At 53.3% G+C, this 264,069-nt stretch overlaps 5 protein-coding genes and 1 non-coding gene across 11 annotated transcripts; 5 read left to right on the top strand and 1 right to left on the bottom strand.

Annotated features, from left to right (window-relative positions):
* The first annotated feature begins 3,200 nt into the window (after nucleotides 1-3,200).
* RASGEF1C (RasGEF domain family member 1C) lies at nucleotides 3,201-74,809 on the top strand. The gene is made up of 14 exons (XM_037058028.1): nucleotides 3,201-3,291; nucleotides 49,009-49,191; nucleotides 49,347-49,469; nucleotides 50,552-50,689; nucleotides 57,240-57,440; nucleotides 58,457-58,531; nucleotides 60,929-61,018; nucleotides 62,223-62,325; nucleotides 62,768-62,847; nucleotides 62,925-63,020; nucleotides 65,925-66,020; nucleotides 66,721-66,844; nucleotides 73,677-73,749; nucleotides 74,202-74,809. Exons 2-14 carry the CDS (start codon nucleotides 49,015-49,017, stop codon nucleotides 74,224-74,226), a joined length of 1,401 nt encoding a protein of 466 aa, XP_036913923.1. The 5' UTR covers nucleotides 3,201-3,291; nucleotides 49,009-49,014; the 3' UTR covers nucleotides 74,227-74,809.
* Nucleotides 74,810-94,120: 19,311 nt separating this feature from the next.
* RNF130 (ring finger protein 130) lies at nucleotides 94,121-193,582 on the top strand. Of its 3 annotated transcripts, XM_037058025.1 has the most exons (9): nucleotides 94,125-94,460; nucleotides 121,371-121,565; nucleotides 133,664-133,914; nucleotides 151,052-151,123; nucleotides 152,732-152,814; nucleotides 159,003-159,099; nucleotides 160,883-161,087; nucleotides 164,093-164,186; nucleotides 169,887-169,932. In XM_037058025.1, the coding sequence occupies exons 1-9, from the start codon at nucleotides 94,214-94,216 to the stop codon at nucleotides 169,900-169,902; spliced, it is 1,260 nt and encodes a 419-aa protein (XP_036913920.1). In that variant the 5' UTR covers nucleotides 94,125-94,213; the 3' UTR covers nucleotides 169,903-169,932. The 3 variants fall into 3 exon arrangements, with proteins under 3 accessions (XP_036913921.1, XP_036913922.1, XP_036913920.1); XM_037058026.1 differs by lacking the exons at nucleotides 164,093-164,186; nucleotides 169,887-169,932 and adding an exon at nucleotides 186,642-193,582 and having other exon boundaries at nucleotides 94,121-94,460; XM_037058027.1 differs by lacking the exon at nucleotides 164,093-164,186 and having other exon boundaries at nucleotides 94,123-94,460; nucleotides 169,887-170,062.
* A 3,523-nt stretch (nucleotides 193,583-197,105) lies between these two features.
* On the top strand, nucleotides 197,106-229,506 carry TBC1D9B (TBC1 domain family member 9B). 2 transcript variants are annotated; one of them, XM_037058018.1, is made up of 22 exons: nucleotides 197,106-197,365; nucleotides 200,725-200,835; nucleotides 204,930-205,048; nucleotides 208,450-208,678; nucleotides 209,606-209,864; nucleotides 211,019-211,226; nucleotides 213,315-213,524; nucleotides 214,886-215,032; nucleotides 215,300-215,450; nucleotides 215,837-216,051; nucleotides 217,417-217,534; nucleotides 218,356-218,641; nucleotides 219,954-220,083; nucleotides 220,207-220,305; nucleotides 221,047-221,115; nucleotides 221,975-222,215; nucleotides 222,489-222,554; nucleotides 223,659-223,730; nucleotides 223,989-224,039; nucleotides 225,975-226,037; nucleotides 226,548-226,654; nucleotides 227,581-229,506. In XM_037058018.1, the coding sequence occupies exons 1-22, from the start codon at nucleotides 197,248-197,250 to the stop codon at nucleotides 228,265-228,267; spliced, it is 3,756 nt and encodes a 1,251-aa protein (XP_036913913.1). In that variant the 5' UTR covers nucleotides 197,106-197,247; the 3' UTR covers nucleotides 228,268-229,506. The 2 variants fall into 2 exon arrangements, with proteins under 2 accessions (XP_036913913.1, XP_036913914.1); XM_037058019.1 differs by lacking the exon at nucleotides 223,989-224,039 and having other exon boundaries at nucleotides 197,107-197,365.
* Nucleotides 206,467-206,612, top strand: LOC118995116 (small nucleolar RNA SNORA67). The gene has a single exon (XR_005068205.1). It is a non-coding gene; the product is annotated as a small nucleolar RNA SNORA67 (small nucleolar RNA).
* Nucleotides 229,507-237,670: 8,164 nt separating the features above from the next.
* Nucleotides 237,671-252,307, top strand: MRNIP (MRN complex interacting protein). Of its 2 annotated transcripts, none has more exons than XM_037058023.1 (7): nucleotides 237,671-237,829; nucleotides 239,736-239,795; nucleotides 244,028-244,116; nucleotides 248,144-248,207; nucleotides 248,887-249,041; nucleotides 249,664-249,751; nucleotides 251,132-252,307. In XM_037058023.1, the coding sequence occupies exons 1-7, from the start codon at nucleotides 237,764-237,766 to the stop codon at nucleotides 251,597-251,599; spliced, it is 990 nt and encodes a 329-aa protein (XP_036913918.1). In that variant the 5' UTR covers nucleotides 237,671-237,763; the 3' UTR covers nucleotides 251,600-252,307. The 2 variants fall into 2 exon arrangements, with proteins under 2 accessions (XP_036913918.1, XP_036913917.1); XM_037058022.1 differs by having other exon boundaries at nucleotides 237,672-237,829; nucleotides 248,144-248,219.
* On the bottom strand, nucleotides 251,780-260,870 carry SQSTM1 (sequestosome 1). Of its 2 annotated transcripts, none has more exons than XM_037058021.1 (8): nucleotides 260,602-260,870; nucleotides 258,786-258,881; nucleotides 257,845-258,074; nucleotides 257,612-257,753; nucleotides 256,825-256,905; nucleotides 253,821-254,044; nucleotides 253,429-253,618; nucleotides 251,780-252,567 (listed from the first exon to the last, which is right to left on the bottom strand). In XM_037058021.1, exons 1-8 carry the CDS (start codon nucleotides 260,804-260,806, stop codon nucleotides 252,410-252,412), a joined length of 1,326 nt encoding a protein of 441 aa, XP_036913916.1. In that variant the 5' UTR covers nucleotides 260,807-260,870; the 3' UTR covers nucleotides 251,780-252,409. The 2 variants fall into 2 exon arrangements, with proteins under 2 accessions (XP_036913916.1, XP_036913915.1); XM_037058020.1 differs by having other exon boundaries at nucleotides 253,429-253,624; nucleotides 260,602-260,869.
* Nucleotides 260,871-264,069: the final 3,199 nt, after the last annotated feature.

Genomic DNA, 264,069 nt, shown 5'->3' with positions numbered 1-264,069 from the left:
CCTATGTGTGACGTGACTGACAGCACTGTGGGGAGAAAGCCGGAGTGCGGTGGCCATCTGAATGCAGCCCCAGAAACTGGAGGGTCAGGCAGATGGGAAAGCACAGATCTGGGAGACTGGGTGGAATGCCCCCGCTGTTGAATGTGGACTCACAGAGAGCGTCACACCCAACAGGTAAATTCCTTCTGATCACACCCCGAGCTTACAGGGAAACTGCTTTGTGCTTGGCCACAGAGGACCCTTCGTACAGTCCAAAGTCTACAATGTGAAACTGTTTTACTTTGACAGTGCAATAAAGTCCAATAAAATTGGAAAAGATCTCACACATCGGGGCTAAGCAACACACTATGAGGAATCTGGGTGAAAGAAACAAGCAATCATAAGGAAAATTATGAAATTTCTGAAAGTGCATGTCAAAAACTCTGCGTGCTAAATTTGGTAGGACCCAGCTGAGGCTTAAACACACACACACACACAAAGAGATTTTTAAGAGTCCAGTGTTCGGCTCTGGAGGTTGACACCAGAGCAAAAGAGCCAGCCCAAGATGCAACAGGGGAGGGATGATAGAGAAAAGGGCAGGGACAAGGAAGTAGAAAATAAAAAAGAAAAACCCAGCAAAACCAAAAGACTAACAACAAGACAGACAAACCTCTGGCAATACTGATCAAGAAACAGAATATGCACATCACAGGCAAAGCAGAAAAGCAAAGAAACTGTGAACAGAAAATGTACAGTATTGTAACTAATGAGATAATCTGCAAGCAGCAGATAAGCGTTCGTACAAAGCCCTGAAATTCTCAAGGCAAACATGATGATAGCAAGCACATCGTGCATGTGAACTTACTTATTCCTCTCCACAGTCTCCCTGGGCCTATATCTTCTCCACAGCGGGGTTGGGGGCATGAGACAGAAGAGAAGACAAGTGCCCACAGCCACATGGGTGCAGGTGAGCCCTGAGGCCGCTGGCCAGTGCCCAGACCCGTGTGCTCTGGGCTACCACATGTTCCGGGTGGCCTCCAGAAAACCCGCAGGGACCTGTCACCATCAGAGAAAGGGTGGGGTTAATCAAAGCCCACCCTACCCCCAGACACTCTCCAGGGCACATCAATCTTATGAGTCAGTTTTTACTAAACTTTCAAGAAACAGACAAACCCTATCTCATCCAAGATTGTCAAATCACCCAACCCAGTCTAGGAGGCTGCTACAAATTTTTTCCTTTTTAATTCTCATTGGAGGACATGCTCATTGATTTTTAGATAGATAGCTAGAGAGCGAGGTGGGTGAGAGAGAGACATCAATGGGAGAGAGAGACGTTGACCTGCCACCTCCTGTATGCACCCTAACCAGGAATCAAACCCGCAACCCAGGTATGTAGATGTGCGCCCTGACCAGGTGTCAAACTGACGACCTTTTGGTATATGGGACGAGGCTCCAGCTAACTGAGCCACCTGGCCAGGGCGAGGCTGCTATAATTTTTATTCCAAAATTGGATAAAGACAGATGCTAACTGAATCCAATATTGTATGGTTTATTCCAAAATGCAAGGATGACTCAACACAACTGTTTCAATAAATAACCTTTTGGGTTTTTTTTTAAATACTCAGAAAACTCTGAATAGAAGAAACTTCCTTTCCAGAGCGGGAGGCTTATTCTGGGAAGAGCAGGAGGAGGCTGCAAATGTCAGATGTCTCCAAGCCAGCTGCTGGGGATCAGGCAGATCAGGGGAAGGTCGCCTTCCTGTGTGTGCGTGTGCACATGCACCTGTGCTTATGTGAGTCTGCCTGGTACGAAGCTGACCCGGAGCAACTAGGGCCCTCTCTTCGTGCAGCGAGAGGGCACAGGGGCTCATTCGCTGAACCCTCGCCGAGTGGTGCTGGGCACCAGGGACTGGACGCAGTGCGTGTGGCACGCCGGCCTGCGGAGCTGGGGTCTAGAAACCAACAGCGGCCTGCAGAGACCCTGCCGCCTCCGTGCAAAGCGGAATGCACCCCTGTGCAGGAGGACCCTATCGGGACCCCTCAGCTGGGCTGTGATGCTTGTTCTCAGGCACCACTTCTGTCCCCTCTTACTTCAGCCAGCTTCAGGCTGTTCGTGCACTGTCTACTGCCCCTGAGCGTTCCTGGGCCATAAATAAGATGCCCGTACCGCCTCTGGGGCCCTCCCTCCCTGGCTGCTACCAAGAACTTAATCCAGTTGAGCTGACAACTAAGGACGGGATGTTGCCTGGGTGAAGGTGGATCTAATTCGGCAGACTTCGTCCCCACATATTGGGTCAGCTCTGTTCCTCCTCCTCTCGTCCATCACCACCCTGCCAGCACCCAGTCCTCTTGCACGAGGACAATGGCCCGAGTGGCCGGAAAGCTGTCCTGGCTCCCACGCTGGCCCGCCCTCGTCCCTCCCTGGAAGGAGCCTCCTCCGACGCAGCTGTGACCACAGCTGTGACCGCCGTCTCACGCACACCTGCACACTGCACACTGCTCACACACACCTTCACTTGCACATCATCGAGTGGCAGGCCTCACACTTAGGACATCTGGAACCTCGACCACACTGCTTTTCCTGCCGGTTGATCCTAAACAGTCGAGGGTTGTTGGTGATGATGATGGTACCAGTGCTCAAGATGCAGATTCCCGGGCTCCGCCCAGACCCCTGAGTCCCAGGTCATCTCAGAGCCTCAGCATCAGCGCTGTAAACGACTTCCCAGGGAAACCGGGTTCCTGGGCCTGCCCTCCCCCCACTCCCCAAGGCCTGGCGCTGGGGTGGGGGCGGGGTCGTGGTCGTCCCTGCAAATCACAGTTGAATGACCACCTCAGGACGCGAGCCCAGAGGAACAGCCAGGGCCTAGCCCTGAGAGTAAAGGGTGGACCGGGTACGGTGGTGCCAGGGGTTTGCCGGGGAGTCGAGTCAGTGGGGGATTAGTTCGGGTGCAAAGTCAGGGAGGAGCCGTGCTCAGGGCGCGGAGGTGGGAAGCGAGCCACAGCCCAGGGCCCTAAACCCAGGACGCTTGCCCTTGACCCCGAGGCCTGGAGCAGGTGAGGCTGGTGGGCAGGGCCTCTGAGGCTCCCCCAGCTGCAGCGGGGGCGCGGGAAGGGCGCCGCAGCCCCACCCCGCCGGCGCGCCCGCACGCCCCAGCGTGTGGCCGCCAGGGGGCGCCGCGCCGCTCGGCCGTCAGAGCGCCGCGGCGGGCTGCGCCCGGGAGCCGCGGCAGCGGGCGGCCCCAGGTTCCCCGGTAGCGGGAGCAGCAGGCACTGCCCATGGGCCCGGCCCGGGGTCCGGGCTCGCCGGGATCCGGTGAGTGGGGGCGCGGCGGGGCGGGACGCGGGCGCCACAGGCCGGGAGGGGCGGCGGCGGCTGGCCAGGGGTCGGGACGCAGAGGTGCGGGCGGCGAGCCCGGGGGCGCGCGGCCTGACTCCGGGCACAGGTGAGCGCGCGGCCGGCACTGCGCGCAGTTGCCCGCCCGCGGGCCCGGGGGCGCGGCGGGGGGCGGGGCTGCGCGGCGCGGGTATGGGCGCCGGGCGCGGGGCGCCTGCGGGCCGGGGACCCGCGGAGGACACACCCCCGGTGGCGCGGGGAGAGGCCGCGCCCCTGGGCGCGAGGAGCAGGCGTCTTCAGGAACTCGGGCACTGGAAAAGCCAGCCTGGACCCAAGGCCTCCACCCGCCCTGGGCCTCAGTTTCCCGGTCTCTGAAATGGGACCGGCTGGGCTGACCTGCCGGGTGCGTGTGGAGTGGGGGAACGGCCTTGTCCGGGCGTCCGGGGACACAGGGGGCTGCTGTTTGCAGCTGGGGTCGACGGAAAAAAGGACCGATGCCGCCATCAGAGCACGGGGGAGCCGCGGCCAGCTCGGGTTCTGGGCGTGTCCCCCGAGCAGGGAGAGCACGCGGGCGCGGGGACCCCAGTCCCCCTTCTCTCTGTCCAGGCGGGGACAGAGGTGCCGGGTCCCGCCCCCTGTTCAGTGTGGGGGAGCGTGCCCAGAAGGGGCAGGGCAGTTTGGGGTGTGGAGGGGCTCACCCCGCCCCCCCGCCTCCCCCCCTCGCCTCCCCCCCCCCCCGACTGGCCACGATGAGGCAGGCGTTCGGCTGAGCTTAGGGGGGCCGAGAAGTGCCCGGGAAGGTTTACCTGCCTGGGAGGTGCGGTGTCCCCCCTTACAGTGAAATAACTGAGGCTTAGAGAGGTTACAGGACTTGTTCAAGGTCTCAGGACCAGGACGTGGCAAAGCTGGGGGGCCTTTGACTGGGGCAGGACTGGCGACCCGGAGAGGCCTGACTCGGAGAGGCCTGCAGTGGGTTGCAGAGCCGCTGCCATGCCGGCCCCAGTAGGTAGGGGGTGGGATGGGGGGAGGGGGCGGGCGGGCCACGGATCAGGAGAAAACCCGGGGTCGTGGCAGAGAGTGAGTGCCAGGGAGAAAATAAAACGGGGCAGTTGGGGTAGGGAGACACTGGGGTGGGGGCAGAACCTTAGTCTACCCCCGGGACGGTGGCCCTGAGCAGTAGTGACCCCTGGCTGCGAGGTGACTGGAAGGGTCTGAGGGAACCTCAGCTGCGTGGCCCCAGAGGCAGGCCCGGCTGCTGGGTGGAAAGAGTTGTGAGAGCCAGGGAGGGGGGCTATGGAGTGTGGATTTCCTCGGGTGTCTGCGAAGCCTTGGGAGGGATTCGCATTTGAGGACAGAAAGGAGGCCCCTGAGGTGGGTGCAGGGGGAGGAGGGGAACTGCCAACAGGCTGCCCCTATTTGGGGTCCACCCCAGGGGCCCTGCAGCCACAGGGCCTGACAAGACAAGGGGGCAGGGTCTCCTGCAAGGGGTCCAGCGGCCAGCGGTGGTGGACAGGGGAGCCCTGCCCCTCTCCCTGCACCCTCCCGGAGCCCAGCAGCTGAGGGAGCACTTTTGTAGAGCTTGCAGAGATGTGGTGCTGGGCATTTGGGGCTGGCTGTTTCAACGAGTCTGTGTCCTCTGGACACGTTTCCACCAGCCCTCATTTGCACTTTGTCCTGTTGCTCCAGCCCTCATTTGCACTTTGACCCCAACCTGGAGGCAGCCCTGCTCCCGCACCTGTCCGTGGGGTGGGACTCAGAAGCCAGGGTCTGCACCTTACGTGTGCTTCTTGCTGTCTTGGCGCCTTCTCAGTGGACTGAGACCAGAAACCTTTTTTTTTTTAAATCAAAGGTTTAACATACCCATTTTCTTTCTCCCACAGTAAGAGCCTGGTTCCCCAAAACGTCAGTGTATTTAATCATTTGCTTCGTCTTAGAATGCACCCAAAATGATTTCTGACTCTCTGCACCCAAACCAGTACCAACCAAACCCGACTCGGTCAAGTTCAGGACTTCCTGGGACAGTTGGCACAGTGGGTTACCAGTTTGGTATGCCATTAGCTTCCTCTGTTTCTTTTTGCACACAGTTTGAGTTTCCCCCCTTTTACTTTTTCATTATAACTTCATTTGTCTAATAAAAGTCCCTGTCTCTTCCTCCTTGTTCCCACACTCTGGATAACCATTTGAAATATGGTTTTTAATCTTTCCTGGTTTTCTTTGCCATGCAAGCCATTTATTTACACTATCACAAAGGTAGCGTACACATCTCCCTCGCACCTTGCCGTCTCTACATCAAACTCCCTTCCCAGTGGCTCACAGACCCTTTCTTCACTCCACTGTGTGGCCACCTGTGTGCCCCTCGGTGTCCGTGCAGTGCTTGTCCGGCTGTGGCATGCGGATCCAGGTTCGGCTCCTTCCAGGCCTTTGTTGCTAAAAATCATAAAGCAATGCATAACCTTGCACCACATAGGTTGTTTGTATTTCTGGAGGTGTCTCTTTAATTCCTGGAAGTAGAAGTAACTATGGACTTACTTCGGTGGCTGTTCCCAAGTTCCCTTGCGCCATAGTCTGTGCTCCCATCAGGGTAGGGGCCAGTGCCTGCTGCCCTCCCTGCTGCTGCCTCTGAGAGCCAGAAAAGAGCATCTCCACACATCTTCTTAAAATATATATATTTTATCAACTATGCTGTTACCATTGTCCCTTTTCTCCCATTTATTCCTCTCCAGCCTGTACCCCCCTTCCCACCTTTCCCCACCTTGCTTCATGCCCATGGGTCGTACATACAAGTTCTTTGGCTTCTCCATTTCCCATACTATTCCTAACCTCCCCCTGTCTGTTTTGTACCTACCATTTATGCTTCTTATTCCCTGCACCTTTTCCCCCATTCTCTCCCCTCCCGCTCTGATTCCCCTGCTGATAACCCTCCATGTGATCTCTATTTCTTTGAATCTGTTCCTATTCTAATTGTTTGCTTAGTTCATTTTTGTTTTTGTTTTTTTAGGTTCAGTTGTCGATAGTTGTGAATTTGTTGTCATTTTACTGTTCATATTTTTATCTTCTTTTTCTTAGATAAATCCCTTTAACATTTCATATAATAAGGGCTTGGTGATGATAAACTTCTTTAACTTCACCTTATCTGGGAAGCATGTTATCTGCCCTTCCATTCTAAATGAAAGTTTTGCTGGATAGAGTTATCTTGGATGTAGGTCCTTGCCTTTTGTGACTTGGAATACTTCTTTCCAGCCCCTTCTTGCCTGTAAGGTCTCTTTTGAGAAATCAGCTGACAGCCTGATGGGAACTCCTTTGTAGGTAACTGTTTTCTTTTCTCTTGCTACTTCTAAGATTCTCTCCTTATCTTTAGTCTTGGGGGATGTAATTATGGTGTGCCTTGGTGTGTTCCTCCTTGGGTCCAACTTCTTTGGGATTCTCTGAGCTTCCTGGACTTCTTAGAAATCTGTTTCCTTTGAGAGATTGGGGACATTCTCTTTTATTATGTATTCAGATAAGTTTTCAATTTCTTGTTCTTCCTCTTCTCCTGTCATTCCTATGATTTAGCTGTTGGAAGGTTTAAAGTTGTCCTGGAGGTTCCTAAGCCTCTCCTCATTATTTTGAATCTTCATTTCTTCATTCTGTTCTGGTTGAATATTTATTCTTCCTTGTGCTCCGAACCATTGATTTGAGTCCTGATTTCATCCCCTCACTGTTGGTTCCCTGTGCATTTTCCTTTATTTCACTTTGCAGAGCCTTCACTTTTTCCTCTATTTTGGGACCATATTCAACAATTCTGTGAGCATCCTGATTACCAGCATTTTGCATCTGATAGATTGGCTATCTCTTCATGGCTTAGTTGTACTTTTTTTTTTAGCTTTGATCTGTTCTTTCATTTGGGCCGTATTTTTGTCTCAGATCACCTGTTACGTAGTAAGGGGCGGAGCCTTAGGTGTTCACCAGGGCAGGGCAACCCCCCCGTGGCTGCGTTGTGGTGCTGTATGGGGGGGAGTGGGGGAGGGCCAGAGAGGGAACAGTGTGGCTTGCTCTGCTCTCTGCCAGATTTCAGTCACTTCCCCGATACCCACAAGCAAAGTGGGCCCTTCTGTTGCTAATNTCTGTGAGCATCCTGATTACCAGTGTTTTGCATCTGATAGATTGGCTATCTCTTCATGGCTTAGTTGTACTTTTTTTTTTAGCTTTGATCTGTTCTTTCATTTGGGCCGTATTTTTGTCTCAGATCACCTGTTACGTAGTAAGGGGCGGAGCCTTAGGTGTTCACCAGGGCAGGGCAACCCCCATGGCTGCGTTGTGGTGCTGTATGGGGGGAGTGGGGGAGGGTCAGAGAGGGAACAGTGTGGCTTGCTCTGCTCTCTGCCAGATTTCAGTCACTTCCCCGATACCCACAAGCAAAGTGGGCCCTTCTGTTGCTAATTCCTGGGTCAGTGGGCTTGTGTATGTTCCAGGACCCCGTGGGTCTCTCCAACGAGCTCTCCTGTGAGGCTGGGAGACTCTCCCACTGCTGCCTCAACCCCCACTGTGTTTGCAGTCAGAGGTTTGAGGCTTTATTTCCCCGCTGGGACCCTGGGTTGTGGGTCTGTCTGGGTCCCCAGTTGTTCCTCCCAGTTTATCTGCACGTGAATGTGGGACCGCCTGGTCCTCCAGCTGCCGCCTCACCGTGAGTCCTCTCCACCTGGCTGCCTGTCTCTGCCCCTCCTACCATCTGGGTGAGTGTGCCTTCTTTAACTCCTTGGTTGTTGGACTTCCATACAGTTCAGTTTTCTGTCAGTTCTGATTGTTTTTTTGTTTTTAAATTGTTGTTGTCCTCCTTTTGATTGTGCGAGAAGCCCAGTGTGTGTACCTATGCCTTCATCTTTGCCAGAAGTTCCACGCATCTTAATTTACATTTCTATCTTTGTTAGTGAAACTGGACGTCTTTTCACAAGTTTATGAGGCATTTTTTTGCGAGTTTCTTTTCTGTGAGTTTCTGTGAGTTATCTTCTCTGTGAGTTTCCTATCCTTATATTTTGCCCATTTCCTATTGGAGTTTTGGTCATTTTCTCACCTTGAATTTAAGTTTGTTTAAAATACATATTAGATTATTAGTGTTTTATCTTTGTTATATTGCAAGTATTTCTCCCAGGGTTTTTTTCACCTTACGTATGGTGGCTTTTGCCATTAAAAGCTTTCCATTTGTATGTAGTTGATTTAATCATGCTTCTCTTTTATCATACCTAGATTTCTCATTTTTATTGAATGTATCAGGGTGACACTAGCTAACAAAATATACAGGTTTCAGTGTACAATTCCACAACACAAGTCTACACTGTAGTGTGCGTGCACCACCCCACATCAGGTCTCCTTCATCACCATTTATCCCCCGCACCCTCTCCCACCTCGCCCTCCCCCCAGCAGTCAGCACACTGCTGTCCCTGACCATCTTCTTTTTGGCTCAGTCTCTCCACCCCCAACCCAACCCTCAGCCCCTCACTGCCCCTCACTGCCCCTCACTGCCCCTCACTGCCCCTCACTGCCCCTTACTGCCCCTACCGGACAGCTGTCAGCCAGCTCTCCGAGTTCCTCTCTCCATTCCTGGTTAGTTCAGCTTGTTCATTAGATTCCTCATATGAGTGAGATCATGTGGTATTTGTCTTTCTCTGACTGGCTTATTTCTCTTAGCATCATGTTCTCCAGGCCCATTCATGCTGTGGCAAATGGTAAGATTTCCTTCCTTCTTTAAATTATATTTGATTGATTATGCTATTACAGTTGTCCAGATTTTTCCCTCTGCCCCCCACCTCTCAGCATCCCCCCCAAATAAGTCCCCCACCATTGTTCATGTCCGTGGGTCATGCGTGTAATATCTCTGGCTACTCCATTTCCTGTGCTGTACTGTACACCCCCAGGGCTATTCTGTAACTACCCCTTTGTACTTCTTAATCCCCTCCCCTCTTCACCCATAACCCCCTCTCATTTGACAACCATCAGAAAAGATTTCCTTCTTTTTTACAGCCGAGTAGAATTCTGTGTAGATGTCCCATAGTGGTTTTATCCACTCACCTACTGATGGGCACTTGGGCTGCTTCCATGGCTTGGCGATTGTAAATAACACTGCAATGAACATAAAGATGCACAAATTCTTTCAAATTGGCGTTTCGGGTTTCTTTAAGTATATCCCCAGAAGTAGAATCGCAGTTCAATTTTTAATTTTTTGAGGTATCTTCATACTGCTTTTCACAGTGGCTGTACCAGTCTGCATGTTAATAAACAATGCACTAGGGCTCCCCTTTCTCCGCATCCTCACCAGCACTTGCTGTTTGCTGGTTTATTGATGATGGCCATCATGGCACAGGTGTGAGGTGATATCTCCTTGTGGTTTTAATTTGCATTTCTCTGATGATTAGTGATGTTGAGCTTCTTTTCATATGTCTATTGGCCATCTGTGTGCCCTCTTTGGAGAAGTGTGTATTCAGATCCTTGCCTACTTTTTAATTGAATTGTTTTGTTGTTATTTTTAATACATTTTGGGATATTAACCCCTTATCAGATGAATCACTGGGAAACATATTCTCTCATTCAGTGAGTTGGGGTTTTTTTCATTTTGTTGATGGTTTCTTTTGCTGTACAAAATCTTTTTGGTTTGATATATTTCCATTTGTTTATTTTTTTTCTTTTGTTTCCCTTGCTCAAAGAGATATATCAGAAAATACTGCTATGATCAATGTCTGAGAATTTACTGCCTATGTTTTTATTTTAGGATTTTTATGGGTTTGAGTCTAGCATTTAACATTTTAGTCCATTTTGAGTTTATTCTTGTGTGTGGTGTAAGAGGTGGTCAAGTTTCATTTTTTGCATGTATTTGTCCAGTTTTCCAACACCATTTATTGAATAGACTATCTTTAGCCCAGTGTATGTTTCTGCCTCCTTTGTGAAATATTAATTGACCATAAAGGCATGGTTTTATTTCTGGGCTCTCTATTCTGTTTCATTGATCTATGTGTCTGTTTTTATGCCAGTACCAGGCTGTTTTGGTTACTATGGCCTTGTAGTATAGTTTAATATCAGGTAACATGATTCCTTCAACTTTGTTCTTCTTTCTCAAGATTCCTATGGCTACTCAGAGTCTCTTGTGGTTCCATATACATTTTTAGAGTATTTGTTCTTGATCTGTGAAATATACCATTGGAATCTTCATAGGAATTGTGTTGAACCTGCAGATTGCTCTGGGTAGTATAGACATTTTAATGATGTTAATTCTTCCTATCCATGTATATGATATATTCTTCCCGTTATTTCTATCTTCTTCATTTTCTCTCTTCAGTGTCTTATAATTTTCCAAGTGCAGATCTTTTACATTCTTGGTCAAATTTACTACAAGTACCTTATGTTGTTTTTGCAAAAGTAAATGGGATTGTTTTCTTAATTGCTCTTTCTGATAGTTCATTATTAGTGTATAAAAGTGCCACCAATTTCTGAATGTTAACTTTGTATCCTGCTACTTTGTTGATTTCATTTATTAGATCCAGCAACTTTTTTTAGACTCTCTAGGGTTTTCAGTGAATAATAACAGTTTAATCTCTCTTTTCCAATTTGGATGCCTTTTATTTCTTTTTCTTGTCAGACTGCTGTGCCTAGGACTTCCAGTGCTATGTTGAATAAAAGTGGTGGAAGGAAACATCCTTGTCTTGTTCCTGTTCCTGATACTAAGGGAAACACTTGTAGTTTTTTTCCCCGTTGAGTATGATATTGGCTGTGAGTTTGTCATATATAGCCTTTATTACATTGAGGTAAGTTCCCTCTATTCCCACTTTGCTGAGTTTTTTTAATCACAAATGGGTGCTGGGTTTTATGAAATGGTTTTTCTGTATCTATTGACATGATAGTGTGGTTTTCATCCTTCATTTTAATTATGTGGTATATCATGTTTATTGATTTGTGGATATTATACAAACCTTGCATCTCCATAATAAATCCCACTTGATCATGGAGTATGATATTTTTAATGCATTGCTATATTCAATTTGCTAATATTTTGTTGAGGATATTAGCATCTATATTCATCAGGGATATTGACCTATAATTTTCTTTTTTTTTTTCGTAGTGTCTTGATCTCGTTCTAGAATCATGATAAGGCTGGCTTTGTAAAATGAGCTTGGGAGTCTTCCCTCCTCATGAATTTCTTGGAATAGCTTGAGAAGAATAGGTGTTAGTTGTTTTTTGAGTGTTTGTAAATTCACCTGTGAAACTGTATCTGGACCAGGACTTTGGTTAATTGGGAGTTTTTGGATTTCTGCTTCAGTTTTGCCAAGTGTTATCTTTTCTCAGATTCTCTGATTTTTCCTGATTTAGTTTTGGAAGATTAGGTGTTTTTAGAAATTTATCCATTTCTTCCAGATTATCTAATTTGTTGGTGTGTAGTTTGTAATATTTTCTTAAAATCCTTTGTATTTCATAGGTGTCAGTTGTTACTTCTCCTCTTTCATTTCTGATTTTATTTATTTGGTCCTCTCCCCTCTCTCTTTTTTTCCTGGTAATTCTGGTTAAAAATGTGTCAATCTTGTTTATCTTTTCAAAGAACCAGCTCTTGGTTTAATTGATCTTTTGGTTTTTTTTAAGACTCTATTTCTTCTATTCCTGCTCTGATCTTTATTATTTCTTTTCTTCTACTCATTATGGGCTTTGTTTTGTTCTTTTTCCAGTTCTTTTAAGTCTAAAGTTAGATTGTTTGTTTGAGATATTTTGTTTGGTTGTTTCTTGAAATAGACTTTGTGTAATGCTATGAATTTCCTTCTTAGGACTGCTTTCACTGTGCCCCATCGACTTTGGGGTGTTGTGTTCTCATTTTCATGTCTTCAAGGTATCTTTTGATTTCTTCCTTGATCTCATTGTTCACCCCATTCATTGTTTAGTAATATGTTATTCGGGCTCTACATGTTTTTGTATTTTTCAGTTTTCTCCTTGTGATTGATTTCTCATTTCACAGCACTATGGTCAGAGAAGATGCTTGATAGGATTTCAGTCTTCTTGAACTTGTTGAGACTTGTTTCATCTGTCCTAGGAAACGTTCCACGTGCACTTGAAAAGTATGTGTATTCTGCCGCTCTGGAGTGAGATGCTCTGAAGATACCGATTCAATCCGTTTGATCTAGTCTGTCATTTAATGCCACTGACCCTTGTTGGTTTTCTGTCTGGAAGATCTACGATCGATGACGATGGGTCATTAAAATCCCCTGCTGTGCATGTATGTCCATCAAGGTTTGCCTTATGTGTTCCGGTGCTCCAGTGTTGGGCGCGTGTATATCGATGTGGGTTATGTCCTCTTGTTGAATTGCTCCCTTTTTCACTGTGTAGAATCTTCCTCGTCCCTCATTGTACAGCCTTTGTTTTAAAGTCTGTTCTGTCCGATGTAAGATTTGCTACCCCAGGATTTTTCCCACTTTCCATTTGCATATCTTTTTCCACCCTTCACTTTCATCTGTGTGTGCCTCTTGTTCCGAGGTGGGTCTCTTGAAGGCAGCATATGTGTGGGTCTTGTTTTCATCTCCATTCAGCTGCCTACATCTTTTGATTGGAGGATTTAAGCCATTTATACATTTCAAGTGATTGTTGATAAGTACATATTTATTGCCATTTTATCCTTTTAACTATATTCCTCCTCCTTTTCTGCTTCCTCTTCCTCCTTCTTTCAGGCCCTTGAACATTTCTCATAATAACAATTTGGTGGCAACAAACTCCTTCAGCTGTTTTCTTGTCTGGGAAGCTCTTTATTTCTCCAATTCTGAGTGGAAGTCTTGCTGGGTAAAGTGGTGTTGGTTTTAGGTCCTTGTTTTTCATCACTTTGAATATTTCATGTTTGTCTCTTGAGGCCTGAAATGTGTCTGTTGAGAAATCAGCTCACAGTCTCATAGGAGCTTCTTTGTAGGTGACTAACTTTCTTTCTCTTGTGGCTTTCAAGATTCTCTGTCTTTGGCCTTTGCTGTTTTAATTATGGCATGTCTTGGAGTGGGCCTCTTTGGGTCCATCTTGTTTGGGACTCTGCACTTCCTGGGCTTGTGTTCTTTTTTTCTTCACCAGGTTAGGGACGTTTTCGGTCATTATTCTTCAAACAGAGTTTCAATCCCTTGCTGTCTCATTTCTCCTTCTGGTGCCCCTATGATGTGGATGTCATTGGTTCATGACCTTCTCCCAAGGTCCCTTAAAACTACCCTCATTTTTTAAATTCTTTTCTTTTTTTATTTTATTGATTATGCCATTACAGTTGTCCCATTTCCCCCCTTCATTCCCCTCCCCCTGCACACCCCTCCCCCCATTCCCTCCCTTTAGTTCATGTCCACAAGTTCTTGTCACAAGTTCTTTAAATTCTATATTTCCCATACTATTCTTGCCCTCCCCTATCTATTTTCTACCTACCATCTATGCTACTTATTCTCTGTACCTTCTCCCCCCTTCTCCTCCTCCCACTCCCTGTTGCTAACCCTCTGTGTGATCTCCATTTCTATGGTTCCACTCCTGATCTAGCTGTCCTCTTAGATTGCTTTTGTTTTAGGTGTGGTTGTTAGTAACTGTGAGTTTGCTGTCCTTTCACTGTTCATATTTTTTATCTTCTTTTTCTTAGATAAGTCCCTTTAACATTTCATAAAATAAGGGCTTGGTGATGATGAACTCCTTTAACTTGACCTTATCTGAGAAGCACTGTGTCTGCCCTTCCATTCTAAATGAAAGCTTTGCTGGATAGAGCAATCTTGGATATAGGTCCTTGCCTTTCATGACTTGGAATACTTCTTTCCAGGCCCTTCTTGCCTATAAGGTCTCTTTTGAGAAATCAGCTGACAGTCTGATGAGCACTCCTTTGTAGGTGACTGTCCCCTTATCTCTTGCTGCTTCTAGGATTCTCTCCTTCATTTTCATCTTGGCTAATGTAATTATGATGTGCCTTGGTGTGTTCCTTCTTGGGTCCAACTTCTTTGGGACTCTCTGAGCTTCCTGGATTTTCTGGATGTCTATTTCCTTTGCCAGATTGGGGAAGTTCTCCTTTATTATTTGTTCAAATAAGTTTTCCACTCATGGCTGTTTCTTTTCCCCTTCTGGTACCCCTATAATTCAGATGTTGGAATGTTTAAAGATGTCCTAGAGGTTCCTAAGTCTCTCCTCATTTTTTTGAATTCTTATTTCTTCCTTCTTTTCTGTTTAGTTGTTTCTTTCTTCCTTCTGGTCCACTCCCTTGATATGAGTCCCAGTTTTCTTCCCATCACTATTGGTTTCCTGTGCATTTTGCTTCATTTCACTTAGTGTAGCCTTCATTTTTTTCATCTAATTTGTGAGTAAAATCAACCAGTTCTGTGAGCATCCTGATCACCAGTGTTTTGAACTGTGCATCTGATAGGTTGACTATCTCTTGGTCACTTGGAAGTATTGGCTCTGGGGCTTTGAGCTGTTCTTCTTCTTGAGCCATAATGTTTTGGTGAGGTCGCACCTGTTATGTATGAGGGGTGAAGCCTTAGGTGTTCTCCAGGGAGGGGCAACCCAGTCACTTGGTTGTGACACTATATGTGGGGGCGGGGTCAGAGACGGGCAGTGGCGCTTGTTCCATGCTCTTTCTAGGATTTCGGTCCCCTCTGCTGCTTCCCACAAGCAAATTGGGCCCTTCTGGTGGTTGTTCCCAGGTGTGTGGGCCTGTGCACCCTCCAGGATCCTGTGGGTCTCTCCAATGAACTCTCTGTGAGCCTGGGAGCTTCTCCTGGCACCTTGACCCCCAAAAGTTTGTCCAACTGGTGCTTTTAGGCTTTAATTCCCAGCTCTGGGGCCCTGATTTGTGAGGTCTGTCTCACTGCTCATTTTTTTGCCTGGTTTATCTGCGCGCAAATGTGTGACTGTAGTCAGCCAGCCACCTTGCGCCCTCACTGGGTCTGTCCGTTGCCACCCCGCACCTGGGATCTGCCATCCACCGCCTGCGGGCCTGGGTCAGTCCGGCTGCTTTTTCCTGCACAACCCCACTCCACCAGCTGCTGACTCCGCCCCTCTTACGGGTCTGGCTGAATGGTTCGTTGTTGTCGGACTTCCATACAGTTCAATTTTCTGTCTGTTTTGGCTGCATTTTTGTTACCTAAACTTTGTTGTCTTTAAACTTGGTTGTGCGAGGAGGCACAGTGTTTCCACCTACACCTCCATTTTGGCTGGAAGTCTCTATTCTCTTTTCTTTTTCCTGCTCTGGTTGTATTTTTTTCCTACCTTGTCTTCCAAATCACTGATTTGATCCTCTGCTTCATCCAACCTACTGTTTATTCCTTCCAGTGTATTATTTGTCTTAGATACTGTGTTTTTCATTTCTGACTGGTTCTTTTTTATGGTTTCTATGTCCTTTTTCATGCTGTCGAGCATCCTTATAACCATTCCTTTGAGCTCTGTATCTGATACGTTGCTTGCCTCCATTTCATTGAGCTCTTTTTCTGGAGATTTCTGCAGTTTCTTCATTTGGAGCCCGTTTCTTAGCCTGCCCATTTTTGCTACCACCTTGTATTTGTTTGTGTGTGTGAAACGGACCTGCTACGACTCCCAGTCTTTGTGGGACGTCCTTACGTAACAGGTGTCCTGTCGGAGCCGGTGGCCTAGTCTCCTTTTTAAAGAACGTAACATTTTTCACTTATTTGCAACTTGCTTTATTTCGTGCAGTGCACACATATTTTTCCATTACAATTTACAGTCAGTGTTATTTAGTATTAGTTTTAGGGGTATCCATAGTGATCAGACAATTGTATGCTTCACAAAATGTTCCCTCCGATATTTCCAGCACCCACTTGGTACCTCGTACCTAACTATTACAATGCTATGGGTTCTCTTCTTTGTGCCATACTTTCATCTCCAAGACTATACCATGTAACTACCAAATTATACTTCCCGACCCCTTCACCTCCTTTCACCCAGTCCCCCAATCCCACTCCCCTCTGGCCCCATCAGGCCTCAGTATCTATGAGGCTGTTTCAGTTTATTTATTTTGCTCCTTAGGTTCCCCATATATCCTGTATGGTATTTGTCTTGCTCTCTGTCTTCTTTCACTCAGCACAATACCCCCTAAGCCTGCCATGTTGTTGCAAATGGCAAGATTTGGTTCTTTTCTACTGTGTAACGGTACCACAGCTTTTTAATCCACTGTCTGTCGACGGACACTGGGGCTGCTTCCGTACCTTGGCGGTTGCAAATGATGCTGCCGTGAACGTGGGGGTGCACATAGTCTTTTAAATTAGTGTTTCGGGTTTCTTTGGATATGTGCCCAGAAGTGGGATTGCTGGGTCTAAGGTAGTTCCATTTTTAATGTTTCTGCAGAACTTCTACACTCTCTCTGATAGCGGCTGCTCTAGTCTGTGTGCCCCCCAACAGTGCACGAGGGGTCCCTTTCCGCCACACCCTCGCCAACACTTGTTGCTTATTGGTTTATTGTTGATGGCCATTCTGACAGGTGAGGTGATGTCTCATTGTGGTTGTATTTGCATTTCTCAGATGATTAGTCGATATTGAGCATCTTTTCTTATGTTCATTTGCTATCTATATGTCCTCTTTGGAGAACTGTTTATTCAGGTCTTTTGCCCGTTTTTAAATTGGATTGTTTGGGGGGGTTGACTTTGAGCTTTATACATTTTTTATAAATTTTGGATATGAACCCCTCATCAGATGTGTAATTGGCAAATATGATCTGCTCTTCGCTGGGTCATCCTTTCCTTGTGTGGACGGGTTCCTTTGCTGTGCAAAACCTTTTTAGTTTGATGTGGTCCCGTTGATTTTACTGCCTATGTTTTCTATTAAGAGTTTTATGGCTTCGAGTCTTAGATTTAAGTCCTTAATCCACTTCAAGTTTATTCTGGTCTACGGTGTAAGAAGGTGGTTTGGTTTCATCGTTTTGCATATATCTGTCTGATTGTCTCAAGACCATTTATTGAACAGACTGTCTGTACACCATTGCATGTTCTGGCCTCCTTCATCAGATATTAATTAATTATACAGGAATGAGTTTATTTCCGGGCTCTCTGTTCTCTTCCATTGATCTGCATGTCTGCTCTTATGCCAGTCCCATGCTGTTTTGATTACTATGGCCTTGTAGTATGGTTTGGTATCAGGTAATGTGATCCCTCCCACTTGGTTCTTCTAAGAGGTAAACTGGTTTTAAAATTCCAGGTAGTGGGAATGATGGAAGTGGGTGGGGGACGGAGGGTGGCCCGGGTGGGGGAATGGAGGAGTTGGTGGCGCCCCACCATCTGGATGGGGGGAGGGCCTCCAGATGTTTAGTTTGTTGCTGTGCATTATGATTTACATACATGTGACAGGTCATCTTTTTATGTTGCAAATATTGTATATCAAATCACTTTTGGGAAATGCTAAAAGGAGTTCCCATACTCTTCCCATCAGGCTGTGCTCTAGGGGCACACTCACCACTTTGGGGACCACTAAGTTAATCAGACCACGTGGCCACCAGGGCACCCCTCTCCGCAGGCCCTGGTGAGAGGCCCAGGCTGTCCTGAGCTCACACTGAGTGCGGAGGGCTGAATTCGAGCAAAGAAAACTCTGAGAAGAAAGCCATACCCCGGCTGCTTGGAAAGGTCAACCAGGAGTCAGGCCCAGTGGGGGTGATGGGGAAGGAGGGCAGGAGGAACATGGTCCAAGTCACCAGCCTACGGAGCCTGGTGGCCAAGTTCCAGCGCTCTGCGTCGTGGCCGTGAGCAGCTCGAGGACAGGCACTGGGCCACGCTGTTGCCACTCACAAGCATGCAGGCTGGACGCGTGGCATGTGACGCATGGGAGGGCTCTGATACTCCTCAGCCAGCCGTTTTCTGGTTTCCCTGGCAACCCTCAGCAGGTCTGAAGCACAGGAGAGGTGGTCAGAGGAGGCAGGGGTGGAGGCTGCAGCTCCAGGCGTCAGGGCGGGCCACTCAAACACTCGGACACTGGGACCCTGCCTGGACAGGAGGACATGGGGTGGGGAGTGGCCCTCTCAGATCCTCTGAGAAGGTCAACCACACTTCAGAACCCTGTCAGGGGTTACCGTCACCTGAGCCCGTGAGAATGATGAACTGTCCATCCTTTGCAGCTGTGTCAGGGGTGCTGGTCAGGGTGCTATCCCATCAGCCCCCAGAAGGCGCTTGGCCCTGAGTGCCCCAGGGGCTTTCCCCAGCTCAGTGGTCTCATGACCAGCCTGCCCTGGCAAGCCCTGTAATAATAAAGCGCGGCGCGCACCGCACATAGGGGCGTGTGTGGCCGTGGCCAGGGCCACCGCAGGAGGGCAAGGGAGGCTGAGGTGGCAGAGTGGGGGGCAGCTGCTGTGGGCCGTGAGTTGCAGGGGCCTGTGTTGGAAACAGATGTTGCTGCATGAACGCAGCCCAGTTGTGTTAGCTCTCTGGGCGATGGACTTGAAGCACCTGCACGTCGCAGTTCTGAAACACTTGCCCGGGAAAAACGCCTTTCCAGTTTGTAAGCGGTGAGTGTTTGCCAAAAGGAGGAACAAATGGGGTAACTGTGCCGTCACCAGGTTCGTGAGCAGAGGTGTGGACAGACTGACACATATGCGATAGGATGTAGTCGGGGGCTCTGCCCTGCACCCTCTGCGAAGCCGGCTTCCTGCCCAAGGCCCGAGGCCACCTGCCACCAGGTGGGACTTCGAAGGAGGAAGTCACCGTCATCCCCTTTTTTCCTTAGGAAATGTCCAAAGCCATAAACACACAGAGAATAGATCGGATGGACATGAGCCACTGGGAGGTCACCTCCTGACTCCAGCGGAGGCTGCCCACTCTGTGAGGTTCTTAGAGCCGACCCCTGACCCCACGCCCTCTGTCCTGACCTCGGCATGCAGCTCTGCACTCAGGGACTTGACCGGCCACTGACACCCCTGGTGAAATTAATAATAATTTCTTAATATCATCTAGTAGCCAGTCCATAATCAGTCAAGGGCCCCAATTCTTCAAAAATATCTTTAGACAGTTCATTTATTAATACTCAAGTCAGGATTGAAGCAAGTGCCCACACTGCACTGATTCCTATAACTCTTACGTTGCTTTTATTCCGTAGTAGTCCTTCTTCCCATTGCTTTACTTTTTATGTAAACCGGTCTCCATGCCATTCATCTGCTGGAGAAACTGGGATGTTTGTCCGGTGGGGTGTCCCATGTTCTGGAGTTGGCTGTTTGCCTCCTTCTGGTGCCGCTGAACTTCTGTTTACCCCCGCGTCGCCCCGGGCCAGCTGGCCAGTAGGAATATCGAGCAGTCCTGTGAGCGATTTGAAATGTTCTTGTAGCCACCTTTAAAAAGGTGGAATTAAGAGGAACAGTCTGTTGTATTAACTTATTTAATGCGTTATCATTCCAACCTGTAATCAGTGTAAAAGTTACTGATATATTTTACATTCTTTTCTCATACTGTTTTCAAAGTCAGAGGTGCATTTTGGGCTTACAACACAGCTGTTTCAACATTACATTTTCATCATATGTAAATTTCATGAAAGTTACAGTCAAACAGTTGAAAAACATACTTATTTTTCAATAGCTATTGAATGTTAGGCTTTATGAACTTTTAAAATATCTATACAATCACATGCAGTAAAGACTCGTGACATAACACAAGCGCTCGTAAAACCATCTCCGCAGTCAAGCCGCTTTCACTCGGCGCAACGGTCTTAGAGCACATCCGTGCCATCCCGTGCCATCCCGTGCCCGGGAGGCACTAAGCTGGGAGGCGGGCTCTCAGGTGGCCCCTGCCGAGGCCCGCCCCCCCACACACACAGGCTGCATGGTCCCCTCCCCTACGTGGACCTCTGCCTAGGACAGGACTCCAGGTCCTGAGGCCCCATTATAGGACAGAAGGGCGTTTGCAGCTGTGTTGGGGTCCTGGTCAGTGACATGGAATCAGTGAAAAGAGAGATGATTCTGGGTGGGCAGGCCCTGAGGAGGCCCAGGCCCCCCCTGCAGTCAAGCAGAGGCAAAGCCTGAGAGGNGCGGGGGGGGGGGGGGGGGGGGGGGGGGGGGGGGGGCGGCTCCTGGAGACGAGGGCCTCGGTCTCTGCTGCAAGGCACTAAGCTCTGTCAGCGAGCAGTGAAGTCGGGGGAGAGTCCGGGGGTCAGAAGAGACAGCAGTGCTGCTGCTCTCAGCCTGGGGTTCCCTGAGCAGAGGACCCGCCAAAATGGTCCAGGAACTGGGAGATGATAAGTGTATGTTCCTTTTAGTTTTCAGTTGTGTGTGAAGTTTGTGTTTGTTACACAGCAACAAACAACTAATACATAGACTTGGTTCCCAGGCAGGAAACACACACCTAGGCAGTGGGTTGGGTTTCTGGTTGGGGCACATACGGGAGGCAAGGGATCAATGCTTCTCTCTCATATCCTGTCTCTTTAAAATCAATGAACGTATCCTGGAGTCGAGGATTTAAAAACGCTCACACGTGTGTGCATTGCACCTGCTGACGGACTTGAAGGTTGTTTACACTTCGGGATTATTATACATAAAAGTGCTGTAAACGCTTACATGAACATCTCTGGATGGCTATGTGTTTTCATTTTTCTTGGATAAATACACAGGAGGGAAATGGCCAGGTGATACGGTGAGTTCCTGTTTAATTTTTTAAGAAACTGCCAAATTCTTTTCCAAAGTGGCCGACACACAGCAGTGTGTGGGCCCTGCCTCGTTGGGGCCCCCGGGGGGGTGTCAGGGTTTTCGTTCCGGCCATTCTGGTGAGCGGGGAGTGGCGTCTCATCGCACTGTGGCGTCCATGTGCATTTCCCTAGTGGCTAACGATTTGGGACATTGTTTCTTATGTCTATCTGCCATCTATATATCTTCTCTGATGATGTATCTGTTCAAATATTTTGCACATTTTTACCAGGTTTATTGTCTTGCTGTTTCTTACAAGTTCCTTGTATATTGGAAACAAGTTCTTTATCAGACAAGTGATTTATGAATCTCACCCTGTCACTTTATTCTTTTTTTTTTTTGGTGTCTTTTAAAGAGATGTCTTTAATTTTGATGAAGTCTACATTATCATTTTTTTCAACGGGTTTTGATGTTTAAGGAATGTTCACCTGAGCCAGGGGGTTATAAAGCGTTTCTCCTATGCTTTCTTCTAAAAATGCTATAGGTTTTACTATCAATCTGTGATCCTTTGTGAGTTGATTTTTGCCAGTAATAGGCAGATCGGATCAATGTCGGTTTGTGTCAGACAACCAGTTGTTACAGCACTGTTTGTCCAAACACCCACCTTCATTTGCACCCCCTTTAAAAAACCGACTGGCCACAGATGCAGGGCTGGGCTTCTCGCTGCCTCCGTTCACTGATTTGACCTGGTGCCCACACCCCACCCTCTTGGTTACTGTAGCTTAAATAAAAGAAGGCTCAAGAATGGGGAGTGTGAGTGCTCCCACTTTGCTCTACTTCCTTCAACATAGTGTTTGCTCTTCTAGTTCCTTAACGTTTCAACGTAAATTTTGAAACCAGCTCATCCGTTTCTGATCTGCAGAACAGTTTGGGAGAATTGCCGACCTGACAATACCGAGTTTTCTGGTCTACGAACTGATGTTGTTTGGGTCTTTAATTCCTCTCGGCAATGTTGTGTAGTTTCCCATGAGGAGCTCTTGCAAGTCGTTCCTCAGATTCAGCCTTAAGTACTTTGGTTTTTTATATACGGTAACTAGTATTTTTAAATTTCACTTCCCAACATTTTGTTTCTGGTGTATAGAAATGAGGTAGATAATCCGGATGTGGGTCTCTTACCCTACAACCTTGCTGAACCCACTCACCGGAGCTCCTATTTCAGATTTCCTAAAATTTTCAGTGTAGACGATGGCATCATTTGCAAACAAAGGCAGTTTTACTTCTTCCTTTTCGATCTGGATTGTCTTTACTCCTTGCCTCGCCTCACTGCAGTGGCTCGACGCTCCACTACAGGGTTGACTAGAGGGACGGGAGCAGGCAGGCCTGTCGTCTGCTGATTGTAGGGGAAGCATTCTGTTTTCTACCGCGAAGGGCGGCGTCAGCCATGGGTTTCTCATAGATGCCCTTTCTCAGGTTGGGGGACCTCTCTTCTCGTCCCACATGGGTGAGAGTTTTTATCAGTAGTGCATTTTGGATTCTGTCAGATGCCCTTTTGCATCTAGCAGATGGTCATATGTTTTTTTCTTTTTTCGGGCTGTTCATATGGCCAGTTACTGAGGTTGTGTAACCACCGTTCTATCCAGGCCCCAGAGATTTCATCATCGATATAAAACTCCACAGCCACTTGGGAGCTCCTCCCCCCACCCCCCCGCAGCCCCTGCAGCCACGGGTCTGTGTTCTCACTCTGGGGGTGTGTTCTGGAGAGTTCACATCAATGGAATCACACAGTGTGTGGCCCTTCGTGCCTGGCTTCTTCCACCTAACGGTTTTGGAGATCCAGTCATGCTGTGGTACGTTCCAGCATGTCATTCCTTTGTTTAGCTGAATAACAGCACTTCATTAGACGTATGTGCCGCGGTTGTGTGGCCAGTCACCTGCTGTTTAGAAGCTTAGGCTGCTTCCATCTTTCGGCTCCTGTGTGCAGCCCTGCAGTGGGTGTGTGTTAGTGCCCCTGGTTTCAGTCCTCTGGGCGTACAACTAGGGGTGGGACTGCTAGGTCATGTGGTAATCGCAGGACTCACTTACTGAGGGACTGCCCAAGTGTTTCCCATGGCAGCTGACTGGTTTACGTCCCCACTGGCCACGTCCTCACCAAAACTGATGGCTCCACCCATTGCGTCGACCTTACCCATCCTAGTGGGAGTGAAGTGGTCTCTCAGTGTGGTTTGATTCACATTTTCCCAGTGGCTTGCGATGTTGAGCATCTATTCAAATGCTTGTGAGCCATTTGTCTCTCATCTTTAGGGAAATATATATTCTAGTCCTTGGCTTGTTTTTAAAAATTGGGTTGATTGTCTTTTTTTACTGTTGGGTTATAGGAGTTCTTTATATGTTCAAGATAGTAGACCTGTATCAGATATGCGATTTGAAAATATTTTATCCCATTCTGTAGTTTGTCTTTTGACATTCGCTATAGTGTCCTTTGATACAAACAAATTTTGGTAAAGTTTAATTTATCCATTTTCTTTGTATGTTGCTTACACCCATATCTAAGAATCCATTGCCAAATCCAATGATGAAACTCATTCCCCTATGTTTTCTTCTAAGAAGTTTATCCTTTAGCTCTTATGTAGAGGTTGCTGATCAATTTTGAGTTAATTTTTGTATATAGTGTAAGAGTCCAACTTTATTCTTTTCTTTGTGGGTATCTGGTCATCCCCACACCATTGGTTGGAGAGACTGCTTTTTCCCACTGAACGATCTTGGCACCTTTTCAAAGACCAACCAGGCGTAGATGTATGGGTTTGTTTCTGGGCTCTTGATTCTTTCCCATTGGTATGTATACCTAGCTCTATGGCGGTACCACACTGTTTTGATTATTGTAGCTCTGTACTACATTTTGAAATCAGGACACATGAGTCATTCAGCTTTGTTCTTTTTTAAGATTATTTTGGTTACTTGGGAACTTTGCACTTCATAAGAATTCTAGTATTTTTGTCAAAAAGAAAAAGGCATTTGAATTTTGGTAGGCACTGCATTAAATCTGTAGATAGCTTTGGGTAGTATCGCCATCCTGAGTCTTCTAATCCACGAAGGGGGACTGTCTCTCCATGTATTTAATTTTCTTTCATTTCTGTTTAACAGTATTTTGTAGTTTTTAGTGTACAAGTGTTTCACCTTCTTGGTTAAATTGGTCCCTAGCAATTGTTAATGGTATTGTTCTAATTCATTTCTTTTTCAAAGTGTTCATTGCTAGTGTATAGAAACACAACTGATTTTTGTGTATTGATCATTCTTTTTTTTAAGCTCAATCCACCCCCAGAGATGAATTCTTTCTCTTTTTTTTCTTTTTTATGTGCTGATCTTGTACCCTGAAACTTTGCTGAATTTGTTTATTGGCCCTAGTAGTTATTATGTGGATTCTTTGATATTTTCTGTATATAGGATCGTGTCACTGTGAAGAGAGATAGTTTTACTATTTCCTTTTAATTTGATGTCCATTATTGTTATTGTTAATTATTACCTACTCTGGCTACACTTCCAATGCAGTATTGAACAGCAGTGGTAAAAGCAGGTATTCTAACCTTGTTTCTGATGGGAAGGTGTTTAACGACATTTTTATTTCTTTGAGAGATATAGGACTATTTACTAGGTTATCTATTTCTTCTTCGATGAGATTCGATAGTTTGTGTCTTTCCAGAAATGTTTCCGTGTCACCTAAATTGGCAGTTGATGGGCATGAAGCTGTCTCTGGTACTTTTGTTGTCCTTTTGATAGCTTTAAAACGTTTAGTCATGTCCTGTCTTCGTTGGCGTTGTTGGTGACTTGCGCACGCGCTGTTTCCCCCGAGGAGCCCGCTCAGGAGGCTAATGCAACCTCTCACCCTGTCAGAGAGCCAGCCCCCTCGCTTTTCTGCTGCCCCCTCACCAGCCTCTGCTCTGAGGGTCTCGTTTGCTCTCCTGCCGTCACAGTGGGTTTTGTCTGTCCTCTTCTCCCGGTTTCATAAGGTGGGAACAGAAGTCATCGTGTGAGTAGATGACTGGACGTCTGTCTTTATTCTTCCAAAAGAGGCGCTGGCTGCTATAAAATTTCCTCCAAGTGCCACCTGAGCTGCAGCCCACAGATTTTAACATGCCGTGTTTTTTTTTTAACTCAGAAACATTTTAATGTATGTGTTATTTTTGTTTCACCCATAAGTTATTTAGAAGTGTATCGTTTAGTTTCCAAATATTTGGGAATTTTCCAGGTACCTGTTAATAATATCTGAATCTTTTGTGGTCAGAGAACACACTCACTATGACCTGAGTCCTTTTAAATTTACTGAGACTTGTTTTTTAGCTCAGAATAGGGTCTAGCATGTTCAGTGTGCGTTTGAGACAAGCGTGTGTTTCGCTGTTGCTGTGTGAAGGGTCCTGTCAACACCCATCGGGTTAGGTTGCTCGGTGATGTTCTGCCAGTGTCCACTATCCTTCCCGATTTCCGGTCTCACGTTATCTGTTCATTATAGGACAGAAGGGTGGTAAAGTCTCAGCTGTCACTGTGGGTTTCCTTCTTGAAGTTCTCGCTTCATAGATTTTTGAAGCTCTGTTATTGGGTGAGTACATGTTTAGGATGGTCGTGTCCTCGTGATAAATTGGCCCCTTTGTCATGACGAAATGGCCCTTGCTAGCCATTAAAATACTCTTTGTTCTGCAACCTCGTCTCCTGCTGGTGCGGACGGGCCTGCTTCCCGTTTCTCACCCTCCACCACTGTCCCACACTGTTCGTGTCTGTGTGTGAAGAGGGGCCCTCGGACACAGCGTCTGTGTGGCTCGTGTTCCTACCCAGTCTGAAAATCTCTGCCTTTAAATTGGGTTGTTTAGACCACTTACATTTACTGTGATTATAGATTTTTTTTTTACTTAAATTGACTGTTCTGCTATTTATTTTTTTATTTGTTTTGTTTGTTCTTTGGTCCTTTTATCTTCTTTTTCTGATCCCCTGTAGACTATGTATTTTTTTATGATCCCATTTTGTCCCCTTCATTGACATTAGCTACGTCTCTCTGTTATTTTGCTGCTTGATTTAGGTGCTTGTGTTACCTTTCTGTTGCTTTCTACAACATTGCAACCATCTTGGCAGCGTAGCACAACACACATTTATTACTGTCGACTTCCCACGAGTCAGGGTCCAGGGACAGCTTAGCTGGGCCCTCTGCTCAGGGTCTCACAGCCTGGGCCTGGCACATGGTGGGAGCCTCAGGGCCGCTCCCACGCTCCTGTGGCGGGGGGGGGGGGCGCGGAGGAGCTCCCAGTGGCCTCCTTCTCCTCTCAGAAGGGTCTCTGGCCTCTAGACCTTCTTCTACAGAGCGCACGATTAAGTCAGGCTGACCCAGGATAAGCTCCTTCTTGATGAACTCCAAGTCCATTGACTAGGGGCCCTAATTAAATTCACCAAAGTCACCTTTGCCATATTACCCAAGTGGCATTATCGTATCCACGGGTCCCTCCCACATTCAAGGGAAGGATTACACAAGGTGTGTGGGAATCTAGGGACCACCTTAGAACTCTTCCCACCGCAGCATCCCTGGCGTAGCTCAGTCTACCTCTCCGTGGCCACTACTGCGCACACAGCGTGAGGACCTTGCACCCAGGTCCTCCCATCTGCTCAGCCTTGGTGCTCGTATGAATCTCCAAGGCATCTCCCCGCGAAACCACAGGGAAGCCCTTCCTCATCTCTGCCCAGCTCCTGCGGGTTGGCCAGAAGTCTGCAGCCTCCCTTGGCTCGCAGCTCCCGTCTCTGCCTTCATGGTCACATGATGTTCCCTGGGCATCTGTCTGCCAATGGCCATCTTCTTATGAAGACGCCAGTCACATAGGATGAGGGGCCCATCCTACTCCAGCTTGACATTTTTTTAGATAAGATTTTTTATTTATTTATTTTTTAGAGAGAAGGGAAGGGAGGGAGAAAGAAAGGGAGAGAAACATCAATGTGTGGTTGCTTCTCCCACACCCCCTACTAGGAACCCGGCCTGCCACCCAGGCATGTGCCCTGACTGGGAATCAAACCAGTGACCCTTTGCCTCACAGACTGGCACTCAATCCACCAAGCCACACCAGCCAGGGCCTCCAGTGTGATATCTCTTAACTAATTACATCGGCAGTGACCCTACTCCCAAATCACATCATATGCTGAGATGCTAGGGGCTAGGAATTCAACACATCTTTTCGGGGGAGACAGTCCAACCCGTAACAGTGCTATTGGTGTCATATTTTTTGTATTTACAGACCCCACACTACATTATTTTTGCTTTGAACAGTTGATTACATTTTAAACATTTTTAAGTAGATTTTAAAAAGCCCTTCTTTTCACCTATGTAGTTACTGTGCTCTTGATTCCATGGTGCGGGCAACGGGAGGCCTTGAGGCTGAGCTGGCCTGGCCCGCACATCCCGGGCAGCTGCCCCGACCACCAATGGGGGGTGGGCCAGAGCAGGCCAGCTGGGTGTGCAGCCCCTGCAAACCCGGGGTCAGGCACGTAGGGCCCCCCTTATCTCCTTCTCCTGCGTTCAGTGCTCGGACCCCTCAGGGTGCCTCAGTCTCAGGCTCCGTGTGAAGTGGCTTCCTCCGTGGTGGTCTCTCTTCACGCTTCTTCCCAGTTGAAGTTCAGGGTTAGTGAGTGATGCGGGGCCCAAGGTGGACTTCTGGGGAGCCTAGCTAGCTGCACACTTCAAATGTGTGGGCGCTCCAGGGTATGTGTTACACTTCAGTGAGAAGTTAAACGTGCAGCACTGTCTAAGGCCCACTGAGAACCTGAGGGCCCCGGGCGGCTCCCCGCACCGTAGCCGCCCGTGCCCTAGCCTCTACTGTGACAGATGACATGGCATCGACCATCCCGGCTTTGTCAGGCTCAGAGCTTGCATGTATTAGGACCTCTGCAGACTGACCTGGGCCTTGCCTCCCGCGCTGCCTGGGGTCTCTGCATGGAGACCCTCTCAAGGCAGAGCCCGTCCCTGCCCCACATCAGTTTGGGTCTCAGGAGGGGTGGCTGGGCCCAGTCCTCTCGCCCTGCACTCCAGCTGGGCAGCCTAGCACAGGCCAGTCCCTCGCACTCTCTGAGCCTCAGTGTCCCCTTCTGTGAAATGCAGGTAACCACAAACTGCTTTTCTGCGAGTCTTAAGGAAACGAGATTTGCGGTTGCATGTTTGTGCACCCACTGCCCGGGTGTTGGCCAAGGATGATGGCCCCAGTGGCCCAAAGGCTCAGGACAGGGACTGAACCCAGAGCCCCGGGCGCAGCCGCTGGGCCAGGGGCACAGACACACGCATGTCCCCAGCCATTCTGACAAGGGCCCTCTCTCTGTCTGCTGGTATGTCTGAGAGAAGCCAGAGAAAAACAGTGTTTCTTTGTCTTATTTTAACACCAATGACTTCATCGTCCCTTGTTTTTCCCAGAAAAGATGATGACGCCTTTGCCGAGGTTCGGCTCTGAGCGCCTCCTCTCAGGGCAGGAATGAGAAGCATCTCAAAGTGGCTTCTTCTGCTCTGGGAGTTATTTTCAGAGAAGCAGCCCTTCGGGGTGTTACTTGGGCCCACACCGGCTCAGCCGCTCTCCCGTCCCCACAGCCACGCGGGCAAGCCTGGGGGTGCCCAGCCAGCTGCCTGGCCGCCAATCCCGCCTCTCTGGACACCAACCCCGCCCCCGTGTCTGGGCCCCACACCTGTGCATCCTGGTCACAGGTCGCTGCTCACAAAAACTGTGCAGGTTTTAACTCGATCCCCCAAATTCAGGGAGATGTGAAATTATTTCTGCCCTTTGAGATTCTCCAGGCCCTTGACAGACATCTCTGGCCACAAGGAAACAGCAGTGACCGCTGGGGACCCTGCACGTGCATGCCCTCCACTTTCTTGGCCACTCCAGGTCCCCAGGCACTGACCGGGACAGCCCCAGGCACACGTGGCCAGGCTCCAGGTCTGGTCTTGGTGAGAGGCCAGGGCGACACAGGCTGGAGTGACCACCCGGCCATCTGGGCAGCAGGCCTGCACGTCTCATCACAGAGAAGGGGGCCTCCCTTGTCCCCCCACCCACCTTCAGGGGCCGTGCACAGGGCAGGGCCACACGGATGGAGCGCTGACCCTGCCTCTAACCCTAAAGATGCACTTATAGGGGGGCTGCTAGGAGCCCACCTTACAGCTGTGGGGACTGAGGTTAAGCAGGAGAAGGGGCTGTCCCCCCACCAGTGCGGGGGAGGGCGCCCAGCGAGCTACACCCTGCCCACACCCACGAAGCAGGGCTCTGGGCCTCGCAGGCTTCCCCGCCCCCAGACCACTCTGAAATGACTCCCAGAAGCCCAGGGAGAAACAAAGCACTTATTTTCACTGACTGTTACTCGTCCTTGCGAGCGCCTGGGAGGTGTTCATCACAAGGTGTGAGTGACTCATGCAGAGCTGAGGGGAGGGACTGGCTCTTCCTGCCCCAGATTCACAGTCCGGGGCGGCCTAGGCTAGCCCTCAGCTGGAGAGGGCAGTGGGTGCAGGCACAGCGCCGCCGAAAACCAACCCCTGGCCCGAAGGCAGGCCCCGCGTGTGCGCGGTGCTCCTGGGCTCTGGCGCTGCCCATCCTGTCCGTGGTGTGTTGGGCCTCCTGGCAACGGGGGTGGGGGGTGGGGGAGGGACAGCGACGCTGCCGTTAATGATGCCCCCCTGCCTTCCACAGAGCCTGAACACAAGGCGCCACCTGGCCCCGCCCCTCAAGCGGGAGACCCCGCCCCCAGCACTGCCCTCACCACCAGTGGTCCAGCCTCACTGTAGGGGATCAGCCGTGGGAGCTGAGGACCCCAGGCTCCCACAGCGCAGAAGCTGCAGTGGTCTTCTCCCCTGCGCTGTGTTGGGTACTCCCTCCCTGAATAGGTTAAGCCTCCCACTCGTGGGCTGGGGAGGGTCACAGGGTGCCTGGAACTGGGGACACAACCTGTGTCTCGCTGTGTGGCCCCTGCACTCTGGAACTAGGGCTGTGGCATCTGACACAGGCTGTGCCCTGTTCTCTGCGACTCAGGGCCCCCATCTGCAGTAGCCCTGTGTGGCTAGTGAGAGCCCCTTCTCCAGATCCTCCCAGAGGAGGGGCCCCCATGAGGTTGCCCAGACTGTACCTGCAGGAGGGAGGGGCACACACCACAGCCAAGGTGAGGGGGCCTGAGAGCAGGGACCCCTGCCCTAGGGGCCGAGCCGGCTGCTGCCAGGCAGTGGGGATGGGCACCAAGGACAGGAGCCAGAGTGGGACAGAGCTGGGTGCTGGTGCAGCACAGGCGGGCCAGGGTGCTGGGAGGCCAGGCAGGGGGAGGTCCAGGGGGCTCAGTGAGGGACCATGTGATGGGAAAGGAGCCCAGGGGCAGCTGCAGGGGGGCAGGGAGGCCCCAGAGAGGCGGAGGCCCCAGGGACAAGGCTGAGCCTCTCCATGCGGGTCAAGGGAGGTGAGACTCTCACGGAGGAACAGTTAGCGCTTTCATCCCGTCTTCCCTTCACATGACTCAGTGGCAAATGTGCTCTTCACACAGATATTCATTCTCTGTGATAAATAACTGGCTTGTTCCCCCTCGCAAAACAGGCCACGCTCCTGCCCAGCAGCTGCCGCCTGGCCGGCCGCCGGGAGGGCAGCCTGGTCACCACTGTCAGCTGCAGCACTGGCCAGGCCGCACGCAGCACTTCCTCCAGCCTCCTCCATCTGCTGCTGACCCGGTCACCTCCCAATGACTGTCAGTCTTCCATCCAGCCATCCATGCATTGATTCGGCAAGTGTGGAATGAGCCCTGACTGAGGCCCAGAGGACCAGCCATGAGTAGGACTGACAGAGGGAGCCACGGGTGGGCTCACAGCCCGTGGGAGGACAGAAGACTGACATGTAAACCAGACACACGACGATGACAGACTCAGATGCCACAGGGACATGCAACAAGGTCCGGGGGGACGGTGGCGGGGCACCAAGTGCCCTGTGCAGCAGCAGTCAGGGAAGGCCTCTGAGGCAGGGCGGGAGGGAGGCAGCCGGGAGAAGGCCTGGAGCAAGGGCGCTCCCCCGGGGCGAGCCTTAGGCAGGAGCAGGCAAGCACAGGTGCCCTCAGGGAGAATTCGGCCCAGCTTTCGGAAGGGCCGGGCATGGGTGTAGCTGACCTGTGCTGGGTATGTCCCTCACAGCCTCTCTGTGCTCCGGGGGGCTGTTAGCCCTGCAGTGCATAGGGGGAAATTGAGGCTCAGGGTGAACACACACCACAGCCTTGCTGCTCCCATCTGCCATCACCCACCTCACCCTCGCCTGGCCTCTGTCTCTAACAGAGACAGAGGACCCTTGTCACATATTGCCTCTGGTGGCCACCCACAGTTTTGAAGTCTTCTCCCAGGAGGGGGGCACTGCAGCTGGACCTTCATGGTCAAGGAGAGAAGGACGTCCTGAAAGGGAGGGAACATTGGGAGCCTGGCCCTGGGGCAGATGAGGGGGTGGGGGATGGCATGTGTCTGGGCCTGGCGCGGTCTTGTGTACAGTTTTTTGAAAGACCAAGTTGTTTACTGAAATAAATATATTTTTAAGGAGACTTTATATTCCCACCTAGATCAGCAGCACCCCTTCCCATGAATACAAAGTGACCATAAAAATGTATGTAATAAAAGCAAACACTGTTGATTTTTAACAAGAATAAAGTTGCAAAATCAAGGAGAAGTGCCCAAGTTCTGCTTCTAGGGCGATAGAAACAGCCTCGCCCACTGAAGGCAGCCTGCAGCCCGACAGAGAGTGCGAGGGAGCCAGGACTTCACAGTTTTCTCTGCTGCAGTTTCTCAGCCTGAGCCCAGGGCAGCCTGAAGCCCAGGACGGCCATCAGCACCCACAGAGAAAGTCCGGGAGGAGCCCCCTGGTTCTAGCTCAGGGGGCCCCGGTGGGGTCTCGTTGCTCAGAAGAAGTGAGAAAACAGTCCACTTTAAAATATCTTACACCTACTCTTTCACCCCCCCAGCCCACAAGCAGTTCCGAGGGAGCGCCTCCTGGGCCCCGAGGCAGGGAACCCCCTCTCTGAGCAGGGGGCTGGCAGTGCCCTGCCCTTCCTTCTCTCTGTCCTGCCCCCACTGGGCCCTGGATACAGGCATGGCTATGGGATGTGCACAGCAGAACGGCAGAAGGAAAGCCCTCGTTTTCTGGCTGGAAGACTGAAAACGGGAGCCCCAGGAAACTGGAAAAAAAAAACATAGAAATTGTAGAAACAGAGAAGGCGGTTCACGGCCCCGGCTCATCCTCAGCCTGCAGAAGGCCGGGTCCACCCCTGACCAGCACCCATAGGCGTTGGCAGGCGAAGCCCTGAGCAGCCGGGCCCCAGGGTCCCCAGGAGCTGGCCCGCACCTGAACACCAGCTCAGCGGCCGTGAGGACAGAACTGGCCTCACAACCACCACCCGGAGAAGCCCCATCGGAACAGCTGGCCCAGGCTGAGTCGGGTCAGTTGCCTGCAAAAGCAAAAACATAAATACTTTCCACAGGATTTAAACAAGAGCCAGAATTTCACAAAATAGTTTTCAAAATGCCCAGAGCACCACCCAGAGTTACTTGACATGGAAAGAACTTGGGAAACCTCAGCACTCATGGGAAAAGGAGTGAGCCGATGCCAGCGCCGATGTGAGGCGGGTGTTGGAAGTACCCAGCACGGGCAGCAGGGCAGCTACTGTAACAACGCACTGGCCGGTGGGGGCGAATGCTCCTAGAGCCAACGCACAGGTAGAAAGTCTCAGCAGAGAGGCGTCAGAAGAGCAGACGGGCTCCATGGCAGCGTGGACACAACAGGGAAACGCCCGGCTGCACCGAGGGCAGGTCTGCAAGGTCATTCGGGCTGAGCCACGGGCGTGTGTGCGGGGCGGAGCAAAAGGCCTGGCTGTGCGCCGCCACAGTCCCCACTGGAGAGGGGGAAGGGTGCGGAGCAGGAAAAATATTCGAAGAAACAATGGCTGCAAACTTCCCAGTTTCATGAAAGACATAGACCCACATATCCAAGAACCCAACCCAGAGCGGCTCCCACGCAGAATAAAACAAGGAGTTCCTCCCTCTTCCCTCAAGGTCAGGGGCCTGGGACTGAAAGTTTCTACCCTTCAGTCACTTAGCTGTTTTCCCTGGCCACCAGCCCCCATCTTTAGGTGTATCCAAAAGTCACCCCCCTACCATAAGTCAGGTGTGGTTGAAAGCGGTTTGTTACAAATGTCAAAACAGCTTTATTACACTTACCAATTAGGAAATGTCAAAGGCTTTAGGAGCTCTGTGCCAGGAGAGGAGACGAATATATTCCCCATAAATCCCATTGTCACAGAAGTCCTCTCTGGGCATCCCAGCAAGCCCTGAGTGGGGGAGCCTGCCAGGTGCAGTGGGGGAGGGGTGGTCCTGGCAGGCAGCCCCCCAGAGGTGGCACAAGGTCGTGTTCCTGGGGCCAGAGCGGTACGCAGGAGGCAGGGCTGCGCCGGGTTCAGCTCTCCCGCCCTCCAGCTGGTCTTTGGGGCTCAGGCAGTCCTCACCCTCCCTGACTCCAGGTCCCAGTCGGTGTGTTCATCTGCCTCCCCCCGCATCCAGGACTACATCTGAGGCACCAGGTGTGAGGGTCTAGGATCAGGCACCCACGGTGAGGCCCACAGTGCGTCCGACCCACACAGGTGAACCAGTTCCGGCACCCAGGGTCTCGGGGGCAGTTCCCACCTGGCCACTTTTGCTCCCCGAGACACCAGGAGCTCTGCAAGGTGGTCCAGGACAGCTGGCAGCGGACCCCCACCTAGGCCACTCCTCCACACCTCCCTGGGCACCTCCCTTGCAAACTGGCTCAGGCTCCTCTGCCTTCAGAGATCCCTCACCTGCCTGGCTGTTTCTGCCTCCCCAAAAGATGTTCTTCCCACCCCCAGCCCTCCCTGCAGCCCCTTCCCCGCCCCCAAGCCTGAGGCATCTTCCTGGTCGGGTCTGCAGGGGAGCCTTGCCGAGGCTCCACCTCTCCCAGGCCCATGGAGCCTGGACAGAGGCCCGTTTGCCCTTCTCTCTCCCCTGGGGCTCTGAGCCCCGAGGCTGTGCATATGGGAACCAGGGCACACTGGCAGGAAACCGGTGACTCTTTCAAGAGACACACTCTCCCCCCAGTGGCCCATCTTCCAGGGGAGGGCCGCTGTGGGCATATTCGGTGACTCACACAATGTGTGACACTGTAGATAGCCGTGCTATAAATATGTATCTAGGTGTCAGCACACCAAGGGCCTGGGCGAGACATCGGGAGGGAGCGTGTGTGCCGCAGCACGAGACCCGCTGGCATTCACAGGTGAATTCCCTGCCGCGTGTGGATCAGGGACGGGCCTCAGGCCCTTCCTGGGGCAGGTATTCTGATCCTCCCATGTTCCTGCCTCTGGGTTTCCAGCCAGAGGGCAGCTCTAAAGACACCGTAAAAGCTTCCCTTACCCTGTGGCAGGAGCAACAGGTACACTGTGAATGGCTTTTCTGGAAGAGCAGCCAGTTTCCTCACCGAGGCAAAGCCAACGCAGATGAAGGGGGTGATGCTGGAGTCGAGTCAGCAGAGGGGTCTGGGTGAGGGCCTCTCAGGGGTCTTTCCTGGGGGGCTCTGCTGCAGGGAGTCAGGTGGAGTGATCCCAGGCAGCGAAGTGACGGCCAGTGTGTGACACCGACCCAGGAGATGCTCCCCTAGGATAGAGCCCACCCTTGACACAGCCTGGAGAAGGGTGTCTCAGCTCACAGAGCAGTATGGGCAGGAGTCCATGGTGGGGGATCCAGGCCAGAGGTCCCGGAGCCACCTGAACATGGAAGGAAGTGGGCGCCCTCCTGACCTGTCCTGGGCAGAGCCCAGGGCGTCTGGCAGGAGCAGCCTGGGAGGGGTGCTGGGCTGAGCCACCAAGACCTGGGGGTCTGCAGGAAACACCTCCAAGTTGCCAGGNGGGCTCTGAGCCCCGAGGCTGTGCATGTGGGAACCAGGGCACACTGGCAGGAAACCGGTGACTCTTTCAAGAGACACACTCTCCCCCCAGTGGCCCATCTTCTAGGGGAGGGCCGCTGTGGGCATATTCGGTGACTCACACAATGTGTGACGCTGTAGATAGCCGTGCTATAAATATGTATCTAGGTGTCAGCACGCCAAGGGCCTGGGCGAGACATTGGGAGGGAGCGTGTGTGCCGTAGCACGAGACCCGCTGGCGTTCACAGGTGAATTCCCTGCCGCGTGTGGATCAGGGACGGGCCTCAGGCCCTTCCTGGGGCAGGTATTCTGATCCTCCCATGTTCCTGCCTCTGGGTTTCCAACCAGAGAGCAGCTCTAAAGACACCGTAAAAGCTTCCTTTACCCTGTGGCAGGAGCAACAGGTACACTGTGAATGGCTTTTCTGGAAGAGCAGCCAGTTTCCTCACCGAGGCAAAGCCAACACAGATGAAGGGGGTGATGCTGGAGTCGAGTCAGCAGAGGGGTCTGGGTGAGGGCCTCTCAGGGGTCTTTCCTGGGGGGCTCTGCTGCAGGGAGTCAGGTGGAGTGATCCCAGGCAGCGAAGTGACGGCCAGTGTGTGACACCAACCCAGGAGATGCTCCCCTAGGATAGAGCCCACCCTTGACACAGCCTGGAGAAGGGTGTTTCAGCTCACAGAGCAGTATGGGCAGGGGTCCATGGTGGGGGATCCAGGCCAGAGCTCCCGGAGCCACCTGAACATGGAAGGAAGTGGGCGCCCTCCTGACCTGTCCTGGGCAGAGCCCAGGGCGTCTGGCAGGAGCAGCCTGGGAGGGGTGCTGGGCTGAGCCACCAAGACCTGGGGGTCTGCAGGAAACACCTCCAAGTTGCCAGGAGAGACCGTCCTGCGGATGCATCCCTGTGCGCCCTCTGGGGGCCGTGGGTGGCCAGCCCTGAGTCCTGCAGGCAGCAGTCACCTGGGGCAACTTTTTGCTTTCAAGATTATTCCCACTTGCAGTGACGGAGCCCCAGCTCCACTTGGCAAAAAAAGGGGGGGTCACCATTTCACCAGCAGGGTTAACTTCAGGTGCAGCTGGATCTAGGTCTCAAACCTGTGCTCAAGGCCTGTCCTTCCCCACCCTCTCAGGCCTGCCCGTCTCTAGGAGGCAGGAGGGGGCTGAACAGCACCACTCATTCATCTGCTCACCCCCCAGTGCTGCTGGAAATAGAGGACTGGGCAGGCAGGACCAGGAGGTCAGGGAGCGTGGGGGTAGCAACAACAGCAGGGAGCTCTGGGCACCCTGAAAGCAGACGGGAGAGGAGGCGGTGACAGAGAGCCCAGACTGTGGACTCCCTCGGGAGGGGCTACCGTCAGAAGTTACACCCACAGCTCCTCTTCCCATTCCCCCAAACAGCTCACCAGGTGTCCCCACAGTGAGCTTGTCCTCAAGCCCTGTCCTCTCCCTCTGAGTGTCTGGTCAGGTCAACTTCTTAGTGCCTGTCCGCCAGCCAAGGATCTCCAGACATCTGAGGAAGCTTCCACCGTGGCAGGTGGCGACCAAGACAAGTGGGGGAGCCAACCAGAGGAAAGAGAGGCAATGCAGGAGGGAGAGAATATCTCATCAAGGTTGTTGCCAATGTATACAGCGAGGAATGCGAAGATGCTGAATCTGGGAAAAAGGACCCAAATGTCACCCACTGAAAAGGGAACATTCAAAGGGAAAACAACTTACGGAAATTAAAAAACATGACAGCAGAAACAAACAGTAGAGCTCTGGAAGATAACACTGGAAAACTCCAGAAAGCAGAGCAGAGGAGTTTTAACAGGAGACAGAGGATGAGAAACGGAGCCCAGGTCCATGAGGTCTGACAGGAGGGCACGAGTTCCAACCAGAAAAGGAAGGACAGGAGTTGCCAGGGAAGCATGCACCGCCGTCAGCCAGCACCGAGGGGCAGCTTCCAGCCCCAGAGGCCGGAGAGTGCTCCACGCAAGGGAAGGAGGCCCGCCTCCAAGCACGTCACTGAGGAATTTCAGGTCATGTGGCGTGGGGATGACCAGCCGCCTTAGTCTGCCTGAGACCCAGGGGTTTCTCAGGACATGGGACATGAGTCTCAACCCAGGATAGTCCTGGGCACCTCAGAATGGTTCATCCCTCCTCCGGGAGAAAAACAGTTTCACACAGTTCAGAAAGAAGCCAGAAAGCCAGCCTTTGAAATTCTGAAGGAAAAATGATTTCTCATTTAGAATTCTGTACCTTGCTGAACTGTCAATCACACTAGCAAGTAGGATAAGAATATTCCCAGGCAAGGAAGGCCTCAAAAAATGTAGTTCCTAAGCAGCCTTATCACGAAGCTACTAGAGGATGTGCTCCAACAAAATGAAAGAGTAAAGCAAGGAAGGAGATGACAAGGGACCCCTTGGCGGATGGTGAGAGGGGGGGTCCCAGGATGGCAGCCCTGCACTGTCACCTCAGAGACAGACTGGCACCAAGACCCCCACTTCCATCGGGCCATCTTCTTAGCCCGAGGACGGATGCCCAGGAGAACCTGGCCCAGATCCTCATGAGGACGCTCACAGCAGTCCTCAGTCTCCCTGAGAGCTGGAGGGGGGCCTCATGGGCTCAGGGGCAGGGAGCACCGAGCAGCCACCGCCCTCTGACCACCCCGCTACTGCACATTCAGTACCTGGCCCACACAGCAGTCCTGCCAGGTGCCCCCAGTGCCCAAAGGGGGCAAACCCTGTTCCCCAAGACTCACTGGTGACCTTGGTCACAGCTTCCGCAGAAGGGGCCTCATCACCTTCCAGAGAAGCGGAAGTCAGACCTAGCCCCCGAGACTATTCCACCTGAAGCCTCCATCTGGTGGGTGCAGGGCTGTCCTCTCCCTTCGAGATTGGCGGGTTCTCATTTGGGGACAGACACACAGATAGAACTGAAAAGAAAAGCAAGAAAACGATAAACACCAAAGTCAGGATGGCCATCACCCAGAGGTGAGGGGGAGGGGTAAGGTACATAAAGCATTTTAAGGTATCAGTAATCCTGCTTTTATTGACCTGGGTAGGAGTTCTCAGATGTTCACGTTGATTTAATAATAAAATCACTATTATTTAAATTGTAGATCTATTTACAGACTTTTTTTAAAATATCACTTTATTATAATTATGGGTTGTAGTCATTTTTTTAAAATCTTATTTATTTACCTTTAGAGGGCAAGAGAAGGAGAGAGAGAGAGAAATATTAATGTATGGTTGCCTCTCATGTGTCCCCTTCTGGGAACTGGCCTGCAACCCAGGCATGTGCCCTGACTGGGAATCAAACTGCAATTCTCTGGTTCACAGGCCCACACTCAGTCCACTGAGCTACACCAGCCAGGGCTATTTACAGACTTTTTGTTCAATTTTTTGAAAAGTAAAGAAAGGAAAAGATACCAAGGAAACATCTTTCCATAATGTTTTCCAAACAAAGCCAAGGATTCACTCTGATTGGATGGTCTGGGTCCCACTTCAGGACAGGAGGAGGGGATTCTGCAGTCTCATTGGCCAGGACCCAGTTTCTCCCCACCCACCCTACCGGCCTCCAGCCAGTGGGCAGAAGGGGTTCCTGGAAGCAAGGGAGTGTGGCAGTTGGGCGGCTCAAACAAAAATCCTTCGGTCTGCTTTAGGGAGCAGTTGGGCATCATCTTTTGATTCCCTTTAAGGACTGGTGTTCTTCAGCCTAGTGTGTGTCCTTCCAAGTGTGTCCTCAGGACACAGTCATGGGTGTGGACAGAGTGAGAGAGCTGCTTCCCTGTGGAGCAGGAGGGGGGCCAACTTTTCACTCTGAAAAACCTTCTATATTTAGTTACCCACCTGTGGTAGGTCTCAGTGCCACCAACCTGCACTCAACAGATTGCCTGCAAGCGCTCTGCAGGGGCCTGCGCTCCCCAAGCCCCAGAAGCGGCAGGCTCTGGCAGCCGGAGCTGAGGGCCAGATGGAGCACAAAAATAACTTGGGCCCTTCCTCGCCTCACAGCCGAGTCTACTGGGCAGCCTCCGAAGGCAAGGCCACGTGCACACTCAGCCTGGGCGAGCAGAGTCCTGGGCTCAGGCCTGCGGGAGGCCCCAGCACGCCCTTGGCACCCCTTCAGACACCAGGGAACAGGGAGGAGCCCTTCGTGGGACCCGAACTGGAATGAAATGAGTATCTCAGCTCCAGGCTTTGTCCGGGTAGGAGAGGAGGAGGACCTCGGGGTGTGCCAGGACGTGGACAAGAAGCTGCCATGCTCACAGTAGCCAGGCCTGGGCCTGCACGGTGCAGGCCCCACACAGGTGGACCCCTCCCCCCCAGGATTCCTGCAAAAGCAGGAAGGGCTTGGCTGTCAGTCTCTCTTTCGACCGAATCCATCACGGGCTGGCCGCTCAGGGGGCTTTCTGCTTCCTGGAGGCCGGGACACACGGGGGCTCCCAGTATTCAAGTTGCTCTCCCCAAGTTCCCACACCCTAAGTTGGGCTCCCCTGCCGGGCCTCTGGGCCTCATCTGTCTTCCACTTAGCCCTTCCTAATCTCCTGTCCCAGGGCCAGGAGCTGCCTGGGGTCAGGAGCCCAGGGTCCAGGGTGCTAGTCCCCAGCTGGTCACCTTGTCACCCACAGTACTTTACAGGCCAGGTTCACTCACCTGTGAGGTGGGACATCATTTCCATGTTATTCCCACAAAAGACACGGGAAGCATAACGCAGAGTCCATTTCTTCCCCAAACTGTAAACTCTGGGGCTGAGAACCCATCTGGGTTGGGTGGAGCAGGGGCTTCATCCGGAACCCTTGGAAACAGCCGCAAGTTCAGCTCCCCATTCCTCAAGGACCCAGAGAAGCAGGTCCAAGCAAACATGCCCACTTGGCTCTCCGAACCAAGCCTTGGGCCCGCTGAGGCCCCAGACAGCCTACCTCGGGAGAAGGTGAGGAAAGCTTGGCATTCAGGCCTCTTCATAGACCTGAAGGTGCTGCAAAGATACAAGTAGAACTGACCAGAGGCCAAAATGTGGGCTCCAAGGAGGCCCATCAAGGCCAGGGAAGGAGGAGGCCTGGGGCTTTCAGGACACCTGCAGTTTCGCAAGGTGGGTGGTGCTGGTCCTCCCAAAAAGCTGCAGGACACTAGCAACATCCTAGGAGAGTTCTCGGCTCCTCCCCAGGGCTGCACTGGGAACAATATGAGATGTTGCACTGGAGAGAGGGAACAATATGAGATGCTGATTCTCACCAGTATCATTTCTGCTGGGAAGTTCTGTCCCATGCATTATGACAAGAAAAGGGAATGAGGTCTAACCACCAGGAAGGAAGAGATAAAATTACAATTAGCTGCAGACAAAACTGGCCTCTGGAAAAACCAGGACTGTCAAAACTAGTGAGATGTGAAGATCCACATACACACCAAGCAGCACTGTCCAGTTAAGGATGCAACAGGGGGCATTGGGGAAGAGAGCAGGGTGGGGAGCACCAGGACTCTATGTCCAGCCAGATGACAATCGAACTGGCAGAGTCCATCTGCACTCTGGAGCCTCGTCACAGGCGTGCCGCTTCCAGAGAAAAACCTGGACTGAAATCTGGTTACCTTTGGTCTTAGCATGGTAGTAACTACCCATCCTCCCCACTCAGCCCTGCGGCAAACAGCCATGCACACAGCTTGCAGGTGCCAAGGTGGGTGTAATGACCCTGTTCTCCAAATACTGGGGACCTGGGCTCCCATGCTTTTTGCTGTTAGGATTGTGGGGTTGCTGATGCGGAGGCAGGCCACCGTAACTATGATCTGCACGGGCCAAAGAGGCTTCCTGGGGGCTTAAAGGGCCAGAGCCTTGGTTTTGTCCTCCTTCTTTTTCCCCATTTCCTCCTTCTAAGAGACAGGATTAGAACATTCAAAAGCAGCCACATATGGGAGAGGGGTTTCAAAGTTACTGCCCACGGTTCATGGAAAGGTACAAGGAAGAAAGGACCCCAAAGACCTTATGCTGATACCTCAGGCTGATGCCAGCATAGAGGTGTCGTACAACAACTTCAAAAAGTTTATCCCGGGGAAATCTGATTTCCAGAGTTACCACATCATGAGAGTCAGGCATCGAGTGCCCAACAACAAGAAAACCACAGGCACACGAAGAAACAGGAAAGTGTGGTGCACTGAAAAGAGAAGACAAACAGGAACCACCCTGAGGAAAACCAGATGAGGGACCTATTGGACTACACATGAATGAAAATAGAAACAGCGATAAAGAGATGGAAAACCAAAAAAGGAACCAAAAATAAATTTTGGTATGAAAAATTCACTGGATGTATTCCAGGAGATTTGAGAAGACAGAAGAAAGAATCAGTGAACTTAGAGAGAGAGCAATCGAAGTTACGGCCTGTGAAGGACATTGTGAGAGTCCCAGAATGAGGAGAGAGAGGGAAATAGGCAGAGAAATTATCCGAAGAAATATGGCTGAAAACTTCCCAGATTTGATGACATACATGAATATAAACATCCAAGAATCTCAACAAACTCCAAGTGAGAGAAACTCAGAGATCCATGATGAGACACATTACAATCAAGCTGTTGAAAGACAAAGACAGAGAATATTGAAAGCAGCAAGAAAGCAGCAACTCATCACATACAAGGGACGCTCAATAAGACTGTTGGCAGATTTCTCATCAGAAGAAAGCTTGGCGGTCAGAAGGTAGTGACTGATTGATGCGTGGGAGGTGCTGAAAATGAATACGCTGCCAGCCAAGAATCCTATGTACCACCAAAATGTCTTTGGAAAAAGGAGAGAGAAATGAAGACATTCCCAGATATACAGAAGCAGAGTCCACAACCATTAGTACATCACACAGAAATACCAAAGGGAGTCCTTCAGGTTGGAATGAAAGAACACTACTCAGTACCTCAAAGCCGAGTGAAGCTGTGAAGGCCTCTGGTAGATAGATACGTGGGAAATTAAGTAAAAAGTAAGTATTATAGTAGCTTTGATTTGTAACTCTGCTTTTTGTTTTCTGTATGACTTAAGATTAATGTNAGGCATCAAGTGCCCAACAACAAGAAAACCACAGGCACACGAAGAAACAGGAAAGTGTGGTGCACTGAAAAGAGAAGACAAACAGGAACCACCCTGAGGAAAACCAGATGAGGGACCTATTGGACTACACATGAATGAAAATAGAAACAGCGATAAAGAGATGGAAAACCCAAAAAGGAACCAAAAATAAATTTTGGTATGAAAAATTCACTGGATGTATTCCAGGAGATTTGAGAAGACAGAAGAAAGAATCAGTGAACTTAGAGAGAGAGCAATCGAAGTTACGGCCTGTGAAGGACATTGTGAGAGTCCCAGAATGAGGAGAGAGAGGGAAATAGGCAGAGAAATTATCCGAAAAAATATGGCTGAAAACTTCCCAAATTTGATGACATACATGAATATAAACATCCAAGAATCTCAACAAACTCCAAGTGAGAGAAACTCAGAGATCCATGATGAGGCACATTACAATCAAGCTGTTGAAAGACAAAGACAGAGAATATTGAAAGCAGCAAGAAAGCAGCAACTCATCACATACAAGGGACCCTCAATAAGACTGTTGGCAGATTTCTCATCAGAAGAAAGCTTGGCAGTCAGAAGTTAGTGACTGATTGACACATGGGAGGTGCTGAAAATGAATACGCTGCCAGCCAAGAATCCTATGTACCACCAAAATGTCTTTGGAGAAAGGAGAGAGAAATGAAGACATTCTCAGATATACAGAAGCAGAGTCCACAACCATTAGTACATCACACAGAAATAATAAAGGGAGTCCTTCAGGTTGGAATGAAAGAACACTACTCAGTACCTCAAAGCCGAGTGAAGCTGTGAAGGTCTCTGGTAGATAGATACGTGGGAAATTAAGTAAAAAGTAAGTATTATAGTAGCTTTGATTTGTAACTCTGCTTTTTGTTTTCTGTATGACTTGAGATTAATGTGTTTTTTAGGCAAATAATTATTAGTTTATGTTTTTAATACCAAATGCATAAAGACATGATTCTGTGATGTCAGAACCTGCAGCTGGGTAGGGGCAGGGTTTTATACATTATTGAAGTCAAGCTAGTGTACCTTCAAACTGGGGTGCTGTGACCTGTGAGCGAGAAGTGTGATCCCCGTGATAACAATGAAGAAAACAGCTGCAGAACATACATGAAGGTAAATGAGAAAAGAACTAAAAAGTTCCACAACAAAAATTTAATGAAACACAAAAGAAGGCAGTCACAGAGAATGAAGGACAAAAACCTATAAGGCATATGGAAATAAAATAGCAAAATGGCAGAAGTAAATTCCCCTAACAGTTATTATCTTAAATGTGAATGGATTAAACTCTCCAGTCAAAAAGACAGATTGGCAGAATAGATTTTTTAAAAAAATTACCCCGCCCTGGCTGGGTGGTTCAGTTGGTTGCAGCTTTGTCCCATACACCAAAAAAGTTGCAATTTCATTCCCAGTCAGGGCACATATCTGGGTTGTGGGTTAGATTCCTGGCTGGGATGCATACAGGAGGCAACTGGTTGATGTTTCTCTCTCACATCAATATTTCTCTCTCCTTCCCTTCCTTTCTCTCTCTAAAATCAATAAAAACATTTTTAAATATATCAAAAAAATTACCCAACGGCCCTGGCTTGTGTAGCTCAGTGGATTGAGCGATGGCATGCGAAGCAGAGGATAGCAGCTCAATTCCCAGTCAGGGTACATGCCTGGGTTGTAGGCCAGTTCCCGGCAGGGGACCCATGAGAAGCAACCATACATTGATATTCTCTCCCTCTCTTCTTCCTTCCCCTCTAAAGACAAATAAATAAAATCTTTAAAAAAAATTACCCAACTGTATACCACAGGAAACTCATTTTAGACCCAAAGGCAAATATGTTAAAAGTGAAAGGGGAAAACGTCCCATGGAAATAGTGTGGGGCTAGACTCATAGCAGAAAACAGACTCTGAATCAAAAAGGTAAGTGACAAAGTAGGACATCATATATTAAGGCTCAATACAGCAAGAAGGTACACCTATAAACATGAACATAACTAAAAACAGACCATCAAAAACACAGGGAACAAAACTATGAGCTGTAAAGGGACAAAGGGGCAGTTCTAGGATAATAGTTGGGGACTTTAGTGCCACGCTGTCATTGGCGATAGAACCACCAGGCAGAAGATGGTTTGAGTCACACGCTACGCCAGCGAGGCCTGAGACACGCGACACGCAGGGGCAGTTTCCGACAGCAGCAGCAGCACGGGGCCTGCTCTCTCGGATCAGCCGGGTTGTACTGGGCTGTGAACCAGTCTCCGCAGACTTACACACACACGTGTCAGGGAAAGCGACTGCTCCAACCACAGCAAAGGAAGGTAGGAACTGGAAAATGTGCAGACGTGTAGGAACTAAACGAGACTCTCCGAGACAGGGGATGGAAGGAGAAACCCCAAGGGAAATGAAGATCCTCAGTGACAGACAAAAATGAAGACACACATCCGAAAACCCCGGGTTGCCGTGGAAGCAGCGCCATGAAGAGGGTACTTCATAGCTGTAAAAAGGTCTCGGATGAACAGCCTAACTTCTTCTGTCCTCACCTGGGGCTGTTTTTTATTGACACTTTGAGAGAGAGAGGAAGGGAGAGAGAAAAACAATATGAGAGGGAAACCTCCATCAGCTGCCTCCCATACATGCTCCCACCAGGGATCGAACCCGCAACCTTTCATTTACAGGACAAGGCTCCAACCAACTGGGCCACCCATCCAGAGCTGAACAGCCTAACTTTTAAGGAACTACAAAAAAAATTAAACCCAAATCTAGCAGAAGGAAATAATAAAAATCAGAGATAAGCAGAGAATAGAGAAAATCAGTAAAGCCTAAAATTGGTTCTTCAAAAAGATTAACAAAGTTGACGCACCTTTGGCTAGACTGACAATTAAAATAAGGAGAGACTCAATTACTAAACTCAGAAATGAGAGTGGGGACATTACTTCCAATTCTATAAAAAATAAAAAGGATTAGAAAGAAGTACTACGAACAGTTATACGAGAACAATCGGGAGAACCTGGAGGACATGGCGAATTCCCCAGACGACAAGCCGGCGGGGATGGATCTTCGTCTCTGCCCAAGCAGCGGTGCCCGGTCGTGGCTCCTCCCGCTTTAACCACCCAAGCGTCCACCTCGCATCGTGGACTCGGTTTCCTGGGTGCTGCCTCCCTTCCTGGTGCCACGGCCCTGTTTGTGAGACTGGAGTCACCAAGGCCCTCGTTTCCACGGCAGCAGGGGCTCCCTCGGTGGGCGTGACAGCGTCCTGGTGCGCTCTCCTCGGTGGCCACCCAGGGTGCCCTGAGCTCACTGTCACTGCTTCCAGGTAGCACCCGAGCAAACTCCTCTGCATCGCTTTTCTTCTTCAGATTATTTTCTTGGGATAATTTTCCAAGGATGGATCCAATGCAAGGCTCCTCCTGGCACGCTGAGCCAGGCCTGTACCATTCAAGGGGGCTGAGACCACGCGCAGCCCCCACACCAGCGTTTAAGGACCAAACAGCACTGACGCTTTACGGAGGCTTATTCACGTAAGGGGTGTAAAGTGGACACCCACTGAAGTCACGCCACGCGCACGTGTGTTCACACGCAGAGCCCCAGGCCCCGGCAGGGCAGAGGGTGTGACCTTGAGGGGGTGGTTCCTCGGGTAGCCCCCAGCTCAGGCCCCTCCCGCACGGCCCAGGTGCCCAGCCCCTTCTGGGTACCCCCTGCGGTCCGGGTCACAGAAGCACAGTTCGGGGACTGGCGATCTCAAGGATTTTCAGCTGTGACAATAAACACTTTTTCCATCATCATTGGCCTTTTAAAAAAAATCATGGTAAAATACACCGAACGTGAAGTCTACCACCTTCACCACTCAAGCATGCAGGTCAGCCGCACGAAGGGCATTCTCACTGGTGTGCGGTGACCACTCCGTCCGGCCCAGGACCCTCCCACCTTCCCAAACTGACACTCTGTCCCCACGAAACCCTGGCTGGGGTCCTCCTCCCCAGCCCCGGGTCCCTCGCACACCATCTGTGTCCGAGACCCTGACCACTCCAGGTGCCGCAAGTTCACGGGGTCATGCAGCGTCTGTCTTGCTGTGACCGGCTTATTCCGCTGCACACAACGTCCCCCAGGTCCTCCCATGGTGCAGCAGGGGGCAGAATGTCCTGCCTCTTTAAGACAAAATTACTCCATTGTGCGTACAGCCCAGGTTTTGTGGATCCACCCACAGACACTTGGATTGCTTTCCTGGTGGCTTTTAAAAACTGCCCCTGGACACCCAGAGGTGGGACGCTGCCAGGTGGTGAACCCACGCGGAACCAGGGCACTCTGTCCTGCCATGGACGCAGCTCCAAAACGCAATGTGAGTGGAAGGCGCCCAGAGGCGCACACATGCTCCTCGCTCATGTGACAGAAACAGAAAAGAGAGAAGATACAGGCAGCACTTGTTTGTCCTCGTCTAAAGCAGCTCTGGAAAGACAGGAACTCATGAAGGTGGGGACTTAGGGGAGGGCCGAGCCAGTGGGGCCTCCATCTCCACCTGCTGCCATAATCACACCAGGGCCTCCTGCCCTCAGCCCCCAGCACAGACACCCCCACCCCAACCCCTCTCTGTGTCCCAGGCAGGCCGGAGCCCCTGCTCAGAAGGAGGAGGCCAGCTCAAGCCCCTGGCAGCCCTCTCACAGGGGTGGGCCCCCTACCCCTCAACCCCCACACCGCCCAGCACACCTAAGGGAGAGGGGAGAGTCGTGGCAGGCACTGCCAGGCTCTGGTGTCGCCCACCCTCTCTTGAGGCCACATCCAACACAGGGAGCTGTCCCCGCTCTCCCCTCCCCCGCGCCCACCCGCAGAGCACAGGCCTCTGGATGTGCCTCCAGCTCCGGCGCCAGGTGGTGGGCTTCTCCACACACCTCACCTGCTTGTTGCCTGCCTCCACCGCCAGCCCCGAGGGTCCTGCTGGGTCCCCAGGGCCTGAACCGTGCCAGCAGTCATTCCACACATGGGAGTGAATGTCCCTCAGTAACAGTGAAGGAAGCCAGAGGCTGCAGCTGGGAGACCAGCTTGTCCTTGGAGACGCAGGCCTGGGCCCAGCCGGGGACACAGTCGAGGAAGGAAGTTGGAAGGGCCCACTGCAGCCTGTCCATTCTCTGGGGATCCCTGTGCATCAGGAGGGTCTGGTCCCCCCACCTCCATCTCGAGCTTGCTGCTCCAGGGCACAGCTGGGTCTGTGCCCCCACCCCGATGTGCCCGGCACCTCACACCCAGCCCCACTTCCAGGCTGGACCCAGAGGTGCTGGAGGAGCTCCCCAGCCCATCCCTGAAGGGGTGGCGTCTGGCCGTCACAGGAAGCCCCTCCCACACCTCCGCAGACCACCTTGCCCTGCAGAGAGGTTTCCAGAATCACCTCCATCCCTGCTACTGGCTTGCCCTTGAGAACGCTGGCCCAGTGCCACAGGGAGAAGCTTCCAGGCTTCCACCTGACAGGGAGGGCAGGCCTTGCCGGCCCAAGTGTGTTCTTTCTTGTGGAACTAACTCGGACACATGCCCTCCCTGGAGCTGACCATCACCCCTGGGTGCCCACCCACCGAGATGGACAGGGGGCAGCTTTATGAAACTTTAGTTTCAGCGGCTGAAACGGAATACTTAGTGCTTTGCCAGGGAAGTGCAGATGAAGTGGCGGCTGTCCCAGGGCCAGCACGGCCCGGGCTGCTGTCCACTCTGGTTCCCATGCCCTCCCAGCCCTCTGTGGGCTCCCTCTGATCTCCAACATCAGCTCCGACTCTCCCGTCCCTCTGCATCAGGGCTAGGCCACCCAGGGGGCAGGGAAAGCCAGAAACGGACCTGGGATAGGGTCTGCCATGGGGACAGCAGTGCAAGGGGAGCTGGGCGACGGGGACACAGATCTCTGGAAGGCCCCTGTGGTGAGCCTGCAGGATTCCACGGTTAAGAGTGTGGGGGCGACTTGCCCTGGTGGGGGTGGCTCAGTTGGTTGGAGTATCGTCCCAGACACCAAAAGGTTGCAGTTTCAGTCCTCAGTCTGGGTGCACCCAGGAAGCAACCAATGGATGGTGCTCTCTCACATCGATGTTTCTCTCTCCCTGCCTCTCTAAAAGCAAAGAGAAAAAATGTTCTCTGGTGAGGTGGGGGGGAAGAATGGGGGTGACTTAAATGCCCAGCATGACAGTTAAGCAGCCCCAGGCTGGGCCAGGGCCTGCCGCTGTGCAGGCGGGGGCGGCGCACTCAGGAGGACCCCAAGGGTTGGTGGTGGAGCCCAGGGAGGAAGCCCAGGCCACTGCACACTCAGGGAGGGCACCAGCTGTGGGCCAGGCCCAGGGTTAGGGTAGGGCCGGGCCAAGGACCTGCCCTGGCCCCTGCCTGGTGCAGGTTTGGTGAGAAGTTGCCATGTGACAATCACAGGGGTCCTTCTCCACAGCGGGGGCCACCAGCACTCAACATGGTGACAGGGAGGAGCTGCTGGTTCCCACCAGAGGTCAGGCCCCCTCTGGGAGGGAGGGGGCGGGGCTGCTGCAGGGAAGCCCAGAAAGTCCAGTGGGGAGGAGGCATGTCAGCTGGGTCCAGTGGATAAAGGAGCAAAGGTGGTGAGACTGCCTCCTGCAGGAGGGAACAGCTGGATGGTCACTGGGGCCTAATTGGGAAGAACCTGGAGCACCAGGCTGCACTAGAGACCCAGCTTCAAGGGGCCCATGCAGCTGCAGGGGGTGGGGGGCGCGGCACAGAGCAGCTCAGGCACAGCAGGACCCTGAGGCCACCCACTGACCTCTGAAAGGGGCTCTTTCCTGGCCCTATATGGGGACAGGATGGTGCCAGCAGGGACACTGCACCAGCTCAGGGACCCTGGGTGAAAGAGCCTCCAAGTGCCACAGAAGTTCTGGGGTTGCACCTGCGGCCCCAGTGTGTGGGTCAGGCCCATCTCTCATCCCACCTGTGGCCGGGTGGGGCCTGACCCAGAGCCCCGAATGGGGGTGGGAATGGACTTATGAAAGAGCAGGCTCCGCATGGCTTCACTGAGAGTGGGGAGAGCTGGTTCCTGGGGGTGCTGTACTGTGGGCTGGGGGTCCCTGGCAGCACTCCCAGGAAGTGATCACTGGGCACGGAAGTGCCTGTGGGAGGCCGGGACAGAGCCCACCCAGTCGGGAGCCCAGGGGGCCGGCAGGCCCCAGCTTAGGTGTGTCCACCTGCTCCTCACCCCTGCAGGCAGGCATGCCCTGGACGCTGAGTGCCTCCGACATGGTCACCCCAGGCAGCCCTGGCCCACCCCCCACCGAGCCCACAGACAGCAAGCAGGCCGAGCAGCCCCTCCTAGATGGGGCTCCATCATCAGCCTCCCTGGACACCCTGATCCAGCACCTGGTGCCCACGGCCGACTACTACCCCGAGGTGGGTGGCCCACAAAGTACAAGGAAGGGGCTCTCTTCCACTGGGCGCGGGGTAGGCAACAGGGCTGGGGCTAGGGTTGGGGCTGGGGTGGGGATGGGAAGTGCACGCCCTCCACACCCGGCACACACATGCCGCCTTTCTCCCGTATCCCCCAGAAAGCCTACATCTTCACCTTCCTGCTGAGCTCCCGCCTGTTCATCGAGCCCCAGGAGCTCCTGGCCCGGGTCTGCCGCCTGTGCATCGAGCAGCAGCAGCTGGACAAGCCGGTACTGGACAAGGTGAGGGCAGGACGGAGTAGAGGCCTCTGCGTGTGCTGGCACTGCCCGGACGTGCCCTCACGCCACCAGCCCTCAGAGAGGTAGTGGCTGTCCCCACTGTCCTGCAGAGGAACCCAGTAGAGGTTTCTGACTTGTATGAGGCCCAGAGCTAAGGCAGACTCGGGACCTCTCAACTGGGGGCTGTTCTCCGGCATACTCTGGGAGCCCTGGAGTTCACACCAAGGCCAGACCCGGCCCCCAGAGCCCCATCCTGGGACCCCTGCCACCTGGGATGGTCCTTATCACCGGCTGGGCTACCTGCCCCTGGCACAGTACTCTCCAGCCTTCCTTTCCCATGGCCCCCGGCCCCCGGCCCCCGGTCCAGGCCCACTCATGAGGGCTGTGACCTCGTACACCTGTGTCAGCGGGGCTTTGCTGTTGGTGGTGAAGCCCAACTACAACTGGCCTAAGGCAAAGGGACCCTCTCGGCTTCTGGAACTGCAAGGTCTCTAGTACCGCTGGTTCCAGGGGGTGTCAAAGGACCTCGACACAACACCGTCTGTCCCCCTCCCACTCTGCACTCTGTTCCCCACCCCGGGGCCAGCCTCACTCTGCAGGGGCAGGTCCACCTGCACTAGGACCTGCAGCCCCGCAGAGCAGAGATCCCCACCTACGCCTCTCAATTCTGTGTGGCTCGGTCTCCTGGCTTCGCCTAAGCCACGTGACTGCCTGTCAGCCAGTCACTGAGATGGTGGGCACCTGCCATGCTCTGATTGGCCAGAACTGATCCGCGCTCCTGCAGCCCTGGGGCGGGGTCTGCTGCCCAGAACCCACCGACTGGGAGTGGGGGATGGGGAGACTCTGGCAGCTGCCAAGATGTGCTGCCACAAAAGCGTGTGGGATTCCTGGAAAAAACAGATGACTCCACCCCCAAAGTATACGTGCCCCCTGCGGTCAGCTCCCATCTGTGTCACCTACCATTGTCGCCCACCCTCGGCAGCTACTGCCTGGGCAGCGCGGACGGGCAGGGAGTGGCTGGGGCCGTGGCCGCCGTGGCCCAGCAGCCCTCAGCGCACGTGGGTGCCCTTGGCCTTGCCTTGCAGGCCCGGGTCCGGAAGTTTGGCCCCAAACTACTCCAGTTGCTGGCGGAGTGGACGGAGACCTTCCCACGGGACTTCCAGGAGGAGTCGGCCATCGGACACGTGAAGGACGTGGTGGGCCGCATCGCCCCCTGTGATGAGGTAGGTGAGCCGGGGGTGCGTCACCCCACCCGCGCCCTCAGTCCCTGCCCTGAGCCTGCTCCCAGGCCCTCCTCAGGGCCCTGGTCTCCCAGCTGCTCAGTCACCTGAACCTCAGCCCCACTGGAGAAAGCAGGCCTCGCTCCTGTCCTGCCTCTTGCCCGCTGGCCTGCCCTGCTATCCTCACTGCCAGTGGGTGCCAGGTGAGGGCAGGCCCGCTGGTGGACTCCCTCAGTGGCATGATCAGGCCCACCTGGCAGGTACCTCCTGGGCCTGGGGCACAGGGGCCTCCCTCCTGCCTGTGCAGCAGACAGGATTGACCAGCAGCCATGGGTGGCAGGCCTGGGCAGCTCCCTGGGGTCCCCTGAGCCTCTGCAGTAAGTCGTGGTCCAGGGCAGGCAGGAGAGAAGGCCCCTGCGTCTCAGACCACACAGAGAGGAGACTCTGCTTTTGCACTCTGGTGTCTAGGGAGGCAGCCTGGCAACTGCCTGCACCCGACACCCTACCCTCCCAGCTGCCTTCCTGTGGGGAAGGCCATTAAAGGTCTCCAAGCCTCACCTTTCGTATGGGCAACAAGAAGACAGAAATCCCCCAGAACTATGGTGAGGCTGCAAAGAAGGGGGTGGAGCCTCCAGGTACCTCTAGAAGGGAGGCCAGCTTATCAGCCTCTGAGGAATAGCAGTGTGGACATCACTCCGACTGGCTGGACAGGAGGTCAGGACTCGAGCACATCAGTGCGCTGGGAGGAGACCCCATGGCAACCTGGCAACGAGGGATGGGCCCTGGAATGGGTCTGCCCCTGGCAGAGGCAGCCACATGGGACGTAGAGGAAAACTGCTAGGGCTGCCCAGGTCATGGGCAGCCACAAAGCCCAGGCCTACCTGGGGCTCAGAGAGGGAGGCTGTGCCCTGGGGTCACTTCACACAGCAGAAAAGTGACTCTGCTGTTGTAGGCACCTGATGACAAGTGAGGGTCATCTCCTTCTCCTCTACACCCCCTGGTCCATCTGGGAGTTATGGTGCTGGGTTAGGAGCAGCCAGGAACAGGGCCAAGGGTCGCTCCATGATTGGATGAGTCTGGGGGGAGCAGGAAGGAGAGGTGCCGGATGGCTGCTTTGATGAATGGGTGGAGGGGAAGAGAGATGTCTGAGTAGTTGGGTAGGCAGGTGGACCTGTGGGGTGGGTGGATGTGGAAGGACTGGTGGACAGCTGGGAGGGCGGGGTTGGGTGGCCAGAGGGAAAGAGGGTGTGTGGATGGGTAGAGGGACCGGTGGGTGGAAAGGCGAGCTGGCCGATGCCAGGAAGGAGGAAGGATGGGTGAGGGAGATGGTGGGTCTGTGGTGGCGACTGTGTCAAAGGGGCAGCAGACAACAGCAGACAGGGGAGAAGGGGTGGGAGCACGGAGGGCGGACGCATGGGTGGATGGAGTCAAGGCTACAGAACGGGCCAGAGCTCCATCTCCTGCTCCTGCCCCCTGCCCCCTGGAGGCCTTCAGCAGTGGTGAGGTCGGAGCCATTGACAGGACAAGACTGTCGGCCCTTGGCTGGGCCGCCTCTTCCATGGGCACAGCCATTCAGAAGTGGGGCTGTGGCAATGGCGACAGTGGCAGGGATTGGTGTGAGTCCTGTGCCAGTCTCCTCAGGAAGACAAGCCCCTCACTGCCCCCCACCTGTGTTGAGGAATCTTTCCAACCACCCAAAGGAAAGAACCAGATGCACCAGAGACCTGTGCTGAAAGCAGCCATCCCCCAGGTGTGGGGTTTGGGAGCAGAAATAACTCATTCAGGACATTTTTGAAAAAAGATTGTGTTTCTTTATCCATAGAGAAAAGGGAAGGTAGGGAGAAAGGGAGGGAGAGAAACATTGACGTGAGAGAGAAACATTGATCAGTTGCCTGTCCTCCGCACCCCATCTGGGGACCAAGCGTGCAACCTGGGCAGGTGCTTTCACGGGGGATCAGACCCCCAACCTTTTGCTCTGGAGGACAACGCCCAACCCACTGAGCCTCGCCGGTCAGGGCTCAATCGGAACATCATTCAACTCCTCCCTTGCTGAGTGGTGTGAGCTGGAACCAGGGTGCCCCAGTGCCCCCCTCACACCACCCAGGCCCAGGCCAGGGGCCCCCATAAGTGTCTTTATGATCCCCAGGTTGTGTATCCTAAGAAAACCCCCGCTCCAAGGGGGAGACCCACTAGGGCCCGGCCCCGCTCCCTGGCTGCTGCAGGTGGACTTCAGGGGCGCCCCTCCCAGCAGGGGCTTGTCTCAGAAGGGAGCAGGGGAGCTCTGCTCCTTCCTGGGTGAGGAGGGGCCCGTAGGACCACCTGAGCCTAGACACAGGCTGGGCAGCACGGCTCTGCTGTGCTGATCACGGGCCAGGTGCCTGCCCTCTCTGAGCGTCACCAGTGAAACGCAGACGATCACTGTTCCCCGCACAAAGCGTTGAGGCAAAGCCCCTGAAGTCGCTTGTGCTCTTACTTCAGCTCTCGGTAAAGGTGAGCTCTGATGGGGAACAAATTCTTTCCAAAAGTCAGGCATATGGGGATTATTTTTAACTTCATGGAGCTTTTCGAACAGATGCAAATGCAGAGAACAGCAGCCGTGAACTCCTGAGCGCCCAGCCCAGGCGTCAGCAACTACCGATCCACCCACCTCGTTCCCGGTCCCCTCACACACGTCCCCTGACAAGTTATTTTTAAATGCAGACATGTTTTTGCTCCAAAATTGTTGCAGCGTCATCCTGTAAACAGGTTCGCACGCAGGGGCGGAATCACGTGACATGAAGCACCACGCACCCAGCAGCGAGGCAAGCGCGGGCGCTTCTGGGGCTGCGCCTATTTGGGCAAGTGACTTAACTTCTCTGAGCCTTGAACCTCTTCTGTGAGAGGGAGGGCGACAGTCCCATCTGCACGGGGCTGCGAGGGCGCCGCACCCATGGGGCCAGGGCTGGTGGGGTTTCCCCATCAGAGCAGCGAAGAGCGACAGCTTTCCCTCATCCCTGCCCCTTCCCTGGAGTCTGTCTTCACTGTGCTCCCACTGCTTCTCAGCAGCTGGGAAGGCCATTCATGGCCACGGGCACTGGGCGCCCCCTTCCCTGCACCTGGACACGGCATCGAGACGACCGCCGTGGGCCACCCTGTGCTGGCAGGGGACCGAGGAGTGTGTCACAGCCAGCCCTGAATGTTTTGGCTCAGGGATGCAGTGCCAAGGCTGAGGGAGACTGGCCTGGCACTGGGAATTAGGGGTGCTGCCGGGACAAGGAACTCCTTGCCATTCCCTGGTGGGCCTCTNCTGCCTATTTGGGCAAGTGACTTAACTTCTCTGAGCCTTGAACGTCTTCTGTGAGAGGGAGGGCGACAGTCCCATCTGCACGGGGCTTCGAGGGCGCCGCACCCATGGGGCCAGGGCTGGTGGGGTTTCCCCATCAGAGCAGTGAAGAGCGACAGCTTTCCCTCATCCCTGCCCCTTCCCTGGAGTCTGTCTTCACTGTGCTCCCACCGCCTCTCAGCAGCTGGGAAGGCCATTCATGGCCACGGGCACTGGGCGCCCCCTTCCCTGCACCTGGACACGGCATCGAGACGACCGCCGTGGGCCACCCTGTGCTGGCAGGGGACCGAGGAGTGTGTCACAGCCAGCCCTGAATGTTTTGGCTCAGGGATGCAGTGCCAAGGCTGAGGGAGACTGGCCTGGCACTGGGAATTAGGGGTGCTGCCGGGACAAGGAACTCCTTGCCATTCCCTGGTGGGCCTCTGCGTGGGCCCAGATGTGCCCCAGGGCTGTGCTGGCCTCAGTCCAAAGGCTGGAGAAATCAGCGAGAACAAGAGAGGAGATCAAGGTGAAGGGCAATCCGTCCTCACGCTCAGAAGGGGAGCCAGACTCGAAGATTTAGGAAAGAGGCAACCACTAAGCTTGAGGTCAGCACCACTGGGGGGACTCTCAGCGAGTTGGGATGCAAGAAACGAGGGTCACTGGGAATGAGTGCCGGTTCCATAGAAACAAGTCCTGCTAGGTGATCTGCATCACGCTCAGCGGGTGAGCGCTCGGTCTGGTCTGAGCAGAGGCCCAGGCCTGCTGCGTCCTTGGCTCCAGGAGGATCTGTGGCTGACCCTGGAGAGGCTGGCCAGCTGGGAGCAGGCGAAGGCCGTGTCCACCCGTTGGCAACCACGTGCGGGCACTTCCACCCGCCAGACCCTGCCCTCTGTGCTGGGGCTGAACAGCGCAGCTGGTGTGCTGTGCTGTGGACAGTGATGAGAGAGGCAGGGGAAGACATGGACAAGCAGGGCATGGCAGGGGGCTGTGAGGAAGGGACACGCTTGCCCTTGGGCCAAAGGACGAGAAGGATGTGCCCCCTGGGGCACAGGGGTGGGATCAGAGGGATAGAGCAGCGGCCTGTGGCCCGAGCACAGGCGAGGAGAGGCCATCAAGCAGGGCCCTCACTGGCCTTGGGGCCTCCAAGCCAGGCAGGGGTTTGTCTTTGTGGAAGTGGGGAGACGTCCTAAGGAAGGAGGTACAGGGGTCAGATGTGCACTCCGAGCAGACTGCTGGCAGCGCAGTGGAGGGGAGAAAGGCTGGTGCTGACACAGGGCCCCCCACCACCACCACCGGGAGCCACTGCAGCCACCAGGGATGTGATCGCAGCCGGGACCCAGAGGCCGTGGAGGAGGACAAAGCGTGGACAGGGAGGGAAGCAAAATCAAGAGGGTTGGTGACAGCCTGGTGACAGGGTGGGGAGGGCCCTGCAGGACAGCTGCAGGCCTGCGTGCCTGGCTGGGGCTCTATTCCTCGAGACAGAGGTGAAAATGGCATGACTTCTGCTCACACGTGCCGGACTGAGGTGGCTCCTGGGCCATACAGCTCTAGTGACCAGAAGAGAAGCCACACGTGTTAATTCACAAAGACTGAATGGCACCCCAAACATGAACCAGCTCCCAGGAGTGACGTCCAGAGCAAGGGGAAGAGAGGACCCCAGCATCCTGGCATGGTGCCGGCAGATAGGCCAACAGACACCCCGAGGTGGGGACACTGGGGCCGAGGCGACGTGCCCAACATGGAAGCAGCCTGAGAAGTGCTACGGGTCAGCCTGCTGGTCAGCAGACATGGAACCAGTGGGGGGAGTGGACTGGAAGGCCAGGGTAGCCCCCCCGAGACAGCTGGCTGTGTGAAGGAGAGAGACGGCCATGGAGGTGCCAGGGCTCACAGGCGAGCGACGGTGCCTCCCCCAACGGGCTGCGGCCGGACCCAACTCACCATCTTCCCGGCTCTCTGATGAAGGTCTGGGTGTACGAACCACACTTTCGGATGCAGCGGAGCTGAGAGGGGTTGTACCTTCTACAGGCTATGGAGAGTCAGACCTCAGTTCACCCACTCGCCACCCTGCAGACCAGGGGGTGCCTTCTGGGTCTGTGCCTCGTGGCTCTGGGAGTTGGGGTTCAGGTCCAGGGTTGGCGGCCCCCTGGCCTGTGCCCTGTGTCTGGGGGTCCCTGCCACAGGCACCTGTGACCACTTTACTCGGAGGCACTTCCTGTAGAGGCTGGCAGACACCATCTCCATCACTGGAGCTCTGGGCACCAACAGTGCTGGGCCTCAGTGGCCCTCTGAGCCCCATCAGAGACTTGAGGAGGGTCCCTCCTCTTAGACCCTCTTGGACCCTGCCCCATGTACAATGTCACAATGCAATGACGTGTTAGCTGTCCAGGTGCCCCGCACATGCGGCCCTCAAGCCAGATTCCCCGCCTGCCAAAACAGCAGGCCGACGCGCACCTGATCTGAACTTACCTGACAGTGCCCACAATTCACCTCCCAGGCCTCGGGGGCCCATGTGTGCTGCCTGCCACCTCGGTGCTGCCTGGGGCCACCGCTCCCCGCCAGCCCCTTTGCTTGCGGATGATTGGGTCCACCTGGGGGGTGCTGTTTATTGGCAAGCTCGAGGGCTCTTTTTGTGGATTGCTGACCACACCCTTGGGAACGTGAGCATCTCGCTCAGTGAACCTGGCCAGTCTGACGGCACCTTCCCTGGACATGGAGGGGTCTCTGAGAGGGAAATTATTGGTTTCCCCTGGGCAGGAGGGTGGGGCCACAGCCTTTGGTCCCTGCACCCAGCCCAGAATGGCCGTAAGAGGAGCCCACCTGCCGAGCTGCCGGTGAGGGACTGCATGGGCCCAGGCAGCCCCCTCTGTACCAGGAGCCAGCACAGATTGAAGGCTGAGCTGAGCAAGAGGCCAGCTGCCCGAGGCAGGGCTGCTCCACACCTCCCTGCTCCCCTCCCTCTGCTTCCCGGCGCTGCCCCATCGCCCAGACAGTTGGCGCAACTTTGGACCCCCGACACCCACCCCAATGTCTGCTCTCTCCACAGTTCTCACCAGCCACCCTGCACCCTTCTCTCCCGTTGGCCTTGACTGTGGCACTGATCCCAACCTGCCCTGGATCGGGTTCTGTGGGGGATCTGTGATCTGTGGTGGGGCAGGTGCAGGCACATCCCTGCCCTCCTGGGGCCTGCTGGCCTCCGACGGCAGGGGCAGACCTGGCTGCTCAGGCTGGCGCCCTCTCCCCACCGTGCAGGCCTACAGGAGGCGGCTGCACCAGCTGCTGCAGGCCCTGCACCAGAAGCTGGCGGCCTTGGGCCCGGCACCAGAGAGCCTGCTGGGCGGCGACAAGCCTGTCTCCTACAGAACCAAGCCACCGGCCTCCATCCACAGGGAGCTCCTCAGTGTCTGCAGTGACCCCTATGTGCTGGCCCAGCAGCTGACCCACGTGGAGCTGGTGAGTAGGCCCGCGCCACCCTCAGCCCGACCCAGAGCTGGGCACAGCCACGCACCCCTATCTGGCCCCCAGGGCCAGCCAGGCATCCCCAGAGCTCCCTGGCTTTGAAGCAGTCTCTTACCAACCCTGGCTCGAGCACAGGAGGGCCGGCCAGCCCTGCCCAGCTTTGACCTCTGGCTGGCCTGGGAGTCCAGGCTGGCACAGCAGCACTGGGTTCAAATCCTGACTCTGACACTGCCTGCTGTGTGACCTTCCCACAACTAGTGCCTTCTCTGCCTGGGCCTCAGTTTCCCCACCCAGAACCCACACAGACATACTTTGCCCACCCCTGCTTTCCAGAGGAGCCCAGACAGTCCGCCCTGCTTTGTGAAGAGGGTGCCTCAGCCGGCCCCCCAGCAGGCTGGGTTCCCGGAGACACGGAGGCCAAGAGCCCCTCCCTCCTGGGGAGGGACCGTGGAGTGGGTGGCTTTCCTGTTAAACCTCCACCATTTGTGAGTCCCCCGCTGTTTTCCAGGCACAGTACTCAATGTTTGCCTGCACTGTCTCATGTCTTCTTCCCATCACCCGCCAGGCACGTGCTGTTGCTACTCCCTTTACACAAATGAGGAGACTGAGGCCCAGAGAGGTTAAGGACATGTCAGAAGTCACACAGCAGAAGGCACAGAACCAGGATTCAACTCTGGCCTGACTCTGAACCACCAGGCCACCCCTGGGGGGTGCAGGCCACCAATCACCCGATTTCCAGCCTGGTTTTCCAGGGTACCACCTCCCACAAGTACTCCCTGTGAGCTGGCAGCCCCTCAGCATGGGACGGGAGGCCTGCCTCGCTCAGAGATAGCATTGAGCTCTGTGACACCCAGAGCAGGGCTGCAGAGCTACAGGGAGAAGGGCTAGTGCCTGGGACCCCCCTGGGGTGGGCTGGGAGGCAGGGAGCCCAAAGGAGCACAGTGCCAGGCCCCCCAGTGGGCACACCTCTCCCCATAACTTCTCCCAACTCCTTCTCCCTCCTCGGGCAGGCACGGCTGCGACACATCGGGCCTGAAGAGTTTGTCCAGGCTTTTGTGAACAAGGACCCTCTGGCCAGCACAAAGGTAGAAGGCCCTTGGACAGCTGGGACCCACTGGCACCTCTGGTAGCTCCACCGGCATCAGCTGGGCCAGCTTCCCAGGGACTCAGGGCAGGCAACGGGCTGCATGCCCCACCCACACCCCAGCATAGCCGGGGGGACTCAAGACACGACAGCCCTGAGTCCCCCCCAGAAGCCTTAGAGGGTGGGGTGTGCCCGGCCGGGTCACCCACCCTGCGAAGGCGGTGGAGCTAGGTTAGCCGAGACCCTGGGTGGGGAGGAGGGTGGAGGGTGCCCTCCACCCGCTGCCACTGGAAGACCCCGCTTGCCGGTAGGGTGTGTTTCCGTGGACGCGGGTGCCCTCCAGCGGTCACTCTGGGAAGCGCAACTGGTGCTCGCTGCTCTGGGAAGGTCAAGGCGCTGTCTTCTCTCTGAGGCTGGAGTGGCCTCTGGGCCAAGCGCTCCCCACATGGTCCGCACACCGATTTCAGAGCCCGCCCCTCTCAGAGCTCGCCCTTCTCAGAGCCCAGCCAGCAGGGTGCCTGGTGCTGATCAATGAGGTCAAATGCAAACCAAAACTGGAAATACTATGTCTTCTGCCCTGCACCTAATTTTAAAAAAGTGCAAAGTAAATATGAGATGGCATTTCCCCCTCTCAGATTAGCAAAGGTTAAACATTGCATCTGTGTAGGGAAGCAACACCTGCATGGCTGGTAGGCGGAATTTGGCACAGCCACTTTGGAGGGCAGTGTGGCGATAGCACCAGCATCCTGGACCCCAAGTTTCCACACCCAGTACTTCATTCCACATGTATGCACACCCGTGCACGCAGAGACGTACGCACGAGGAACTGGGACAAAGTGTTTGTTGTGCCCTAAGGCTGGGAGCAAACTACCTTATCATTTATAGGCACTGGACTAGAAATTCTAATACACCCATCCATAGAATGTTATGCAACTATTATAAAAGAATAAAAGCAACTATAAGTATGGAATAATCACCAATATGCATTGTCAGTGACAAAGAGCATGTGGCCATCTGTGCCAAAAGGGAAGGCGCACGACACACAGCTGCTGGCCCCGCAGGGAGCCAGGAATGCCGATGCCATGGGGCGCTTAGTAAAGTGCCTGAGTACGGGGGAACCAGCTTGGCCCTTGGGGACCCCATGGCACCCCGAGAACTGCTGCTGTAGGGTGCACTGCGTAACTGTGTGTGTATAGTCATACAGTGTCCGGCACAAAGGATGCCTCTTTTTTTATGACAAACTCTTTTATTACAAAATCATAAGTGTGCAGCCCTGGCTGGCGTAGCTCAGTGGATTGAGCGCGGGCCTGCGAACCAGATGATCATGGTTCGATTCCCAGTCAGGGCACATGCCTGGGTTGCAGGCCAGTTCCTTGCAGGCTAACTACCAGCAGGGGACGCATAAAAGGCAACCATACATTGATGTTTCTCTCCCTCTCTCCTTCCCCTCTAAAAATAAATAAATAAATAAAATCTTAAAAAAAAAAATCATAAGTGTGCAATTCTGTAACGTAACGTCACACCCAAGCACACTGTAGGACACTGTAGACGAAATGTTCAAGTTGAAACTACATATTATCACAGCCATACTTGTCACCCTACCAACCACACTCAGGCAGGCGTCACTTCTGCCGGGCCCTGTTTGGAAATAGACAGACAGCTGATTCTCACCACTCGCAGCACAAATGTCCCAGAAACCCGCTGGGAGCACGGGGTCAGCAAGTGCCCTTGCCCTGAGGGCTAGGCCGACAATTGTCATCCGCCAGTCAACAGACAGCCTCACTCTCTCATGTCTCCATGTCAAGATGCCTTAATTAATAACCCTTGTCATTCAGTGACATCGCCCTCGTGGTCAGCAGTACCGGGACTCCCATCTGGATGCAGCTCTCTCACCCATGCGCTTCCTTAGGGCACAGCACGCTCTTCCTGGGCATTGCACGGGTCCCCCCCCCCCCCGCCAGGCAGCGAGACCTCCATGGCACCTCGTGCACGGCTGAGAGGATGCTTGTTTTCAGTGTCAGCCCTGAAGTAGGAAGGCAGGGTGTCCTTGAGCCTGCTGTCAGCAGGGGTCGGATGACCCAGACTTGGTGCCAGTCTGCAGTGGACGTGAGGCGGGTGTTATCTGGGGGTTACAAATGAATTTTTAAGGAGTAGATAGACTCACAAACAATCTGTGGATGATGAGGGTGGACAATTACATATTGTATTAATATGTCCTATTAAGTTACATCTCTGAGTGCGTAGGAGAAAGGCTAGGAGATACCCATCAAATCCTTTGTGTTGGTGGATGGTTTTGAGGTTTCAGCATTTCCCCAGTTGCCTGCGAGGATCCTGAGCTGACCTCAGGTCCAAGAGATCCTCGACCAAGCGGCTGACCCTCACCCTCCGCCTCCCCCAGCCCTGCCTCAGCACCCAGACGGAGAACCTGGAGGCGTATGTGAAGTGGTTCAACAGGCTCTGCTACCTCGTGGCCACCGAGATCTGCATGGTGCGTGGGGACCGGCGCGAGCTGGCACAGCCCTCAGCCGGGGCTGGGGGTGCCAGAAGGGCTTCTGGAGCCCGTCCATCCCCAAGTCCAGGGCCAGGCCGGGCACCCCTCCGGGATGCCAGGTGTCACTGCCTGCAGTGACATTTCCCCTCTGGGCAGAGCCTGGCACAGGTTTGCTGGCCCCTGGCAGAGGGTGTCGGAGACCCCTCCCTGAAGGAGCTCAGGGCCTCTCTGCTCCCCTGTCTGTGCCTGTCCGCCTGGAGCCGCCTGGGCCGCAGCCCGCACTGCTGGGCTCACTCAGGATCTGGAGGTGGAAACGACCTGACCTGTGAGAACTGGGAGGTTGCACCTTCAAAGCCCAGGTCTCTGGCTCCTGGGAAGGAGGAAGCCCCGGCCAGTCTGAACCGGCCATGCATGTCACACAGCCCACCCCTCCAGCCAGCCCTGCACGCCCTCTTCTGTCCCAGACAGCAGAGGGACCCTCCTCCAAGCCCCGTCCTCACCATCAGGAGAAGCCTGGGGGCCGCTTTTCCGAGGAAAAGATTGGGGGCAGCACACGTGCCAGGCTGGGCTCTCCAGAATCGGGTGCTGTGACAGAGCCTGGGGTGCCGGGCGTTTATGGGGTGAACACCTGTCACGGAGGATGGGGCAGGGGCAGGACTGGTCGGAGGAGAAGTTGCCCTGAGTTGCCTCTGCCTGTGGCAGTGTCCCAGGGCCCACATCAGACCATCAGCACGGGCCCTGTGCTGCCCCACAAAGAATGGGGCAAAGGCTGAGGCTCTCCGAAGGGGTCGGGCGCATCTGAGAGTCAGGCTGCTGCTGCTCCTGTCTGTGTGGGAAGAGCACAGCGTGGGGCCTGGGGTTCCTGAGCTGGCCCAGCGGGGCTTACCTGAGTGAAGCCCAGCCCGCAGCCCTGCCTGTGGACAGCCAGCCCCTTGCAGGGAGGAGAGGCGAGGATCATGCTCCCTGCTTCTGGAGGGAGCACTGGAGCTGAGCCTGGGGGAAGAGGGGCCTCCTATGCCCCGCCCCAGCCCCTCCCCATGCTGGCTCACCCAGGGTGTGCTTTAGACCCCGTGCCCTCAGGCTGAAGGCTGGCCAGATCACACATCTCAGCCATTAGGAGGGACTGGCTGGGGGATCAGGGAACGTCCTCAGGGTCAGAAGGGGACCCGTCACCACTGAGGCTCAGGTGCTCTGTCTGCAGCCGTCCAAGAAGAAGCGGAGAGCCCAGGTGATCGAGTTCCTCATCGACGTGGCCCGAGAGTGCTTCAACATCGGCAACTTCAACTCTCTCATGGCCATCGTCTGTGAGTGGTGGGCTCCCGGGAGGTGGGCGGGGTGTGAGCCAGGGTGCTCCTCTGTGAGGACGGTGAGTGCCAGCGGGGCCACATCTCCCATGCCAGAGGTCCAGGGAAGGTGCCCCTGTTGAGGCAAGCTCAGCCCCCTTAGGGTGCTTGGAGAGGGTATGGCAGCATGTCCCCAGATCCGGGGAGAACAGGGGCCCAGAGCAGGACCCGGCCACCAAATGGGGCAGTATGCCGGGGCCTGGGACAGGGGCCTGCACACACAGAAGCCAGGCCCACCCCAGCACAGTGTCTCCCTGCTGTCTGATGGCCAAGGCCACTGCAGACCTCAGCCCCAGTCAGGGTGCAGCCCCAGGGGCCAGGCCAGCTGGGGCCTGCAGAGGCCTGCTGCCCGGGCAGTGCCTGGGCCACGCGGCCCTCCCCAGCACGGCCCTCCCTCTTCCAGCCGGCATGAACATGAGCCCCGTCTCCAGGCTGAAGAAGACCTGGGCCAGAGTGAAGACAGCCAAGTTTTTCATCCTGGAGGTGAGTAAGGTGGCCGAGCAGCCTGGGATGCTGGCGTCCTCAGACACAGCCGCCCAACCGAGCCCGTCTCCTTCCAGCACCAGATGGATCCCACGGGGAATTTCTGCAACTACAGGACGGCCTTGCGCGGGGCCGCCCACCGCTCCCTGACCGCTCACAGCAGCCGGGAGAAGGTAGGTTGGAGGCTTGCCTGCTCTTCCGGCCCCTCCCCGCCCGGGTCCCTTTGATCCCTGAACTCAGTCACTTGGAGTCCCTTCTGTTTCAGATCAGAATGCGGTGCCAAGTCCGTAGGGTCTCTAACCGCAGTACCTTCCCAGATGTGGCCTCAGGTCCCAACGGCCCTTCTGGCGTGACTGGCCTGAGCTCCCTGCTGAAACGGCCTCTCCACAGATCCCTTCAGTTGCTCCAAAGTCTCCCGTGGCCTCTGATACAAGAAGCCACCCACAGGCCTTGGGACTGTGGCGAGCCTCTGGGTTAAAGCGTGTCACCAGCCAGTGACCAGCCTTGCTTGTCGCCCCACACAGCACAGGCTAGCACTGGCGGGGCCTGTGGCCTGGCCCGCTGTGGGAAGTCTGCAGGGTTTGTGGAGGTCTGCTTCTAGCCCTGGGGGTCATAGGACAAGCTGCTCTGGAACTGCCTGGGGCGGACACCAATGACCAGGTTGGGGGCGCTGGCCCTTCCTGCTCAAGCTGTGTGCACTCACCAGCTCGGACTCGGGAGAGCAGAGCAGTGGGGGCAGCACTCAGTGAGGGGGCTCCAACCCCAGGACCGGGAACAAGTACCTGCCCCAGCCAGGAAGCCTGGAAACGGGCAGCAGGAGCAGGGACCTCGCTTCACGGAGCCCCGACTCCAGGAGAGCCCCGGGCCTCCAGCCGCATTAACTCTGACAACTGTTCTGTGGGGTGGATTTCGGCATCACCACTTCCCTGCGTGAGCGAGGTCAACACAGGGAGTAGGCAGCAGGGCCAGGAGCCAGACTGTGACTCATGTGGTCTCTGCGCAGCGCTGGTGCCTCCTGCTTCCGGGGCACAGGCGCCGTGAGGCAGCCCCAGGGGCCCGGGAGGTGGCTGCAGCCTGGCATCCACGGTGTCAGTCGTGACCGCGCTCCGCACTGCTTCTCTTCCGTCTGGCCGACGCCAGCGGCCTCGGAGCGGATGCACTGGGACCTCCCGTTCCAGCTCTGGGTGGGGCGCTGGGACTCTGGGCATCCAGGCCTGGCGGTAGAGGCGGCTGACTTAGCTGTACGTTCAGTTTCACTGAAGTCGCCTCCGACCTCCAGAGAGGGGCAGACCATGGGCGGGGCCCACAGAGGGTGCTTCCCAAACGATGGAAGGCTGGAGGGTGGATGGATGGGTGGATGTGTAGGTGGAGGAGTGGATGGAAGGAAGGACAGAGGGATGGATAGAGAGAAGGAATGATGTAGGGAAGGAAGGTATGAAGGTAGGTTGGTTGCAAGATGCTCTCACGGCCCCTCCCCTCCCCTCCCAGGGCCTCTGCAGCTGCTGTTTAAGGCCTGGGGGCCTCAGCAGTCACTCTGTACTTTCTTCCTGCCCTCAGCCAGCTCCTGTCTACACCGCCCTCCCCCCACCTCCCCCATTCCTGTCCCTGTCACAGGTACCCTCTTCTCAGCTTCTCTGGGTATCCTCCCAGCTGAGCTTTGGAAAGCCAGGGTGGTGGATTCACAGTGCGGCCCAGGCAGGGAGACCAGCTGGGACGTTGGAGTCGGGTAGGGTGGGCCTGGACCCACGGGGTCAGGTGGGAGTGGTGAGAAGCACTGTGGACAGTGCTGCCGCCCTGAGGACCAGCCCCGGGGCCTCCAGGAAGCCTGTACCGAGCCCCCAGGGAGCCCTTGGTGTCCTCGGAGTCCCTCTGCCCTCAATCCCCACCCTGTCCCAGCGTTTCTGCCCACCTGGGCCCAGCTCAGCCATCACACACCAACACGGGCCTGGGACCCAGCATCAGGGGCAGGAGTGAGGGGTAGGCTCCTCACTGCAGGAACCACAGTGTGAGGGCCTGGTGCCTGGTGCAGGAGCTGGCGCGCTAGGGTCCTGGGGCTGAGCACGCGGCTGGGTGGCTTAGAGAAGGGTGTCCTCTCTCAGCGCTCGAGGCCATGGTCAGGGCGGGCAGGCCCACGCCCCCTCCAGAGGCTCTCAGGGCGGACCCTTCCTTGCTCCTTCTGGCTTCTGGTGGCCCAGGAGTGCCCTAGCCAGTGGCCACATCACTGCCACTTCTGCCTCCGTCCCTGAGTGGCCCTCTTTCCTGTGTGTGACCAAATCCCCCTCTCTTTACAAGGACATTAGTTCCTGGACTGGACCTAGCATCGCCAGCGTGACCTCATCTTAACTATCTCCAAATACGGTCCCAGTGATGGGCTCCAGGGCTTGGGATGTCAACCTCCCCGTTGGGCTGGGGGACACAGTTTCCCCACAACTACGGGGTATGGCCAGCTGGTTCCCCAGGGTGGTCTGATCTGTGAGCAGTGGTCTCAGACCCCCAGGATGGGCAGAGCAGGGAAGGAAGGGCAGGATGGCGGGAAAGCCTGGGCTTCTCCGCTGGCCTGACCTTCGGGAGCTGGCACGTGCACTTGGCCGCATCACAGTGCCTCAGGCTCAGGTCTTCCTGAGCACCAAACACGACGTGAAATGATAAATGGTTAAATGTAGGTTAAAGGGGGGGCCACAGAATGTCACACGACAGGTGCCCCCATGGCACCCGAACTTCATGTGTGCACTGTCCCTCCTGGCAGGCGCCAAAGGGCGCCGGAGGGACTGTCGGGGCATCGAGACTGTGCGCCTTACACCCCGCCAGCCGGGAGCAGAGCGGCGTCTGCGCTGGGGGCTCAGCCCACACCAGGGCTGCGGGGCGGGGAAGCAGGCTGGGCCCCACCAGCAGGGCAGGGCCTCCGCCTGTGCCGCGTCCACGTTGCCCCCGCGGGACAGGCCACGCACTGGGACCCCGCACGGCCGGCCAGCGGTGTCCAGGAGGCCTCCCCCACCACCTCTGCGTTCTGAGGATGCATCTGATGCCCCTGGGCCGGTGCAGCTGACCCAGGCTGACCTGCGCCCTGTCCCCTCCAGATTGTCATCCCCTTCTTCAGTCTGCTCATCAAAGACATCTACTTCCTGAACGAGGGCTGCGCCAACCGCCTCCCCAACGGGCACATCAACTTCGAGGTAGGGCTGCAGCCGGGCAGGTGGGCCCCACGTCTCCCAGGGCGGGGGCGGGCTGACCCCCGGCGAACGGGGACTCGGAGCGGGGGCAGCTGCGCACCGGCACTAGGGCGGGCTCCCGGGGTCTCCGCGCCAGCGCGGGTGCAGCGCAGAGACGTGCGCCCCAGACGGGTACCAAGCTGACATCTGCAGGCGCCCTGCTGCTGCCCAGGGGCTCAGTGCGCGGTCGGGGGGTAGGGGGGCCCAAGGAGGGGCCGGAGCAGCAGGAGGAAGTGGTGGGTGAAGGGCGGAGTGTGCACTTGGGAAAACAACGTCTCCCTGAGCCACACTCACTTCTGTCAGCGCAGGGTCCTCTCCTCCCCCGAAGACCCCCGACCCTGCAGGCGGAGGGAGGCCCTTAAGAGAGGCCGGGCATCCCTGGGTCCCAGCCCCTCAGAAGCCAGGCGGCTGCGCCGCTGTTTCCCCTACCCACTCCCAGACCCAGCCCGCACTTGGGGTGCGTGCGACCCAGACGGTGGGCGACCAAGTCTCCTGACGGAACTCACCCTGCAGCAGGCCTGCCCCACCTGCAGGCCCCCCAGCCCCCCTGCGGCAGTTGGTCTGGTTGCCCCTGTGAGGCCAGGGCCGGCCCCACTCTCCCAGGCAGCCTCGAGCGAGGCCCTGGGCATGGAGCACAACCTTCTCCTCTCTGTGACCTGAGCAGAAGTTTCTGGAACTGGCCAAGCAGGTCGGGGAGTTCATCACATGGAAACAAGTGGAGTGTCCCTTCGAGCAAGACCCCAGCATCACACACTACCTGTACACTGCCCCCGTCTTCAGCGAGGACGGTAAGGTGGCCCCCGCCCCACGACTCCTGGGCGATGGGACTGTTGTGTGGCCTCTCGGTCACACTGCTTGTCAGGGCCCCTGCTCTGAGCACAGATGCCACGCCCACATTGCTGGCTCTTGGAGGGAGTGAGAAGGCTGCCTCCCCCTGGCTCGGCGCTGGCCACCCACAGAGCACTGGCCCAGGGCGGAGGGGCTGCAGGCTGGACCTCCCAGGCCCAGGCTTCTCCCTGGAGACAGTTTGGGGGCTGTTGGGCACTGCAAGCCTGGAGCACCTTGTGTCTGGCCCACTTATCACCAGAAAAGTGAGGGTGATGACGGTAAGAACTGCCCTCCCAGGGCCCATGTGAAGATGTCATTCCACAGCCGGGGTATGTGTGTGTGTGTGTGTGTGTGTGTGTGACTCACACCAGCCCCAGACGAGGCATCTTTTCTCCAGAGTGATGTAAATGTCTGCCCCCTCCAGAAAGTCAGCGTTCCTGCCTGGTCACTTGTCAGATACAACAGATTGGCCGGTGAGTTTGCTCAGTGAGGGGACTCCAGGAGCTCCCTGCTCCAGGAAGAGAAAGTGCTGAAGAATCCCGTGGCCATCTGGCCCTGAGCTGCCCCTCCCGGTGGGCGGTGCGGCCCCACGGTGAGATCCAGGCTCCCCGGATCCAGGGCCCGCGAACCCCCCCCCCCCCCGGGAGCCTCCTGCTCAGCACGTGTGCACCAGAGGAAATGTTCTGTCCAAAACAAAAAAATCAGAGGGAAGGAATTTTTAGTGACTGTCCTCTTTAACTGTTAATACTTTCAACTTTGCCATTTTATTTTTTTACATTTTGGAGCTCGTAACTTTTTGGAGTCCCTTCACCCATCAAGAAGCTCGATAGCCTGGTGGGTGGACCAGCCCGGGCTGCTCCCACCCCTGCGAGCTCTGTGACCCCGGGCAGGTTCCCCACCTTCTCTGAGCCTCCTCTGCTGCAGCTGCGAAGTGGGGTCGTGCGAGAACATCCTTCCGGGGCCACTGTGAGGTTTTCTCGAGTTGGCACAGCAAAGCCCACAGGACTGTGATCCACTGACACCGACTGTATCAGTTTCCTGTTGGTGTGGAAACAAATCCCCACAAAGCTGGGGGCCCAAATCTGTCCGGGTTGATCCGCGTGCAGTTCTGGGAGTCAGAAGTCCCAACTCGGTTCCACTGGGCTACAATCAAGGCGTCAACAGAGCCGGCTATTTCTGGAGGCTCTGGCTGGAGAGTTGCTTCCTGGCCGCCTACTGCCTGTAGTGTCGCCCGTGTCCCTGGGCTCACGGCCCCTGCCTCCCCTGCGGAGCCCATCACCCCGACACCCCCAGCACGCCGTCTTCTCTCCCCTGTGGCCAAGGCTCCCTCTGTCTCCTTCTTGAAGGACATTTATGATGGCGGTTAGGGCCCACCTGGATAATCCAGGATTATCTCTCCATCTCCAGATTCTTTTAGTTATTGATTTTTCTGAAAGAGAGAGAGAGACATCGAATTTGTTGTCCCACTGATCTATGCATTCATTAGTTGATTCTTGTGTGTGCCCTGATGGCAGATCAAACCCACAACCTTAGCACATGGAGCCGACACTCTACCCAACTGAACCACAAGGCCATGGCCAGATTCTTACCTTAATCACACCTGTGAAGTCCCTTTTTGCCATAGGAGGTATCATATTCACAGGTTCTGGGGATCAGCACCTGGGAATCTCTGGGGGCCCTTATTCTACCCACAACACCTGTGATTATGGCGATTGTCATCATCAGCCAGCAGACACCAGGCAGTCAGCATGTCAAAGGCACATTCAGCGAGGAGCAGAAGGGGTCTTGGGATGGAGGAGAGTCGGGGGCAGGGGGGCACATCATTCACTCCTGGAGACAGCAGTGTTTCTAGAGAGGCTGCCGTGTGCCAGGTAGTGACTTAGCTGTGAACACACAGGAGCGGCTGGGCCTCCTAAAGCTCCCTTACAAAAGGAGCACCTCCCGTTTGACCCTCTCTTCTCCTGTCCCTCCCACACTGCAAAAGTGAAGAAAAGCAAGAGAGGGGGACGCAGTTGTACTGAGCCCCAACGAGGCCGGTCAAAGCCCCGGAGAAAAGTTCTGCCTGCCTTCAGCTCCTAGCCCCCCCTGGCAGGGCCTGCCTAGCAATCCAGTCAGCCTGGAGGCGCTCTGACACAAATGAAAATACAGAAAATCTCAGCAAGGAAACAGAAAATACAAGAGCCAAAAGGAAACTTGAGGACTGAGAGATACAGTAACTGCAATGAAAACCTGGGTGGATGGGCCCAACTGCAGAGTGGAGAGAGCGGAGGAAGGAGTCAGTAAGCCAGAGGGCAAAACCGTGGAAATCACGCAGCGGAGCCTCGGGGGCCTAAGGGACTGTAACAAAACGCCTGCCACTCCTGTCGTCGGCGTCTGGGAACGTGAGGACGAGAGGACAGGGTCGAAAAGCACTTGAAGAAATAATGGCTGGAAATTTCCCAGATTTGGAAAAGCCATAACATACAGATTCAAGAAATGGAGTAAATTCCGAAGAGGATGAACCCAAAGAATCCCACACCAAGACCCATCATTGCCAAACTTCTGGAAACTTAAGAGAAAGAAACAGACCCTAAAGCACTGAGGGAGACATGACGTTTCTCCCATAAGGGAAAACCAGTCCAAATGACGTCAGATTCTTTGTCAGGAAGCACAGTGGCCAGAGGCAATGGCACGGTTTTCACGTGCAAGTGCCGACAGAAAATAACTGGCCACCCAGAACCCTACATCCAGTGGAAATGACGTCCAGGAATCTGCTATAGATAGATCAAAATGGAATTTCACACAATTGCCAGGTAACCCACAGGAAGACAAAAGTAAAAACAAAACACAGAATAAACAAAACAAAACAGTAAATACATAAGATAGCAGACTCAAGCTTTAACGGGTCAGTAATCACACTAAATGTAAACAGTCGAACTATACCAAGCAAAAGGCAGAGTTCAGCAGAGTAAATCAAAAGGCATGACCCAGCTACACCGCCTATAAGAAGTTCATTTCAAATGTAATGATGTGGACAGGGCACAAGGTTAGAAATGAGGAAGCAACCAAAGGGAAGCAGGAGTAGCAGTATTAATATCAGATAAAGTATACTTCAGAGGAAAGAAAATTTCCAGAGACAAAGAAGGGTAGTGTTAGAGGGTCGACCTCCCACAGAGACGTAGCAATTCTAACGGCGCATCCGCCATACAGCAGAGTCGCAAGTTTATGAAGCAGAGACTGAAGAACCAAAGGAGATATGAACAGATGCATGGTTACAGTCGGAGACGTCAGTGCCCCTCTCAGTGATCGGTGGAACAACTGAACAGAAAATCAACAAAGAACTCACCAATGCCATCAAATAACATAATTGACATTTATAGAATACTCCACACTACACGTTTACAGAATACACATTTTTTTTCAATTGTTCACAGGACGTATACTAAGATAGCCATGTCCTGAGTACATAAAATAAACTACAACAAATGAAAATAATTGAAATCATACAAAGTTATTCTCAGATCACAGTGGAATCAAACTAGAAATACATAATGTAACAGGAAAATCTCCAAACATGTAGAATCTAAACAGCACACTTCTAAATAATCCATGCATCCACTAAGCTTCCAGGGAAATAAAAATGCTGAGCCAAGTGAAAATGCCGTAAAAATTTGCGCACACAGCTAACGCAGGACTGAGGGGGGCTTCTACAGCAGTGAATGCGTAGATCAGGAAAGGGGGGGCGTCTCGAGTCAATCATCCACGTCCCCATCTCCAGCCCCTAGAAGCAGGGGAGCGAAATAAACCCAGAGCCAGCAGAAGGAAGGAAATGAGAGCACGGGAGAGCAGAAATCAGCAAAATGGAAACAAAACAGCGATAAAGAAAGTCAGTTAAACGATGAGCTGGTTCTTCGAAAAGAAGGGTAAAATTGCCATTGTCTAGCAAAGAACCTCCTGGCAAAGAAACAGAAGACAGAAGTTGCGAATATCAGGAATGAACAGGGACACCATTGCAGGCACCACCAACACCGACAGGCTGGTGAGGAGGCACTGTGAACAGCACTGTGCACACACGTGTGACTGGTTCAGTGAAACGGGTCAACTCCTTGAAAAACACACACCACCACAACTCGACATGAAACGCATCATTTGAATAGCCCTGTAACTATTGAGGAAATTGAATTTGTGATTTCAAAACACCCCAAAATGAAATCACTAGAGAATTCTATTGCACATTTAAAGAAGAGTTCATACCAATTCTTCACAATCTCTTAAAAATATAGAAGAGGGAACTTCTCAATTCATTTCATGAAGTCAGTGTTACCCTGATACCAAACCAGATAAAGACCATATAAAAATAACCATAAAAACCAATACCCCTCTTGAATACAGGTAGAAAAATTCCTTAACAAAATATTAGCATATGTACTTTGGCAATGTATAAAAATAATTATAATCATGATGAAGTGGGTTTTTTCCAGAGATGCAAGGCTGTGTAATATTTGAAAATCATCAGTGTAATGTACCCTATTAACAGGCTAACAGAGAAGAATTACTTGGATATATCAGTCATAGAAAAACATTTCACAATTTTTTTTAATTTTATTTATTTATTTTTAGAGAGAGGGGAAGGGAGGGAGAGGGAGGGGGAGAGAACCATCAGTGTGCAGTAGAAACACCCATCGGTTTTCCCTCACACGCCCCCCGTGGGGACCCGGCCCACAGCCCAGCCGTGTGCCCTGACTCAGAATCAAAGCGGCGACCGTTTGGTTTGTGGGACTACACTCCAGCAACAGAGCCACACCAGCCAGAGGGCATTTCGCAGATTCCATTACGCGTGCCTGGACAAAACTCTCAGAAAAAACAGAACAGAAGGAAATGGATCAATTTAATGAACCGCATCTACAAAACCTCTTCAGCTGGCATTGTAGTTGATGGAGAAGCACTGCCTGCTCGGCACCAGGCTCGGCACCAGGCAGGGATACCAACTCTCATCACTGTTATCCCACACAGTAATGGGAGACCTAGTGTGTGTACAATTAGGAAGGAAGGGAAGTAAGGCAAGAAAGGGAAACACAGACAACAGTATGGTGATGATTGGGGGGAGGGGGAGGGGGAGAGATGGAGGAGATGGAGGAGGGATAAATGGTGATAGAAGCAGACCTGACTTGGGGTGGTGAACCCACACTACACTAATCAGATGATGCGTTATAGAATTGTACACCTGACTATATCATTTTATTAGCCAATGTCAACCCAATAAATTTGATAAAAAATGTTTTTAAAAGACGTACAGCTCAGAAAGGAAGAATTAACATCGTCCCTATTTGCAGAAGTAAAAATATCCCAAGGAATCGACAAAAACTCCTAGAGCTAAGTGAGTTCAGCCGAGGTTGTAGAACACAAGATAAAAATGCAGAAGCCCACTGTATTCTGTGTGCTGGCAATGCCTGTGAAGACACCGAAATTAGAACTACAATGCCATTTATAACTGCTCCAAAAATGAAGTAGGCATGAATGTAACTAAAACATGTATGAGATTCGTACACTAAAAATGACACGATCCTGACGGGAAAAATCAGAGAAGAGCTGAATATACAGAGAGATGTGCTGTTCATGGATTGCAAGACAATGTAGCAAAGATACCAGTTCTCCTCTTCAGACTTAAACACAGGTTTCATGCAATTCCGACTGAAATCCCAGAAAGATATTTTTTGTAGACAGAGACAAGTTTATTCTAAAATTTATATGATGCAACAAGGAACCTAGAACAGCTGAAACAATTTCAGGGGGAGGATAAGAATAAAGGGGGAGGGACTACTCTACCCAGTGTCCAAGGCCAGTCAGTACCCTCTGGCCACAGCGATGGAGACAGCTCGGGGGTGGCAGGACAGACGCAGGAACCAGGACAGGGCCACCGGGAACCGGAACGGAGCTGCATGGATGTTCCCCAGGGGATTGACTGGGCCGGGTCAGGCCCGGGAAGACGGCCTTGGCAACCCACAGCTCAGGCGTTTGGGCATCCAAGGGCCCAGAAATGAACCTTTACCTAAGGGTCACACTTAAACAAAAATCAACTCAAAAGAATCCTGGACTCAAATGTAAAACTATGAAAAAACAGAGAAAATCTTTAGGATGTATCACTAAACAGAGAGTTTCTTACAACACTAAGTATACAACTAAACATGACAGTTGCACCCTTGCACACGTATCCCAGAGAAGGCAATCCTCGTGCTCACACACAAGCCCACACACCAAAGTCTGTGGAGGTGCAGCTTGTCCGCTGCCCCACCCCTGGGACCGAGGGGGTCGGGGTTCGGGGGTCAGTGGCTGAGGTGATCCCTGCACCATGCCCAAAGCTCCCTAGAGTTCTGCTGAGTGAGAAGAGCCAGTCCCAGCAGGTTACATGCTGTCAGACTCCATTTATGTCCCATTGTTGAAATGACGGAGACAACAGATTAGTGGTTGCCAGGTGTCAGGAGAGGGAAACAGGAGGGAAGTGGGCGGGGCTGTAAAGGGCAAGGGAGGGCTCCTGGTGGGAGGCACTCTCTGCTCTGCTCTGCGTGGGGTTGGGGGATGTTGGTGTCCGTGCCCCCAGCCGCCAAGCCGCCAACCGTCCTGCCCTGAGGTTTTGCAAGTGATTGTCCTTCTGAGACACTGGGCACTGGGTGCATGGCTCTGCGTTACTTCCTACAACTGCGTGCAAGTCCACAATTATCTCCCAAACACAAGTTTAATTGTTAACACTCTCGGTGTAGAATAGGTTATTATTATCAACCATAATCACGTAATTTCACTTCATTTTCTGGCTAGGTCTTTATTTGGCTTCTTATGAAAGTGAGAGCCCAGAGAACCACACAGAAAAAGAGAGGTGGAAATCTCTCAGGTGAGTCTGTGCACCCCGGCAGGAGTGGGGATGAGCTGGGAGAGGGGGTGGGTGCTCGGGGCCTGGACAGACCACAGACCCCACTCATCCACCTCCTGGGAGCCCCCAGCCCTTGAGGAGAGAGCACAGGTCAGGCCAGGACCCTAGGTTGAGAGTGGAACTCAAGGGCTAGAGAGAAGAGGAGGCTGGTGGCCACCCCTGGGGGCAATCAAATGTATGTCCCTCCGGGCTGGGAATCCCTAGTCCCCACCCTTGTGCCAGAAGTGAGGCACGCACCCCTTCCTGCTCATTCAGCCCATGGGCACAGCCAAGTGGCAGGCAGAAGTGACCGACATCGGTGGGCCTGAGCCAAGGACAGGGCAGGAGGCCACCTGGGGTGGGAGGCCACCTGCTGAGGAGGTCCCCTGCTGGAGAGAAGACTAACCAGGGGCCGGGCCTGTTTAAATCTGCAGGTCTTCTATTCTGGGGAAGACGTGAGGATCAGAGAGCTGGAGGAGGAGGCGGAGGAGGAGAGGAAGCCCTCTGCAGCCCTGACGCGGCTGGCCCAGAGGTCAGGGGAGCAGGCCTGGGTGCCTCGCTGCTTTGCCCACAGTGACCCCGTGGCCTGGTGCCCGACATGCGGGCCACGTGGCTCAGGAGACATTTCTCCTCCTTCGGTGGGACCTCGACCCTGGCAGGGCCCAGGACCTCCAGACTCGTGGGCCGCACATGCCTCGGGAGCCCTGACTGCAGGACCGTGGTGGCCACACTGCTGAACAGTCTGTCCATCCTCCGCGAGGACTCACTCTCCCCACGTGACTCCATCGTGGAGGCCAATGCCACTCTGCCGCCAGGGACCCGAGAGACTGGCATGCTGTGAGAGGGGCCCCTCACTGTACAGAGGGCCTCTCCCCTGCCCCTTGAGGTGGACTGGTTTCTGCAGCCCTGGGCACCCCCTTTCTGGATCTTTCTGGTGACAGCTGGGATGCTGGTCAGCAGGAGATATTTGAGTCATGAGTTGGCAACCTGTACAGCACCTTGTAAACTGTTGAGCTGGTATAAACACATTCACACACCACGAGTCCCCACCCACATCGAGTCTCTCACTGTGGGCTTCACCAGCACATGGCCGGGGAATGCCGGGGCCTTGGGCAGGTGCGGGTGTGGTGGCTGCTTCCACCCCAGGACCCCCAGGCCGTGGTGACTGACAGGGCCTGCTGCCGAGTGAGCGTTGGACAAACCTGGGACGAGCAGATTCCACAGCCCTGCGCATGGCCAGGTGCCTCTTTGGTTGCGGGTGGGGCGCAGGGGGAGTCTGAAGCTGGGGAGGCACCCTCAGCCCACCATGAGACTCCGGCCGTGGGGCCCCCACGCAGCCCCTTACACAGGGAGCCAGGCTTCTGGGCCCAGAAGCAGATAGGCTATGGGGCTGCTGAGCCCTCACCTGGCGTGTGGCCAGGTGCCCCAGCCAGGAAGCCCGGTGGTGTGCTGTGCACCGCCATTCCTAGCAGAGAGGCATGTGTTGGGGCTGAACTGACACAGCCTGGCCAGCTTCCGGCCACGTCGGGCCCCACTCAGGACCAGGCTCTGCCACCCAGGCAGCAGGGTGACCGTGGGACCTCAACAAGACTCCAAGAGGGCCAGCCGCCTGGGAGAGGTGAGGAGCGCCATGTGTAAGGGAGAAGGAGCTGCTCTGGGCCCTGCCCACTCCCCCAGCTCCAGCCGAGACCTCAGAAAGGCCACGTCTGCAGGGAATGGGCGGCAGGGCAGGGAACAGGCTTCAGCCGTATCTGGCTCCTGACAGGGGCCCGAGCAAGGCCCTTGGGCCAAACCTGAGGTGTCCTGGGGGTCGCTGGAGCTGGCTAGCAACCCCTCCTCGTCCCCTCAGCCCCACCCAGCATGCACCCTCGGGGTCTGGCTTTTCCTGGGGCCACGTCAGCGGGGACTGTCTGCCTCCTGGTCACACTGAGCGCAGCCTCTCGGGAACAGGGTGAGTGGACCAGAAGGAGTGAGTGGCCTTGTGCACGCATGGTGGCAGCTGCAGGGCTGGGGCCTTGGGCTCCGGGAGGCCTGCCCACCATGCAGTCCCATCCAGACGGAGCTGTGCCCTGCCACAGGAAATAGGACATTTGGAAGGAGGCTCCCAGGCCACACCAAGGGCCCAGGCATTACAGGTCTCCTGGCTCCATCTTCTTACTCCTGAGTGACTCAGCATGAGGGCCTGTGAGGAGACCCCAGAAGGCTGAGCTTCGGGAGTGGCAGGTGGGGGCAGCTGGCCACAGTGCCCTTCCTGCCTCCCATAATCCCCCACCCGGGCGGGGATCCCAGCTCTCTCTCTCTGAGGCCAGCCCCCAGGTGCCTCCCACAGCCATGCTCCCTGCAGCCTCCTCCCAGCTGCGAGGAGCCCTGAAAAGGATGCTGGGGAAGAGGTGCAGGGCCCATGCCTGAAATTCCAGGGCAGCCAGTCGGTCGTGCCAGTCAGTGCTAACAGAGGGGGTGGGGGCACCGCTGCCCCAAGCCAGCAGTCCCACGCCAAGGAAACTCCCTTTCCTGTTTCCTGCTGCTGCGGCCTTGCACTGCTCTTCCCACCGCCTGGCATGCTGTTCCCTGCTTTGTGGATCTCACCGGAGCCCCAGCCTCTAGGGAAGGGATCCTGACGTGCTCCAGCCGTAGCCTGTGTGGCTGGGCACAGATGGGTGTCAGGGGAGGGCGGCAAGGGGAGGCCTGGACTCAGCCCTAGTTTGGGGGAGGGTACAACCAGCCCTGTCGAGGTGTAGGGCCAGGTGACGGGGACTGAGTGCAGTTGTGTCATAGGTTTATGCAAGGAGCCCTGAGCAGGCTGTGCACCTCTCTGAGCAGCTAGGAGGTGCCAGGCCCCAGGGCAGCTGGGAGGAGGACCTGCCCAGCAGCCCCTGGTTGGGGACCCTGGTGCCCTTTCTCTGGGTGCAGCCTCGGGGGCCAGAGGGTTGGTGCCCTGCTCTCAGCCACACAGGTGCTTCCCCAGCCACATCCAGGATTCGGGGCCCTTCCCTGCAGGGGAAGGCCCTCTGTCCTTCCACCATCTCACCAGGGGCTCCAGCAGGCGGGGCCTACACTTTGGGGCAGGCAAGGGCAGGCAGCACAGGTGGGGCCCACGACCAATGTCCCTGAGGCCCAGCTTGGTGCCAGCGGATATGAGCCCAGCACACACCCAATGCGAAACTGCCGCTCAGCCACGCAGCTGGTGCTCAGGCCTTAAAGCTGCAGGCTGGCTGGCAGCCCTGCTGCCCCCAGGAGGCCAGAAAAGGGCTGTGGCTGGGTCTCTCCTTGCTGCCTGGCCCTTTTTCCTGAGCCCCCCGGGAAGGGAACAGGTGGGTGGGGCTGGGAAGACCTCCCCATCTGGGATTCAGCTCAGAGGCCTTCAACCTGCCTGGGGTTCAGAATGGATTCGTCCTCACATGGGTGACTGGGGGTCCTCAAGGCCCTGCCCCACATTGCGGCATCCTTGGAGAGACCCCAAACCCTGCCATCCCCCATGCCCTGCAGGTACCCGGGAAAGCATCTCATCATGACCAGTGACTTGTCCCCAGAACCCAGCCATAGCCAGGCCTCTGGGAAAGCCTGTCCCTTCTACACAGAAGCCCTCCGGGTAGGACCCCAAGTGACCCCAGGGCAGTCCTCAAAGAGGTGGCCAAAGTTGTCCCCATGACACCACAGACCCTGGCCCTGACAACTCGGGGACAGGGAGCACCAGCGCGGTCCCTGCCCCTCAGGTCTATCATGTTGCTGTGTCCCACCCTGTTGCAGGACTCGTCCGAGGTCCTTGAGGGGGGACCCCCGCAGCACAACCAGCAATGCCCTCCCCGGGCTCAGACTCTCTGCTGATGAGCCCATCAATGGCCAAAAGCCACAGCCACCAGGCCACTCAGCTGGAAGCTTGTTTGTCCCTAAACATGGCTCTTTCGTGAGTGCCCAGCCCCGGCCCAGCAAACTCCATGAAACCGGTGCCGTTGCCGCCCCCCAGGGCCAGGGCTGGCGAGCAGGGAGCCGGATCAGCCCGTCACCACAGCCCTGTGCACAGGCACTGCCGCCAAGATGAGGGACCCGTGTCCGTGACACGCCACCGGTGCCGAGCAGTGGGCACCGTGCGTGAGCATCCGCCTGAGAGGACCAGGAAGGAACACGCATTTGCATTCACTTGTGTTACATTCAAAATCTCTTCAAAACTTTGAAAACATTAAAAAATACACAAAAGGCTAATCACAATAGTGAACATTTGAGGAATGTGCCCTGGGTGGATGGAGAAAGACTTCCTGGTTTTGAATCATGCATGTATTACCTATTCAAGTTAATGAAATAAAATTTGACACACACACCTCTCAGAATCCCAGGGAGAGAAGACTGCAGCCGGCTTCCAGCTGGGGGAGGTTTCTCTGGTGTGGGTTACCAGACAGGGTCTGCACACTCTGAGTTTCATGGAATATTGCTTCCGAGAATGCCAGTGCCAGCCTAGGTGCCCACCAGCAGGGTTCAGGTGCCTCCAGGTCCTTGACAGCACGAGTCATCAGGATGTGTTCCTGCTGCAAGAGGCATGTGCCAAAATGAGGACGTAAGTCACGAAGGATGATGTAAGTCAGAAATCACAGCCTGTGTCACTGGGCAGAACAGGCACGTCCTGGGAAGATGAGTGGACGGGGCAGGCTGCAGGGAGCAGGAGGCAGGCCCGGGGTCCGGGGGCTGCGGGGGCTGAGCCTGGGGTCCCGACCAGGGTGCCCCGGGGACGGAACACAGGCGGGGCAGGGAACCAAAGGATGGCTGGATTTGTTATAAGCCCTTTAACACTAGAAATTATTTTCAAGCAATTCTCTGACTTTAAAAGTAACTTTTAAAGCCAAATCATAAAATTTCATTCAAGCAACCAACATACAAGAAAAAATCTCCGTGAATCGCTGTGGGTGGCAGGCTGGGCTCCTGCACCCAAGAGGGCCTGTGGCCTCACAGGGGGTCCAGGACCCAGAGTGGCGAATGGGGCGATGGGCAAGCGCAGGGGCCCCTGAAGGCGATGTACCTCTCAAAAGTGTCTGCTTCCAAAGCAGTGTGATCCCAGCACACAGTGCGGGGCTGGGCACAGGGAGGGGAGGGACAGGGTTGCGTCTCAGGGCAGAGGCCATGAAGGGGCTCTTCAGGAGCCAGGAGCAAAAACCTCGGAGTGGAGGCAGGAGGAGCTCCACTCGCTCCCAGCAAGACAAGCATAAGGGTTGAAAATGACTGAAAAAGAAAAAGCTTCTGGGAACTGTCTTAAGAGCACAGATTAAACGAAGGAAGTATTACGAAAATACATTAAAGCTCGGACTGGACGGCCGGCTCTAACCTTCTTGGCTCTTAGCTCCGTGTGACAGTCTGTGCCCCAGGCAGGCGCAGCCAAGAACACAGCGCCCCCCCACCACCCGCCGACCCCAGGCCCAGGCCAGGCTCCCTGTCTCCCCCAGAGGACCAGGTGCAAGCGTGTCTCAGCACCCCTGCCCCCCACCTCCGTTCCTTGTGGTGAAAGGTAAATCCTGTGTAAGTACAGTGGTCGGGGCCCCCTCCTTCCACTAGCCCCCACATTCGTAGGGTGGAAACGGCCGCAGGCGCTTCAGTCAGGGGACATAGGGGCCCCAGCTGCCCTCTCCCCAGCTCACTTGCAGGGTGAGGACCCGCAGTGGCAGAGGCCAGCCGAGAAGAGCAGGCCGAGCTCTGCCAAGTGTCTTGTGACTAAGTGGCAGGTGCAAGAACGAGGGCGTGGAAGGCAAACTAGGTGGCTGTTGCATGAAGAGGACTTTGTCTTTTACCCTCTAGGTCCCTGGGAGCCATTGAAGAGTCGTGGCCCCTGACAGGGTCACACTCTTTTCCCCGTGGTCCGTCCACCAGTCGGGAAAGAGGGAACCACTGAGGGCAGATAGGCCATCAAGGAAAAGAGGCAGCGAGTAAACAATTAGGGGCAAAGCTTGCCCAGGTAGATGGGTGAGTGGATGGGTGGACGATGGATGGGTGGATGAGGGAATGGATAGATGGGTGGGGAGAAGGTGGGGGAAGAAATGGAGGCAGAGAAAGCGAGGTGGTTGAACAGATGGGGCAAAGTAATGGGAACAGAATGTGTTAAGGAAGTAAGGACTTGGGGACCACCTGGATGTGTAGGACTAGTGCGCTGCAGCCCAGGGCGCTGACACACAGCCTCCCAGAACGGCCTACCGCCCTCTGCTCCGACATGTGCTCCCCATTTGTATCCTTGTTAATCAATAGTAACAGCCTGCTGGGCATCCTTCTTCATCTGTCTCCTTGTTCTTATAAACATATATAGATGGAGAAATAGTGGTGAAGAAATTTTTAAGCAAATTTGAATTTTTAAAAAGATTTTATTTGCTTACTTTTAGAGAGACAGGAAGGAAGGGAAAAAGAGGGGGAGAAAAACATCAATGTGTGGCTCCCTCTCACACGCCCCCTACTGGGGACCTGGCCTGCAACCCAGGCATGTGCCCCGACTGGGAGTTGAACTGGCGACCCTTTGGTTCAAAGGCTGGCACTGAATCCGTTCAGCCACACCAGCCAAGGCCCAAAACTGGATCTTGTGCACATTACAGCTGGCTCTTGTCTGTTAATGCAATAGATCCATGTATTTCTCACTTTTTTTTTTACTTTTTTAAAAAGATTTTATTTATTTATCTTTTAGAGGGGAAGAGAAGGAGAGAAGTATCAATGTATGGTTGCCTCTCGTGAGTCCCCTGCTGGGAACCAGCCCGCAACCCAGGCATGTGCCCTGACTGGGAATCAAACCACGATCGTGTGGTTCGCAGGCCCGTGCTCAATCCACTGAGCTATGCCAGCCAGGGCTTCCTCGCTCTTTTTAAATAGCTGTATGACACCAAGTCTGGGTGTCCCTTGATGTATTATTCAGCCTTTCTCCTACTGATGACGTGGGACTGGGGGGAGAGGGCAGCAGGAAGTGGCTCAGGTTTTTTTTTCACTGTAATAAGACTAAAATATTGTGTGTGTATCCTGCTGTACTATATTTTTAACTCTATAGAAATTAAATGGATGCAGCAAAACAACAACAAAAAAAACACTGAACTTGACTACACAAAATTAAGGACATCTGTTCAAAGAAGTAGATTATGGCAAAGTCAGTGGGCAGATGATAGACCAGGAGAAGATGTTTGTGAAGTCTAAAACTGACGAGGGCTCAGTGCCTAGATTCCACAGCAAATGTCTGTAAATCAGCAGTAAAAAGACAAGAGAATGACATTTAACAGTGAGCAGAGGAGGCAGACGGCAAAAACACGGGTCCCGAAAGAGGGACACCTTCGTGAAGGAAAACTAAAACATCAGGAGAAAGCACATGGAAGCCAAGGTGAAAACCCGCTTTCTACACAAGCGTCAAAAATTGGGAGAGTAGAACACGTCAGCTACGGACGGGATGGCGAGGGCACAGCTCCCGCTGCTGCTGAGGGGCACTGCGTGGCAGCCAGGCTGGCAGGCCCATTAGCGGCATTTTTAAAAAATGCATTTTGTGGATAGTGCTATTACAGTTGTCCCATTCCCCCCCTTTTCTCTGCACCCTGCACACCCCTCCCACCCGCATTCCCCCACTTTAGTTCATGTCCATGGGTCGCACCTGTAAGTTCTCTGGCTTCTATATTTCCTATACTATTCTTACCCTCCCCCTGTCTGTTTTCTACCTACCATTTATGCTACTTATTCTCTGTACCTTTCCCCCTCTCTCCCCCTCCCACTCCCCTGCTGATAACCTTCCATGTGATGTCCATTTCTGTGGTTCTGTTCCTGTTCTATTTATTTGCTTGGTTTGCTTTTGTTTTTAGATTTGGTTGTTAATAACTGAGTTTGTTGTCATTTCACTGTTCGTATTTTTTATCTTCTTTTTCTTAGATAAGTCCTTTGAATATTTCATATAATAAGGGCTTGGTGATGATGAACTCCTTTAACTTGACCTTATCTGGGAAGCACTTTATCTGCCCTTCCATTCTAAATGAAAGCTGGATAGAGCAATCTTGGATGTAGGTCCTTGCCTTTCATGACTTTGAATACTTCTTTCTAGCCCTTTCTTGCCTGTAAAGTCTCTTTTGAGAAATCAGCTGACAGTCTGATGGGCACTCCTTTGTAGGTGACTGTCCCCTTATCTCTTGCTGCTTCCAGGATTCTCTCCTTCATTTTAATCTTGGCTAATGTAATGATGATGTGCCTTGGTGTGTTCCTCCTTGGGTCCACCTTCTTCGGGACTCTCTGAGCTTCCTGGACTTCCTTGACTTCCTGGAAGTCTATTTCCTTTGTCAGACTGGGGAAGTTCTCCTTCATTATGTTTTCAATTTCTTGCTCTTCCTCTTCTCCTTCTGGCACCCCTATAATTCAGATGTTGGAATGTTTAAAGATGTCCTGGAGGTTCCTAAGCCTCTCCTAATTGTTTTGAATTCTCGTTTCATCATTCTGTTCTGGTTGAATGTTTCTTTCTTCCTTCTGGTTCACACCATTGTTTTGAGTCCTGGTTTCCTTCCCTTTACTCTTGGTTCCCTGTGCATTTTCCGTTATTTCACTTTTCATGGCCTTCACCTTTTCCTCTAATTTGTGACCATATTCAGCCAATTCTGTGAGCATCCTGATTACCTGTGTTTTGAACTGTGCGTCTGATAGGTTGGCTATCTCTTTGTCACTTACCGTGTTTTTTGGACTATAAGATGCACATTTTTCCTCCCAAATTTGGGAGGAATAATGGTTGTTAATGCTGCTGTTGAATTCTGTTTACATTTACATTGTTGAAATACTATGTTATTAAATATTTTACCACATTTCTCGCTTCAAAATTTTTTTCCAATTTTCCTCCTCTAAAACCTAGGTGTGTCTTATGGTCTGAAAAATATGGTAGTTGTATTTATTCTGGAGCTTTGATCTGTTCTTTCATTTAGGCCATATTTCTTTGTCTTGGCGCACCTGTTAGGTATGAGGGGCGGAGCCTTAGGTGTTCACAGGGTGGGGTAACACGTCATTGCATTGTGACGTTGTACATGGGGCAGGGTCCAAGAGGGAACAGTGCCATTTGCTCCATTCTCTGCCAGATTTCAATCTCTTCCCCCACTACCCACAAGCAAAGTGGGCCCTCCTGGTGCTGATTCCCAGGTCGGTGGGTTTGTGTACGTTCTAGGACCCTGTGGGTCTCTCCAACGAGCTCTCCTGTGAGGAGGGGAGTTTCTCCCATTACTGCCTCAGCCCCCACAGGTGTTTTCAGTCAGAGGTTTGAGGTTTTATTTACCCACCGGGACCCTGGGTTGTGAGTCTGTCTTGCTTCCCAGTTAGTTGTTCCTCCAGGTTTATCTGCACCTGAGTGTAGGACAGCCTGGTTCACCAGCCGATGCCTCGTGGGGTCCCCTTTGCCCGGCTGCCCGTCTCCACCCCTCCTACCATCTGGGTGAGTGTGTCTTCTTCAACTCCTTGGTTGTCGGACTTCCACACAATTCAATTTTCTGTCCGTGCTGGTTGTTTTTTGTTTTTAAATTGTTGTTGTCCTTCTTTTGGTTGTGCGAGGAGGCCCCGTGTGTGTACCTACGCCTCCATCTTGGCCGGGAGTCAGAACCCATAAATACATATTTTAAATGTTCCCATTTACCATGTGAGATCAGTATTCATTCCCCTACTTTAAAGATAAAAAACTTGAGGCTCACAGAGGTGCGCTCACCTACCAAAACCCATGTAGCCAATGTTGGAGTGAAAATAGACACGATAAAATTTGCGCACTGAGCTCGTCTCCCCAGCCCCACCCATCCTCCATGAAGTGGACAGGTGGGGCTGGGGAGTGACAAAGCGGTCCCACCCCTCCTCCATCAGGGCCCTGAGCCAGTCAGCCCTACCGGCCTTATTCATGCAAGGCTGGCGGGGCAGGTCCCCACAGCCGGCTGGCGATGAGAATTTTTGCACTGCAGTTGAGAAGATGTTCTCTCCCACCCAGTAGGAGCAGGGAGCTGTGCTGCTCCAGCTACTTGCTGGCATCCACCTGCGACAGGAGAAATGCTGGAAACAGGGCCTGCCTGCAGCCCCCTTCCCCTGGGTCTCCTCCTCAGGCCAGCAGCGGAGGTCAGGACCTGAAGCGTCCTAACTGAGCTGCAGCCTGAGCCGCCCTTGGATGTGTTCCAGGTGCCGCCTGGCCCCAGGCCGGTGCTGAAGAACCGCCTCCAGGGGCATCCGTTACTGTCCCTGTCCAGATCTGCCTCCTACGCCCGTCAGTGTCCTTAGGAAAACCCTCTGTCACGGCTTCTGTTTTCACATCAACAGCCAGTGAATTCTTCAACTCTCCAGACACCAACCAATTCTGACACCAACAGGGTGTCTGTCCTACAACCCAACTTAACCTGACACCAATGACCTGGCATTAGCACAGGCCCCACAGTCCCACAGGTCTGCCCCACTGCAAACGCCAGTCACAGGACCAGATCCCCGGTGACTTGCACGTCTGTCCCACCATGTGACAGAGCCAGGGGTTCCCACAGCCCCCCTCTTCAGGTTCAGGATTCTGGTAGCAGGATTCACAGGACTCAGGAAAACATTTACTCACTATCACCATCAGAAGGCCACAATGCGGGAACGGCCACATGGAGGAGATGCCTGGGCAAAGGCCCAGGGCAGGTGTGCAGAGCCCCCACGCCCTCTGCAAGCACCACTGGCCCTGGTGTGTTCATTGGCCTGGGAGCCCTCCAAGCCCTGGTGTCTTTGGGGGTTCATAGTGGTTCCAATACGTGAACATGAAATCTTGGCCACGGGTGATTAAATTCGTCTCCTCCCTGAAGGCTGGAGGTGGACAGGTGGGGCTGAAAGCTTCAGCCCTCGAACCAAGGCCTGGTGTTGCCGGCAATTGGCCCCCACCCTGAAGCTATCGAGGGCCCTTTATTTTTTTTATTATATGCACCCTCCATTCTCAGTCCATGGGGCTTTGTCTGGGGGCTCATCTGCCTCCAGGGGGAACGTGCTGTGAGGTCTGGTTAGTCAGGGGTCTTGCCCACTGACGCCAGCAGTTGGCTCAGGGCCGTGGCACAAACCAGTGAGACTCAGACCACGGGTCAGAGAGAAGTGCTCTTGTGCTGTGCCCTCTGGCCTTTGAGAGCACAGAATGCATCCCCTGGGCCTGCTGGAGGTCCCCTCGCACCCACACTGGGGAGCCTGCCCAAGGATGAGACCAGGAAGACAGCGGCGTTGGGAGGGGAGAGAGGAGGCCCAGCTCTGAGGGTGTCCTCTGACCTTCTAGATTCTCTTTCACTTGAGGTTAACCCAACCCTGGACTTTTCATAACTGACCAAGTGAATTCTCCTCCATGGCGGGTTTGATGTCTGAGGCTTGCAGCCAAGCTGTCCCCATTTGGAACACACCGCCCTGTGCCTGCAGGGCCACCAGTGCTGCTGGGCACCCCCAACAGCTCTCTTCCCTCAACCCCCCACCCCACACTTCCTTTACTCTGTGAGTCGGGTGCCCTCCGTCCGGAGGTGCTCTCTCTTTTTAGGCTAGGCCTAATTTGGGAGTCTTTTAAAATAAGCACTATGGGGGAAAACACTTCAGGAGGCCAAGACAGCTAGAGCCCAGGCATACAGGGCTGTGCTCAGACGCAAATAACAGGAAATCGTTTGCATTGCTGAGTCAACAAAGGAGAGTGGGAGAAAGCAGAAGGCACGAACACAGGTCCCTTCCCCTTGCTCCGCCACCACCCTCAGTGTGTGGCTTCTGTCTTGATCCTGTGTGGGCAGGAGGAAGAAAGTGTGGCAACAGCGGACCGCCCCTCCCACGCGTGGGCCAAAAGCCCATCGTGGTTGGAGTGTGCCCTGAGAGTAGAAACTTTTAATTTTTTGCTTACATATTCCAAGTACCTAGAACTGCTGCTCAATAAACAGGCATCGAATGAATGAGTGGGTGCATGTGTGGGCGGGTGGATGGGTAGATGGACAAAGGGAGGAGGGAAGGATGGATGGGTGGAGAGACGGGGGGGAGGGAGGATGGGTCGGTGGGTGGATGCCTTCACAGAGAAGTTGAGTTTTACCTTCCAAAGCCCCTACAGTGGAGTCAGGCCAGGAAGGGGGAGCTGGATTGTTGTCTACTGAGATCCACTGCAGCCTCTGCGGCCCGTCGCCCGTGTGGGCACCCAGGCTCCCGGGATCCCCTGGGACTCCATCCTCCGCAGGTAGGGTCTCCGGGGAGATTGTTCCTCCTGTGTGTCCAAGGAGATCTGGATAACTCCGTCTCAGACGTCCATAGGAGGTGCTTACCCAGCACAGGACACCCGCTGCACCAGGGAGGTACATTCCTCCCGCTTCTGTAATGTGTCCTGGGGGAAGATGCTTGGCAGGAACGAGGTTCGGTTGTGACTCTGGAGAAGATAACGAGATGGCCTCCTCTGCCTTTAGTAACGATATCGAAGCCCAAGCTCGTGCAGCTCAGGACACAAGATTTCTTTAAGAACACTGCCAGCATTCCTGGCTCACACACTACAGTAATGTGAGCTTATCTCCAGCAAAGTCGCACACCGTCAACAGACCAGGTTTATGTCTCTTTTCCCCCAGGGGATGGAGACGGAATCATTAAATGTACAGAGAATGTCAGCGAGGTGACCTCAAGCACACCCCGACTCTGCCAGCCTGTGCCCCACAGCACCCCAATCCCCCTACCCTTGGCTCCCCTGCCACAACCCACCACTTCTAATAGGGTCCTCAGGGGTCTTTTGATGCATCGGTAAAGATACCTTTTACTGATTGCAAAGGGAACACATTTTGAAAACAGAAAAAAAAAGGAAGTAAAAACAATCATTCATAATCCCCCCAATAAACCAAACTATTTTTACTTTGTTAGTTCTCTACCAGGCTTTGTTCACACATGCAAATTTATGCTACCTGGTGACAAGCAGGGTTTTCCTTTGTATTCTGTGGCTGCACTTAACAGCACATGCCAGGCACTGCTCCAGTTGCTACAGCTTGTGTGCTACATTAATAGCTGCGTAATCATCCTCAAATTTGTTGTGCTATAATTTGCTTAACAAATAAATGAATTTGTTTTCCACTTCTTTTTTTTTTTTTTTTTTTTGTCCCTGGAGCTAACGCTGCAATAGACATCCTCCTCATGCACAGAGTTTTGGCTTATTTTTCTTATGTTGACTGTTGCTTGGAAAGGCACTGGAAGGCTGCTGTCAGCTCTGGGCCGGCAGCTTGCATTGCCTGGCTTTACCTAAATCCCCGAGCAGCTGGGCAGAGCAAAGCTGCTGGGCCTCTTATGGCAGCCTCTCGGCCAACCAAAAATGGAAGCACATGATCCTCCAGCTGGACGACAGGTCTGCAGAGAGCAGCTGGAATCGCCCCCCGCCCCCCACCCCCACCCCGAGGCATCTGGAAGAAACCACAGCACTCACCTGGCAGGACATGGGACCCGGCAGCATGCAGAGCTGCTCCTGTGCCCACTGGGCCATCAGCTCTCGGGGGCTGTTCCCCTGTGCCAGCTGCTCCAGGGCAGGCACAGTCCAGGTCCCCTGTGTTTCTAGGACCAAGGCGTGGGCAACTGACTCAAACTAAACAGGTCAGGTGCCTTCTTCCCAGAGAGATGCGATGCTGACTTGGCCCAACAGCAGTGTCCTGCCCGGCCCACCCCTATCCCACCTGCCCAGGTCCCTAGAGCCTCGAGGGGGCTGTCTTTACCAAGCCCGGCCTGCCGCCTTGCCTTCCCCTGGGTGAACTGCCTGCAGCCTCCAAGAGCCACTTCTGCACATGTCTCTCCTGCCTGTGAGTGGTGGGCTCTTCCATATACAGCCGGGCCCCCTGGCAGAGGGGCTTTGGGTGCCCAGGGACCACTGCTTCAGGTCAGCCTGAGGGCCAGCAGTCAGACAAGGGGGCTGGCCTGCCCAGGCCAGCTCACCCCAGCTTGCCTCTCCACTCCATTCTGTCTGCTCAGCCATTCATCACTTTGACCAAACAGATCTTGACAAAGGACCAGGCGGTACCTTCGATCCTGCTAAAAAGCAGCCACCCCAGCATCCTGTGCCCACTCAGCATCAGCCCCAGGCCCCGCCAAATTCCTGGACAGAGTCTCTGGCTTCTTGGGCTGTTCCAAGTACCAAGAAACCCAAGCACAGTCTGAGTCCTCAGCCCGGCATCTGCTGGTGGCATGAAATGAGTGAGGGTCTGGAAACCAGCTGGGTTGGGCTCCTGCGCCAGCACCGCCCCTCACCACTCACTATCTGGGGCAAGTTCAGGGCAAAAAGCTCACTTCACTGAGCTTCAGGTTTGTCATCTGAAAGACGGTTGCAGTAACTCCCATGCCTGAGGGCCCTCAGGAGAATTAAATTCCCCTCCCCAGACCATGACGAGTTCCATATCCGAGCTGTTTTGTGTCTCAGCACTCCTCTCTCCCTCCCTGGTGGGGCCCCCAGCCCTGGGCTCAGAGGAGTGCCAGGGTCCTGCCCCCTTCACCGCCCCGCCCACTGCCCTAAGGCCACGCCCCCAGTGCAGTGGGCAGGGCCAGCGCTTCCTTCCTCTAACAGACCAAGGGAGTAGCCTGGGCCACTTCCATTTTCTGAGGTTCCTGGAATGCTAAAAATGATGAAAAATGCAGTTACTGTTTGCAGAGCAACACTACAATGCAACGTACAGCGGTGGGCAAAGGCAGGGTTACAGCTGTTCGTACAGAAAAGTCAGTCCTGCATTTCCCATAATGACAACTGTAACCCTTGGCCCACCCTGTAGTCACGTTCCTGACAAGATAATTGCAGAACTCTTCACATTTTCTGGTGAATTCTGAGTGGGGCAGTCCAGGGCCGCACGCAGCAGGGTGGCCATCAACTCCTTGTGATCTGCTGGGGCTGGGATTGCGCCCTCAAAGTCAGAGACCTTTAGGAACAAAGACCTAATCAAACCCAGTGCCGCACCTTCACCAGGTCCCCTTCCGAGCAGACAGCAGGGGTCAGGGGACGTTTTAGATGTTTGGAAATACTTGAATGGGGGGGGGGAATTGTTTTATAGAATTACTGTTCATTGCCCTTGTCACGGTAACAAAGAACGGCCCAAAGGGTCAGGAAAGAGTTCGAGACAGAGCATTTCAAATGGCTCGGGATGGGCGAAGCATCTGTGGCCCTACAGGACGTGTGGCCGAACCAGAGTGACAGGAGAAGTGCTCCCAGTTTTGGTTTTTCCTTAGAGAACACTTGGCGATCTTCGTTAGGGAAGGCTAGACATTGTGGCTCGTGCATTTCTCTAAGTAGGTGCTGTTGCTTGTGCCCCTGCTGCCTGTGTGGGGAGGGCACTGGCCAGCCTGAGTGTCCACCCACTCGGGACGGCCTGTTCCGGGTGACGCCTGTGGAGGGTGGTGAAGCAGTCCTCACGCAGGCTGCCACTGGGACCCTGCACGGCCTCTGCACCTCCAGTAGGAGTCACAAGGACGCAGGGTGACTGCGGGAAGTACAGCCTCCAGGCACCTGCCATCTGGTCTGCATCTGTCAAACCCGGAGAGAGAAAGGTCAGTAGGTCCACTCCACAGATGGAAACTGACCCCAGAGGGGACATGACATGACCTTGATGTTGCCCAGTTGACATGTGGCCAAGCAGGCATTTGAACCAGTGGCATTGTGGGTAAAGCACTTTCTGAAAAAGAAGAGGAAGGAGGGAGGGGGAGGGGGAGAGGAAGGAGGAGGAGGAGGAAAAGGAGGAGGAGGAGGAGGAGGAGGAGGGGAGAGAGAGCGCACAAGCAAGCCCTGATTCCTAGTGTCTGCCAATTTCAGTGGCATAAATTTTACCCTACCACCACTGTGACCAGTTCCCAGGTATCCATGGTTTGATGACTGGCTTGCAAAATTCCAGAATACTGAACTATCAGCACCACTGATGTGACACCAGTCCTGAAGCCGCGACTCGGTTCCCTGTCCACACTCCCCACTTCGGTCTTTTGCACATCACTTTCCCAACTGTGCCCCGTCTGTGTTCCACCTGACTATTACTATTAAATCTTTTCCTCTAAGACACCCCACTTTTCAAAGGCAGGTGGCATTACTATCATTGAAAGTGAAATCACCTGCTGTAAAGTAGAAGGCAATATTAAAACGAACACTTAATCATTAAAATAAAAATGTTCTTTGTACTTCCTAAAATACCCTTTCTGCGTGATGGTGCTGGTGACTCAGAAGTGATCTTGGCCTGGGGACCCGGGCCCTGTCCCTCTGCCTGTCCTCAGTAAAGGCCATCATGTGAAAGGGCCTGTCACCAGGCTCTTCAAAAGGAGGGGACAGGCAATCAGATGGGAATGTGAAGACATGGGGGCGGCATCCAAAAACATCTCAGGTGTGATCCCGGCGTCTTTGCAGGACACCTGCAGTGTCTCTCAGGACTTTAGGGTCCACAGGGAAGGCCAGCCTGCCCCGTGGGGACTGCACTGGGTTCCTGCCACCACTCCCCCCTCTGCCACACTTTGGGGTGGGCTGTGTCAATGAGCGGCAGCGGCAGCAGCGCTGGGGGCAGCTGACGTGGACCGAGACCTTCAAGGGCCAGAGCCCCAAGGTAGGAACAGGGAAGAGAGGTTCAGACAGGGTTGTCGGGAAGACAACCTAAACGTCAGTGCTGATGTCCACCCAAACTCAGCACCAGCCCTCTTGTTTAGCCGTTCTGCTCTGGACCACGTGCTCGCAGCGAGGACTCCCCGTCCACCAAAGGACAGAGTCTTCACGACTGCCCATTTCTAGCAGCCCCACCTGGAAATCAATACACATACATTTTCCATCCACAGGAAAATAGGCAAACCCCCTTTAGAATACTAGACAACCAAGAAAAAGCCCAGAGCTACAAGTACCTGCAAAAAAGAATCTCACAGACATAATATTAAGGAAAAGAAGCTATGAGGGAGGAGGGTGGGTAGAGGTGGAAGTGGATATAAGAGGAATACGTGGTGATGGAAAAAATACAATAAAAAATAAACTATGAAAAAAACTAGAGCAAAGAATACATGCGTGTGGTTCTGTTTCTGTGACGTTCAAGAACAGGCACACTCCTCTATCATTACAGAAATCAGAATACTGGGGTGTCAGTGACCGAGAGGTGTAGGGATGCTTCTGGGGGGTTGCTGGACATGTCCTCCACCTTGATCTAGTAGGTGCTACCAAAAATTATTAATGATTAAATGTAAGAAAAAGATGTTTTTAAAAAACCAATATAGGCTGGGTGAAGAGAGTGGGAAATAGACTGACATCTGAAGCAGCGCAGTTCAGTAATTAACACGTGCAGGTACACTAAACAGCGTGCATTCTGCAACAACACAAAAATACACTTCAAGCACATTACAATGGTTGCTTGTGGGTTAGGAACAGGAGTGAAGGACAGTGAAAAAAGGGAACACGTACATAATAAGGCAAAGGCCTCGCTAGGACCAGAGGGGACCATGTGCCATTTAAGCAAGGAAAGGAACAGAAGGAACAGGAGGAGGAGGAAGGGGAGGAAACGCGAGGCTCTGCCCCACACTTTAAGGTTTCCAACATCGACCAGGGAGCCCAGCTTTGGCTCTGATTCCCGGAGACACGCAGGTGTTCTTCAGTGCGCTCCAGCCGCAGCGCCCCCTTCAGGCCCCGGGAGTGTCAGCATCGCTCCCCGAGGACTCAGGTGCGCTCCTGAAGGAGGGAAGCCCTTACCAGGAAGGGGAGCTGGGAGGCTGGCCCTGGCCCTGGCCCTGGCCCTGGCCCTGGCCCTGGCCCTGGCCCTGTCCCCAGAGAGCTCTGCTGAGAAGCGGGTTTCCGCCGGGGACCTGGGGCTTCTTATGGGCTGGGAGTTGGGAGCGGTGGGAGGGGAGGCTCCCACGTGCTGGAGTTAGAGAAATGGCCCACAGAGAGGACAGGCCCAGTAGGCAGTCCCTCCCGTGCATCCTCCACAGCCCAGGCCCCCTGTGCTTGTATTTACTTAATACTTCTAATGCACTCACTTTTTCTCAACTAAATAAATGTATTAAAAGGTAGTTTTGTCCAAAGTGGATATGGAGAAATTGAAACCGTTGTGTTCTGTTGGTGGGAATGTGAAATGGTGCCGCCACCGTGGAAAACGAACTATCCTATGATCTAGCACTCCCACTTCTGTGTATTTACGCCAAAAACTTGAGTCAGCGTCTCAAAGAGGTATTTGTACACCCATGTTTGTAGCATTCGCAAGAGCCCAAGGTGGAGGCAAGCCAAGGGCTCATCGATGGATGGATAAACAAAGTGTGGTATAGATGTACAATGGGATGCATTCATCCTTAAGAGGGAAGAAAATCTGACGTGCTACGACATGGATGAACCTGGAGGACATTATGCCAAGTGAAATAAGCCAGATACAGAAGGACAAATATTGCAGGATTCCACTTACATGAGGTACCTGGAGTAGTGAAATTCATAGACACAGAAACTAGAATGGTGCACTGAGGGAGGGGGATGGGAAGTTGTTTCACGTGCTCAGAATGTTAGTTTTAGCAGATGGAAGTGTTCCAGAGATGGTGGTGGGGGACGCTTGCACACCCATGTGAATATGCTCAATGCCACTGAACTGTGCACTTGAAAATGGTGAACATGGTGAATTTTATGTTGTATGTACTTTGCCATGATTTTTAAAAGGCAGCTTTGTATCACTACCATGAGTGAAAACCCTCTTGACCTGAAGGCAAGGTCTCCATCAGATTAAAGCTAACACCACCCTCCAGTGCAGCCTGGTGCTAATGCTGCCCTCCGTGCTGGTGCCGCCAAGGCGGCACCAGGAGCCCTCGTCCCACTTTGTGCACCAGAAGATCGGCAAGTGCCAGAGAAGGGTTAGAAGTGTCTCAGAGCCAACTGTCTCCTTGAAGGAGGGCCAGAGAGAGCTTGAAGGAGGTCTCAGAGAGACCCATCTTCTCCCCATAAGGTGGACCTCCATAACAGTTCTCATGCTAGGGGGCACGAACATGCCACACTTCGATAGACCCTTATAAGGACAAGGGAGTAGGGGGCATGAGGTGTCAGACTAGGGCAGCCAGAACATGCCAAGTGAGAGGAAGCTGTCTGGACAGGAACCCCAGGTCTCAGGTGCCTGAATCTGGGTGCCTTGTCCCAAGGCCTCTTCGCTGTGTGAAGAGGGTCCAGAGGCATCAGAGCCAGAGCAGAGTCCTCCATGAGTGCTGGGCTTTGGGAGGGGGCCTGGTTACTTGGTCTAGGAGCTGTACTTCCCAGAGGCAAGTAAATAAAATCCAGTTTCAGTAAGTGGGGGAGACTGGACAGACAATGATGATGGAGGTGGAGGCTGAGAGGGTGGAAGGGAAGACACTGGAGGGAGAAATCGTGAAGGATGCCTCCAAGAAAGCACCAGTGGACGACTTACTGCTTTAACCCACATTCCGTCTATGCCCCTTTCCCGGAAACAGCACCATAATTCTCGGTGTATTTGGCTGAGCCAGGCTGACCCCACCCCCTCACTGCAGAAGGCCGGAGGTGCAGGCCGGGACACCTGCAAGCAACAATGAGGAAACAGCCCAATATCCTATAAGCTCCTAAATTCAGCCTCGCCTGAACTATCCTTCCCCTTTGTTTATGCTTTAGAAGGGTGCATAGCTGAACTGACACGGTGTGTGGGGCATTTGGGGGGCTGAAGGGGTGGAGATGGTGTCTTACTGCCATCTCCCCGTTGTGTGGGTCCTCTGGACGTTTCATCTAGCCCGCAAAAGTCCTTCCTAACCACTCGGGGTCCTCACAGTTCCAGGCTAGTGGGTCCCGACAGTCTTATTTACAGAGAACGCCCCCCCCACCATGATGTCACCTATATGACTTAAAGTTGACCGGATGACATATTAAATCATACATTTCATTTTAAAATTAATTGTAAAGTTTTAGCTTTTCTCTTCTGTAGTCTCATCTCAAACTTTCCCATAGGCTCCTGAAAAGCTCTTGAGCTGCAGGCCCCATTCCCGTCACTCCCGACGGACAAAACGGACCCCGCGATGGGCGAGGAAGGGCACCGGGCCAGCTCCGGCTCTCGTGCCAGTCAGCGGGAGCGGGCCCCACCACCGCGCAGGCGCGCGGGGAGGGGCTGCGCCCAGGCCTGCGCGCTCCCCTCGGCCTGCGGGGGCGGGGCGGCAGCGAGCGCGCGCCGGGGGTGGCCGCCGGGCGGCGGGGCTTTGTGTTCCGCGCACCTTCCTCTGAGCACTTCCCACTCCCGCGTCCTCCCGAGGCTTCCCCAACTCCGCGGGTCCGGCGCCAGGGATGGAAGAAGCCCTGAGTGAGCGGGCGCGCGCAGCCTGACCCGCCGTCCTCGCCGAGGGGCCCGCGCGCGCGTCCCCGCGGGTGGGCGGGCCGCGGACGTGAGGGCGACGAGCCGCCGCGTCGCGGCGCCGAGGGGGCCGCGCTGGTGCTCCGGCCCGCGTCGGCCGCGCGCTCGCGCTCCCGCCGCAGCGCCGGCCGCGCCCGCCCCGCCTCTCGGCGCCGGCCCGGGAGCCTGGTCCGCGACCGGCGGCGGCGGCCGGAGGGACGATGAGCGGCGCGACGCGGGCGGGCCCAGCCCGGCTCGCCACGCTCGCGCTGCTGACCTGCAGCCTGTGGCCGGTGCGGGCGGACAACGCGAGCCAGGAGTACTACACGGCGCTCATCAACGTGACGGTGCAGGAGCCCGGCCGCGGCGCCCCGCTCACGTTCCGCATCGACCGCGGGCGGTACGGGCTCGATTCGCCCAAGGCCGAGGTCCGCGGCCAGGTGCTGGCGCCGCTGCCCATCCACGGAGGTGAGTGCCGGGCGGGGGCGACCCGGGCGCGCGGTGGGCGGGGGCCCCCACCCCACGCCGCCGCCGGGCCCCCTGCGCCGGTCGGCCGTCGCCGGGGCCGAGGGCTCGGTCGTGCGCACGCAGCCCGGCCTGCTTGCGGCGGGGAAGGGGCTCCGAGCGCGGCCGGGCTCTGCTGCTCGCCCTCCGATTCGGGGAGCGTTCCTGTGCGGGCAGAAGGCTCGTTTGCTGTAGGGCACTGGACTGCGAGTTTGCAGGGATGGCTCAGACAAAGGAGGCTATGGAGGGGCGCAAAACTCAGTCGCGGGGGCTGGTCCTCGGCGGCCCGCGTTGCCGGCTGAACGCTGCATTGCATCTCAAAGGATGAGGCCCTTTCCTCGCGTAGAAACGTGCGGTTTTTCTTAAGTGGCAAGTGAGGGCGGGGGGGGGGGATGAAAGAGGAAAATGGGCATCTTCCCTGTTGCTTTTGGCTCTTGTTCTGCCCCAGTAGTTGTACTTCAGGTTGACGCCTGAAAATCTCAGGTGGAGAATCTGATAGCCAAGTCTTCAGGTCACGGAGGCTGCCCAAAGGGGAAATAGGTAAAATTTTCAAGAATGGGCTCTGAAGCCATTTAGTTTATCCTTTATTAGGCATAACCATGGGTTCTGTTTAATTACCTGGTATAAAACATGTTTGTAGAAATTACTGTTCGTGGTTTTGGGGGGGGGGTTGTTTGTTTGTTTGTTTTTGTTTTTGTTTTTTTTTTGCCCACTGCAAACTTTTTGGAGAATGTCTGTCTCCCCACCCCCAGTGTCGCCCAGAGGAAGCTAGGGGAGGGGATTTGAGCTGCTCTGCTGTTAAGGAGACCCGAAGTGGGCAGCCTCAGTGGTGGTGTTTGGTCTGTGCTCTGACACGGGAGAGCTTGCCCCTGGGAGGAGGGCTCTGTTGGCACACCACGGTGCCAGGTTGTTTTGTTCTTTGGAGGCGCACTGGCTGAGGGAAAAGGAATCACCTGAGGCTCTCAGCTTTATCCTGTCCCCAATTTAGACCAGTCTTTTAAAAGTCTTTTTTTATACCAATAATCAGGTGCTAAAGATGCATTTCTCATCTCCACTTTGTTGAAAACAGCCTTCCCCGCTTGCCCACGGAAGCAGCTTTGGTCTTTGGTTCATTCTGTAAATATTTGCTTGCCTGGTCTGTGCCAGTCACTGTGATTGGGACACACAGTATTGCCACACTGTGGCACCAACAATAGTCGCCTGTGTTCTAGTGCGGAGGAGAACCACGCGGGTCACATGGGAGGTAGGAAGAGGAAGAGAGCCTCGCTGTCCCGAAGCAAGTGCTGGCCCTGGGCAGTGTGTTGAAATCTGTGGTCCAGGGCTTGGTTCCTTGGGCCCCAGATCCATGACCATCACTTTATTCGGGGGTGTCAAACTCATTTCTACTGGGGGCCATGTCAGCCTTGCAGTTGCCTTCAAAAGGCCGAAATAATTTTAGGACTGTGTAAATGGAACTACTCCTTAACAGTTAAGGAGTTGAAATTACATTTGGCCTTTTGAGGGCAACCATGAGGCTGATGTGGCCCCTGGTGACAATGAGTTTGACACCCCTGCTTTAGAATCTGGCCTCTAAAGTGCTGAGCTACATGTTGCTTGCCTGTCACCCGAACAGAACACCCCCCCCCCCAGGACGAAAGCTTATTTAAGGTGTGTGGATTGGAGGGCCCGGGAGCCAATGTGCACTGAGGTGTGGGTGAAGGTGGCTCCTGTCACCGGGGAGGCAGCCGTGTGGGGCTCTGGGTTGGGTCGTGGTGGCAGGTAAACCATGTGCCACAAGGAAAGTAAGCAATTCGTCTGCCAAATGCAATAATGAGATATTTACTTCATAACCCTGTTGAAAGGCTTCAGTGGCTCCTGCATTTTGAAAAGAGGGATCTTGTTAATGGAAGTGAGTCTCTGAATGGGTGGGTGGGCTTCTAGGTGCTGGGGCAGGGTGTGAAGACTGAGTCTGGGGGCAGTCCCCCCGAGTTTCTCCTCATCCTCTCCTCGATGCACTGGGGGCTCATTTTGTGTTTGCACAGGAGTTTGCTCCAGATGTTCTCCTGGCGCTTGATGGGATCCTGCAGTGGTTTGGGTCTGGCATTGTGCTGAGGGGTCTGCACACAGACCGTCTCCCCATTCAGCAAGTACAAGCTGAAGCCCTACTGGGTGCCAAGCACCATCTACAAGGCAGTAGCATGAGGCAGGGGCAACAGCAGTGAACAAAACAGATAAAAATCTCCCCTTCCTGAAGCTCACATTCTGGTTGGAGGTCTTTGTAAGTCGGTTTGCCTGTAGATTGTTTCTAAACCTATGGCTTTACATGAAATCCAAGACATTTTGCAGCATTTGCAGTAGGAACTTACAAATGTATTTTTAAAACAAGAATGGTCGTAGAAATCTGTTAAAATTATGTTGAGGAAAATTACTTGTATCAATATTTCAATTAAAAAAAACGGGTTAAGATTGAAATAATGTTTGGGTGTTTCAGGTTACAATATTTTTGATTTAGTGAGTTTCACATTTTTATGCTTTTAGAGAAAATACTACATTTCTTGGCACCTTTATGCTTCTATAACATTGCACTGAAAACCCTTACCATCTTTATTGGGGACTCACTGTATATCGACACTAAACGAAGGGATGGTCCAATTGCAAAAACACAAAGCTTGAGAAATTTCCTGGCAAAACAGACAGAAAACACAGCTGTGGTCAGTGCATGTGAAATTCATGAAAAGTCATTTTAGGGCTGTCTGGTAAACAGGAACATACAGAAAAAATAGTTGTGCAGTTTTCCTAGAGCTTGAGGTAATGATGACTCACCCACCTCTCTGACTTGGGTGGTGGAGTTAGATAGAAGTCCTCTTGCTGCATTGCCATCGTCAGTTAGTCGGTTCAGGGCATGAGCGTTCCTGAGCAGGAATGTCCATTCGTCCTGTGCCTTTGCGGGGTAGATGGGCCTTTTCCTCTGAGGTGCTGCGGCATGGCAAAAGTACATTATGCAAAGTGTTACACTTAAGAAAATACTGCAGGAACAAGTGCACTTTGAAAATATCTCCCTTGTCATTAAACAGAGTGCATCTGTAGATGGAGATTCACTTGTTGGACGCTAAGGGATGGAACGTTGTAACTGGCAGAGAATTCACGTTCAGAAATGGACTTTTGCAGGAGCGCGGCTCGTGTGCCAACTGCAGTTTTTGCAAAGGGCAAGCTGAGAGGGGGAAACAATGAGATGCAGCTAGTGTCGTTTCTGCCGTGGAGCAGACGCGGTAAATGTGCGTTCTGTGCACACACACTGACTTTTTGTTTGAACCCAGAGTGGGGGTTGGGAGAGAAGAGGGCCCTGTATTGATGATGTCATTATGTATGCAGATGTGCTGGTGGGGAGGGTTTGGTATCAGCCACTTTTCGCTTTGCATCTGGATTTTCAGAATTGGATCTTACAGGGTTAGAGAACAATTTTACCAAATGGTAGACATTTTTGGTCATCTTGCTGACTGTAGCGATGCTATAAAATTTTTAAACAATAACCTTAGGTTTCTGTGTTTTGAAAGTGATCCTGTTGGATGCGTTCCTTACATCTGAACTTCATTTTTGAAATACTCATAAAGGGTGAAGGAGGTGGCTGTGGAAGTGAGACTGTGGATGAAGGGTCATGCACAGTCAGACTTCACAGTGGCAGGTGCAGGCGCTGCTGGGTGTAGGTGGAGGTTTCAAAATATTTAGAGGAAAAATAGGGCTGATCCTGGGAGCAGAGAGCCTGAGAAAAAAGAGAATTCAGAAGGAGCTGGAGAAAACCGAATTTTCACATAAATCAGATAACCAAGATGATGGAGGAGATACATGCAATAAATTATGTTACAACTTAGAGAGTGTTCTTACAGGCTGTGTTTTTCCTTTGCCCTTGGATGATCCATTCGCATATAAACATTGAATTTTTTTTAAAGTTTGACCTCCCCGTCTGTCCTCCTACCCCCTCCACACCCCCGATTTCTCTGTTTCTCTGGGTGGCGGAGCTTCTTACAAATGCTGTCTGTATTTGCTGCCTTTAATTTTCCTCCCACCATTACTCTTCACGTTGTGGATGTCTTTGCTGTGCCAGTGACTTTGCTCCAGACCTGGCCCATTCAATGGCAGGGTCCCTCAGGCCTCAGTGTGCAGGATGGGGCTGGGACCGAGGAAAAAGTTCCCGGGAATGGTACGTGGTCCTGAATTTGGGTAAAGGAGAAAAATTGCCTGCATTGAAGGGCACGGGGAGGCGGGCTTGGCTGTATGTCACAGGACAGAGCCAGTGTGCTCAGACCGACTCGCCCAGGCCAGTCCCACGTGCGGGCGGGGGTAGGGGGGCCGAGGGCGCTGATCCCCCTTCATGGAGGCCAAGCACACACCGTGGTTCGAGTTTTGTTCCGAACGTGAGCTGTAAGAGGTGAGCAACCTCTGGACTGTTGTTTTGGACGCTGTTATGAAAGGGAAGGCCTTCATTCAACGGAAGGTTAGATCAGATGAGATCCTTCCACCTCGAGCAAAGTGTGACCATGAAGTCACAGAACCAGCCTTTGAACAGACCTGCTAGAATACACGTGTGACAGAAGGGCAGTGTGTTATCAATCCAATCCCAGACACACACACACACATACACATGCATGCACGTGCCGCAGTGAACATGCACAGGTCAACACTTTCAGAATTTGTTGTGTGAGATGATCTGCATGTGCTGTGTCCAGTCTTTGTCTTTTCTGGATTTGAATTGTGACAGTCGACAGTCCCTTTGAGGCAGTCGCTGTCTCCGTGCCAAGAAGGCGCTCATCGTGCTCAGAGAGGACTCCAGCCGTGCCCGCTGCCCTGTCCACATTGGGGGGCGTGTGTGTCGTCCTCAGGGCTGGTTCTTTTAAGCGGAACCACCTTGACATATTTGCAGAGTGAAACTCAGCTTTCAGGACCATCACCATTTGTCTCCTCTTCTTTGGGGTATTTTACTCACTAGACATTCATTAATTTCCGTAAGTTGTAAGGATAGCTTTCTTGGGGGCAGTTTTGAATAAAACAAAGGGAACCCTTCAAATATGACATGAAATAGATTTAGAAATATGTAATGCATACTTCTTAGGGGCTTGTGTTTGGGTGATTGCGGTGGTGTGTGCAGAAGACGTGCTGTGTGAGCTCTGCCTGGCAGAGCTTCATCCCTTGGCTGAGGACAGCTGCCCTGTCTGGGTGGCATGAGGACGTGGGGAGGCAGAAGGTGGGGCGGCCGTCTTCGCCCTGCCAGGGGAGTCCGCTCCGCAGCAGGGCTGTGTGAACGCCAGCAGGGGTGGGGGGGCAGGCAGCCACCTGTCCCGTCAGTTTACAGGGGCTGACGGCACCCTGTGTTCGTAGGTTGGGCTACTTTCAAGCTACCGAGTTGAGTGGTTGTAATAGGAGCCCCTGTGGCTTGCACACCTGAAATAAACTTTACTGTCTGGCCCTTTAAGAAAATATTTGCCAATCCCTGTTCTAGTTTCCTGTATACCTCTGTTTTTCCCATTGAAAACTGTGTTTATGGCTGAGAATCTAATTCCTGCCTAAATGAATTGTGCCACCCTGCAAGGTCCCCAGGAAGAGGGATAGTGTCTTCCTTTCAGCCAAGCAGCTAGGGCTGCGCCCAACTCTCGCCTGACACAGGCAGGCCCCTGGGACCTGCGATGTGCATGCATCCTTGGCTCGGCCCAGAACCAACCCTGGCAGCAGGCGTTGTTGGGCAGGGGCTTGGCGGGCAGAGGTCACCGGACACCGGGGTCCCTGTTACTGTGCCCGGTCACAACTGGCATGGAGGCCAGAGAAGAATCTGTTTAGACTGGTCAGTCTAGAAAGGTTTCGTTGAAAATGTGGGATTGGAGGTTGAACTTGATTAGTTCTGCCTCCAGTTGTAATGGAGTAACAGGCACCAGGTTTGCCTCCCCCCACCCCTGCCATGAGTGACTGGAAAACCTGGCAGAGTGATGAGACTGCAGTTTCAGAAATAGGTCAGCAAACAGCACAGGACAGTGGTCTCCGAGAGAAAGGAAATAAACAGCAGAGCCCCAGCCGGGCACCTGGAGACCCTGCAAGCAGCCGTGTGGTGGGTGGGGGGAGGGGAATCCCGAAAGAATCCGGGAGTCTTCCCGAACTGCCACAGCCCAGGCAGGCAGAGATGGGGTGGAGGGAAAGTGGGGGGGAGGGCTGCACCAAGAGCGAGCTCCGGAGAACAGCCGTGGGTTCACTCAGACTGCCCTGTGTGTTTGGTGAAGGGCTGTCGTCAGGATGAGCAGGGGGTGTCTACACAAGACTGGGAGCCGTTCACGTTCTCACCGATCAGCAGCAGCGGAGAGAGACTTGCTAATGGGCCAAGTGAGAGGGGACATGGAGCGAGGCCAGGTTGGCCCTAGAGAAAAGTCGGTTCTGGACCCACCCATAGGAGCAAACCTGGAAGGGATCAGACGGATTTGGTCCAGAACAAAGCCCAACGATAATATGTAAAGGAATACAACCAAATCCAGCTCCCAGAAATGTAGAATTCAAGACAAAGTTCCAACCAAAACTTAAACAGGAAAATTTGACCCATAACAATACAAAAACCAATCAGTAGAAAGAGGTGTAGAAACGGAACCAGTGATGGGATTACAGATGTCGTTAGAACAGCTATTATAAATATGTTCAGTTTATGTAACAAGGTAAAAAAACACATGAACACGATTAGAAGAGAAATGGACACAAAATGGCCTCCCATCAGACCAGGAGCAGTGACCTCAGGCAGACCCGGAGCAGTGGCAGTGTGGGGTCTGTCCTGACGGAGAGGAGCGGGGGTGGGCCCGGAGGAGGGCACGTCTTGTGTGGTGCTCTGGGCTCACCCCGGGTCTGCCTGGGGTAGCACATCGGGGTGCACGCTGCGTGCCCGGCGCGGTGCCAAGTGTTGCACGTGGGTCATCATTTAGGCCTCTTACCTGCTGCGGGTGGTGCTAGGTCCTCATTCTGTGGAAGTAATTTAAGGTGCTTGTGTTTCTCACTTGGTGCTTTTTTTCTTTATAGCACTTAACATGATTGGAAATTGTTGACTATCTCGTTTCTATTTGTTACCGAGAGCAGAGGTTCTGACTTTCTGTCCACTCTCATATGCTGGATGCTCAGCGAGATACGTGGGGGGTAGGAAGTAGCCCCAGGTGATGGATGTTGGAGCCCCAGTCACGGGAGGTGACCCACCAGCCGCCTGGCCGCAGGGTTCTGTGGAGCCGGGACTCGAAGGGCCATGCCCTGCTCAGAGCCACGCCCTGCCCTGCTTCCCAGGCAGGTTCCGTGAGTTGTGGTGTAGCCACTAAGGGGACCGTCGCTCTGCCATCCCAGGGGACTGTCAGGAAAGCTGTGTCTTTGCTACAAAGTTAAGTGTGAAGTGATTGGGTGGGGACTGTAGTAGGTTTGTTCACCATGGGCAAGGATGTAGAAATGAAAACCATTACATTGATTGGATCGTGGAGGACATTTCCCATCGTCTTTTCTCTCTGTTTGGTAGTTTGTTCATGTTCAATATAAAACCTTTCTAGGGGTTAAGTCACACTCTGTAAATGGAACTAGTGTCTACAGATTAATTTTTTGTGAAGTTTATTCTCTACGGGACACTGGATGGACGATACTGGGAATATGTTGAAAAGGGCGTGTTTTTCCCTCATAAGAAAAGAGCTTCGAGACCAGGAACAGGCGGTCCAGTTATGAAGAAGCTGGAAGCAGGTGTGGCTTTGCACAGTAAGCGGGTCCCGGGGGCGGGGGGAGCGGAATCCTGGCCCAGGACTCGGCTTTTCTGTGATGTTCTGATGATGACACTAGCACTTTCATTGGTTTTGTTGGTTTTCAGGGTTTAAAATCAATCTGTAGTTAAAACATGGAAAACTCCTGGCTGGTGTGGCTCAGTGGACTGAGCACCAGCCTGTTAACCAAAGGGTTGCCAGTTCAATTCCCAGTCAGGGCACATGCCAGGGTTGTGGGCCAGGTTCCCAGTAGGGGGCATGTGAGAGGCAATCACACATGGATGTTTCTCTCCCTCTCTTTCTTCTTCCCTTCTCTTTTCTCTAAAAATAAATAAATAAAATCTTTTTAAAAGCATGGAAAGACTTACAGTTGCAGAATAGAGGGTAGGTGTTATCAACCTGAAGAATATACAGAGGTAAGCAGGTGACGAAAGGGCAGAGACAGGAGAAGAGACACCAGGGACTGGGGAGGACCGGCCTCTTCCTTTCGTGGGGCGAGGATGCAAGGCCTAGTCTCTGGTTGCAGAAACTGTAGAGGTTCAAGCACAGAGGAAAATAATGAAATGATAAAATCAGGAGAGCGGGAAGATGAGGGAGTGTAAGGCAGAAAAACCCTAACTGGCGGCAGCGTAAATCCATGGGTGATGCCTGACACTGACAAGTCAGGAAACAGTGGCTGTGAGCATTGTCAGGACAGATGGAGGGTGTCCATCAGAACAACTAAAAACAGAGTTGAGGTGGTTGCCCCTGTGACAGGGGCACTGGGGTGACTGGAGAGGGCGTGCTTCATCGCCCGCCACGGGGTGAACTTGTCCTTTCCCGCCTTTCCCCCACATCCCCTGCAGAGGAGTCCTGCTCCCTGTTTTTTTTTCCTTTGAAGGAGCTCCAACCCCAGTGGCCTGCCGTGGGGTGTAGGGCTCTGTGGATGCTGAGCACGGTCTCGGTCGGGAGCCCTGCTCAGTTCAGCACCCACAGACCGCAGAACCAGGAACCTCCACCTTTGGATGAACCCGTGGTGCCTTCATGCACAGGTCCAAGTCCACGGATCCTAAACCTGTTTCAGCCACCGCATTGCCTGGCTCCCTGCCTCCCGCCCCCTCTGCTGGGGAGCTGCCAGTCAGCATTCACTGAGAGGGGCCGGGTGGGGCCCTGTCCCTGGGCTCCCATCACCAGCTCCTGGCCTCTCACGTCTCTCCTCCTCCGAGGTGGACGTCAGGATTGTTCGTGATGATCACTCTTCTTTTCCTTCGCCCTGCATCATACGCACCTGGCAGAAGCTCAGCCCCTGACGCACCAGGTGCCATTCATTCATCTCCCCCAGGCTTCCTGTCTCCAAGCGGCTGAATGTTGCAGGAGGAAGTCTTCGAACCCAGCTGATGGAGGTTCGAGATCAGAAAATTTAAGCAAAAACAAGTGGGCACTTAACAACGTGCAGCAGTCCCATATTTTCTTGTAAAGAGATGGACAAGTGTCTGGACAATACTCTTCTTCCTGTCTCCTCGAGCCCCCGGCACCACTTCCTGCTCCTCTCAGTCGTGTTCTCCCCTTGAGCTCCAGACTCACACGTTCAGCTGCACCCTGGCCATGTCTGACCTTAGGGTCATGAGGGCATCTTTGATTAGCCTCAGATGGAGTTGGGTGTTCGGGGTTTGTTTTTTGTTTGTTTGGTTTTTTTTGCCTTCTACTCTGTGCTGCTGCTCCCCAGGCATCTCCATCCCAGGAAGTGACACTCCTGTTACGTAAGCAGATCCAGGCATCCTCCTTGCTGCTTTCCCTCACGGTTCACCTGCAATCTGCTGCACAGTCCACCTCCAGGACACATCACCTGTCCTCTACTGGCTCTCAGCAACAGCAGCTGTCCTCTCCGACTCTTGCTGGTCTCCCTGCTGCTTCACTTTGTGTCTGTCGATCGTTCCTCCCCACAGGAGATGGGTCATCTGGAAGCTCCACCCCGTCACCTCACTGGCTGCAAGGTCTCTCTCCTTCCTCTCCTTCCCTCAGGCCTCTGTCTCACTCTGCTGCTCACGGTGTGGGAGCTGTTCCGACCCTCCCGGGCTCCTGGTTTTCTCTACAGTCATGTACCTTCTGGCAGGCATTCCACTCCCCTTCATTCCCGCTCCCTCCCCCCAGGATTTGCTGCACTGAGGGGTTCTTACTGTTCTTTGTTCTGTGTCATGGCCACTTGAAGGGGCCGAGTGGGCGTGGGACAGGAATTATAGAATCTCAGGACCTGGTGGTCATGGGCAGCTGATCACAGGTGTAGCCCCCCTCTAAGGCCTCAGCGTTCGCATCTTATGAGCCTACAGCTCGAGTTAGAACAGACTGTGACAGCCTTACCACACTCATCTCTGGCAAACAACATGTTAGAAAGTCTGTCTTTCATTTGGGAAAGAAATGGTTCGGGTATTTGCAGACAGTCATGACTTCCCAGTCTGACCAAAGTTCTGTAGCCCTTCACTTCGTGGATGGGGTTCTTTTGGCTGTTCCCAAGGATACGGCATTGTCAGCCTCAGGATGCATTCGTCTATTCATGTCCTGCTTTGAAGGGTGAAGAGGGTGTACTAGTGCCCCACAAAACCCCTCTCCACCTGAGGCGTCAGAATGTGACTGTGTTTGCGGAGGCTCTTTGCAGAGGTGAGCAGTTGAAATGACCATCATGCCCATTTAGGGTGGGCCCTAAATCCAGTGACTGGAATCTGTCCCAGGAGAGGAGGGACACAGACACACACAGAGACACAGGCCTAGAAAGACAGAGGGACACAGATACGGGGCTTTGAGCTGCCGTGGCCAGGGAGCCCCTGGTTGCTGACACCTGCAGAAGGTGGGTGAGAATGCAGGGCCACTTCTGCCTTGGAATGTCCCAAAGGAGTCAGCCCTGCTGACCCCTGGATTCTAACTTCTGCCCCAAGTGTGTGGCCATCGTGGATACAAAGGGGAATGCGAAGTTGAGCCCGCTGCAGCAGGTCGGTTTCATCGGTGCCCAGGGAAGAGAGTGGGGCTGCGTTCCTGTCCTCTGGACACCTGCCCGCAGTGCCCAGGCTGTGCCAGCAATCTGTGCAGACCCCTATCCAGCCCACCCCATTGCAGTGTCTGGTCTTCTCATGGAGGCTGCCCTGAGCCCACGATATCACTGGGTTTGCCTGTTCCCTCAGCCATTCGAGATGCTTTTCGACTCCTGAGCTCTTGTCTGCAGCTTCCTTCTCCCAGCAGCTTCCTTCTCCCAGCAGCTTTGCCACCCACCAGCGAGCAAACAGCATCCTGCGTCCTAGTCTAAGTCAGCGGCTCTCCCTCCTCGGGGTCCCCTTGAGGCTTTGATGAGTGTTTGTGGAGCTTTCTGCTGACAAATATGTATTTACGTAGACATACACAAAACTTTCAGTACAGTTTATAAGGAGGTTCGGGTGCCTCTTGAAACCCCAAGTGGTCCACGGACCCAGAGTTGAGAGTCGCTGCTCTCCGGTGCTGATGACAGTGTGAGTCATCATGCTGCCGACAGATCCGACCGGCAGCGTGTTGCCGAATCCTCCCAGGTGCTCAGCATCATGCCTTTAATCACCACTTGGATGGGGGAGGTGCGTGCCACCCAGTTTCCTCATTCTTGTCATTGGCTTTGCCATATAATGCGTATTTGTCTTATGATGTCATAAAAGACAAAACCAAGTGCTCTGATGGAAAAAACAGATATTTTGTTTACTCTGTTCCTGATTTGCTAGCCCAGGAGCTGTGGCAAGGAAGGAATCGAAGTCAATCTTTTTGGCGTAGCTGTGGCGTGTTAGTTCTCTGTTGCTGTTGTGACTGGTCACCGCAGATGGGGTGGCTCCTGACAATGCAGAGGTGCCCTGGCTGGGCAGCTCAGTTGGTCGGAGTGTTATCCCCCCCACCAAAAGGTTGTGGGTTTGATCCTCAGTGAGGGTGTGCGTGGGACACAACTGATCAGTCTCTCTCTCTCTGTCCTCCTGTCTCCCTTCTTCTCTCCCCAAAATTCATAAACATATCCTTGGGTGAGCTTTTTTTTTTTAAGTGAGAAGCCCAGCAGGGGTCTCACAGTGCTAAAGTCAGGACATTGGCAAGACTGCGCCTATTCTGGCGGCTCCGAGAGAGAGAGTCCACGTCCTTGCCCTCTGCAGCTGTTAGACGCTGCCTGCGCTCCTTGGCTCGCGGCCACTTCTCTGTCTTCCAGACCAGCGTCAAGGCATCTCCAGGGCCCTCTCTAACTCAGCTTTCACCGCTCCGATCCTCACTTAGCAGCTGGGCCTCACCCACCCGGTCCCAGGTCAGAGAGAGAGAGGAACACTGATGGGCTGCCTTCTGTGTGCGCCCCTGCCAGGGTCAAACCCACAAGCCAGGCGTGTGCCCCGACTGGGGAGCAAGCAGCCTTCCTCCACGCTCTCAGTGTATGAGACACACTCCAACCAGCTGAGCCAGTATTTTTTTTAGGATTTTTATATTTTGTTTTTAGAGCAGAAGGGAGGGAGAGAAATATTGATGTGAGAGTGAAACATCCATTGGTTGACTCTTGCACACTCCCAGCTGGGGACCAGGTCCCCACACCCAGGCATGTGCCCTGACTGGGAATGGAATGGTGCTCCATCTGCTGAGCCACAGCAGCCAGGGCGGTAATCTCTTTATTTTAAAGTCACCTTTTTGGTGCAGCAGGAACGGACCTGGAGAACATTGTGCTAAGTAAATTAAGTCAGTCAAAGAAAGGCAAATACCAGACACTCTCACTTATATGTGGAATCTAATGAACAAAATAAACTCGCAAACAAAATAGAAACAGACTCACAGAGAACAGACTAACAGTTGTCAGAGGAGAGGGGAGGAGGGCTGGGTGAAAAAGATGAAGGGTGAAGCAAAAAATAAAGTCAACCACGAGTACCCCTAACTCTTTGCCATGTAGCTGACGCTCCCAGCCCCAGGATGAGCGTGAGGACGTGGGGGGCATTACTGTGCCTCCCAGCGCAGTGGGCCTGTGCCAGCACCCTGCAGTCACAGCTGTCTCTTCTCAGGGTCTGCAGGTTACCCTTTACCAGTTGTTTTGCTGGGGCGTCTGCGGCCACACTGCCCTGAAATTGCCCAATCATCTAAGGATTCACAGCACTTACCTGGTCTGTAACTCACACAGTCTGTTGTCATCGTCTTGTAAATAGGCTGCTGTGCACACAGGTTGGTTTTCTGATCTCTCTCTTCCATGGCTCCTCAAAGACTATTGTCAGCAATGTTCATCCTCATTTGCATGTTGTCACCAGACCGTAATGCATCAGGGTCAGAAACCCCACATGCACGTGGGACAACGGCTTCAAATATTCCTTCAGCAAATAATTGTTAAGCCCCTGCTGCGTGGCAAGCTGCACAGGAAGGTCCTGCCTGCTGTCTGGTGGGGGAAGCAAGGCGAGTTGGCCCATGTGTATCGTCTAGTGGAGAAAACCCACAAACAGATTATAACACAAGCAATTCTTTCATAATAATTCTTGGAGAAAGTGTCAGGGTACTGAGGGAGCAAAAATTGAGAGCTAGGATGGTCAAGCAAGGCTTCTCTGAAAAAATATTTAAACTCAGACAAAAGTGGGAGCGGCTGTTCCATGAAGAGAGCACAGAAGGAAGACCGCCCCGGCCAGGCGGACCAGCGAAGGCTGAGAGGAGCCAAGGCCCTCAGCGCACTGAGCAGTTCGGAAGAGCCAAGAGGGCGAGGGGAGAGTGGAGTGCGGTCGAGACAAACAGGCAGGTCAGTACATTCTAGGCTGTGTTAGGATTTCGACTGTATCTCGGGAGGAATAGAAAACTATCGAAGGGTGTGTTTTTAATTTTTAGTTAGGGTTAAGTACACGTAACATCAAACTGTCATAACCGTTGTTGAGTGTACAGCTCGGTGGTGGTGATACATTCATGCTCTTGTGCAGCCAGTTTCCCGAAGTCACTGGTTTTGCGAAACCGAAACCCACCGGACAGCTCCTCAAGCCTCCCCTTCCCCCGCCATGGCACCCACCGTTGTTCTGTCTGTCTGTCTGTCTGTCTTGGCTCCCCTGACCACTCCAGGTGCCTCAGACCCGTGAAATTATGCAGGGTCCATGCTGTTGTCACCGGTTTGTTTTGTTGGCGTGATGTCCTCCTCAGGGTCCCCACCCCCCACCCCGAGCATCAGAACACTCCTAAAGGGCCCGGCCAGAAGGCCCCGCTGCTCAGGGTGCAGCCCAGAGCACTGAAAGGTCGCAGGTTTGATCCCCGGTTGGGGCGTGTGTGGGAGGCAGCCGATCAGTGTTTCTCTCATTGATGCTCCTCTCTCTCTAAAATCAATAAATACATCCTGAGGTGAGAATTAATAAAATACTGTTGAAGGGTTTTAGCCTAAGGAGTGAGATAGCCACATTTTAAAAAATTAACGAACATTTATACTAGCTATCACATGCACACTCGCAAGTCTGCAGTGTGATGAATTACCACAGTGAGCACACTGAGTTGACCCCAGATTGATCTGGAAGTAAAGCATCGCGGGCTCTGAAGAGTCCCCGGAAGTCTTCTTCCGCCTACTTCCGCCCTCCTCCTCCTCCCTCCCCCCAAAAGCGAGTGCTGTCCTGACTCTGAGCACCAAGGACTGCTCCTGTTCTCAGTGCACATTCTTCCATATTCTCAAGACTGATTTCTTACGAGTTCATGAAGGGAGTGGTCCGGCGTGTGAACACACCTCCGCTTTACCTGTGCCCCAGTGAGGGGCGTGTGGGTTGCCCGCTGTCTGCCATTGCCTGGAGACCATCAGGAGACTTGCCTGTGTGCTGAGTCTTCTGTGACAAACACACAGCATGTCCTTGGGGTTGCGTTCAAGAGTACAATGCCTCTTTCCCTTCCCGTTTCCTTTCGAGCTCAGTATGTCCAACTTGGTGTCTTTCCTCCAAAAATCTGTTCCTCCCCCAGCATTAGCCGTTTCAGTCACCAGCACCATCTCTGACCAGCGGTTGTGCCAGAAACCGAGACATCCCCCTCAGATCTCCCCCATGTCTGCCTACCAGCTCCTGTCCATCAGGCTCCTGGATGTCTCTACAGCGTGTCCTCTCCTTTCCACGTCTGTTGCATGGCTACTCATCTCTTACCTGGACGCGGCCTCCCGTCTGGCTTCCCTGTGCTCACTGCTGCCCGTAGTTCCCACATACAAGCATTTTTGTCTGTGCACAGACTTGCGATCCCACACATGCGTCACACTGGCACGTGTTTTACCACACTGTTTTGTTTTGGTTTTTTGATGTAGTATCTTAAGGCCGAACACTTAGGTTGATAATAACAGGTGTAATACATTGTATTTCTGGTAGTCCTCATGTTAATATCTAATTTTTCTGCTTTCTTTACCAGTCCAATTAATTGGTTGGTTTTTCTTTTCAGACCTTTTATTGTAACTAAAAAGAACCTGTACAGAAGTGTCAGCTCTGTCCACTTCCTTTCGCTCTAGCTGAGTGGATGTTTTAAAGGCATGTGTCACTGAGTGAGGGGAGTTTGGTCAAAAAGGGGCGGTTCCATGTGCAAGTCGGAGGAAACGAGCTCACGCTGTTTGGCAGTGAACTGAAAACACGTGGGAGGGAGCCCCTGCGCCCCCTTCACGTGGGTGGGGTATTGCTCTGCAGGAACCTCGGGGCCGCGGGGTCACGCACCATTGGACACCAACTGAGGAACGCAGCCAGTGTTAATCCATAAGCAGATACCCCCAAAGCTTGATTTATTATTACCTGTAGCAGTGATTTTTTTAAAAATGTAAGTATATTTAGAGAGGTCACTTGATACAAAATCAGTACACATGCCCCCCCCCAAAGTTAGTCATACGTCTAAAAGGCAGGAACAAACTGTTAGAAAATAAAATTTTTAAAATACCATTTAAAATGGCATTGTCACTGAAAACTACAAGGTGTCTCAGGAAGTGAAAGAATCTCTAAATAAAGGGAAGGACAGCCCATGTGCTTGGGTCCGGAGACTTAACGGTGTTGAAGTGGAGGTGTTTCCCATCTGACCTACAGATTCAACAGAATCGTAAGAGCGCCAGCTGGCTTTCTGCAAGGCTGATGAGCCGATCCTAAAATTCATGTGGCTCAACAGTAGTCCAGACAATCTTGAAAGAAGAGGACAGAATTAGAGGGCTTACAGTTCTGGTTTCAGAATTTACTCCAGGGCAGTGTGGGGCTGGCCCAGACTTGAGGAGCCGCAGAATAGAGCTGAGATCCAGCTGTAAACCTGTACATTTATGATCAGTCGATTTTGAAAGGGGTGCAACGAAAATTCAGTGGAGCAAAGAATAGTGGTGCAGGGTCCGCTGGCCGACCAGGAAGGCTGCTAAGGGAGTGTGTCTTATCTGACAGTTAGGTGGCAGCGGCTTCTGGCACTGCCGGGAGAGGGGCAGGCTGAAGGCAGGACACACACTGCGCATTTGCTAATAAACCAAAGTGACTAGAACCTGGGGAGAAAGCAAGTATGTCATTAAGTTTGCAAATCCCAGAACAGAGAAAGCTGGGCAGTTGCAAATCACCTCAATGGGATGAGAGAGTACTTGAAGGAACCAGTGTGAATGCACAAGATACAAACAGCAGTTGTGCTGAGATGAAGTGCCCGAGTAGCGCATCCTCAGCCTGTGTTTGCTTTCGAGCAGCCTCTGGGCGTCTCCGCTTCTTCTCCTCGTTCTCCGAGATCGGAAAGGGAAAGCGCAGCAGGTTCGCAGAAGTGTTTCCACCCATTGTTTTGTTGGCCCTGAGCAAGAGATACATTTCTTTCCTATTCTCGCTCTGAAAAAAAACTTTAAAAAATGTTTTGGAAAGGGTGGGAGAGCAGCGCCTGGCTTGTTCTTGTCATTATCATTATTGGCAACCTGCATCTCCTTCTGGGCTTTTTAATTTTGGAAAATAATCAAGTCTGCGTCACCACCTTGTATTTGTCTATACAGCTTTGGAGCAGTTTTACTTAGAGTGGAATTTATCTTGCGCATTCCAGCTGGTTTCTTCATTTGGTTTTTCGTCGGGATGATTTGTAATCCCCCAGCTTCCTTTGCCATGGGATTTGCAAAACTCTAAAATGACAGGTTGCTTTCTTCCAAGTTGTGGGTGACTTCCCATTCTGGGTCTGCGTTTGGTTCTGGTTCTGGTTCTGGGTGCCCCAGCCATTGTCCTGTGGGAGGCGAAGTGAGTAGTAAGGCCAGTCGGGACCTTGTGAGTCAGGCTGCTTTTAGCGGCAGGGGTGCCACCCAGCCACCCCATCTGCCTGCCTGTGTGACCTGCCCCCTTGTGACCTGCGGGGACGTCCACGTTTGCTCTTTCTGGTCAGTTGGCTGGATGCGTCACCCATCTGAGTCTCACTCTCGTCTCTCAGACGTGTTCTCTTTTAGTTCTTTCCACTGGACTCCCCTTGAGTGACATGCATTATCGTGATGTGAATACCTGCTTCTACTCTGTCCCTCTGAATGGTAGTTTCCTCAGTAAAATACAGTTTTCCATCATTGAGAACCACTTCACCAAGCCTCACTGATTATTTTTTATATCTAAGGTAAACTTGACAGCTTCTTCCTAGTGTATTTATTGGTTTATGGGCATCTCAGATTACGAAGCCGTCACACCTACTAAACCTTCTGCTCTCGCTTGTTTCGTCATGTGAGATGTCCCCCATGGTTTATATTTTCTGTCCTCCTGAAGGACCGCTTTCATGATGTTATCTCCGTAGGGCCTCCGGCTTCCTTCCTCAGCAGTTCAGTTTAGCCTCTGTACAAACCCTTCTTCGCCCGCTAGTGGGAGCGACAGCCTTCCACCCACGTGTGTGTGTGTGTGTGTGTGTGTGTTAACAGTGAGTCATTTTTTTAACTCACATGTTAATTCAAGGGAAACAACGGTATTACACAATTAGCTGCGGCCTGTGAAATGTAAGGAATGGCAGGAAACTGTGGATAGAAATTTGCATAAAACAAGGACCCTAAAATGAAGAAATGGTTCTCCTTATTGAATTGTATGAGTTCTCTATGTATTTTGCATATTAACCCCTTATCAGATATATGAATCACAAATACTTCTCTCATTCCTTAGGTGGCCTTTTTATTTTTTTTAATTCTATTCTTAGCTGGGCAGAAGCTTTTTAGTTTGACGTAGTCCCACTTACGTATTTTTGCTTTTGTTGCCAAACCCCAAAAATTGTCAAAACCAGGGTCAAGGTGTTGACTGCCTGTGCTTTCTTCTAGGAGTTTTATGGTTTCAGGTCTTGTGTCCGGGTCTTTAATCCACTCCGGCTGATTTTTGTGTATGGTGTGAGAGTGGGCCTGCTTCATGCCTCTGCATGTGGCTGTCCAGCTTTCCCAGCACTGTTAGCTGGAGAGACTGTCCTTTCCTGTCACATATTCTTGGTCCCTTTGTTATACAGTAATTAACACATGTGCGTGGGTTTATTTCTGGGCTCTCTAGTCTGTCCCGTTGATCTTCATGTCTGCATAGACCATGGCGCCATGCTGTTTGGTTACTATAACCTTGTAGTGTATGGAGTTTGAAATCACGAAACGTGATGCCTATAACTTTGTTCTTTTTCAAGATAACTTTGTCTCTTCAGAGTCTTTCATGATTCCATACAGATTTTAGCATTATTTCTTCTATCCCTGTGAAAAATGCCATTGGAATTCTTGTACGGACTGCACTGAATCTGTAGATTTCCGTGGGGAGTGTGGGTGTTTTAGCAACATTGACTCCTGCCACCTCCGAGTGCAGAGCACTCTCTTTGTGTGTCGTCCTCAGTCTCTTTCCCTCACGGTCCCCGTGTCAGTGCACAGGCTTCTCGCCTCCTCGGTGCTTCATTCTGGGGGGTTTTACTCTTTTTGGTGCAATTGTAAATGAGGTTGATTTCTTAATTTCTGTTTCTGAGAGTTCGTCATTAGTGTACAGAAATGCAACAGATGTTTGTATATTGGTTTTGCATCCTGTGACTTTGCTTGAATTTATTAGTTCTAATAAATCGATTACTTTTTTTAAAGATTTTATTTATTTATCTTAGAGGGGAAGCGAAGGGGGGGAGAGAGAGAGAGAGAGAGAGAGAGAGAGATATCAATGTATGGTTGCCTCTCATTCATCCCCTGCCGGGAACCGGGAACCAGGAACTGACCTGCAACCCAGGCTTGTGCCCTGACTGGGAATCGAACCGCGATCTTGTGGTTCGCAGGCCCGTGCTCAATCCACTGAGCTACACCAGCCAGGGCAACTGATTACTTTTTAGTAGAGGTTTTTAGTGTTTTCTACATATAGTATTAATGTCATGTACACATTGAAGCAGTTTTACTCCTTCCTTTCATGTTTGGGTGCCTTTCGTTTGTCTTGCCTGGTTGCTGTGGCGAGGACTCCCAGCGCTGTGCTGAGTAAGAATGGTGTTATGTTCGTCATAACACCAATCGTCTTTGGTGTTATGTTCCCTCTGTACTCACTTCGTTGACAGGTTTTTTTAAAATCATAAATGATGTTGAATCTTGTGAAATGCTTTTTCTGCATCTTTTCACATGATCATGTGGTTTTTATCTTTCATTTGGTACTGGAATGTATTATGTTGATTTTCAGATGTTGAACCATCCCTGCATCCTTGGAATAAACCCACTTGATCATGGTGTGTGATCCATTTAATGCAGTGGTCCCCAGCCTTTTTGGCACCAAGGACCAATTTTGTGGATCGCCCGCCACTCACCTGCTGCCATGCAGCCTGGTCCCTCACAGGCCATGGGCCAGGCCTGGTCATGCCGTGGAATACGTCATTCTCCCATCTGAGGTCTTGTCCAGGTGGCCCGGTCTCTGTCAGCACTGTCGTCCTGCCAGTGTCCTCAGCACTGGATGCACTGGACCAGAGGGAAGGAGCGATAGTAAAACAGGACAGGAGTGTCCTCACAATTTCACTCTTCTGCCAGAGAATTTAAAATGTTTTCCAGGGTTGCAGACTTTCATTTGTAAACTGAGTAAGTTCTGGGTGTTTTGTGTGGGTGGCTGGCTGCTCAGCCCTGCGTGGCCTTCATTCAGTGTGGGTGATGTGCCTGGCCCTCAAGGGGAGCAGAGGGTATTTTATTGTTCCCCTCTTTAAAATCTATATGAAAGAGTAATAATTTATTGTAAAAATGTGTTTTTTAAAAATATTACCAAAGAGGTAAAAATTACCAATTAGGAGAAAAAGTTAAAAACACATTTATTTTACTTTTTAAAGATTCAGAATTACAAAGTAGGTACAATAACATTTGAGAACCCACACAATTAAAAAAAAAATTGGCTTCTTCTCAACTTAGGAAGCAGAAGGCAATGGAATTGTATCTTCAAAGTGCTAAGGAAAGCAAACAATCCAGAATTTTTTACCTGATTAAGCTATCGTTCCAGAATGAGGACACGTGGAAGATGATTTCAGATGTAAAGAGACATGTTGACCCTAAAACGTGAGCTTGCTCGCAGCAGCCCCTCACTGAGGGGCTTCTGGGAAGCCGACCGAGGAAGGAGGGCTTTCTCCTTCCAGGGGAAGAGCCTGGCGACGAAGTCACGTGCTGCCATGACTGGCCTGTGGAACACCAGACGTTTGGTCAGACTGCGCACCTGGTGTTTCGGGAGCTTGTTTGGGGTGAGACAGACGCTAAAACTGAGAGACGGGATGAAGCAGGTGAAAGCAGGTCGCCCTCCCCGGGCTGGGTGGGCTTCTTCTCCTCAGTTGAAGGCCAGATAAACAAAAGGTCTGACTGTCTTCCCAGGAAGAGAATTCCTCTTGTCTGGCTGTCTTTGAAGAGGGACAGGGGCTTCTTACCTGCCTCTGGACTCAAAGTGAAATGCAGGCCACCAGCCCTGGGTTGAGAACTGTGCCATCAGCCCACACGGCTGAACCGCCCTGCAGATCCTGGGGCGTGGCAGTGTGGGCATGAGAGCCGGCTTGTGCTAACGGGTCCTCAACACACCCCGTGCTGGTCAGGGACCCTGGAGAGCCCGGAGCGGTGCAGCGCCGGAAGCCTCTCTAGGGGAGGCTGCCAGTCGCTGACTGTGAAACAGCAGGCATCAGGGAAGGAGCCACCATGGCAGGGTGGCTCTGAGCACGGGCACGAAAGGGAAGGTGCGGGGGTCGCACCTGCGGTGGTTGAATGGCAGCCTCCCAGACGAAAGCCCGGGTCCGAGCCCGGGCACCCGTGAATGAGAAAGCCTTGCTTGGGAACAGGGTCTTTCTGGATTTGATTACATTAGAAACTTGAGATGAGGTCACCCCGAGTTAGGCAGATGCTGAGCCTGTGCTGAGAGATGTTGGCCTGTGCTCAGCCCCCTGAGCCGCTCCAGCCAGGGTTGTGAGGCTCATTTTCGATCGTCTGTCCACCTTCCTTCCCCCGAGCTGGGGCTCTGGTGGCTGTCCCTCTGAGTGTCTTGCCCTGTAGAGATGATCCGCAGATGCCAAAATTAAATAAGCGTCTTCTTTTTGTTTTGTTTCTTGTTCTGTTTTTGTTTCTTTTTGGGGGGGAGCAAATAGAGTCCACTTTAAACTTGAAGGTGGTCCCACAGACCTGCCCAGAAATGGGGTGAAGCAGAGTGGGGGAAATCAGAGTGGCTGTCCCTGCACCTGCACCTGCTGGCAGAGGCACCCCCCACGCCCCACTCCCGCACGCCTTTGTGCGCACCGCAGGGGGCGGCCGGGAACACCCATCGCTCATCCAGACCAGTGTCTGCTTGGATGGCAGGGACCGCATCTGCCTCCCTCGTTCGGTTTTCCATACTACTCCTGGTTCTCGGTGTGCTGTCAGCCTGATTTGGTTGTACATATTGGAAACTGGAATGTATCATATAAGTAAAAATAAAAACTAGTTTCTCAGAACAGGGCTGATTGGCATGAAGTATTAAGCATCCCTGTTCCAGGAAGAAAGAAGTGTGCCACCAGTGCTGAGAGAATTCTAGCCCTGGGGCCCCAGACCCACAGCGGACCAGGACACTCAGGTGGGGGAAGAGGGGTCGGCAGGGAGTTGGGGGTGGGGGCAGGAGCTTGGGGACAAGTGTTGCTGGGAGGTTGCTGCCTTGGAGGACTACTGGAGTCTTTCAGCCTCCCTCCCTGCTCCTTCCCTGCATTCTTAAAGTGGCAGAGACCAGCAGGCTTTGCTGAGAGAAAAAGGGAATGGTAGTTAATACGAGGTTCCTGAGAAATCGCGCAGGCTGGGTCCTTTCGCTGTCGTTAGGATGATAGAGCTACCAGAAAAGAAAAGTAACAGAGGTTGGGGGCAGGACAGGATAAAACTTATTCTAGAAATAGCTACAAAGTTAAGAAAAATTGAAATTTACAGGTAAATTAACAGAAAATTAAGGGGAAAGGAAAAATAAAATATTTTCAATAAGACGAAACAAACAATGACTTTAAAAAACGACAGTAGTCAGATTTAAGTTAAAGTATAAAAATAGTAAAAGAATAAATTATATCTGTGGGAGTGGGTGACGGGATGAAAGCTGGACATTTAAGTCCAGTGGGTGAACCTTAAAAGTAAAATAGGGCCCTAAGAAAAAAAAAAGTAAAATAGGGTCCTGACCAGTGTGGCTCATCTAGGTGGTGTCATCCTGTAAAGCAGAAGGTCTCTGGTTCGGTCCCTGGTCAGGGCGCGCGCCTGCCTGGGTTGCAGGTTCGGTTCCCAGTCGGACTGCGTAAGAGGGGCAACTGATCGAAGCTCCTTTCTCACGAAGGATGTATCTCTCTCTCTCTTTCTCCCTCCCTTCCCCTCTCTCTAAAAATAAATTAAATAAATCAAATTAGGGAGTGGAATCAAAAGTAAAGAATTGTATTCTGCCCATTAAAGCATAAAATAAGGGTTTAACAAGAAGAAGACGAGTCAAGGCAGAAGCAGGAGACCCACAGGCTGAGGAGACTGTGGTCTGTGCAGAAATGGGGACGTGAACAACCAGAGCTCCCTAGCCAGGGGGACATCTAAGTCCAGGGTAGCTGGTCAGGCTTATTTTCATTTGTATGACTTTTGTGGGAAACAGCTGTTAGAACATTGCCCAAAGCGGTTGCCCATGAAACAGATCTTCCGCACAAGGTTGTCCTTCGTTTGGGTTCTTGCGCGGCCCCCCTCCACCGCGTCCCTCTCTCCCCTCAGCCCCATCGGGCACAGTGCCCATGACGTGCCCACGTGATGGGGGAGATGCTGGCCCTCACCCCGAGGCAGCACTCAGAGTGGACAGCTGGTGGCCGAGATCTTGGGGTGCCTTGGAGATGCAAGCACAGCGCCCAGCTCAATCTCGGAGATCGGGGAGGTGTTGGCAAAGAATCGTCAGTGGAATACCTGAAGCCCGGGCGGCGGTTGGCCCAGGAGCCGTGGGATTGTCGGTCCAGGCAGAGACAGTGAGACACACGGCCTGCGAGCAGGAGGCCACGGGCCAGCTGTGCACCTGGGAGGCCAGTGACTCTCCTCCCTGCCACAACTCTCAGGGTGTGGGAGGGGAGGTTGCCCCCAGGACCCACCAAGTCCCCTGCTCCCTGTAAGTCACTCATATGGAAGCGGGGAGTTTCAGGCTGTGGGGCTTGGGGGGAGGCTTCATCTTTTTCTCTTTGTCCATTCACAGGGCCCCTCAAACAGCCTCGCCTCCTTCATACCAGAGCAGGCTTCCTCTTTCCCCGTTACATTTGGCTCTTATGCTCAGAACCTGGTATCTTACATCTGTCCAGTGCGGTGCCTTCGGTTGCATTTTCATGAGTCTTAGGGAAGGCGCTGACCTCACCCCCGTGCCCTGCTAGTCTGCAGGAGCCGCCCAGGGCTCCGCTCCTCTCCCGAGCGTCAAGCGCCCTTCCCACTGGTGCCCCACGCCACCTCGCTGGTGTTTAATTTCCGTGCCAGGCCTACCCCCGCTGGGCACAGTCCTTCAAGGCCCCACGCCGACTGTTGGGCTCCATCTCTTCTCCCTGTGGTGCTCAGTGTGTGCCCGGACTTGGAGTCAGTGTCCGTCTGGGTCAGGGCCCCTCACTGTTCCTGTTGGAGGGGTTCCGTTTTGGTTGCGAAGCGAACAGAAGTCCCTGTGCTGCGTCTGAACTCAATAGGAGAGGCCACAAGAGAAAAAATGAAAGTTAAATTTTTCTGTAATGCAATGATTTTCTGCTTTGTTGAGGTATAACTGACAAAATCGTCAAGCATTAGGCTATAGTATCTTACACCGTCTGTGATTTCACATTTTCATGATAATTTCTGGTTAATTCTTCCTGACCCTGTAACCGATAAATGCGAAGAAGTCAGAGGTGGCGTCCAATTCGGAGCCCCGCAGGAGAAACAGAACAGAACAGAAGGAAACGGTTTTGAACTTGAGCAACACTGCCGTTGACGAGTGCTGTGGTTCATGGTTACGTAGGCACCTCCGTCCTCGTGTGATATGCTGCCTTGGGCACAGGAACTGGCACGAGCTGTGACGGTGCCACCGAGTCACGGAGTCGTCGTCCCTGGTTGGGGGGAGTGGGTCTTGTCTTTGTGTTTTTTTAAGCTGTTAACGTTGTTTTCATTGTTCCAGTTATTTTTTAATTATAGGGAGGAATATACAGATAAAATAAGCAAACTACAGTATTGATTATGAAACCCCCTTTTTTCTTTTTTTGTCCTTTTTAAAAATTTTTATTGTCGAGACTGTTTACGGACATCCCTGTTCTCTGCCCCCGCAGCCCCCCTCCACCTAGCCCCGACCCCTCACTTTCTGAATAATGAAAAACGCTTCTTTGACTGGGAAATTGAGCCTCTTATTGTTGCTTGTCGTTGTGTGTTCTATCAGTACTGACAGTGTTTTCAGAGACCTTCGACAGCTGGCAGATGGGGGCACAGGGACGTTCTTCGTGCCCATCCCGTCTGTCATGGGAATGGGCTTGGATCGGCCCTCAGGCCTGTTCCTGGTGGGTGGGGGCCCCTTTCAGAGGTGGGCTGTGCTCTGCGGTCACTTCCCTGGCCGTGGCTGTGAGTCTTAGGCGTTGCCGCTGTTCCCAAGCATCTGTGCTAAGCGGACAGTGGCACTGTCATCGTGGCAGGGAGAGAGGATGAGACAGAGCCGTGGGGAGCAGGCTCGTGGGGCGGAGCTCGGCTGGACCTCAAGGACAAGGTTGGGCAACACCCGTTGAGCTAAAGGAAGGGGATCACGTGGGAGGAGCCATTTCAGACTGGTTCACACCCACAGGACTCTCAGGAAGTGACAAATTTATCTCAGCCTTTGTGAGTAAAAACTGAAGAGGGCAGAGCTCAGACCCCAAGCCTGGCCAGGCCCTGTTGTGGCTCCCTCTTCGCTGCCCCGAGCGTGGGAAGTGGCGGGGAAGGCAGGTGAGCCTCAGGGACACGCGCGTTCCACGGAAGGCGAGTCTCGGGTCTGCCCTTCAGGGTTTGTGCTGCCGTGTGTTCTGGAAAGTCACAGATGAACCCAGGTCTTTGTTCCTATTTGGACCCAATGCCGGAAGTTTTCCCACGACAGTGGGGCTGTCCCAACACGTCATTTAAACGCTTCTATTTTAAACAGCATAATAATCTGTAGAGCGGACTTCTGTCACTGAGAGGGACCAGTCTGCTTCACAGTGTCACCCTGCTGTGTCCTTCAGTAGGTGACTGCTAAGCTTTAATCTGATGGGACAGGATGGAGGTTTCACAATGTGGATGCGGCCGGAGGGAGAGAGTGAGCGGTGGCTATAGATGGCGCCGGCCACTGAAACCATCTGTCACCCCCACACTGTGTCTTCGGGGACCCTGGTAGCAGATGTGCGGCCACCCCTCCCTGTGATGATAAGTGAGTTTGGGAAGGACAGTCAGTGGAGTGACAGGTGTGATGCTCCTCTGTGGTTGGTGGCTTCTGCACATTTTACAGTTTCTTTAATGCGAACCTTGTGGAGAGCAGGTGTTTTTCCACTGGTATTGTCTGTTTTTTTTTTAATTGACTAATACTTACTTAATACTTTTATTACTTACTTGCTTTCAGTGTTGGCCCTCGGTGCAAGTTCCTTCCCTCCACAGCCTGCCCAGTGCTGGGGGTGAGGCATCCAGCCGGCTTGGCCTGCTGTCCTCTGGCCCCGTAGACCTGCCATCTCCCAACGCACCCCCTCTGGGCTGCCCCCGCCCTCGTTTTACCCTGTTGTAAACAAGCCGGAGGAATGGGAAGGGCAGCGGGGCGGTGTCCTAACTTCGCAGGGAGCGCATTTGCAGGATCGGCCACTGAGGGGCCTGCCTGGCCACGTCAGACGGACTCCGGGGTCTGAAACGGGCGGGCCCCCAGCTCCAGGATGGCGGCCGTGTGATCGGTAGTCTTGGCGCCTCTTTTGATCGGCGGATGCAGGACGTTAATATGCATCCTAACGTGGAATTGCAGAGTAATTTTTTAACAATAAGTGTGAACTAGAGGAATAATCTATTTATTCGCATTGTTTTTTTAGCCATTTAAACTTCCAAATACAAGCCAAAAGTGAACTTTTCCGATTTCCCTTAGACACTTGCTAAGAAATACNGCAGGATCGGGCACTGAGGGGCCTGCCTGGCCACGTCAGACGGACTCGGGGGTCTGAAACGGGCGGGCCCCCAGCTCCAGGATGGCGGCCGTGTGATCCGTAGTCTTGGCGCCTCTTTTGATCGGCGGATGCAGGACGTTAATATGCATCCTAACGTGGAATTGCAGAGTAATTTTTTAACAATAAGTGTGAACTAGAGGAATAATCTATTTATTCGCATTGTTTTTTTAGCCATTTAAACTTCCAAATACAAGCCAAAAGTGAACTTTTCCGATTTCCCTTAGACACTTGCTAAGAAATACAGTATATGTTCAAGCCTGCTCGCATTTCAGCAGGGCCGCCTGGTAACTGAACAGAAGGTTGGTTTCACTTCCTAACTTATCCCAAGCAAAACTCACCTCCTCCAGAGTGGTTGGTACATCAGGGGTTTCTGTGTCTGCCGTTTCTCCCTCCTCTCGTCTCCAGTCCACAGTGGGTACCACAGTCTTCTCTGTTTCTGACAGTCTGTCGACAGAATTCTTCACTTACAACTTGTGTCACGGGAGTACAGGAGTGTCTGTCTCCATGTGCAGACAAGGACTCAGACCCACTGTGATGTCCTTCGAGGGCATCTTCAAAGCTCTGCCGCCACCGGCTGCCTGATGGGAAGGACTTAATTAACTTTATTTGTCTTCACTTGAGAAAATGGTTTGTTTGTTTTCCCTTTTCCCTTTAGTTGCTGATCATCTGGGCTGTGATCCTCAAACCCGGTTCTTCGTTCCTCCGAATATCAAACAGTGGATTGCCTTGCTGCAGAGGGGAAATTGCACGTTTAAAGAGAAGATATCGCGGGCTGCTTTCCACAATGCCGCTGCTGTGGTCATCTACAATAACAAGTCCAAAGAGGAGCCAGTCACCATGACTCACCCAGGTAAACAGACACAGCCGTAGGTTCCTTTCTCCTCCCAGACACCACTGCCTCGCAGGCAGGCTTCCCCCTCCGCCGAAACCACATCCTTTTCCACGTAATTCTGTGACTGGATCTTTCGGTATCACCATTGGTTTGTCTTTTCCCCTTAGTTGAATTCTTTTTCTTAAATAATAACCATAAGAGCCTATAAACCTTGTGCTTGTTAAGAAACTGGCTGTGATTGAATTTATAGTCCTCCATTTCACTTGGTAACTTTGGAAAATAATGCATCACATGTGGAATCATTCATCCAGGTGCACCATGGGTCCTCAAGGCTTAACTGACAAGATTCTTTTGTCAAAATCCATGTTGAAATGGACTTAGTTATTAACAGTAGAAACAATATTATTAATTTCTTGAAGAAACATTTAGGATGTTTCTAATGTAACTGTTTTAATAACCATAGTTGCAATTTATTGAGCACTGACTATATATATGCCAGGCACTACAATACGAGCTTTTTCTGGTTTTTATTTCTTAATGGACTTTATTTTTAGAGTAATTTTAGCAATAGGAAATGGCTTTATGTTATTAGGTACATAAAAAATTAGAATAATATGGTAGGGTAAATTATAGGGATACTTTGGAGAGAAATTTGGCACCACCTGATACCATTAACGACCTCACACATCGCGGTTTAGTGATTTCATGCTGAGACACACACTCTGGAATACTCCCCAAACTTCAGCGCGCATGCAGATCACCTGGGAATCCCGCCACAATGCACACTCTGGCTCAGTGGGTTTGGGCTACAGCGGAGGTTCTATGTTTTCCGTGAGTTTCCAGGCAGCACTCATGGCGGCTACTCTGGCCCCAGATCGTGCTTTGAAAGACAAGGAAGAAGACAGACAGGAAGCACAGGTCTCAATCCCGGGTCCCCTGCCTCCTCTGCGACTCCGACTCTGCCTCTGTGGCAGGCAGTGAGCCCTGCTCTGCAGGGCCACTGAGGGAGACCATTGTGTGCAGAGAGTCTCGCTGTCCTGGACCGTCCGAGTCACAGCCATGGTCACCCTTTCTCTCACAGAGCAGCGCTGTCCACCTGAGGGCCAGGCACCCTGGCACTGGAGCCACAGCCCCGCCCCTCCGGGGAGTGGACCCAGAGGTCCTGGTTAGCGCTCCCTTGCGCTCATGTCACTTCTGTCCACCCTTCACCTGAGGAGAGAGGCCTCCGTGTGCGCATGCTCACATGAGCTCGTGGGAATGGGGAACCATTGAGAAGAACAGCCCGTGGCTCACACCCTCAGTGAGCGTGCCCCCCACGGCCCTCGCACAGCGTGCAGTGGGGGGAGGTCATTGTGCACAGGCAGGTGGTGCCCCACCATGGGGCAGAGTATTGCATCTGTCTTCAAATTACTCTGCGCAGATGACTCATACCTTCTCCACGTACAAATGTGTTCAGTCATTTACTCGTATCGGTGTAGACTCACGGACTCACGGACGTTCGTTGGACACTTTGTATCATAATGTGGTGCTACTGTATGTCGTCACTCAGAGAGTTGCGGCTTTGGCCACTGGGGGCTCTTTCCGTCGGTGGCTCTGCCCTTGCTTGGCCCTCTGCTCCTGGGGTGTCAGTTGGCGGGCCATGCCGCCTTTTGAGCACGCCCGCACTTTGGGGTGCTGCACCTGTAGGTCCTGCCCCGGCGCTGGGGCCAGACCTCCCTCCAGGGAGCCGTGGCTGCTGTTCAGGTTACTAGGAATCAGGACCTGGGTGTTGGGAGCCTTTTACTGGTCCAGGTTTTTTTCCTCTGGGCCCTCCCCGCTGACTGAGCAGGGAGATGCACGTGTGTACGCTGGCCCCGGGGGTGCCCTGCCTGTGACTGCTCCTCTGTCACCATCCCTGTCTGGGTTCGGCTGAGGGTGACCCTGCTGCAGGGATCATGTAGCCACCCCCTTCGGCGTGTCTGTAAGCTCCCACTCTGGCGGTGAGAAGCTGGCCCCCGCCATCCAGCTCCTTAGGTGTTTGGTTCACCGAGCTCTCGGGTTCAGAGCCTTGGGCGTGATGACACAGTGCAACGTAATGGCCGTGTGAGCGCTGGTGTCAGTGGGAGAGCGAACGTTGGCGGCTTCCCTCCCCACGTGGGCCTTCTCTGTTTGGAAGGCCCGACTCCGCACTGAGCCATCTGTCACCACCCATTTAAAACTGTTTCATCAGACACTCGTAAGGAAACCTAAACGCATCTTAACTTGAAAATGACACAGCACAAGGTGGGTCTTGGAACCCACATAATGACAAAAAGAAGGATTTCATCAAGTCCGCCTGCAGGTGGGTCCCGAGATCTATAAGCCACGTTTGTAGAGCCTGAGCCCCTGTAGGCCCAGCAGCCTCGGTCCCACGGCAGGTGCCACTGGCATAACCTGCAGCTGCTCCAGGTGTGCAGGAGGCGTGGGCTGTGTCCCCGTGAGCACGCCCGTCAGCTATGCAGGCTGGTAGACTCATGGAAGCACAGGGTTCAGTTTGCCACTTTCATTTAAGAAAAACATTGAAGAGCTGACATCCAAAAAAGAAGAGGACTGAAAATATGTAAACAGTGTTTTATCAAAAATAATTTGGCATTGGAGCGTCAATTGAATAGTGATGGTAATTATTTCAGTCCATTAAATAAAACAGGAACCGTGAGCTTGTACCGACCTGAACAATAAGAGTGCGCTGAAGTCTGGTGTATCCAGCCTTAAAGCCCCTCCCCACAGAATGCTTGACGGTTACAAAGAGGGCAGAGAGGGGCTTCCTGGGGAAGAGGCCTGGAAGACCCGCCTTCTCCGAGGCACCAACATGAATTTCAGCACCAGCTCTTTGATTCCTTTTCTTGATGGGTGTGCCTCAGCTGGTTGGAGCATCGCCCCATAACTGACAGGTTGCAGGTTTGATTCCTGGTCAGGGCTTATTCCTAGGTTGTGAGTTCAATTCCCAGTCCAGGCATCTATAGGAAGCAACCAGCTGATGCTTCTCTCTTTCATCCATGTTTCTCTCTCTCCCTTCCTGTCTCCCTTCCGCTGTCTAAAAACAATTAAAAATGTCCTTGGGTGAGGATTTAAAAAAGTGAACTTCAGCAAGAACGGGATATATAAAAATGTGCCCCCGGCAATACACACAGGAACGACCACAGCATCACTTCTGCGCTCCTGTGCCAGAGGTTCGGGGCCTGGTGTGGTCACAGGAAACACCAGGTAAACCCAAACGCAGGGGCAGTCAGCACAACACCTGGGCCCAATCTTCAAACACGTGGGTTGCGAGCACCCGGGAAGTTCTGGGAGGCTGTGGCAGGCGGACAGACGAGCGAGACGTGGTGGCTTGGTGCGCTGCATGGGGCACTGCTGGAGATCGGCGGCAGTGAGTGGGTGGGCTCTCAGATTAGCCAGCAGGGACGCATCGGTGGCAATTTCCTGATGGTTATGCCCTGTTTACAAATGACTTTTGTTTGTGGGGTGCACAGTGCACACTTGGGGCTGATGGGGCATTGTGCCAATAACTTACTCTTCGGTGGTTTCAGGAAAAGAAGTTTTTATGTGTTTCCAACTTTTTTGTAAGTATTAGAGACTTTAACAAGGCTTTTTTAATTTTTTGTTTTTTTTTTTAATGGGACTCTAGGAACAGGTGTTACAGAGAAAAGACAGGCGAGTTCCGGGAAGGTGTTTGGCATCTGAAGGACTGTGTGGAGGAGGGCGCAGCCTGGAGTTGGGGTGTTTCTTACACTCAGTGGTGTCTTGCAGTTTACTGAGAGGGTCTTGTCCCTTCATTATACAGTATGATGTGTCATACAGTGCATGGTATTTCACGCCTTGTAAAATACAATTTTTTAAAATTCAGTGGTGCTTCTTTCAGAGAAGAGAACTAAGAGCCATGAGCGGGCATTCAGGAATCAATTTGTTAGTTATAGCACAGCCCTTCCTCACACTGAAAACCAGCCACCCAACAGAGCCAGCAGTGTATGGGGCTCCTGTGCTAGGGCAGAGGTGGCCCTGGGACTCTGCTGCCTGATGTGTCTCCCCCAGCCCTGCCCCCCTTTCAGTCTCCCATGGAGGGAGGAAGGATTTTCTCTTCCACGCAGGCCTCTGCTCCACCTTCTGGGCCTTTTCAGGGTGTGGGGAGACGGACAGGCTGCACGGCGCATGTGCAAAGTCAGGAGGCAGCATCAGAAGGAAGAATCCGGGGCCTGAGCGTCAGCACTGGGCCCCTGTCTGCCCGGGAGGACACCTTGTGCCCTGGGTCGGCCACGTGACCACAGACCCCGCTGCCGCCTGCAGCACCGCCAGACGCCGAGTTGCTGCACTCAGTTCCATGCAGCCGCTTCAGAGCCCCACAGCGTCCCCGTGACTGGGCTGCCCCTTTCGTTCCCATGCCCCACACCTGTGTCCTCTGCACAGTGTCCCTGCCTGACCCTTCCTCCTTCTGAGGCCTTGACCTTCAGCTCACCCACGGGAATTCCTGCCACCGTCTGCCTGCGTCGGGGCCGTGGAGGAAGGGAGCAGCCTGCCCGCCAGGTCCCTCCGTGGGTCCTTCCACTGTCCCCCTGCCTGGGCCCACAACTGCTTCCTGAGCCTCACTGTCCCCCAGATGGCCGTAGCTTTTGAGTCTCCACTCCTGTGTCCTGTCATCTGACCTCTGTGTCCTGCCGTTCCCTTCCCGTCACTTGGCTTTGTGGAAGCGCCCAGCTCCTTGGCTTGTCTGACTGCACTCTCCCGCTCTCCAGGAACCACGTGAGCCACACCGGACCCCGGGACCTCAGCCTCATCTGCTCAGTAAGGGTGTTCTGCCATCGCCTGGCTGCCTGTGACCTCAGGCTCGTTTGGCTCCCGAGTGCCTTCGATGCCAGGGTCCAGCGTTTGTATTTTCTTTAGCAGACAGAGGGGACGCACCAATGGCTTTGACCAGAGGAGCCACCTGATAAATGTGTGTGTTGGAAAAAGCACAGACAGATCTCAGCAGAGAGTCTGCAATTGCTGTGCCCTGTCACTGCCTCTGTCAGCATTATTGCTGGATTCATTTCATGAAAGAATGTAGCAGGTCTTTTTTTTCCGCTGGCATTGTTTGAGGGTTCGTGACAAGAAGAATAAGGAGTCTTGGTTTGAAGAAGCGCAGTATTGTAGGCACACTTTTGGGAAGGACTTGAGTCGAGTGGGTGGGAGTGAGTCAGCAGGAGGCCTCCGACCACAGTGAGCAGGCTCGTGGAGGCCCAGCCGTCTGGCAGTGTCCCTGAGAGAGTGACAGACAGTCTTTGACTCACCCGTCCCTGTTCCCTTGCCACAGCCCTTCTAGGACTTTTTTTTTTTACTTTATTTTTTTAAGAGTTTTAGAGAAGAGGGAAATGAGGGAGAAAGAGGAGAGAGACATCAGTGTGTGGTTGCCTCTTGCACGCCCCCTGCTGGGGACCCAGGCCACAACCCAGGCATGTGCCCTGACTGGGAGTTGATCAGGTGACCCTTTGGTTCACAGACCAGCACTCAATCCACTGAGCCACACCAGCCAGGGCCCTTCTATGACTTTAAAGCAGTTTTGGTGTCTTTCACTTACAGTGTACGATGTTCTGCTTTGCCTAGAGCAGGCGTGTCAAAGTCATTTTCACCAGCGGCCACTTCAGCCTTGCAATTGCCTTCAAAGGGTCGAATGTAATTTTAGGACTATATAAATGTACCTACTTCTTAACAGGGGGCTACGAGCTCAGCACTATCGCCAGGTAGAAACAAGGTGCGGGGCTGGATAAAACAAGGTGGAGGAGCAAGGCAGAGGGCCGGATTCAGCCCACCGTGACCTAGGGTTGGGTCATTAAACTCTGCAGGGGTGACTCCTGTACCAGTGACAGTGATGACCTGCCAGCGTTACCACGTAGTCCTGGCAGACACTGCCGTGTAGCGGCACAGCATCCCCCAGTGCTTCCTGGGAGATTTTCCAGAATTATCTAAGAGCTCCAAAATTTCTTAAAACTTTAGCAGTTGATTTGAACTGAACAAACAAGTTTATCTATTAAAACATAAAGCTTCTACTAAGTGACATTTTACACAGGGATTTTTTTTCTCTTAAAAAAGCAAGTAAGTTTATAGCAAAAAAATAAAGTTTTAAACGACCAGTTACAGGAAAAGCACCTCTGTCCACAGGTGGTCTGGTACCTTGGGTGACTCATCAGCCTTCCTCCTGGTTCTGCCTTTCTGGGGTGAAAGGATCAGCTGCCCAGATGGACAGGGCTGGCCCTGAGATTCATTCCCAGGGGGAGAAACAGTGTAGGGGTCGATTCCTGGTGTCTCCCCGCTGGGGGACCCCTGGGCTGAGGCATGGACCCTCTCAGAAGCCTGGAGGGCTGTGTTGTCAGCAGGTGCCTGGCTGTTTCTTGAAGTGCGGGGCGGGGGGGGGGGGGTCGAAGGGAGGGGCAGGAGTCCCAGGGTTCTGTGGGAGGGCGTTTTGCTTTTCTCAGTAAGCCACACTGTAGTCAGGATCAGCCACGAATTCCACAGGGAGTCTCTCACTTTTATGGAAGAAGAAACTGACATTCAGAGAGGTCAGATATCATGCTAGGGTTTGAACAAGACATTCTGACTCCAGAGCCCAAAGTCATTAATCCTGAGGTTTCCTTCATTGGCCCTGAAAGCCAGTGTTGTAGCCTGGACTTTTTTCCCATTAAAAATAGGATTGCCAGGAGTAGGGGGCTCTTTTTCACTGCCAGCCTGCCCATCCAGTAGTCATATTTTTAAAGAAGAAACAGATAGGTATAAAAATAGGTCAGGGCCTCTGGTCGCAGCACTACTGTGCGCCGTGTAGAGGAAAGGCAGTGCGAGAAAAGTCGCTGTTCTGCAGGGACCGACTCATGGATGAAGAGCAGGCTGGCAGCTGTCAGGGGCAAGGTTGGGGGCTGGGGGGGAACTGAGCGAAAAAGAAGAAGAAACTCACGGACCGGACAACACTGTGGTGGTTGCGGTGGGGGAGGGGCGGGAGGAGCGTGAAAGGGGGATAAACGGGTATGGGAGATCTGTCTTGGAGTGATGAACGCAACACAGTGTACAGGTGATGTGTTGTGGAATTGCACACCTGGAACCTGTATAACTTTGTTAGGAAGAGCCACCCACATCCATCTGATACAAATTTAGAAAACTGTTATAAGAGATTCAGGTGGCCATCAGTGTGTGCTCAGTGTGTAGAGTCAAAGCTCATTGGAGCAGTGCCGCCCCGAAGATATTTTATTGACTAAAGAGAGGGAAGCGCTTGCAGTGGAGAGATCTGGCAGGTAGGGGACTCGCCAGCTGGTACTCCTGCCATCATCAGGGAAGGCAGAGTTGTGTGTGCGCGCGCAGAGGACAGAGCGCCACCGGTGTGGCATTCCACCAGAAACGTTCACTTCTGAGACCTAATCCTGAGGGCACAGTCAGATCCAGAGGGAGGGGCAGTTTCAACACTACCTGAACTCTTCAAAAAGGTCAAGGTCATGAGCAGCCAGAGGTGACCGAGGACCTGCTCTCAGATCCAGAGAGACTAGCAAGACAGCCACACAGCAGCCTCCACGACAAGCAGTCTGAGGGGCCATGCTGGGGCCGCCTGGGGGTGTCCGGACGGGGGCTGGGTCCCACAGAGCAGTGTCGTGTCAGAGGTTGTGTCCTTGTTCTTGGAAGGTGAGCGGAAGCATTTAAGGAGGAAATGTCACGGTGTTTGCAGTGTACTTCCCGTTGGTTCAACAAAAATAAATGCAGGGTCTGGCACACGTAACACCCCCTTTTTATTATAAAATCTTTTATTACAAAAGTCATAAGCATGCAATTCTGTCACATAACAATGTCACATTCAAGCATTCTGTATGACATTTTAGGTGAAATGTTCAAATTAAAACTATACATTATCACATCTATATTATTGCCCTACCAACCACACTCAAGGAGGCGTCACTTCTGCTGGACCCTGTAGAAAAGGTAAAATGTTGCCAGTTCACAAATCTAAGTGACAAGTACGTGCCTGTTCATGTAGTATTGAAACTGTTTTATGGATTTGGAAATTCTCAAAAGGGAAGAGAATGGAATGGTGGGTGGAAGCAGTTACCTCCTTCAGTAGATGCGCAGGTTCACGTAAAGAATAATGATGGGAACGTTTTCAAGGAGGCGGAGAGAGCAGGGCTCACACTAGGCTTTCTCTTCATTGTTGTCTCCGGTAAAGTCATCCTGGCTGCGGCGCAGTGAAACACCCGGGACGCGGGGGCTGCCTCCGTGGCTTGGTGGCAGGGATGTGAGAGTGGGGATGGATGCGCAAATATTTGTCCTCTCTCCTTGAATGTTTACACCATTACAGTCTAATTAGTCCCTAACGCTTGTCAGTCAGTACTTGATCTAGCCCTGGTTTTATCCTGAAGCTTACGTTTTCTCTGGCATTAACATCCCCAGAAGCTGGGCCAAGTCTTTGCAAATCTTTAAAAGTCAGGTGTCTGAGGCATCCTTGAATCAGGGCCTCGGAGGCCAGACCGATGTCAGGGGTGAGGAGTGAGGTCCACAGACCTCTCCTGAAATCAGTAGAGTTGGGGGCCTTCTCTTCTAGAAGGAGTCCCCTCTTATCAGATTCCTGAGGGATTTATGACTAAAGTGATTAAGAGCTAGTGCCTTCGCCATATGAACCTCTGTAATTATCTTCACTTGCTCGCCCTGCAGTGCCTTATCCCCCCTCCCTCCCTGTCCCATCACCCCACTGTGGGGGATGGCTCCACGAAGCCCAGAAGAAGGGCCCTGGCCCAGAAACTCTGGGCTGTCAATTCACTTTACTCCAAAGACTAGTGCCATCCAGCCTCTGTTTCTACCCAACTAGCATAGTCTGTTCCCGGTTGTGTTCCGGCTGGTGCTGCGCTGCTGTGTCCAGGACCCAGGACCCAGGACCCAGGCCACGTGGAGCCTGCACTTGGGGCCCCGTGGCTGGGAGGCCCGCCCGGCTGCTGCAGGGAGAGAATGAGCGAGCCTGCCCGTTGCTGGGCAAGAGTCCTGATCACATCACCTCAGGCTTGGGAAGGACCAGGTACTCTTTCAGACTGACCAGTCACCTTCCCAGTCTGTCCCAGGCTCATGCTGGCCCTTCGCCCCATCCTTTCCCCAGACCAGACACCTTCCCCTCGTGGTCTCCATCTTGGCTCCTGCTGCACATACATCCAGCAAGGGAATTTCTCCTGCTGTCCCTCTTCCTCCCATGACAACCTTGGCTACTGACCGGTGCCATCCTGCTCACCTCGGGGACTAGGCCCGCAAGCGGAGGACGCAGCGGCCCACTCTGTGTGTGAAGCTGTAGCTGCTCAGTGAAGTGGGCTCAGTGTCTTACTCAGCTCCCTGCTAGATTGGGCTTGTTAATGTCTGACTCCCTTTGCTCTCTCCCTTTATTAGTATCTAGCCACTTGCACCAACACGTTTAAGAGTCCCGCCTTCTGAGGGTAGAGTTTTCATGTGATCAAGAGCAAGTGCGAAGGAAAAAAACACTCCTCCGTGTCTGCATTACTACTCACACGGAGCACGTCGTTTCTGACACTTCGGTCACCAGATGTGTGGGGGGTCCCCCAAATGTGTGTGGGGTTCTCAATACCCAGCAGTTCTCAGCAGCACCAGCTGGGTGTCCTGTTATTCAGCTGGGGCCCGGCACTACTTGGAGTTGACACCCAGTCCTGCAGGTAAGGGCTCCTCAACCCCCACCCCCCTCTCCATAAGCCTTCCCAAGTCCCAGGTTGTCACCTGTGCTTCTGACCAACTGGCTCTAAATCGAGGTTTCCATAACCCCCTCCTGGGTTCGGAAGCTCATTGGGATGGCTCACAGAGTTCAGGGAGTCACATCTACCAGTTTAGTAGAAAGGATACAATGCAGGGTACAGATGACCTGCCCGGTAAACACGCACAGGATAGGGTGTGGGGGAAGGGCTCTCTGACACGCCCCAGCAGCCCTGCAGTCCTTCAGTCCCTTCTGTGAGGATGTGTCTGGGGCGGAGCTGCCCCGCCCTGGAGCATAGGGGATGGGCGAGGGTGAGAGCTTCTCCTGGCCTGGTTTACTGGTGACCAGCCGTGGCCAGAGGAGGCCTCGTTAGAACCGAAGTCTCTCCTGTCACCCAGGAAATGCCAAGGGACCCAGGAGCCCTGTGCTGGGAGCCAGGGGCAGCAATAACGCATTTTTTACTCCTCGGCAGGTGGTGTTCCACTCGCTTTGAAAGGCAAGCAAGCGTTTGGGAGCCTTGGTCGTAGTGCGTGCTCCATTAATGCTGCTGGATGGATGATGGAAATAATTAAACACTCTTTTCCCACACAGCTTCCCAGGTGAAAGTAGGCGGAGCACGCGTAGCGTCCCTCGAGTGAAGGAGACGTCGGGCCCGGCCCTGGCTGCTGCTCTGCTCCCAGCCCGTGTCTTCCGGAGGGTGCCCAGACCGCTCTGAGCCGTGTTTGTGCCTGGTGTGGTTATAAAGCAATGAGACTGATCGTCATGTGTCCAGTGTGGGATCCGTCTCAGTTACTTTATAGCCAGGCCGGCACCTCGTGCTGCTCGCCACTGCCTGCCGGACAACCTTGGACAGCGGAGGACTGCGGTGTTCTCTGACTCCACCATCGGATTTTTTTCTTTCAGAAATAGTTAGACGCCAACTTTGTTGCTTGCTTTAAATTTACAGTTTTCGTTTTGTTTTGGGGTTTTATTTTTTCCCCAATTTTTTAATTTAATTATTTTTCAAGTACAGTTTTCTGTCTATTACTCCCATCCCATCCCATCCCACCCTCCATTGTTTTGGGGTTTTAATCTGTGTTCTGATAAATCGCTATTCTGATAAAGTGACTGGCACAATTTTGAATAAGGTAACACAAAAGTGTACGGGGTTAAATTTTTCACGAAACCACTTTAGATGACTGAGTTTGTTCTCCGTTGCCTTGCTCATTGGCTGCATGTGATATGAGGACAGTCCCTTTAGTTATAAACACGACAATTAAACATGCAGACCAAATATTTCATGGTGGTATTTATCGAAGAAGCCTTTTTAAAAGGGTGAGTTTTGAGGGGTTGGTTTTATTTTTATCTCGGTAGTCTACATTTAGATGCACAAACCTTATTCAAACTTGAATGAGTGCTTTCTAACTTTCTCTTCCCCAAATAAAATGTCCTCCTTCCTCCAACACCCAGAGTCTCTGGGACTCTTTGAAGAAGGCAGATGGTGGGAGGTGCAGGTTGCTGGGCGGCCCAGACCGGCAGCTGGAGTGGTGGCTAAAAGCTTCTGTTTCCTTAAAGGAGAGTGAGGGGGGAGGAGGAGCGGGCTGGGACTTCCCACTCCTCAGAGAGTCGCTTGCCTTTCCTGCATTATCGCCCGGGAGAGGGTGGACGGGAAGGTGCACCCTCTGCCACCGCACAGATGTCCTCATGTGCGGTTGTCTGCGCAATGGCCGGGCCTCCTCACAGCCCTGAGAACGGGAAGCCTTGGGATGCCAGATCACCCCAGCATCGAAGTCTGGGTCTCTCCAAGGAAGAGTTTGGTTTCCAGCAGGTTTGGGGGAAACTGGAGAGGAAGCTCCCTCCAGCCAGGTCTGGACATAGGCCTGGCTCGGCTGTTACACGGCGCCACGGCCCGTTTGGCGGGTCGCTGTGGCTAACTCAGTCGTCCACTCTGTGTCCTGGTGCATAGCACCCCGATGAGGCTGCACCCGTGTGCTGTCTGCACACGGCAGGGGTCGCACGAACATTCCTAAGAATAGTTAGTGTAAAAGGTACCGATTTCTGCATGTAAATAACAACACTTTTCTCCCTTTCCTAAGGAGTTGGGGCTTTCTAAAAAGCCTTTTAAGATGGAAGACGTTTTTAACACAGAGAACCTGCCAGGATTGTATCACGTGTTTCTTGCCACATAAGGCAGTGTTCTGGACTGTTGTCACATTTGACTGGGTTTGGTAATTTTTAAAAACACAGTTGTAACGCAAGTCTCTGAGGCGGTCGACACCGCCGCCCCGCAGTGCCGCGTCTGTCCACAGTGCTGCCTGCAGTGCCTGCCGCTGTCCGCAGAAACAGTATCGTGGTTTTTCTGAGCACTTTTCAGTGCTTGCTCTCTGTGTGTTTTCAGCAGCATGCGAGCGTACGTATTTGCTTTATGTTGCAGGCACGGGGGACATCATCGCCGTGATGATCACAGAACTGAGGGGCAAGGACATTCTGAGCTACCTGGAGAAAAACATCTCCGTGCAGATGACGATCGCAGTCGGCGCGCGGATGCCGCCAAAGAACTTCAGCCGGGGCTCCCTCGTCTTCGTGTCCATATCCTTCATCGTTCTGATGATCATTTCCTCAGCGTGGCTCATATTCTACTTCATCCAGAAGATCAGATACACGAACGCACGCGACAGGAACCAGGTGAGTGCCGGGGCTCTGGGACTGTGCATGCCGCCAGGGTGCGCCGGCCTCTGCTGTGGTGTATTCTCATGTTGCTGAACGTTTTCACCTTCAGTTATTTTAATGTTGGGAACCTATGTATGCGAGTACTTTAAGGGTATTTTAAATGCCTGCATGGGGAAATTACTAAATTATAGGGATCATGTGAAGGTGTTCTAAGTAGATATTCAACTTAATATCATATAACGATTGAGCTAATTCTGGCACCTGGGAGAAGTGCAGAAAGCCGCATTTTCACACTGGGGGTGCTGGGTGTCAGTGGGAGGGACTGGAGCATGGAGGAGGGAACTTCCCGTTGCACACCCTCTTGTTTCCTGAAAGTTTTGAACCAGGTGTCATCTATTCAGAAGAAGTCCATTAAGAATAAATCGTCCTAGCCCTGGCTGGCGTAGCTCAGTGGATTAAGCGCAGGCCTGCGAACCAGACAATCGTGGTTCGATTCCCAGTCAGGGCACATGCCTGGGTTGCAGGCCGGTTCCTTGCAGGCTAACTACCAGCAGGGGATGCACAAAAGGCAACCATACATTGATGTTTCTCTCCCTCTCTCTTTCCCCTCTTAAAGATAAATAAATAAATAAAATCTGTTTAAAAAAGAATAAATCGTCCTACCTAATCGTGGCTGCAGGGTGATGCTGAGGGGGCAGGGCCAGCCGAAGAGCTGAGATTCCCTGGCCCAGCCTGGCCCACGTCTCGGTGGGCTTCGGGGGTGGGGGTGAGTGAAGACACAGGGAGGCCAGGCTGCTGGCTGTCCCACCTACAGGCGAGGTTCGGGCAGTTTGCTGCCTGATTGTTTGATGTGCTGTGCACAAAATATCCCCCTGAGGGCCCTTTGCGGTCCTGGGTTTTCCTTCTGGGAAGCTAAGATGTGACTTGATTGGCAAAGCCAGTTTGTGTTCGGTCATCCTCTCCTTAAACAGCCCCCCTAACCCCTGGGGGGGAGTTTTCACCGTCCCTCATTCTGGTGGGAGGGGCACAGGCCTCGTCTGCCATGCAGCAGACGGTGGTCCGAGTCCCGCTCCCAGCCTGCCACCGGTTCACTGTGTTCCTCCCGCCAGTGCATCCAGCTTCCCAACTTGTTTCTGCGTCTGCAACTGGAGTAAAATACTTTATTGAACTTGTACGTACCAGGCTCCGTGCAGTGTCTTGTACACCTTTAAATTTTTTATTTTAATTTTTATTACCTGTCATTTCAGACTTAGAGAAAAAATGCAAGAACAGTTTAAAACAGTATAAAGTATTCCTGTCCCCAGGTTCTTCAGCTATAAACGTTCCACCGTATTTCCTTTCCCGTGTGTGCGTGTCTTTTAACCATCGAAGAGTCAGTTTGTGAAACAGTGCCCCTCTGCCCTTAAACCCTGCGCTGTGCATTCCCTAGTGCAACGCCACCTACTCTGAGCTGCAGACCTCTCTGAGACCTCGTGAACTGTCCCAGTGTGTCCTTCGCAGCAGGGACGCGCCAGGCTCTTCTGTCAGCTCCAGTGCTGCGCGTTCTGGTCCTGTCTCTTTCCATGTGTCGTGACTTCGACCCTTTGAAAGAGGTGCAGGCCTGGTGATTTCAGTCTGAGTTTGCCCAATGTCTGTCCAATGTCTGCCCTATGTCTGTCCAATGTCTGCCCGGTGTCTGCTGTGTCTTCATGGTCACGTCCGGGCGGCCTGCGCTTCTGTCGGGAGTGCCAGTCTTTCACATTTGTTAGAATCTTTACCTTGGGGTCATTGTAGATTCACATGCACAAACAAGGAGTAAGACCGCATGCACCCTCTGCCGGTTTCTCCCATGGTGAAATCTCGAACGACTGGTGAATGTCACAGCCGGGATGTATGTTTCTTTAAGATGTTACTTATTTTTGGAGAGAGGGGAAAGCAAGGGGAGAGGGAGAGAAACACCAGTGTGTGCTTGCCTCTTCCACACCCCCCACTGGGGACCTGGCCCACCAGCCTGGCACAGCCAGGATATTGACATTGCAACAATGCAGTGACCTTATTACTCACATTCCCCCAGTTGACTTGTACTCCTTCGTGGGTATTTACTTCTGTGCAAAGTCAGCTGACCACTGCCCACGTCAAGGTGCAGAACGTCTCGACGTGTGTCACAAGGACCCCTCGTGCTGTTCCTCTGTAGTCACTGTCCTCCCTGTTACAGACCCTGCCTGGCCCTCAGCCCCCACTGGTCTGTCCCGCACACTGTGTTTTGTCGTTTCATGAGCGCTGTGTCAGTGGAGTCTCGCAGTACTTGACCTAACTTAGTAAGCCCCTTGAGATCCTTCCAAGTTGTCGTGTGTATCAGCGCTCACTCCTTTTTAATGCTCAGGAACATTCCATGGCTTGGCTATGCCTCAGTTTGGTGAATCACATTGTTTCCAGGTTCTGGCTATTACACTGAACAGTGACTGTGAACACTCACAGAGAGGTTTTGTGTGGACATGGCTTTTCGCATCCCGGGGATGCGTGTTCAGGAGTGAAATGTGGGGTTGCTATGGAAGCACGTACTTAGGTAAGAAGCTGCCTCTTTCCCCGGTGGCTGTCCTCCTTTGCCTTCCCACCAGACACATCCCCCCAGTCCCATTCCTGTCATTCTTCAGTGCATTTGATGTCATCGCTCTTTTTTAGCCACTCTGATGGGGGTAGTAACATCTCCTGTGGTTTTCCTTCGCGTCTCCAGTGGCAGCTGATGGTGGAAGCCTTGCCCTGGCCGGGACCATCGGTGCCGCCTCCCCAGCACGGGGGCCAGCGGCGGCTCTCTCCCATCCTCTGCTTGGGGCGTTTGTGTTTGCAGCAGAGTTCTGGGAGCTTTGTGCCTTCTGAGTACAAGTCCTTGGTCGAAGTTGTGGTTTGCCGTTTTCCTTCCAGTTTGTACCTTGTCTTTTCAGCCTTTTAACAGGGTCTTTTGAAGAGCAGAATTTGTATGTTTGGATGAGGTCCAATTTATTGATTTTTTTTTCCTTTTATGAGTTGTGCTTTTGCAAGTCAAGTCTAAAGATCTTTATTTTTTCTAAAACTTTAATAGTTTTACATGTTACATTTAAGTCTGTAGTTCATTTTGAGTTAACTTTTGTACAAAATGTGAAATTTAGATTGAGGTTATTTTTGCTTCTGCATGTCCAGTATTGCACCTTTGTCAGAAACCAGTTGGGCCTGTTGGGGGGGGTGCGGGGGGCGGGGGGGGCGTGTCTCCAGGCTTTCTCTCTCCTGCCGATGTCCCTCTGTCCACGCCATAGAGTTTTGTCTGTATGTGAGGCTTTGGTATTGGGTAGAATGACTCTTCTCACTTTATTCTTATTTTTCAAGATTGTTTTATCTATTCTTGGTCTTTACAGCCTTTCCACATAAATTTTAGAAGAAGCTCTCCTGTCTTGGGAATAAAAAACCAACCTCACTGGGGTTTTGATAAGAAAATATTAAACCTATAGATTAATTTGGGGATAATTGACATTAAATCAATTATCCCCATGTTGAATCTTCCAGTTCATGGATTTTGTATGTTTTTGCATTTATTTATTTAATTTTTTAAAAGATTTTATGTATTTCTTTTTAGAGAGAGGAGAAGGGAGGGAAAAAAAGAGGGAGAGAAATTTCTATGTGAGAGGGACTATCGGCTGCCTCTTGCACACGCCCAGCTGGGGACCTGGCCCACACACCCAGGCATGTGTCCTGGCTGGGAAGCGAACCAGCGACCTTTCGGTTTGTGGGAGGACACCCAGCCCACTGAGCTGCATTGGTCAGACGGGCTGTTTTTTCATGTATTCCGGTCCCGTTTTATTTCGTTCATTGGTACTTTATAGGTTTTAGCCTACAGATCCCATATACGTGTCAGGTTTACACCTAAAAGAATCTGCACTTGTTTGCAGTGACTGTCAGTGGCGATGTGATGGTGAATGCACTGTGATTTTTAATCCCAGGTTCCAAGTGTTCACTGTCAGTGTGTCCAAGTGTGCTTTGTTTTGTGTGTTGATTTTCTCTCCTGCAACCTTTGTAAACTCTCTTGTCATTGTAGATCGATGGTGTGGTGTTTTCCGTCTAGACAATCATGTTTGTATGTGGAGAGGAACCATCTTATTTCTTCCTTTTCAGTCTTTATGCCTCACCTCCTCTAGTTTCACCAGATGGCTGGGACCCCCAGGCCTGTGTCGAGCGCCGGTGCTGAGAGTGGGCACCTTGCCGTGTCTGATCTCAGAGAGCGGGACTCGGGTTTTCGCCGTGGCACCGGCACCAGCCGTGCTATTTCATGGATCTTTGTTACCACCGCGAAGAAGCTCCTCTCTGCTCCTGGTTTGCGGAGCATTTTTATCACAAACAAGTGTCGGGTTTTGTCAGATGGTTCCACGTGTCGTCAGTCGGTGTGGTCACATGATTGGGGAGAGTTTCTATCACAAACAAGTGTTGGGTCTTGTCAGTCGGTGCGGTCACATGATGTTCATTTTCTCTGTTAGCCCATGGGCACGGTGGGTCGCACTCACCGATTTTTGGATGTTGAACCAGACTAGCACCCCTGGAGTGAATCCCACTTGGCTAGAGTGTGTGATTTTTTTGTGTGTTGCTGGATTAGATTTGTTAATATTTTGTTGAGGATTTTGTGTCTAAGTTTGTTAGTTTGTTAGAGGTGCTAGTTTTGGGGGAGTCTAAAATTTAATTTCTTTTTGTCTTTTTTCAAATTTATTACTTTGAGAGAGAGAGATTTGATGTTCCACTTATTTATGCATTCATTGGTTGATTCTTATATGTGCAAAATATAAGACTCCCTGACTGGCAGTCAGACCCGCAACCTTGGCGTATTAGGATGATGTTCTAACCGACCGAGCCACCCAGAGCCAGAATTTAATTTCTTTAATTATCAAAGATGATTCAGGTTGTCTGTTTCATCTTTATTGAATTTTGGTAATTGTGGGTTTTAAGAAATTGGCCCATGCATTTTCAGATATCAAATTTATGAGCACAGTTTTTCATAATACGCCCTTGTTCTCCTTTTAAGGGCTGCAGTATCTCTAGCAGCACTCCCTGTTCATTCTTGATTGTAATGATTTGTATCATTTTAAATATATTTTATTGATTATGCTATTACAGTTGTTCCAATTTTTCCCCCTTTGTACCTCTCTGCCCAGCACCCCACATTCCCTCTAGTAATCCCCCCTTTATTTCATGTCCATGGGTCGTGCATGTAAGTTCTTTGGCTTCTCCATTTCCCATACTATTCTTAACCTCCCCCTGTCTATTCTGTACCTATGACCTTCTTAATCCCTTGACATTTTCCCCCCTTTCTCCCCCTCCCCTTCCCAACTGATAACCCTCCATGTGATCTCCATATCTATGGTTCTGTTCCTGTTCTGGTCATTTTCTTAGTTTATTTTTTAGATTCATTTGCTGACAGTTGTGAATTTATTGCCATTTTAATGTTCATAGTTTTGATCATCTTCTTTTTCTTCAGTAAGTCCCGTTAACATTTCATATAGTAATGGCTTGGTGATGATGAACTCCTTTTAACTTGACCTTGTCTGGGAAGCACTTTATCTGCCCTTTGATTCTGAATTATAGCTTTGCTGGGTAGAGTAACCTTGGCTGTAGGCCCCTGCTTTTCATCACTTTGAATACTTCTTGCCAGTGCCTTCTTACCTTCAAAATTCCTTTCAAGAAATCAGCTGACAGTCTTATGGGAACTTCTTTGTAGGTAACCAACTGCTTTTTTGTTGCTGCTTTTGAGATTCTCTCTTTGCCTTTAACCTTTGGCATTTTAATTATGATGTGTCTTGGTGTGGTCCTCTTTGGGTCCAACTTGTTTGGGTCTGTCTATGGTTCCTGGACTTGCATGTCTATTTCCTTCACCAAATTAGGGAAGTCTTCATTGTTTTTTCAGATAAGTTTTCAGTTTCTTGCTCTCCCTTTTCTCCTTGGGCACCCCTATGATTCTAATATTGGTATGTTTGAAGTTGTCCCAGAGGCTCCTTATGCTGTCCTCATTTTGGGGGGATTCTTTTTTCATCTTGTTGTTCTGACTGAATGTTTTTTTCTTCCTTATGTTGCAAATCATTGATTTGATTCTCAGTGTCATCCACTCTACTTTTGTTTCCCTGTAAGTTCTTTACTTCACTAAGTGTGACCTTTATTTCTGCCTGGGTCTTTTTTATGCTGTTGAAGTACCTGGTGAGTTCCTTGAGCATCCTGATAACCAGTGTTTTCAACTCTGCATCTGACAGACTGCTTGTCTCCATTTTGTTTAGTTCTTTGCCTAGAGTTTTGTTCTTTCATTCGGGCCATGTTTCTTTGCTCATTTTGGCAGCCTCCCTGTGTTTGTTCCTGGGTATTAGGTAGAGCTGCTTTGACTCCTTGTCTTAGTAACATGGCCTGTTGTAGAGTGGCGCACCCTTAGGGTGGATGGAGTGGAGCCTGAGGCAATAGCCAGGGCAGGATAACCCACGTGAACCAGGTTGATGGAGCCTCGGATATGGAGCCACCACTCTGCGGCTCTGCGTGTGGAAGGACTCAGAAAAGGGACAGTGGTCGCTGCCTGTTCTCTGCAGTGTTGCGCGGGAGGAAGCTGTTCCCTGGCACTTGCCCTGATGCCAGCCAGACACTTCAGTTCCTCCCCATACACCACTGGTACCCTTCCAGCTGCTGCCCCGGCGCTGGAGCCCAGAGGGAGTTACTCTGAGTGAGACCATTGTGGGCCCTTTAAGTCGAGATACCTAGGAATCCCAGTTTCTTCTGCCGTCCCCAGCCCTACTGATTTTTACAGGCAGACATTATGGGGACTTGTCTTCCTGGCACTGGAACCCTGGGCTGAGTGGTCTGATGTGAGGTTGGGACTTCTTGCTCCCAAGACACCCCTTTTATGTCCATCACATGTGGGTGCAGGACCAACCATCCACCTCATCCCCTGCCCGCTGACCCACCGGGATGAGTGTGGCTTCTTCAGTTCCCTGGTTGTCAGACTTGCATTCAGCTCGATTTTCTGATGGTTCTGGCTGCTGGTTGTATCATAGTTTAGTTGTAATTTTTGCTGTGGTTGTGGGAGGAAGTTGTGCAAGGAGGTGGCTTGTATCTTTTTTATCTTTGTCAGTCGTGCTAGAAATTTCTTAATTTTATTGATTTTTTTTTCAAAGAACCAGTTTTCCATTTTATTTTTAACATAGGAAGTTAGGTGGTTTTTTTTTTTTAAACTTTCGTCTTTCTAGTGTAAGAATTTAGTGGTATAAATTTCTCAGATCTACTTTAACTATGTCCCACTTATTTTGATATCCTGTGCTTTTATTTTTATTCAGTTGTATGTATTTTTTGAGACTTTCTCTTTGACCCGTGTGTTATGTAGAAGTGTACTGTTCAATTTTCAGTTGTTGGTTTTTATCTGAGTGTTACTGATTTCTGGTTGGACTCCATTGTAGTCAGAGGGTACTCTGTTTGATTTCAGTTCCTGTAGATCTGTCAAGACTCGTTTGGGGGCCTGCGAGTGCTCCTGGGGGGCTTGGAAACAAGGGGGTCCTGCTGTTGGGGGGGAGCATTCTCTGGACGACAGTTCTATCAGCTCCTCGTCTTGCTCTGGGTACAGGCTGGGCAGGCGGCCGCGCACTGTTTGGCTGGAGTGGGACAGGTGTGGGCCAGTCTTCCTGGTACTTTGGCTGCGGAGAGTGGGCTTCTCCCCCCACCCCCACCTCTCTGTCTGCAGTTGCAGTTGGAGGCTTCTGGGGCATGTGGTCTGGGGTGTGAGGCCTGGAGAAGACCCAGAGAACTCACGGACCATGTTCCTCGGGCCTCACGGTCTCAGGGCTGTCCCTTTGACAGCCCACCTCTCCTTCCCACCTCCCTGGGGGAGACCCTCTGCCTGTTTGTTGTGTTGGGCCCAGGGTCTTAGGAAGAGGGGCAGCTGGGAAGGACGGGGCTGCTCCACCGTGGCAGTCCCCCAGCATCGCACGTGAGTTTTGGCTTGGACATAGGTGATCCGAGCAATAAATATTAGATGAAGTGTTAACTGATCTAAAAATATGCTGCTCCTAGAGATGAGATTATTGGGTATGCATGTACGAAATCAGATACACAGCCTTAAAATAAGATGCATCAGTTTTACAAGATTTTTGACAAAATGAAAATATGATGAAATGGTGGAATACAGAGGCAGACGGGCACTAAGAAAATGCTGGCATTTGTCCATTATCAAAATACCTGAGGAGAAACTGGGACCAATGATGTGAGAGGAAAATAGATGTCAGCCGCAGTTCTCCGGCTGCTCCAAACACAGTGGAGTCCAGCCTTCTTTTGTCAGTGATGTTGCTTCATTTTTTAAATATGTTTTATCGATTGTGCTGTTACAGTTGTCCCATTTCCCCTGCTTTATTCCCCTCCACCCTGCACATGAAAAATGTGAAAGGCTCTTTGACTGTTTTGATTGATTGATTGAACAATTGATTTAGAGAGGAAGGGAGAGAAACATCGATTTGTTGTTCCACTTATTTATGCATTCATGGATTGATTCTTGCTTGTGCCTGTACAGGGATGGAGTTCACCACCTTGGTGTATCGGGATGATGCTCTAACCAACTGAGCTACCTGGCCAGGGCTAAATTAAAACCAGTGTAATACATGAGCATGATTTTTATAAATAGTAGCACAAGGCTTGGTCCCTTGTCCAGTCTGTTCGTATTCCTGACTCTGTTTTTCCCTTTCAATTCTGTTATCTGTTCCTTGTATTAAGCACTTTAGATATCTAGCATGCTGTATTCCTTTTTAAAAAATATATATTGCATTATAAAACAGTAAAAGCAAAATGACCAAGAGTTGCTCTGAAGTGGTGTTCTTGTCAAGAAACCCTTAGAGCAGGGGTGTCAGACTCATTTTTCCCAGGGGCCACACCAGCCTCGCGGTCACCTTCAAAGGGCCAAAGGTGATTGTAGGACCGTGTACATGCGACTATTGCTTAACTAGGGGCAAGGAGCTCTGCGCTGCCGCCGGGTGGAACCAAGGTGCCCTTGGGCCCTGTGTTTGCCGCCTGTGCCTTACAGCCGTGGGACGAGTGCCGCATCTCAAGGACTTTTCAGAAGAAGCAGGCCGTGGTCCCCAGAGCCTGCCCTTGGGTGGTGACTGGGTGCGGCCCAGTGTGCGGGGCGGCGCAGCACCCTCTGCTGTGGCCGAGGAGGGAGCGTGTGCCCCAGCCTGGGCTCCCGAGGCGCCTTCTCCAGACACCGCTGCAGTGGGAGGTGGTGTTCTGACCTTTCTTCCTCCTGTTTTTCCTAAGGTTGACCAATGCTTGATGAAATTTTTATGTGGTTTAAAAAGCTTAGTTTATTAAAGTTTAATAAGAAGATGGCGGCCACTCGAGTAGTTGAAACCTTGGGCTATTTTAAAAGAGAAGCCAGAACCGTTAGCAAAGGAAAAGCTGAGTGTGAGTGTGAGGAGAGACTCTCTCGGTCCCCTACACCACCGTCGTGCGGCCATCCTGCCCCCAGACCCTGCCTGTGAGGAGAGCGTGTGCCGCGGAAAGCCATGCAGAGAGCCACGGAGCACGTGCCGCCTGCGTGGTCAGCGTCTGTTCACGTGGGAAGGAGGAGCCAGTGCCCCGGCTTCTTGGTGAGCTGTGGAGGCCTTCTTCCCGGCCACTGTCAGAACCCACCTGAATACAGCCTTAGGCTCAAATAGCCCAGATGATGGCTGATGCTAAACTTGAATGTCACCCCCCAGGAAGTCCATGATGGTTATGGCACCCAAGGGGACAGCGGTTCGCTGTGTTTATATTGAAAGATACCTGGGGTTCCCCTGAGAAATGTGAACTGTTTCAGAGTCACATGAACCCCAGGGTGGTAAAGTTTGATTCCGAAAAAGAACAATAACATTTTAGCCAGAGAACTTACATATATGACACATAGACATGAACTAAAGGGGGCAATGGTGTGGGAAGGGATACACAGGGTGTGAAGAGGAATAAAGGGGGGAATGGGACAAGTGTAATAGCATAATCAATAAAATATATTATTAAAATCTCCAAAAAAAGAACAATAACATTTTAATTTTACTGTTGAAGAATAGGGTAGATTAAAAAAAATTCTACACTGTACTGGACTCCTGAGTTTGGAATGTCTTCTAATGAGAATTCCCCGTGAAAATGCATAGTAGAAATCTTGTAATGCTCCCTGCCAAAAAGTGTCTACAGTAGTTTTAGAATCAGTAAATACCTCGTGGTACTGAAACAAAATAGGCTCATAGGAACCAAGGTGGCTCACGGGAGAGGCTGTTGCATGTGAGCGGGGGGGTAGAGGAGGGCTAGCACTGCGGTCAAACTGTTGTCTTCGAGAGACGGCACCCTGTCTCTGTCAGCCCCGAAGGTCCCCTGACAGGCTGGAGGGAGCAGTGGTGTCAGGTGGCCCCTCGGGAAAGGTGATCTGGTCAAAAGGGACTGGCAGCTTTTGGCATTCACTGTTGGATGGTAGGTTGAATTTTAGTATGTTTTTTAGGGATTAATAACTCCAGAAGAACTGGAAAAGGAAAGTAGATGGTTAAGCTGGGAATGTACTCTTTTACCACTTTTTAAATGTACTGCCAATACAGTCTTTTCATTTCATGTTCTGCCGCTACGATCAATTTACATAAATAAATACTGCTTTCTATCCACAGAGAATACACGCCTTTTAAATTTACACATGAAGAGTAAGAGATTTTCTTTTCGAGCAGTAAATATGCTCTTGAGAGCAGTGTTTCTCAGACACTCATTCCCACATTCTGGGGGTTTGGCTGAGTGCCGGCCGCACCCTCACCCCCTCACGTGGTCAGTGCCTCAGAGAGTCACAGGATGGACTCGTGTTCCTTTGGGAAAGCAGGCAGGTGTTGGCACAACCCCGTGTGGTATACATAAGCATTACTGGGGTGGGCAGAGCGACATCGCTCTAGGCAAGTCAGGGAACTTCACAGAGGGGGTTCGACATTGAGCTGGAGTTTAAAGGGTAAATCAGACTTCATCAGAGAGAGGCTGGCAGGAGAGTGGGCAGAGGGATGGTCCAGCTCAGAGCTGTAGAGAGATGAGAGGAGCGACGGGGGAGCTGGTGGGCCTGGGGCGGCAGCAGGCCGTGACCCCTGAGCGGACCCTGGAAGATGAAGGGCTGGGTGCTCGCTGAGAGCTCAGTCTTTGTTCTGGGGAAGAGTGAGGCACCACCAGAGTGTCAGTGGAGCGACGCAAGAATTTTTCTGATGGGAGAGGCTTAGGGGGAAGGGCTCTTCGGAAGGAGATCCTGAAGAGCAACGAGCGAAAGCCAGGTTGCATGAAAAGTTTGGGGAGGTCGGGGTCACAGTCAGAGGTTTACCCTGGAAAAGCCCAGGTGCTTGTGGAGACAGAGACGCAAGGCCGTGGTGACGACAGTGAATGGAGGTGGGGACAGACTGTTAGGCAGGTGGCCCCTGGGAAGAACTACCCTCACAGCGCCTGGCCCACCGCCGTTTAAAAGGAGAAACCCACTGTATGGGGACACAGACCTCACTCTGTTTCTGTGGGAAGGTTCTGGTGACTTGAAAGAGGGACCCAAGAGGAGTTTCGTGGAAGTGACCTGCTTTCAATGTGTTATGAACCCTCTGGCTTCGAACACATTACTCCTGTTAGATTACGCAGTGCAAGCTGTTTCGAATCATCTACTGACGTGAAACATTTGACACTGTGGATCCCAATGTTGAGCGGTGTCCCCATCGCTATTATTGGTGTCTCTGCCCAGTGAGGTAAGACAGCCTGCCTGATGGTCAGCATCCCTTTGTGTTTTGTAACATGGGGAGTCTTTAAGCATTTACAGTGGAAAAAGGACTGGACCAGAAAGTCAGGAGACCTCAGTTTCTGGTCCCAGCCCTTAAAACAAAAACTTTAATTGACTTTTTTTTTTTCATTTAGAGAGAGAGAAACTTTAATTCATTCCACTCACTTGTGCATTCACTGGTTGATTCCTGCATGTACCCTGACTGGGGATTGAACCCACAACCTTAGCATATCAGAATGATGCTCTAACCAGCTGAGCTATCTGTGGCTAGGGCCCCGAGTCTAGCCCTTTCACGAACTTGAGACAGGTCACCTCCACTCTCTCTGGGTGTGGATTTCCTCCTTTGTAAACCAATGCATCTCTGTGGTTTTGTCCTGTTCTGACACCCATGTCTGGTGAGGTGGGAACCCGAGTAGTTTTCCTACCAGATGAGTGGAGCACAGTCAGAAGTGCTGAAAATGAGTGGAATGTGGACACGGGGCTGGTTGTTCATACGCAGTGAGTCTCAGACTTACGCAAAAGAATCAGGTAGGGGCTTCCTCCGGCCCCCATCACCTCCTTTTCCTCTTCCTACCTCTTCTCTTGTTCCTCCCCCCTCCTTTTTCTGAGGGGCACACTCTTTGAAACTGCAGATTCCCAAGATACCTCCCCCTGCAGTCTGACTCTGGAAGTCTGGCTAGGACCTGCTTACCACCTTGCAGTCTGGGCAGGTGACATAACCTGTGTCTCAACTCCTCTTCTACAAAGCGGGCGTAATGTAGCTCCTTTCTCCCGAAATGATGTGAGGACCCCACGAGGCAGTGCATATGCGGGGCCTAGAGCAGTCACTAGCACGTAGTATGCACTGGATACCTCTCAGTCACTGTGCATGTCATCTTCGCTCCATGTCACCGAGCACCCGCAGAGATGTAAGACATTTGCCCATGGACCACACCTTGAAAAGCAGTGCTTAGTGGTGTGATGGGCAGGTGAAGGTCAGGAACCTCGCTGAAAAATGTTCATAGACTGTGCCTTATCTCAGATGTTTGAGAGTCAGCAGGACACTGACGGTGTCACAGCCAAGCAGTGTGGGGGGCAGGGGGACCTCGGCCTTTAGGCAGATTCGAGTGGGAGGCCGGAATCGTAGTGGAGACGCGCCTGTCCGAGTGGTGGGAAGTGTGGAGGGGCTGGAGCTCAAGGGGTGATCCGGAAGGTGGCGACACAGAGCCCAAGTCCAAAGATAAATATTTGAGTGAAGATAATTGACGTTAGTAGCAAACACAGAGAAACAGCGCTTTCCATTTTGCCACAGATTTGAAAAATTTGGAAGTGGAAGGGTGATACGTCCCGGTATTGGTGGGTGGTCTCTAGTGCGCGGGCCCTCGCTGCATCAGTGTGGGCTTGCCGAAGGCCAGCCACCTGCTCCCCCAGCACCTGCTCTCCTCTGTCTCACACTCTCCTCTTTCTAGCTAGGGCCTGCGTGATGCCACCTAGCTAGAGAGCTGGGACAGCTGTCTGTGAGTCCCCTCTGCCCTTGTGACCCCACATCAGTCCGTCAGTCACCCACCAACTAGGTTCAGTCAGTTTTGCCTCTGAATCTTCCGTGATTTTTGTCCACTCCTCTCCCCACTATGCTTGCCTAACTCGGGCCCTTCTATCTCTCGGAAGTGCCAGCCCCTACCTGGTCTTACTGCCTCCAGTCTTTCCTGCATGACATTCTTCTCAGGAGGCCAGATGGGAATTCTCCAAAATTCAGACCTCATTTTGGATCTCTTGTGTTTAAAACTCTGTGATGGAATTCTGATCTGAGTAAGAGGGTGGCAGTAGATATTTGCTTCTTAATCTTCCCAAATGTCTTTCTTTAAAAAATGAACTTGCAGCATGACAGAAAGAAGACCCACAGGCAGGGCCTTCGGTTGGGCCAGACTGCCGGCAGCCGGAAGGCCAGCGCCGTGGCTCCAAGGAAGGAAGCTAGAGGGTAGAGGGGTCGGCCGCTGGCCCCAGGAATCAGCACCCAGAAGAGAGCAGGCGCCGGAGCAGACAGATTCGAGGATAGCGGTGAAACAGAGATGGCACCGCAGACTCTTAATTTCTGCACGAGTGATAAAGGGGCCCAGGAAAGCCGCTAAAGGGGCGTGGGGTGCAGAAGGCGGCGGGCCGCTCAGCCCTGGGGGCCCTCAGGGACGGGCGAGCACACCTGTGCATGTCCACGCTCAGCCCAAAAGCCAGCATCTTACCTAAGGGACAGATATGTAGACGTTCCAGCTGCGTCAGGACGAAGCAGAGAGCCCTGCCCGCTGCCCTGCCGAAGTCGGCGGCCCGAGCAGTCAGAGAAAGCGGGAGGATGCGCAGGACTCAGGGAAGTGTCTCTGTTCTCAGATGACCAGAAAGTCTGTCAGAAAATCTCAAAAGAATCCCCTGAATAACTACTACACACAGGGAAAAGATTTAGTGAAAGAGCAGGATATAAAATTCACATGCGGAAATAATCAGATTTCGTGGGAGGAAAAGACGCCACTTACACACAACTGGGTGGATGGATGGATCCGTCCCGGTGGCAGCTTAAGAAAAGCTGCCGCACCCGTGTGAGGAGACCGCAGGGCACTCTGGGAAGACGCGGGAGCGCACGTAAATGGAGAAGAAACGCCTCATTCCGGTCGAATGCGAACACCCAGTAAAATGAAGATGTCGGTTTTCCTTCAGTTTATTTATAATTTGATCCCAATGAAATTACCTTCACCTATTTTGGGGGGTCGGGCAAGGTAATTATACAATTCTTGTGGAAGAATAAGTCATTAAGAATAGCTAGAAACAACCTGAAGAAGAAGCAATGATGGGTGGCTCACGTTTTACAGTGCGTGTTTGAAAGAGCGTTCAAAGTTAGCCCGTGAATAAACAGAGCGACAGAACAAAGTGCAAAACCCCAAACAAGCACCACTGCGTGTGGAAAAGCAGCGTGTGATCAGCCCCATCATCTCAAACCAGCGGGGAGGACAGACCCTTTGATAAGGGGCCGAGGAGGACAGCGCTTCACCCCTCACGTGTCACACCAAGGGGATTGCAGATGGATCGGAGGCCTAATTAGAAACAGTAAAAGTGAAAATATTAGAACAAAACAAGCGCTACAGTTGCCTTTATAATGGGAAATTTGGAAAGCTTTGAATTGTAGCTCAGAATTCAGTAAAATGAGAAAAGTGACTGTTTTTAAAAGAAAGTCAAAAGGTAATTGAATGACCAACCTGAAAACAGATATTGCCACACATTACAAAGGGCTAGTGTCCCTGAATAAAAACAATTCACTTAAAAAACACAAATGGTACCTAAAAAGTCCTGGACAGACTTCCCCAGAGGAGGCATTCAGGGGGCAGTCGGCACACGAGGCAGATTAAAGCTGCAGGGAGACCCACAGCACTGAAGCCTGGAGCTGGAGAGAACGCAGGGAACCTGTGGTCATGCACTGCTGGTGGGGGCGAAGAATGTCCCCTCGCTCGGGAAACACTCGGGCAGAGTCTTAGAAACCAGACACGTCGACCGCACTCACAGGTGTCCACCCCGAGGAAAGGAAGCATTTGACCTTACAAAGACTCGTACAAGTAGTGGACGCTGTGCTCAGCCGTATCCACTGGAACCGGAATCTGGAGACAGTGCTGAGTCCCATCGACAGTGGGAGGTAAATTCCGGGATGTGTGTGCAGCAGGGCGCCGCACAGCGTGCGGACACGTGGACTGTTGATGCGTTCGACAACGTGGATTCATCTCCAGATGGCTGCGCTCAGTGAAAGACACGATCCACGAAGTAGTACCTTTCATTTAAGTAAATAAATGTAAATATTCCATTTATGTTAAACTGGTAGCACTAGAAACAACAGTAGCAGAAAGTTGTAGGGGGTGGGGTGGGAGTGGGGGGAAGGCAGTGGGGAGAGGCTTTGAGGCCTGGGGGGCCAGTGGGCGCGCTGCCCGGTCACACGGACGGTTCCCAGGTCCTGCCGACGCGTGATGCTGCACAGCACACACGGTGGTTCACTGCACGCCCGTTCTGCCTCCGCGAGGCTGGTGTTTACGAACAGATGTGAGTAAATGGTCTGGAGGCCTCCCGTGTCGGCACACGTATGTGTGTGCACAATATGTGTGTGTGTGTGATTGAGTGGGCTCCTAGAGACCAAAAGAGGCTCGAGGAGAGTCTGAGTGTTGGGTCAGATTGATTCTTAATTTTGTGAGATAAGTCAGTGGCACCGAGTGAAAGCCCACGTGTGTAGACATAGCGAAGACTGTGGGCGCAGTTATACAAGCTTGTGATGTGCTTTGAAATTTTCTCAAATGATACAGAGGGAGAGTAGATGAAAAATACAGATAAAATACGGATAATTGAAACTGGGTGATGTATACAAAGAGGCTCAATAAATTATCTTTGTATATCTTTAATTCCCTCTAAAATTGTTATGTTTTTATGACTTTTTTTATCCTCAGGATAGAATCTAAGGTGTTTGTCCTTTTAGCCCCCACAGTTTAGAGCCTGGTTCTGTGTCCAGTGTCCACCTGTCCCGTGTGCCTGTCTGCACCTGCTGTCCCCATGTAACTATTAATGGGCCCTCTGGCACTCACAGTGTTTCAGTTGTAACAATAAAATGATGCTCACCCTACTCATCCAGCTCATACAAAACTGAAATTGCCTTCACATACCCACACTTCACGCCTGTGTGCCTTCGCTGCACTGTCTTGGTCTGGAGTCCCCCTCGCGACCCCCACGTTTTCCCTACCGGACGCCTTCCTGCTCCGTTGTCCAAGCCTTGCCGCATGCATCACCCCACAGAGCGCCCCCACCTCGCCCCCTGTGCTGCCAAGCCTGCTGGGCGAGCTCAGGTCTGCTGTCCTTTCATCTTGGGTTCTTGGCGTCCAGCAGTGCCTGAAAAACGCAGCCCTAGAGATTCTTGGACTCCGCCCCTCAGTGCCTCCGCCCTGAAGGTGTGCGTCCCTTGCTGAAACCACGGGGCGTGGCAGTGGCAGAGGCCAAAGCAGCACTCGTGGCTGTGTCTGTGCCCCGAGCGGGGATGCAGTGAGCTGTTTCAGGGCGTGTCCAAGGTGGCCCTTTACTGAGACAGTGGGTGTCTGCCGAGCAGAGTGGGGGGGCTCCGACATTTCCGGAACTAGGTTCTGACAACGCTGCAGTATTTCCAATGCTTATTAATACAAAACGCAGTGGCGACTGTGCTGCCCGGTCTTTGACTGTGTCCCCTTTCTCACGACGCACCCAGCGCACCGGCCACGTGGGAAGACTGCAGCTGCTCTCTCACGTGCTGTGACCTGGGACGCCATGCAGGGTACTGGGACCTCTATCCGCGTAATGACTTTAAAATAAAAAACACTATTCAGACATCTTGTACTTAATGTCTGTTTTTCCTTACACTATTCATAGCGTCGTCTTGGAGATGCAGCCAAGAAAGCCATCAGCAAGCTGACGACCAGAACGGTGAAGAAGGGCGACAAGGTACAGTGACGAGGTGCCTGTGGCACTGCTGAAGGAAGATGGCAGTTACACGCTTGAGCTGGTGGGAGAGAATATTCATTCCCTGGCTGTTTGCGTCTCATTTCTTAGAGTATAATTTTCTCCAGGTACATTCTATTGTTTTGCTCTAAAATGGCTTCTCCTTGAAATCGTGTGCCTGGCGTGTCTGCCATTTGGAGGCCTGGGCCAGGGCTCAGCCGGTGATGGACTTCCCAGGGCCTGGCTGTGATTAGCTTCGCTGGGTGACGTGGAGTCACGCCAGCCGTGGCACTCCCAGAATTTCCTTCTCCCGAAACCAAGCATGCTCTGGGGAAGAACATGGAGTGGCCTGGAATGGGTGTCATCCTGTCTGCTTTCTGAAACTTGGCCACGTCTCCTTCGTGTCTCTTTTCTTCGCCCGTTACATGGAGTGCCAGTTAGCAGGGGCTTTTTCTGTGATCCCCTGAGCAGCTGACAAGGAGGGAACGGCGTGTCAGAGCCAGGCCAGAGAGGCGGTGACAGTGGCTGTGGCTGAGACTGCTCCCTCAGTGACCATGAGGACAGTACAGCAGCTCAAAGTGAGACCGTCGTGGTTACCCAAAGGGAAAAAATCCCTGCTCTGGAAGCGTGACACCAAAACCGTCCTCTGGCCTCCCCGGGCTCCACTGCTTCCTGAGAGACCTTGGGCCAGTTCAGATGGCCTCTCGCCTCAGCTTTACCATGTGATGGCTCAGCTTGTTTTATCCCCACAGCCTTAGCCCCGCCATACCCTTTCCCCCACAACGTGTCAGCACTGTGCACTGCGCTCTGGGAAGAAAGCAGGGCACACAGCGGCAGGAGACAGGCGAAGGGGCCGCCCCACCACAGGCCCCCGGCAGCCCTGTTGCCTTCACCCTGCTTTGTCCCCAGGCTGGTACAAAACGGCGCTTCCTTATTGAAACCCACACCTCCTCTTCATGCAGCTCCCCTGGCCCTGCCAGGAGGTGGCAAGACAGATGGTGTCACCTGGCCTGGCCTGGATTCCTGGAGATGCTCCTTTTGGCAGTGACGTGGGGGCACCCCTCCCCACACCCGAGACAGAAGGGCGTGGTTACTCTGGATGACTGGATACCTGGTTGAACCTTCCTGACTCTTGATAAGGTCCAGCATCTAGTTGCGCCCAGTTCTGCACCCCAGATCTGTGACCGTTTTGGGGGTGGGTCTCCAGAGAGCCCTCTTCTGGGGGCTCCTGGAAAGCACCAGGTGAGGAGGTGTGCAACGACACCTATAGGCCAGGGAGAGACACAGCAGGAGTGGGGACCAGATGTGAACCCTGTCCAGGGTCACAGGTGGTTTGAATCTTGAAAAAAAATTAGAATTCTGACTTCTGTTTCACAAACAGAATTAGTATTAATTGTTACAACATACTTCCAAGACAAAATTGATTGGTTTAGATATAATTTGGGTCGAAACAGTTAAGCAAGTGGACACATTCAATTTTTTCATAACCTTTCGCTTTGTGAGAACTTGTCTCCAGTCGTGGCCACAGGAAGGTTTTACTGGGGTTGCTTCTCCTGGGCTGATGCACTTTGGGCCATGGTACATGACTCCATTTCTGTGTCCTCGTTTCAGGAGACAGACCCGGACTTCGACCACTGCGCCGTCTGCATAGAGAGCTACAAGCAGAACGACGTGGTCCGGATCCTACCCTGCAAGTACGTTCTTCTACTTCCTTTGCTTAAAAGAGCGCACGGCCAGAGCGGTCTGTGTGCCTCCCCCTTGGGGCAGGCCTGGGCCGGCCTGCCTGCGTGCTGCCCCTGAGGGGCTACGGCGAGTGGTGGGCCGCACAGGCCTTCCTGTGGTCCTGGAGTTACGAGAAACACAGAGCACAACCTCCAGCCACCTTCGTAGTCTAGAGAGCATTAAGGTCGCAGCTTGAACTCTGACTTCGGCGAGTTTGGAAACTAGCCCCCGTTCCTCCCCTCCTCAAATCAGAACTGGTCCCCAGGCCCCAAGCACATCAGCAGCACGCACGTGGGCAGGGCACCCAAACTTGGGCCCTAGGTGGTCCTTTTCTGAACCTGGGTTAGGCGGAGCGGGAGGGTGGCTGGGTGCTGTGTGGAAAGCACCTGTCGAGAAGCCCAGAATCAAAGGTGTTTTCTTTCTACCTCCCTGAGCTCACAACACGTCCCCACAGCTGCGACCGTCTCATCGTGCAGAATGCACATGGGGGAAACAAGCAGCAGTGCTGTCTCCATGAGCCTCCTGCACAGGCGGCAAACACAAGGCCCCCAGCCGAATCCCACCCTCCACCTGGTTTGGTCCGCCCCGGCACCTCGCTTCCCCCTGGTGGCAGTGCCGAGGTCTTGCATGACTGTTAAGGAGCAGTTACACATACACAGTCCTGAAACCACATTCAGCCCTTTGAAGGCAACCAAGGCTGATGTGGCTCCCAGTGAAAACGACTTTGACACCCCGGCCTCCTCACAATAAACAGTATGATTTTATTACACAGTGATCTGTTTTGAGCCTAGGAAAATCTGCTTTTTAGAAAAACCATGGAACCTAAGAATAACTCATTTACACATAAAAGTAAATCTGTGAGACTAAATGTGAGCCATCCCATGGAAAGTTCGATGAGGCAGTTACTGGTTTTCTGCCGTGTGGCCCCTCACGGGCTGAAGAAGGAGGCAAAGGGAGATGCCCCTGCAGGTCAGGAAGAAGTCGGTGCACACATCAGAAAGTGTGGCCAACTCTCACCTGTCTTTTAAAAATCTGTTTTTACCTGCACAGACTGTTATGATGCCAGAACGACCAGGGAGAAGCCTTGTATTTCCAGATACTGTCTTCCTGTTTCGGTCCAGGGCCCAGAGCTGCCGGGGCCTAGGGCAGGCCGCGGGAACCGCTCGTGGTCGTCGCTGACCTGAGCGTCTTCCTCAGGGGCCTCCGCCGGAACTGTGCTATGTCAGGGGCTTGCTGCCCGTTCTCTCCACCCCCTGAGTGTCGGCTCTTCCAGAGTTCTGTTCGCGGTTCTCTTTTTCCCTCACGCAGTCCCGTGCTTTCAACCCTGCCTGTGCTCCAGACGCCATTCGGAGCCTTCAGAAGCACAGCCCTAGGGACGCTGGGGGGGTGTGTGCAGTTGCCCTCCCTGAGGGTCCAGAGCCCCGGTGGTCTCAGTGGCTCCTGTTACCACCGGCCACCACGGAGGCATCTCAACCTATGTCTGTAGTCCACTGCTGAGTATGAGTAGAATTTTTGCAAACCTAACGGCATTTCTGTACACCCGAAGTTCTGGCTCCGCTCACTCCTGCCCTGCCTGTGTGTCCACGTTCCACTTTCAGTTTGGAGCAGGTGGATGTTTTCTGCATTTACGTCTTGGGCCTCCATGAGTTGTAGCTCTCTCTAAACTACATCGCACCCCATGCTCAGCAAAACGTGTCACCTTGTTGAAATGGCGACAGCAGCGTGGCCCTGGGTGGAGTGGAAGTTAACTCTGCATGGGACAGCATCCATGGGACCCAAGCTGGTAACTTTTGACCAGAACAGGGTCTCAACCTTGGCACTGTTGACATTTGGGACCAGATCATTCTTTATGGGCTGGGGCGGGGGGCGGCGGGGGCCGTTTTGTTCGCTGCAGGGTACTCAGCAGGGTCCCTGGCTCCAGCCGCACCCACAGGTGTCTGCAGTGGAGAGCTGCCAGCCCCCGTGAGCACAGCCCCCCTCACGTGGGTCTCTGCTCCAGGTCTTCTGCCAGCCTTGCTGCCAGGGGGCTCCTCTCAAGTCCCTTCCCTTTAACTCTTGCCTTGTGCTGTGGCTTCCTTGTCCCCTTGGCCTGGACACTCTGCCCTTGCTCTTGGGTCTGCAGGTCTCTGACACCGAGGACACACGTGACTCTGCTGCCTCTGCCCTTTGCTCGAGCTGGCCCGCAGCTCCGGCTCCGCTGGCCCTGGGCGCCGCAGAGCCCCCTTTACCCCCACCGGCTCTCCCGGCCCTCACAGGTCCTCACAGCAGCGTGTCAGGGTGTGCTTGTTCTCCTTAAACTCCTTCCTCACTCATCCCTTTCTCCCCGTCCACCTACCTTTCCTCTGCCTCACAGAGAAAACAGTGGCTACCAGTCCGCTGAAACTGCTTCCTGAGCCCCTGCCTGCCCCTGCTGGGCCTCTGTGGGCAGCCCTCCATCCCTGGGCCTGCTGTGCTCCGCAGCCACGCCCTCCAGTTCTGCTCCTTCTGTTGCTCTGCAGGGCCCAGGCCTTCCCTTGCCAGTTTTCTGACTGAGACCCGGCTCCAGGCACCGCGCTGCAGCCTCCCTGCACAGCCAGCCTGGGGAAGGGGGCTGCGTTCACTGTTCCTCTTCTGAGCTCAGGCAGAAGAAAGGCCCAGGGGCTTTTGTGTCGGTCTGTCTGTCTGTCTGTGTGTCCTGGTTTTAACAAGCCTGCCTGGGACCTGAACTGACCTTGCTGGCCTCTGATATGTGACCTTTGCTTTCTGTCACCTGTCAGGTTGGTGTGCGGTAGACGGGTGGGAGCTGGAGGTATGTGGGGCCCCACCTGTGTCTTTCGGTTCCTCCCCTGGGTGTCAGCCCCCATGTCTTTGAAACAGAAAAGTTGTGACCTTATTTAGACCTCGTTTATTAAAAGGTCAATGAGCCACGTTTTTTAGTGGGTGAAGACACTCTTCATAAGTGGAGTGTCGCACCGAGGACAAACGCACATCTAAGATGCCACTTTGGGAGCTAACATGGGTCAGTCAGCGGGCTGTGGCACACCTGTCACTGCACTGCCCCCACCTCGGGGGGAGGCCTGCCTCAGCCAGCATCTGCTGCCAGTCCTAGTCCCAGGAAAGAGCGCTTGTCTGTGACCTTGAGTGATCTTGGGTCCTTTTATATTTGCCAGGTCCTTGCACAGCACTGAGGCTGCAAGGCTGGGACCACCACTCACTTCCACCATAGACCCCGCCCTTCCCCCAGCACTGCGTCCCAGCGAGACTGGTTTCATTCCCTCCGTGTGCCATGTGTTACACACTCTGTATCCCAAAATGTGTCTCGCAGGAATAAAGGACTTTGTTGAAGCTCTGACCTGCTTGTCCTTTTCCTGTTTCATTGTCTTGGACAGGGCCCCGCTTTTCATCCCAGCCCATTGTTCAGCCTAAATGGAAGGGCCCTTGCCTGCTTTCATGTGCACTTGTATCGCTTTATTATTTGTATCGAGTCTTTTGTAACAGGGGGAAGGGGCTTCTCTGCAAGATCTAACTGGCCCAGGTGCTGCCCTCGGTGGGGGGCACCTGAAGACAGTGATAGGTCACTCTGGTGCCTGGCACACACGCCTGCACCATTTATTGAACACGTGAGGCACTACGGCTACTCCACCAGGATGTGTGTGTAACAGCGCCGTTCACGGGCGGCCTTGGCGCTGTTCGGGGACCGGATGTGTGTAGGTTTCACGGGCTGCTGCCGCCACCCCTCGGCCCGGCTCTCAGCAGGAACAGCTGGGAGGCAGAAAGGGCGCCTGTCCAGGCTTTGCCTGGGGGAGGCGGAGGCTTCGAGCAGCTCACTGAGCTCGGTGGGCAGCCAGAAGCGAGAGGGTGGAGGGAGTGGCTGACAGAAAAGAAGGAACAAGAGCAGGGCAGCCAGTCCCCAGCCACCCAAAGAGGGATGCCCCACGGGGACCAGACTGCCGACCTGGGGCGAAGGGGGCGGGGAGGGGTGGCTGGCTCGCTGGGCTAGGGATTGGAGCTAGGAAAGCTGTGGGTGGACAGACAGTCAAAAGGAAATGGTTGAGCTTTTTAGGAAAATACTTCTTTGGAATTGCAAGTCGGCTAAGGAAGGGAGGCTCTCTGGGTGTGTCCTTCCCTGGGCGCCCACAGCAGGGGGCTGCGCACCTCCTGCTAAATCAGCAGACCTGCAGGACGGGCCCCAGTGCAGGAAACACCTATCACTGGGGTTCGAAGGAAGGGATGAGCAAGGAGTGCTCACCTCGGGCAGCTTTAGAAACTAAACGTGCGGGTGTGCTGTTCTGTTCTTCCTGGATAAGTAGAAACGGGCTGGACAGGCGGACACGGCAGGGGAAGCACAGAGGCCCGGGAGAGGGGGTGGGCTGGCCCTAGGCCACTGCTTGGCACCAGCATCTGGGGTCTCCACACACACACCTGCCTCAAGCCAGCTGCCCAGCCACCCCTGTACTCAGTGGCCTTTCTAGGTCACATGACCCTGTCTCTTCTGTCACCTGTCGGCATAAAACTGGCCTTGAGAGCTTTCTTGGACTTCCAGCCCCACCAACCCTGGGCCTCGTGGGCCTCGGTCCAAAACACCTGTGCCAGACACCAGGCAGGTGCACCCTGGTGGGAGAGGGCCTGGCATGTCTGTCAGACCTAAAGGGGCCTGCATCCCCGAGAGAGTTGAAAGCCTAGTTCTGCTCTTTGTTAGTGGCAGCCAGCTGGGCACCTTTGGCAGCCACAGGGGTAGCCGAGCTCTGGGCACCACTCAGTGGCGCCTTGCAGTATGGAGCCTCGGTCAAGGACACGAGCGACACGAGCGGACCTGTGGTGCGTCCTGGACGCGTGTTCAGTTAGGTCTCAGCTGCCACTCGGGACTTCTGCCTCTTCCTTCAGTGACAACCTTCAGATATAAACGAAAGCCTTCAGGGGTGGTTGACTCCCCCTGCGGTGCATCCCCTGGTTCCATGCAGGTTGCAGACGGGGTGGATGAATTCAGTCTTCAAGATCTTTGTTCTGACCCCAGAGACGTGGATTTGGGGGCCCCAAGTGGGTGATAGGGGGGCGGGTGTGCATTGTCTGGGCTGAAGTGGTCAGCACAAACGTTTCTTCCAAATCCCAGTGGAACAGTTTCTATACCTCTTATTTTTTTAAATCAAAACTGCTTTTTTAAACAGCTGTATATAACTTTGTAAACTACATATGAATTAAAGTTTTAAAGACATACCATGGTTCGATATGGTGTCTTTCTCAAAATTTCTTCCGATTCCAAGACACGACTCTAGTTGTTGCCAAGGCCCCTGGCGCGGGCCTGCCCCTTCCCATGAGGCCAGGACCCCAGCCCCTTGGCTGCCCCCGCAGCCCCTCAGCTGCAGAGGGACCAGAGCCGACCACGCACACTGCATCCTCCCAGAGGGCGCGCTCCGGCTCCAGGGTGGTGGCCCTCTGTGGCCAACTCGCTCTCTCTCTCACCTGAGTGAGAGCGTCACCTCTCTCTCCCTCTAACATTTCAGCCAAAAACGGCCGACATGCAGTTCATCCTTAACAATAGACCCAACTGCCCTGTCACTGACACAGACACTTAGCACAGGTTGCTCACAGGTTTTTTGTTTTGTTTCTTTTTTTACCCTCACCCAAGGACGTCTTTTCACTGCTGTTAGAAGGAGGGGAAGGGGGAGAGAGGGAGGAACTTGAATGCGAGACATCATATGGGCCCGGACCAGGGATTGAACCTGCAACCTTCTGGTTACAGGACAACTCTCCAGCCCACCAAGCCACACCAGCCAGGGTGCTTATAGGTCTTTTGAAGTAATGTTTTAAGTGACATTTAGAGTTCCATGAAACCAATAACATACAGAGAGCTCTTCATTTTACTCTTGCTTAATATATTTTTGAAATTCCACTTTCCTTCTTTAGCCATTATAGAAACCACAACTGATTTCTAAGGTGTAATTCATTGTCTTCATTCTTAATAAATTTCCTAAGTTTTCTCATGTGGTTTTTGGAATTTGGTGGCATAAAAAGCCCCAACAGCCGAATGCCACCTCTCACTTCTCACTGCGCATTCTCATGGGCACAGAGGCCCGGGTTCAGCAGGCGCTTTCTGTCGGCGATTTGTCGATGTGGTGGTTTGGTGTTTCGCCCTCGCCGTGGTGCAGTGTGGCGTTTCTGACACAGCTGTCCTTTTTCACAGGCACGTGTTCCACAAATCCTGCGTGGACCCCTGGCTCAGTGAACACTGCACCTGCCCCATGTGCAAACTCAACATCTTGAAGGCCCTGGGAATCGTGGTACGTTGTCCATTTCGTTACTGCCCTTTGCGTGGCGTCTTTTCTGAGTGTGACATGGCAGCCCAGGTGGACGGTCACAGCTCGGGGAAAGCCATGCTTGCCTTGCCACGTGGCCTGGCTAGTCCGGCCCACCTCAGGGAGCTCCTAGGGAAGGGGGGCTGTGCCAGCCACCAGCGGGGCCTCTGGGCGGTGACTGTTGCTGGAGAGCTGAAATGGAGACAGGGACGTGATTCTCCTGCATTCCAGTGCCTTTAAACACTCGGAGTAGAATATAGTCTTGGGGCTTCTGCCTTCCGCATGACATAAAACGTGTCACTGCTGACGTTTCTTCCCCTCCAACCTGCCCTCACCCTCCTGGGGCAGTGGCAAGTGCTGAGAGTGGGCAGGGCCAGCCCCCGGTGGGCCTGGGCCCTGGTGTTGGTCGGGCACAGAGAGCCGTGGTGACCAAGTGAGGTCTTCCTGCCATTACAGTTCCTTCCTGAAGAGAAGTATATATCCAGGATTTTTGCTTTTTATAGAAAACAACTTTCTGGTCTCAAAAAAAAGTGAATGAATAATCTCCTTATGGAACAGAAAGTTCAGTTTGACCACAAGATGAATTCCTCACTTTAGCTCCCAGGGGACAGTCTGGGTGCACCCTGAAGTGGCCCCCGCCCTGTTTGCCCTCCGTCTCTGGGCACCACGCCGCTGGCACAGCAGTGCTGCAGGGTCCCTGAGCCCCAGCACCGCGGCGCCGTGCTGCCCAGCCGTGTCCCGGCCTCAGCTAAATGCCGTGAGCCTGACTACAGTCACACAATGAAAGTGTCTCCAGACTCTGCCGAGTGTCCCTCGGGGGAAAAGTCACCCCATTGGAGGGGTTTGGCACAGAGGTGCTGCCTCGATGTCTGGCCTGTGATAGACGCTTGGAAAAGGCTAACTCGGCCTCTTTGGTTGCCTCCAGCCTTACTGGTGGTTTTGTTTTCCAAATCCTATTTTTTGAGTTGCTGATCCTTTCTCCTTCCACCGTTAGTGAAAATCCTTCCAGCACGTATTCTGAGCACCCAAGGGTCCTTACACATGAAAAACAGAATCAGCCTAAGGGGTGTCATAATGCGCCCCCGTCTCTCCACCGCTGTGGGCTCTCGCTGGGCTGTGGGCCCATCCACAGGGCAGTGCTGTTGCCCAGGGAGCCGTGCGTGGGGCTCTGGCCGGCCGCCTCTTCTCCGTGTGGAAGCCTCTCTCTGCCAGTGGCCCCAGCTCTGCTTCCAGGCACTGGCTGCCTTGGGCTGAGTGTGACGGTTGCCAGGGAAACCGGACTGCCAGGTTGCAGAGTCAGGAGACTCCACGTCTACTTGCGGGGCAGGGGGGGGTGGGTGGCATGGCAAGGGAGTCTGCTTTGGCCCAGGCAGCTCTGCACCTCTCCTTTGGGGCAAGTGAGAGAAGTGGATGGGGTGCTGGGGCGCTGGGTGTCACCGCCATCCTGGAGCGTTGAGCCCAAGTCCCACACTGGACTTGGTCAGCTGCACACCGACGCCCCACCCGGCCTGGGGGCCTCGCCCCCGGGGCCGTCAGCACTTTAGAAGCGGAGTGTTCGGTTTCCCTTGTGATCAGTTTTGGTTTTTCTTTGTAGGAGATTACCTGTTTCTTTTAAAGAAAAACTCTTGGGTGAGAGTGGAAAGGGTGGAGGGAGAAAGAAATGATTGGGGATCACGTGGAAAGAACTTGATGAAGTCTTTTCAACGCAGTGTCAGTCTTTTCCAATGTCATTCTCACAACCACTCCCCCCCCCCCACCGACTTTGCAGCCCAGCGCACCGTGCACGGAGAGCACCACGTTCGACACGGAGCGGCTCGCCCGGGCCCAGGCAGCTCACCGGCGGCCAGCCCTTGGTGACCTCGCCAGCGACGCCTCCCTGGGCCTGGAGCCCCTTCGGACTTCGGGGACCTCACCTCTTCCTCAGGATGGGGAGCTCACGCCCAGGACAGGAGAGATCAACATCGCCGTGACAAGTAAGTGGGCCTGTGTCGGCAAGCGGCCACGTGCTGCACTTCGGCAGGTGGGGACAGCTCCAGGGGAGCATTGAGGCAGTGACTTGGTCTGCACCCAAGAAAGCAATGGGTCCTTTCTTTGAAACAGCCCTGGAGGACAGCGAGGGCGGCTCCACAGTGAGGAGCTCGTGTGTTTGTGTGAAATGAACAGCAGCGGTGTGTTCAGGGGTCTGTCTCGAGTGCTGTCTCGAATGAGTATAATGCACACAGGGCTTTGGGAAGGTCCCTCTGGGCTGTGAAGACGGGAGGCAGCCCCTTGGGTGGGGGTGGCTGTGAGCACCAGTGCCCGCTGCCTTCTGGGCTGCGGGCAGCCCCACCAACCTAAGAATGGACCATGTTAGGAAGAACGGAGGGGGCCGGGGCTGCCCACGTCATTTCACTCCATTCATGAAGGTGGGTGTTTGGGCACCGACCTCGGTGGTGCAGTTGTGCACCAGGGAAGAGATGCCAAGGGGAAAGGTACCCCAAAGCTCGTGGGCTGGAGGTGACTATTGCCATCACTGAGCCGCTGGTGGGGAGAGGAGCGCCGGGATTTGGGCGGCCAGGCCTGCGTGCAAGCGGCTGGAGGGTGTTCTGGGGCCGTGTGCACTGTCTCCCGTGACCAGCTGCTGTCTGCCTCAGTTCCACTCTGTCCTCGTCACCCCCGTCTAACCGCTCCGCACTCGCCCACCGCACTCTGTGCTGCCCTCCCCAGCGTGCACTGTCGCTTGCCTGCAGCTTCAAGCCCCAAACCTCCCGGGACTCCACTCAACTCCAAGTCTGACCGCGGGGAAGCCGTTCAAACAGGCCTTCCCGTCTCACAGTGAGGTTCATGTGGTCTGTCCGTGCGTGTGCACACGCTTCTCACCAGCCACGCACTGTGGAAAGTCACGGCCCGGCTTCAGGGCTGCCATGGATCTGAACTCAGGGAGACTCCATTCAGCTCTTAAATAAGAAAAACTGGTCTTCCACGTGGTTTGACTCATTTCTGACCATTGCCCAGTCATTTGTTTTCACCACATTTCATATTTTCCTGCTTTGTCGTTGAGATTTTTTTAGTTGATCTAGTAGTAATGAAGAAGATAAAAGAGGTTTGTTTATTGATGAGTTCTGTAGGCCCTTCATTGATCAACATTTATTGAGCACCTACTACAGTATTAAGTACTAAATATCAAGTACATATTTTATGTGCAAATATCCTTTTAAAATCTGTTTTGATGATACAAAAACATCACTAATTTATCAAAGCAATCCCTGTTAGCAGACTTTGTGTGTGTTGGTGAGTAAAGCCGTGTGGCAGAGTTACTGAGACTCTGCCCGTCTCCTCCCCCAAAGCGCTGTCGTGCTGGCAGCCCCAGCGGCTCAGCCCGCGCCCCTGCGTGCCCGGGCCATGCCGCACTGGTGCGCACACACATGGCGGGGACCGGGTGCCAAAGCGCCCCGGCCCTTTCCGTGTGGTTTCGATGGTGTTTACTGCCTTTGATGACTACATTTTGTCACTGCAACTCCACGCATGCGTGGATGGTACGTGCAGAATTCAGAAGCACAGATGTAATTGAGGTTCTGAAAGTGAGTCTGGTTGTCATGCACAGAAGCCTCTCAGGGAAAAACTGTTAAGAACGCTGTGGCTATAAGCTCCTTGCTGCTGATGACCAGTCACCTCTTCGTTTTTTTAAAATGCCAGTATACGTTTTCCTAACTTAACATGTATGTGGGTAAAGCCGTGGATTTTGTATAGGCTCTTGAATGTTTGTTTTGACTTAAAGAAAAACCTTGCAAATTCACTCTACGCATGAGAAGTTTGCGATCTGAGGAGCAGAGACTGCGCTGTTATTTAAAAAGAACAACTTGGCTACGTCTTTTAATAAAACAAACCAGGTGGACGGGGAATAAAGATTGCCACCTTTGAAACCCAGTGAAAGTAGAATCACCTTTGTCTAGAAAAATCCCTAGGCGCACACTATTCCACGTAGTTGTAGGACCCGTGGAAACCGGGATAAGGACCGCCCCGGCACCCGCAGCTTCTGCTTGGACAGGGCGGCACCCCTGGTGCCAGGCTCTGGTCCGAGCCACAGGCGTGCACAGGGCTTTGCCGGGGAACGCTTTGTTGAGCCAGCCCTGCTTGGGGTGTGCTCCGGAAAACAGCAAATTGGTTCTTAGGTTATTTTCAAGATTCTCAGTAAATGTTTTTAGGGTGTTACTTACACAACAGTCTTTGGAAAGTTAAGAGAAAATATGAACTGACCCCCCTGGCTCTAGAGCAAGACGCGGTAAAAGCCCTTAGAGCTCTGTGTGCCAGAGGCTCTCGGCTGTTTGCTGGGCAGGTGTCTGGTGGATTGCCCGCCCTTCCTGCCAGGGCGAGGCAGCCCCAACACCGAGCAGTGAGCCGGGAAGGGAAGTCCTTTCCGGGAGACACCGATGCCGTGTGATGTTTAAACAAAGTCCATAAGTGACCTGTGCACACGAGAAAAGAATGTAGCCGTGAGTGCCCTGGAAGGCCAGCCTGGGGGCTGCTTGGGGTGTCCCCAGGACCTTTGGGAGCCACCACTCCACACTTCGGAGCCATTGTCTAAGAATGAATGACATGCGCAGAAGTGACAAAATGAGGAAGGAAAGGTTACATGCACCACTAGTCTATTCTGTTGTCACTTCAGTTAAGTAAAAAGAAAAGTCAGTGCCCACATGCAGTTCTGTGTGCATATTTTCACCACACGGTTTTCGGGAGCCACATGCCTCACAGGCCTCAGGACGTGACGGGGAAGGAAGGTCGGGCCGCGCTCTCCCGTCTCCCCGGCAGCTTCCACCACCCTTCCCACTAACCTTCTCAGCTAGGAGCTCTCTGGCAAACCTCCTGCTTCACTGCCTGGGGCCACTCTGGGCTCCCACCTCCGCTGACGTCCGCATCGTTGCTTTTGAGGGAAATGTTGACGTCGATCTGACTTAAGCCTTCTCCCCAGAGTGACTTCCTCCCTTTCCTTTGCCAACAGAAGAATGGTTTATTATTGCCAGTTTTGGCCTCCTCAGTGCTCTCACGCTCTGCTACATGATCATCAGAGCCACAGCTAGCTTGAATGCTAATGAGTAAGTAACAAATTGTCTTTCGGATTGCATGTGCCAGACGATCCCCAGAGAATATGTAGAGTTCCTTTTGTAAAGATGGTGAGAATTGGCTTTCACCGGTCTCGTACTGATTCTGATGGGATCATTCCTAGCAAAATAACTTATTTCACAAACAGTAACTCAGGTTGGGAGTCCACCTCGCTCGGCAGCAATAGCTCACCCGAGACCAAATCCAGGGGCTTTCGTTCACCACACCTGAGAGGGAAGCACCAGTGCCGTGCAGATGCTGAGGGACGCAGCACAGTCGTGGGAGAAAGCACGTCCATGCCCTGGCCACTGTGGGAACAGCCCCTGCACTCTGTGCCCGCCGGACTTTACCTGGAGTCTGATGTCCTAAGCGTTTGCTGGACCCCTGGCCGGAGGTCAAGGAACAGTGACCTGCAAGAAAGAAGCAATTGGGAAGACTGTCGGGGGCGGGGGTGAAGAAAATAGTACAGAATGAGGACTAGAGGGCAGGTTACAGGAAGGCAAATCTCATCTCGGCGAAAGGAAGAACGCCTGCCAGGGAGAAGGGCTGCTGTGGGGGGTGGGGAGCGCCAGGACAGGGAGCTGGACGCCGCCATCAGGGCTGGTGTCTGGGCCAGGCGTCCTGGAGAGGGCACGTCAGGCTAGACGACTGTTCAGGCCCATTTGGATCCCCTGGTTTTCCAAGATTAGCTTCCCACAGGGACGCTTTTGGTTTTGCTCATTTTGTTTTAAGTACGGGGGTTTCCTGCTAGGATGTCACTCGGTCCTCTACCAGTGTGCAGGCAAACTACCCTGAGGTGGAAGCCTCCCCGAACAGCGCCCGAATGTGAGCACAGACGGTGCAGGCGAAGTCCACGCGCCATCCGTATTCAGTTCTATCCACTGTTTTAATAGATTAGTGCTCATCAGCCAAGCTCACGTCATTGATTTAATTCAGTGCTCCTTGTTCAGCAGTAGAAACTATGGGCAGGTAACTTCCTCTTCAGGGACGTGATTGTATGGCCTCTCACCCCATCTGTTGACTAGACACTTGTGGAAAGTCCCCTGGGGATCCAGGACCGGTAACTTGTCGGGAGGGTGTCACAGTCAGGTGGCAGTCTGAAGCCTTCGGGAGAGTCGTCTTGGCCTCATCCAGCAGCTCGCCGGCTGGCTGCGCCTGTGGGCCGCACTGGCGCAGTTTCACTCCAACTAGCACAGGGTCGCCTGCTAGATTCTGGAGGCAGGCGTCCCCGATGAGACTCCCGGCTTCTCCATTATCGGAAGCTCATTTTAGTCATCCATAAAGTAGGGGTAACAGTAGGAGTGTGTCACAGGGTCCAGAGAATTAGCGTGTGAAGTGCTTGGTACAGTGCCCGGTACATAACAAGTGCTCAATAAATGTTAGCCATTCGGCTCTGCCGCAGTGTTTTAAGTTCCGTGAGTGCGCTAGCCATCAATCAGCCTTCCTCATCTGGCACATAACTCACTTTCCCTCACTAAACAGGATCCGGGTCAGAGGGGCTCTGTGGGGGCCTGTTGCTCGAACCACAGTTGGAGGGGAAGCACTCAGTCCGCCTGCAGCCACCGCTTTTGCTTGCCCCCCTCCAACCCTCCGGCTGGGTGGCTTCACAAGTCACCTGGCATCAGTGGCAGTGGGTCGCTTTCAGAGAATTTCTAAGTCATTTAACGGCCCCCTTGCTGCCACTCAGCACTGCACGTTCTTGGTTCCTGTGTCAGCTGTTTCAGAGAACGCTCACGGGCTGCCAGCATCAAAAAGTCCAAGTGCCCGGGACACGCCAACCGGGCTCCATGCGCAGGAGCCTGTGTGACGCGGAGACTAAGTCATGGGTCGGGGATCCGGGCCTCAGTCCGGTCAGCTTGGGGCTGCATCACGCATCTGCATCCTGCTCATGCACCGGTGATCAGAGCCCCCCCAAAGTCGATGTTTGTGCCCCACTTAATGACCGAGTGTGTGAGAGAGAGAGTGTACACCTGTGCGTGTGTGAGAGACACTCACAGGGCTGTTAGTGGGGATTATCTTAATTCAGTAGGCCTACGGGGTTCTTCTCTTGTGCTTTTATATGTTGATTTTTTTAATAGCATGAATTAATTAATTTTTTTAAAAAATTTTTAATCATAGGAGATAATAGTCACTCAGTGTCTCCCCAAAATGTTATGAAAAGTTTTAATTCAAGAGAAAAGTTTATGTCAGCAAATAAATTTATGAGTACTCTCATTAATGAATTTTTTGAAATCCACTTTAGTTCTGTTTTTGCCTTTACCAAAACTTTCCCAAAATGAGATTGCCTTTTCAGCTTAATAGCTCTCTTTTAATTTTCTAGGGAACCTCATTTCATTTGTAAGAGTCTTCTATTACAGTTTACTTTTCTGACAGTATTGCACTGAACTTGTGGGTGATTTCAGCAAGACCTTGACCTAGTCACTTGTGAGCAAGATAAAGCGTTTCTGGTGTGACATCGGGGCAGGCATGGGGCACCAGCAGGCGGCCTCTGCCGCCCCCACTGCAGGGACTGCCGCCCCTGGACTGCCGCCCCTAGCCGGGAAAACACTACCACCCGCTCATCAGGCTCCGCAGGGCCACCTGGGGCTTGATGCTATTGGCTTAATCAGAAGTCAATCCAAAGTCCCTGTACCTGAGGCCACTCCCCTTCTACTATGATGAAATTCTATTTAAGTGCTCAACCAAGACTAATTGTGATTTTAATTTTTTAATACTGCAGACCTAGTGAGTTGTGAGACTTTGCAATATAAGCAGGACAGTAGTCAAGCAAATAAACACATTTTTATATATTTGCTTTCCATGCTTCTGTCTCTTAGTACCTGAGTAAGCAAGGTCACTGGAGTTCAGTGTCCGAAGGGGGTTTTCCCTGTACTTCGTTATTCAGATAGACCTTGTTAAAACCTAGCATCTGAAGATTAACATGTGTGTCAGGCTGGTTTTCTCTCAGTGTAAGAAAAGTAAGTGTCGTCATTGTTTTTTGTCTGAGGAACAAGCTGTATGACCTGTGGGTGCTGTGGGAGATTTTGAGTTGAGCAGGGAGGTCAGCTCGGTGCCCCACAGCCCACTTCCATTCCTAGATTTGGATGTTACGCCCTAAAATGTGCCGAGGACTGTAGCCTAAACATTCAAGATTGAAACAGCCCGGGCAGATGTCAGATCCTGCAGCGCCACCCAGACCCAGAGAGAGCCCTGGCTGTGCCGATGGGCTGGCTCAGGCTGCCCCAGACCACATCAGAGTGATTGCTCTCTCTGTTTACTCAGTAGTTCTGAGTCGTCCTGCTCACACGCTTTCAGAGGAATACCGACACATCTAAGATAAGAGGGTCTGAAAATTAAGCATTTGATGTCTTGGGGGTTCTTAGCCTAGAGAAACAGGAACCTGGGTGGGTGAGGTGAGAGGTGTCTCCAGGCACTGGAAGGACTCCCAAAGACGAGAACAGCTCCCGTGAAGAGCGTCCTCCTGTCGGACTGCGTTGCTCTCCACACTGCCCCATTATGCTCCCAACCAGGCTGACAGACACGGCGCACTGCCTGGGGGAAAGAACCTGCTGCCAGTCAGAACTGCTCGTCCTGGCTTGGGATGTTTGGAAGCTCGTGAGCTTGCCAAGACCCGTTATTCAGGCAGAAGCTGCTCAGAAACAGCTCCTGCATCAGGTGCGAGTCACAGGTTCCTTCCATTCCTGAGAGTCCCTCCTGAATCAGTCCCAACTGGCCCCTTCCTGGTAGTGATCAGAGCCAGAGGAGAGGGGCTAGGTTCTCTGCTGCCTTTTCTAGAACTTTAAGTATCAAAAGCAATGTTTTTTGTAAATATTTTATTTATTTATTTTTAGACAACGGGGAAGAGAGGGAGAAAGAGAAGGAGAGAAACATCAGTGTGTGGTTACTTCTCACATGCCCTGTACTGGGGGCCTGGTGTGCAACCCAGGAATGTGCCCTGACTGGGAATTGAACTGGCGACCCTTTGCTTCAAAGGCCAGCACTCAATCCCCTGAGCCACACCAGCCAGGGCAAGAACTTTGAATTTTTTACTTCTCAACTTATTACTGTTTGCTCACACTAGTGCCTGTCTTCATTTTCCTGAGACAGCCTTTCTGGTAGCAATGCCAGCGAAGATTTGAACTTGCCTCCATCTGTTAAAAAGCCCTCCTCTTTCTCTGAATATTTACTTCTTCTTTTAGCCACCCTGAGCCTGGGATATGTACAGAGGAGTAACCCAAGACCCAGATGGGCTGAGTGGCCCCAGGAAATGCCATGGGTAGCAGAGCTCGGCATGGAAGCCCAGGGTTTCTGCGTTGGTCTCTTCCCCTCACACTGCTGCAGGGAGCCATGTAAGGGCTCCAAGCAATGTGGTTGAAGGTGACAGATTTGATTTTCTAAAAACATCATGACAAGGAAGATTAAAGGCAGTGGTCATTTTTTATTTTTCAGAAGTACCTTTAATGTTCTTGCATTAGTTTATAATTCCTTAGAAAGACAGCAAAAATAAAGTAAGTTTAAGATTTTTGATTCACCCATTAAAAGTCCTTATATCTGATATCCAGCATTTGTGAGGAAATGCTGTCAAAACAGTGCAGCACCTTCCACGCAACTAGAGAACGTAATGAAGCCCCAAGCTGTATGGGGAGGGGCTCGGAGCGGGCCTGTCTGTTGTCAGACCCCCAGAGCACCCCCGCTGGTGACCGGAAGAGCAGGAGCTGCCTGTAGGAGAGGAGACAGTCACTCAGTGCCGTCCAAACGGGTCACTGGCTGCTTCTTCCTGAAAAAGGCTTCCTGGGGGGAGCGGCTGAGAACCAGGACAGGCAGAGTGAGGGCACCAAGTGAGGAAAAAGCGAGCCGGTTCAGGGGCTGTTTGTGTGGTGCGGACACTGCAGGTGGCGGGTAGGTGGCAGGCAGAATGTAGACTTTGTTCTGTTAACCGGGAAGGAGCACAGAAGGTGCTTCCCGAGGCTGGGCAGCTGCTTTGGGGTGGACCAGAGTCAGGAAGATGAGCACAGTGAACCTCAGAGAGGGAGTCAGGGTGACAAGGAGGGAGACGAAATCAAGGAATGCTGGAGAACCGTGTGCCGGGGAAAGACACTGGTTCGAGGCCCGGATCTGCAAGTCAGCACAGCAGAGATTGGGCGGAATTGGGCGCCAGGGAGACGGAGCTGGCTGCACAGAGGGCAGGCGGCAGGGCCGAGTTCACCCGAGGGCCTGCAGGGGTTGACCTGGTGAAAGACTTGAGGTGCCTTCAGACACCTGGTTTGGGGGTGCACACACGTGATTGGGGTCCCCGTGAGAGAGCCAGACGTCCGTGGGAGACTGCACTCGTCAAATCTTATTTTGAAATAAAAATGCTCGTCTTGTCTGAGCAGAAGGGGAAGCATGTTGAAGGACAATAGCTACAGGTCTCGACAGTCTGCACTTAGAGCACATGTTCGGTTGTGCAATTCTCCTGCGTTTTTAAGCACAAAGCTGTTCTTGGGGAGTCCTAGCGCCTTTCCAGGGTGACCGCACCCCTCAACCACAGACCCGAAGCTGCTGAGTTCAGGGAAGCCTGACGCCTTTCTGGCTCTGCTCTGGGGGGAGGGGGGTGGTTGGAAGGAAGCTGGGGATGGCTCAGGCCCCCTTCGGTCAGGCCCACTGTCTGTGCTGCTGGGAAACGCGGACAACTGCCCTTTCAGTCTTGACCTGTCTCTCCTTTTATCCCATAGGGTAGAATGGTTTTAAAGAAGACACAGACCGCTTTCTGACTGGTTGCCTCGAAGGAAAAGAGAACCTATTTTTGTGCAGCATTTACCAATCATGCCACACAAGCATTTATTTTTAGTACATTTTATTTTTTCATAAAATTGCTAATGCCAAAGCTTTGTATTAAAATAAATAAATAATGAAATGAAAAGGCTGTGCCGTTGAGTGTTATTCACCCCCTTGGGTTGGAGGCCAGTCGGGGGATCGCGTGCCAGAGTGCTCCTGGCCCCCGGGGTGAGGGCGATGCCGCTCCCTCTGTCGGAGTTCCCACCGTTGGCTCCTACTGTCCCAGATAGGACCCACACCTGGGCTCGTGCTGTGTGGTAATGCCCCTCGGGCTCAAGGTCACAGCTCGCTCTCGGATGGTACCTCGTTCCTGTGTGGCTGACGGGAGTTCTGCAGCCAGAACACCAGCTCGGCCACAGCGGCAATGACAGGACTTTGTGTCCCTTGCCACTCCCCCCCGTACCTAGCAGAGTGCTTTGTACATAGTACGTGCTCAATAAATATTTGTGGGATGAAGGGTTGAGCGTAAGAAAAAATTTCCAACACGTAACAACAATTAGTAAGAAACTATATCTGTCTGACTTTTGAAAACCTAGTTTGTATGGCATTCTTTTAAAAATAGCAAATTCTAAAAAGTTTCATGAAAGCCATTTTCCAGGTGTAAAGGAAATATGTTTGCTTTACTGATGAGGAAAATGTTGAGACATTTCATGACAGTGGATCCTGTGCTCGAGGACCGTGAGTACACATAACATTTCCAGTGGAGAATTCTCAGCCCCCCTGCGGGTGGGGACAGAGCCGCTGGTGGCGGGTTCCTGCAGCAGTCACCCTCGCCTCGGTGGGAAGAGTGGGGTTTTTTTCTTTGTATTTTATTCACATGCCATAAAATGTACCAATTTGAAGGAAAAGCCATTTCAGGGGGTTTAGTGTATTCACAAGGTTGTGCAACCGTCACAACTCCAACCCCAGAGCATTTTCACCCCCCAAAATGAAGTCCGTACCCTTTAGCACCTCCTGCCCCATCCACCTGCTGCTCAGAGGCCACTTGCGTCCCTGTGGATTTGATCTGAATCGGATCATACAGTGCACGGCCTTTTGTGTCAAGCTAATGTTTTCGAGGATCATCCACAGTGTAGCATGTGTCATACTTCATTCTTTTTTGTGGCTGCATCATATTGCACTATACAGATGTACCACATTTTGGTTTTGTTTTTTTCTATTATATTTTATTGATTATGCTATTACAGTTGTCTCAGTTTTCCCCTTTTCTCCCCTCCACCCAGTACCCTCCACTGCCTCAGGCAGTCCCCCCACCATTGTTCCTGTCCCTGGGTCATGCCTGTGAGTTCTTCAGCTACTGCATTTCCTGTGATGCACTGTACATCCCCGTGGCTGTTCTGTAACTACCTATTTCTGCTGCTTAATCCCCTCTCCTCTTCACCCATTCCCCCCGACACCCCTCCCATCAGGCAACCATCAAAAGGCTTTCCCTATCCATGATCCTGTCTGTTCTTGTTTGCTCAGTTTGTTTTTCAGATTCATCTGATAGATATGTATTTATTTCCATTTTATTGTTCATAGTTTTGCTCTTCTTTTTCTTAAATAAGTCCCTTTAACATTTCATATAGTAATGGTTTGGTGATGATGAACTCCTTTAGTTTTTTCTTGTCTGGGAAGCTCTTTATCTGCCCTTCCATTCTAAATGAGAGCTTTGCTGGGAAGAGCAGTCTGGGGTGTAGTTCCTGCTTTTCATGACTTTGAATGTTTCTTGCTAATCCCTTCTAACCTGCAAAGTTTCTTTTGAGAAATCAGCTGACAGTCTTCTGGGAACTCCCCAGTACGTAACTATCTGCTTTTCTGTTGCTGCTTTTAAGATTTTCCCTTTATCTTTAGTCTTTAGTATTTTAATTATGACAATTCGTGGAGTGGGCCTCTTTGCATCCATCTTGTTTGGCCCTCTCTGTGCCTCCTGGACTGGCAGGGCTGTTTCCTTCACCAAATTAAGGAAGTTTTTTAAAATTATTTTTTCAAATAGATTTCCAATTTTGTGCTCTTTCTCTTCTCCTCAGGCATACCTATGAAGCAAATGTTGGACCTCTTGAACTTGTCCCACAGGCTCCTTCCACTATCCTTGGTTTTTTTCGATTCTTTTTTCTTCTGGTTGTTGTGATTGGTTGTTTTTTGCTTCCTCGTGTTCCGAATTATTGATTTGATTCTCGGCTTCATCCACTCTACTGTTGTTTCCCTGTAAATTCTTCTTTATTTTAATTACCATATCCTTCATTTCTGATTGGATCTTTTTTATGCTGCTGAGGTCCCCACTAAGTTCCTTGAGCATCCTTATAACCAGCATTTTGAACTCTGCACCTGAGAGATTGCTTATCTCCATTTTGTTTAGCTCTTTTCCTGAGGTTTTGATCTAGTCTTTCATTTGGGCCATGCTTCTTTCTCTCCTCATTTTGGAAGCCTCTCCGTTTCTATGTATAAAGTAGAGCTGCTGTGACTCCTTGTCTTGGTAGTGTGGCCTATTATAGTAGGTGACACATAGGGTCCAGTGGCACAGCCTCCCCTATCACCCAGGGGTCCTAGTATCTCTGGGTACTCAGGGTGTGCCCTTTGTATGACCTGAGTACACCCTCCTCTTGAGGTTGATCCTTGTTTGCCATTGGCAGGTCAATGGGAAGGATTTATCTGGGCCAGTCAGCTATAAGGACTGGCTGTGACCACCAATCTCTGCACTCCCTGGAAGATCAACTGTGCAGGACCATCGGCGATGGTTCTCCGATGTGGTCTGTAGCTGTCCACTGGGTGCATTATAATCCCTTGGGGTTTCCTGGGTAGTGCAGGCCAAGGTCAGCCCCTGTGTTTTGCCCATGGCTACCCTACATGAGCTATAAAGCAGTCTACTGATGGCTGCTACTTGGGCCGGGCTTGGAGATTCCCAGGAGAAGCCACACTGTGAACCTAGGCTGGCTGCTGCCAGTGCTATGCTTGGGACCACTTAGCAAGAGATACAGGGGTTCTAGGGGTTCACTGAGGCCTGCTATTGCTTGTTTGAAGGGATTTAGGAAGTTGTGAAGCTTGAGCCAGGACCAGCCATTCATATGTAAAAGCCACTCTTAAGAGCTGTAAATTGGGTGGGACAGAGCCTCAGGGGATCTCCAGGGTGGGCAAACAGTTTAGACAGGTTAATGGAACCAGATATGGCACCCACCTGCGGGCCCTGTAGCTCTGTGTGGGGAGGGTTCAGAAAGGGGGCAGTGGAGCCCTGGCTGGTGTAGCTCAGTGGATTGAGTGTGGGCCTGCGAACCAGATGATCCTGGTTCGATTCCCAGTCAGGGCACATGCTTGGGTTGCAGGCCAGTTTCCTGCAGGGGCCAGTTCCCTGCAGGGGATGCACAAGAAGCAACCATACATTGATGTTTCTTTCCTCTCTCCTTCCCTTCCCCTCTAAAAAGATAAATAAATAAAATATTTTTTAAAAAAAAGAAAGGGGGCAGTGGCTTCTGCCACCTTTCTCTCAGGGAGAAAGCTGTCCCCTAGCTCCCATCTTCATGCCAGAAAGTTTATTTCCTCTCTGGATGCCACTGGTGCCTTTCAATCTATTACCCCAGAGCTCAAAGAGAGTGAGTCTGAGCACATCTATGTGTTGGTTCTTTAAGAGGAACTGCTTGGGGCTCCAGAAGTTTCTCCCACCAACTCAATCCCTGCTGGTTTTTGCAGCCAGGAGTTATGGGGATTTATCTTCCTGGCACTGGAATCCTGGGCTGGGGGCCCTGATGTGGGGCTAGGACTCCTCGCTCCTGAGATAGCCCTCCTGAATTTTTATCCACCACATGTGGATTTGGGACCAGCCCATTCTGGGTCTCTGCCCCTCCTACCAGACTGGATGAATGTAGTTTCTTTAATTCTGTACTTGTTGGACTTCCATTCAAGTTGATTTCTGACAGTTCTGAGTGATGGTGGTTCTGTAATTTAATTATAATTTTGATGTGGTTGTGCAAGGAGGCAAGCTGTGTTTATCTATGCCACCATCTTGACTGGAAGTCTTGTATCATATTTTGTTCATCAGTCAGCCAGGGATTGATGTTGGTTGTTTCCACCTTTTGACTATCGCAAATAATGCTAGTATAAACATTTGTGAACATACTTTTTCAGTTGTCTTGGTACATTTCTAGGAGAGGAATCATTGCATCATAGGGTAACTCCAAGTTTAAATTGTTGAAAATTAACAAACTATTCTCCAAAGCAGTGTACAATTGCACATTCCCACTAGCAATGTACAAGGGTTCCAGTTTCTCCACATCCTCACCAACAGTTGTTTGTTGATTTATTGATGACAGCCATTCTGACAGGTGTGAGGTGGTGTCTCATTTTGCTTTTGATTTGCATTTCTCTGATGATTAGTGACTTTGAGCATTTTTTCGTATGTCCATTGGTCATCTGCATGTCCTCTTCACAGAAATGTCTATTCGGGTACTCTGCCCTTTTTTTATTCCAAATTGTTTGTGTGTGTGTGTGTGTTAAATTGTATGAGTTCCTTATATACTTTGGATATTGGTCCCTTATCAGATGTGTCATTGGCGAATATATCTCCATTCGGTCGGTTGTCTTTCTGCTTTGTGGATGGTGTCCTTCCCTGTGCAGGTGCTTTTTAACACAATAACTTCCCATTTATTTATTTTTGCTTTCATTTCTCTTGCTCAAGGGGACATATCCATAAAGATATATTGATGTCAGATAGTTAACTACCTATGTTTTCTTCTAGAAGTTTTATGGTTTCAGGTCTTACATTTAAATCTTTAATTCATGTAGAGTTTATTTTTGAATATGGTGTTAGAGAGTGGTCCAGTTTTATTTATATTTTTTTGTATGTGTCTGTCTAGTTTTCCCAACACCACTTGTTGAAGAAACTATTGTTTCTCTTTTGTGTATTCTCGCCTCCCTTGTCTTCGATTAATTGACCTTATGAGCAACGGTTTATTTCTGGGCTCTCTCTTCTGTTCCATTGATCTATCTGTCTGTTTTTGTGCCGTGACAATACTGTTTTGATTATTACAGCTTTTAGGTAGTTTCAAATCTGGTAGCCTCATATCTATAACTTCATTCTTCTTTCTCAAGATTGTATAAACTATTTGTGGTCTTCTGTGATTTTATACAAATTTTACCATTATTTGTTATACTTCTGTGAAAAATGACATTGGTATTTTGATAGGGATTACATTTAACCTGTAGATTGCTTTGGATAGTATGGTCATTTTAACATTAATCCTTCCAGTCCAGGAGCACAGTGTCTCCTTCCATTTATTTGTGTCCTCTTCATTTTTTCTTCAGCATCTTAACCGTTTTCAGAACCCAGGTCTTTCACCTCCTTCATTAAGTTTATTCCTGGTATTTTATTATTTTAGATGCAATTATAAATGAAATTGTTTTTATAATTTCTCCTCTGATCCATTCATTATTAGTGTATAAAGATGTGACAGATTTCTGTATATTAATTTTGTATCCTGCTACTTTACCAAATCATTTATTAATTCTGTTAATTTTTTAGTGGATTTCTTAGAGTTTTCTATATATAGTATCATGCTACCTGCAAATAGTGACAGTTTGACTTCTTTTTTTCCAACTTATATGCCTTTTATTTTATTTTCTTGTCTGATAGCTTTGGCTAGGACTTTCAGAGTGTTGAATGAGAGTGGTGAGACATGGCATCCTTGTGTTGTTCCTAATCTTAGAGGAAAAGCTTTCCGTTTTTACCATTAAGTGTCATATTAATTGTGGGATTGTCATGTATGGCCTTTATCATTTTAGGTAAGTTTCTTCTGTACCCACATTTTTGAGAATTTTTATCATAGATGAATGTTGAATTTTGTCAGATGCTTTTTCTGCATCTCTTGAGATGATTGTGTGGTTTTTATCTTTGATTTTGTTGACATGATGTATCACATTGTTTTGAGGAATTGAACTGTCCCTGCATCCCTGGTATAAATCCCACTTGTGTATGGTATATGGTCTTTTAAATGTATTGTTGAATTGGGTTTGCTGGTATTTTGTTGAGAATTTTTGCATCTTTGTTCATCAGCGATATTGGCCTGTAATTCTCTTTTTTTGACCTGCATTTGATATCAGGTTAATGCTATTCTTGTAGAATGAGTATAGAAGCCTTCCTTCCTCTTCAATTTTCTGGAATAGTTTGAGAAAGATGGGTACTAATTCTTTTTTAAATGTTTGGTAGAACTCACTTGTGAAGCTGACTGATCCTGGGCTTTTGTTTGGGGGGAGTTTTTTTTATTGCTTCAGTTTCATAGCAAGTTATTGGTCTCTTCAAGTTTTCTGTTTGTTCCTGATTTAGGCCTGGAATGTTGTGTGTTGTTAGAAATGTATCTATTTCAGTTGTCCAATTTGATGTTCATAGTATCCTTTAACGATCCTTTGTATTTCTGTGGTGTTGATTGTAATCTCTCCTCTTTCATTTCTAATTTTATTTATTCAAGCTCTCTCTTTTTTCTTGAAGAGTCTTGCTAGAGGTTTGTCAGTGTTATTTATCTTTTCAAAGAACCAGCTCTTACTTTATTGATCTGTTCTATTGGTTTTTTTCGTCTCTGTTTTGTAGTTTCTGATCTTTATTATTTTCTCCCTTCTGCTTATTTTGGGTTTTGTTCTTTTTCTAGTTCCTTTAGGTGTGGAGTTGGGTGGTGTGGTTAATTTGGGATTTTCCTGTTTCTAGAGTCAGGCCTTTACAGCTATAGACTTCTCTCTTTCAACTGCTTTTGCTGCATCCCATACATTTTGGAAAGTTTTGGTTGGGGGGGTTGTCTCAGGAGGTTTTTGGTTTCCTGTTTAATTTCCTTTTTGATCCATTGGTTGTTTAGTAGCATGTTTTTTAATCTTCACATAATTGTGTTTTCCCAGTTTTCCTCTTGTAGCTGATTTCTAGTTTTGTGCCATTGTGGTCAGAAAATATTCTTGATGTAATCTTATTAAATTTGAGGCTTGTTTAGTGACCTAATATGTGATCTCTCCAAAAACTGTTCTATGTACATTTCAGAAAAACATATAATCTGCAGTTTGGGGATGAAATGTTACTTGAATGTCTGTTAAGTCAGTCTGCTCGAGTGTGACCTTTAAAGCCATTTTCCCCTTATTAATTTTTTGTGTGAATGACCTGACCTATCAACTGAGGTAAGGGGAGTATTAAGGTTTCCAACTATCATAGTGTTCATGCTAACTTCTGCCTTTATGTCCATTAATACTGGCACCTACGCTAGGCATGTAGATATTTGTTACCTGTGTGTCCCCTACTTGGATTAACTGCTTTATCATTATGTAATGTCCTTTTTGTCTCCTTCTATGGTGTTTAATTTGAAGTCTGCCTTGCCCGATAGGCATATTGCTACCCCAGCTTTCTTTCTATTTCAATTTGCATGGAATTTCTTTCTCCACCCCATCACTCTCACTCTGTGCTTCTTGCAGGGCTGCCCAACCCTTTGGCGTCTCTGGGCCTCATTGAAGTAGAACAGTTGTCTTGGGCCGCACATTAAATACACAAACACTAACAAAAACTGATGAGCAAAAATTTTGAGTAAATTTACAGTTTTGTGCTGGACCACATTCATAGCCATCCTGGGCTGTATGCAGCCCTCAGGGCACAGGTCGGACACCTATGAAAGTGAGTCTCTCAGAAGCAGCATATAGAGGGGTCTTGTTTTTTATCCATTCAGCCACCCTCTCTCTCTTGACTGCAGTATTAGTTCATTTACATTTAAAGTAATAATTGAGCCCTGGCCAGTGTGGCTCAGATGGTTGGAGCATCATCCCATGAACTAAAGGGTTGTGGCTTCAATTCCCTGGTCAGGGCACACACCTAGGGTGCTGATTGGTGTCTGGTTGGGGTGTGCACAAAAGGTAACCAATCAATGTTTCTCTCTCTCTCTCCCACCCTTCCCTGTCTCTAAAATCAATAAGCATTCCCTCGGGTGAGGATTAAAAAAAAAAAAGAAAACCACAACAAAAATAAAGTAATAATTGACAGCTATGTGCTTATTGACATTTTGTTCAGTGTTTTTTGGCTGTTTTTGTTGTTCTTTGTTCCTTTCTTTTGATTCCTTTCCTTTTGTTCTGCAGATTTTCCTTAGTGTTTTGTTTGGGTTCCTCTCTTTATTTTTTGTGTATTTTTGTAGGTTTTGGTTTGTGGTTACCATGAGGTTCATATATATCCATCTCTCTATATAGTTTTTACATATATGTAGATATATATAGCAGTCTGTTTTAAGCTGATACATGGTCAATATCTTTTTGCTTTGTATATTCTCTATTATAGTTAGTTTCGTAACTTTTGTCTTTGAACCTTCCTATTAGTTTTTCAAGTGCGAACCTACTGTGTTTGTTGTATATAAATCTGTCTTTGACAGAGAGATTCTTTTCTTTCCTGTATATCCTTCTCTCTCATTGTGGCCTTTTCTCTTCTTCACGAAGAAGACCCTTTAACATTTCTCATAAAGCTGGTTTCATGGTGATGGAGTCCTCCCGTTTTTTCTTATCTGGGAAACTCTTTGTCTCTCCTTCAGTTCTGAGCAGTAACAACCTTGCCAGGCCGCACGTTCTGGGGCGCAGGTTCCCTTCCTTCAGCACTTGCGGTCCCTCTGGCGCTCCCTGCTGGCCCGTAAGGCGGCTGCTGAGAACTCAGCTGACAGCTTTGTGAGACTTTCTCTGTCTGTGACTTGTTTCCTTCTCGTGACCTTCAAACTTGCTTTTTTCCCTTCAGCTTTTGCCATTTTAATTACTGTATGTCTTGGTGTGAGTCTCTTTTGAGGTTATCTTGTTGGAACTCGGTGCTTCCTGGACCTGGATATCTGTTTGCTTCCCCAAGTTAGGAAAGTTTTCAGTCATTATTTCTTCAAAGATACTTCCTGCCCTTCTTCTAATCCCTTCGGATGTAGTTTTCAGTTCAGTCATTGTCTTTCTCACCCCTGATTGGCTCTTTGTTGAAGCGCTCTCCGAGGCCCTGTACTCTGCTCTCCCAGTTTGTTGAGCATCCTTGTGACTATTTCCTTAAATTCTTTATCAGGCAAATTACTTACTGTTTCATCAGCTTTTTTCCTCCAGCTATTTTTTTTGTGTCTTGATTGAGAGAATATTCTTGTCTCCCCATTTTTGTTTGACTTTCTTTGTTCCTATGTGTTAGATGAAATAGCTCTCTCTCCCAATTTTGCAAAAGTGGTCTCTGTGTAGCCTGTGTGCCAAATGGTTTTGGCAGGCTAATGCTAGTCAGGGTGGGTGCATGTGGGTGCGTGGTGTGTGGCCTTGCCAGAGGAGTGGGTTCCGGGCTGGGCATCCTGGCGTGTGCACGCTTCCTTGCTCTTCTGATCCCAGTGAGGCTGCCCAGTGTGCATGTGCTGTGCCCTGTTGCTTTAATTGTCTGTTTCCTGAGCTGGGTCTGGGCAGGCTGCTGAGTGTGCACATCGCAATGCCCTGCTCCTTCCAGTGGGGCAGCCCCATGTGCAAGCACCGCAGTGCTGTGCTAGTTCCCGCTGTGTCCAGGCAGGGGAGCTTCACGTGTGGGTGCATCTCAGTGAGAGCACACAGCTGAGCCCTCTCTCCCAATTGCTCAAGTCACTTAGTCATTGCCCTGAACCTATTAGTGGCAAAGTCAGAAAGGAAACCTGGGTAACCTAGGGCCAGTGTTCCTAGGGTGGCTACCCTCCAGCCTGGAAATGGGAGCCAGCCTTTGCTAAATGGTGCACAGTTGTCACCCTAAAGAATTCAGAGTCTCACACCCTGGCTGGTGTGGCTCAGTGGATTGACTGCAGGCCTATAAACCAAAGTGTTGCCCGTCCAATTCCTAGTTAGGGCACATACCTGGGTTGCAGGCCAGGTCCTCAGTAGGGCGTGAATGAGAGGCAACCACACATTGATGTTTCTCTCCCTCTCTTTCTCCATCCCTTCTCCTCTCTCTAAAAATAGAAATAAAATGTTTTAAAAAAATAAGAATTCAGAGTCTCAGAGAAAAATCGGGGAAGTGAACCGACGGAACAATGTCAGGGCAGAGCATTGCACACAAGCACAGTTTGTGTGTTTGTGTTTTATATTTGTGTGTGTGACAGCAAAATGAACAGAGGGAGCTCTTTGAGGTGCCCTCTTCCTCTGCGCACGCACACACACACACACACACACAGTTTCACTAAATCGAGGACCACAGTAACACTAGCTGGCACATGGTGTTTGCTGTGTGGCAGGCCCTCTCCTGAGCGCTCTGTGCACATTAGCTCATCTGCCTCTCGCACCAGCCCTGCTACTACTAGCCACACTTGACAGACGAAGACACGGGTTTAGGGACATGTGATAACTTCCCAAAGCTGCAGCGCTGGGAAGTGTCCGCGGCGGGCCCTGGGCTCTGCACCCTAGCCCCAGGCCATGCACGATGTAGGGAAGCTCAGTGGGTGGCAGGATAGGCTGTGCGGGGCGCTGACCACGGGACCCTCGTGTGCAAAGCATGATGGGAGGGTGCGCTGTGAAGCTTGAAGGCCTTGGGTTAGGACTGGAACGGGACGCTGGGGGGCACTGCTGGGCGCTCCCGTGGGGACCATGAGAGGAGGCCTGACAGGCTCCGAAGGAGTGACTGACGCAGACTAGCGCCTGGAATGGAAAGAATGGGGTCATGAAGGAAGCAGGGAGGGGCACTGGTGGAGAGCGTGGCAGCTCGGCAGCCCCCGTAACTACAAGCTCAGGGACAAGACATAGGATGGACACAATGGGCGAGTGAGGGGAGGAAAATTCTCGAAACCCATAGGGAAGGCGGCCCCCGGGAAGCCCTCGGCCCCGGCCCAGCCCTGGCAGCAGGACAGCGGAGAACGAGATGTTTGCAGGTCTTGTTGCGGAGGTCCTGTCCTCTCCGCAGAGCCACCAGAAAACAGGTGCAGACAGCAGGCTCGGGGACGGCGGGGAAGAGGGAGGTGAGCCCAGGGGTGCAGGGGCCGGGGGCTGTGTCGCTGTGTCGGCAGCATCGCCCAGCCAATCCCTGCAGCGGCTTCGAGACACTGAGACGAAGTCTAGCACGTGCAAATGTCACACCATCCCTGCACTCTTGTGTTCTTCAAGGCTTTCCTACGAGCTCCTTCCGAGGAAGATGTCCGCTGGTCCTGCCTAGCTGTTCACGGGGAAGGGTTTTCGGGGCCGCCCCCTTCCCCTGCGCCCAGGAAGAAGGGTCCGGTCGCAAGCGGGAGCAGGGAAGAACCGCTTGCCATCCAGAGGCACAGAACACTGCTTTCTCTTCAAGCCGTGAAAATGCGTTTCTAGTGCTGCACTTTGGCCACCTGCTTCACAAATTGTCAGGGGTCACATCCTAGGGATGTGGGGTAGTTTGTAAAGGCAAAAAATAAAGTGTTCCGGTCATGTCAGAAGGACCCCTCAAGTCACCGTGCAGCGTTAAGGACAAGTACGCTGGCAGCGGCTGGGGGGGGGGGGGGTGCGGGGAGCGGGGGCGGCTAGCGGCTCTCTGGGTCACATGCTCTGGGTCACGTGCTTGCGCGTCACCGCCCAGCAGGCGGAGCTGCTAGCGTGGGCCAGCCTGAGCCTCAGCACCCCTCAAATGGGTGCTACCTGCAGCCTGCCCCTCCCGCTTTGGGGGCTTGTTGTCTAGAGGGTGTGAATGCACCCTGTGGAAGGCTGGGAGGTGTGATGGGCCTGACCTGGGCACCTTCTGGAACCCTCTCCAGTACCACCATGCACGAGCAGCCAGGACAGCGAGCCGCAGTGGCGCACGTTGCGGACGCTCCTGTGCAGGTCCAGCAGGCCTCAATCTGGGCAGAACACACTGCATTTTCCTGTTGAACGGATTGGGGCAACATCAGATAAGAGAATTATACAGGTCTCCAATATACAATTCTGTGATGCAGCATCTGCGTATTGCGGTGTGTGCTCACCACCCCCAGTCAAGTCTCCTTCCATCACAGTTTATCCCCCAGCCCTCTTCCCTCTGGTGATCACTGTGCTGTTGTCTGTGTGTATGAAGTTTTGTTTCAGTCCCTTGACCTTTTCCACGCAGCCCCCCCCACCTGCTGTCTGATAGCTGTCAGTCTGGAGCAAATTGAATTGGCATTCCATTCAATTTGCTGTGAGCACTCACCCCCCAGCAGCTAAATTCACGGGGCCGCAGGCTGGCGCGCTCTGCATGTCCAAACGCGTGTGGGCGCCCGGACTGGGAGTCCTCGGTGTCTCGCCATTGGGAGCGAAGGAACAGTAGCAGCACACAGGGCCATGCGGTTTGAGCAGGAGCCTGGCATGAGGGTGGGTGCCCAGTGACGTGGTTTCTTCCTTTCTGGCATGAAAAGATGGGCGACCCAAAAAGCAGGATGCATGCACGCCCTTCCCAGGCTTGGCGCCCCTCAACCCCAAGAAGGCCCGGCTCTGCTGCGGTGCTGTGGTGTCCTCCTGCACGCTCTTGGTCCCGTGATTGCCCAGCACACACTCATCCACCTTCGTGGAGGCACAGGGCTCCCCGGACCAGGCGGGGTCTCATGCAGCCCTTTGAAAGGGCTCTTGGAAAGGCGTCTCACCTCCAGTTTTACGTGAGGAAAGCTTTTTGTGAAAATTCTGTTCACCTGTCGCTTTTCAATCAGTGCAGCCACCATTGAGCCACAGGCTCTGTGTGTGTGTGTGTGTGTGTGTGTGTGTACATACACACATCCTGTGGCTCAATGTAGTAGGACAAAGCCCTTGCGTGGGAGCAAGTGTTCTATACCCATTTATCTGTAACGGGCTGCGGTTGCACTAAACGGGGCAGAGGAAGGGGCCCCGGACCGGGCCAGCAGCCCTCATTCGGAGAGCTGGGTGGACCCCTGGAGCCTCATCCCAGTGGAATTGTTGATGCCCTGGGACAGTGGCTCTCAACCGTGCGCAGCAGGAATGTTTTAGACACACACCACCTGACAAGGAGTCAGGGGCACTGACCTCTTTTCCCTTAGATTGTCAAACTAAAAAAATGACAACAGCCAACACAATAGCTGTCCAGTGTGAACAAGTCAAAATTATACCTGTTGGGGTTTTTTTTTGTTGGATCGTCAAAAAATACATTTTGGGGTGTGCTGCTCCCTGTGCATTTACCTTTACTTCACTTTTTATAGCCTTCACTTTTTCCTCAATTTTGTGACCATACTCAACCATTTCTGTGAGCATCCTGATTACCAGTATTTTGAACTGTGCATTTAATAGATTGGCTATCTCTTCACTACTTAGCTGTATTTTGGGGGAGGGGAGCTTTGATCTGTTCTTTCATTGGGGCCATATTTTTTTTGTCTCCGCACACCTGTTATATATGAGGGGCAGAGCCTTAGATGTTCACCAGGGTGGAGCAACCCACTTGGCTGCATTGTGACGCTGTACTTGGGGGAGGTCTGAGAGGGAACAGTGCCACTTGCTCACCTCTCCACTGGCTCTCAGTCACTTCGTCTGCTACCCAAAAGCAAATTGGGCCCTTCCGGTGCTGATTCCTGGATGTGTGGGTTTGTGTACGTTCTAGGACCCAGGGGTCTCTCCAATGGACTCTCTTGTGAGGCTGGGAGTTTCTCCCACTGCTCCAACACCCACAGGTTTTTTCAGTCACAGGTTTTGAGACTTTATTTTCCCATACTGGAATCCTAGATTGCTCAGTCTAGCTCACTCCCCAGTTGTTCCTCCCAGTTTATCTGCACACAAATATGGGACCACCCAGTCCACCAGCTACCATCCTGCTTCAAGTCCTCTTTGCCTGGGCTGCCTATCTCCGCCCCTCCTACCTATCCGAATGAATGTTTCTTCTTCAACTCCTTAGTTGTCAGACTTCCATAGTTTGATTTTCTGGCAGTTCTGGTTATTTTTTTGTTTTAAAGTTGTTGTCCTTCTTTTGGTTGTGTGAGGAGTCACAATATGTCTACCTACACCTCCATCTTGGCCAGAAGTCAAATTCACCAATTCTGATAAGGTTGGTTTTTTTTTAACACATGCCGATATGACAGCTGTCACAACACAGTCTAACAACATTATTTTGAAGGAAGTTAAAGACAAACAACTGAGCCCTGCTACAGCCATTGTACTGACAAAACCAAAGGAACTTTTCAGCCCACCCACCAGATACCAAGAATGGATGCTGACGGTTGCCAGAGAATGCGGAGTGGGAGAGGGAGTGAAAAACTGAAGGGCAAAAAGCAGTGCAAGCTTCTGGTTACAAAGTAAATGTCATGGGATATAATGTAGAGCACAGGGAATATAATCAATGATATCATAACTTTGTATTGTGACAGATGACAATAGACTTAACTGTGATCGTACTGTAAAGGGATGTGAATGTAGACTCACTGTGTTGACACCTGGAAGTCATATACTATTGTATGTCAACTGTAATTTAATAAAGAATAATAAAAGAAAAACAAAAAATAGCAGAAATACCAGGAGGCCAAATAACCAAAAAAGGGGGAAAAAACAAAGAATAGAAATAGGTCCACAAAAAATACAAATATTGGAAATTCAGACATGGACTTTAAAATAATTTAATAGAAACCAAGACAAGATGGACAACTTTGGCAATGAAAGCTGCAGTAATCAAGACAGCGCAAGGCAGGCAAACAGATTCCTGGAGCAAAGGAGAGTGCCCCAGAAGAGCCGTGCCTCCACGAGCAGGAGATGGGCCACCCAGGTGCCAAGCAGCTCAAAGGGGAAAGGATAGCCCTTTAAACAAATGATGCTGAAATTACTGAACGTGCCCATAGGCAAAACCATGCACTTCGATCCTTATTTCCCACCACACACAAAAATTTATTCGCAGCAGTTTCTCTAAATGTGAGAGCTAAAGCTATAAACTTCTGGATGAAGCCACAGGAGAATAATCTTATTGCCCTTGGCATTAGCAAGATCCTTTACTCCCACACAGAACACCCACTGCAGAAGGAAAAATCAATGGATCAGATCTTACCAAAATGTAAAACTTTCACTATTCAGAGGGCATTGTTACGAAAATAAAGAGGCAATACACAGAATAAGAGAAAATATTTCCAAAACAAAGGAATTGTGTCCAGAACATATGTATTTTTTAAATTCTTACAACTCAGCAATAGGAAGACAACCCACTGTTTTAAATGGGCAACAATTTGAACAAAATGCTTTTCACAACACATGCGCGATGGGTTGACGAGCACAGCAGAAGGTGCTGGGTATCAGGGAGCTGCACTCTGACGCCACAGGGAGTCCCGCTGGGGCTGGTGCGCCCAACACGGAGTGTCTAGGTGCTGGGGAGGTGCTAAGGGGGACCCCACATGGCTGGCGGGGTGCTCGGCAGAAACGGTGGCGTGCGCCTCCACAGCCTCTCGCTGCTGGGCATCCCCTGAGGGGCACAGAGGTCAGACCCGTGCGCCCACATTCGTAGTAGATTTACTCATAAGAGCCAGTAGATGAGCCGATGATTCCACTTAAAGAAAATTCTAGCAAGATGCAAACTCACCTGCATTTATCTGGGGGTAGGAAGAGGTGGGAAAAAGGGGAAGAAATACGAGTCACTAGGAAGTTTCGGGATTCATGTTCGCTGTCTTTTTATTTTCTTTTTTTAAAATATTTTATTTATTTATTTTTAGAGAGAGGGGAAGGGAAGGAGAAAGAGTGGGAGAGAAACCTCAATGTGTGGTTGTCTCTCACGTGCCCTCCACTGGGGACCTGGCCTGCAACCCAGGCATGTGCCCCAACTGGGAATTGAACCAGCGACCCTTTGCTTCACAGGCCCGTGCTCAATCCACTGAGCTATACCAGCCAGGGCTTTTTATTTTCTAATACTTCTTTTTTGTTGTTGTTTGTTGGTTGTCTTGATTCCAGTGATGTTTCAGGGATGTGAATATGGGTCAAAACTTGTCAAACTATACATTTTAAATATGTGCATTTTGTTGTACGCCAGTTATGCCCCTATAAAGCTGTAAAACAAAACGTAGTTATTCAGAAAATGGACTGTAAATGTGGCTTAGCTCTGAATAGCACAAATAATCAAATAATGTAAACACTAAATTTTCGTATCAAAATACAAGTGTGAGTATGTTGGGGCAATGGAAAAGTCTATGGATGTGGCTAAGGGGGAGATGGGGGGAAAACCCCAGAGTGGGGGTCCAGTAGTAAGTTCTATTGCTGAAGACATCGGGGAGCGTTGCCACAGGCCCATCCTTCCGAGAATGGAGGCCTGTGCCACGAGTTGCCCAGAGCGGCTGCCTCTGGAAAAGGCAAGCTGCAGATTAGTGGCTTCAGTGCATGTGGGGTTAACTATCTGAACCACTGAAGGTATAATTTTGATATAAATAAAAACTCTGTCAGAGCGTCAAAGTCACAGCCTCAGTGCGCCCGGCCATGGAGGGGCTCAGAGCGCCCTCCACCCCAGGCTCAGACGGGAAGGGACTGTGAGCTGCTAGGCAGCAGTCTTCACATTTGCAAGTGGAGGCCTTGTAGGAGCACCTGGAGGCTTTTGCTCTGAAGAGCTCCAGTGGTTAATCTTTTGAGAACCCAAACATTGGAATGTCCGTGTTTAAAGTGTGCTTCAATTGAAGGTTGCCTGAATTCCTTTCATTTCCCTCATGAAAAGAGCCCCAAATAGAGACAGGCATTTGAGCAAATGTGATGCTTCCGAGATAACCAACCCTCTCTCCTCTGAGCCATGGGGCAGTATGAGCCCCACGACCTAGTAAGTCTTTTTCTTGTTCCTTTTCCAGGTGGTCACTTCTTCCATCGGAGCTCCTTGTCCCCTCGGAGTCTGGTGTATGAAAGTGCATTCTCCACGCTCGAGCCTTCCTTGGACACGTACGATGAAAACAAAACCTGATTTTTTTAAATGGGCCGTCTGGGCTCACCTCTTTTGTGATTTGATTTATGATCACCTTTCTTAATGTGTACTCTTCTGTCAGCGTCCGTTTCGGAAGAATGGCAGCGCTTTCCAAGCTCAGGTTGGGGCTCGGGGTTAAATTGCAAAGGCGAGGCTCTGAGGACAGCTTTATTGCCCAAGTGACCTGGTGGCACCAAAAACCCGCCCAGAGCTGACCACTGAACATGGGCCCTGACAAGCCTGGCTATTTGCAGAGAAGAGGTGGCCCAGGGGTTAATCTTGCATCTCAAGCCCTCTCTGAATAATCCCATGCTGTCTGTGTCAGGGCAATGTTGGCCTTTTTAATACTTTTGTGCTCCCCACGTACGACGCATACTGACACCCCGGGCACGCTTCTCACCTACGTGGGCACAAGTTCTTGCTGCGTGACCCACTCTGTGCTTTCCTGTCTCTCGTTCTATTTCCCATCAAAGGGCCTCTTTCTAAAGTTCCTCCGAGGCCTTGCCTTTTGTCCCTCCCGAGACTGACCACCCAGGACATCGAGATGGGGCTGCAGGTGCACTGTGCAGGGTCGGCAGTTGTCCACATTGTCACAGAGTGTGACATAAGGCGATGCGTGCTTGTGTCACCAGCGACACACCAAAGGTCTTTCCCTGAGACCTGTGGGCTTATCAGCTGGGCACCACTGAGGCATGTGGGGACATGGCACCCAGGAGGCCAGCCTGGAAATGATCTCAGGGTGACAGCCAGTGGGCGTCAAATGCAAAATGGTTCCGAGTGCTTTCTTGAGTAGATCACGCCACCTCCCTGCTGTGAGACACCAGATGAGCACCCACATAAGGCTTCGCTGGGTCAGCCCAGTGCCATCCTGCCAGCCTCAGTGTCAGCGTGGAGAAGGTACGGGAGCTTACCGAACACGGTGGCAGCCAGCGCAGGGCACACCCAGGACAACATCAAGTTAGCATCACAAGAATTGTGTTTCTGAAGGGTAATCCCAGTACGGAACCATGATGAGCAAATTTATGAAACAAATCTGAGCACTTTTTTTGCTCAAGGACACACCCTAGTTCAACATGTGTCTCCTAGTGATCTAAGCCGCAGCAAATTGTGAATGTGCGTGGGCCCTCTGGTTCTTGTTAGGAGAATGGAAACCTGTCTCCATCAGTTGAGGGTGCAACCCACGCAAACCACACAGCCCCGGGTGTCCCCACCTCGCTGTTTTCATCAACTCTGTCGGACAGAAGTTTGAGGGGAACCCTTGCCCTTTTCCATATGCACTGGCTTCTCTTTAACAGCATCTCTGCTCCCGGTCTGTGGCCAAGGCGCCCCAGACGTGGCTGTGCCGGAACAGAACCCCGAGACACAGACTGGCCGCAGCCTGCAGGGTTTTTAATCAAAGGAGGCTGGAACGGTGCAGATGTTGAAGGTCTTGGCAGCTTTCTGTTTTAGCCTTTAACCAAAGGGCTTTTATTTTCTTTTTATAGTCTTTGAACTATAAAAATATTTTTTATAAAAAAACAGTTTCAAGAGAGCACTGTTCAGAGACACATCTGCCACTGGTGTCGTGGAGATTCAACTCAGCTATCCACACGGCCTCCAGACTGCACACGCACTGGGCACGCCCGCCCATGGGGCGGAGGGCGGGTTCTGACCACGTGGTCCCCACCTTGCCGGAACCGGAACTCTTGTCCCAGCGGAGTGTTTTCTTTGGACCTGCGCAGTCTTACACTAGCAATTGAATTAAATGTTACTCGGGACATTCTTTTACTGAAAAAAAAAAAATGAAATAGCTTGAGAAGAAATTTAAAATTCAGGCCCCCAAAACCCACTTACTGACATAACATTGGCATTTCTGGCAAATCCAGGGCACGCGTTCCCTGTAGAATAAGTACGCAGGCACTTCTTCCAGGGAGTCCACGCAGAACTGCGCTTCGGAGCCCCGCTCGACACCCTTTCCCTGGGAGCGGGGCCTTGCTCCTGTTCGGCCACATAGCTCCCTGCCTTTGGCAGGAGGGACAGTAACTTCTCCGTGAAGGTCACACGCTTGGGGAGCAGCGAGGGGGCACGATTTGTCTCTTTCTGGCAGCTGTGCCCAGGGGAGGTCTTCCGCCGGCCGGCCACCCCGGGGCCCTGGCGGGGCTGCTTTCCGGGAGCGTGAGGAGACACCCCCGCTCGGGCACTCCTGCCTGGGAGCAGCTCGAGTCCCGGCCGCAGAGTTAACTGGCCGGACAGGCGTGGTCGGGGGTTCGGAGAGGCGCTTTTCCCTCCTTGCATGAGTATCACCGTAGCTGCCCATCTCCCAGCCACAGTGGGTATTGCCAGGAAACGCATGATGACTCTGGCTGTTTGGGGGGATGTGCTGGGGACTGGATGAAGACTGCTCTGAGCCAGGCCCAGCGGGTGCGGAAACGTCAGCGGGACCACAGGGTGCACGTGGACCGGGGTCTGGACCAGCGGGGAGTTGGGTTGTGAAGCTAATATGCAAATGCCTACCGTTTGGTGATTTTTAACTTCCTAAGGGAAGAACGTCCCATGTCCTTCCTTTCCTGTTATTTCGGGGGAAGAGGAGAGGTGGCCGGCCAGAAAGCGACCCTGCTGTTCGCGCGAGGAGGGCCAGGCCTGGGGCAGCCCAGTGGCGGCCATGGTAGTGGGCAACGTGTCCGCCCAGGGCTGCCTGCTTCGGCCTCCTCACGGGGAGACAGGTTCCACCGCGAGGTGGTTAAAAAACCCCTGCAGAGACTGGTGAACCCCACTTGAAAAGAAAGACTCCCTCCCTGCCCCACTCTGGCTGGGCTCAGACACCGTCCACCAGGCGCCTCCCCGGACACCTGCCAGCCGCCCCGGTGCCTGCAAGAGCCCAGCTTCCAAACCGTGTTCACAAAGGGTTTCAACAAAATGAGATTACTAAATTCAACCAGCTGGCTGTTTCCTGTGGGCTTCACATGTTCTTCTCATGCTTTTGTAACCCCTCACATCCAGTTCTTTCCTTGATCTACATGCAAAACGAAACTGGGCTTAACTAAAGAAATCAAGCCATTGCCTCGCCATCAGCCTCTGCCCTGCAGCGTTTCTGCTGTGGGAAAGCAAGGTGGCGGTGTTACCGTCCAGCCGCCTGACAAGGGGCGCTGTTGGTAACGGTCAGGAAACAAAAACCGGTTTCCAGAAAGTAGGGTTTAGAAGGGAACGGGCAGGATCACCAGACTGATTTGGTCAGCAGACCTTGACCAGGGTCTCAGTGTGTGCAGGACATGGACACTCGGCGCTCAGGTAGACCCTGCGAGGGTTAAGACTGGCTGTTCCAAGAAACCGGCCCACTCCAGCCCAGCTGGGATGTGAGACCAGATGAGATGAGGGAAGGCCGTGAAGAGGGGGGTCCTGGGGCGCAGGCAGAGGGCACAGTGCGGCCTAGAGCACCTGAGGTGCTGGGAACACAACCCCTCCAGGGAAGGCACCTAAGGGGGCTTGAGAGGGCAAAGGTGCAGGTGTCACTTGCTAGGCAGGGGAGCTTTGCTGTGGGGAGGGCCCAAATCTGTTGGGAGAGTGAGCAGGGGGGTACCTGGGTGCTGCAGCCTGCCTTCAGGGTCAGGCAGAGCAGAAAACTTCACTGGTGGGCCCCAGGCTGGCATCTGACTGAACGTGGAAAAGGAGGGAGCCACCAGACTGAAGCGGGTGACGGGGTGGGTGTTCATGGGACCCAGGGGTTCATGGTGCCCCTTGAGGGCACCTGTGGTCTGAGGCTGGCAGGGCCCCTAGGGGGGCAGGCAGATGCAGCTCAGGGTCTCCAGCAGGAGCGTGGGGCAGGGGGCAGAGCAGGCTGCGGCCCCTCTGGGCATCAGATTTCCTGGGAAGCTGTTTTAAATGTACCTGTCACCTATCCTGCCAAGGTAGCCTCGTGTGGTTGCGGTCACTTGGGTGCCCCAAGCCTCCACCCTTCCTCTCTCTCACACACACAGTACGTACACAGACTCCCCTTCCCACACACTCAAGCCAGAGCCCCAGAGTGAGAGTGTGGCCAGGCCCAGGGCACCCCTACTTCAGATGGTGGTGGAAGCCAGAGCTGGGCAATCGCCCAGGGACCTACGCTGAGGCCCTGGGGAGGTTGTCAGTGGGCCTGGAAGGACAGGAGGAGCTGCTGACAGCAGTGGATGGAGGAAATACTCGGAGTGTAGTTTCCCTTTTCAAGAAAGGTGGTGCTCAGGCCACTCTGGGCCAGAGGCAGAGCAGCTGGCCCTCACCTCCCAGCAAAACAGTGGAGATCATGCTCAGCATTTGCTCCCAGCCCCACACGCAAGTGAGGGTGACCATTGCGACACCCGCCGTTTAAAATCAGCACCTTCCCTGTTGAGGGCAGTTGTTACCAGTGAGGTGTGTCTAGTTTTGCCTCTTTTTTTTTTTTTTTTTGGTTGCATTGGTAAATTGTTTCAAAGCCCACTGGCCCAATAGTGAGTGCCAAGTGTGCATGTTCATGCACCACCCCTGGACCCCCGTGGTTGGGCCCCTCCAGCAGGACTGGAAAAGCCTTCCGTAGGTCACAGCAGATAATGCACCAAAGGACCGGCCAGCAGCGGAGGTGCCTATGCTGCGCCTGCGTGGAGCTCTGCATCCCTGGCACGGCTGCAAGCAGAGTTTCTCCCCCAGGTTCCCAGCACACACCCATCTCTCCAAGGCCTGGGTGAGGGGGTGCTGAGGCGGGGTCAGGAGCCCCCTTGTGGCCATGGACTCCTCCAAGATGTTGGTCCAGTTTGAGGTTTGCCCTCTTCCTTCAGGGTGTCTGTCCTAGGCGATCCCAACAAACTGAGTCTCAGAGAAGAGAGACTGGTGGGTCCCCAGCAGACACAGAATGGAAGTCACTGGTGTTTTCTGAAGCTGCATCCATGAGTGTCAAGGACCCTGGAGGGGAAGAGGGACCCTTAGCCCCAGCTGCCAAAAAGATGACATCCTTGTATCTGCACCCAGACTTGTGGAGCCCCTAGTCAGTGACCTGGGACTTATCTGGAGTTTCCCCTCTCACAGCTCACCCTGGCTCATGCCATTTTCTCTTTTATTCACTCTGACTTGGGGAAGAAGAAAGATACTGTCCAACAAACAAAAAACACAAGAACAACTTCCTGCAACTTGAGTATTAGACTTTCAGAGGGATTTCATGCTGGGGATGCTCAGGTCTCCGTACCGGGCTCTCCATTTCTCCCAGGGAATCTTCTGAGGGATACCCTGGAGAGCCAGGGTCAGGGGGGCCCAGGTCTGTCCGGCATTCTGGCAGGACTGGCTTTCCCAGAGGCCGCAGGCCCAGCAAAGCACTGCCCCTGCCAGGGGCGGGCACACTGCACGTGCAGGAGCCCGGGGAGCGGCCCAGCTCAGCAGGTGGCGCCTTCCTAAACCAGGCACCTCCTCCTGGAAAAGCCCATGGCTGGAGCGTGTTGTGAGCACCCTTATCTTGGCTGCACAGACCTTTATTCCCGGAGGACATGGCTCCCAGGGCCCTCAGTCTGCTTTCATGCTGGGCCAGGACGGCGCCATTCTCACAGCCATGATGGTCCTCTTCCCCACACATCTGGCAAGCCTGGCAGGCCCTCCTCAGCTCCTGACCCCCAGGCAGGGATCGCCCTCTCTCCCCGAAAACCTCTGCAGCTGTTGGCAACAGTCAAGAGTTACGGATGACTGTTCTGAGCTATTTTTACAAATTGAACCCAACACGAAGTAAATTTTAAGTTGCTTTCAGAATTATCCTTTATCCACAACTAAGTCCATGCATGTCTGCACTGTGTGAGACTAGAGAACTTTTCTAGTGACTGGGAGGTACTAAGCCAAGATATTTGTAAACACAGAAAGTGGGGGTGGGGTAGGCAAATGGAAGGTCCAGCTGTTTAGTCCCCTCGGCTCATGAAGCTGTTCCCAAGCCGAAAGGCCGGCCAGCCGGCGACCGCTAACATGCCGTGTGAACCAGGTCACCAAGTCCGGGTGCTCCGGGGCCTCAGCTGCTTCCCTGGGTGCCCAGCCTGAGAGGACACAGGCCGTCCGGAGAGAGGCAGAGACAGCCTGTGTCGAGGCGCCTGGAAGCAGGGTCTCCTCCCCAGCGGCAGCAGTGGCTCTAGGGAAACAACCGGTGGGATTTCAGAAACAGGAAAGCACTTGAGCTAGAAAGTGCTGTTGGGGACCTGGAGACACATGGTCACTGCATGGGACAGCCCTGTTCCTGTGCAAGAGAAGGAGTTGGTCCCACACTAGGCCATGGATGTCACGATTGTTCTTGACCCACAGCCGATTTTGTACTCACATCAAACATTAAAGTCGCCCCTTTCATACTTGGGTTACTCGAAGGGTGCCTCGCACTCTGCGTTCCGCTGACTGTGGCAAGTATCTCAGTATCTCAGGGGATGGCACACAGCTATTTTTCTGACTGCGCGCGGGCAATTTGGGGTGGGGTGGCTGGGGTATATCTGAATGTGGCAAATGGCTTAACTTCCACCTTGAGTGATGAGAGGGAAACTATGAGCTTGAATTTTAATCCACCATTGGCCAGCTTGTGCCAGAAGGAACATATATCAAAGATCCAAGGTGCAAACTTGATCATTACTTTAATTTGGGGGCTCACTGTAGGGGAATTACCTTGTCTGAAACACACACCTGCACTAGACTGTGAGCTGACTTCTTGGCAGTCGGATCTTTTAGGCCCTTTAAGAGGTTCTGGGCAGCACAACCCCTAGGTCCAGATGGTTGGTGTAAGTATAATTAAGTAGTGAAACTGTATGGTATAGACCTATATGCCAGTAGTGTATACCTGTATGTGGATTTGTTGATATAACCATTTCAATAAAAACCGACTGAAAAGCCCTGGCTGGTGTGGCTCAATGGATTGAGTGCTGGCCCGTGAACCAAAAGGTTGCTGGTTCGATTCCCAGTCAGGGCACATGCCTGGGTTGCGAGCTAGGTCCCCAGTTGGGAAGCATGCAAGAGGCAACCAACCAATTGATGTATCTCTCACGCAATGATGTTTCTCTCCCACTCTTTCTCCCTCTCTTTCCCTCTCTCTAAAAAGTCACTGAATAAAATATTTTTTAAAAATAGTAAATTAGAAAACACTACTGAAAAAGCTGCTTTGCCAAACGGGGTACTGTTGGTGGCAGCCAGTATGGGTGAGGACTCACAGAAACCCAACCAAAACTGGCTGCAGCAAAAGGGGAAGCCGTGGCTCACAAAAGCGACAGTGCCAGGGGCCTGTGCTGGGCCGTGGCGCAGTTCGGCCCCCAGCACCAGGGGGCACTGCTAGCTCTTCCCCCTCCAGGGGAACTTCAGGCTCAGGCTCAGCACCCGGAAGCCCCATCAGCAGCAGAAGTGGCCTGATTCCCCAGAAGGTCACCCAGGCCAGAATGGTATCTCCTTAACCCTGCCTGGCTTGCTGGGAGGCACATGGTCATCACCGAACCAGCCACTGTGGTCACAGGGTAGAATGTGCCAATGGCCAAGGACAGCATGGGTTCTGCTTCTGCCTCCCGGAAGTGCATTCAGCATCCCCCAAGCGACAGAAGTTCTAAGGCGTGGTTCCCACAGCAAAGTCAAAATGCTGCCAAGGAGGAAGCGGACGCTGGGACAAAGCAGCAGATATCCCACACAGGCAGAGAACAGCTGGAGACGGAGCAGTGTGCACAGGAGGGGACCACCTCCTCCACTTACCAGTATGAACTCGGCAGATCATGTCACCTGTCTGGATTTGGTGTATATCATCTCTCAAATAGGGACCATAAAATACCTACCTCGAAGATGTGATTTAAAATGATGTAAGAAGCCCTGGCTGGTGTAGCTCAGTGGATTAAGCTCGGGCCTGTGAAGCAAAGGGTCGCTGGTTCGATTCCCAGTCAGGGCATATGCCTGGGTTGCAGGCCAGGTCCCCAGTGGGGGACACATGAGAGGCAACCATACATTGATGTTTCTCTCCCTCTCTATCTCCTTCCCGTCCCCTCTCTCTAAAAATAAATAAATAAAATATTTTTAAAAAATAAAATGATGTAAGAAGTCTAGTATCCCAAATACATAAATACCCCTTAAAACTCAACAATTTTAAAAAACTCAATTTAAAATAGGCAAAGAATGTAAGTCGACATTTCTCCAAAGAGTAAACACGAATGACCACTGAGCACATGCAAAGTCATGAGGAACCTGAAAATCTAGACCACGCCCGGCATCACTTTGCCCCCACTAGGAGGGCTGTAACCATGGAGACAGGCAATCACAAATGCTGAAGAGACACCGAGAAACTGCAACCCTCACACGCCACCGGTGCCAGTGTGCGATGGTGAGGCTGCTCTGGTCTAGAGAACAGCTCGGCAGTTCCTCAAAAAGTTGAACGTGGCTGCACTGCATGACTGAACAGTTCCACCCCTAGGGACCTGACGGAGAGAATTGAAAACATGCCCACACAAAACTGGTGCACAGCTGTCTATAGCAGTGTTATTCACAACAGCTGACAAGGGGCAACAGCCCAAATGACCACCGACTGATGAACAGACCAACAAAATGTGGCCTGTCCACTCACTGGACTGCCAGTGGGAAAACGGAATGGAACACTGACCCCTGTTACAGCAGAGTGAGCCTCAAACGGGCCACTGAAAAGCCAGACACAAAGGCCACACACCATGGGATTGTATTTCCATTGCATGTCCAGAATGGGCATATCTAGAGGGACCGAAATACACTAGTGGCTGCCAGGAGTGGAGGGGCCTGGGGAATGGGGGGTCACTGCTGGTGGGGAAGGGGTTTCTCTTTTGAAGTGATGAAAATATTCTGGATGAGACGGTGATGGCCACACAACTTTGTGAGGATGCTAATAATAGTCACCGAACTGGGTGCTTTAAAGGGGCAAATTTTATGGGATGTGAATTATATCTTAGAAAAGAAAGGGAAAATGAAGTAGATTAACACATCCTAAGTGTTCAATAAATATTCTTTCCCTGCTTATAGAATCATTCTCCAATGCTGGTCTCTGGGTCAGCAGCGCCAACCTCATGTCCGGGACTTCAGAAGCACGAGTGGGGCAGGTGGGGCCCAGCGAGCTCTTCTTTAATAAGCATTTCAGGTGACGGACGCAGCTCAAGTTTGAGAACCACTGGAATGAAGAACTGAAACCGAAGAACTCATCTCCTCTGGGAGTGTCACCAAGTACAGGGGTCTGGCACAAATAACGCCCATTTTTATTACAAAGTCATAAGCCTGTGGCTCTGTCACATAACACTATCACGCTCAAGCACACCATAGGACATGCTGGGGAAAATGCTCAAATTAAAACTCTACATCATTACACCCATATTATCACCCCACCAACCACCCTCTAGCAGGCCTCACTGCTGCGGGAGCCTGTGCTTTCAAATTCTGGAGGCACAACGACATGTTATGGGTTTAAACTTCCTGGGTTTAAGAAAACCAGCCTCTGCATCTTGAAAGTTCATTCAAAGTCTCCAGCAACATATCAGGAGACTTTTGATAACTCTGGCTGTGGTTTCAACTATGAAACCACCTATTTGTATTGACACCTGTCATACTGGATTCTTGAATGCCAGGGGCAGAAACCCAATTCAAAACTCGCTTAAGCCTCCAAGGGTGATTCTAAAGGGCCCCTTCCCTTTGCCCTCCTCCCAGGCCCTGAAAGGTTCAGGCCGGCAGGGCGACCCCACACCCTAGTTAGCGCAGACCACTCTGCATACATGTCTATTGCCCCGGCTGAGTTATCGGAGGAAGCGTCAGTGTTCAGACCCCTACTGACTGGCACTGGGAGAGCAGGGGCCACAACCCAGCGCTGGGTGCTGCCTGCCCACGCCTGTGCAGGAACCTCAGCCTGGCCCTAGGGCCACCCAGTCTCAGTGCCTTGCACTGATTTCTGAGGACACTGCCAGACTCGGGGCTTCCTGACAAGCTGTCCTTGGATCCTGGAGGGCCTCCTAGTCTTAGGCCCAAGTGTCAACACTCGAAGAATTATTACAATATAACCCTTTTCCAGCCGCCCTTTGCAATATTAACACACTGGTTGCACTGCGCAATCAGCCAAAAGTGTACCTCCAAACGCTATTTCTTTACATTGTTACCCCAAACCCTAGACAGGTTTTCACAAACTCCAGGGTCCCTGCTCTCCGCACAACCGGTTTATCCGGCCACTCTGGCCAGAGCCTGTTACCCCGGGGCTTCGTCCCTCCGGAGTGAAGCTACAGGAGCCAGTGCAAAGGTGGGGGAGGGGGAAGGGTGTACACCACCCGGTGAGCGACACTTGCAACGTGGCCTGCGTGGGCGGGGTCTGCGCGGGCGGGGCTTGGGGGCGGGGCCGAGGGCCGGCGTGGGCGGGGCCGTGCCGGGGCGGGGCTGAGGGCCGACTAGGACCCGGCCGACATCCTGCGGTCCGGCCGCCCGCCAGGGGGCACCGCCTGCTTGGCTCGCCGTGCGCTCCGCCCTCTCGCTCGGCCCATCCGCAGCGTTTCCGCCTGTCCGGCCGGGCCGGGTGCGAGTGGCCCACGATGTGGCTGGGCCCGGAGGAGGTGCTGGTGGCTAACGCGCTGTGGGTGACGGAACGGGCCAACCCCTTCTTCGTGCTGCAGCGGCGCCGAGGGCACCGCAGGGGCGGAGGCCTCACGGGTGAGAGGCGCGCAGCGGCGGGTGGGAAGGGCGCGCCGGGTGGCGGGGCCCGGCGACCCGCCGGGACAGGCCTGGCTCCGGCCCGGCGTCGCGGACGCGCACGTCAGCGCGCGTGGCGGGGCCCGGGACGTGAGGCCCTGCCTGGCGGTGCCCAGAGGCGGTGGCGGGTGCTGGGACGCCAGGACACAGCCAGTGCTGCTCGGGGTCCGAACGAGCGGGACCGGAGGGGGGACAGTGCGCCGCACTTGAAGGCCGTTTGGGAGAGACTTGGGCCAGCCGGGGAAGACTGGCATCGGCCTCTGCCCGCACTTGATACCAGTGAGCTTCCCGGTGCTCGCCCGAGGTGTGTGCAAGTTCCAGGAGTGGGATTTCACAGCTGAAAGTCAGCGGGACCTCCCGGGCTTCTTCCTCCACCTCACTTCTCCAAGGGCCTCTGAGGGGACCAAGAGACAGTGCACCTTTCCTTTTGCCTCCTTCGTTCCCAGCTCACCAAAGAATTGCCCTTTTAGCAAAATTAAAGGTCCCCCGAGCTGCGGGCTGGCCTCCGCCCTCATCCCTTCAGCTTCTCCTGCCCACCCTTACGGATTCCTGGCGCCCTCAGACCAAGCCTTTACCAAATGACCAGTATGTGGTGTCCTAGTGAGCTAGCTAGGGTGCCTCTGTGCCCATGTGGGCGTCACTGCTCATCCAGAACAAGGCTGGACAGGCACCTGCTGGAGCTGTATAGCCTGTAAGATCCATGGCCTATCCATTGGGCCTCACCTAGGCAGTTGTCGGAGACCCCTCATACTCCAGGGCCTGTGCAGAAACTGCCAGAGCAGAGCTGGGTCAAGGCCAGGGCCAGACCTTCCTGTGCTCCTCTGGTGACCTGATGTTGCCATATAGGACTGCGGGCTCAGTGCTGCCAGATCTTCTCATTTACCAAGAGAACTTTTTGTGAAATGTCCTGATTTTAAGCATTAGCAGCTAATACAGTCCTGCCAGATGCAGAGGCTTCCCATGGGAGACGTCTGCTGCCAGCCTCGCCTGGGCCACACCTCCTAATGTGAAAGAGACTCTGCCATTCCCAAGAAAACTACGTTCCCTTTAGTGCCTGGGACTCTTTCCCAGCAGCGTGGAGAATTGCGGAAGCCAGTGCTGGACCTGTCTCCTGACCACAGGACTGCTCAGTGGAGGTGGAACAGCAGTGGAGAGGCTGATGGGGCGGCACCCTTGGAATCTACTGCAGGCCTGTGTCGGAAATTGAGGTGCCTCCATCGCACCAGTGTGTCAGCAAAGTGCTTCGCGGGCCTGCCGTGTGCTCTGCTTCTGTGGATCATCTCAGTGGGTAGCCCCTCCTTCTTGCCCAGAGGAGGCTCTTTCTGCCTCGTTCATCTCTCTGCCCCACCCCACGCCAGGAAACCGCTTGAACTCCCACTCCAGCTGGGTTCTGTGAGTCCTGCCATGGCCTTCCCCATGCCATCAGAGGTCACAGCCTCCTGCTTGGGTCTCCCCAGGAAAGGAGCAGTCAGGGACGCGGTTGTAGTCCAGCCAGCGTTTATAAACAGCTGCTGAACTGTATCCCCATTGAAGAGTCTGCGTGGGAGCCCTGACCAAGTGTGGCTCGATCAGCTGGGCAGCGTCCCACAGAGCAGGAGGCCACGGGTTTGATTCCTGGTCAGGGCACATGCTGGGCTTATGGGCCTGGTCCCTGGTCGGGGTGTAGGAGAGGCAGCTGGTTAGTTTATTTCTCACACATTGATGTTTCTCTCCTTCTCTTTCTCCCTCCCTTCTCCTCTCTTTAAAAAATAAATATAACCTTTTTTTTTAAGAGAGTGAGTGTGAGCTGGTCCACCCATTATGAAATTTCCAGGTCTTGCTAACAGTATAAAGATGAAAATAAAATTTCCAAGACCAGAAGAGAAATCCCAGCAAAAATCATGAAAAAAAGTTTATTTTAAAAACTGATAAAGCTTGAATATGATGCAAGGCATTTCAGAACATTTCTTTTTTTTAAAAGATTTTTATTTATTTATATTTAGAGAGGAAGGGAAGGAGAGAAGGAGAGAAACATCAATGTGTGGTTGCCTCTCGTGAGTTCCCTGCTGGGAACTGGCCTGCAACCCAGGCATGTGCCCTGACTGGGAATCAAACCCCGATCGTGTGGTTCGCAGGCCCACGCTCAGTCCACTGAGCTACACCAGCCAGGGCTGGAACATTTCAATAAAACAAGTAAGAAATTACAGACTCTTAATTTAGGTATGTGTTAAGAGTACCTTCTTTCATAATGGTAATTTTATTAAAAACTGGAAGAGAAAGTGGTTAAAATGTATGGATAATATGAACAAAAGTATTAAAGTTGAGTAATGAAATTCATAGGAATGATTCTGACATCAATGGGAAAATGGTAACCAAGTACTTGGAGATCATACGGAAAGCAGCACTTCATTGAACAGAAAAAGTAAATTTTAAATAGGAACCGTTAACAGGTTTTTCGATAGCTCGCTAGTCCAGTTGACGAAGAAGAGTGAGTGGATCCAGGTGGACCTTTCCTGGGATCTGCTGGGGAAATGGTGCCTCGATCAAGGGTGTGCGTGAGGAGAAGGAAGACTGGGAACGCCCTAAAATGCTTCGGTTCAGGGGCCAAAAAAACTGGATCAAGTTTTCCCAAATTGGATACTTTTAAAAATGGGCACGTCCTTTTCATGCGTGACCTTTGAGGCTGCAAAGAACTTCCTTGAACTTCCACAATGAAAACAGTCCCAGGGCAAAGTGAAGACAGGCTGTTGCGGCAGCAAACGTAGTTGGGGGAAACAGCCACCAGCTGTGAGTGGGGAACGATAACTGCGGGGGGCCTGGGGGGCTGGGGTGGCTGGGAACGGATCTGCAGAGACATCTGGCAGTTACTGAAACACACTGTGCACGTTTGCTGGGTTTTGTGATGTTTCTGGTATTGTTTCTGGCTATTTTTGTTGTAGCTTTTGTATGTTTTTACTCTAAAGACGTGTTTGTTTCAAACCTGATTTTGTTGTTTTCTTCAAGAGGGCCTCCCAGGTTGTCTAAACGTTGGGCTCCTTGGCCCTGCGGCTCGGAGCCGGGAGCCGTGTGGTTTCGCTGGACAGGGAGCAGAGTAAACAATCTGTGTGTGGGGAGCTGGTTGCACCCCTGCCTGCACATGTGTCTGCGTCCGAGCGAGCAGCAGCTTCCAGGAGGAAGTAGGACAGGGTCTCTGGCAGGGACCAGACAGGAGAAGGAGGAAGTCACTTGGTGGAGGGAGCAATGGGCCACAGGGTGTCTCCCTGTCAGGGCCCCACCCTGGCTGTCAGGCTCCGCTGTCAGCGCCACCCTCCCTCACTGGGAACCTCTCTGCCCGCTCCCAGGTCTCCTTGTGGGCACCCTGGATGTGGTCTTGGACTCCAGCGCCCGCGTGGCCCCTTACCGAATCCTGCACCAGACCCAGGACTCACAGGTCTACTGGACCGTGGCATGTGGTAAGTGACCTGGATCCCAGGTGTGCTGGGCAGGGCCTGCCCTGAGAGGGGAAGGGAGGGGCACCCCCTGGGACCCAGCGTTGCCCCTCACTCACCAGCACAGCCCAGGTGGGTGTCCTGCGTGGTGAGGCTGCCCTGCTGGTGAGGGGCCCTGCAGTGCCCTGAGTCATTTGTGGCATTTGCAGGAATGCGCACGTGCAGAACAGTGAAAAATTTGAGTCACCTGACACAGGTCCCCAGCTGGGGTGGGACGAGGAGTCCTGTCTTCTGGTGTCAGCTCCTGGACACGATGAACAAGTGTCCTTTCCATGGTCCAAGTGCCCTGTTGTCACAGTATTTCTGGGTCATTTGCTGTTTAAAATGGCCCCATGGGGAGTGCTGAAGTGCTGAGCACTGTCCCCAAGGGGAGAAGTTCTGGAACACCCATGAGGGGAGCACCCTCAGACCTGCGTGGCCATGTGCTTGCCAGGAGACTGATGCCACCGAATCGACCACGTGTATTAAATAAGGTGCCTTTGAACAGAAAGACGCACAAAACCAAGTTATGTGTTGATCAGTTGATGAGAGTGTGACAGCTGGGCGCAGTTTTGGCGAATCTGGCATCCCGGGGACTAGGGGACACAGCCACAGTAAATCACAGGGACCGGCTGAGCGCTCCCCGGGGAGCAGCGATTTCCAGCCCGTGTGCCCCGTGAATGTGAAACACCTGCAGCCCCTGCCTGTTGAGTCAGGGGCACTGACCTCCTTTCCCTTAGACGTCAAATAGGAAAATGACAACAGCCAACACAACAGTAGCCAACTGGTGTGAGTGAGTCAAACTTATACGTGTTTTTTCATCAGATCAGCAAAAAATATGTTTTTGGTGTGCCGCGGTGTCTTTGTGATTAGTTCATGTGTGGCGTGAGATGAGAAAGGTTGAAGGTCGCTAACCCTAGAAGGACACACAGCCACCTTCCTGAGAGTCTGGGAGAAAGTCCCCTTCTGGTGGGCACCAGCCGAGGCTGGCCCTCCCTCGGGGCTGCCCACCGGCCAGGCACTTAGGTGAACCTCCCGCCAGCTCCAGAAGGCGGGACTTTGGCTTTCCCTATTTAGAACGTGGGAAACTGGCCTGGAGGGTTGGATAACCTGCCTAAGGTGTTGGAGACCACCTGCTCGTGTTCCTGTGCTGAAAACACACCTCCGTGTGCTAGAAGCCACAGTGTCCCTGTCTCCCAGGATAATGGTTTTCCTTGGAGGCCAGAGAGAAGATAACAAGAGTGCTCACAGCTGGACCCCAGCTGCAGGAGAGGAGGGGTCAGGCGGGAAGACGAGGGTGGGCAGGAGGAGCACAGTCCTCCTCACCAGGTGGGCCCTGTCCCGGGCACCAGGCTAGACGGGGTCTTCCTCCTCCCAGGTGCCTGTGCAGAGCTGTTCTTCACCTCTGTGCAGAGGAACAGGGGGAGGCTTAAAAAGCTGAGCTGGCCCACGGCCAGACTGGGTGGCCGGTTGAAGCCCTGCTCTCCAGGTTCCAGAGCTCAGGGACTGGTTTGCCCACAGGAAAGAGGGCCTCCGATGGGGTGGGGACTGACCCCAAGCCAGGTCAGGGGCATTGGCGTATGCCTGGGTGAGGAGGAGACACTGCACTCTCAGTGGACCCTCGAGATTTGGGGGGCTGAGACCTGTCTCCAGTGAGTGCTTGCTTGGGGAGTCGGAGGGGAGGGGCAGTGGCAGTGACAGCGCCTCCCTGTGGGGAGAGGAGGGCATGGCCATGCTGCCTGTTGCCCCTTTTCGGGCAGTGGGGCCTGCTGCTGGGGAACTCAGGCCACACACACTAAACTGCTCCCATTCTTCAGGCCAGCGGGCCTCTATCTGAGCCTCTTCCCCCATGCCCCTTGCCCCCCCCCCCACGCCCTTGATCTCTCCCAGACTAGCCCTGGTCTTGCTGGCACCTGCAGTGAATCCCAGCTGCTCAGCCTGCCACTGAAGGACTTCCGGGTCGTCTGCCTCCATTTCTGCCTCCTCCCTGCAGCTCACGCCTGGCTGTCAGCCAGACCGTGAGGCCCAGATCGTCGGGCCCGGAGCTCCCAGCCCCGCCTGTCCTGGACAGTGTGGGGACAGCATGCCCCATGTCCACCTAGCCTCCTCCCATTCCTATGCCAGCCCCAGCAGAAAGCCTTCCCAGAACCCCTAGGCCCGTGTGCCCAGCCTGCCTTATTGTTCCTTGGGACTTGCCGTATCCCTGCCTGCACTTCCCCACCGCACACTGGCCGGCTCTCCTGCTGGACCTGCAGCTTCCCAAGGGTGAGGGAGGCTCTGCTGCCGGGCAGCTGGGTCAGGACCACGGTCTAGTCACCCAGCTCTAGTCACCCAGCTGTGTGACCTTGGACAGCTTACTTAACCTCTCTGTGCTTCAGCTTTGTATTATAACATAAAACTAACAGTACCTGCCTCCAAGATGCTCTAAGATTTCAATAAGATAATCCACAAAAAAGTTCTGAAAACATAAATAGCACTAATTAGCTTTTATGTTCCTTTTACTCCTAGTGCCAAGCATAAGGCTGGCATTGTTTGTGTTTACTTTTACCCAGTGAACATTGAGTTACTTCTAACTAATAATTCTTTTAAGTGTACATCTGTGGGTATTTAAAGTCTAGGCAGATCCACACACACAGTGTAGACAAGGCGGCCTCGGCTTTGGGCTGCTGGGGGCATGTGTAAAAGGGCGTGACGCAGTAGAGTTGCATCCTGTGCAGATTTAACTTCCAAACTCCAGTGTAGGTCTTGGCAAAAAGACAGAAGGAGAAATGCCCTCCCCTTGGGCTTCATGCACCAGAGAAAGGCAGCCATAGTAGAAATGCAAATGAAAATGGAAAAATTTTGCACTTGGGGGGGGGTGTCGTCCTCATACCTGCCCACGGGGAGGGTCCTTCCTTGGAATGGCTCATTAGGAGCTGAGTTGCTGGGGGAAATGTAAAGAAACCAACAGACCCACCAGGACCAGGAGAGCTGGGCTGTGACTTGTGAGGTGGTGCAAGGGTGGGGAGATGGTGGGGACCAATTGGCCAGGGCAGGGTGGAATCAAAGCTGAGTTTTCATCTGGGAAGAGTGTTCCCCCCACCCCCGCCCACCACTAGGGAAGGATGGGGTGACTGGGCTCAGGTGCCTGACAACGTGTCTGGTCCACAGCCTTGCTGGGCTCCTGGCTTTGCTGAGGCTCCTCCATGCCATGCGTGTGGGCTTCCCTGGGGTCAGGAGATTGACTGGGCTGTCCAGCACCTGTGGCCAACGGGCTGCCCCTACCACAAGAGCCTAGAGGCAGCAGGGCCTTCACTCCTGGGCTCCTTTGCTCAGAAAACAGCTCTCGAGTGTGTGCCCCCCGCCTGGCATATTCCGGGAGCAGGGGCAGCCGGGCCAGGCGGTCAGTGCCCTCATCCTTTGTCCAGCTGCCTGATGGGAGCAGAGCGGGCAGCCGCCCACCCTTTGGGAACGGCACTGGGTGACTTCTCTCAGGGCTTCCATTGGCACTGGGCCTGCAGGCCCTCCAGGGCCCCTGCCCAGGAGGACAGGGACCACCTCCTAGGCAGGGCAGACACTCTGCCAGTCAGAAGCCGAAGGTCTCAGTTAGAGGTTCTGGAGGAGGCTGGGTGTGCCTGGCCTGCTCTGCCCAACGGGAGATGGCCTCAGGGCTCAGAGCCTGCAGGAGGCCTCTGAAGTCTCAGGAGAGCTCATCACTTAGACCCAGACCGACTAGTCTCAAAGGCCCCTGAAGCCCTTTTGTGTTGAAGGAGAGTGTTCACAAATAAGCAGACGCGTGGACGCAGAGGCCGTCTCTGGGAGGACACAGGAGGCATTCTTCCCGGGGACTAAGGGGGAACAGAGCCTCTACTTTCCATGAGACTCTGCAACTCTGCCCGAGTTCTCCTAGTTTTCATTTTTACCGGGACTCCTTGTGGCTTTTGTTACACACGTGTATGTGAAGCGTCGGGAGGAAGAGAGCGAACAGCCTGAGACTGCAGTCACTGGGGTGCTGCATGCCAGGCCGTCTCTTCCCCGAGTTCCCATCTGAGGCCTGGGAACAGTGCGATCTACCTCTTCTTTGCCCCCGCATCTCCCAGGCTCTGACCACAAAGAGATAACAGCGCACTGGGAGTGGCTGGAGAATAACCTGCTCCAGACGCTGTCCATCTTCGACAACGAGGAAGACATCACCACCTTCGTCAAGGGCAAGATACATGTAAGGCTCCCCTCCCCTTCCCCCCAGATGCCACTGGGCAGGCCTCCTGCCCTCTTCACAGCTTCCTGCCCTCGCAGGCCCAGCCCCTGGGACCTGACCAGGTCGCGAGTCTCCACTCCCCGCCAAGGGCCCAGCGCAAGCATGCGGCCCCACAGCTGCCGCCAGCAGCTTGCCAGGCGGAGGATGAAGCTGGAAGTGAGAGGATTAGCTGGAGACATGTTTCTATTATAAAAGTACCCTTGACCCAGCAGCTCCATTCCTTGGAGCCGACCCTGCAGGGTACTCATGCGGATCGGTGTGTGGGTCGATGTCCCCGAAACCCTGTCAGCAGAAAGTCTAGAGCGGTGCCCCCCGGGCCGCAGCCAGGTGAGCCGTCACGCTCCCCTGTCTCCTTGGCAGAACGAGAGCGACAGGATTTGAGAGCAGGGCATTTTCTGGGTGCTGTCCACCTGAGTCCTGTGCCAAGCACTTGTGTTCAGGGCACTGGGTGGGTCGCAGGTGGGCGGCTAGTGCGGTATTTCACAGTCAAACAAGGATTGTGAGAATTGTAGCTGCCTGTAAAAACGAGGTCATGGTGGTATTTAGGTTGTTTCCTCTCGAGGGGTAATGAACGTGATAATGAGCGAGCATCTTGTGACTGTGTGGGTGTTCTCCTTTCTGTAGCCTCGGGGTAGACCCCTAGGAGGCCTCCTACTGGGGGGGAGTTTCAGGGGCCGAGCTGCTGTGGGCACAACTTCCTAGCCCTGGCCGAGGGCACAGAGTCCCTCCGCTCTTCTCCAATCACCTTGGAACTCGAGGCAGCGCCTGTGTCGCCTCCTTGCCATGGGGAGCAGGCGGAGAGCAAGACAAGCCTGCACTGTCCTGCCGAGCAGGCTGAGCTCTGACAGTAATGGCGCCGACCACAACACGATCACAGGCTGGCCACGGGGCGGGCTCCCACGGACCGACCTGCAGGACGGGCGGAGGCGGGGGTCCGAAGTGCCTCCTGGGTCAGAGAAGAGCTGGAAACTAGAAGACGTTGAGAACTGAGTGATAACTGAGATACTGCCGCCCCGTAGAGCTGGTGGGGTGCAGCGGAGCAGTGTGGAGAAGGGGGTGGGAGGCCTAGATCTCTCACTGCAAGAGAGGGCAGAAGGGAGTGACCCAGGGGTCCGCTTCAGGGCCTGAGAACTCTGTTGTAACCGGGAGGTGAGGAAGAAGGAAATGGCAGAGGGCAGAGGTTAGTCCGTAGAGAACCTGGGAATGCCAGAGAGGAGCAGCTGACCCCAGAGCGCCCACAGGCCTGTGGGAGAGGGGAGAAGGGCCCAGGGTGGCAGGGCCTCCTGCAGGCGGCCTTGGGGAAGGACTTGGAGAAGCCGAGTTTAAAGAAAAAGAGGTAATGCTATAAATAGCTTTAAGCCAATTAATTTAAGAATGTAAACCAAGGTGATTCCCTCTCCGGGGGGCCTAATAGTTGCCCCTCTTCAGGAAAGTAGCAACTTGGAATAAAATTTGGCATGCCTCAGCTCTTCAGGGCAGAAGGTCATGTGCAATTTCCTCTGCCTTCCTTTGGCTGCCTACATGTAAAAAAAAAAAAAAAAGAATGTAGACAGGATGGCAGCTTTATCAGAACAACCTGTGCCCATTTCCAAGCGCTCCCTGAACAAGCCACCACAAGCTTAGTGGCACAAAGCACTAAGGACTTCACTACCTGGACTTCACTACCTCTCCGTTCAGGGGCCGAGCTCAGAGACAGCCCATGGGCCAGCGCCGAGGCTCCCTTCCCCCAGCAGGCTCTGAGCCGAGGGTCCATTTCCTTCCCTTTTCCAGCGTTTACGGCCCATTCGTGTGCCTTGGTACTTGACCCTCTTCCTTCATCCTGAGTGCCAGCAGGGCGCATCTTCAAACCGTCACTCAGTCCCCCGTCTCTTGCCCTCTGTGACCCTGACCCTCTCGCCTCCTTAAAGGACCCACCCAGGATTATTAATCCAGAACAACCTCCCCGTCTTAGAACCCTTACTCAGTCACAGCCGCAGAGTCCTCTTTGCTCTGGAAGGTCCATTTTCCCAGGCGCTGTGGGTCGACATGTGGACGTCTTTGGAGGCCATTCTTTGGCCTACCATAAACTGACACTTAGACTGGGGAGGAGACAGGAAACCTGAATATGCCTAAAACTGTGAAAGACATGGAATCAAGAAAGTTTACCCTGTGGTTTTCACAACCCAGCTATGTCACCTGAAGAGCAGGAACCACCACCCTGAGAGCCAGGCTGCCGGTTCCCAGCAGAGGGCCACCTGGGAGTGGCTGGTGGAGGTGCAGAGCAAGCTGGCTCAGCCCCTCGGCTCCCTGCCCCGGGGTCCACCAGGTGCAGCTGGAGTGGGGAACAGCTGCTGGCTGCGGCCCAGGACAGCGGCCCAGGGGCAGCATGGCCCATGGTGGTCCATAGGCCTTGCTGTCCAGTGGGCAGCAGAGACAGAGGCAGAGCCTCAATGAGGAGGGGAGAGCGTTGTCAGACCCTTTTCCCATGGAGGACCAGTTCCCGCAGGAGTGGTTCTGGGGGACGCCAGAGGCAGCTGGGGGAGAGGAGAGGGGGCCGTGTGCTGACCTTGGTGCTGGCAGCCCCAAGGCTGTGGGCAGCAGAGCACACCTCCCCGTGGGGCCTGCCCAGCTCCTCGGGGCTTGGAAGCCTGGCCTTGACTTGCCTTAGTGCAGTGAGTAAGCCTCCTGGAGAACCTGTGCACACCTTTCGAGCTGAGTATCCTAAGAACCTCTTCCACCCGAGAGGTCCCGGGCTCCGAGCCCTGGAAAGATGCAGGTAGGACGCTGTCCACACAGATGCGCCAAGCTGGGTGAGCCCTGCGGCTGGTCTGTGGGTGTGGGCGAGACACAGGAACCCATGGGGGGGGTCAAATACAGGACGTGTCCAAGGCGTCTTCACAAGAAAAGCATGTGAGGGAGCAGCGCCACAGCACAGTGCCTTCTGGGTAAAGAAGGCGAGACAGAGGAGATGGCACCTGTTTGCTTGCAGGCGGACCCTCGGCACCTGCACGCGAGGGAGGAAGTGGGAAGGGCTGTAGGGGTGAGAGACGGGGTCTCCCTGCTACACACGCCCTTCTGCTGTGTGCGCTTCTTACTTCTACATGTTTTAGGGATTCTGCATAAAAATAAACGTTCATGTAGAAAGTCACTGCTACTGCTCCGTGCTGTAATGGTTCATGGGGTCAAGGGAAGCTGTCTGTCCCATGGGCAGCATCCGTCCGACCCCTCACGGCTGAAACAGCCCCCGGCCTGGCCCTGCCTGTGGCCTCTGCCTGTAGGCCAGCATCCTGGGTGCCGCCACCTGAGTCCCTGCTCCAGCCTTTGCTTGTCTCAGCCATGGGACCCCTAGGCCTTCCAGGAACCCTCCCCTTGTCCTTCTCCAGGGCATCATTGCTGAAGAGAACAAGAACCTGCAGCCCCAGGGAGACGAGGACCCCGGGAAGTTCAAGGAGGCTGAGCTGAAGATGCGGAAGCAGTTCGGGATGCCTGAGGGGGAGAAGCTGGTCAACTACTACTCCTGCAGCTACTGGAAGGGGCGCGTGCCCAGGCAGGGCTGGCTCTACCTGACCGTCAATCACCTGTGCTTCTACTCCTTCCTGCTGGGCAAGGAAGGTGAGCCCGGGCTCGTGCCCCCCAGCTGCCAGCTGCTCCTGCCTTCCTTGGTTCCTCAGCCCCCACGCTCTGACCTCACCTCCAGAAAGTCCACCCCCTTTCTGGAATGCTAGAGTCCCTGAGGGGCTCCTTTCTCTTGGCCCCCAGATATTCTGTTTCTACACACCCAACAAAGGGTCTCCCCCAAACCAGGTGTCACCTCACCAGCCTGTGACAGGAACGTCCAAACCCGAGCCAGGCACACACCTGGCTCTCAGGGACTCCTGCCACGTCCATGTCCACTGGTGCGGTTTTCACATGGTGACTTTCCGTGTGGGCCTCTTTCTTCCAAGTCAAGTATTCAGAGCATACACGGCCACGAGCAGCTCCAGGGCTGCAGATCCTGGCCTCAGGGCAGCCCTGGCCTCAGGACGTCGGGCAGACTGCCCAGGGGCAGCCAGGGCCTCCCAGGCCCAGCTGTCCCAGTACTGCCCTTCCCAAGCGAAGCAGGGCCCCCTCCCACCGTGCACACCCCCCTGCATCCTCCCAGCCCCTCTCCTGGCTGTGCACCTTGTGGTCACTCAGGGGTTGGTGCCCTCTGCCAGTCACATGGTGTAGTGACCTTGGTTCCCACATCAGTGCACTCCCACTGGATGGGCTTCTCGGGGCCACAACCCCATCTTCCCCCCTGTGCACACTCGTCTGTGTCACCCCAGTCATTCATGGGGTAGACACTCACCCAGTCTCTCCTTGGGGCCAGTCCTGGGACGGAGACCCCAGGGGCCCCGCCTTCCCTTGTGGACCTCGTGTCCCCACACAGCCAGGCCTAGACACGGGCGCAGTGCTGCCCAGTGGGTTCCGGGCATAAGCGGGAGGCAGGAGCCCGCCCTGCCCACCCTCCAGCCCATTTGACCCAGGGCTGGTGTGTCTGTCCCCACTGGCGTCCAGTGAGCCTGGTGGTGCAGTGGGTGGACGTCACCCGGCTGGAGAAGAGCGCCACCCTGCTCTTCCCCGAGAGCATCCGCGTGGACACTCGGGCCCAGGAGCTCTTCTTCTCCATGTTCCTCAACATCGGCGAAACCTTCAAGCTCATGGAGCAGCTGGCCAACCTGGCCATGCGGCAGCTGCTGGACAGTGAGGGCTTCCTGGAGGACAGGGTGCTGCCCAGGCCCTCCCAGCCCCACCGGAACATTTCAGCTCTGAAGCGGTGCGTTGCCTGACAAGGTGGGGGGCAGGGGTTCAGGTGTCGAGAGGTTCTTGGAGGGGTGTGTCCAGAGAGGCACCATCTCACAGCTCAGTGGTGGGGAGGGCTCTCACTCCTCAGTCATGGACAGGAAATGGCGCAGGGAGGCGGAGGCACTGGCCTGAGGCCCGCAGCCAGGGTGCAGTGCAGCCAGGGTGGGAGCCTGCTGCTGCTGCCAGCCTGCGCTCCCTTCACCTCCGGCAGGGTGCCCAGAGGGTGCTCTGGGCTGCTTCAGTGACCACGCCCAGGGCACACTGCCTCCCTCCATGGCTGACAGCTCTTCTCCCACTCGCTGGCCAGCTGCCCCACAGGCCCCCCACACCCTGTGGTTGTGCAGCCCTGGCCTGGGGCTGAGTGTAGCCGAGGAGGTCTGCAGTCTCCGCTACCTTGTCTGGGAACTGGTGGACAAAGGGACCCACACCGGAGACCAGCCTGCCCAGAGCATCTCTGCTGTACTCCTCAGCTGTAGCTTCCTGGGGAACCCCACAAGGCTGGTCAGGAGCCCTTGGGTCCCACAGCCTGGGCCCAGGATCTGGGGTGCCCCTTCAGGACCCGAACACTGTCAAAAGATGTCACTCTCTGATGCAAGTGACATTCTGGAAAGAACCCAAGGGAGGCTGGGACGTGACAGTCTCTGGTGCTGTCTGTGAAGGTGTGCCTGCCAGGCCCTGTTCAGGCTGCTGGCAGCCCCCAGGGCAGAGCCAGTACGGGGGCCAGGGTCCCAGGGCCAAGCCCCCCTCCCCGCTCTGCCGAGGGCAGGTCAGCTGTACATTTCAGGGGAAGCCGTAGTACCGCTCCCCTGTGAGGAGGCCCTTGTCCGGGCTTCTGCTCGGGGCTGGGCCCTCCAGTGCGCAGCAGCAGGGCAGGTGCAGGGACCCCTGGGAAAGTGGCAAAGCAAACCGTCAGCCCCCCAGGGTCCTCCCTCAGCCAACAGGGCCCAAGGGCTTGTTTGCTGACCACCCCTCTGCCAGTCGTTTTACTTGGACATTTAAAGTGTGTGCGCGTTGAGCTCGAAGACGCCTGGGCAGGACATACTCGTGGGAGGAGCCCCAAGAGCCCAGACCCGAGGCAAACACCAGCTGTAGCCACCCCCCTCACACCTCGCCCTGGCTCCCCAGAGACCTGGACGCACGGGCCAAGAACGAGTTCTACCGGGCCACGTTCCGGCTCCCTGGGGACGAGCGCCTGGACGGCCACACAAGCTGCACCCTGTGGACACCCTTCAGCAAGCTGCACATCCCTGGCCAGATGTTCATCTCCAGCAACTACATTTGCTTTGCCAGCAAGGAGGAGGACGCCTGCCACCTCATCATACCCCTGCGGGAGGTGAGCACCTGCTCCACTCCAACCCACCCGGGGGCCCTCAGCATTCACCTTTCCCGGTGGGCACCTGTCCCAGCCAGGCCGCTCAGGAGTAGGTGCCCAGGGCTCATCCCCAGGGGCCACCTCGGCTTGTAGGCGTTGGCCCATAGGGGAATTGCAGGAAGGACCCGTGCCTCCCCGATGAGGGACGCCCCTCAGGCCTGCCTTCCTGGCCTGCAGTGGGACTGCATGTCCGGCCAAAGCAGGGCCCTGACCCTGCACCAACCCCACAATGTCATGCTCAGAGGCCACCTCCCTGTTTCTGCCTGACATCGGCCTTGGTGGTGGCTCGGCCTCGGGCGGTATTCCCGGAAGTTGGCTCTTACTTGTGGGGGGCGGAGGCCCTCTCCCCACTGCTGCAGAAGCAGTAGGCCCAGTGAGGGCGTGGGCACTGGACAGCAGGCGCAGCCGGAGGGCAGGGCATGTCTCTAGGCCACCTTTTCCTCTGGCCCAGCGGGGCAGAATTGCCAGTGAGGTGTGTGTTTTTTTGTTTGTTTTAATTTTTACTTATTGACTTGGACAGCGAGAGAGAGGGAAGCAGAGACATCGATTGGTAGTTCCACTTATGCATTCATTGGTTGGTTCCCTTTTTTGGTAAGATTTTTATTTATTTATTTTTAGAGAGAGAGGAAGAGAAGGAGAAAGAGAGGGAGAGAAACATTGATGTGCAAGATAAACATTGATTGGCTGTATGTGGATCAGTTGCTTTTCACTATCCCCCAACCGGGGACCTGGCCGGCAACCCAGGCATGTGCCCTGACAGGGAATCAAACCAGCGACCTTTCAGTTCAGGGTCCAGCACTCAATCCACTGAGCCACACCTGCCAGGGCCATTGGTTGGTTCTTATATGTGCCCTGACTGGGAATCGAACCAGCGACCCTTTGGTTTGCAAACTTGTGCTCAATCCTCTGAGCCACATGAGCCAGGGCTGACCTGGCTTCCTTTCTGCATCCTGACCACAGCATGTCTCTTCCTCTCTACAGCCACCACCTGGGACACCAGCACTCTCTGGGGCCCCTCAGGAGTGTCCTGTGCACACCCCGCCCCTTTGGGACCCTCCCTCCCACAGCTGCCCATGCACTTTAGTAAAACATCAGTCAGCATGTCGGCACCCATGTGGAACCCTCCAGCTTCTCCTGCTGGGCCTGTGAGCTGCCCACCTACCCAGATCTCAGCTCACATGCATGCAGGTGTGTGTGCTCACACATGCATGCACACATCTGCACCACATACACACATGTGTGTACATGCATTGATAAGCACAGAGCACTGGTACATGGCATACACCACCCACGTGTGTGCACATGCACACATGGTACTCACATATGGACACACATATGCAGGCACACCCCTGATCATCCTACCCCAGCGTCTCTGGCCTGTCCTTGTCCATCCGGCCAGCTTGGCACCTCCTCAGGGTGGTTGCCAGGCCTCTACCCACCTCCTCACTTGGCTGTACCAGTCTCAGCTCAGCCACTCCTCCCCAGAGGAGCCCTCGGCCCAAAGCAGCCTGGTGACCTCCCAGTTGGCCTGTCACCCCCACCACCCCTGCTGACCGTGTTTAGCCTGCATGGCCATGTATGTCCCCACCCTGGGTGGTGGGCTCTGCAGAGGTGCCCCTGAAAACCTGGCCTGCACCTCCAGGCCTGTGGGGTTCCACCCACATTTTCTGCAGTTGGGGCTGGGCCCCAGCCACACCTGCTGGCATGAGTTCCAGGAATTGGTGCTGAGGACGGCTGTGCGAGGGCTGCTCCCTGGGCTCCCAAGCAGAGGAAGAGCTGGCCATTGGGGGAAGCCCCTGAGGCCCTGGGCCCACCATCCTCGTGATGCACCCGCCGGGCTGACAGGTCGGAAGGCAAGGCTGAGACATGCACAGAGCTTCCTCCAAGCAGCAAGCAGCAGGGTCCAGCATGAGTGTGGTGGCCCAATGCCCCTGCCCACTCACTGCGCCCTCCCTGGAGGGCCACCACAGGCCACTGTGTGCTCACTGCCACAGAGCCTCCCAGCTTTTTGTCCCAAGACACAGACACCTGGTGTTCTTGCCTTCTCAGGTGACCATTGTCGAAAAAGCCGACAGCTCCAGCGTCCTGCCCAGCCCTCTGTCCATTAGTACCAAGAGCAAAGTGAACTTCCTGTTTGCCAACCTGAAAGACCGAGACTTCTTGGTTCAGAGGGTCTCTGACTTCCTGCACAAAACGTCTCAGCAGCCAGGCAGCCACAGCTCAGGGGGGAGAGCCAGCGTCGGGGACCCGGCTCCAGAGGTACGAGGGTGCCTGGTGAACTGGGGGTGGGGGTCAGGGCCAGGACGAGAACCCAGGCAGCCCTGTGGTGCCTGCCCCACAGAGCAGTGCCCGCGGTGTCCAGCCGCCCTGGAAGGCAGGTGCTGGCAGGGTCAGATGCCAGGCGTCAGACTCACTGGGCCTGAGGGGCTCGATGCTGTGCCCCCTGAGGAGGTGGGTGTGCACTCTGATGGGAGACTCGCCCCCAGGAGGCAGAGGTGGGGGGCGAGGTGGTCACACTGGAACTTGCTTGCTCTGTTGGCACTGTGAGGGCTGGAGGCAAAGGTTCCAGAAAGCCAGGGAAGAACCCTGAAGGTCAGGGCCTCTTTGCAGACCTTTGTCCCTGGCACCCCCTTTTCTTCTGCCAGCCCCATACTGTGTCCTCCTCCCTCTCCCCACTGGTTCCTAGAATGCACAGGGCTCCTTTCTCTTGCCCTCGGCATTCCGTGCAGTGGGAAAGCTGATTCCCAGGCTCCAGCCCTCCTGGGGCCTCCCCTAATGTAGCTCGGACCCTGTGGGGGAGTAGCCCGCAGCAGAGATGGCCATATGGGGTCCCCTCTTAACACCCACTTCTGGGCCTGCATCCTCATCTTTGCCCTTGAAGCCCCAGCAGTCTTGTTGGAAGCAGCAGAGCGCTGACTAAAGCCCTGCCTGGAGCTGGCATGAGTGTCCAAAGCAGAGGCACGCGGGCCAGCAAACCCTGGAACCCTCGGGGTCCCAGGAATGCAGTGTGCGGGCAGCCCGAAGGAGAGAGGTCCCTTGCCTTCCTTGGTGGGCAGGCATGGAGGGCAGCACAGGAGGGACTGACTGCCTTGGGTGGGACCCTGCTGCTCTGACAAAGGCAGAGCAGGCGGGCAGGCTTGGGCCTGGGCTGTGGATGGGCCCTGTGTGCTCTCCTCACGAGCAGGCTCCCTGCTCCTGCTCCATGGCCTCCCCAGTACCCTCACCTGACAGTCCCAGCCAGAGCCAGTCACTGGCCAGGGGCCTGCGACAGTCAGGGCAGCCGCCACCAACAGCCATCCCAGCAACTGAGCTGGGCCCGCACCCCAGAGGCTGGAACAGGGATAGCATCCCCAAAACTCGGCTCGCAGCCAGGCGCTGGGGAGGTGCAGGAGCTGGCTTCTCAGGGTTTCTCCTCTCCTAGCCCTGACCTCGCTGAGAGGGCCTCCCAGTGGAGGCCGGCCAGCCTGGGGAGGCCTGGTGAAGGAGGACAGTGCCGGCATCTGGTCGACCAGGCCGAAGTGTGGCCTCCTGCTCACCCAGACCAGGTGCTGCCTGCGAGGTGGTGACTGTCTGCATGAGGGCGGCCCAAAGGCCCAGCTTCTCCTCTGTGTTCTTTCCAGCCTTTGCCGTCAGAGCAGCCCACCAGCCCCACCTCACCCTGCGGGGGCCACCAGGGTTCCCTTGCACAGGAAGCGCCCACTGCTTCCCAAGGCCTGCTCAAACTCTTCCGGAGAGACGCCCCGGTGGAGGACCTGGGAGCCAAGGGGGTAAGCCCAGAGCGCGGACTCCAAGGCCCAGGCCAGGGCAGCCAGGGCCAGCCTGCAGTGCTGTGCCCACCATGCGAGCGGGGCCTGGGGGCCTGCTGTCTGAGAACGGGGCTATGCCCAGCCCAGCCTGAGCTGGTGGCGGTTTCACCGTGAGCCCTTGAAAGCCTGAGGTGGCCAGTCTGCATGCTTGATGGGGAAGGAGGACCTGAGAGCCCCTGGCCCCAGCACCCAAACCACACCCCTGGCTCCCTGCTGCTTCCCCCACAGGCCAAGGAGAAGATGAAGGAGGAGTCATGGAACATCCACTTCTTCGAGTTTGGGCGTGGTGTGTGCATGTACCGCACGGCCAGGATGCGGGAGCTGGTGCTGAAGGGCATCCCTGAGAGCCTCCGTGGGGAGCTCTGGCTCCTTTTCTCCGGTGAGCTGCCCCGCTGACCCCGTAGGGGGAGCCCGTGTGGGCCCACATGGGAGGGGTGTCCTGGGGAGCAGGCACTAGGGTGGGGTGCTGTTGCCGGGAGGGCACCTTCTCACCTGCAGTGGGACACAGGCAGCCCCCCGAGGCCGCCTTCCCTCAGGACAGGCTCTGACAGAACTTGCACCCCGCCCCACTCAGAGGGTCTCAGGGGGACAGGTGTCGGCCTCTGGGACTTGGAGCAGTGGCCAGGGAACCTTCACCTGACACCCCACGGCTGACCCCAGAGTTCCCCTTCTGCTCTGCAGCCCTGCCCTGGCAGTGCGCCCCCAGTCTAGGGGTGGGTGGGGGCGGTGGGAAGGGAGAGCCAGCTGCCCACCCTCTCTTCACAGGGGCCTGGAACGAGATGGTAACTCACCCTGGCTACTACGCTGACCTGGTGGAGCAGTCCACAGGGAAGTCCAGCCTGGCCACCGAGGAGATTGAGCGCGACCTGCACCGCTCCATGCCCGAGCACCCCGCCTTCCAGAACGAGCTTGGCATCGCCGCGCTCCGGCGGGTGCTGACTGCCTACGCCTTCCGGAACCCCACTATCGGCTACTGCCAGGTGAGGGGGTCGGGCGCCAGCGGCGGTGGCAGCAGGCCCCCCCGCCCCCCGCATCCTTGGGCCTGTGCCCCAGGAAGTGCCTGGCCACAGGGGAAGGTGTGATTAAAGATGATGTTCATTGCAAATCACACCCCCATGCTGCATGCATCTGGTCTGGCTCCCAGAGTGGCGGTGTCCGTGTGCGGGCAATGGGACACGCAGTGGGAAGCCTGCGGTCTCTGCAGCACTCAGTGTGTCCACGGGCAGCCGTGTGGGCACCGCCTCCAGGGCTCTTTACTCTTGTGAAGTGGACACGCCCCACCATTAAGTAGCTCCGGGCCGCCCTCCCTGCGCCACCCCCCCCCCGCCCCCGCCCCCGCAAATGCTCTCTGCAGCCCTTCCCATCTGTGCGCCCCTGACCCCAGGAGCCTCAGCGCCACGGGGTCTGTGCTGCTGCTGTGGCTTGCTTCCCCGAGCGTGGTGTCCTCCAGGTTCCCCTATGCAGTGGCGGGGTCAGCATGTCCTGCCTTTTTAAGGCTGAATAAAAGCCCATCGTCTGAGGGACCGCACTGGTCAGTCCATCTCCTGGTGCACAGGCACGTGGCCCCCCGCCTCTGGCTATCCGAACCCCGGGCACAGCGCCAGTTGCACAGTAACCTTGCGTTCAGCCTTCTGGGGAATCGGCACGGCGCTCTGCACAGAAGCGGCACCTTCCTCCACTCTCAGCAGTGCCCAGGGCTGCCAGTTTCTCCAGGTCCTTGCGGGCACTCATTACCATCTATGAGTTGGTGACAGCCATCCTGACAGTGTGAGGTGCCCCCTCACGCGGCTTCCACTCGCATTTCATTGTGCACCTCCCGAGTGTTTTCCTGGCCGGGGCAGATGGCTCTGTTTCCCACAGACGACCCCTGGGTTTTAGAGAAGCAAGCCAGCTCCCCAAAAGCCACTTCCTGTAGGGCCGCTGTTCTGCCTGATGTCATACCAGTGCACGGGGAGCTGCTGTGCCAGCTTTAACCGAGTGTTACGCTCCTTTGTCCTTTGCTCCTTGTCCCTTGTCCCCCAGCCCCCGCCATAGCCTCCCTGTAGCCGTGTAGCCTTGCACACCACTTGCACCCATCTGCACCGCGCCACAGCTCCGACCCCGGACGCCACTCTGAAGACGCGCCACATGTTCATGTCTACCTTCGGTTTCCCCGTGCCTGTGGGCGCATGTGAGGGACCGGCTGCCTGGCTTTATCAGACTGGCTTCCTGCAAATTGCTTTTGGACAAATTGCAAGGAGCCCAGTGTGGGATGGTTTGCTATAGAGTGAAGCCCTCTGGGGGAGGGGACAGTTCCCCTCGGTGTCCAGCTCCAGAGCCTCCCCTCACCATGTCTGTGCCCACAGGCCATGAACATTGTCACCTCGGTACTCCTGCTCTACGGCAGCGAGGAGGAGGCCTTCTGGCTGCTGGTGGCCCTCTGCGAGCGGATGCTGCCCGACTACTACAATACCAGGGTAGTGGGTGAGTGCCCGAGGCCAGGGGGCAGGATGGGGCCGTGCCTCCCTGGGTCAGGCCCCCTGCCCAGCATGCCACACCCGTGAGCCCATGCACCTCCCAGCTGCACTGCAGGCTGCAGGCAGCCCCAGTCCACACTGGACAGATGAGGAGGAGGCTGCCTGCAGGCCCCAGTCGGCTCACGAGGTTTCCTGTGGACTCCCCAGCACAGGCTGGCGGGAAGAAACCAGGTTACACTTCAGAGGTTTTTAAAACTCAGCTTGATGACTGGATTTCTATCCATCTAACTCTTTGTAAACTTTTTACCTTGGAAGACACCCAGCCTCATCCCCGCCTGTCCCCCGCCCCACCCTGCATGCACTCACAGGCAGCCTGTGTGCACAGCACACTCGCTCCCATAGTCACCGAACCTGTTACTACACCTATTCTCTCCAGAAGTCCCTCCTTTCTGGTTTGTTTTTTGGGTCTCCGCTCTTGGGGTTTTTTAGAGTCACATCTGTTCACCAGCTTCATGGCAGGTGCAGAAGCCACACCGAGGCCACTGTGACTTATGACACTTCCAGGGAGAAATTTGTGTTCCCCCCCCCAAAAAAAATCCAGTCTAATGGGAGGAGTTGTTCTTTTTATAAAATGGTTCGGAAGCTGTAGAAAGTAAGAATAGAGGGTCTCTTTCTTCTTTTCTCCGCCCACCCCACCCCTCTTCAGCCCAGCCCTGCTGCAGTGGAGCTGGCCAAGGACCCTCAACTTCCTGCCCCTCAGGCCCCGGGCCCCACACAGGGCCACAGAGCAGTGCACAGGGCTCACCATGCTCTCGGTGCTCCTCCTAGGGGCCCTGGTGGACCAAGGCATCTTTGAAGAACTCACAAGGGACTTCCTGCCCCAGCTGTCCGAGAAGATGCAGGAGCTAGGAGTCATCGCCAGCATCTCGCTGTCCTGGCTCCTCACCCTCTTCCTCAGCGTCATGCCCTTTGAGAGCGCCGTGGTCATTGTTGACTGCTTCTTCTACGAGGGCATCAAGGTGGTCCTGCAGGTGGCCCTGGCCGTCCTCGATGCCAACATGGAGCAGCTCCTGGGCTGCAGCGACGAGGGCGAGGCCATGACCGTCCTGGGCAGGTGACCAAGTGGCCCCACCCCCTGCCCACCAGCTCTGGGCCAGTAAAGTCAGGGACACTCCCGGAGGCAGGAGGGAGTCTCCCTTCTCATGGAGACAAAAGGCACAGGGGTTAGTGGTCGCAACTTGGAGAAGATCGAACAGGAGGCAGCCTGGGCGGCAGGCAGTGGGAGGAGCAGGGCCTCCAGCTCCTGCCTCCCTGAGCCCAACAGCATTCCTCCCACCCGCCACCCAGGCCAAGACCCCACACCGGGGCTGCCGTGACCTCCAAACAGTGGTCCTGGTGGCCTCCTCCCAGTGCTCACATCTCGTCCTCGTAGACACTCTGGGGGATCCAGCCCATGACACTTTCGCCCGGGGTCCTGTGCCTGCTTCATTCTGGTTCTCCCTGCTCCCCTGTCACCCACCAGCCTCCCACAGGGCCCCTTCTGATTGGACTGTGGCCTGTTTCTCCCCTGGTACATAGGGACTCCCTGTACCACTGGTGGTTCTCTGTGCAGAGGACCCGAGTACCCCGGCCTGCCCCTCACACCCCTCCGTTAAGGTCCCTCCTGGCCCACTATGGCCCGGGCCCTGGGCTCAGTGCAGTCCTGCTGCCCGTGTACGTGCATTTGCCCAGCCTGGGGTGCCAGCTGCTCGGGAGAGCCTGGGACACTGTCACTCGCCTGCTGAGCCAGCCCAGGTGCTGTGGAGGCCTGCAGGGGTCCTGTTCTCTGTCCAGAGTGATGTCAGGAGGCTCAGCCAGCGGCCAGAGTCTGAGACTGGTTCTCGTGCCCACCTCTCGTGCCAGACACAGGAAGTGTGGGGTCAGGAGGTCGACCACCCTCTCCCACTGCAGTGTCAAGCCCAGCCGGGGAGCCGGGAGGACTTTTGGCCCTGGGGACCAGAGCCAAGCACTGTCCTGAGGCTGCGTCCCTGGGGAAGCAAGTTCCTGAAGTTCCACAGCCATGTTCCTCTTGCACCTTTCTTCTGGCTGCTGACTCTTCCTGGCCAGGGTGTCCCCGTGTCCCCAGCTGAGGGAGGAAGTACATCCCCACAGGGACAGAGCCTCCTCCTGCTGTGGTGGGGTCTGCGCTTACAGAGGGTCCTGCCCAGGGCCCCCAGGGGACAGTCTGGCCCCCGGCATCACGCAGACGAGGCCTGCTCCCCAGCGCCTCTCTGGGTAACCGATTCCCCAGGCTTGTGTCCCCGCCCACCAGTGGATGCCCAGCACTTGGCAGGCTGCCTCATTGATGTGGAGGCTGTGCAAGTTGGACCCCCCCCCGCCATAACTTAGCAGAGGGTAAGATGCCCCTGTCTCCCTGATCCCCACAGGTATCTGGATAATGTGGTCAATAAGCAGAGTGTCTCTCCACCTATCCCACACCTCCATGCCCTGCTCACTAGCGGAGATGATCCTCCCGAAGAGGTGGACATCTTTGACCTCCTCAAAGTGTCCTATGAGGTCAGCACTCGGGGACGCTTGGCTGGGCCACTTCTTCCTGCCTATGCGGGTGCGGGCGGCCTCACAGGGTGGCGTTCCGCAGGGCGGCCTCCCTGACCTCACGGAGTCATCTCTGGCCCACAGAAGTTCGGCAGCCTGAGGGCTGACGACATCGAGCAGATGCGGTTCAAACAGAGGCTGAAGGTGATCCAGTCCCTGGAGGACACGGCCAAGAGGAGCGTGGTGCGGGCCGGGCACCGGCAGGGTGGGGAGGGGGGCAGGGGGAATTGCCAGTGGAGTGGGGGGCAGTGGCGGGGGCCCAGGGCTGCTCCCACTATGCCATCTTCAGCCTCCCCTCAGGGCAGGCAGGTGCCTAGCTCCCCAGTGCCGCCTCATTGGGGGCTGGCATTGAGTGTGGGTGCCAGTCCCAGCTCCCGCTCACTGGCTGGTCACCAGGAAATGCATCTGACACCCTGGAGTCTGTAGGCCAAGCACCATCTCGCTCTGTGTGGAGCCTTCCCACATGGCAGTGCCCCTGCCCCTGGGTCATGACACACAGCCACCTCCCCCATCCGGTCTCCCACACCTCTGCTCTAAGCCTTCGTGCCCCTCGCCTCTGGGGGAATTTACCGAGGTGTCCTAGAACACCTTCCCAAGAGCCATGCCAGGGTCTCCCCAGGGACCGGACTGCAGCTACTAGACTCCCACCCCGCACCCTGGGCCCCTGACTGGGTGTTCGGGACAGGAAGCGGGAGGCAGTGTGTAAACTCAGCGGCAGCAGACAGGCATCGAGGGAAGTGAGTAGACCTCACTCTCGTTCCTGAACGGACGGCCCTCTGATGCTTGGCCAGCAGGCAGCACCAAGAGGTGGTTTGTGTCTTCTTCCTCATCCACACAGGGATTCTCTCCAAGAGTAGCTTGCTTTTCCCATGGCAGGAACTTGAGAATCAATCTGTCACCATGTCCATTTCTCTTTCCTGGTAGGTCCGGGCCATCCCTGGGGACATTGGCTTCTCAGTTGAAGAGCTGGAGGACCTCTACGTGGTGTTTAAGGTGACAGCCCAGAGCACGGCAGCACCCATGCCCGCCCTAGTTCCTCAGCGCGCCCTCAGCGCACCCCCAGCACAGCCCCTTCTGCCAGAGATCAAAACAGCCTTGGATGCACAAACCTCACATGGCAGGACTTAATCCTTGGTGTTTAGGCAGGATGTTCTCTTAAGTGTCAGCAGGTCCACCTGAGTCAGCTGACAGGGAACATGACTAAAGCTAGGAATGCACAGCTTCAGGTGCGGCTGAAACCAGGTGCTCAGACACACCGTCAGGCTCCCCCACCTCTGACATCCTCTGCGCTGCTCTCCCTGCGGAGTGGCTGGACCGTCAGCAGCAGCTGCGGTTGTCCTGGCCTCTCAGTAACCCCATGGAAAGAGAACTTTTCTTTCCAAGTGGTTTTAGCTGACAGCTCAGGGCCCCGTGACTGTGCCATGACAGAGTGGCCATGTGCCCTCTCTACCCCGTAGCTTGAGGGCAGGACAGAAGGGACTGTCCTGGACTTTTGGGTGCTACTCACGGAGGACGGGGGAGGGTGCTGAAGGCTGGGGACAGACAGCAAAGGCCATGCTGGGCAGTGCTGGTCACTTCCGCATGCCCCACCCCCCCAGCTGCCTCTGCTCCAGTCTCTGGGGCAGCCGCTGTGCTGTGGCCTTAGGGTCAGAACAGTGGGGCCAGCCACCACCTGGCCCAGCGCCCACACCTGTGAATGAGGGCTGGTGGCTCCGGGCAGAGAGGCCCCGCAAGGCCTCATTCTGCCAAGTGCTCACCACTCAGCCTCTGCAGCCCTGGAGGGAGGAGGAGGGTGGGCTGTGGAGCAGCCTGGCAGGCTGACCACTGTCTCACTGGGCTGTGCCCCCTGCAGGCCAAGCACCTGGCCAGTCAGTACTGGGGGAGCGGCCGGCCGACCGCTGCGCGCCGAGACCCCAGCCTGCCCTACCTGGAGCAGTACCGCATCGACGGCAGCCAGTTCCAGGAGCTCTTCGCCAGCCTGACGCCCTGGGCCTGCAGGGCCCACACGCCCGTGCTGGCGGGGCGTATGTTCCGGCTCCTGGACCGGAACAAGGACTCGCTGATCAACTTCAAGGAATTCGTGACAGGGATAAGTGAGTGGCCCCAGGCCCGGTTTCCACTCGGAACGCATGGGGGCCCAGTGGGGCCCTTCCTCCCTCAGGCCAGTGCTGCCCACCGCTGGGTCTGTGGGCCCAGGAAAAGGGGCAGAGCAGGGGGCTGGGTGCCCGCTGGGCCCTTTGCAGAGGGAGTTGGCTGTGAGGATGGGCCCAGGGGAACCTGCTGGAAGGAGGGGTATGCAAATGAGGGCCCATGTGGGATTGGGAGTCCTCTCCTCAGTGAGCTTCGTCTCTGCCTGTCCCCTGCAGGCGGGATGTACCACGGAGACCTGACAGACAAGCTCAAGGTGCTCTACAAGTTGCACCTGCCACCAGGTGAGAGCCGCCCCTCCCACTCCCCGTGAGGGGCACTCACCTGTCCAGAGCTGGCCCCGCAGTGTCCAGGGCACAGGCCTCTGGGGGTGCCAAGCAGTGGGGGCGCCCCTTCCCCATGAGCGAGTGCAGAGGCACAGCACAGTCAGGGTCAGAGAGCAGGGCCATGACCTGGGAGGGGCCACTCGTGGACTAGGGCCTCGGGAGCATGGGCGGTGTAGCTAAAACCCGTGAGGACAATCAGAGTGGAGAGTCAAGCTTGAGACGAAGCCTTTCGCATTCATTAGCTTGCCCTTAAGTTTCTCAAGGGCTCCAGTTCCTCCATGGAGGGGCTCCCCAGGTATCACCAAGGCCTATGGGGTGGCCTGGGAGGTCCTGCCTTGTGGCTGTGAGCAGGGGCCACCGCCCTGCTGGAGGTACTGATAGATGGCACAGTGGGGTGGCTGGTCTGGAGGCAGGCAGATCATGAGGTGGCTGGGCCAGGCTCCCTAAGTTCAGGGTGGCCCAGAGGACAGCTCTTCAAGGCAGGGTCCCTGAAGGATCTGTGCCTGGGCAGGCGGAACTCTGGCCTGGGTGCTCTGCTGTGGGGTGTGGCTGTTCCCAGCTGCACTTGGGGTCGCGGGCAGTGCCCGGGATTGGCAGCTGCCTCGGAGCTCAGCCCAGGTGGCAGTTTGAGAGGTTGTTCCATGCATCCAGAGCTAGAAAGTCCCGCCCCCCCAAAACTGAGTCTGTCCTGTGGCTGGTTTTCCCTTCCATGCAACAAGCACCAGTGGCCTCCACACCTCCAGGGGGGTAGTTACTGGCGACCAGTGGATCTGTGGAGGCAGAGGCCGGGCTTCTGCCCTGCACCAGGAGCCGGCTCTGTCCAGGGCTGCAGTGCACCTGGGCCCTGCCCTTCCACCTTCCATGCATACCCTCTCTGTACAAGTCACGAAAGTACAGCAGCCAGGGTCCAGCCTCACTATGACCACATGCCACGTGGCCAGGCTGGGAGTGGTGGGGCACACCAGTGGGGGAGCCGAGCTTTGTCCAGGACTCAGGAGGGGGGCCTTGGGGAGAGTGACCTTGCTTCCTTCTGCCCTCACCCTCCTCTCTCTCGGAGCACAGCCCTGAGCCCAGAGGAACCCGAGTCAGCCCTGGAAGCGACCCACTATTTCACTGAAGACAGCTCCGCAGAAGGTGAGTGCTGCTGGGACAGGCCCTGCAGCCTCGCCAGCTGGCTGGCTAATTCGAGGCCTGCACAGGTGGCCTGCAGCCCTGGGGGCCGGGTGGGCTGCCTCCCAGGGGTGGAGACAGTGGTGGCGGGCGAGGGTGCTGCTCTCTCTGCGGGCAGGTCCCTGGGGGGCTCTCACTCGTATCTCTTGTCTCTGCCATCTGGACTCCGGCCTCTCCTTCCCTCTGCCCTCCGCTCCTCCGCTCCTCCGCTGTCCCTTCCAGCATCTCCTCTGGCCTCTGATCTGGATCTGTGCTTGCCCTGGGAGGCTCAAGGTCAGTCCTGGGGCAGGGGCTCCCCTGGGCCCTGGGCTTCCTCCAGGCCTTGGGCTCCATCTTCCTGACAGTCCCCTGCAGGGTCAGGAGGCCGGCGAGCCCTCGGTCCAGGACGCCTCACTTGTGGCTGAATTCTCGGGAGGACCCAGAGCCACGCACTCCTGTGGTCTGGGGCGGGGAGCAGGCCTCTCTGCTCATGGGGGGCAGTCGGCAAGGACTCGCCGCATGGTGGGCACTGCGTGGGCGCCAGGGCACCAGCTCCACAGCGCATGCGGAAAGCCTTCAGTCGTCGGGGTCGTAGGGGAAGGCACGTGTGCTGTCACTGCAGGAAGGTGACGGGAGGGCGGTGGGTGCCCTCCCTGAGAAACGTTTTCCACGTCCCCACACCCTTTCCGTTAGGGAAAAACATGTCTGTGGAGCATGCCAGTTAGAAGTCGTCCCTGCGCGTCAGACCAGAGTGGGTAGAATACACTCCGAGGGCGGGGGTGGCGCGCAGTGCACGCCAAGGTTGATGCCCCCAAACAGCGGTGCTGAGACACCCAGGGCAGGCAGTCCTGCAGACAGGGTCACGGCTTCCTCGTCCCCAACTGTGAGGCCTGTGAGCCGTGGCTTCAAGGAGACAAACTAAATGGAGGCCCCTGTCATGCACAGAACCTGGGCAGATCAGGGGGCGTCAGAGCTCTGTCCTCCACGCCCCATCGCCCCAGGAAAGCGGGTCTCCATTCCACAGCAAGGAGCGGAGCCCAGAGAGGCACACTTGTCCCACCACCAGAGGGCCAGGGCTGGGGCGCTGCTGCCAGCCAGAGGTCCCCACAGTCACACTGCCTCCGGGAACAGGTCTGGCAGAGTGGGAGGCAGGAGGGCGTGCCCAGGGGTCTCGGCTGCTCAGACCTAGCGGGGCAGGCAGAGCCTCCACACACTCACAGTGACAGGAGCACCATGGCACAGGCCATCAAGGCAGGACCGCCCCCAAGGCCAAGACCTGTTTCCAAGGGTCCCAGACAAAAGGGACATGTCCTGCACATGACACTAAATTACATGACCTCAGTGTGTATGTGGAAAGAGAAAAGGTGAAGAAGCGGTCACACAGGACAAAAAGCTGCTCCCAGAAGGAGACAGGGAGTTAAAATCCATTTGCAAAGCAATACACATTCCTTCTGGCCAAGTTGTTTTGCCAGCCTCCCGCTGTGGGGGTTGGGGGCCGCGTGGGGGTTGGGAGCCGCGTCCAGCAGGACCCCACAGAATCAGGCAGCCTGCCTCTCCCTGAGTCCAAAGTCACCGAGTCCAAGGTCACCGTAGCAGGCACTGTGTGTGCCAACTCCAGCAAATGTGTCACTTTTATTTTGTTTGTTTCTCTTTGTAATCCTCACTTCAGGATATGTTTATTGATTTTAGAGAAAGAGAAAGGGGGCAGAGAAAACATCAATTGCTTCTGGTACATACCCCAACCAGGAGTCAAACCAGCACCCTACATAGGTGCCCTCCCCGGAGTCACACCCACAGCCTTTTGGTGTGGGGGACGAAACTCCAACCCACCGGGCAACTGGGCAGGGTCGACGTGTCCCTGTTACAAACACAGCTTTCGTCGTATTGAAAGCTCCTCCTCAGCCGGCGCACTGGTAGGAGGCTGAGTTGCTCATGAGGGCCCGCAGTTTGAGCGTTTTCCACAGAGAGGACAGAATCTAGGTCTGGGGCTTTTTCTCCAACTCGCACTCCATCGTCCCCTGAAGCACTGCAGGGTGAGACCTGTGACCCTTCCGAAGACGGGGTGCGGCAAAGGCAGCTTCAAGGCTCTTGTGACCAGAGGAGAAAGGAGCACGCAGCTGCTGCCGGCTGGCCTGCCTTGGGGGCTGAGTGTGCGGCTGCGGAGAGCTCAGGCCACGGGTTCGGAGTCACAGCAGGCCCCTTCTCTGTGTTCTTTTCTCGGTTGTCCAGAAGCACCTCGGCAGGAAGAGCGAGAGGGAGGTGGAAATGAGGACATCCAAGAAAAAAGAGGAGGTATGAATAGGCCAGTCTCCAGTGGCCTGTGGGAGTGCCCGGGGTGGGGGGGGGTCGCTGGTAGACTGGCCCCCTCCCAGGCTCTCCCTGAGGAAAGGTCCGAGGCCCTGCCCACTTCAGCAGCCCTATAGCTGTGAGCGCCTCAGGCTGTTGCCGCCTCACCACCACCACCGACCCTCCCCCCCACCCCACCCCCGGGCCTGTCCTCTGCACAGACCCCTCTCCGCCTGTCCCTTCTCCACTTCCATGTAGCTCCATCCCCATGTTGGAAGAGATGGACTGCTTCGTCCTCATCTGTTCGGGGATCAAACCTACTTTAGCACAACCCAGCAGTGCCCATGGGTGTTCTGGGGTGTTCTTTCTCTGCTGCCCCAAATGCTGGGACATCTTATGAAAGAACCCAAGTAGCTCCATGCCAGACCACACCATGGCCCACGCATTCCCTGCTGCCAGCCCCCAGCCCTCTCTCGTTTGATAGATGGAGATTAATTTTTTCCTCCCAACTCACAGAGGACAAGGGGACCAGCCCTTCCGACTGTCGGCACTACCTTCAAATGTGGGCCAAGGAGAAGGAGGTCCAGAAGGAGACCATCAAGGACCTTCCCAAGATGAACCAGGTAGGCCCCACCAGACCTGCAGGGTGTGCTGTGAGCATACTGGCCAAGTGGGGTGCCCCCCCAGCACCCCTAGAGTGGAGGACTCTTCTGCCTACCTCTGGAGCCTGCCAGTCAGATGGCAGTCAGGGACAATTCCAGAAAGACAGTAGGCCAGGGACTCCAGGGCCTCACATTCACTCACTGTCCTGAGCCAGAAACACCCTGGGGGAGGCTGGCTACACCTCCACTCCCCCACCCCACCCCAAGGTGGAGACTGACACACTCCCTTCTATGAGGAGGCCTCCCAGTGCTGCTGCTCCCACCTAGCCCACAGGGGGGCGCTCTGCCCACAAGGACACATTGCTCATGTGAAGCTGTCCAGGCCGGAGCCTGCGTCTCGTCTCGGTGGAATGCCAAGGCCACAGATGTGTGACCAAAGGCAGTTCTTGAGTGGGACCTGAGCATGGGCCTGCCCTGTCTTCAGGGCATTCCCCCGCCCCGCCTGCTGAGGAGGGGGCGCCCAGGAGGCCCGCACGTGTGGTTTCAGGGCCTGGAAGGGGATCCCCCCACGCCCCTCAGTGACGCAGGCTGCCCTTGCCTTGTCGCCATACTCTTCATCAAGCGCAGAGTTGAAGTCACTTCTGATTAAAGATATAAAAAGGCTCCCAGTGGCCCCAAAGCATAGAAAACTCTGGGCTTGGAGAGTTGTGGTAGAAACACGTCCCTCTAGGCCAGCAGAATGGGCGTGGAGACGGGAGATGCCGGACCTCTCTCTGTGCCGGGAAAAGGCCAGCAAGGGAGTAGAGGCCTTCTAAGGCCTTGCTTCCCTCTGTGGCCCCCGTGGGCATGACTAACAGGACAACCCCCCCAGCACATAGAGGGCCAGCACTGACCACCTGACCCCTCTTACCACCTCCCTGCCCTTTCTCTGCCTTTCCCCTTAAAAGGAACAGTTCATTGAGCTGTGCAAGACGCTGTACAACATGTTCAGTGAAGACTCCATGGAGCAGGCCTTGTACCACGCCATCGCCACAGTGGCCAGCCTGCTGCTGCGCATCGGGGAGGTGGGGAAGAGGTTCTCGGCACAGCCAGGCAGGAAGCCCCAGGACGGTGCACCTGGGGATGACCAGCCAGCAGCCCCCATCTCCGCTCAGGACCCTGCTCATGAGCTGCAGCCACCAGCTGAGAGTGACACCCAGGCCAAAGCTGGTGGAGACATCCCGCCTGGAAAAGTCCCGCCAGAGAGCCAGGCAGCGATCGAAGAGGGCGGTGGTGAGGGCCAGGGCTCTCCCTCCCAGCGCCTGTCTGATGACGAAACCAAAGACGACATGTCCATGTCCTCCTACTCAGTGGTCAGCTCGGGCTCCCTGCAGTGCGAGGACCTGGCCGAGGACACCGTGCTGGTGGGTGGGGAGCCCCACAGCCCCTCGGCCACAGCCCGCAGCGGGGGCTTGGTGGACGCCGACTGGAGCATCTCCTTCGAGCAGATCCTGGCCTCCATCCTGACCGAGTCCGTGTTGGTGGACTACTTCGAGAAGAGGGCAGACATTGGACTCAAGGTCAAGGACCAGAAGAAAGTGGAGAGACAGCTCAGCACCTCCAGTGACCACGAACATTCCGGGGTTTTGGGCTGAAGACCCCACCGAGTGGGGGCTGACCTCTCTGCCCCCCCAGCCTAGTCTGTTTTCTCTCAAAGGATGAAGGATGCAGCTTCTCCTTCTCCCCATAAGCAGCGACTTGTAGAGAGAGAGAAAGCTGAACAGCCACAGGGGCCCAGGCCGAGGCTCCCCGCCCCCTTCCTGCCCTGGGCCTGCTGGGCCCTGCAGAGTGCCAGAGCCCTCCTGTCCACCCTGCCAGCCCAAGGCCAGGTGCCTCTGCCGCAGGCAGGCCACACGCATCCACAGGCACTGTCCTGCAGCTGGGACTGGGGGCGGGCGGTCACCTGCCTGCTGGGTACCGTGGAAGCTCTCCAGGAACCCTGGAGCCAGAGCTCTGGCTGAGGGACACCAGGTGCCAAGCAGGCACATTCTGAATGCCCTCCCCAGCCAGGCACCCTCACCGTTAACCTTATGAGCACACCCCTCAGGTCCTGGTGTAGCTCCCTGCGTTCATTTTAGTCAGCTCAGAAGTCACTGTGCTCAATGCCTTAACAAGTCCCTGAAAGAACACGAAAGCATGCTGTGTCCCAACCCTGAGCGTGGCCCTCGACCACTGCCTGGGGCTTAGGCCACCTTCCCGAGGTTCAAGATGCAGTGCCCCTCGAAGCGGGGTTTCAGGCCCCCAGGGAGGATGGGGACACAGGTGCCCACGCAGGCAGGGCAGGGCTAGTGCTGGCCTGTGACCGAGCCCCCAGCCCTGCACTCCCCAGGTGTGAGCAGGCTGGGTCTGGGTGCAGGAGGCGTGTCCTGTTGGGTCAGGAAGCAGACCTTGGGGTCACTGGCAGCGCTGCAGGGACTCCCTCGCTTTGTTTCAGGAGCTGACGGTCGGTGCCCAGTGTCTGACACGCACACCGGGACGCTCTTCTGCTGAAAGATATATCTCTGTGATGTTGCTTTTTAAAGACTTAATAGCTTTACTGAGGCATAACTTACCATAAAATTTGCCTGTTTTACTACAATTCAGTGATTTTTAGCAAATTCACAGAATTGTACAACCATCACTACAATGCAGTTCTAGGACACTTCCGTGCCCCCAAAAGGCCCTCCTGGCCGTGTGCCACCCACCTGTTCCTGCCTTCAGCTGCAGGAAACCATGAGTCTACTTGCTTTCTCTTTAGATTTTATGGCTTGTTCTAAAAATAACAATCGCTATGATTTTACCTTGTTCACAACTTCTGGGTAACAGTCTCAATAAATGCAGAAAAACAACACCAAGGAACCGAAGAACCGTTTTCTTTCATAACAACAAAGTCTGTCAGGGGGTAGTCCTGGTCCACAGTGGCAGTGACGGCTGGGTCCCAGGCTCCTGGGCTGCTGGGGCTGCACAGCCTGCGTCTAGCGGAGCCCAGGCAAGGGGGGCTCAGCTCCCAGGTGGAAGCCCCTCCCTACATCGTCACGCTCCGTGCGTCGGGGGGCAGCGAGAATGCTGTCTCCCTGAAGTCATACCAGAGAGCACAAGAGACCCGAGTTGGCCACCTGGCCCCTGGTCAGGCCCAGGCCCTTGCCTGGGGAGATGCTGACTGCACTCTTGTCCGTAAGGTTCACGCGAATCCACTTCCAGCCAGCTACAAAGCTGAATAGAGAGAGCCCCACCACAGCCTAGCGGGGGCTGCAACCGTGGTTTGGACCCTTACCCTGCCCACGAACAGAGAAGCACACAGAACCTTCAGACAACCTTCGTTCCTTGTGTCCGACAAAGTCTAGAGTGTGCTGACCACCCATCCCTTTGCTTCTGGAAAGAGGCAGCCAAAACGATTTAGATTGGTCACGAAAAAAAGTCATTAATTCATCAATGTCTCTTCCTTTCTAGTATTTATACAAACTGATCAAATGCTTTTGCCATAAAGTAATTTCAAAAGATTCTTGCTAGAAACACTATGTTCTTGGCCATAATTAAGATATATGAGCACATAAGAATCCCACACAATGTAAAGTCTTACATTGATTGTAATAAATTAGATTTAAATCAGTTGAAATTAGGGTAAAAATTTTTTTAATTATTGATTTTAGATAAAGAAGGAGAGGAAAAAACACAGATTTGTTCCACTTATTTATGTGTTCATTGGTTGATTTTATAAACAAGATTTTATTTATCCCTGGCTGGTGTAGCTCAGTGGATTGAGCACAGACCTGTGAACCAGAGGATCGCAGTTCGATTCCCAGTCAGGGCACATGCCTGGGTTGCAGGACAGTTCCCAGCAGGGAATGTGCAAGAGGCAACCATACATTGATATTTCTCTCCCTCTCCCTCTCTCCTTCCCTCCCCCCTCTAAGGTAAATAAATAAAATCTTTTTAAAATATATTTTATTGATTATGCCATTACAGTTATCCTATTTCTCCCCCCTTCATTCCCCTCCACCCCTCCCCCACCACTCCCCCCAATTTAGTTTATATCCATGTGTCACAAGTTCTTTAGATTCTGTATTTCCCATACTATTCTTGCCCTCCCCCTGTCTATTTTCTACCTACCATCTATGCTGCTTATTCTCTGTACCTTCTCCCCACTTCTCTTCCTCCCACTCCCCTGTTGCTAACCCTCCATGTGATCTCCATTTCTGTGGTTCTGTTCCTGTTCTAGTTGTTTGCTTAGTTTGTTTTTGTTTTAGGTGTGGTTGTTAATAAGTAATTGTGAGTTTGCTGTCATTGTCCCTACATGTTTTTTATCTTCTTTTTCTTAGGTAAGTCCCTTTAACATGTCCTATAATAAGGGCTTGGTGATGATGAACTCCTTGAATTTGACCTTATCTGAGAAGCACTTTATCTGCCCTTCCATTCTAAATGAAAGTTTTGCTGGATTGAGCAATCCTGGGTGCCTTTCATGACTTGGAATACTTCTTTCCAGCCCCTTCTTGCCTGTAAGGTGTCTTTTGAGAAATCCACTGAGAGTCTGATGGGAACTCCTTTGTAGGTGACTGTCTCCTTACCTCTTGCTGCTTCTAGAATTCTCTCCTTCATTTTCATCTTGGCTAATGTAATTATGATGTGCCTTGGTGTGTTCCTTCTTGGGTCCAACTTCTTTGGGACTCTCTGAGCTTCCTGGATTTCCTGGAAGTCTATTTTATTTGCCAGACTGGGGAAGTTCTCCTTTATGATTTGTTCCGATAAGTTTTCCACTTGCTGCTCTTCCTCTTCCCCTTCTGGTACCCCTATAATTCGGATGCTGGAATGTTTAAAGATGTCCTGGAGGTTTCCAAGCCTCTCCTTACTTTTTTGAATTCTTGTTTCTTCATTCTTTTCTGTTTGGTCACTTTTTTATTTCTTCTGGTCCACTCCCTTGATTTGAGTCCCAGTTTCCTTTCCATAACTATTGTTTTCCTGTGCATTTTTCTTCATTTCAACTAGTTTAGCCTTCATTTGTTCCTCTAATTTGTGACTAAAATCAACCAGTTCTGTGAGCATTCTGATCACCAGTATTTTGAACTGTGCATCTGATAGGTGGGCTATCTCTTGGTCGCTTAGAATTTTTGGCTATGGGGCTTTGAGCTGTTCTTGAGCCGTAATGTTTTCGTCTGTTCACACCTGTTACATATGAGGGGCAGAGCCTTAGGTGTTCACAAGGGTGGGGCAACCCAGTTTCTGGGTTGTGACGCTGTATGTGGGGGAGGGGTCAGAGAGGGGCAGTGGCATTTGTTTCTCTCTCTCTGGGATTTCGGATTTCGGGACCCTCTGCTGCTTCCCGCAAGCAAACCTGGCCCCCCTGGTGCCAGCTCCCAGGTGTGTGGGCCTGTGTACCCTCCAGGAACCTGTGGGTCTTTCTAACAAACTCTCTGTGAGCCTGGAGCTTCTCCCAGTACCTTGACAATGAAAGTCTTTCCAATTGGTGCTTTCAGGCTCTAATTCCCATCACTGGGGCCCTAGCCTGCGTGGTTTGTCTCACTGCTCACTCCTTTGCCTGGTTTATCTGCACACGAATACATGCTTTCGGTCACCCTGCCACCTGCACCCTCACTGGGTCTGCCTGTTGCCACCCCATGCCTGGGATCTGCCAAAGACCGCCTGCGCGCCTAGGTCAGTCTGGCCGATCTTTCCTGCCCAACCCAGCTCCGCCAGCCACTGACTCCACCCCTCTTACCGATCTGACTGAATGGTTGGTTGTTGTCGGACTTCCGTACAGTTCAATTGTCTGTGTTTTTGTTGCATTTTTTCAGGGTATTTGATGCCCTTATTTATTTTTTTAAATATATTTTATTGATTATACCATTACAATTGTTCTATTCCCCCCTTCATTCCCCTCCACCCTGCACACACCCCCACCACTCCCCCCCTTTAGTTTATGACCACGTGTCTCAAGTTCTTTAGATTCTATATTTCTCCCACTATTCTTGCCCTCCCCCTATCTGTTTTCTACCTACTGTCTATGCTATTTTCTGTACCTTCTCCTCCCTTCTCCTCCTCCCACTCCCCTGTTGCTAACCCTCCATGTGTTCTTCATTTCTATGGTTCTGCTCCTGATCTAGCTGTCCTCTTGGTTTGCTTTTGTTTTAGGTGTGGTTGTTAATAACTGTGAGTTTGCTGTCCTTTCACTGTTCATATTTTTTATGTTAAAAGGGCTTATCTAAGAAAGAGAAGATAAAAAATATGAATGGTTGCATTTTTGTTACTAAAACTTTGTTGTCTTTAAACTTGGTTGTGCAAGGAGGCACAGTGTTCCCACCTACGCCTCCATCTTGGCTGAAAGTCCAAATAAATAAAATCTTTTTTAAAAAAAGATTTTTTAAAGATTTTTTCCTAAGCCTCTCCTCTTTAAAAAAAATTTTTATTTATTTTTAGACAGAGGGGAAGGGAGGGAGAAAGAGAGAAACTTCAATGTGTGATTGCCTCCCATGTGCCCCCAACTGGGGACCTGGCCTACAACCTAGGCATGTGCCCTGACTGGGAATTGAACCCGTGACTCTTTGGTTCAAAGGCTGGCACTCAATCCACTGGACCACACTAGTCAGGGCCATTGGTTGATTCTTTTATGTGCCCTGACCAGTGATCAAACCCGCAACCTTGGCATATTAGGATGATGCTCCAACCAACTGAGCTATCTGGCCAGGGCAGGATAAGTGTTTTGTATACTATATAGAACTACAAATTTGAGAATATACCAAAAAATTAAACAGGAGAATATAAAAGAGAAATCTAACCTTTTTATATTGTGAGGGAGGGGAAGTTTCCTCTGTCCCCTCTTTATCTTTCTGGCCGGTCTAATAATCGACATGAGACAAGTTAACCAGAGAAAATAACCAAATTTAAGTATGGATGCACATACAGGGGTTCCGTAAAAATATGGGGCCCAAGGAAAAATCCACAGTTGAGGTCTACATGCCACCTTGAGGCATGTCCCCTCCTCCATGAGGAGCAAAGCGGGGACATGGTGGTTTGGCACTTCCAAGCAGCATGGCTATTCGCGGGGAGATGGAGAACAAATGTTTGCTAAGCAAATGTTTCCTGGTCCATATTTGGCCATGGGCTCAGAGAGGGCTTTGCATCAAAAGGCCTTGCTAGGTTCCCCCCCCCCCGCCCCCCGTCTGAAACATACTAGCTCCTATTGAACTTTAGTTCTCTGTGACAAGTTCCTTTTCTGGAGCAGGTCCTCCATCTACATTTCTTTTAGGCACTTCAAGGGAAGGGCAAAGTTTTTCCAGAGTCTTTCATTTCTTAAAAATAACCAGCTTAAATATCCCAAAGAAACATATTTTGGGGTTGGCAAACTCTGCTCCCCCTCAGTATGATAAAGGAATATACAAAAAAGTACAGTAGTACTTTCTTTCACCTCTTTATCATTCAACCTGGAATGCTATGCCAAATGCTTAACAACCAGAACAGTGTTAAAAACTGTCACAGCTGTCCCTGGCTTCTGTGGCTCAGTGGATTAGCACCAACCTGCAAACCAAAGGGTCATGGGTTCAATTCCCAGTCAGGGCACATGTCTGGGTTTCGGGCCAGGTCCCCAGTACGGGGTGTGAGAGAGGCAGCAACACATTGATGTTTCTCTCTTTCTCTCTGCCTTTTCCTCTAAGGTAAATAAATAAAATCTTTTTAAAAATATATTTTATTCATTATGCTATTATAGTTGTCCCATTCCCCCCTTCATTCCCCTCCATCCTGCACACCGTATCCCACCCACATTCCCCCCCTTTAGTTCTTGTCTATGTATTATAAGTTCTTTAGCTTCTACATTTCCATGCTATTCTTGCCCTCCCCCTGTCTATTTTTTACCTACATCTATGCTATTTATTCTCAGTACCTTTGCTCCCTTTCTCCTCCTCCCACTCCCCTGTTGCTAATCCTCCATGTGATCTCCATTTCTGTGCTTCTGTTCCTGTTCTAGTTGTTTGCTTAGTTTGTTTTTGTTTTAGGTGTGGTTGTTAATAAGTAATTGTGAGTTTGCTGTCATTGCCCCTACATGTTTTTTATCTTCTTTTTCTTAGATAAGTCCCTTTAACATGTCCTATAATAAGGGCTTGGTGATGATGAACTCCTTGAATTTGACCTTATCTGAGAAGCACTTTATCTGCCCTTCCATTCTAAATGAAAGTTTTGCTGGATTGAGCAATCCTGGGTGCCTTTCATGACTTGGAATACTTCTTTCCAGTCCCTTCTTGCCTGCAACGTTTCTTTTGAGAAATCAGCTGACAGTCTGATGGGTACTCCTTTGTAAGTAACTGTCTCCTTAACTCTTGCTGCTTCTAGGATTCTCTCCTTCATTTTAATCTTGGCTAATGTAATTATGATGTGCCTTGGTGTGTTCCTTCTTGGGTCCAACTTCTTTGAGATCTCTGAACTTCCTGGATTTCCTGGAAGTCTATTTCCTTTGCCAGATTGAGGAAGTTCTCCTTTATTATTTGTTCAAATAAGTTTTCAATTTCTTGCTCTTCCTCTTCTCCTTCTGGTACCCCTATAATTCAGATGTTAGAACATTTAAAGATGTCCTGGAAGATCCTAAGCCTCTCCTCATTCTTTTGAATTTTTGGGTTTTTTTTTTAAGATTTTATTTATTTATCTTTAGAGGGGAAGGGAAGGTGAGAAGGAGAGAAATATCGATGCATGATTCCCTCTCATGCATCCCCTACTGGGAACTGGTCTGTAACCCAGGCATGTGCCCTGACTGAGAATCGAACCGCGATCCTCTTGTTCACAGGCCCACGCTCAATCCACTGAGCTACACCAGCCAGGTGAATTCTTGTTTTTTCATTCTTTTCTGTTTGGTTGTTTCTTTCTTCCTTCTGGTCCACACTATTGATTTGAGTCCCAGTTTTCTTCCCATCACTGTTGGGTTTTTGTGCATTTTCTTTCATTTCACTTAGCATAGCCTTCATTTTCTCATCTAATTTGCAACCAAATTCAACCAATTCTGTGAGCATCCTGATCACCAGTATTTTGAACTGTGCATCTGATAGGCTGGCTATCTCTTGGTTGCTTAGTTGTATTTGCTCTGGAGCTTTGATCTATTCTTCCATTTGGGCCATTTTTGGGGGGGGTGTTTAACCAAGGGGGCGTGACAACTAACCTTGGTTGTCAAACTTCCAGTTCAATATTCTGTCAATTCTGGTTGTAATTTTATTTCTAAACTGTTGTTGTCTTTGTTTTGGTTGTGCGAGGGGGCCCAGTGTGTCTACCTACACCTCCATCTTGGCCAGAAATTATAAATAAATAAAATCTTTAAAAAAAAACAAACTTCCACAGCCAAAAGCTTCTCTGGAATAAAGGACTTACTGAGCCAAATGCTAGCCAGCAGAGGAACCGGCCCTGGTACACGCAGTCTGAACCATAGCATCGGGCTGGATGGAGAGGCGACATGTCAACTAAAAACGTTAATGTATGTCTATTCTGTATATTTCTATATTTATTTTTATTTTTTAATCCTCACCTGAGGACTTTTTTTTCCCACTCCTTTAGCAAGAATGGAAGTGGGAGAGAGTGAGAAATGTTGATGTGAGAGAAACATGGATTGGTTGTCTTTCAGACACAGCCCAACTGGAGAGAAAATCCAACCCTGGGAACGTACCCCTGGCTGGGAATTGAACCTGCAACCCTTGGGTTACATGACAACCCTCCAACCAAGCCACACAGGCCAGGGCTAACTGTATGTATGTTTTAAACCTGCTTACCAAGTGAAATAATGTACCAAACCATTCATTAAATCATTCTTATGATTTTCAAGAAAAAAATACATATATATGAGTTGTAAAAGGATTACATGTTTATTTCAGAAAGGAGGAAAAATAGAGAAAAGTAGAAAAACAATGTTTCCTTAAGACCATTGCTCAGTATTTTGGTGTTTCTTATTTTCTATATTTATTTTTTCAAAGTTGAATTCATACTGTGTCTGAAATTTTTACTCTGCTCTTTTTCGTTAAGCATAAAACATTCTTTGCGAATGTGACTCGAATGTGGAAATAAAGACTCCCCCAAAAGAGAAGAGGGACTTTTTACCCAGCACTAGCTATAGAAAAGGAATCAGCCACTGCCACTCGCACTTAGCAGACACTGCGAACCCAGGCGGAAGGGTGGGGAAGCCTAGAAAACCACGCGTCTTCAGGTGCGCGTGGGGCGGCAGGCTGGGGCTGGCTGACTGGAAGCAAGATGTCCCGATGGGGCAGCATAATTGGCTTTCTCTGATCTGCCCTGAGATGGGGAGGAAGTGAAAAATAAGGAAACTGGCAGTCACTGACAGTCCTCACAGGCTCGGGCTTGGCTTCTGGCGCTGGGAACCGAAGGTTGCGACCCCGCGCCTGCCTGGGCAGCCTTGCTCCTGCACCTGCAGAGTGGGGCCTGAGCAGTGGGGCTTCCGCGGGCTGCAGGCTGAACTGGTTTCGTTTACCGCTGCCTCCGTGACCGTGACTACTTCACGGGGTCCTCCGCGGCCCGGCCCTCCGGGCTCCAGCTCCGGCTCCAAGTTAACTGACCACGTCCGCTCAGTTGTCCGGCAAATTCCATCCTCGGGCCCAGGAGGTGGGCCGGGGGAAGGCGCCCTCCGGCACCCTCTCCGCCACCTCTCTGCGACTGGGAGAAGCAGAGAAAACAGTGCAGGCGTAGGCTGGACCCGCAGTAGACTACGACTACGATCCGTCCAGCGAGCCCACGAGGAAGCGCTGGCCCAGGGAGAGAAGGGGCCTGGTCTGAGATCAGATACTAATTCAAACCACAAACTACGTCCAACTGAGCAGCAAATGCGGATCTCAGTCCTGGTGTCCCAAGGGGCCCAGCCGACGGCCCAGATGTGCTGGGGGCTAAACGGGGAGGGGGCGCCTGCAGGGGCAGCGTGGGCCGAGGCCCCCGCGAGGTCGCACACGGAGGTGGGGCTAGCCTCCTCCGAGCGCCGGCAGGGGGCGCAGCCGGGGCGGGGCCGGAGCGCAGGGCGCACGCGCACACGAGGTGGGGCGGGGCCGGGGCTGGCGGCATCCAAGTGCCTGCCGGGAGTAGAACCCGGAGGACGCGGGAACTGAGCGGAGGCGCCCTCACGAAGCAGGGCCGGGGGCCGCCATGGAGCCTCCTCCGCAGGCTCGGGTCCTGCGGTGCTCCTGTTGCCGTGTCTTCCAGGCGCATCAGGTGGGGCGGGCGTCGGCCTCCCCTCCCGGTTCCAGGACCGGACCTCCTGCACGCGCCCTGCCCAGGCCCATCCACTTGACGTGGACGCCGCCTCGTGCGGTCGCGCGGTGCACCCAAGGCTTGGGCAGATGACGATGACCATCTTGGGGACTGGGATTCATTGATGTCGCTTCTCCATGACGCCGCCCCGGGCTATTTCCGTGTTTTGCATGGTGATTGTTAAGATTTGTAGAAACCAGGGAAGATGCTTTCTGCGGCAGCGGCCCAGAAAGTGGCTCTTTATCTAAACACAGGGGAGATGGAAGTTTTTGAACTAGGACGCTCCTGTGCGCCCCCTGTCGTCGCTCCTTGGCTCCTTTATCCGAAGGAAGGGACGCCTGCTTCCAAAGCCTAAATGCGCACCCCCAGCGAGGATGTCACTTAAGTACAAGGTGGGGCGAGAGTGGTTTTGCAGTTGCAAGTGAAACCGTTTATGAACAACTGTAAACCTACTCTCACCCCACCCTGTGTTCTTAACTAGATCGTATTCTATCTCCTGCTTCCAGTCAGTGTATGGCTTCTGAAAGTCCCTCCTCCCTAGGTATCTTCCAATCTCCTGTATTCTGAAAAAGAATGGCATCGGACTTCTTTAGGGGCTCGCAAACTGTTTTTACTTTATTTTTCAGACTGTGTTCTAGGAGTTGAAAGTAAATGGGAATATTTCCATCTAAAAGTTTTTCACGGGTCACCTAATACGTGCTCTCACGGTCATGTTCAACTCTGAAAAGTGAGTTGAAACCAGAGTGGGAAGAGAGCTAACAGGTTAATTGCAAGTCTGCTTGTAATCTCGCATATCTTGCTCGGTTCCAACAGCCTCTGAGGAGGTATCAGTCTTTTGGTCTCTCTGGCTAATACATGGCGGAGCCCTGGCTGTCAACTGCAAAGATCCTGTTACACCCTGAGGCCTCTCTCCAGCCCCCTCTCTAGCCACGCCCCAGTCAGTGTGTGTCGTTCCAGACGCTTTATTGTTTTTAAATGCATTTCCCACTTGAGTATGTCCCCCGCACAGTATTTGTATGGTGTTTGAGGTAGATGCTGAGAAGTGAGTGGAATTGCTAAATCATAAGATATACCCACTCGAATTTGCATTAGATGCTGCTCATCTGCCTTAGAATGTTGAGGCACATGTCCCCAAAACCTTGGTGGGTTTTGTATTACGATCATATTAATCATATTAACTTTTATGAACCAACCTAGACATTCTTGTGATGTTGAACATGCTACTGCACTCTGTTTATTTAAGCAACTTTGGCGCCTGTTGATAGTATTTTCTTTGTTGCTGGCATGAATAGGTTCTCCCCAGATGTTTGCTGCCTTTGGTAGTTTTTCATTGGATTCTTCTGGGTTTTTGAGTAAAAAAAAAGCAAAAAACCTCATATCTATATAGTTTTTTTTCTCCTTTCTAATTTTTATACCTTTTATTACCTGCTCTTAAAAAATTCCACTGGTTAAACATCCAGGAAAAAATGGTAAATCATAGTGGTGGTCCTTGGCATGTCTTGGCTTTGGTGGGGATGCTGGTAGTGATTCTGCAGTTTCAGACTGGGCATAAGGTATCATGCTGAGAGCCCACCTAGTCAGGTTTATGGAGAATCAGAACGAAATGTCGCGGGATTACTTCTGCGAACCATACCTGGTAGCGATCCAACTGGAGTTTGCTTCACGCAGACAGCTGCCCTTCCCAGCACTGCTTATTCATAGTCTGTTCTTTCCCCGCCTTTATAATATGCTGAATTTTTATGCGTGTGTGTGGCTTTGTTTGGGGACTCTTGATTATTTTCTCATTGATGTTTGAAAATTATTTTTATGATCCAGTTCTGCCTGTTTTAAATAATACCTAAGCCACATTTCCAAAATTTCATCATAGGTGAAAAAGAGTCTCAAGTGGACATGCAAAGTTTGTGGAGAGCAGCAGTCATTTTTGCGGGTGAGTCCTACGAAACAGCCTCCAGCCTTGGCTGGTGTGGCTCAGTGGATTGAGTGCTGGGCTGTGAACCCGGGGGTGTTGCCGGTTCGATTCCCGGTCAGCGCACATGCCTGGGTTGTGGGCCAGGTCCTCAGCTGGGGACATGTGGGAGACAACCACACATTGATGTTTTTCTCCCTTTCTTTATTCTTCCTGTTCCCTCTCTCTAAAAAGAATACAATCTTTAAAAAAAAAAGAAACAAACAAACAAACAGGGCATCTAGTACCCATGCCAGGACGCAGGTTGGCCCTAGTGCTGAGGAAGTCTGCTGCTCACAGAGTCCCAGCATTTTGCTATTGAGATCAAGTCCACGAGATGCAGAAAGAGCCCCTGTTCCCTAGGCTCCTGTTCCTTCAGCCATTGAAATGAATGGAGCAGGAACCGGAAAGGTACCTTCAACTTTTCATTCCTTCAGCAAGTGTTTATTGAGCACCTTTCAGTACCAATGTTGTCACTCTCGCCCTCAAAGATCCCTGTGGAAGGGAAAGAGAGACTAATGAACGCAAGCACACACAGTATAGACCTAGCCTGGCCCCGGGGCGCATTCGGGATTGACCTTTCTCTCCTTTCCTCTCTCTAAAATCAATAAACGTGTCCTTGGGTGAGGATTTAAAACCAAACCAAAGACCTAGGCTGGCCCTAGCCAGGTAGCTCAGTTGGCTTGGAGATACATCAAGGCTGTGGGGTTTTGTTTTTGTTTTTGTTTAAGATTTTATTTACTTATTTTTAGAGAGCCGGAAGAGAAACATCAGTATGTGGTTGCCTCTTGCATGCCCCCTACTGGGGACCTGGCCTGCAACCCAGGCATGTGCCCTGACTGGAAACTGAACCAGTGACCCTTTGGTCAGAAAGCCAGCACTCAATCCATTGAGCCACACCAGCCACTGCGAGGCTGTGGGTTTGGTCCTGGTCAGGGCGCATCAAGACCTAACCAATGAATGCATAGGTAAATGGGCACCACAAATAACAATGAATTGATGTCTCTCTCTCTCTCCTTCTCCCTTCCTCTCTCTCTAAAATCAATAAAAATTTAAAAATAAATAAATAAATAAGACTAGCCCTGGCTGGTATAGCTCAGTGGATTGAGCTCGGGCCTGCGAACCACATGATTGCAGTTTGATTCCCAGTCAGGGCACATGCCTGGGTTGCAGGCAAGTTCCCGGCAGGGGACACACTAGAGGCAACCATACATTGATGTTTCTCTCCTCTCCTTCCCTTCCTCTCTAAAAGATAAATAAATAGAATATTTAAAAATAAATAAATAAATAAGACTAGACTGGGCACAGTGAAACAAAGTTCAGGGGCCCTCAAAAAGATGACATAATTAGACCCAGCTGGCAGTGGCAGACAGCGGACAGTGGTCGCAGGAGTGGGAGTCGGGAGTGGGGCGTGCTCGGGCGTGGAGGCAGTCTAGAGATGCCGGGCGAGCAAGGATGCGGGCTGAAGGGACCCCGTTCTATGTGCTCTTACCTGGCCCGTTTTTTCACCTAGCATCAGGATTCTCTGCAGGCCCACACCCACTGACCCACGGGATCTCTTTAACACTCCTAATGGTCCTTTGGTCTTTCCTTACCAACCCCCCTTGGCTGGCTCCAGCTTCATCCACCACCCCTCAGCCGTGGGGACTTTTCCTTCAGACGCGGAAGCAGCCCAGACTTGCGCCCCTGCCAGGGCCTTCGTGCCCTTTGTTGGAGTTTGTTCAAGTTCACCCAGCATTTCTCATTACCCTGATTGGGAGTTATTTCGAAGTGGCCCTGATCTGTATGGATCTGTATGGACGATGCCCAGTTGGTTGGGCATTGGTCACCAGTTCTGTTCCCGGTCAGGGTTGTGGGTTTGGTTCCGGGTCAGGGGGTGTAAAAGAGGCAGCCGATCACTGTTTCTCTCTAGCATCAATGTTTCTTACTCTCTCTTTCTCTCCCCCTTCCCCTCTCTCTAAATAAATAAATGAAATCTTTTAAAAGAAGGGGGAAAGCAGTTTTGTCACAGTATGTTTATGGGGACATTGTCCATCCCAGACGGTAAGTTCCCATGAGCAGAGGCTTTCCTGGTGTGACTGAGTGGCGTCCTCTTGGCACCTGGCACAGTGCCTGACACACGGAAAGTGTTCAGTGAATGTGTGTCAAGTGAGTAAATGACCAGTCGCATGTTGATGGGCATTTCTGTTGGTTTTAATTTTTATTTCGACGAATAACTCTGCAGTGGAGCTTCTTACAAACACCTCTTTTCTTCACTTTTCCAATTACTTACTTACTTAGGACAAATTCTAGAAGTTAAATTTCTGTTTCAGAGGGTATCTTTTCAACTGAGGCGCACAGCAGCTGACCCGCAGGCACCATCTTTTCCTCCCCTCTCCCTGCCTCTCTCTCCCCAGGCGGTTCACGGCTTCACTCACAAACCACAGGGTCTCCAATTGGCTCTTCAGACTCAGATGCCCGCCTACGGGCCAGGCAGCAGGGGATGCGGGGGGGGGGGGGGGGGGGGGGGGGGNGGGGGGGGGGGGGGGGGGGGGGGGGGGGGGGGGGGGGGGGGTGGAGACCATCAGTCCGCAAGGGGAACTGGCTGCCCAGGCCTCCCTGAGCCCGGCACACGGCCAGGTCAAGGGGCCGCTGCCTGCTCAGCATCTCCGTGCACGCGCAGTGAGGTGTGACTCGGGGTTGACGAGGCTGCAGTGAGAGGTGGACACCAACACCGGGGGGTTAGACACGACAGCAGCTGTTTCTCCTGCTCTTAGAACAGGCCTGGGAGGGACTGCAGTCAGCAGGGTCCAGTCCATGGTGTGGCCCTCTGGGGACCTGGGCTCCTGTTGTCCTGAGGCTGATGGCCACAAGGAGGAGCCCCCAGAAGGCTTTCAGGGGCCAGGCCTGGGGGTGGCACACACTCCCCTGGGGGGAACCTAGTGTCACGGCTATACCCCAACACAGGGAATGGAGCCTCGTTTGTACCCAGATGGGAAAGTGTCTCAGCGTTGAGCCAGGGGCCCCTGCCACGCAGGAGCAGACAGACACACGTCCTGCTGGTGAGGCCAGCTGTGGATTCCGGTCCTTTTTCAGCTTCCTGTCCTCTCCAGATCCTCCCCTTTCATTCTCACCTGAGCTTGCCCACAAAGGGAGCTCGGTCCCCCCGGGCCTTCACACAGCTGTCTTTGTCATCAGAGCTCTCTAATCTCCACACTGGGAAGAACAACGGAGCGCGCTCGGTGCTCTGCTGACCGTAGTCAGTGGCCACTGTCACATCTTGTCACCTCCTCGTCCTCACGACCTTCTGCACTCAGGCCCTGTCACTGCACTCCTGTCCCCCCGGCTGTGTTTCTCTCACTGCTCTGCCGGTTTCCCATCCTCCCCACTTCCCAGCCTCACTGCACACCTGCTTTTCCCCCAGCCATCCCCATCTCTTTTTGATAAATTTACTTTTTTAATTATAGTTGGCATTGAATAATGATGTTGACATTAATTTCAGGTGCATAACACAATGGTCAGACATAAACATTGGTCCCCCAAGAGGAGTCTAGTCCCCGCTCAGCGCCACCCATTGCCATCACAGTACTGCCGACCACATGCCCGGGCTGCACTTCCCGCTGGTGACCGTCCCCCACTGCCCGCCTGCCCTCTCCACCCCTGCGCCTCCTCTCTGATGGCCACTCGTCTGTTTCACTGTATCTGTGGGTTTGTTTCTGTTCTGTGTGTTCATTTGTTGTGTTTTCTAGGTTCCACGTAAAAACTGTCACATACGTTTGTCTCTGTCTTGGCCCATTTCACTGAGCGTAATGCCCTCCAGGTCCATCCATGTTGTTGAACATAGTAGGTACTCAATAAACATTTATTGAACACATGAGTAACAGCTACATCGGGGGAAGTACCATTTTAATTGGTATTCCTTTGATTATCAGTGAGAGATTATTTCATATGTATAGTAGCAATTTGTATGGCTCCTGAATTTCTCATGTCCACTAACCATTTGGGGTGGGGTTTGGGACTGAGCTCGGCTTTGATGTGTCCAGGTGGGGGTCCAGGCAGCAGCCCTCATTGCCCCAGACTGCTGGCATGTGAGTCACTCCGCAAGCAGCTGTCAGTCGCTGATCCCTGCAAGGTGCTGCAGGTGCCTGGGGCCTTGCAAAGCACAGCTTTACCTCCCTTAGGTGCATCTCCTGTTACCACTTTTTAAATGTAATATTTGCATGTTTGTTTCTCAGACTTATGGTGAAGGCTCTGGTGCTGACTGTAGACGCCACGTCCAAAAATTGAATCTGCTGCAGGCCCGGCTCTCGGAGACGCCACACAGGTACAGCATTTGTGAGGGGTGCTCTGCCGTGTGTTCTCTCTAGTGGCTGGGGACCCCCCTGGGGAGGGGCCCCTACAGCGGCCCCCCTCCAGTGAGCTGCGTGAGCTCGCGGGTCCGTGGCGAGGGTTGGGGACCCCTGTTCCAGAGGTCCAGCTCTTCCTGAGTGGGGAGTAGACGCCCTGCACGGTCTTCCCACTGAGAGTAAGTGAGCTGTGGAGACCAGGCGTCTTCCGGATGGACGGCCTACTGTGCTGGCGTTGGCTAGAATCACTTAAAATGCCAGCTACGCTGTGTTAAATGCACTGACAAGGTGACAAGGAAATAAATCACTACCAGGGGTCGAAGACGAAGCAAAAGGCATGTTCCAGGGAATAAGTGCGTGGGCTATGAGGGCAGTGGAGCTGGGAGTGTCCCTGTGGGAGGCGGGCAGGGAGTGGGGACAGCAAAGCCTGGCACTCACTCGGGGCAGAAGGTCTGCAGGAGGCGCCACAGAAAGCTGAGTCCCTCAGGAAATGCACCCCATTCTGCCACAGGGAGGCAGCCTGGGTGTCCTTGGCATTGGCTGAAGAGGGGAAATACTAGTCTGGGATTTTATACTCACAAGGGAGCTGCCACGTATCTTTTCAGCCTATTCTAAGCACTGTGTGAAAGCTTTAAGCTGAGAATTTATTTCCAGACAGTGCCAGGAAGCAGAGGTCAGCACCGCGCCTCTGAAGCAGCATCGCCAGCCCAGGCTGGAGAGCAGCCCTGCAGATGGAGTTCCGAGGAGCGAGCACTCAGAGTTAACAGTGAGACACTCAGGGAGTCACGCCCCATGAGCAAAACTGCAAATGGACAGGCTGGAAAGGCGGGCCCACAGAGACCTCGGAATCATAATACTGTGTGTTCACTAGTTCATGAAATAAGAAGGCTGGCAATAGGAGCAAGAGCCTTTAAGAAATAATGGAGTAGTTCCGAAAAAAGAACCAAAAGGAGTGTAGAAATGCAAAGAACACTCATCGCAAATAAAACTGCAGTAGACAGGCTAACTGGGCTTGGTGCAGCAGAGGTCCAGGTTGGTGAAGCGGATGAGCCTGAAGAAATTGCTCACGGTGCAGACAAGGAGGTGGAAAATAGGAGTTGAGAGGCATGGCAGGTACGAAGAAGGGACCCAACAAGAATAAAAAGAATCGGCCAAGGCAATATTTGCAGAGAAAGAGTGGAGCATTTTCCAGAATCAAAGATTTACGTTCTTCGATTCAGGAAACACAGTAAATCTCAAACTGGACAAGGACACCATGAGTGTGAGAAATCCTGATGAACCTACACGAAGTGACCAGAGCTAGTAAGTTAATTTAGCAAGATCACAAGGACACCACATTGACATACTGTGCAACATTAAATTTTACTTTTACATAAATGCAGGAAACCATTGGAAAATGATTGTTTAAATCAAGGATTATTAACAATAGCATCAAAAACTAAATTCTTAGGCATAAATATACTGAGCTTGTGTAAGATTGGTTCAGTAAAAACAGTAACGGATCACAATGAGAAATAAAGAAAGTGTGAATTGATTGGCGAGGGGAGAGGACACGATCAGGGGCCGGGGGACCCAGTGTCGTCCGGGTGACAACTCGTCCTGAACGGGTCTCAGAACCAGCCCAGTCCCAGTCGAGATTCCAGCAGCCTGGGGTTCTAGGAATTGACAAACTGATCCTAAAATTCATATACAAATGTGAAAGACCTAGAATTGCTGAGACAAATGTAAAAAGAACTGAGTCGGAGGACCTCCATAGCCCGGTTTCGAGACTTATCTGACGCGGCTGTAGTCAGGCAGGGTGATGCCGGCGACAGGGAGAGGCGCAGTGGTGTCCACCGTGAGTGAGCGGGCACGCCGCAGCGCACTCCTTCAGTGGGACGCTACTCAGCAGCAAGAAGGCGAAGTGACAGAAGCCAGACACAAAAGACCATGCAGCACAGGGTCAGCCGTTTTCTGGGGAGGGGGGATTCCAAATTGGGGGGTGATGAGATTTTCTATGTCTTGTCCATTATATCTCAATTTAAAAAATTCCTATATCTTGATTGGGATGATAGTTTCAAAGGTATAATTTACCAGTATGTATTAACTATACACATAAATGGCTGTATTTTAGTGTACCAGGTCTGTCCAGAAGGTATGTAATATGAAAAATCTATTTATTGAAGAAGATACTAGAAACATCGTGCATAGCACAGTGATGCCTCAGTCCCCTTCAGAGTAGGCACCTTGTGACCTCACACAGTTCTCCCAATCGCCATCAGCTGCCCTGTTGTATTTTCCTGAATCTCATTGATGGTCTGAAATCTCTTCCCTCTCAAAGGTGATTTTAGTTTGTGGAAAAGCCAGAAGTCACAGGGAGCCAAGTCTGGGCTGTAGGTGAGCTAAGTCACCTGGGTGATTTGATGTTTTGCCAAAAACACCCTGCACGAGACGTGATGCATGAGCAGGCTCATTGTCATGATAAAGCTGCCAATCACCAGCTGCCCACAGCTTCGGCCTCTGAAACTACCATCCGAACAGTTTCTGCAGAGGGGTGTTCAAGTTTAACACAAAATGTGATGCAGATTCATTGCTCTACTCGCTTAGGCATTTTGAATGCAACGGTGACACAGTGCACATGCGCACTCAGCTGTGTCTACCACCCCCACGGACTAATTGCAGTGAAGGTGTCATTGTTCACACATGCATATTCCAGTCTGCTTGCCTTGGCTGCCAGATGACATCGATGTCTCACAGACCATTCCCCTTATATTAACAATGAAGGACTTTTTCCAGATTGACCTTATATTTAATTATATCTCAATAAGGTGACTTTATTTTTCCATCAATATCCCTCCATGCCCCCCACCACCCCCATCCATAAGGTAACTTTGAAAGTTAAGACCATCTGCCCTTAGATGTGGCGCAGTGAAACCGGATAGCACAGAAGGCACAAGTGAGAGCTGGAAAGCAGCTGGAAAGAAGCAAGGTCACCTCTAACGGGACGACAGACACCCCAGTTCTCAGGGGTGACGTCAGAAGCAGGAAGACCTAGTGGAGCCCCCAGATGCTGAGAGTGGGGTTCTAAGTAACAGCCACAGGGCCACAGCCCCATGGCGCTGCAGGGGGGATAGTCGCTGTGTGCCCAGTCTCACTTTGCTGTAACTGCCCTGGGAGGGTCACTGACTTCTCACAGACGAACAAACAGAACTCAAGGTGCCCACGTTTACCAGAGTTTGGGGAGTTTGGGGTTCTCAGAGTTCACTGGAGGGGGTTCCAGTTGGATCATGTGATGTAACAGCCCTGTCTGGTGTGGCTGGGGTGGCTTTGGCTCTCACCTCCGGCCTTTGCACCTTTCCACTGGGCGTCCAGGCCCCTCACTCTTCTTCGAGGGGCAGGAGAGCCCTGCTGTCCCCGAGGCCTTCATCATGACACATCAGGCTCAGGAACACGCCTCTCCTCTCGTAGTGGTGGAGGCACAACACAACTGTGAAGGCTCCTGTGTGGCCCGTGCAATGGGGACCTGTCCCCTGCCGATGAGAGGACTCTAGGCACTGCAGGGGTCCAGAGGACGTTAGTCGCTGTGTCCAGGCCCCAGGCAGGCATGTTGTCCCATGGGCACACACCTCGTTTACCCCGCCAGCCACCCACTCAGGCCTGTCCCCATCTGTGCATGAGCAAATGGCACAGACCCCGAAGTCACACTGTCACGGTGACAGCCAGTTGTTGGCAAAGCCAGGACCCAAGCTGCTGTCTCTCTGGGTGAAGCGTCTGCTCTGGTATCTGCGTCTCTTCCTGTTAGTGGGGGGCTCAGCCAGCCTGACTCCAGGAAGAAATGGGGCTTGGGGTCAGGCCTCCGAACGGCCAGGAGATCACCTCCCCACAGCAGAGCCGCAGAGCTGAGGTGGGGAGCTCCCCGAGAAGTCTTTGGTAGTCCCTGGCTAGTCCTTGCATCCTGCTTTCTCCTCCTCCTGGCCTTCAGCCTCCTGATCATTTTACAAAGGGCGTGTGCAATCTTTCCCGAAGGTCTCCTGAAGAGCCTACGTGTGCCAGCAGAGAGAGAAATGCAGGTCCTGGCCCAGCTGAACTGGTGAGTGCACAGGTGAGCCAGCAGGTGAGCCAGCAGCACCGTCAGCCCAGTCCCCTGGGTGGGCTCCAGCCCAAGGGCTCGGGCCCCAGGGCTCCATTTAGTCATTCTTCAATCATTTGTTCAGTAAAGGCCTGCTGATGCTACTGAATGGTAGGCCCTGGGGTTGAAGCTCCAAGGAACACGAATGGACAGACCTGTCCCTTCTGGAAGGGTGGAAGCCACTGTGTGTGCACACAACTCCGGTGCTCTGTCTGCTTGGAGAGCTCCTCTGAACCTAGAATGAACCTCACCTCCTGCTTCCTACCTCCCCTCCATGCTCTGGGCACACCCCTCGTGGAGGGATGCCCCCTGGTGGAGGGATGTAGCTGTGGAGACCTGGAGTCTCCGTGTGCCCTCTCTCTGGCAGAGCCTGACAGCGGGTCTCACGCGACGTTCTACCCAGGTGCCTGGTCATGGAGGTGCTCGCACAGTGTGGTTGGGTGGTGTGTGTAGGAGCGTGAGGGGGGAGCAGGGTGGCGCCATCGATGCGTCCAGGCCCTTGGGCTGTGGGGTGCTGCGCCCTGCCACATGCCTCCCCTGGAGGCAGGGCCCTGAGATCTTCGGGCCTTGGATCTGGGTACCTGCATTGCCTGTGCCTGCTCTCCAGCTGGGAAAGTAAATCCACTTCCTAATTCGGCAGGAAGAACCCCAGCCGTCCAGGAACTGCTGGCGGAAGTACCCGGAAAGGGGCTCCGGAGAGCAGGGGCTGCTTGGAGCCCTGCGGTTCAGCAGCTGGTCCTCGTCCACAGCGGGGAGGCCGGATGCTCCCTCTGGGACCAGCCTGTCTAGAACAAGGTGAGTCTCCGAGTGGCATGTGCCCACCGGGCCCCAGGATGGGGGCTGAGGGATGGCTGGTGGAGGCTGGCCTCACTAGCTGGCCTCACTAGCTGGCCTCACCAGCCGGCCGGCTCCTTGCTGCCCGGCGCTACTTGGCCAGGATGGGCGCCCGGCGCTGCCGGTGCCCCAGCAAAGGCCCGGCGGGGCGCCACATGGGCAGCGTCCCTAAATTCTGAGCGTCTGGACTGCATTGACCTCAGAGAAGAGTTTATTTTACAGGAGGGTTGAGGAAGTGAAGTGAGGCCATAGTAGCCTACAGCTCTGGACACTTGGCCGAGAGCAGGAAAGACCCAATTTGTATGGGTTTCTTCTCCAGGTGCAGTGAAGTTTTCTGAGGTTCAGCCTCACCTGGATCCAGGTGGCTGTCACAGGGCAGGAGTATTGGGAGGTGATTTTGGTTCAAATAAATTTCTAGCGACTCAGCCAGGAGCAGAGAAGTGGACTGACTGCCTTGGATGTTCCAGGGCGGCAGTTCCTGGCAGGGGGTCGGAGCTGGGCTGGGGCCCCAGGCTTTGGCGCAGATGAGCATGGGGCTCCGTGGTGATGGGACTGGGTTCTGACAGCACCTCTCCTCTGCCAGGAGGTGGAGCCAGAGTGCGGCCCAGCCTCCACACAGCCCTGCCCTCCAGGACTCGGGGGACCCTGAGGTCACCTCGGAGATGCAAAAGGTCGGTGATTGAGGACAGCGTTTCTCTTCTGGTCCCCCTGACTGCTGAGTGCCCACAGGACCTTTTAGTTATCATGTTTTGTGGACAGCTGAAGTGGGAGACTTACTGGCCCAGACAAGTGCACCTCCCCGACACCCTCCACCCTGTGTTTGTCTGAAGCCCGCTCCTTCTCTCTCTGGCACACCTGCGCCCTGCCACGCTCAGCCTCTCACCATCACCTGGTCAGAGTGCCTTTGGATACCTTGGAGGCAACCGCGGTAGGGCTTTTTGGAGCTGGGATGGGTCTGCATGGGCCCCAACCTGGCCCCACCACTGGACTCTGCGTGTCTGCATGGGCCCCACCCTGGTCTCTGAGGCACCACGTCCACCTTAGCATCATGGACGCAGGTGTCTTGTGCACACAGGCTCCCTCTTCGCCCAGGACCTGCCCATGTTCTTGATGCCTCAACCCTAGCAGACCCTGCCACTCTCAGGGCCCAACACAGGCTTTTCCCTGCATGGTCAGAAGAGCCCCAGGTGCCTGGGCAGACACCCCACACACAGACCAAGGCTGGCCTGGCCTGCTCCAAGCTGAGAGGCAGAGGCCGGACTTTGGTGCTGCTGCTCACTGGCTGTGGGATGCAGATAAGGATGTGGCCCTGACCCTCCAAATTAGAGAATAACACTAATGACGGTTCGCGAGGTGCCAGTCCCCGGGTTCAGCCCCACAATTGTTTGGGTTCTGTGCTCACCACGAGCCTGTTGTCTGGAAGGTGAGGAACAAGGGCAGCAAAGGCTCCGTGAGGGCAGAGCTAAGCCAGTACTGCAGACCAGCGCCCCCTGCAGGCTACCTGGCGCTGGTGAGGCAGGGTCCCACCCACTATTGCTTTCAAATGATGCCATTTCCGGTGCTTCTCGTTCCTGGGGTGGGAGCGGCCAGGCCCCAGCACCACGGCCGTGCTCAGGGGGGCCACCTCCCCAGGTCAGGCTTGAGCCTGGTCCTGGACCTCCCCGCTGGCCTGGCAGTAACCAGGCAGGCAGGAAGGGGCCTGCACCCCTTTGCCAAAGACCTCTAGGTCTCCACCAGCTCAGCCCTCCCTGACCTGAGTCTGACATCCCTACGAGATGACTGGTCACTTCATACCTTCCCTCTGGGGATAGCCTAGTCCTGGGGCTTGGCAGAGGGTTTAGGGTGAGGTCAGGGGCAGTTACTCTCCACTCTGGGTGAACTTTCAGAATCCCAGCAGGTCCCTGGCCTGCAACCTGAGGACTAGCTAGTGGACAGCACAGCACAAGGAAAGCCAGAGTCCAGAGGGAGAGACAAGGGGGCAGCAACTGGTACTGCCCAACAGCTGGTGTCTGAACCAAGGATGTGGCCATTTGCTTTTGTCTCCACTGCAGGGTCACACTGGCCTGGCCAGGAAGGCCAGAGGGAGCAGTCATGAGGACACTGTGGGGAGCCCTGGACCTGGGGCGGCACCACAGTGTGCTGCCCAGCAGGTGAGGGCAACCCCTTCTAAATGGGCACAATTCCTTCCACCACCTGGGGACAGCGTACCGGCGGACACAGAGTCCTCAACACCACTGCAGAGGGACCCTGTGCCAGCTGGGGCTGCTCAGGCCGGGCAGGAGGCCCCCCAGCACTCAAACCTCAAGGGACAAGGGTCCAGGACCGCCGGTGCATTCCAGCTCCCTTGGACACACACTCCGTGTGGGCCCAAGAGGCTCTTTGGGGTGACCCCTGAGCAGTTGCGGGGTATAGGCCCTCAAGAAGAGGGCGGGCCCTTGGTCAGAGGGACATGGGAGTCCCAACTTGTGCGGCTACACGACCTCTTTAACACTGGGGAGGACTTTGATGAAGTCCTGTGAACCGACTGGTGTGTTGCTACCTGAGCCTTCTCCACCCCCCACCCTACCCCCACCCCCACCCCCACCCCCCGGACCTGTCGGCATCGCTGCCTCTAGTGAGTGGGACTGAGGATCTATGGCAACTGCTGAGAATTGACAATAAACACGCCTTTCGAACAGATCATCTCTCATTGCAACATCTTTGAGTAAAGTGCTTATACCATTTAATTACAGGTGGGTTACAAATATGCTAACAGAATGGCTACAAAGGGATATTCTTCCTTTAAAAGCAGGTGACACATTTGGAAAAGAGAACTGCAACCACCATCGGTTCCCATCAGCCCTTCCTGTTCCTGGACCTGAAGCCCATCCCGGGCCATCCTCCCCACAGGACTCGAGCCAGGACAGCTGCCTTCCTAACAGGAGGGTGGCTGTGTTCTGGTGAGCCAAGTACATCAGGTTTCTAGCAGAAAATCAGCTACGGGTCAGCGTACTGTCAGTCATTTTAAAAAGCAGAAGGGCCATCAGGCAAGATGTGCTCTGGACGGCTGGTGTGACTCGGGCTGGCGGAGAGCAGCTGCAGGAGGCCGAGGAGCCCCGCTCTGCCCCAGGGTCCACCCCAGGCACCCAGGGGACGCTGGGAAATGCTCTTCAGACATGAGCACATTTGGAACTTCCTCCTCATGACACTTGTCCTACTGCCCTAACAAGGCTTCATGCAGCCCCACCCCCGATTCTGAAAGAAGAGACACTGGCCCTTGCTGAGGCCTGGGCTCTATGCGCACACAAATATGACCAGAAAGGGGACGGATAACAGGCAGGCACAGAGTGTCACAAGGGTGGTGGGTGCTTCGAATACTGGATGGTGTCCAGGGCAGCCCCAATGTCGTAATTCTTGGTCTGCAGGAGCCTGGTGAGCCAGCCTCCCTCGTCAGAGAAGCCCATGGACAGCATCTGGGAGAGTGACTCGATGAGCCGGGGGTCAGCTTCTGCCAGAGAGAGAAACGAAAGCCATGAGCAGGGGTCGCTGAGCCCAAGTGCAACCTGCAGGCAGCACATCCTGGCCAGCTAGCAAGTACCTGGTGCCTGCAGGGCCTGGCCAGCTTTCTCTGCAAAAGGCCAGGGAATAAAGCTTTTAAACTGCTTTGCAGGCTATCGGTCTGTCACAGCCACTCCATTCTGCTGTGACATCGTAAAAGCAGCCAGACAACACATAGGCAAATGAGCTGTATTCCCCAAAAAACGTGTATTTGTTGACACTGATATTTGGATTTCATCTGTTGTCATAGGCCTTAACTTTTTATACAGCCATTATAACAGTAAGAAAAACGGTTCTCGGCTATTGGCTATCCCTGGTCTTCTGTGGTCTGAGGCAGAGAAGAGAGACACTGGGGTCCCAAGGGCTACATGTGGCCACAGATGGGTTCTGTTCGATACGGTCTTCAACAATATTGTGAGGTGAAAGCAATGAATTGAGCAGAAGACCTGCTGCCTCTCCTATTCAGTGCATGCTCTCTGGCTGCCACAGTCCCCACCTGGCCCTGTTGCCTCCCACACCACCTGCTCCCCAAGGCGGCTTCCTGCAGGCTCCCCCAGGAGCCTCGGCTGGGCCCTGTCAGGTCGGCACTCTCCACAAGGAAACAGTGATGGTGGACTGGAGTGCCAAAGCCAGTGCAGCCACCACATCCCATCTGCCTTCAGAATTGCGGGTTCAGCTGTAGAAATCAAACCAGCTGTGCTCACAAGGGCTCAGCATATGCACACAAGGACAAAACCAACTCTTAATTCCTTCTCATGTCAGCAGACAAGCCCCACTGTGAAGAACACCGTAACTGCTTGGAATCACTTGCCTGGCGGCAGGTGTGGGTACACGGCGGCCTCCTTCAGCCCTGTGGGTCCTTCCTGGGAAGGGTCCAGAGAGCCAGGCCCCTCAGAGCCAGGCATCTGCAGGGACTGAAGTTCCCCTGTGGACGGGTCCACCTCTTTGGAAGACAAGTGGGTCCAGTCCTCGTCTCCTCCCGAGCAGTTATCTGACTCCATCTGCTCCTGGAACAAAGCCCGTTAGCACCCAGGCCCCCGCAACCCGGCCTCCGCCCCTGGGAGAGCTCACACTGGCTGGCATGGAGCCGGAGGGGCCACAGTGTGACAAATGCCAGACTCCCCTCTGTGCCAGGACCCTGCCCGGGCTGGCTACACGAGTTCGGGCAGGGCCGCTGGAAGATGTGGTGTGGGTAGGGCTTGCCTCAGGCTGTGCACCAGGCTGCAGAGCTATCTTGTCCATTTGCTCGGCCAGAGACCGCACGGGCCCCTCCACGGGCCCCTCCACGCCCCCGTCCGGTGTGCTGGGGCCAGGTGTGCTGGGGCCAGGAGAGCTGCGCCTGCCCTCTGCACTGGCGCTGCCGGCAGACGCGGGTGCGAGGCGGCTTCTCTTCCCTCCATGTTCCACATCAATATCCACTTCGATGCCTAGAAGCCGAGGAGGAAACAAGAACCCACAGTCCTCAGGGGGTGACCCTGCCCGGTTACTGAGCACTTGCCCATCAGGCCCTAAGCGTGGAGAGTGGGGATGTTGGCGTCCACTACTCAGGGTCGAAGCACCATACAGGTGGCCAGGATGGAGCCTGCCAGCCAGAAGGCAGGTGGGATGGTCCTCTGTGACCTTCAGGATCCTTAGGCTAAACTCCCAAAATCCTGGCCTCAAATCATCTTAGCTTCTAGAAAAACACTGCACCTCTGTCTTCCTCCAGCTTTTACATTAATCGCAGCTGACACCCCAGGTCCGTCTCAGAGCCACTAGATCCAGAAAGAGGCCTAGCCCTAGGAACCAACTGGTGGCTGAATACCTCATGTGGCCAGAATGCCCCCATCAGGGCGCTGAGGCTGCACAGGCAGGGCCATGCTGTGTGCAGGGCTGACCGAGGCGAAAACCACGCATATAAACACTAATGTGAGTCACCCTCGCACGAGTTCCTCATGAGAAAACACCCGCAACTCCAACAGCAGGCAGAATGTGATCTCTTCCTCTCAGCTGAAGCTACTCAAAGGCGTGTTTTCCTCAAACGTTCCTCCTTTTGTAGGCTCCTCCCTAGTTGGCAGAAAGCTACCCCACCCACTTTGAAAGATAGGGGAAGGCCTTTAGCCTTCCCCCAAAAGCCCTCTGGGCACTTCCAAAATGCTGCCCACGTGTCCTGAGTGGGGAAGCCTGGTCAGGTTCTGAAACCCACTGTAAGTTCAGACAGTGTCAGGATGGACAGCAAGCGGGACCCAGAGTCACCTGGGACGCCTTCAGAACACAGCTCCCAGGCCCTCCCCAAGACCCACATGCCAGCACCCAGAAGGTGGACAGGGCACCCACACTGTTGTCGTGTTCCCTCCCTGAACCCAGACCTGCTTTCAGGACTGCCCAGGCGGTCTTGTTCTTTCAGTGAAGGGCTGCCCTTCGGAGTGAGTCACTTTAACAGAGTCTCCGTTCAATTAGATACAGATTTAAAAACAAAGAAAGGCTGGCTGGTGCTGGCTCTGGCTGGTGCTCAGTCGGGGGGGGTGTCGGGGGCGCCTTCCCCGGACGCCAGGATTGAGGACTCAGCCCCTGGTCAAGGGCACAGACAGTAGTCAACCAATGGAGGCAAGAGTAAGTGGAACAACAGCCCTGGCTGGTGTAGCTCAGTGGATTGAGCTCAGGCCTGCGAACCAGATGACCGCGGTTTGATTCCCAGTCAGGGCACATGCCTGGGTTGCAGGCCAGTTCCCAGCAGGGGACACATGAGAGGCAACCATACATTGATATTTCTTTCCCTCTCTCCTTCCCTTCCCCTCTAAAGATAAATAAATAAAATCTTTAAAAAAAAAAAAGAGTAAGTGGAACAACAAATCAGCCTGGATGCGTGTCTCTGTCTAAAAAAACAGCCGTTGTTGGTGATTCTGATGCCAGGCCAGCTTGAGAACCACTGTCGACTTGCTGCGAGGACCAGCTCTCAAAGTCCCACTCACTCACCTTCACCGGGTCTTACATGGGTGGCAGGCCGAGTGTAATCAGCTAATCTCCCGATTATTACCTGACCATTGTTTTATGCTCCTTGAAGAGCATTAAGAATATCACTTGTTTTTTCCCATACTCTGAGAAGCCTTACAACTCTAATATAGAAACCGTGGGTGGCCCTAGCTGGTGTGGCTCAGTGGATTGAGTGCCAGCCTTTGAAGCAAAGGGTTGCCAGTTCAATTCCCAGGCAGGGCACATGCCTGGGTTGCAAGCCAGGTAACCACATGATGTTTCTCTCCCTCTCTTTCTCCTTCCCTTTCCCTTTCTCTAAAAGTAAATAAAATATTTTTTAAATAATAAAAAATATAAATAAATAATGAAATCTATAAAAATAAGAAAACAACCCACGGTGGTCTGAGCTGGTTCACGGAGGAGCAATACCAAGACGCCACTGCTGCTCACCACACAGCAGCCATAGGGCAGGGCATGGGCATGGTGGAGCGCCCTCCTGACAGCGTCTTTCAGACGCTGGGGACGGCTTCAGGACAGACTGCGCGGACACCACCTGCCACTGCCACCACAAAGACGAGTCCCTTCAAGTCTGAGGTCACAGGTCTGCGGTGGTCTGCAGCCAGAAGTCACCTTTTAAAACTGATTCTCACTGCCACACGACCCTCCCCAGCTGAGCACCAGCTCCCAGACCGGTAAGCACAGTGGGTGCTTTCAAAAGCCTCAAGTCATGCCTGTCACACCTGCCGCAGGTCCCGCACCCGGAGACCTCCCCTGAACCTGCGCACTAGCAACAGGGCATCATGCAGGGGTCCCCTCCCCCACCGCTCCCAGCTCCCTGGCTCTGGCACATGCTGGGCACTTAGACAGCCCCAGGACTGGCTGAGGGTTGCAAAGAAGAGGGAGGGAAAAGGAAAAGGCATTCCAACTAACTGCCCACTCACGGGAGCGGAAAATGCACTGTTCTTCCCCCAGAGACCAGACCGGCAGAAGCTGACAGGCCAGCCGCCCTCCTGGGACCATTCCAACCGAAGGTTGGCTCCCTTTCCTGCACGTGTGTGGCAAGTCTGTCGGAGAATCCGGCCTCGAGTGACCTGCAGTACCGCACCTGGCAAAGGTTGAGGCTACCAATCCTTACCAGTCCCAAGGGTATCCCCATTCCTCTGAGCGTCTTGGGGGAAAGCCACAAGCAGCCACTCAAACCCCGAGTTACCAAACGGCCTCGCTGGCCTCAGAGGACAGACAGAAAAGCACTTACCCAGGGGGCTGAGGGCAGCTGCCACACTTTCCCCCACGTTCTTGAGGAAGTTCACACTGGGATCCTCCGATGGACCGGAGGCTTTGAATTAAAAACCAAAAAACAATGATGTTTAACTCAGAGCACGTCTCCCAATGACCTTCACCCCGAGTGCCCTCCATCCTGGGGCCTTTCCTGGCAGCCACACCCCAGTGCCTTCCTCTCCCTCCCACTCCAGGCCACCTCCTGGGCCTCCTCGTCCCTCTCTCACCCGTGATCCCAGTGATCAGAACCCCACAAGCGGCTCTGTACACGCAGTATAAAATGTCAGCTACATCCTAGATACATTATTCTCTCAAACTCAAAGAAATATCCCCACCTGCGTCCCAAAGGATGAGGCAAATCAAAGGACACACTAGGAGTAGTAATAAACCCAGAATCCAAAAATCTAGAATGTGAGCTATGTGTAGTTCTAAACTTTGTGACTGTGGTTTTAAAGACCTGACCTAACCTGGCCTTGACTTTCCAAACAGCTACCACAAGAGAACGCAGCACATGACAGAGACGCAGGTGCTGGGGCCAAGTCTAGATTCAGTGCAGGTGAAATTAGCAGCCTTGGGCACTTACGTGCCCTTTGTAAGACAAAGACAGCACCCCTCTCTGCAGGGTTTGGTGAGGGTTAAATAACCTGGAAGGTGGAGAAGCACCCAGCGCAGCTTGGGCACAGCGGGATTTCCACCTGGGGAAGGCTCTCCAGCTCCGAGGCCCTCCCCCTGCGCCCTGCGGAAGCCAGCAGACCCAGGCTCACCAGAGTCCACCGTGGGGCCGCAGCTGGCTTCCCCTGCCCGAGGAGGACGAGGGCTCCAGTTCCCAGGGAGGCCCATTTCCCAGCCAGGCCATCCAAAGTGCCCGTGCTTCAGCTTCCGGAGCCAGCGGCTATGAGAGAAGCCCTAGGGAGAAGAAGGCAGAGAGGCAGGTGGTGCTGGGTCAGGGGGCTCCTACCACCCACACCCACTCCAGCCAGCAGGGAGGCCTGGTCACCTCAGAGAGAAACCCCACAGGGCTGGGGAAGGCAAGCTTGCTGTGCTCTCGGTGCATGCCCTTCCCCTCGCAGCTGGCACACAGGTCGTAATCAGGGCAGACACTGCACTTATACCGGGTCCCCACCACCGGACCGTTGCAGCCGTCGCATATCACATTGGGGTGCACCATGCTTCGGGGCGCCTCTTGTGCACACGGCGGGCGGTGGTCCCGCCGACACTCCTTCCTCTCTGTGGGAGAGACACGAGGTGGGGTCCCACAAAGTCTCCCCTTTGTCACTGCTGTGGGGCTGTCACCACTGTCAGTTAGCAGGCCCCTGGTCCTGTTCTCCAGACCCCGAGTCCGTGTGGACTTCGGCTGTTCAAGTGACAGCAACGAAGCAGCCCGAGAGCCTGCTGGAAGGTTCCTAGCCCCTGCGCATGACCTGGGCAGGCAGGGCCCAGCAGGAGAGAAGCAGCAGGGAGCTGTCTACATAGCTTTGGTCTCGCCCTACATTCAAAGGAACTCCACAGCCCTGCCCAGCAGGGCCCAGTGGGCTGACCATTCAGGGCACATGCCTGGGTTGTGGAATCAGTACCTGGTTTGCGGCGTGCAAAAGGCAAATGATTGACATTTCTTTCCCTCTTTCTCCCTCTGTCTCCTCTCTCTAAAAATAAATAACATCTTAAATAAATAAAATGAACCCCAAGGCACTCCTAAAGCTGCCCCCAAGCCTGTTCAGTACACGTCCGTACACTTGGTTAGAAAGCAATCAAGAGGAAACCCAGAGACCCTCTGCCCCACCCACCATGGTGGGCATGGACTGCTCTTGGGCCAAGCCCAGCAATGATCCTGCCACTGTCCACGTAGCTCACGGTGCCTCCTTTCTGCCGGCGGCGTTTCCCCATAACCTCGAGCTTGCCGGTTTTACTGATCAGCAGAACCCCAGGATAGCCCCTTACCTTTAATGTAAATGCGGAAGATATCATCCTTCACGTAGGCCATCGCCATCGTCAGTTCCTCATCACTGGAGAAGGCAACCAGGTCCCCGTCCTCGTCTAGGGTGTTTAAGACAGCAGGTGAGCACCTGGGGCCTCTCCCCGGACATGACTGCTGAACAGGGCCAAGGCCAGACTGCCCCTTCACTGTGCTGCTGCCTGGAAGGTGCCTTCTCTACCTCTGCAGGGCCATGGATCCCTGCGGCTCTGCCTCTAGGCCAGCTGCCCCTTCATGCAGGTGCTGCCTCTGCTCACAGGCCCAGGCCCATCTGGAACTGGGAGCGATTCCGACCTGCGATCTGCCCTGGGAAACCAAGCCCCTCGAAAGGCCTCTCATGGTTTAGGAGGGTAGACAGGATGGATACATCTGCTTGCTTCCTCCTGCACGAGGCTTGACCATGGATTTGCAAGCTGCCTCCAGTTTGATGTTGACCCAAGTGATTCTGGAGCACCTCAGGCTCATCTGCAGGCTCCTCTACAGGCTGGGCCAAATGTGAGAGCCACCAGATGCTGCCCGGCCCAGAATAGGGACAGTATCAAAAGGCGAAAACAACCATCAGCTAATGAACAGATAAACAGGACATGGTGTGTCCATACAACTGAATATAATTCAGCCACAAAAAAAAAGGATGAAGCACTAAAAACTTAGGTTAAATTATTAGCGTCCTTAAAAAAGGATGCACCAACACCTGCTGTGACAGGGATGTAGCTAGAACAGCACGTTCGGTATAAAAAGCCAGTTACAGGAGACTACAGGCTGTGTATTTACATGGTTTCATGGTTCCCTCCAGAACAGGGACACCCAGGGAGGAAAGGAGTCGCTTATTGGTTGCCCAGGGTCGGGGGTGGGGTGGGGTGGACGGCTGAAGCGCAGAGTTCCTTTTTAAGGCGGCAGCCTGAACTTACAACTATGCTAAAGCTGTGCACTTCAAACGGGTGAACTGTATGGCATGTGAACTACAGCTCAGCAAAGTCGTTAACAAAAATAACAACCAGGAGCAGGAGGTGCTCGAGAGGGACGTCCCGACTCTACCCCGCCCAGGGGCCTCCCTTGCCTCTGCCTCCCCGCCCCTCCCCTTGCAGCCACCAGTCAAGACACTGGGCTAGTTCCTGGACTGCTGGCCCACACCGACGCTTCGGAAGGTTCTGATCTTGTTCCTCTGACCACAACCGGCGCAATCACGTCTGGACTCAGCTTGGCTTGGGAGCGCTGCGGTCTGTCCCCGACCGCTCCTCCCTCAGCCGCTCGGGGCTGCACGGCCCGGAGTCCCCCGCACCCCCGCCCTTGTTTACCCGCGTCACCGCTCCTTCCAGCTGGCCCAGGTTCTCCGGGTCACGGTCTGAACCCCCCGCCCCCGGCACTAGCAGGCCCAGACTCGACAGCAGCAAGATGCCAGTGTAACCTGAGTGAGTGCCTGCCTGACCACCCACCCAGCGCCCGCTGCCAGCCGGCAAGACGTCCCAGGGCTCCCTCGCCAAGATCTGCAACATCATGGCGGGGGGAGGGGAGGCCTCTTCCGCCCCAGGCCTGAGACCCGCCGGGAGAGCTTGGCAGTGCCTGGTCCCGCAAAAGTCAGCCTTGGCCACCACTCTTGGTCACTAGGCTGGCACCTGAGGTTGCACTGGGGACCCGCGAGGGCCCCCGCCCACCCAGACTGCAGCCAAGGCAGGTCCCCGCAGACGTCACCAAGCCCGTCCAGAAGGAACGGGCAGCCACCTGCCCGCGGGCAGGCCCGCTTCCGGGCCCCGCGCCGCTCCCAAGAGTGCCCGAAACGCTCACCGCGGTAGTACGCCTGGAAGCTGCCCGGACGTAGTACGGGGAACAGAGCGGCCACCCGGGTCAACAACCGCTCGCAGGGTCCGGGACCCGCTGCGGCCTCGGCCTCCATCTCGGGCTCAGCGCTGAAGCAGAAGCTGAAGCGGCGGATCTCGCGGGCCGCGTCCTCCTTGCCCAGAAGGTACGCCTTCACGGTGAGCGACGCCATCGCCTGAGGTCGTGGAGCAGCAGTCGCGCCGGATAGCTGCGGCCTTCCGGCGAACGGCTTTTGTAAGGGACGCCGGAAGCCAGGCCCCGCCTCCTGGGGCGGGGTCTCGCGTATGGCCACGCCCCCAACAATTGTCCAGCCATGCGCGAGCCTCCCTGCCACGGCCCTGCGCGAACTACCCACTCCAAGCCGTCACCCACGCCCTTTTCGCCTGGTCTCCCCAGCCCCCTGGTTTCCGACCTCGCTCCTCACTGCCTCCCGTGCACCGGAGACCCCAAGAGGCCGCCCCACACTGCGACACCTAGATCCGGACTTGGGCCTCTGCCCCTGGGGGAAAGGACGCTCAGGGGTCCCGCCACAGGCCCGGGCCTGGCCTGACTCCTCGGGGCAGAACCGCAGGGTTCCCCACGCAGGAGGGAGGGGGGCAGCAGAGGCTCGCAGCCAAAAGGCTCCTACGCGTCCGGCGGGCACCGCCGACCCTACAAACTTGCTCCCGAAGTCCACGCCCCAGCGGCTGCCCACCCAATGCCCCGCCTTCTCCGGGACGCTGAGGGGCGCGCCCCGCCGCAGATCCGCTCCCCGGGAGGTCCCCGTTTCCTAGGAGATCGGGCTTGCAGGGGCTGAAAATGCATGGGTACCCCACCCCCACCCAGCGGGAGGCCTGTTGAGGCCTCAGTCGCCACCAAGTGTGTACGGTGGCCGAAGACCCTCCCCGTGGGATTCCGCGCGTCAGCAAGAGGGTTCCACTCAGCAGTTGGTGTCCAAGGACCTGGGGGCGATCTCAGGCCTGTTGGCTTTGTGGGCAGCCCACCGGTCAGACCAACCGCCTTACAGTTGGGATCCAAGAAGCGGGCTTTACGTGACAAAAGTGACCTGTTCACCAGACCTGGAGGAAAGGGGCCTGAAAGGAGAGGAGCGGGGAGAGTAGTCACTCCGTGAAGCCTAGGGGGGCGGGGGCGGGGGAGAAGACTTTCTGCTCAAGTCTCCTCCTTTTGAGCAGAAGCCCAGGCCTGCTGAGTCAGAGTCAGGTGGAAGCGGAAACCCCCTGAGTCAGGTTCGCAGGGACTGCCCGGGGGAGGCCATCTGGGGCCTGTCCACTGTTGTGGCTGCTTCCCAGAGCGTGCGTTCCAGACAGGCCACGCTGTGCATTGTCCCTGCTCTGGGCATTCCTGCGGAGGCAGGCCCTCCCTGCTGCCCTACTGTGAGCCCAGGAAAGTGACCTTCCACCCACGGCTGTGCAGACCGGCCAGGGACAGAGAAGGGGCCTATTGGGCCAATCTGCCCACAAGTGCCTGAGGGTGTGACTCAGCAGCATAGGGGAGTCTGGAGCTCCTGCGGACTGGGCCGGAGCCTGGCTTCCCACTCCCAGTACTCCAGTGTCCCGGGCTGAGTGGGCAGAGGGAACACAAGGAAAGCTCTGTGATCCATGGCACCCAGTTTCAGGAAGGGCTCGAGGAGCTGCCCATGCAAACATTTGACAAACAGGCTGCCCGCAGGACGGGCTGGATTTGGCGCTTACTGGGACGGTGGGGGTTGCAGAGAGGGAAGGGGAACTCAGGGAGAAACAGAACGGCAGGAAAGGCTGCTGCTGGGAAGCAGGCCTGGAGACCCTTCCCCGTCCCCCCATCCCCAGCTGTGGCCTTCCCAGCATGCCCAGCTGGGAGTACAGGTCCTTCCCTTGCCCTCCCCCATGGCCAGGAGAGGTAAACAAGCCTGCTGCAGGGGAACCCCCTGGCGGGGCCCTCTCCGTCAGCCTAGGCCTGGTCAGGTGGTCAGGCCCGCAGTGAGTCAGCGTCCCATGACTAGCTGTCACCACAGGGGGATTTCCCGGCCCCTATGCTGCCAACCTGATAACATCTCACCAGGCAGCCAGGCAGCAGGGATGGGGTGCAGCTGTGGGTCTCTGAGGGCCTGGGGCGCCGGAAGAGCCAGCAGACACCAGAGTGGCAGGGAGCTGGCATCGTGGATGCCAGACTCAACTAGACCCGGTCCCCTTCTGACATCTGCTGTCCTTCCCCTCCCTGGGCTGCAGGGAGTTCCCCCAACCTCCCCTGGGCCCACTGGGCCCCCTCCTCACCTTCCAGGGCCTGGCATGCACACTTAGGGGGTGGGGGATGGGGGCGGGAAACTTGGTACCTGAATCAGGTCAACTACCCACCGCCCTGCCATCTTTGGGCAAATGACCAGCTTCAGTTTCCTCGTCTTTTGAGTGGGGCTGGAGTAGAACTGGACAGTAAGGAGCTAGGAAAATTCCTAGACAAGTGGAATGGGAAACTAAGACCAAATAAACAACAAAACAAAACCTGACACAAAAATAACTGAGACAAGAAAATTAAACAAGGCCAGTTTGAGCAACGCACAGCCAGCTGGTGAATCGCAAGACCTTATCTCCTCTGACCAAGGACACTTGAGAGCAAACGCTTTATACCTCTCCTCCTGGACCAGAGAAGGAAGGCCTCCCTGCCCCAGAACCGCAGGTGTCCCAGGAAGAGGAATGCCAGAGCAAACAGAGAGATGAGACAGGAACAAAGGGAGCCAGTTTGGGAAGAAGCTGCGTGACTCCCGTCAGCTCCCCCTCCCACTAGAACCAGCTGGTCTGCATATCTGCACTCTCCCCAGGAATTTCCTTCCCCTCCCAAATTCCCACCTTTCCCCTATATACACTTGCTTTTAAAAGTTCAAGGGAAGACAGTCTGTTAGAACACATAAGCCACCGTCTTCTCAGATCACCGGCCATCTGAATAAAGCGCCCATAAAGATCCCATTCCCGTCTCTGCTTACTGATTCAGGGAGTGACAGGCTCAGCGGTTTCAGAATGACCTTGAGTGCCCCCTCCCAAGTTACACTCCGTAGGTGTGCTGATTGTTGTTTCAATGCCTTTTGGGGTATCAGCTTGGGGGATGGGAATGTCAGAAAGGAGACTGCAGCCAAGGTGAAGGTGAAAGAGTGGGGGGCCAGGAAGAGACCCAAGGGGAGAGTTTCCAGGGTACTGGGGAGCAGGATCAGCAGGAGGTCACATGATTCGGTTTATTGCTGTCAGGGCATTGCAACCACCTCCTCCCTTCCCCTTCCTCTCTTCAAAAAGTAATCCCATCCCTGGATAATGATTTACTGAAGATCCGTGCTTGGTGTGTGGAGTCAAGCCTAGAGGTGGGTACTGGGCCGGCAGGAGACCGGCCATTGACCAGCCACTGTACTGAGGATCACAGGGATCAAGCTCCTCAGACCCCAGGCCCAAGGGATATTTGTTCTGCCCGGGGGCT

The sequence above is a fragment of the Sturnira hondurensis genome, unplaced genomic scaffold (genome assembly GCF_014824575.4).
Source record: "Sturnira hondurensis isolate 20B ecotype Veracruz unplaced genomic scaffold, ASM1482457v3 Scaffold0009776, whole genome shotgun sequence".
NCBI classification, from domain to species: domain Eukaryota; kingdom Metazoa; phylum Chordata; class Mammalia; order Chiroptera; family Phyllostomidae; genus Sturnira; species Sturnira hondurensis.
Note: the sequence above shows the minus strand (reverse complement) of the source record. Positions and strands in the feature narration are given on the sequence as shown.

Bases quoted from the DNA above. Each gene is read 5' to 3' on its own strand.
- RASGEF1C (XM_037058028.1), top strand. From the start codon at position 49,015: ATGCCCTGGACGCTGAGTGCCTCCGACATGGTCACCCCAGGCAGCCCT. The intron at 57,441-58,456 runs GTGAGTAGGCCC...CTCCTCGGGCAG, and splicing joins AGCTGACCCACGTGGAGCTG to GCACGGCTGCGACACATCGG. The intron at 61,019-62,222 runs GTGCGTGGGGAC...CTCTGTCTGCAG, and splicing joins TGGCCACCGAGATCTGCATG to CCGTCCAAGAAGAAGCGGAG.
- RNF130 (XM_037058026.1), top strand. From the start codon at position 94,214: ATGAGCGGCGCGACGCGGGCGGGCCCAGCCCGGCTCGCCACGCTCGCG. The intron at 151,124-152,731 runs GTACAGTGACGA...TCCTCGTTTCAG, and splicing joins CGGTGAAGAAGGGCGACAAG to GAGACAGACCCGGACTTCGA. The intron at 159,100-160,882 runs GTACGTTGTCCA...CCGACTTTGCAG, and splicing joins TGAAGGCCCTGGGAATCGTG to CCCAGCGCACCGTGCACGGA.
- TBC1D9B (XM_037058018.1), top strand. From the start codon at position 197,248: ATGTGGCTGGGCCCGGAGGAGGTGCTGGTGGCTAACGCGCTGTGGGTG. The intron at 218,642-219,953 runs GTGACCAAGTGG...TGATCCCCACAG, and splicing joins GCCATGACCGTCCTGGGCAG to GTATCTGGATAATGTGGTCA. The intron at 226,655-227,580 runs GTAGGCCCCACC...TCCCCTTAAAAG, and splicing joins ACCTTCCCAAGATGAACCAG to GAACAGTTCATTGAGCTGTG.
- MRNIP (XM_037058022.1), top strand. From the start codon at position 237,764: ATGGAGCCTCCTCCGCAGGCTCGGGTCCTGCGGTGCTCCTGTTGCCGT. The intron at 244,117-248,143 runs GTACAGCATTTG...TCTTTCCCGAAG, and splicing joins CTCTCGGAGACGCCACACAG to GTCTCCTGAAGAGCCTACGT. The intron at 249,042-249,663 runs GTGAGTCTCCGA...CTCCTCTGCCAG, and splicing joins ACCAGCCTGTCTAGAACAAG to GAGGTGGAGCCAGAGTGCGG.
- SQSTM1 (XM_037058020.1), bottom strand. From the start codon at position 260,806: ATGGCGTCGCTCACCGTGAAGGCGTACCTTCTGGGCAAGGAGGACGCG. The intron at 257,754-257,844 runs GTGACCAGGCCT...TCTTCTCCCTAG, and splicing joins CTGTGGGGTTTCTCTCTGAG to GGCTTCTCTCATAGCCGCTG. The intron at 253,625-253,820 runs GCAAGCCCTACC...GCTTTGTTCCAG, and splicing joins AGCCTGGTGCACAGCCTGAG to GAGCAGATGGAGTCAGATAA.